Below are 288,358 nucleotides of genomic sequence, written 5' to 3'. Positions count from 1 at the left end.
CTGAATGCCCCTAAGATCATATACCAGTTAAACTCCACCATTTTGCCTCTTAATGAGCACACTTGCGTTCACTCACTCAACTCCTGAGATCTTATCAGGAAGCTGGTGATTATTTTCAGGTTTTTTTCTCTCTATAGGGAGACTGCCTTGCCCTGGCACCGGCTGCCACCAACTGTTATTTTAAAGAGACAGCGTTAACAACTGCCTGACCATCACCTGATGGTCGCCTGGAATTCCTGGTGGGGTAGCTAGGCCCTCTCTTGCCCTGTTCATGTCTGATTCGCTACCTACTGTAACACTGCCACAGCCACTCATCAAAACCAAGTTGTATGAAGTGGCAGATTCCTCCTAGGGTGTCTGGCCAGCCATGACCTGCTCCTTTAGTCACCTCCCGAACTCCAAGATGAGTTTCAAGAGCCACATGTCTATGAGACCCTCCTACCTGGACTTAGCTGACTGCAGCAGGAGGGACATGTGATCCAAGCTGGAGCACACAGAATCTCTCTCCTGGGATGTGGAGCTGAGAGACACTGAGATCAGGAGATGGGAGCTGATTCCTATTAATGACAGGTCTGGGGCGAAGGTCTGTGCATCAGTGCTGTTAAGTTTCTGAGGGCTGTTCTGTTTTGTTTAAGCCAGTTTGTAGTGGGTTTGTGCAACTTGGCTAAAGAGCCTCCAGCACTTAGATTTGCTAAGCCAGGGAGTGCCCCCCGGACCATGTGGCAGTGGACGGAAGGAGACAGGAAGGGAAGGAAAGGCCCAGGGCAGGCGCTGCTACCAAAGGGCCTGCCTTGGGAGAAGGCTGCCACTCCTGGCAAAAACGAGTCTCAGAAGAGTTTCTGCGTTCATTGTCACAATGAAATACTGTCAAAGGACCCTCTGCTTTTCCTCGGAAACTAATATTCAATTTCTGGAGGCCTAGTTTTCTTCTAGGAGAGGCAAACCGCACATCTCATTTTAGGTGGTGGCTGGTTCTTGTATCATGGGCATGTTACCGCTTTTTACACAAAAGACTGCAATATGTGTAACTGCCTCTCCGTGCTTTTGTTTTCTATTGTTTTGTTTTGTTTTAACATGTTTGATTTTTTTAAAGCTGTTAAGCCAAAGATTGGAAGCTCTCAGATGATCAGATCTTCTCTGGTGTCAGGATGCAAACACGCTAGTCCCTGCTTAAACAAGGCTCTAGTCTTTTCTTTGTATCTATTCCATCAGGAACTGCTGGAGATAAAAGCAAATGTCTTAGAAGAGCAAGTGTGACATGTGGTATGCTATCAGGAATAAATCTCTACCTGCCAAGCAAGACTGTAAGGCAATCTGGAACCAGTTACTATACAAACTTGTTTTATTTCAAAACAGAATCACCTGACTTACTTTTCTATTTATTTCTTGTCTTGAATTCTTTTTTGATATCAAGATGCTACTAATGAAACACAGTGGACCCGAATTTTAGGTGAATCGAGAGAAAGGGGTTTGTAAAAAGGACTTAAAGGGAAAGAGCCCTCATTTCCTTTAGATTTTGAAAGCATGGTGTTAACAGCAGAGGCTGAAAAGGTACCATGGAAACTTAGCCTGGGAAGGGAATGGAAGGGCAAGGAGAGTGAGAGAAGGAGGCAGAGGAAGGAACTGGTGGTGTTCTGATGCCAAAAACCCCTCTCTTAGGTGTTGGCTTAAGGAGTGGCAAATACGCAATGCGTTATGCACTGATGTGCGCCATGGAGTCCGATGTCTGTGGGGCTGCTGTGTGGTGTGTGGGGCCCTCAGATGAAAGGGCACTGGAGAGCAGGCCTGTGCCCAAGGAACTTGCTCTCAACTGTGCCACACCCAGGCAGGGACTTTGTGAAAGCCCTGGGGTGACTGACAGGTGATGGAGGTAGCTGGTAGCTGCCTGTGTTGACCAGATAGTGCCCCAGCACCCTGGCTTTTCCAGGTGCTGGTGTGTTCCCAGGTGAGGATGCAACATAAAAAAACGTGGAGATTCCAATTGGCAGGGGAATCCATACATCCTCAGTGCAGGCACAAAGACTGCAGGTAGCAGGCCTGCGGTGAAGGGCCAACATTTGTATCATGATCCTGACATTTTCTCACATACTTGGTGTTTTTTTTTTGTTGTTGTTGTTGTTTTGTTTTTGAGACAGGGTCTCATTGTGTTGCCCCGTCTGCAGTGCACTGGGGCTCACTGTAGCCTCCACTTCCTGGGCTCAAGAGATCTTCCTGCTTCAGCCTCCCAAGGAGTTGGGACAACAGGCTTATGCCATCACACTCGGCTATTTTTTTTTTAAATTTTTTGTAGAGACAATTTTTTGTGTTGCACAAGCTGGTCTCAAACTCCTGGACTCAAGTGATCCTCCTGCCTCAACCTCCTAAAGTGCTAAGATTACAGGCATGAACCACAGCGCCCAGCCTCTCACATACTTTGATATACATGATCTCATAACACTCTCCACAGAAACCCAGAAAGGAAGCTGCCATTTTTCCAATTCTACAAATGAGGATGTGGAGGCTCAGAGGCTGGCTGACCTCCTTAAGAGCTCTGAGCTGTTCAGCTGAGGAAGTAAGTCTCCAGTCCTGTTCATCTGACTCTATGGCAGGGGTCTGAAACTCAAGTGCTCAGGGGAGCAGTGGAGTCATTTCAGTGAGAGCAGCGGCCTGGAGACCATTCACCCCGTCCAAAGGGGCAGCCCATGCTCAGTGCTAGCAGAGTGCTGCCATCCAAAAATGCAGGCCCAAAGCTGCTAGAACCTTCTGTTCTTCAAGAGAAACTACAATATAGATTTTTGTGTGAGAGCGCAATTTATTCAAAACAATTTATTTTTTAAAACTTTAGAAAAGAAAAACTTTGTGTGGCCCCAAACAACATGCCTCACTGCCCCGTCCCGCTTCCCTGCCAGTGTGCAACTCCTGCTGTGGCACATTGCACGTTTATTGAGCACCTGCTATGTCCAGGAACTGTGCCGAGTGCTGGGGGACAGGCACAGCCCCTGTTTGAATGAAGCCTCCCTGCTGGTACAGGGCTTCTCTATCCATGTCCACTCAGTCTATATCAATTCAGCTTCTATTCCTGCTCCTGCGCTGGCTGCTGTGGATGTTTTCAAAAATACCACATGGTTGTACAATAATGTGTGTGGACTTAATGCCGCTGAATTGTGCAGTTAAAAACAGTGAAAATGGTTAACCATTACCTTATGTATATTTTACCAAAATTAAAAAGTCAGTCTACAAAAGACACATGTAATTTTTATCCTCAAGAAAGATAAAACCTAAATGAGAAGAGAGAACATAGTGCTATCAAATATTTCAGCTCAATAATTTGAGTCCCCATTGTGTATCAAGCACCATCCTAGGTGGGCACATAAAGTTGAGGAAGTTAGTTCCTGTCTTCAAAGGCACCTCCTACCCTGATGAGAGCAATGTTGGGAGCAGCCTTGGTTTTTGTGGTTAACAAGAGCTGCCCTTTATGGAATGCAAAATGTCTGCCAGGCCTTTAGTAAGTGTTTTATGTGCACCATCAATCTCACTGGAGCCTCACAGCAAACCTATGGGGCAGATGCTATTATCAACCCCATTTTACAAAGGGGGCAGAAGCTCAGAGAGGTTTAGTAACTTCCCCAAAGTCACACAGAGTTAATAGGTAGAGAAGCCAGGTTTTGAGCCCAGGTACACTTTACTCTAAACCCCATGGGCAGAGGGATGCAAAGAGCCCTAGTGTAGCCAGCTCAGACGGGATCAGTGTGGGCTGGAGAGACAGGAGCTCTTGAGGAGGCTGGGCCAGAGGAGCTGCAGGACCCAGGTGAAGGCGCCACACCTTCACTCCAGGTGAGTCTCATGTTGCAAATGCAGGAGCAGGTTCACAGAGGAGGCCATCAATGCTGATTCCTAAAGGATGACAGAGGGACAAAACAGGGAAGGACATTCTGGCCACAAGGAACAGGGAAGAGGGGCCCACCGATGTCATTGAGCCCTCGGTGCCCAGAGCTGTGGCTCAGTGAAGGTGACATCACACGATGTAGGTGAACTCTGCGGGAGATGGCAGCTGTGGTCGGGCCCAGGTACCTTCATGGGCTTGGCGGGCCTCAGAAACCTTAGCACAGACACTCCACTGGGAACTGGACTGGAGGAAACTGCCAGGTACCACATGGCAGCTGAATGAGCTAAAATAGAAGAATATTGAAACAGTGAGAGAGTGGGCTTTTATGAGAGACTGGAGGTTCTCCCAACATGCACAGTGGAGGTGAAGGCTGAGACAGGCAGACAAGATGACGTTAGAACAGGACCAGATCATATTGGGCCTTGTCAGCTCCAGGCTACAAATGCACATGTACTGTGGACGTGGGGGAGCAGCCTCAACGCTGCCTCAGGGGGTAAGAGGCTCCTGGACTAGGTAGAAAGAGGCCAGGGAAAGCCGGCCTGGCTATATGGTGAACTCCCTGAGGTGGGCTGTCAGTCCACAATGCTGTGTCTAGAGAGACTTGGAAAATTCAAGCCTGGTTCGAGAAAGCACGGTCATGCAGAGCAGAACGTGGCTGTGGACATCCAGGAGGGAAGAGGGCAGCCAGGTCAGCCCCAGCGGGTGGGTTGAGTTTGGGGCAACACAGGGAAAGATCCCTGGAAGAGGGGACCCGCTGGACTGGGCAGGTATGTCAGGGCTTACCGGTAACAGAAGCCAAAGTCCAGGAAACATCTAAGTCACACCTTAGCAGGCTGAAGGGGGGTTGTAGTGGAGGGAGGCTTTTGTGCGGAGGGGTGATGGTCTAGCACCAAGCTCAGTCCCAGATGGAGCAATGGCGATAAGGCTTGTTGGGGCGCCACCTGCTGGTAGGCTGAGGCTACTGTTACTCTGGCCCTGGGCAGGTCCACCTCAAATGGAGGCCAGGAGGAAATCTGTAACAGCACTCATGATGGGATTTTTACTGTTTTCGTTTTGGTTGAGGCATGACTACAATAAATGCTAAATTCCAAAGGGGCTACTGTGCAGAAATTTCAAAGTAGTATTAAGAACAGGGTAAACACCTTTTAAATTCCTGAACCATTAGGAAAAGGCAAAGAGGATTTGCAAAGAGAATTTTTAAAGTGAGAAGCTGTTAAATCCCTTCTCTCCCAGGGTTGCTGGGAGGGGATCTGTGGCTGCGCCCTGCATGAAGTCTGGAGAGAGACTCTAAGGAGAATACTTGGAAAGCTTGGTAAGTTTTTCCTGAATAAAAAGGCACTGGACTGAGGTCAGACTTCTGCCTAGAAAATCTGACAGGTAAGAAATGGGCTGGCCGGCTGTCCCAGAAACGGAATTAAGGGGAGGTGGTTGCTGCTTCAGGCAGAGTTAGTAGAGGCAAAGCATGTGCATGCGTGCTTCCAGATGTGCTTGTGCAGAGAGAGAAAGGAGGGGATTTTTGGGGTGGTGATTGTAGTTGTTGCTTTTCAAGGAAATGTCAGGTATTGATGAATTAACCAAGTATAACAAACAAATGCCACAAGATATGAAATATTTTGGAAAGTGATTGTCCCTGTTTTATTTTTTAAACATAAAACTCCCAATCAAAATTCAAACAGCTCGACAATATACATTAGCAGAGAACGAATTTCCCCTTAATTGTATTCCCCACGCTGACCTTTAAGGCCTTTTCCAGCGTTAATGCTCTCCATCTACTTTCTAGAGCTTTGTAGCCAGCAGGTGGCAGCACTCCACTGCTTTACGGGGACCCAGAAAAGAAGTAGATTTGGGAGGCAAGTCCCATAGAGCAGAGAGCTTTGAAAAATCGTTTTCATTAAAAACATTTTTAAGTTTTCTAAAACAATGTCAGGAAAACCCCGTAATTTTGTTTTTTACCTGTTTAGAACTGGCAAGTTCCAACTACTGTGCTCTAGGTGAGACATTATTGTCCCTGAGCTCTAAGCTTTTGCAAGCAAGAAAGAAAGCTTTAGAAAACAAAGGGGGTATATTGGTTCCTGTGACTGAAAAGTCCAGAGGTCTGTTCTGTGGGGAGGGAGATCCCATTTTGATTCATTTTGATCCCATTTGATTCACCCCATCATCAGGGCCTCAAACCATTTTTCTGATGTTTTCTGCTTTCCGCGGGCCAGCTTTGTCGGAGGCCTGCCTCCCTCATGATGGAAAAATAGCTGCAGCGGTTCCCAGCCTCACATCTGCACATTTCACCTTCCGGAGGCCCGGAAAATGTTGTCATGAGTCTCAGAGGCCTGAATGGAATCACTTGACCATTTTTTTTTTGTTTTGTTTTGTTTTTTTTTTGAGACGGAGTCTTACTCTGTCGCTCAGGCTGGAGTTGGAGTGCAGTGGCACGATCTCAGCTTGCTGCAACCTCTGCCTCCCGGGTTTAAGAGATTCTCCTGCCTCAGCCTCCCGAGTAGCTGGGATTACAGGCACGCACGATCATGCCCAGCTAATTTTTGTATTTTTAGTAGAGATGGGATTTCGCCATGTTGGCCAGGCTGATGTGGAGCTCCTGACCTCAGGTGATCCACCTGCCTAGGCCTCCCAAAGTGCTGGGATTACAGGCGTGAGCCACTGCACCTGGCCACTTGACCATTTTTAAAGCAAATACTATGACCAGAGGGATACAGTTGTGCTCATTCACTTGAGCCTAAGCCTCATGCCCATTGGGTGCAGTAAAGTGTCCCCCGTGAGTACATGAGCTGTGTTGGGGTGAGGGAATACCTGGATAATTAAGGATAGTTACCACAAAGTGAAGGGTAGATATTTGGTGGCACATGTACAATGTCATTGTGAGCCTGTTGCCCTCGGTCTCTAGGAAGCCCTGTTGTTCACTAAGGAAGTGGTGAACCCAAGCGTCACTCAGGGAAGCCAGCTGAACATCTTCCAGGTCTGTCCACTCCAATCCATCCTCTACCAGTCAGCCCCCAAGTGACTGCACATTTGCACAGTTCCTCTGCTGAAAACCCTACTGGTGGCTCCCATTATCCAAGCTAAAGTCCTGTTCCATTCAGGAACATGAGTCCTATACTGTGGCTCCTGGTCTCTCTGGCCTTGTCACCCTCCCCTCTCTCTGGCACCTTAGCCTCCAGCCACACTGATCCGCTCGTTCATTCTCTCCACTCTTACTTGCAGGGTCTTTTCATTTTTCCCTCCTAGATGTACTTCTCTTCCACCTTTCAAACTTAGCTCAAGTGTCAGCAACTCCTGGAGAGCACCTTCCACACATGCCCCGGGGCTGGCTTGGTGCCCTTGCCCTTGGCTTCCCCTCAACCCCATGAATATTCAAAGCATGGCTCTAACCACACTGTGTTGAGATGATGTTCACTGTGTACCTCCCTCTACTAAACCGTGAGGTTCTTAGCGGCACAGGACTGTGGTAGGTTGGTAGATGCTCCAGGAGTATCATGGAACTGCTGGAATACATCCTCAGTCCTCACTTATGCAGCACAGGGCTGCATTGTCTGCATTTGGCTGTGGGAGGCAGGTAGTGGATTTTGCCTCTCAAGAACATAACTCCCTCAGTCAACTGTCTTTCCCCTGGAACGCATGATTCATTGGCCTGAGTGATGTTGTAGGGTCCTTCCCAGTCTTAAAGTGTATGATTCTCACTGGCAGTAGCATTGGAGAAGCTGAAGAAGAGAGGAGGTCCTGCTGATCTAAGGTGATGCCTCCCTGAGGGCCTTCCTCTATAGGAAGTCAAATTGGACCATCAGGGAACAGCCCCAGTTTTTGGATCTACTGGATTCCTAGTGAATCATAAAAACACCCATGGTGTATAACCTCTCCCCTCAAAAGACATTTTCATTCTTCAGAGATTTCTAATTTTTTTTTCTTCTGGCTTCCTGGTTGACCTGCCAGGGTGGAAAGGACCCAGTGTTCTTTGTGTGTATGTGTGTGTGTGTGTATATATATATAGACATATATAGACATATATGTACTATATATAGTGTGTTTACACATGTGCGTGTGTGTGTGTGTGTTGTGTTGTGTATTTTTTTTTTTTTTTTAAAGAGAAGGGTTCTCTGTTGCCCAGCTGGTCTCAAACTCCTGGCCTCAAGTGATCCTCCCACATCAGTCTCCTGAGCAGCTGGGATTACAGGCACACACCACCAAACCCAGCACACCCAGTATTCTTTCAGTGAGCAGAGAGGTCAATGGAGTTGGGCCATTTGGAATGACATTACCATGATTGATAAACACAGCTCACAGTTTCTGAGTGCTCACTTTGTTAGCTATCATTTTTAAGAACAATACATGCATTAAATCATTCAGTGTTTACAACATCCTACAAGGTAGGCACCAATATCATCCCATTTTACAAACAAGGAAATGGATAGAGAAAATTTAAAATTCTTACCTGAGGCCATGAAGCTAGTCAGTGACAGAGACAGGATTCAAATGGAGGCCTTCTGGTTTCCATAACCTCAACCACCCTCCTGTACTGCCAATCTTATCCAGGCTGTGGAGGAAGGATGAGGGAGAGAGGCCAGTTTGGAAAGGGGCGTCCAACCTCATGGGACTCATTCTACCATCGCTACCACAGCTGCTAGCCCCCAAGACAAAACCTAGTTCAGGTCTATCCTAGGAGTCTTTAAATCATAAGTACAATTATTATGTGTAAAATGCTTGCTATTAATTTATCACATTATAGATCTCAGAACACATCCCAAGCCTTACTTCATTAGAGACTGACAATGGCCCTGTGACATAGTTGTATTAGCCTCATTTTACAGAAGAAGAGGCCAAGGCAAGGCTAAGTGACCACCCAAGGTCCCAAAGAGATAGACAGAGAGCTAGAACTTGCTCCTATGTCACCTACCTATGGACTCAGGGCCAACATCACACAATCTCTTCCTTTGTGGGTGAGGGCCTCTGGATTTTGGAAGTCTCCAGGGAAATGGGTCTAGGGTGTCTCATTCTTACTTACTCTTCCATTCCCCATCTCCCCCAGACAACACTCAGATAGTTGTTTCCCCAATTCACAGCCCCCTGCTCAGAGGGCAAGGCAGGTCTGAGGATGGAGATACCTGCCCTCAGGACTGGGGCAGCTTTGCACATCTATCCGCCCCCCAAACCATGCCCATGTCCGTTCTCTCAAACAGACCCTTACCCTTTTGCCTAGAAATGTTTAAAGCTTGTTAGTTTATGCCTGTGAAGTCAGTAGAGGGCCTTGGCTGGTGACCAAGTCTTTTCCTCATCATCTGCACAGGGCAGGGCTTGTTGCTTTCAAGGGCCGTGGCTCCCTGTGCCCTTCAAAGTCCTTCTTGGGTCTGTGGACTTTCAGTGACATTAGAGCCTGAAGCGCTATCCAAAGCCAGATCCAGACATCACCACCTTTTCCAGGGTCCATCAAGGACTCCTTAGAAGTGCTATTGGGGTGGAAAGAAGCATGAAGGTCCTGCTTCCAGTCTTCCTTTTAAGGAGCAAACATTGATACAGTCATTCAAAGTGCTAAGGGAAGCACACTCCCAGGAAAAAAAAAAAAATCCCTATTTACTTTACCAGAATCCCTGAGGCCCCAGCAAATAGCTCCTCTAAGTAAACCCAATAACCATCACTTTTTTACACAGAGACTTAGGCTGTAGAAGGAAGTTCAATGGAGTAGGCTATTTGGAAAGGCATTATTATGTCTAGTAAGAACAGCTCGTATTTTTTGAGAACTCACTTTGTTAGCTAAGATGTATTGAGCTCTTACTAGCGCAAGCTATCATTTTAGCTTTTAGTTTATATAATAGATATATACACCATTCACTATTCATAACATCCTATGAGGTAGGCAACACTATCATTCCCATTTCATAGACAAAAAAAAACTTAAAGGTTCATTATCTTGCCTAAGGTTTTGAAGGTAGAAGGTATTGTGAATAAGAGAAGCCAGAGGCTAAAATCAATCCCTGATCCATCCCCAGGCTTCCCAAGCAGGGGGACACATTCACCCATTCATCTCAAGTGCCTGCTGTATGCCTGGTAAGTGCCGAATTCAGGTCATACAAAGACAATAAGGCCTAGGCCGGACATCACCACCCCTTCCGGGGTCCATTGAGGACTCCTTAGAAATGGCATTGTAAGGAGCAGACATTGATATTTAGTCACTCAAAGTGCTAAGAGAAGCACACTCCATAAGTTCAATGCCCAATAGTGAAGACAAATATGTAAGTTATAGTATAGTGCTGAGAGAGAGGTAGGTGGGAAGTGTGTGGGAATGAAATGAGGAGTTCACTGATCAAGAAGGTATTTCAGATGGCAGGAGTTGCTTGAACCAAAGTTCAGAGCCCTCCTGCAAAAAGATGTCCTTCCTGGGGAACTGCTTGATGATGCATAGACTTGCTGGGCCCCCTTAGGCAGGGAGGGTGGCACATTTGCCAGATAGCTGGATCACCCCCTAAGACTCACAGTCACAGGCCAAATATCCAATCGACCCTTTCTGTGGAGATTCAATGTTGAGTGATGGGAAAAATGGGGAAATTGCCAGGAATCTTTCATGACAGTGTAAATCCAGCTTGCTGGGCTCTCTTAAAATGCATGCCATGGCTTTCTGATGTGTTCCATATGTCACAGAATTTACGAGTCTGATCTCACAGAGCAGCCAGAAAGCTCAGAGGCAGTTGATGATGTATGTGGACCGTCTGGCTCCTCTGAGAAAGGATTCAATTCTGTCTCTTAAAGTGATTTAATCCTAAATCTTAGGATGGAACAAATAGAAAATGCAAATCTGTCTTCCTTGTTTAAGGATTTTGTATTCTTTGATAGTTTCAAAACAATCATGCAGAGAAAAAAACAAATCTTCACAAATATATCATGTTGGAAAGTGTAGATGCTTTGACAAATTACAAAGCCAACCAAGTCAGATACTTCCTTGTCAACTTTTGCTTCCAGCTGGCAAGCATTTAAAATAATATTCCAAGGAGGTTTAACATTCATGATTACATTGTTTGATTATTGCACTTTCTAGATAATGGTTTTTCAAAATTGTATCTTGCAGCTAAAAATTAAATAGCGACTTCTGGGTATGCATGACATTCTTTAATAAAATGAGACCCAATATAATATTCTCAGAGGCTGAGCAGTAATATAGAAGAGATTTACTGTAGTCCAAATGAGTGAGATCACTGATCCGATAGGATTCTTATTATTTTCTCAAGCTAAACTCCAGAGAATGCTGGGAATGGAGCCACAGACTCTGTTCATGTCTAGCAGGATCCTAGATGGGCTTTCCTTTTCTACGTGGATATCTAAAGAATTCTTGGGGTCTTTGGGCTGTGGAAAAATGCCTTTTAGGAGAAAGCTGTGGACAAAGTTGTTTATTTGTGTCCACTGTTGGTGGACACAAATTGTAATTGTAACAAATGAATCATTCTGGTGAGGGATGTTGATAATGGGGGAGGCTTATTATGCATGTGGGTTGGGGCAAGTGGTATATGGGAACTCTCTGTACTTTCTGCTCAATTTTGCTGTGAACCTAAAACTGCTCTTAAAAAATATATACACCATGTAAGCCTTCCCTGCCAATGCAGGCAGCCGTGGCGCCGCCGGCACTGCATTCTCAGAACGATCCCTCCTTCCTGCTCTACTGCAGTTTCTGCAAGCTCCTACCCCTTGATTTTGCTTCCGGCTCATCTCTGGATCAGGATGAAGGATGTTGTCCTTCCTTCCTTCAACCCATGTTTGTGGAGATTCTGATATGCGGCAGGCACCGGCTTACATTTGGATTCAAGCTTTGATCTGGCTACACTTCAAGGACCTTAGCTTAGACCCAGCCTTAAAACAGTCCATTTTGAGTAGGTCCCAGGTAAGTTAGGGCACAATAGTAGGTCTGATGGGCTTTTCCATCTGGAATATTTATTCAATAAGAAAATCATTTGCAAATGTGCTAGAAAGTATGGAGCTGGCTGGATTCCCAGAGTGAAAACGTCCTGGGTGGTGCGTGCATCCTGTGTTCGTGCATCAGAACAAAGAGTACAGAGGCATCTGGGGATGGACTCCATGGAGTGTTGGCAGCGTGCTGACTCTCTGGGCTTGCTCACCTCCCTCAGTCAGGCGAGGCTGGGCTAAGCATGGCAAGAAACAACTGCAAAACCTTAGTGGCTTAACACAATAAAAGCTATTCTTCATTCACACAAGGTCCCATGTGAATATCACAGGTCAGGCAACTTCAAGTCATGAGTTCAGGGGTTCAGCTCCTGACATGGCATGTGGCTCTGACTTCTCAGAGTCCTTTGCTCCAGGAACACAGCTGGCAAAGAGAGGGACCACAAAAGAGCTTGCAGGGCATTTTAGGGGCCAAGCCTTGAAGTGGTATACACACTGTGCCCACATTAGATAGAACCCAGTCATACCACCCCTCCTAACTGCAAGGAGGCTGGGAACAGAGGAATCTGTGGTCTCAGTGAACACCAGCAGTCTCTGCTACACATAGTAGGGAGCCACTTCTGCCAGGGACAATTTTAAAGCTCAAAGATCGATTTTCATACTTTCTAGAGAGTTTCTCTTCCACTTATCAGGTCTTTTGTTTTCTATGTCCAGCAACATTAAATCAAAGCCCCTTCAGCAGAGGTGTCCTGAATGATTCACCTCCTGCCCAGAGCCACAGGATAGCCCTGTACAGTAGGGTAGGAGTGCACAGGGGACAGCCTCTTCATTTGTCAAGAAATGGACACTAATAATGCAAGAAATGCAACAACATATGCAGCAAGAATTCTGTAAAGGGAACTAACTAGTAAGGAAGTCAAAACCACCCTGTTATTGTGAGGACCCACAAATAAACCCAGAGGAAATGGCATAACTTGAGTTGTGGGTTAATCTTAAGTTTTCTGATCGTTATTTACAATTATTTGTCGCTAAAGATCTGTTGTACTAAGTCATTTTAGAAAAAGTTATAATAGCTAAGTGCGGTGGCTCACGCCTGTAATCCCAACAGTTTGGGAGGCCAAGACTGGCCGATCTCTTGAGCCCAGGAGTTCAAGACCAACCTGGAGAACATGATGAAACCCTGTTTACACAAAAAGTACAAAAATTAGCAGGGCATGGTGGCGCGCACCTGTAGTCCCAGCTACTCGGGAGGCTTGAAGTGGGAGGATTGCCTGAGGTGGGGGAAGTTGAGGCTGCAGTGAACTGTGGTCGTGCCACTGTCCCCCAGCCTGAGCAACAGAGTGAGACTCTGTCTCAAAAAAAGAAGAGAGAAAGTTATAATAATGAACTCTGTTAAGCTTAAGGGAAAATACAGATATTTCTCTTTGTTACTTTGGGTCATTACATTTTCATTCAAAAGAATTTTGTCACTAGAGATCTCGAAGCAAAGGCTACAAAGAGGAAGTGTGTGTGCATGTGTTTTCACACTTGTGCTGTATACAGGTAACTGTCAAAGTCCAACTCCTTTTATAGTTTCAAGTATGTTATGATGATGGTGCCCTTATTTGTGTACTTGGGGCTTTAGTAAGGTACTCCCTCACCTCATCTTGCTTCCCTGAGAACCTGAAATAAGACTGCCCTTTGAGAGCCAAATAACAAGATCAGTATCAGAAAGAAGCAAAGTTTCTTGATGAAGGCAAAATGGCTCCAGGGCCTCTAAAACTCCACTAGCAATCCAGGGAAGAGGTAACATAGATAAAGGAAGAACATGCCCATTAGAAGAAAAGCTAGTCAGGTTTGGCAGCTTGGAGGAAGGAGAGGTGCCAGGGCATGTGCTAGTGGCATAAGCAAAGGGCCTTGAATCCCAGTGCAAAGGAATTACGGCTGGATCCCAGAGGCCGTGGGAAATCAGGGAAGAGAATCCCACCCTATAGAGGTCCCTACTTAATTACTGATTCTTAACTATAAATGGTTATCTTATATGCTCAAATATAAAATGAGGATTTTGTTTTTAAGCATCCCTTGGTAAAGAGGTAGTAGCCTTACTTTTAAGACTGCAAAAACATTTTCCTGAGAATGCTTTCTTGATTATTGTGAATAGCAAAGTGCCATTTGGGGAAGTTTCACTTAAAGGAGGTTAAAGGAGGTCAAACTCAACAAACTGAGTCACTCTCTCTCATTGGCAAAAGTATCCTTAATGTGAAGATGAATGAATGTCGGGGGTAAGGCCAATTGAGTTCCAGTTTTCTAGCCCCGGTTAGTTCTGTTGCTCAATGGAAGGACTGAGCAGTATTAGTTTTATTTCACTAAATGTTCAAGTCATCTAACTTTTCTTTTTCTGATGATACACTTCCCCAGGAGTCTTCTGATCATGACTTGGAGTGGGCTTCAGGAAAATGATGTGCTGGTCATGTAGACTTTGCAGCATTTCAGCCCCTTTGACAGTTACTTCTCATTGCTAATTAGTACCCTGGCATAGTCCTTTTATCCTTCAATCTCACTCCTTAGCTAATGGGTCTCTCAGAAAAATCGATCTACTCTTGGTATGTTGTCTAAGTTCTGAATCTGCAAGGCTGAAGTCCAACCTAGCTCATGGACAATTCACAAAGGCAATGAGTCCACCAGTCAAGGCTTCCCAGCAGGTGGACTGCTGATCTTGTTCTTCAAGAAAACTTTCTGACTTGTTGGATACGTGAAAAGAGAGCTAATTTTTTTCTATTGTCATATAATCAGAAATTTTCCATCTCAAATGGCAAGATTCCAATTTTCATCTCTACACAGCTTCAAGTTGCTTCTCTTTTGTGCCCTGAAAATGAATTTTGCGAGTAATACCCATAAGTTCTATGTTACTGGCAATTTGGGGAGCAACAAATGTGTCAGTTCTTACTAGCAATTCCAAAACATCACAGAAGACTCAACATGAAGTGTGTATAAGAGGTAAACTGATGCCAACTATGCCCTCAAGATCTGAAGACAAAGTCTGAAGCCAAGAAGATTGACAAACAATACTTTCTCATTTTGGCTTAAGCCTCCCTCCCCAAGCTCCTTAGGGAATCCATTTCTTGGAAAGCACTTCTGTAAGGCACTTCTTAAGCTTTAAGGGATGCTTGAGTTTGCTACCAGTTTTTTTTTTGTTGTTGTTGTGGTTGTTGTTGTTGTTTGACAACTCTATTCTAGAAATGTTAAGTTGGCTTTCTCTAAGGGAGGCTCATTTAGAACATGGATTTTAAACAAAAACTGAAAACATCAGGAGCCACTGACTACATAAGAACTTGGGAAATGGGAAAGCTTCCCTGGAAGTTTTGCAAGGCAGGAAAGCAGAGGTCTGCATCTGTAATGGAATAAACTAAGTGGATAATTCTGGTAGACTGCTTCTAACTCCATGGAACACGCTCACGTGGTACCCTGTCCTCTCTTTCATAACTTTTCACCATGGTTGTAGTCGATTATGTAATTATTGGGTTAATGTCTAAATTCCTGCTACATTTTAGGTTCTAAGAAGGTGGGCTTTTCCCCCTCTGAAAACTCAGCACCTACTACAGTGCCTTGCACATGGAAGATGTTTAGTAAACATTAGATGAACATATAATACACCATCCAAGGGACTAGGTTTTTTATCTTGGAGCCACTAATGCCTAGCAGAATGCCTGGCGGGAACTCAGGAGTCAGTTGTAAAAGCAAGGAAAGAAGGAAAGAAAGAAGGAAGGGAGGGAGGGGTCGTCTCCATCCCATGGACTCAATGTAGTTGGACTTGAAGTTTCCTGATTAATGTCATCAAAAGGCAAATCCCCTTCTGTTAGCAAAAGATATGAAAAATAAACAGAATGCCATCTAATTTAATTTGAGCACCAAAGAAAGTGAGTAACGAGGCATTTCTGTATTTGGGTAGGAGGAGAATACTCTAAGTGCTACCTGGAAATGGCTTTAGTTACTTTGGTGACTATTATAGTCTTGTGAGAATAATCTCCTCTTAATAAGGACAATTACTTAGATTTATTACTCCTCCGTGGTCTTGTTAAAGATCTAAGAAGAATCCTATTTAAATGAAAAGTACAATAGGAGCTTTTTAACAGAGAGCAAGGTTTAATTAAAACTCCAGCATAAGATTGGTACCTCTGTGGCTAAGCAGAAAAACTAGGTTAAAAAAGAAAAAGAGGAGTAAATAAACAATGGCACCTACTTCACCTGCTTTTCGGGGGTAAAAGTCCATTTTCAGTGAAAAGTCTCAAAAGAGAATGTGTATCCAGGTTACACAAAACATCCCTTTTGTGAGGATGGCCTTTTGGAATCAAGTCGTCCTTCCTCATTCAATGAAAAATCCTTTGGACTTTAGATAATGAGCTCCCTTACCTGCTGGGAGCCCAATCCAAGAGGGAGAACTGGGATGACTGATGGGAATCACTAGAACATTATGCAGTGGTACTTAAAAAGTACTTGATAATGTTCCTAGCAAGAAATAGGAACCCAGAATACTCCCAAGGAAGCGCATTGCTCCAGAGAGTCCCAACCCGCAAGTAGAAGTGCAGGATTCTTTCTGCTTGAGTAATAATAACAAGAGCTGTTTAGAAGTATCAAAAGCTCTGGCCCTGTCATTAAAAAGAATTAACATTATATAAACCCCCAAAACAAAAATACAGAATGAAAGCAAGCAAGTGGGATCACACATCGGATGGATGGCTGCTAAGTGAAGGGTGCACACTGTGGCCGAGAGGCAGCATCTTCGCTGCCTGATGGGGCTGGTGCTTCTAAGTTGGAGTGGTGCATATAAATACAGCTGTCTGTTGGTAGCATTTTTCTTTTCTAAATAAATAACCAACAACAGTCATATGGATGCATTTTGGGTGACAATGGCACATGCGAACTCTGTTATCTAACCTAAGCTAGAAATATTTCCACGTTAAATTATATGATTGGAAACAATGCAGGAGCAACCATGGTGTGGGATAGGGCTGGAGGGGCTCTTGCGTGGGCTTCTGGGTATGTTCTGACTTTATGTCACCCTAGTGGTTAACAAATGTCATACCAAGAACAGATGAGCACTAAATGAATCTCTTCTTGTGATGATTATAACAAGACTGTAAAATGGAAAACAGTAAATATAACTCATCCTTATTAAGACTCACTGGTATTTTTTTCCAGCTAGAGCTCCTAACAAAAGAGTAAACAATACTTGGTCTCCTGTGATTGCTAATTAAAATGCAATAAATTATGGAATCAATTTAAATTCTGGATCAGCTCTACAGTGGGTTCAATAAACCTCCTAAATTTTATTTTCCCTATGAGGTTCCTTTTTCTTGAGGTAGGGAGGTGTGTGTGCATGGCTTCTCTTTTGTTTGATTTTTAATTGCTCTGGCAGCTTCTTTCAGGGCAAGATGGCCAATAGCGGGACAAATCCCCAAATCCTGGCATACATTTTCCTGGCTCCAGGTTACCTTGGACAAGACCAGGACAAGACTTGGAGTTGCTGCCCAAAGTTGTTCATGGTAGTGGCCTTGGCGACACACTTAGAACAACCAAATAGTGTGGGGTCCCTACAGCCTTGTCAAGAACAATGGGGACCAGGTATTCTCTTTCACGTGGTCAGTGTATGAAGGAAGAGTGTTTGTCAGTGAGGCCCATAGGAGGCCGCTGACATACATGCATGTGTGTATTTGCAGGCTATTTTAGGTCTAGTAGGCTCTACAAAAAAAAAAAAAAAAAAAAAAAAAATTCTAAGAAATATTCCTTGAGGAGGCTAATTAATACACTAATTAAGGAAACTCAGAAAGCCAATACCCATTTAGTAAGATGGACACCTGAAGCAGAAGCAACTTTCCAGGCCCTAAAGAAGGCCCAAACCCAAGCCCCAGTGTTAAGCTTGCCAACAGGGCAAGACTTTTCTTTATATGTCACAGAAAAAACAGGAATAGCTCTAGGAGTCCTTACACAGGTCCGAGGGATGAGCTTGCAACCCGTGGCTTACCTGAGTAAGGAAATTGATGTAGTGGCAAAGGGTTGGCCTCATTATTTACGGGTAGTGGCGGCAGCAGCAGTCTTAGTATCTGAAGCAGTTAAAATGATACAGGGAAGAGATCTTACTGTGTGGACGTCTCATGATGTGAACGGCATACTCACTGCTAAAGGAGACTTGTGGCTATCAGACAACCATTTGCTTAAATAACAGGCTCTATTACTTTAAGGACCAGTGCTGTGACTGCGCACTTGTGCAACTCTTAACCCAGCCACATTTCTTCCAGACAATGAAGAAAAAAATAGAACATAACTGTCAGCAAGTAATTGCTCAAACCTGCGCCACTTGAGGGGACCTTCTAGAGGTTCCCTTGACTGATCACGACCTCAGCTTGTATACTGATGGAAGTTCCTTTGTAGAAAAAGGAATTCAAAAAGTTGGGTATGCAGTGGTCAGTGATAATGGAATACTTGAAAGTAATTCCCTCACTCCAGGAACTAGCACTCAGCTGGCAGAACTAATAGCCCTCACTCAGGCACTAGAATTAGGAGAAGGAAAAAGGGTAAATATATATACAGACTCTAAGCATGCTTACCTAGTCCTCCATGCCCATGCAGCAACATGGAGAGAAAGGGAATTCCTAACTTCCGAGGGAACAGCTATCAAACATCAGGAAGCCCTTAGGAGATTATTATTGGCAGTACAGAAACTTAAAAAGGTGGCAGTCTTAACACAGTCGGGGTCATCAGAAAGGAAAGGAAAGGGAAATAGAAGGGAACCACCAAGCAGATATTGAAGTCAAAGGAGCTGCAAGGCAGGACCCTCCATTAGAAATGCTTATAGAAGGACCCCTAGTATGGGGTAATCCCCTCTGGGAAACCAAGCCCCAGTACTCAGAAGAAGAAATAGAATGGAACCTCACGAGGACATAGTTTCCTCCCCTCAGGATGACTAGCCACCGAAGAAGGAAAAGTACTTTCACCAGCAGCTAACCAATGAAAATTACTTGAAACCCTTCACCAAACCTTTCACTTAGGCATTGATAGCACCCATCAGATGGCCAAATCATTATTTACTGGACCAGGCCTTTTCAAAACTGTCAAGCAGATAGTCAGGGCCTGTGAAGTGTGCCAAAAAAAAAATCCCCTGCACTTCAGTCCATACATTTCTAACCCTGTATCTTTAGCCTCCTTGTTAAGTTTGTCTCTTCCAGAATCAAAGCTGTAAAGCTACAAATTGTTCTTCAAATGGAGCCCCAGATGCAGTCCATGACTAAAATCTACCACGGCCCCCTGGACCAGCCTGCTAGCCCATGCTCTGATGTTAATGACATCAAAGCCACCCCTCCTGAGGAAATCGCAACTGCATAACCCCTACTACGCCCCAATTCAGCAGGAAGCAGTTAGAGCAGTCATTGGCCAACCTCCCCAACAGCACTTGGTTTTTCCTGTTGAGAGGGGGGACTGAGAGACAGGACTAGCTGGATTTCCTAGGCTGACTAAGAATCCCTAAGCCTAGCTGGGAAGGTGACCGCATCCACCTTTAAACACAGGGCTTGCAACTTAGCTCACACCTGACCAATCAGGTAGTAAAGAGAGCTCACTAAAATGCTAATTAGGCAAAAACAGGAGGTAAAGAAATAGCCAATCATTTATCACCTGAGAGCACAACGGGAGGGAGAGTGATCGGGATATAAACCCAGGCATTCGGGTCGGTAACTGCTACCCTTTTTGGGTCCCCTCCCTTTGTATGGGAGCTCTGTTTCACTCTATTAAATCTTGCAAATGCAAAAAAAAAAAAAAAAAAAAAAAAAAGAAAAGAAATATTCCCTGAGGAGCTGGGCACAGTGGCTCACACCTGTAATCCCAGCACTTTGGGAGGCTGAGGTGGGTGGATCACCTGAGGTCAGGAGTTTGAGACCAGCCTGACCAATGTGGTGAAACCGCATTTCTACTAAATACAAAAAATTAGCCAGGCATGGTGGCGCATGCCTGTAATCCCAGCTACTTGGGAGGCTGAGGCAGGAGAATTGCTTGAACCTGGGAGGCAGAGGTTGCAGTGAGCCGAGATGGCACTATTGCACTCCAGCCTGAGCAACAAGAGTGAAACTCCATCTTAAAAAAAAAAAAAAAGGACTTGCATCAGCTGGGGGCAGGTAAAGTGTGGGGAGGAGTGTGTGTGTGTTCCAGCTGGAATATAGGCTGGACTTCCCTCTGAGCCAAGCCTGAGATGCAGTCCCAGGTAATACTATGACTTACATCAGAGGTGAGGCGCAACCGAAGACTGTGTAGAATATGCCTAGTCCCTTGCTGCCTCCTTCAGACATCAGCAGTTTCACCCTTTGCTACCTGGGAAGCAATGTTTGACATAGTAAAAATACATAGTAAAAAAAACCCTGCCAGTTGTTACCCAACTACAACTCACAAGAATTAGCTTCTGTCTCATCTGAATGTGGGAAAAGTTCTTAGCCCCAATCTTGATGCTGCCCATCTAGTCAATATTTGATAAACACTTCTTGGTTATTTGTGAGTATCTTAGTCCATTTATGATGCTATAACAAAATATCATTGACTGGGTAACTTATAAACAATAGAAATTTATTCTCATGGCTCTGGAGGCCAGGAGGTCTAAGCTCAAGGTGCCAGCAGGATTGGTGTCTGCTGAGGGCTCCTCTTTGCTTCCAAGATAGTCCCTCATTGCTGCATCTTCCAGAGGGGAGGAACACTGTGTTCTCACTTGGCAGAAGGGGCAGAAGGGCAAGAGAGCTTCCTTCAATTGTGAGCCCTTTTATAACGTCACTAATCTCATTCATGAGAGTAGAGCCCTCATGACTTAGTCACCGCCCAAAGGCCACACTTCCTAATACTGTTGCATCGAGGATTAAGTCTTAACATGAATTTTTCTGGAGACATCATCATTCAAACTATAATAGCCAGGCAAAACACATTTTCATCTTACAGATGGGCCCTTTGGTTGCTTTTAAAGTCATCAAGATGTAGCGGGCTAAGCATGGGTGTTAGAGTAAGACAGAGTTGCTTAAAAACCTCTGTTTTATCTCTTATTAATGACATATTTTTTAAAAAGTTAACTTTGCCTTATATATAAAGTAGGATTAATAATGCCTACTCAATTGGGGCTATTAGAGAGCTTAACCAAGTTCTTGTATGCCTAGAATATCTAGTAAACATACCCAATAAATATCTAGTAAAACTATTTAAAACGCAGTTTTGTCAATTCTATTAACTTTATTTTTATATTCATTTATAATTTTTTATTAAAAAATCCATCAAGTATAATCTCCTCCCATACCCACTGCCTCAGAGTGTTTCCTTAAAAGAACAACATGACAAGATATATATACATATTTTTAAATTATGCTTTAAGTTCTGGGATACTTGTGCAGAATGTGCAGGTTTGTTGCATAGGTATACATGTGTCATGGTGGTATGCTGCACCCATCAACCTGTCATCTACATTAGGTATTTCTCCTAATGCTATCCCTTCTCTAGCCCCCCACCCTGCAACAGGCCCGGTGTGTGATGTTCCCCTCCCTGTGTCCATGTGTTCTCATTGTTCAACTCTCATTTATGAGTGAAAACATGTGGTGTTTAGTTTTCTGTTCCTGTGTTAGTTTGCTGAGAATGATGGTTTCCAGCTTCATCCATGTCCCTGCAAAAAGCATGAATTCATCGTTTTTTATGGCTCCATAGTATTCCATGGTGTACATGTGCCACATTTTCTTTATCCAGTCTATCATTGATAGGCATTTGGGTTGGTTCCAAGTCTTTGCTATTACGAACAGTGCTATAATAAACATACATGTGCATGTGTCTTTAAAGTAGAATGATTTATAATCCTTTGGGTATATACCCAGTAATGGGATTGCTGGGTCAAATGGCATTTCTGGTTCTAGATCCTTGAGGGATAGCCACACTGTCTTCCACAATGGTTGAACTAATTTACACTCCCACCAACAATGTAAAAGCATTCCTATTTCTCCACAATAGGAAACAATAGCATCTGTTGTTTCCTGACTTTTTAATGATTGCCATTCTGACTGGTGTGAGATGGTATCTCATTGTGTTTTTGATTTGCATTTCCCTAATGACCAGTGATGATGAGCTTTTTTTCATATTTTTGTTGGCTGCATAATTGTCCTCTTTTGAGAATTGTCTGTTCATATCCTTCACTCACTTTTTGCTGGGGTTGTTTGTTTTTTTCTTGTAAATGTGTTTAAGTTCCTTGCAGATTCTGGATATTAGCCCTTTGTCAGATGGATAGATTGAAAAATTTTCTCCCATTCTGTAGGTTGCCTGTTCACTCTGATGGTAGGTTCTTTTGCTGTGCAGAAGCTCTTTAGTTTAATTAGATCACCTGTGTCAATTTTGGCTTTTGATACCATTGCTTTTGGTGTTTTAGTCATGAAGTGTTTGCCCATGCCTATGTCGTGAATGGTGTTGCCTAGTTTTTCTTCTAGGGTTTTTATGGTTTTTAGGTGTTACGTTTAAGTCTTTAATCCATCTTGAGTTAATTTTTGTACAAGGTGTAAGGAAGGGGTCCAGTTTCAGTTTTCTGCGTATGGCTAGCCAGTTTTCCCAACACCATTTATTAAATAAGGAATCCTTTTCCCATTGCTTGTTTTTGTCAGGTTTGTCAAAGATCAGATGGTTGTAGATGTGTGGCATTATTTCTGAGGCCTCTGTTATGTTCCATTGGTCCATATATCTGTTTTGGTACCAGTACCATGCTGTTTTGGTTACTGTAGCCTTGTAGTATAGTTTGAAGTCAGGTAGCATGGTGCCTTCAGTTTTGTTCTTTTTGCTTAGGATTGTCTTAGCTCTACAGGATCTTTTTTGGTTCCATATGAAATTTAAAGTAGTTTTTTCTAATTCTGTGAAGAAAGTCAATGGTAGCTTGATGGGGATAGAATTGATTCTATAAATTACTTTGGGCAGTGTGGCCATTTTCATGACACTGATACTTCCTATTTATGAGCACAGAATATTTTTCCATTTATTTGTGTTCTCTCTTATTTTGTTGAGCAGTGGTTTGTAGTTCTCCTTGAAGAGGTCCTTCACATCCCTTATAAGTTTTATTTCTAGGTATTTTATTCTCTTGGTAGCAATTGTGAATGGGAGTTCACTCATGATTTGGCTCTCTGTCTATTATTGGTGTATAGGAATGCTTGTGATTTTTGCACATTGATTTTGTATCCTGAGACTTTGCTGAAGTTGCTTATCAGCTTAAGGAGATTTTGGGCTGAGATGATAGAGTTTTCTAAATATACAATCATGTCATCTGCAAAAAATTTGACTTCATTCTTCCTATTTGAATAACTTTTATTTCTTTCTCTTGACTGATTACCCTGGCCAGAATTTCTGATACTATGTTGAATAGGAGTGGTGAGAGAGGGCATCCTTGTCTTGTGCCAGTTTTCAAAGGGAATGCTTCCAGCTTTTGTCCATTCAGTATGATATTGGCTATGGCTTTGTCATAAATAGCTCTTCTTATTTTGAGATATGTTCCATCAATACCCAGTTTATTGAGAGTTTTTAGCATGAAGAGGTGTTGAATTTGATCAAAGGCCTTTTCTGCATCTATTGAAATAATCATGTGGTTTTTGTCATTGGTTCCGTTTATGTGATGGATTACATTTATTGATTTGCATATGTTGAACCAGCCTTGCATCCCAGGGATGAAGCCAACTTGATCATGGTGGATAAGCTTTTTGATGTGCCACTGGATTTGGTTTGCCAATATTTTATTGAGGATTTTCACATCGATGTTCATCAGGGTTATTGGCCTGAAATTTTCTTTTTCTGTTGTGTCTCTGCCAGGTTTTGGTAACAGAATGATGCTGGCCTCATAAAATGGGTTAGGGAGGAGTCCCTCTTTTTCTATTGTTTGGAATAGTTTCAGGAGGAATGGCACCAGCTCCTCTTTGTACCTCTGGTAGAATTTGGCTGTGAATCTCTCTGGTCCTGGGCTGTTTTTTGGTTGGTAGGCTATTAATTACTGCCTTAATGTCAGAACTTGTTATTGGGCTATTCAAGGATTTGACTTCTCCTTGGTTTAGTCTTGGGAGGGTGTCTGTGTCCAGGAATTTATCAATTTCTTCTAGTTTTTCTAGTTTATTTGCATAGAGGTGTTTACAGTGTTCTCTGGTGGTAGTTTGTATTTCTGTGGGATCAGTGGTGATATCCCCTTTATCATTTTTTATTGTGTCTATTTGATTCTTCTCTCTTTTCTTCTTATGAGTCTGGCTAGCAGTCTATCTATTTTGTTAATCTTTTCAAAAAACCACCTCCTGGATTTATTGATTTTCTGAAGTGTTTTTTGTGTCTCTATCTCCTTCAGTTCTGCACTGATCTTAGTCATTTCTTGTCTTATTCTGAATTCTTTTGAATTTGTTTGCTCTAGCTTCTCTAATTCTTTTAATTATGATGTTAGGTTGTCGATTTTAGATCTTTCCTGCTTTCTCCTTTAGTTATTTAGTGCTATAAATTTCCCTCTAAACACTGCTTTAGCTGTGTCCCAGAGATTCTGGTATGTTGTGTCTTTGTTCTCATTGGTTTCAAAGAACTTATTTATTTCTGCCTTCATTTTGTTATTTATTTATTTCTATCTTCATTTTGTTATTTACTTATTTCTGCCTTCATTTTGTTATTTACCTGCTTCATTCAGGAGCAGGTTGTTCAGTTTCCATGTAGTTGTGTGGTTTTGAGTGAGTTTCTTAATCCTGAGTTATAATTTGATTGCACCGTGGTCTGAGAGACTGTTTGTTATGATTTCCATTCTTTTGCATTTGCTGAGGAGTGTTTTACTTCCAATTATGTGGTCAATTTTAGAATAAGTGCAATGTGGTGCTGAGAAGAATGTATAATCTGTTGATTTGGGGTGGAGAGTTCTGTAGATGTCTATTAGGTCTACTTGGTCCAGAGCTGAGTTCAAGTCCTGACTGTCCTTGTTAATTTTCTGTCTTGTTGATCTGTCTAATATTGACCATGGGATGTTAAAGTATCCCATTATTATTGTGTGGGAGTCTAAGTCTCTTGGTAGGTCTCTAAGGACTTGCTTTATGAATCTGGGTGCTCCTGTATTGGGTTCATATATATTTAGGATATTTAGCTCTTTTTGATGCATCGATCCCTTTACCATTATGTAATGCCCTTCTTTGTCTCTTTTGATCTTTGTTGGTTCAAAGTCTGTTTTTATCAGAGACTAGGATTGCAATCCCTGCTTTTTTTTTTGCTTTCCATTTGCTTGGTAGGTCTTCCTCCATCCCTTTATTTTGAGCCTATGTTTGTCTTTGCATGTGAGATGGGTCTCCTGAATACAGCACACCAATGGGTTTTGACCCTTTATTCAATTTGCCAGTCTGTGTCTTTTAATTGGGGCATTTAGCCCATTTACATTTAAGGTTAATATTGTTATGAGTGAATTTGATCCTGTCATTAGGATGCTATCTGGTTATTTTGCCCATTAGTTGATGCAGTTTCTTCACAGTGTCAATGGTCTTTACAATTTGGTATGTTTTTGCAGTGGCTGGGACCGGATTTTCCTTTCCATATCTAGTGCTTCCTTCAGGAGTTCTTGTAAGGCAGGCCTGGTGGTGACAAAATCTCTCAGCATTTGCTTGTCTGTATAGGATTTTATTTTTCCTTTGCTTATGAATCTTAGTTTGGCTGGATATGATATTGTGTGTTGAAAATTCTTTTCTTTAAGAATGTTGAATGTTGGCCCCCACTCTCTTCTGGCTTGTAGAGTTTCTGCAGAGAGATCTGCTGTTAGTCTGATGGGCTTCCCTTTGTTGGTAACCCAACCTTTCTCTCTGGCCGAACTTAAAATTTTTTTCCTCATTTCAACCTTGGTGAATCTGACAATTATGTGTCTTGGGGTTGCTCTTCTCGAGGAGTATCTTTGTGGTGTTCTCTGTATTTCCTGAATTTAAATGTGGCCTGCCTTGCTAGGTTGGGGACGCTCTCCTGGATAATATCCTGAAGTGTGTTTTCCAACTTGGTTCCATTCTCCCCATCCCTTTCAGGTACACCAATCAAACGTAGGTTTGTTCTTTTCACATAGTCCCATATTTATTGGAGGCTTTGTCATTCTTTTTTCTCTAATCTTGTCTTCACACTTTATTTCATTAAGTTTATCTTCAATCTCTGATATCCTTTCTTCTGCTTGATCGATTAGGCTATTGATCCTTGTGTATGCTTCACGAAGTTCTCATGCTGTGTTTTTCGTCTCCATCAGGTCATTTATATTCTTCTCTAAAGAGGTTATTCTAGTTAGCAATTCCTCTAACCTTTTTTCAAGGTTCTTAGCTTTCTTAGTTATTACCCACCTTCTGAAGCCTACTTTTGTCAATTTGTCAAACTCACTCTCCATCCAGTTTTGTTCCCTTGCTGGTGAGGAGTTGTGATCCTTTGGAGGAGAAGAGGCATTCGGTTTTTGGAATTTTCAGCCTTTTTGCGCTAGTTTTTCCTCATCTTCATGGAGTTATCTACCTTTGGTCTTTGACGTTGGTGACCTTCTAATGGGATTTTGGTGTGGATATCCTTTTTGTTGATGTTGATGCTATTCCTTTCTGTTTGTTAGTTTTCCTTCTAACAGTCAGGTCCCTCAGCTGCAGGTCTGTTGGAGTTTGCTGGATGTCCACTCCAGACCCTGTTTGCCTGGGTATCACCAGTGGAGGCTGCAGAACAGCAACGATTGCTGCCTGTTCTTTCCTCTAGAATTTTCATCCCAGAGGGACACCTGCCTAATGCCAGCCAGAGCTCTCCTGTATGAAGTGTCTGTTGACCCCTGCTGGGAGGTGTCTCCCCATCAGGAGGCATGGGGGCCAGGGACCCACTTGAGGAGGCAGTCTGTCCCTTAGCAGAGCTTGAGTGCTGTGCTGAGAGATCCACTGTTCTCTTCCAAGCCAACAGGCAGAAACATTTAAGTCTGCTGAAGCTGCACCCATAGCCGCCCTTTCTCCCAGTTGCTCTGTCCCAGGGAGATGGGAGTTTTGTCTATAATCCCATGACTGGGGCTGCTGCCTTTCTTTCAGAGATGCCCTGCCCAGTGAGGAAGAATCTAGAGAGGGAGTCTGGCTACGTGGTTTTGCTGACCTGCAGTAGGCTCCACCCAGTTCAAACTTCCCAGCAGCTTTGCTTATACTGTGAGGGAAAACCGCCTGCTCAAGCCTTAGTAATGGTGGACACCCCTCCCCCCACCAAGCTTGAGTACCCAAGTCGACTTCAGACTGCTGTGCTGGCAGTGACAATTTCAAGCCAGTGGATCTTAGCTCGCTGGACTCCGTGAGTGTGGGATCCACTGAGCTAGACCACTTGGCTCCCTGGCTTCAGCCCCCTTTCTAGGGGAGTAAACGGTTCTGTCTCACTGGTGCTCCAGGCACCACTGGGTATGAAAAAAAGACTCCTGCAGCTAGCTTGCTGTCTGCCCAAATGGCTGCCCAGTTTTGTGCTTGAAACCTAGGGCCCTCGTGGTGTAGTCACCCGAGGGAATCTCCTGGTCTGAGGGTTGCAAAGATCATGGGAAAAACACAGTATCTGGGCTGGAGTGTACCGTTCCTCAGGGCACAGTCTCTCACAGCTTCCCTTGGATAGGGGAGTGAGTTCCCCGACACCTTGCGCTTCCTGGGTGAAGTGATGTCCCACCCTGCTTCGGCTCACCCTCCGAACCAGTCCCAATCTGATGAGCTGGGTATCTCAGTTGGAAATGCAGAAATCACCCAGTTTCTGTGTTGATCTCGCTGGGAGCTGCAGACTGGAGCTCTTCCTGTTTGGCCTTCTTGCCAGCCACCTGCACCTTGACAAGATATTTTAAACAGCAAAAGTATGTTTTTTCTTGTCTAAGAGAACACACATGTACACAGAGCACAAAGAACACACACACACACACACACACACACACACACACATGCAGATGGACGACTTTCTAAAGCACCAAAACTTGGGATTGTCATCATAATCAAGAAGGGGACATGTTCAGGGTGAGAAAGCACACGGGAGCTGTTCATGCGCAGTGTGTCATGCAAGACGGATTCCTCCCTGACCTGTTTTTAAAAATCTGTTCCAACAAGCCCAGCAGGAGCAGGGGGCAGGCCCGGCTGCCCGCAAGTCAGGGCAACCAATGCCATGTGCGTGCGTTGGAAGAAATAAAGCAAACCCAAGAACCCAGCCATCACTTGCTCTGGTCCAACTCTGTGGTAGCTGCTTATGAACATTTAATGGTGATGAGTTTGTTCTGCCCTGCTACCTCTGATAGGAAAACTGTTGGCAGAGCTGCAAACAATAGCTAAAAAAGACTACACCTTTAGAGAGAACAGCCTGGCCACTGAAGGGGTTTCTTCTCTCTGTCCTTCTGATTACCCTTGTATTTTCCATCTGACAGTGTTGGATACAATGTGCCTTTTCTGTTCCTGCTCATTCTTGGATGATGTGTTAGTCTGTTCTCAAGCTGCTATAAAGAACTACCCAAGACTGGGTAAGTTATGAAGAAAAGAGGTTTAATTGATTCACAATTCCACAGGCTGTACAGGAACTATGGTTGGGGAGACCTCAGGAAACTTATAATCATGGTGGAAGGGTGAAGGGGAATAAAGCACCTTCTTCACAGCGTGACAGGTGAGAGAGAAGGGGGAACTGCCACAGACTTTTAAGCCATCAGCTCTCCTGAGAACTCACTCACTATCATGAGAACAGCAAGGGGGAAATCTACCGCCCTGATCCAATCACCTCCCGCCAGGCCCCTCCACCAGCACTGGAGATGACAATTTGACATGAGATTTGGGTGGGGACACAAGAGCCAAACCATATCAGATGGGTAGTAAATCAAACACTGTCTTCCCATTTGTTTCTTCTGCCAGGTGATGTTTTTGCCTTTAGTATTGCTTGAAGACAGATGGGGTTCCTGGAGAGCCAGTGCCCAGCTGGTGGTCAGAAAATGGGGCCCAGAGAATGTGGGCCAAAGGGTAGAAGCCCCGGCCTGGAGAAATGCTGTGGGTGACACTGTGCCCAAACAGGAGAAGGCCCTCAGAAAAATTCTGTTGGAAATCCAATGCTTCAAAGGGCTAGAGGAGCACAAGGGAAACTTTTCATCACAGAAGGCTATCAATCTTATAGTTTTTTTTTAAAAAAGGCCAGGTGTGGTGGCTCACATCTGTAATCCCAGCACTTTGGGAGGCCAGAGTGGGTGGATTGCTTGAGGGCAGGAATTTGAGACCTGCCTGGGCAACATGGCAAAACCCCATTTCTACAAAAAATTAAAAAATTAGCCAGGTGTGGTGGTGTGTGCCTGTAGTCCTGGCTACTCCAGAGGCTGAGGTGGAAGGATCCCTTGAGCCCAGGAGGTCGAGAATGCAGTGAGCTGTGATCACACCACTGCACTCCAGCCTGGGCAACAGGAGACCCTGTCTCAAAATTCATTAATTAATATATGAAAAGAAAGAAAAAAAGGTTGAGGGAGACCCCAGAAGGAGGAAGACAGTTGACTTTTATTTGTTTTAAAAACTAAAAACAAAGAATGCAAAATATTGGCTTTAAAAAGTCTGGTTTCATTTATGGCTGGTTAAAGAAGTAGCTGTGAGGAAAAGGAAATAGATGTTAAGATGTTGGGAAAATGTGATGGCTTATGAAGGATGAGCTCAGTTGGGGCACACATTGGGCAATCCCATGAGTCCCAAACACATCTTTACTTTCAGGACCTTGAAGAAGGCAAGTGCAGCACCTGCGTGAAACAGAAGGGGATCTTTGTAAGCGTTGGTGTTTTCGGAGCAGTGCAAAAGAAAGAAGAGCCTGGCTCAGGACAGAGGCCTGGGAGCCTGCAGTCAACAGGTCAGAAGGAAAAGTGCCTGAGTGGAGGCTAAGATGGAATGGAGAAAACCAGTGTAGCCCAGGGCCAAGGCTGGAAAGGTAACTATGCGAGGGTGGCCTCTGAAGTCCAGTGGGAGCACTCCTTGCCCCAGTCCCACCCTCGCCCCATGCACCCACACATTCACACCCTCTTTACCTCCATGGTCTTGGTCCCCAGAGGTCCAGCCTCCTTATGCCTTTATCCCTCTTTACCTCTGTCCCCATGATGGGCCCCAAACTCAGAGACCATTCCTCGTCTTCTGTCCTCTTACAACATTCTATTCAGAATGTCACATTTTCCAGCCCCATCTCCTCTGCTCCCCCACTTCTCTTGAAACTTCTGTGCTTTCTGGAACTCACTGCCAGTCATCAGCAAAATCCCCATCTCTGCCACTTCCTCCCTGAATGTTCCCTTTCCCTTGCTGAAACTTGCTCTGCTGAGAACAAGCAATGGCTTGTTCAGTGGCTCAGTATGGTAGTGACTCTCCCCACTCTCCATCCCCAAATATAATAATCCTTTCTCCTTTTGCTGTCCCTGAAGCCCCTCATCTTCTCCTTTCCCAGCCTAAAGTCCCTGGTCAGTCATAATTCCTCCCCAGTCTACATCTCAAGCTTGGAATTCTCTCCTGAGCTAGAACCAGGTATCCAATTGCCTACTTGACATCTCCACTTGGACATCTGATAGGCTCTTCAGACATCAGCATGTCCAAAGTCAAGCTCATGGTCTTTCTCATCAGCTCTTCCTGTAGTCTCCCTGGTTTTAGTAATTGCTCAGGTCAAGACACTTGATGTCATCTTTAGGTCTTTTATATCTCACAATCTGTCAACAAATCCCATTGGCTCCACCTTAAAATATATCCTGGATTTGACCACATCTCCCACTCCACTGTCACACATTGGTCCTGGCTACCAAAATCTCTTGCCTGGATTCCATAATAGCCTCCTGCTCTTTTATGCTATTCCCACAGCAGCCAGCCACCAGCTAAACTAAGACATGCCATGTTTCCCCACAGCTCAAAACACACCCATGACTTCCCACATCAGTCAGAGGAAAAGCCAGGTTCTTCATCTTCCTGCAAGGACCTACCTGGTCTGATTTCCAGCCCCACCCCACTCTGGGCTCACCTCCAGCTCTTTTCCCCTGCACTCCACTGCAGCCATGCTGCCCCCCTGCTCTTGTTCGTGAGGTCAGGAGTGGACCTCCACCTCTGGCTTTTGCACTTGCTTTTCCTACTGCTGGGATCCTGTCTCCAGTCCTTCCTGTCTTAAACCTTCTGAATCTTAAACCTTTGGCTGGACCACCCAAACCCCACCCCAGACTACCTCTCTTCTCCCCTGCTCTGTTGTTTCTCTTTATCACTGCCCAACATGCTGTATCTGCTACACGCTGTATCTTGGCTGCATTTTATCCTAGTTATTATTTCTCCTTCCACTCTAAGAAGGCGAGGATTTTAATCTATTCTGTTTACTGCTGAGTCCCCATTGCCCTGAATAGTGCCTGGCACAAAGTTGTTGAATAAATGAATGAATACCTGAGGCTCTGCGAGGGTCATTGGTGAAAGTGCAGAAGAGGACGGTGTAGGGGTCATGTAAATGCGGCAGGACTGGGCTTCAGAGGGAGTGGGGACACAGAGGAGAGCTGGGAAACCTGGCTGTTTGAGACCAGGACCAACTTTCTAGTTATCATTATATCCCCAGCACTTGGCACACAACCGGGCCCCCAGCAGCCACTTGGAAATATCTATTGAATAGATGAATGTGTTTTCTTCAGATTGGAGATACCTGAACAAGGACGAAGGCAAAATTAATCACTGTTGTTGATTTCATAAACCTCCTATAACCTGAGGTTACACAGAAGTTTATCACCTGGGTGTCCCCTTGCTACGTCACCTTATTATTTACTATTTACTCCTGTATAAACTTAATTCATGTCTGCTGGGCACAGCGGCTCATGCTTGTAATCCTAGCACTTTGGAAGACGGAGGCAGGAGGATCATTTGAGGCCAGGAGTTCGAGACCAGCCTGGGAAATATAGTGAGACACCCCCCCCCCGTCTCTACAAAAAATTAAAAAATGAGTTGTGCCTGGGGGTGCATGACTGTAGTTCCAGCTACTCAGGAGGCTGAGGCTGAAGGGTTGCTTGAACCCAGGAGTTTGAGGCTGCAGGGAGTTCCAGCTCACCCATTCCCAAATCTCAGTAAATCACTGAGGCCTAAGTTCTCTGAGCTACCTCTCTCACTAAGTTCTCAGGCCTGCTAACTCTGTGCCTGACACACATTGGAATGGTCTTGGTGCTGTTCTCATCCTGCGGAGACCACTGTACCATATCGGTACAGAGTGGCGTGCACAGCAGGCTCATCCTGAAGTTAGGGGTTTCATCACAGTACAAGACGTCAACACATTTAAGTGGAAAATTCGGTATCCTCCTTCCTAAAAGTCCCTTGGCCACCCCTCCTCTACCTGCCAGGATTTCGCACTGCCCACTTCTCTCCTCAGGCCACACATAGACACAGGCCTGGCCCACAGCTATAGCTCTCCTCTTTGGGTCTGGTGAGAAGTTCCCTGGGATGCCTTTACCTGCAGTGTCATTAAGTAAAGACATTAATTAAAGGAGTTGAAATAAAAAAAACAGCTTTCTGAGACCTGGTCTTAATGTCCAGGTCTCGGAAAGCTGTTTTTTTTATTTCAATTAACCAAGTGTGATTTGAATTGTGACAACATGGTTTAGGATTATCTCAATTAAATGCTTTATGAACACAATTTCCAGTTTAAGTCATTAGAAAATTGCTTCCTTCTCAATCCAGATGTGTGGTGGGAAACTGAGAAGAACAACCAAAATGGGCCTTACCTTACCCGTCAGATAATAATCCAGACCACAAGCTTCACTCATCCCCAGCTCAATCTGCCACTGCAGATTTAGCAGAGAAAATAAGAGCGGGCCGGGCACTGGATTGGGGGTTCCAGCTATTTGCACTTACTAGGCAATAGGGTGTGGGAAGAAATTAAGGCTACAAGAAAATCTGCCTCACGTCTCACCTCCGTCATACTCTTTTTATTTTTTATTTTTATTTTTTATTTTTGTTACAAGTAATTTCTTCATCTTATATCTTAAAATGAATATTGAAGACAAGCTCTTTTAATTATTCACAAGACATTTTCCACAATGGAATAGCCAGAAAATATCTGACAAATATCATCATGATCATCATCAGCATCATCATCATCATCATCATCATCATCAAATTGCTGTATCATACCCTATGTTTAAAACTATCTTCCTAATTTAATAAAACTTGCTTAACTTTGGTCAAAATACCTTATCTATGCTTAAATTACACAAAATTCCTAAACATTATTTTCTTTTTTAAAATTTTTTATTTTATTTTATGTTATTTTATTATTATTATTATTATTATTATACTTTAGGTTTTATGGTACATGTGCGCAACGTGCAGGTAAGTTACATATGTATACATGTGCCATGCTGGTGCGCTGCACCCACTAACTCGTCATCTAGCATTAGGTATATCTCCCAATGCTATCCCTCCCCCCCTCCCCCCACCCCACAACAGTCCCCAGTGTGTGATGTTCCCCTTCCTGTGTCCATGTGTTCTCATTGTTCAATTCCCACCTATGAGTGAGAATATGCGGTGTTTGGTTTTTTGTTCTTGTGATAGTTTACTGAGAATGATGATTTCCAATTTCATCCATGTCCCTACAAGGGACATGAACTCATCATTTTTTATGGCTGCATAGTATTCCACGGTGTATATGTGCCACATTTTCTTAATCCAGTCTATCATTGTTGGACATTTGGGTTGGTTCCAAGTCTTTGCTATTGTAAATAATGCCGCAATAAACATACGTGTGCATGTGTCTTTATAGCAGCATGATTTATAGTCCTCTGGGTATATACCCAGTAATGGGATGGCTGGGTCGAATGGAATTTCTAGTTCTAGATCCCTAAGGAATCGCCACACTGACTTCCACAATGGTTGAACTAGTTTACAGTCCCACCAACAGTGTAAAAGTGTTCCTATTTCTCCACATCCTCTCCAGCACCTGTTGTTTCCTGACTTTTTAATGATTGCCATTCTAACTGGTGTGAGATGGTATCTCATTGTGGTTTTGATTTGCATTTCTCTGATGGCCAGTGATGGTGAGCATTTTTTCATGTGTTTTTTGGCTGCATAAATGTCTTCTTTTGAGAAGTGTCTGTTCATGTCCTTCACCCACTTTTTGATGGGGTTGTTTGTTTTTTTCTTGTAAATTTGTTGGAGTTCATTGTAGATTCTGGATATTAGCCCTTTGTCAGATGAGTAGATTGCGAAAATTTTCTCCCATTTTGTAGGTTGCCTGTTCACTCTGATGGTAGTTTCTTTTGCTGTGCAGAAGCTCTTTAGTTTAATTAGATCCCATTTGTCAATTTTGGCTTTTGTTGCCATTGCTTTTGGTGTTTTAGTCATGAAGTCCTTGCCCATGCCTATGTCCTGAATGGTAATGCCTAGGTTTTCTTCTAGGGTTTTTATGGTTTTAGGTCTAACATTTAAGTCTTTAATCCATCTTGAATTGATTTTTGTATAAGGTGTAAGGAAGGGATCCAGTTTCAGCTTTCTACATATGGCTAGCCAGTTTTCCCAGCACCATTGATTAAATAGGGAATCCTTTCCCCATTTCTTGTTTTTCTCAGGTTTGTCAAAGATCAGATAGTTGTAGATATGTGGCATTATTTCTGATGGCTCTGTTGTGTTCCATTGATCTATATCTCTGTTTTGGTACCAGTATCATGCTGTTTTGGTTACTGTAGCCTTGTAGTATAGTTTGAAGTCAGGTAGTGTGATGCCTCCAGCTTTGTTCTTTTGGCTTAGGATTGACTTGGTGATGTGGGCTCTTTTTTGCTTCCATATGAACTTTAAAGTAGTTTTTTCCAATTCTGTGAAGAACGTCATTGGTAGCTTGATGGGGATGGCATTGAATCTGTAAATTACCTTGGGAAGGATGGCCATTTTCACGATATTGATTCTTCCTACCCATGAGCATGGAATGTTCTTCCATTTGTTTGTATCCTCTTTTATTTCCTTGAGCAGTGGTTTGTAGTTCTCCTTGAAGAGGTCCTTCACATCGCTTGTAAGTTGGATTCCTAGGTATTTTATTTTCTTTGAAGCAATTGTGAATGGGAGCTGACTCATGATTTGGCTGTCTGTTTGTCTGTTATTGGTGTATAAGAATGCTTGTGATTTTTGTACATTGATTTTGTATCCTGAGACTTTGCTGAAGTTGCTTATCAGCTTAAGGAGATTTTGGGCTGAGACAATGGGGTTTTCTAGATATACAATTATCATCTGCAAAGAGGGACAATTTGACTTCCTCTTTTCCTAATTGAATACCCTTTATTTCCTTCTCCTGCCTAATTGCCCTGGCCAGAACTTCCAACACTATGTTGAATAGAAGTGGTGAGAGAGGGCATCCCTGTCTTGTGCCAGTCTTCAAAGGGAATGCTTCCAGTTTTTGCCCATTCAGTATGATGTTGGCTGTGGGTTTGTCATAGATAGCTCTTATTATTTTGAGGTACATCCCATCAATACCTAATTTATTGAGAGTTTTTAGCATGAAGGGTTGTTGAATTTTTTCAAAGGCCTTTTCTGCATCTATTGAGATAATCATGTGGTTTTTGTCTTTGGTTCTGTTTATATGCTGGATTACATTTATTGATTTGTGTATATTGAACCAGCCTTGCATCGCAGGGATGAAGCCCACTTGATCATGGTGGATAAGCTTTTTGATGTGCTGCTGGATTCTGTTTGCCAGTATTTTATTGAGGATTTTTGCATCAATGTTCATCAAGGATATTGGTCTAAAATTCTCTTTTTTTGTTGTGTCTCTGCCAGGCTTTGGTATCAGGATGATGCTGACCTCATAAAATGAGTTAGGGAGGATTCCCTCTTTTTCTATTGATTGGAATAGTTTCAGAAGGAATGGTACCAGCTCCTCCTTGTACCTCTGGTAGAATTCGGCTGTGAACCCATCTGGTCCTGGACTTTTTTTGGTTTGGTAAGCTATTGATTATTGCCACAATTTCAGCTCCTGTTATTGGTCTATTCAGAGATTCAACTTCTTCCTGGTTTAGTCTTGGGAGGGTGTATGTGTTGAGGAACTTATCCATTTCTTCTAGATTTTCTAGTTTATTTGCATAGAGGTGTTTGTAATATTCTCTGATGGTAGTTTTTATTTCTGTGGGATCGGTGGTGATATCCCCTTTATCATTTTTTATTGCATCTATTTGATTCTTCTCTCTTTTTTTCTTTATTAATCTTGCTAGCGGTCTATCAATTTTATTGATCCTTTCAGAAAACCAGCTCCTGGATTCATTAATTTTTTGAAGGGTTTTTTGTGTCTCTATTTCCTTCAGTTCTGCTCTGATTTTAGTTATTTCTTGCCTTCTGCTAGCTTTTGAATGTGTTTGCTCTTGCTTTTCTAGTTCTTTTAATTGTGATGTTAGGGTGTCAATTTTGGATCTTTCCTGCTTTCTCTTGTGGGCATTTAGTGCTATAAATTTCCCTCTACACACTACACAACAACCTCTTGGTTCTCATTGGTTTCAAAGAACATCTCTATTTCTGCCTTCATTTTGTTATGTACCCAGTAGTCATTCAGGAGCCGGTTGTTCAGTTTCTATGTAGTTGAGTGGTTTTGAGTGAGATTCTTAATCCTGAGTTCTAGCTTGATTGCACTGTGATCTGAGAGATAGTTTGTTATAATTTCTGTTCTTTTACATTTATTGAGGAAAGCTTTACTTCCAAGTATGTGGTCAATTTTGGAATAGGTGTGGTGTGGTGCTGAAAAAAATGTATATTCTGTTGATTTGGGGTGGAGAGTTCTGTAGGTGTCTATTAGGTCCACTTGGTGCAGAGCTGAGTTCAATTCCTGGGTATCCTTGTTGACTTTCTGTCTTGTTGATCTGTCTAATGTTGACAGTGGGGTGTTAAAGTCTCCTATTATTAATGTGTGGGAGTCTAAGTCTCTTTGTAGGTCACTCATGACTTGCTTTATGAATCTGGGTGCTCCTGTATTGGGTGCATATATAATTAGGATAGTTAGCTCTTCTTGTTGAATTAATCCCTTTACCATTATGTAATGGCCTTCTTTGTCTCTTTTGATCTTTGTTGGTTTAAAGTCTGTTTTATCAGAGACTAGGATTGCAACCCCTGCCTTTTTTTTTTTGTTTTCCATTTGCTTGCTAGATCTTCCTCCATCCTTTTATTTTGAGCCTATGTGTGTCTCTGCACGTGAGATGGGTTTCCTGAATACAGCACACTGATGGGTCTTGAGTCTTTATCCAATTTGCCAGTCTGTGTCTTTTAATTGGACCATTTAGTCCATTTACATTTAAAGTTAATATTGTTATGTGTGAATTTGATCCTGTCATTATGATGTTAGCTGGTTATTTTGCTCGTTAGTTGATGCAGTCTCTTCCTAGTCTTGATGGTCTTTACATTTTGCCATGATTTTGCAGTGGCTGGTACTGTTTGTGCCTTTCCATGTTTAGCGCTTCCTTCAGGAGCTCTTTTAGGGCAGGCCTGGTGGTGACAAAATCTCTCAGCATTTGCTTGTCTGTAAAGTATTTTATTTCTCCTTCACTTATGAAGCTTAGTTTGGCTGGATATGAGATTCTGGGTTGAAAATTCTTTTCTTTAAGAATGTTGAATATTGGCCCCCACTCTCTTCTGGCTTGTAGGGTTTGTGCAGAGAGATCTGCTGTTAGTCTGATGGGCTTCCCTTTGATGGTAACCCGACCTTTCAGTCTGGCTGCCCTTAACATTTTTTCCTTCATTTCAACTTTGGTGAATCTGGCAGTTATGTGTCTTGGAGTTGCTCTTCTCGAGGAGTATCTTTGTGGCGTTCTGTGTATTTCCTGAATCTGAATGTTGGCCTGCCTTGCTAGATTGGGGAAGTTCTCCTGGATAATATCCTGCAGAGTGTTTTCCAACTTGTTTCCATTCTCCCTGTCACTTTCAGGTACACCAATCAGACGTAGATTTGGTCTTTTCACATAGTCCCACATTTCTTGGAGGCTTTGCTTGTTTCTTTTTATTCTTTTTTCTCTAAACTTCCCTTCTCGCTTCATTTCATTCATTTCATCTTCCAGGGCTGATACCCTTTCTTCCATTTGATCGCATCGGCTCCTGAGGCTTCTGCATTCTTCACGTAGTTCTTGAGCCTTGGTTTTCAGCTCCATCAGCTCCTTTAAGCACTTCTCTGTATTGGTTATTCTAGTTATACATTCTTCTAAATTTTTTTCAAAGTTTTCAACTTCCTTGCCTTTGGTTTGAATATCCTCCCATAGCTCGGAGTAATTTGATCGTCTGAAGCCTTATTCTCTCAGCTCGTCAAAGTCATTCTCTGTCCAGCTTTGTTCCGTTGCTGGTGAGGAACTGCGTTCCTTTGGAGGAGGAGAGATACTCTGCTTTTTAGAGTTTCCAGTTTTTCTGCTCTGTTTTTTCCCCATCTTTGTGGTTTTATCTACTTTTGGTCTTTGATGATGGTGATGTACAGATGGGTTTTTGGTGTGGATGTCCTTTCTGTTAGTTTTCTTTCTAACAGACAGGACCCTCAGCTGCAGGTCTGTTGGAGTACCTGGCCGGCCGTGTGAAGTGTCAGTCTGCCCCTGCTGGGGGGTGCCTCCCAGTTAGGCTGCTTGGGGGTCAGGGGTCAGGGACCCACTTGAGGAGGCAGTCTGCCCGTTCTCAGATCTCCAGCTGCGTGCTGGGAGAACCACTGCTCTCCTTAGAGCTGTCAGACAGGGACATTTAAGTCTGCAGAGGTTACTGCTGTCTTTTTGTTTGTCTGTGCCCTGCCCCCAGAGGTGGAGCCTACAGAGGCAGGCAGGCCTCCTTGAGCTGTGGTGGGCTCCACCCAGTTCAAGCTTCCAGGCTGCTTTGTTTACCTAGGCGAGCCTGGGCAATGGTGGGCGCCCCTCCCCCAGCCTTGCTGCTGACTTGCTGTTTGATCTCAGACTGCTGTGCTAGCAATCAGTGAGACTCCGTGGGCGTAGGACACTCTGAGCCAGGTGTGGGCTATAATCTCCTGGTGCACCGTTTCCTAAGCCCATCGGAAAAGCACAGTATTCGGGTGGGAGTGGCCCGATTTTCCAGGTGCTGTCTGTCACCCCTGCAATGGGAACTCCCTGACCGCTTGCACTTCCCGAGTGAGGCAATGCCTTGCCCCTGCTTCGGCTGGCACACGGTGCACTCACCCACTGACCTGTGCCCACTGTCTGGCACTCCCTAGTGAGATGAACACGGTACCTCAGATGGAAATGCAGAAATCACCTGTCTTCTGCGTTGCTCATGCTGGGAGCTGTAGACTGGAGCTGTTCCTATTTGACCATCTTGGCTCCTCCCATCATACTCTTTTTAGGAATCAAGTTGCAAACAGCCATTGCCCCTAAGATCAGGCTTAGGTTAGTAGAACTAGCTAGAACTAGTGGGCTTGTCAGCCTGCCTCCAGGGAATCCCTAGCCCAGGAAGTAGCCTGTGCATGAGGCTGTTGCTTGCACATCAACAGCCATTCTCCTCTAGAACACCTAAGGCAGTGGTTCTCAGAATGTGGTCCTAGACCAACAAGGTTGGCATCAGCAGCACCTGGAAACTTGTTAGATACGTAAATTCTCAAATCCTACCCTAGACCTACTGAATCAGAAACTCTAGGAATGGGGCTCGGGAATCTGTGCTTGAAGAAGCCCTACAAGGATGCTGATGTATGCTCAAATTTGAGAACCACAGAACTGAGGATCTGTTGGGCATCCTGTATAGCTTATATACAAAGTCAGGACTGCATATACTGTATGGTGAAACCTGTTCAATCATTTTCACATGATGGAAGAACAATTCAAAAACTTAATTATGCTTATATACAAAGACGAACAGAAAGGCACTGAGAAGTTGCTGGAAGGTACTGCTTTAAACCCCTAGGTGCTGGACATTGTGGCAATGGTCTGTCCATGTCTTCAGGGGTGAGGTGTTGGCAAGGTTAGCCCTCTAACACCCAGCAAAGGACATGCAAGTAAATAAATAAGGGGCCTGAACCTAAAATGAGCTTTTGCAAAGCTCCAGGGTTTTTTCTTAGAATCCATTTACTTTTAGTTGTACTTTATAGAAGCTGAGGAGTTGATGCCTCAGACCCCAGAAGTCTCTCTGCCTGATTCTGTGCTAACATCACTTTGTCTCACAACCCTATGGGTAGGTGTAGGTATTTCTTCTCCATTTTATAGATGAGAAAACTGACAACACTAAATTTTATATATTTATTTTATTTTTTATTTTTTGAGATGGAGTCTTGCTCTGTCACCCAGGCTGGAGTGCAGTGGGGCAATCTCAACTCACTGCAACCTCTGCCTGCTGGGTTCAAGCAATTCTCCTGCCTCAGCCTCCTGAGTAGCTGGGATTACAGACGCGTGCCACCACACCTGGCTAATTTTTGTATTTTTAGTGGAGGCAAGGTTTCACCATGTTGGCCAAGCTGGTCTCAAACTCCTGAACTCCAGTGATCTGCCCACTTTGGCCTCCCAGAGTGCTGGGATTATAGGCATGAGCTACCACACCTGGCTATATTTTTATTTTTTTAGAGACAGGTTTTCACTGTATCACCTAGGCTGGAATGCAATAGCATGATCATAGTTCACTGTAACCATGAACTCCTAGGCTCAAGCAATCCTCCTGCCTCAGCCTCCTGAGTAGCTGGAACTACAGGCATGCACCACCATGCCCGGCTCATTTTAAAATTTTTTTGTAGAGACAGGGTCTCACTATGTTGCCCAGGCTGGCCTCAAACTCCTGGCTTCAAGTGATCCTCCCACCCCTGCCTTCCAAAGCACTGGGATTACAGGAGTGAGCCACCGTGCCCAGTAGATGTTAATGAAGTTTATACAGGTAGTTAGTGGCAGAGCTGGAATTCACTACAGATGTGTCAAAGTCCCAAACTCCTGCTCTAGCCTGTTATACTCCACCTCTCTCTGATGAGAAGAGGTAAGTAGGATTTACGGATAAGCACACAAGGAGCGGGGGATGATGCTAAGGCAAAGAAGGGGTCTGAACACCACCATCAAAGAATCTTAGGAACCTCAGTAGTCCTGGAAGCCTAGGTGGTAACTGGTAACAATAATTCATTTTCACAAAGAAAAAGTTATGTTTACTTAACATCAAAAGATACGGAAGTATGCAATTGTTTTAGAAAGGCTAAAATGTAACATGGTCACACAGAATGCTTTAAAAGAAAAATACAGTTATTTGGAAGATTCACTTTTATGGAAAACAACTCATTAACTGATGGTGTTAGATAAATGAGGTATTATTGTAATACACTTTTATTGAAGTGCGTGGTGAGTTTTTTGAAGGTTGGGTTTAGTGTTAAATTCTGGACAGTTGAATAGCGTAGTCATTCTTGTATTCTACCCCATGAACCCAAGAGAGGATGGAGGCAGCTCAAAGCATTTCTTCTGCAATTTGAGCAGTCAGCATCCTCCCAGGAATGCACTTTAAACTAGAAAGTTTATCCAGGGCCAAGCAAATGTAAGCACCATGTTATTTACTATTACTATGTTAAAAACATCTTCAGCAAACTTACCAATCTTATCTTCATGAAAAAAGGATATAACTTTTTCCCTGGTAATAAAGGAACAACTTATGGAAAATATTGCTCTGTAATACACAGAATGATGTAGTGATAGGCAACATTCAAACTGGTGATTAATTAGTATTTGGTCTCTTGCTCTTTGGAACATGTTTATTAGTTTTGCCCCTGAAAAGTGGACTGTGGTGTTCCATATGAAACACTAGAGAAGTTAGCAGCATTCCTATTCCGAGGCAGGAAGAAACGTTAATTATTCCTTTGAATTCTATTGTGTAATGTGTTTTTTTTCCTCCCTTCCCCAAACACAACAGAATTATTTCCTTATAAAACTTTTACTAGGCCAGACAGTGTTAATGGAATGTAATTTTTAATATGCTGTGTCCTGGAATCTGACAGATATTGGCAGAGTGGGTGCCCCTGTTTTAAAAAGCTGAACATGGCTGACAGTAGTATCACTGCTTCCTTACGTCTATTGTAGTCGGTGCAAGGTTAGACAAATACATTCCCACCAGCACAAAACAGCAGCCTTCCAAAATGTATGTCAGTGGTGTATTTACAGCCAAATCCAGAAGGAGCTTGTATTTCTTATGCTGCTCCCATTAATGAGACAAATGTCAGCATCCATAAGCTATTTTTTGTTCCTGCTTATCAAATCTTTCAAAAAATTGATAACTAGTCTTTATAGATTGTGAAAGTCAGATATAACTCTGAATGTATTACTTTACTGGACCCCTTGGGGTAAACTTATCACCTGGAAACCATTTTACATGGACAATTTGACTTTCATGTGGAGTGTCATAATGCACCCTAGATGGAAATCTAAAATAAAATATCTGGACTACAACCTTCCTCTTGGTGGAATTTATGATTCCCTCAGTACAATAATTTTGAAAATTGTATCCCTTAAGCTACAAGACTTGATATATTATTAACTGCTTGAATTGAAGAAGCTTTCCAATAGGCTTACGTGCTGTCTAGAGGCACGGATTAATTTCTATGGAACCACAAGCTTATCTCAAACTGTTTTTCAGCAATCTAAACTGCCAGCTTCATCTTCTTTCTAGGACAGAACTGAGTGTCCGTTTCATCTCTGGCAGCTCTGGGATGTGCTGCTTTTATCCAAGCTCTTCCCAGGGTTGATGGGTATTGATCCACTAGAGAATTGGTTGTGTGCAGTCAGTCACAGCCCAGAGAGACTGGCATCCACTTGAGGCACTTATCTTTCTATTTCTCGTGGCTTTTCTGGTTTTAATTCTACTCTGGCCAAACTGAACTGTTGTACAGAGAATGCTGGTAGGAGGGAGTCTGGAGGGCATTGTTTTCATGAAGTTAGAGAAGAGCTTAAAAAAAAAAATCTTTAAGAAGCTTGTGTGCTGCCAGAGGGGAACTGTGTTCAACTACCTTTTACTGCTTTTCACAACCTCTCTTCCCTCATCACAGATCTGGTGCCTTGAAAGTCAGCAATGATAAGGCATAAAGAACAATCAGACTATTCGAAGGCAGAAAGGGCTGGAAATCTTTCAGCAGGGTTCACTCTTAGAGTCTTTCCCCCTGCCCCCGTGGCAGAGTTGAGTTCGGAATACATTAATTTGGGAATATATTTAATTTTGTGTTTCACAGTCCCATCTGTGTATAGTAAAGGTAGCCATCCTGATAGGGACAGCTTCCAGAAACACACTACCTCCTGCATCCAGGAACACAAAAGTACATGAGAGCTTGTTGTACTAGAAAACAATGTGCCCAAGGTGCCAGGTATTAGGAAAATGTGGCACTATTTAGGATTAGGCATAAAGTAAGAAAATATAAAATTCCCACAAATTTTACAGCTCACATATGAAAGAAATAAAGGTTTTACCAAGTCTTACATTTTTAAAATTTACATGAAATAATATATAGCAAGTTGTGGAGGTGAAATAAGTTTTTCTAAACTCCCAATACTAGAAACCAAATTTTTATCAACCATATTAGAAGACAGACTGAAGAGACAATCAGTTGTAAGGGGAGAAGTATTACAGAGGCATGTCAGCCAGTTAATGATTTCTGTGAGATATATAATATATATATATATATTTGAGATGGAGTCTCACCCTGTCACCCAGGCTGGAGCGCAGTGGCGCATTCTCAGCTCACTGCAATCTCTGCCTCCCGGGTTTAAGCAATTCTCTGCCTCAGTCTCCCGAGTAGCTGGGATTACAGGTGCCGGCCACCATGCCCAATTAATTTTTGTATTTTTACTAGAGACAGGGTTTCACCATCTTGGCCAGGCTGGTCTTGAACTCCTGACCTTGTGATCTGCCTGCCTCAGCCTCCCAAAGTGTTGGGATTACAGGCATGAGCCACCATGCCCGGCCGAGATTTATAATTTGTTGGAATTTATTTTTTGAAACTTATAATTTGTTGTTTTTCTCATTCTAAATAAATATTTAATTTGGTACCCAATATCATGTCAGTAATTTTGTCTTCCTTTTCTTAAAGAGAGCTCTCCAAATTTTATAAGCTTTAGGCCTTACAATACCTGGATCTACTCCTGGGTAGCCTAAATCACCCTTCTGTTGTCCTGGGATGTTAAATGCTGGATAATGTAATCATTTTCTATGTGTATAATTTGATCAATAACTAAGAGTAATCTTTTTAGAATTTATAGTTTCGAAATCTTTGCTAAACCTAAATCACTGTAGGTATCTCCATAAGTCATTTTAAGAGAGTATGTTGAACACATCAGCAAACTGACATTCAGATCTTTTTCCAAGTTGGCATCATAGAGTTCTCAAATGCTTCTAAAGCTTTCTATAAAACACATATTTATGGTGACTTTCTAAATTTTCATTTTCCCCTGCTAGCTATGTAATGATTTATTGGCCATCTTTAATTATCTTTTATAAAGAGTGTGGGTATACTAAGGACTGTATTCATCCAGTAAATGTGAATATATAGGGTTTAAAAATGTGTTGAAAATTAATGACCTCTGACTTGGTTAATAAATAATTCAATGATAAATGTTGAATTGATATGAATAGAATCTATTACTTCAAGGAACGCAAGATGCTGATTTTCAGTGAAAATCTAAAGTTATCACATAAATAGTCATCATTGATGGGGAAACTTTCTCCCTGAGGGAGTTGTGGACTGACTGACAAAGTTAAGGTAGTATTCCATAATATATTAACCATGCCTTCCTAGCAGCTAATAGACAACAAGAAATTTGAAAAAGAAAAAAAGAAAAAAAGAAAGAAAGAAAGAAAGAGCAAGCAAGCAAGCCATCCTCTGGCTGGACATGGCGGTTCATGTCTATAATCCCAGCACTTTGGGACCCAAGCGAGGCAGGTTGCTTGAGCCCAGGGGTTCAAGACCAGCCTGGGCAGCATGGCGAAACCATCTCTACAACAAAAAGCAAAAATTAGCTGGGCATATTGGTGCATGCCAGTGTTCCCAGCAACTTGGGAGGCTGAGGTGGGAGGATCACTTGAGCCCAGCAGAAGGCTGAGGCTGCAGTGAGCCACAATCATGTCAGCTGCAGTGGGCCACAATCATGTCACTCCACTCCAGCCTGGGTGACAGAGTAAGACCCTGCCTCAAAAAAAAAAAAAAAATTATATTGCAGGTGGGGAAGGAGCCAATAAGCACCCTGTCTGATGCAGGGCCAGAATCCCAGGCAGATTTCAGGTGAGCCTACTTACTTCCTCCAGTCAGCATAGAGGACTCGTGCTTGGAATCAGTGTGGAGATTCCAGAAGCTGTCTTTTGCCAGCTGTGAACCTCAAAGCACAGGCCCCGGGGGAAGGAAACAATGATGGGTTTGTGGCAAACTTGTGGAAATTTCTGGGCTACAATAATTTCCCCCTAATCTTCAAGCCAAAGTTTTGGAAAACTTCTTAGAATATGGAAACTGAAACTTCCTTAGCTCTTCAAAAAAAGGTTGACCCTGCCATAGAGAGAGAGAAATGAGAGAAAGCTCTGTAGTGTCTTCCCCAGAAGACACCTGAGCACACAACCTTCCTTATTAACTGTGAAGGAAACCAAGTTTGTAGTTGGTAACTTCACTTGTCACAGAGCCTATACATTTGTAGATCATTTAGCTTATTGACCTGAATGTTCTAATCTTTAGGGGAAAAAAAGTAGTTTAATTAATTCACAATAAAAATCCTCCATTTCATAGAAGATAATATGATATAACCCAAACAGAATCGAATGTGTGATATGATGCTGTCATCAGCATGCAGCAGCCTTAAAAATTACAGTATCTGACCTTAATATGTGCGAATCTATCAGGATTCCATTGTCGACATGTATATTTTTCAATATTCTTCTCTGAGCTGAAATCATGTCATTTATATGCAAATGACCACATCTTCAGCAGCTGCTCCTTCTCTGTTGAAGCCCAGGGACTTATTTGCACTTAATAAAGCCTCATAAATAGGTTTTTCCTCTAAATGGGTGGGGTAGCAGGAAACCCACTGCAGCCTTTTACAGTTACAAGATTCTTTTTGTTTTGAAAGTGAGAGCAGCCACCTCTAACAGGATGGTTCTCAGTTGTTAGAGAAACGCGGTTCCTCATTCAGCTGCTCTCCCCTTTCCCTCCTTAGAAAAAAATGCCCTTTTCCTCAATGGTACCTTTTTTCCCATTGCAGCTGTAGGTATGGTACAATCTCCAGTCTGAGTTGGAATTTAATCCAGACTTCATTACAAGGAGAGGTGTCCTCTCAGCACAGTCTCTTGCCAGGTGGTAAGGGCAGGTATTCAACTGGGAAAAACCTCCCAAGATCCCATCAGGCTGTCCTGTCTGGGGAGGAGGAGGGGTAACTCCTGGCGGGTGGAGAAGAATTTTTCCTTTTACAAGTTATAAGATTCTCTTTGAAAACACTCTACATAGGGAAGGGACAGTGTATGGAGACTATTTGTACACTCTGATTGCACAATCAAACAGCAATAAGAGCATTGAGAACTCACCATAAGTCTTGTGATAATCACATAGTACTTCTCCTTCTGCCCCCATCCCCACCCTCACCCCACCCCTATTTTCGTAGCTGGTCATTCTTTTTCAAGAGAACTGGATGGAAAAGGAAAAGATTATACATACTTGGTGTGCACATATCATGAATTCTACCCATTATCTTATAACGCACCTATAAAAATCACCCATGCGTCTACTGTGGGGTCAATAGAAATATTCCATTTACCATTTAAGACATGTTTTTTAAAAGCAGAAAAATATTATAGCATAATTGTCTCCTGCTGTCAGATGCAAGACAAACCTGGGCACTTATGAAAAATAAATAATGATGGGAAGCAGGATCGTTTATTTTTAAAGCACTGGCTCACTGGCTGCTGATTTGGTAATAATGACCTATTATCCTTGTCAGAGTAATAGACTGTTTCTGGAGCTTCATTTCTGGTGTGTGAGCAACTGGCATAGTAGAAATGATTATACTGTTTGATAAATGTGCATAATCATTTAAGACACTGGTTGACAATACTATCATTAAATTGTCACCAGCTTGGTAAAGAGACAAACATCTCTGCCATGGCAACCTATCAGAGATGTTAATAACTGCAAAAACCTCCAAGCACAATATTAATGTAGAAAACTGAAGACATACACACATACACACATCCACCTCAAAATTCAGACACTGGAAGCAAAGTGCTGCCAGGGATGATTTGGAGGGGAATGAAATCTGGCCCTATAGGTCAGGAATCTTGGGCTCTAGTCTCGTTTCTCTGAGCCTCAGTTTCCTTAATTTTAAAAATCATTTCTGTCCCCTAAGTTATTTATATGCCTAATTATATATATATATTTCATACATACATGTACAGTGATAGTGATACCTAATAAGTTTTATAATGTATAGATTATATATAAATTACAAACTTTACTTATATATATAGTTACAAAACATCTTAGCTACATCAATCAGTCCCTTTCTTTTTTTTTTAGAGACGGGGTCTTACTCTGTCACCCACACTGGATTGCAGTGCTGTGATCATAGCTCACTGCAGCCTCCAACTCCTGGGCTCAAGGGAGCCTCCTGTGCTAGCCTCCCAAAGTGCTGGGATTACAGGCATGAGCCACCATACCTGGCTGAATCAGTCTTAATCTAGAGGATAAGAATCACTGGAAAGATTAAAAACATGCAGGTGCTCCACCCGTATCCCCAGGGATTCTAATTCATTTTGTCTTAATCAGGCACAGGCATCATTATTCTTAAGTGTCCCCAGGTGATTCTGGTTCTTCTAGTGTGGTGAGCACCTCCTAACTTTATCCATCCATTACTATTTAAAATCTTTTAGTCTTTTGCTTATCAAACTGTGGTTTTGGGGTCATCATTATCATCATCACCTGAGAGGTTAGAAATTCAGAATATCAGGCTTCACAGCAGACCTACCAAATGAGAATCTGCATTTATTTATTTATTTATTTATTTATTTATTTTTATTTTTATTTTTTGAAACGGAGTCTCGCTGTCGCCCAGGTTGGGGTGCAGTGGCGCTATCTCGGCTCACTGCAGGCTCCGCCCTCCGGGGTTCATGCCATTCTCCTGCCTCAGCCTCCCGAGTAGCTGGGACTACAGGCACCTGCCACCTTGCCCGGCTAAGTTTTGTATTTTTAGTAGAGAAGGGGTTTCACCATGTTAGCCAGGATGGTCTGGATCTCCTGACCTCGTGATCCACCCGCCTTGGCCTTCCAAAGTGCTGGGATTACAGGCGTGAGCCACCACGCCCGGCCTATTTATTTCTTTAGAGACAACATTTCACTCTGTCTCCCAGGCTGGAGTGCAGTGGTGTGATCTTGGCTCACTGCAACCTCCACCTCTCAGGTTCAAGTGATTCTCCCTCCTCAACCTCCTGGATAGCTGAGAGTACAGGCGTGCACCACCATGCCTGTCTAATTTTTGTATTTTTAGTAGAGATGGGGTTTCACCATGTTGTCCAGGCTGGTCTTGAACTCCTGACCTCAGGTGATCCACCCACCACGGCCTCCCAAAGTGCGGGGATTACAGGCGTGAGCCACCACACCAGGCCAGAATCTGCATTTTAAAGAGATCCCCAGGTAATCCATCTGAGCATTAAAGTTTGAGAAGGGCTAATCAGTAGAGACAGAGAAATTGGTCACCACACAGTATTCCTTTTCAAATGTCTGCACAATACTCAATAATGTGAACCAGGCTCCCTTTGAAATAGTCAAGGAAGAGAAAGTGAATCTCAGCCCTCACGCGAATGGATGGCAGCTCAAGTCAACTCAGTTCTGTCCCACAGGGAATGGCAGCTGAGCTCAGTAGCCATGACTGCACTTTCCCTGTGGTCACCATTGCTGGCAGTACTGTGGCCAGTTCTTGCCCAATCCATCGAACATTAGCCTCCAAATTGGGCATAGGTGGGTCCACCAGCCCAACACCCCCATACCACAGAACAGTGTGAGTGTGCATTACTGCTGGGCTGCTTACAACAGTCAGCCCTGTCTCCTCACCAGCATAATCAGCAACATGGAAAGTTTCACTTCTGACCTTTAGGCCTCTCAAAAATGCATGGTGTTCCTCACCTTCATCACAGTGGGACTCTGCTGAACTGCCTCTTAGATCCTTGGGCCATGTTTCAGTTGTAGGACAAAGAACACACAGGATCTAATGAATGACTGATCCTGGGATCTTAATGTTGATCTAGTCCAGGCTTTTGTCTGCAGAGTGGAATCCTCTCCACAAAGTCCTGTCAGGTGGTGGTTTTCTCTGTGCTTGAACATCTCAAGGGATGAAAGCAATGACTTATACTGGATGAGAAAGAAAAAAGCCCTTTTATCTGAGTAATGTGAGCCACTTTAAATGATCAGACCCAGAAAGGCATTCAAAATGTAATGCCAAGGCTGGGCGTGGTGGCTCACGCCTGTAATCCCAGCACTTTGGGAGGCCGAGGTGGGTGGATCACAAGGTCAGCAGTTCAAGACCATCCCGGCCAACATGGTGAAAACCCGTCTCTACTAAAAATTAAAAAACTAGCCAGGCATGGTGGCACGTGCCTGTAGTCCCAGCTACTCAGGAGGCTGAGGCAGGAGAATTGCTTGAACTCGGGAGGCCAAGGTTGCAGTGAGCCGAGATTGTGCCACTGTACTCCAGCCTGGGTGACAGAGCAAGACTCCATCTCAAAAACAAATAAATTGATAAATAATAAAATGTAATGCCAGTCACATCTCACTTGTCCTTGAGCTAAAAAAGGGGCTCTTGAAGCCCCTTACTATGTGAGCTCTAGGATAACTGATGCCAAGTAACCATAAAAATGCCATCCACCCTGTCTTAGTCCATATTCATTGCTATCAAGGAATACCTGAGACTGGGTAATTGATAAAGAAAAGCAGTTTATTTTGGCTAATGGTTGTGCAGACTGTAGAGAAAGCATGGTGCCAGCATCTGCTCCTGGTGAGGCCTCAGGAAGCTTCCAATTGTAGTGAAGGTAAAGTGGGAATAGGCATGTCACATGGCAAGAGAGGGATCAAGCAGGAGGGAGGTGCCAGACTCTTTTTAAACAACCAGATCTCGTATGAACTCAGAGCAAGAACTCCTTCATTACCACCAGGAGGGCACCAAGCCATTCATGCAGGATTTACCCGCATGATGCAAACACCTCCCATCAGACCCCACCTCCAACCCTGGGGATCACATTTCAACATGAAATTTGGAGAGCATGTACATCCAAACTATATCACACCCTGTAGTTTAATAATATATAGCTAGTAACTACCAATGTTATTTCTGTAAACTAAGGAGAATTCCTGATTAACAACTTTCGTAATCACCCCCTCTCCTAATTTGTCCTTTTTTCCTTTAAAATCTTGAGCCTCTCTTTTGTTCTCTGGAACACTCCCCAAGGCAACTTGGAAGTGTGTCCTGGGCTGGAGTCCTCAATCTTTGTGCTTGAATAAACTCTCTTTAAATAACATTCTAATTCTCTAATTATCTGTACACTCAGCTGAAAAAAAGCCAGCTGGAGAATAAAACAAAATAACTGGGAGATCTATTCTTATTTATTTATTTATTTATTTTTTGAGATGTGGTCTTGTTGTGTCTTCCAGGCAGGAGTGCAGTGGTGCAATCTCAGCTCACTGCAACCTCAACCTCCCAGGCTCAAGCAATCCTCCCATCTCAGCCTCCCGAGTAGCTTTGACTACAGGCATGCACCACCATGCCCAGCTAATTTTGTTTTGTTTTGTTTTGTTTTGTTTGTTGTTGTTTGTTTTTGAGATGGAGTCTTGCTCTGTTGCCCAGGCTGGAGTGCAGTGGCATGATCTTGGCTCACTGCAACTTCTGCCTCCCCATTTCAAGCGATTCTCCTGCCTCAGTCTCCCAAGTAGCTGGAATTACAGGTGCCCACCACCACACCTGACTAATTTTTTTATATGTTTAGTAGAGACAGGGTTTCACCGTGTTGGCCAGACTGGTTTTGAACTCCTAACCTCAGGTGATCCACACACCTTGGCCTCCCAAAGTGCTAAGATTACAGGAATGAGCCACTGTGCTCAGCCCATTTTTGTATTTTTTGTAGAGACAGGATTTCGCCATGTTGCCCAAGCTGGTCTTCATCCCCTGAGTTTAAGCACACTACCTGCTTTGGCCTCCCAAAGTGCTAGTATTACAGGTGTGAGCCACCACACTTGGCCAGGGAGATCTATTTCCAACATACTTAGAAGCTTCTAAAAAAGGTTTTGATAAAATCACCTATTTACAAGAGGAAAACAAGATTGCCTAAAAGAATTTCTAAATTGAAAAATACTGCCAGCATTGATTTTCAGTTAGGTTTCCTATGAGGAACACAGGTTTTCCTGTTGGTTCCTTCATCCTGCATCCATCTGGTAGGCAGATACTTTTTAGAATTATGCAATACCCACATTTCTTTCTCTTAAAAGAGGGGTAATCACTCTGTGGTTCACCCTCCATGTGCACATTGAAAAATGTGCATGCCATTTCTCCTATTAATCTCCTTTTGTGAGTTGATTTTTCAGGGAAACTTCAGAGAGTGAAGGGGAAGCTTTCCCTTGGCCTATACAGTTTTGGTGCCATGAACAGGATACCAAAGCTTCTCTGCTAGAAGCCACAGAAAAGGGAACCAGCAAAGAGGTGAGAATTTTTAACCAGACAGGCTCACAGTCTCTCTTTCTGTGAAATCTGATTTGAGGCAAGAAAATAGGGTCTGGAGGCAGGGAACATAAGACCGATTCACATTTCAGCTATGACAGGAAATATCCTCTTCATACGGCATAGGCCAAGTAAATGACCTTGTAACTTTACTTCATCCTCTCCATTTATGTAGTGTTATATATAAAGTTTTGGTGCCACAAAAGAAATAGCACTCAAATATAAAATTTTCTTAATTCTCAGCAAGGCAAGGTACTTCTACAGAAGGGTGTGCCCTTACAGATGGAGCAATGGTAAGGGCACACTTGGACAAGGGAGGGGAAGGGGTTCTTATTGCTGATGCACATGGCCCCTGCTGCTGTGTCATTCCCCTGTTGGCTAGGGTTAGACCACACAGGCTAAACTAATTCTGGTTGGCTAATTTAAAGAGAATGACGGGTTGAGTGCTTTGGCAGGAGTCAGGGCAGAGCAGGTAGCAGGTAACCGGAATGAGTCAGGGTGGAGTAGGTAATCGAAAAAGGTTGCTTTATGAGGAAGTTGAAAAGTAGAAGGCAAAGAATTGAACATACTGACATATTAATTTTTTTTGAAAAGACACTTAGAACTCAGATTGTTAGCAACCTCTCCCCTTGTATTTCCTTACAGCTTTCTTTTCAAACTTTTTTTTTTTAACATGTCTTGGCTTAGTTGTTTTGCTTGATTTTCCAAAAGAAGAAGCTTCCCTGGATAAGGTGGAGGATAGTTAAGGGAGGTTTTAGTAAGTGCCGTTTTTATGAGCCTCTGCATCAACTTACAGATGCATGGTATGACACAGCACCTGATAATAATAAGTACACCTATTATGGCTGTGAGGGAAGTAAGAATTGAGGCTATTATTCTTCCATTTACTGAACTACTTTTCTAGCCATCCTGTAAAGGGGTCATTTACCCCTGAGTTGCTGGCTAACTCATTGGATAGAGCAGTCAGACCTTGCAATGCCTTTGTTATACTTCCATTAAGGGCGATGTTGTTTGGGATGAAGGTGCAACATTGAGTTTTAATCATAAAGCAAACTCCTCCTCTTTCTGCTAATATCATGTCTAAGGCTATCCTATTTTCCCAAGCTATCTGGCTAGTAGCCCTTAATTGTTCAGCTATTCCTTTAACAGCATCTCTAGTGTAGTTAATAAATTGCTGTTGGTTGTAATAGATGTAGTTTATCTAATCTACATTTTTATTAATTTTCACCCACCAAAATATTGACTCAAATCCTGCAGCTATTTGATTTCAGGCTTTAAATTTATCTGGTATTCCCCGTGGGACTCTAATTGTGTCTAAATAGACATGAGAGTTGAAAGACCCATAAGGGGCTTCTCTCATTTTATGATGTCTTATTTTTCCTTCCCTCTGGTTGATGAAATGCCAGGATGAAATGGATAGCCAATTGGACTAAAGCACAAGTGCCACTCTAGTTATTTGGCAGACTGTCCAGTAAAGGTCCACCACAATACCACCACACAGCCATTTGGGGATGAACAAATGCTGATTGATAAGCTCTTGAAAATACTTAAGCTCACTGCATCCCTTCAGGTCTCCAAGGAATGCTAAGTTTCCTCCCTTTCATTAGAGACATGAAGTGAACTTAGTGTTGGGAGACAGAAGCTGGATGGCCCCCTCAGGGGCTGACTCACAGGGTGCCAGACTTGAGGATATAGCAGAGAGAGCTTGGCATGACTTATTACTCCAGGCTGTAGAATCCTAGAAAAGAGCTACCATGCAGCCCATGCCTGGTCGACTGGAGGACCACCTTAGCGGAAAGGGGACAATCTGGGCCTCTGGCCTGCCATTCATGCAAGTGTAACAATAGCTTTTGTTAAATGTGTGGACAGAATATTTGATCCATCCTAACCAGGCATTTGCATGTTGGTATCCTGTCTTAATTGCCAAAGTTTGTTTTAAGTCTTTAACTTCTATGATCCTCTAGTAAAATGAATGTATGGTTTTAGGAAATTACAAAAACTGGTTGGGGCAGTCCATCCTTGCTCTTTAGTGGTCCACAGAACGTTGGACCAACTACGGCATAAAAGCTCTCCATTGGAGGGCAGGACTCCTGGTTGACACTGGGGTCTTTATCGAAATCTACCCAGATTAAATGGTCCTAATTTACTAAGGCCCAGTCTGAGGAGAGTCAGGAGGGACAGAGGTACTTTTCTGAAGTAGAAAGCTGTCTTTGACTTGGCAAGTCCCCACAGGGTATAACAAGGTAAGCATTAAATGAAATAGTTTGAGGTGAAATTGACTTGATTATGTTATAACTAGATGGTCAGCAGTAGAGCGAAGAAAGAAGAAAGTAATAGAATAGATGAAAGAGAGTTAAATTTTTCTTAGCTTTAGTTTGGTAGGGTTTTCCCCTGGGACTATGGCCTACGACTCTGGAGGGGGTGGCACTTTCTTGACTCAGGTGTGAGTCCATCCCCTTTCTGCCGTATGAACAGCAGTCTCAGTGGTAACGGAACAAGGTAGGGTCCTTCCCAGGCCGGCTTGAGTTTTCTTTTTTCCCACCTTTTGATGAGAATGTGATCCTCAGGCTGGTGCTGGTTTACTGGAAATTCTAGAGGTGGTACCTGCGCTAAAAGACTTTTAGTTTTGAGGGAAAGGAAAGTGGAAGATAAACCAAGTATATAATTTCTAAGAAACTGATCTTTTGTTTTAAAGTGGGGACATCAGCTATGGACTTTATAGTCCTTGGTGCCTTTTTATTGAGAAATTTCTGTTAGCATCAATTTTTATTAGTTTTTAGACCAAAGAAAGCCAAACACCATTTTATATTTGACAATGCTTCCTGTATGATTTTATACCAGATAAGCTAAATTTCACCTTTATATTAGTGTGTTATTAATGTTAAACTTAATTTTAATAAAACCTTGTAGACATATTTATCCAATTTTTAATATGTGACCATAAGATTTTTATACTCTTTTTAACCTTTTATAATTTCTGTTAATGAGCAGGTTAGTGCTTTAAGAAAAATCCATTGTGCTTTTATTTTAATGTCCAGTTCGCAGAAAAACTGGATGATACATTTTTAACTTTAGCCAATATGTTTACACACAGAATTTCCTTTACAATTAACGTTGTAAAACTTGCTTAAACCTTCAAAATTCTTTTTAACCTTTTAATGTAGGTAAAAGTCCACATTCCTATGCCTCCTTATAATCCTTTTACCAAAAGTATATTTTACCTTCCTTATACACCTTGCATATAAACTATTTCTTTATACAATATTTCTTGCATAAATTCCCTTTTATAACTTTTTTTTCACAACTTTCACAATCTTCAACATGCCTCAACTTTCTGACTTGTTGCAAACATCCCTTTCTTTAAACAACCAGTTAATTTATTTTAGGGCAAGAATTTACCATGTAACATTTTTTATATAAATTCTTCCCCCTACCTTTTTTTTTTCCTAAAGATGATAACCATTCTTCTCCAAAACAAACTTCCTTCATGTCTGTGGACTAGACTGCCTAAGGTCACAAGATTAGAAGTTAGGATAATACAGGTTACACTGTTAACTTTTAGCAAACTTTACTTTTGTTGAAAACCTTATAAGTTTGGGATTTCAATTATTCTTTCCTATTAATAAAACCTTGTTTAGTCCAAATTAATTTAGGATTGGTATAGATGGTTCCTTCCTGGTTCTGTAAGTGCTTTAAGGCTTGGCTGAGTGCAAATAGCACGCACGTTTGAACAGACCAATTATTAGGCAATTTCCTAACTCTGCTTCTACAAGAGTTTCCTTATCACTTACTGAATACCCATTGTGTCTTTTTCCCTTAATCACCCGCGAGGAACTGTCTATCATCCTGTCCTGAAGGGAGTTCCTCCTAGGTCTGGTCCAACCTTCCTATAGTAATTAATTAAGATTTAGATCCCCTGTTAGGAAACCTGCTGGGTTAAGGGAATTTTTAGTGGTTAATGTTGAATCTTTTTTTTTTTTTAACAGAATAGCCTCATACTTTCTTCTGTTAGCAAAGCAGTTGTTGCCACAGATTGAATGTATTTGAGCCATCCGTGGGTTACTGGGTTAAGGATTTTTGATAGGAAGGGTATGGGTTGTTAGTGGCTTCAGTGATTTTGGGCTATGCCCTTGTTTACACTGACAACAAGATGGTATTGGAGTGTTACAGGGTCATGGAGAAGACCTTTAATTATCAATTATAGATTTTAAATTTACCCTGGCTTTTAAAGAAATAGGGTACACTGTTTTTTCTTTACTGCTTCTATCTCTCTCTTTCTGTCTCTGTGTTTCTCTTACTTTGACTCCCTCTTTGTCTCTCTGCCTCTCTTTCCCTCTCTCTTTCTCTTGTCTCTCTCTCTCTCTCTCCCTCTCTCCCTCCTTCCCCTTCCCCTAGGGAAGGGACTGGCAGGAGTGGAGCTACTCTTTCTTCCCCTGAGAAGAAAGGAAAGAAGGGATTTGTGTGAGGTTCAACCCTTGAAATTAGCAGAAGGCTCAACCTCTCACACCAGGGATGTCTCACCTTGCCTTCCCTGGAAGGCTCAACCCCTCACACCATGGAGTGTCTTGCCTGTCCTGGAAGGCTCAACCCCTCAAACCAGGGAGTATCTTGCCTGTCCTGGAAGGCTCAACCCCTTAAACCAGGGGATGTCTTGCCTTACTTGTCCTGGGAGGTTGATCTGTTTCCCCCTTTCCCCCACTGAAGGTTCTTTGCACACTTCCCACTTGTGCTGTCCTCTCTGGCTGCTCCCCCAAGTGAGAATTAGGCCCTTCTCAGTGTTGGCATGCTGGTATAAATCCCACGGTAGGACCTGCCCTAAGCCATATGAGATAGCTATGGAACCGTGGAGAAGGCCCACTCACTCCATCCAGCAGTAGGACTTGTCACCATCCACACAAACAACACCGCAAGCAGGGTTGTTTGTGATCATTCACACACACACACATTTAGCCCTCCAGAATTTGGCCACCAAGGATGTACTTTACTGGCTCCTGAAGCTTCTCCTTCCTTGGTCTGTGCACAGAGTTGTCGCTGCAGTGTGTGAGGATCCTTCAAGCTAGGTTGCTGGCCAGTTTTTTTTCCCCCACTTTGCTGAGAGCTTGAGTTATTCTTCACATTGGGTGGGTCTTGATTTCTCACTCTTGAGGCCACCACAAGGGTGCGGGGCATGCCTTCTCATGAGATAGAACCAGAAACCATCCCCGAAGGGGAATGTAATCCCAGACGAGCCCCCAAATTGTTACATACAGAGTGTTGGTGCTGCAAAAGAAATAGCACTCGAATATAAAATTTTCTTTTTAATTCTCAGCAAAGCAAGTTACTTCTATAGAAGGGTGCGCCCTGACAGATGAAGCAGTGGTGAGCGCACACTTGGACAAGGGAGGGGAGGGGGTTCTTATCCCTGACGCACATGGCCCCTGCTGCTGTGTCTTTCCCCTATTGGCTAGGGTTAGACAGCACAGGCTAAACTAATTTCGATTGGCTAATTTAAAGAGAACGACAGAGTGAGTGCTTTGGTGGGAGTCAGGGCAGAGCAGGTAGAGTCAGGGTGGAACAGGTGATTGGAATGAGTCAGGGTGGAGCAGGTGATCGGAATGAGTCAGGGTGGAGCAGGTGATTGGAATGAGTTAGGGTGGAGCAGATGATCGGAATGAGTTAGGGTGGAGCAGGTGATCAGAATGAGTCAGGGTGGAGTTGGTAATTGAAAAAGATTGCTTTATGAGGAAGTTAAGTTTAAAAGTAGAGGGCAAACAATTGAACATGCTGACATTAATTTTTTGAAAAGAAATTTAGAACTCATATCTAACAATAGGGTATACCCCAAGTAACCAATGAAATCCTCTAGAGGGTATTTAAACTCCCCAAAATTCTGTAATGGAGACTTTGAGCCCCTATGCTCAGGCCCACTCCCACACTGTAGAGTGTACTTTCATTTTAAATAAATCCCTTCATTCCTTCCTTGCTTTGTTTGTGTGTTTTGTCCAATTCTTTGTTCAAGATGCCAAGAACCTGGACACCCTCCACAGTTAACATATTTTGGTGAGCCACCCCAGAGGACGAGGTAAGCCCAAAGTTGTGGATTTATTCTTCTCCTTTCTCCTTCTCCTTTCTGCTCCATACAGAGAAATCTCTTTTCCTTTCCAACCCAGGATGCTTGGTGGGCAGCACCTAAACTTGGAAGCAACTGCAGGTCTCTGTCCATGGCCAGTGAAACTAAGGGGTTTCCATGTGGATAAGCCTGACTGCCACCGCCAATTTGTTTAAGAAACCTGGGTCTTTTTCATTTTTTTTCCTCTTTGTTTTTCAGCCTTTGAGTGGCTGTTTCCTAGTAGCTCTTTGGAAATTGAGGGCAATTGGCTGAGGCCACTTCTTGGTATTGCCCAAAGGCCTAGGAACAAATGGGAATAATCACTCTGCCCCAAAGGGGAAAGGACTTCTTTTAAAAATGTTTTCTGTGCATGGTCCTTGATTCCTATGTGAGGCACAGCTTGGAGCAAACTCATACATGTTTCAGGTGACTTAAACCTTCTTTTCTCATGCTAAATTCTTCCCTTCCCTTATTCAACTGACTAAGGGCAAAGGAAACCCACCCAGCCCCCAGTTCCTATCATTAAAGTTCACGGAATGGAAAGCATGGGAAAGTATGGCCTTATCAAATTATAGGGATGCTAAAAGTCAGAGATTACACCCAGGTACCAAAGGAAAGCTCGTAGTAGGCTCTGGGGGAACTGCATGCAAAGTGGCACTGGTGCCCACCTAAGTAAGGCCAGAGATGTCTAGAACTCTAAGATTGGACCCCACAGGAGGACGCTCCAGGGGATCCTCAGGACCTCAAACTCTCCAAAGAGGACACTGTTGGCAGAGGTTCTGAGATCTAGTATTAAGCCCTTCTTAGAATTTTCTCTTGCAGTTGCAATGCTGCTTGGCACCAAATTGTTTAGCATCTGAAGTTTACTGTCTAATGGGAAAGTGGGATGGCATTGCATGTATCCAGGTTTTTGTGCTGCTCTTCTAAGCAGAGGGCCTGGTTAACATGTGACATCCTACTTTGGTACTGTTTGGCCCCTGTGCTCCTTGGAGTCTGGGGAGGTTTAGCCTTTAAATCAGACTGCCATGGAGACTGCTTTACCCAAAATTTTGGTTCACAGCCTTTCTTGGATTATCTATTGAGGCAACGTAAAACTGGCAGGCTTGTATTGCTATTTCATGGCTAAGGCTCCAAGCTATTGCATCTTCATTTATGTGTGTGTATACAGGTCTAGATATGTTTATTTGTATGTACACTTATTATTATATGTTGTGTCTTATTGGCTTATAAATAAAAGAACACTCATAAATTAAGTAAATAAACCTAACCAATTTTTAAGTTCATGTGACTTAAGCATAATTTTATTAAATATGCTTGCTTTAAAATTATCGGTGGAATAAAAATAGAAAGGCCTTCAGAATTGTCAGTATATATTTTGACTGAATTTTATGTTTGTCTTTCCTAGATTTTTTTTTTTTTTTTTTTTGAGATGGAGTCTTGCTCTGTTGCCCAGGCTGGAGTGCAGTGGTGTGATCTTGGCTCACTGCAACTTCCACCTCCCAGGATTAAACAATTCTACTGGCTCAGCCTCCCAAGTAGCTGGAATTATAGGCACCGACCGCCACACCCAGCTATTTTTTTGTATTTTTAGTAGAGACAGTGTTTCACCATATTGGCCCTGCTGGTTTCAAACTCCTGACCTCAAGTGATCCACCCACCTTGGCCTCCCAGGGTGCTAGGATTAAAGGCATGAACCACCATGCCCGGCCTGCTAGTTTTTTTTTTTTTTTTTTTTTTCTGTTTAGACATAGTCTCACTCTGTTGCCCAGGCTGGAGTGCAGTGGCGCAGTCTCAGCTCACTGCAATGTCTGCCTCCTGGGTTCAAGCAATTCTTCTGCCTTAGCCTCCCAAGTAGCTGGGACTACAGATGTGTGCCACCATGCCTGTCTAATTTTTATATTTCTAGTAGAGATGGGGTTTCACCATATTGGCCAGGCTTGTCTCAAACTCCTGACCTCATGATCTGCCTGCCTCAGCTTCCCAAAGGGCTACAGGCATGAGGCACAGCAGCTGGCTGATATTTTTAAATGTCAATGTTCATTCAAGCTGGAAGCTGCTTGGTGTGAGCCTGCCTCCCATTCTATTCAAAGTCTCACTGAGATAAATGCATATCTGATTGCTTCCTTTGGAAAGACTAATCAGAAACTCAAAAGAATGCAACCGTTTGTCTCCCGCCTGTGATCTGAAAGCCCCCAAGCCTGCTCCTGGCCTAGAGTCATCCTGCCTTTCCGGACAAAACCAATGTTTGTTTTACATATGTTGATTGAGGTTTCATGTCTCCCTTGTTAAAAATAAAAAATTAAGTATGGTGAATAGGATAATTGTAAACCTTTTGTGTAAATTAAAATCTTAAAGTTATTTTTAATGCTCATTTGATATCTGGGTCATTTCCAATTTAAAAAGGATTGCAATATGAAGGAATATTTCTAAAATTGTGGAATTGTTCTTATCTATAAATGCCCATATCCAATAGTTCAGGATTTCTTGGGTTTTAGGGTTTCACTAAAGTTGTAAGTTACTAAGGATAAAATTCTAGTTAACACATAATTCTGTATACAAAATGTGCCAGAAAGAGTTCTGTTATTAGTGGAAAAAGAATAATTTTGTCTAATTCAGAAGTTATCTAAAAGTTAGTTCAAATTACAGATTTGTAAAGTTTATTTATGAAACAATATAGTAAGGAATCATTAAATAGGGGAGAAAGGAGTTGAAAAAGTTTAAACAATAAAATATTCTTTAAAACATGATAAAGAATTGGAAACATTTGGCTAATTAATGTTTTCATAGTTAAAACTCTTAGTCTTGATTAAAGTAAGAAATATTGTAAAACTGCATTGGCAGTTTGGCAGTTCTTTTTTAACATAGTTAAGCATGAAGCTGGATTTAGCGTGGAGCCAAATTTCACATACATGCTTGCATTGCTTCACACTATGTTTACTGTTTTGTGTGGATAGTGCTAGAGCACTTATTGGTCATGTGCCTAAAGTGAATTTCTTGATTGCACAGAATGTATAATGATACTGGTAAACTTAATGATATTGAATTGCATATTAGAAATAAAATATCCAATATGTGGGGTTTTGGGGGCCCTAGGTAACACTGTAGCCTTCAGGGCAAATTGAGTATGAAAATTTAGGTTTGGTTTTTGTTTATTTATTTTTGCTTCTAGTGTTCATTTGTTGGCTGTTTATTCTCCTCTGGCATTGCTTGTGTATCCATATATATAAAACTATGCTAGTGGAAGGCTTTTATTTGATTCTGTGAATAGTTATTTTGTTTCCTATGCATTTCTAGCAAGTCGTCATTCATTCCTTTTGTCTGGAATTCCTGAGCTACCTTTGTCAGGTTGCAGAATTAATGGAGCACACCAGCTTTTTATCCTTAAACTAACTTTTCAGATTTTAGGCTTCCTGATACTTTAAGTGTGTTGAGTATACCCTTACAAATAGAATTTTAGTCATATTTCTCTCTCTGCCTAATTTCTCCAAAATTTGTAAACTATCTATGAATATTCTTAATTCATGGCAATGTGTTTGTTTGCATACAGTCAAACAGGGTCACCAGAGCCACTCAGGGAGAAAGAACCCAGAAAACTGGCGTGCTGGCAAAAGGGTAATGTAGGAGATCAGTCAGAGTGGTGGAAAAACTACAGGGAAAGGATGCAAACCTTCTGAAAGGTTGGATGGTTCTGCATGGCTTCAGGGGGAAATAGCTGGAGGCAGCTGTTCTATAACCCTGAAGCAGAGGGCAAGGAGTAGGTACAAGGGAATGTGGGGGAATTTGTCTTAAACAGGCTTGCTTACATATGTTGACCAGGAGCTGATCTTTGATCATCCGTGCGTGTGATGTTCCCTGAAAGGGGAACAATAAATGTTAATTACCTGCAGGTTGTGTTGGCTCCAGGTTTTCGGCATTGTGCCTGCACTGAATAAAAGCAAGCAGCTCCAGCTTCTCAGGGCTGCTCTCTGGCCACTAGAGCCAGGCAGCCATCTAGCTGCTCTTACACTGCATACCTGTGTCTGAGTACTCATTTCACCTGTCAGCCAGGGTCTGCAGCACAGGCCCAGCAGGTGGTACCCCGTGTGAGGAATGCTGCAATGGATTGCAATGGAACCCTCGAAAACGAAAGTGAAGTGACTGCACAGTGAGTAATTGGTGCCCGTTGGGGATTTCCAAGTTTGAGGGGATTTGCAAGCTAGGGTTTCATCATGGGACAACAGTTATTAGCTCAACAGCAAAAGTGTATAAAAGTATTGAAACAGCTGCTTAAAGCTAGCAGAGCCTCAGTCTCGGAGGCCCAATTAAGGGACCTAATGCTAACTGTTGTTTCCCATCACCCATGGTTCCCAGAAGAAGGCATGCTAGACCTAGAGCTCTGGGAACAAGTGGAAAGAAATCTTAAATGACATCATGTACAAGGGCAATGGGTCCCAGTAACATCTTTAACACTATGGGCCTTAATTAGGGCTGCTTTGGCCCCTCTCTACACAGAAGAGCCTAAAAACAGAAGGGAAGAGGAACCATCATATAGCTTACCACCTCCTCCTTCTCCCTCAGCCCCGCCATTACCGGGTAAAGGTGCCACAGAGGAGATAGAGATTTTCCCTGAACCCCCTTCCCCAATAAATTGGAAAAAAGACAAGCAATACACTACAGTTATGGGATCCTGTCTTAAGCAAGCAGCATTAGAAGGGGAGCTCTTGGCCTGCCTGGTGATGCAAGATCAACAAGGCAATCAGGTACATGAATCCATTACTTTCAACACTTATAAAGAAAATAGAAAAAGCATTAGAGAAACCAGAGCCATTAGCCTATTTATGAAAGGATTAATTGAGGCCATAGCAGATAATTTTCAATCAATTGCAAGTTTATGACCCTGATGTCATAAGAATACCCTTAAGTAAAAAACAATTCGAAGCAGTCCTGCCCCTATCTCTAGACCTTCAGATCATACTCTCTGATTATGCGAGCCATATAGAACATGTTCTTCCTGCTGATAAACTACTCCAGTTCTTATCTCATACTCCTGTAGTTATGCCTACAAAGGTAGTTCACTGCCCCATACCTAACCCTTAAATGCTTTTCACTGATGGCTCTGGTGAAAATTGAAAAGCAGCTCTCTGGTGGGAACCGCATAACTCCCTTACTCGACCTGGATTTACTAGCACTCAGAGAGCTGAGGTTGGAGCCCTAATATCATCCCTGGAAACCTTTTCCACTCAGCCCATCAATATTGTTAGTGACTCTGCTTACTCCATTTATTTATTGCAAAACCTTGAAACAGCCCTCATTAAGTCCACTCTTGAGCCCACCCTGTGTCCCCTTTTCCTTTGACTTCAGCAATTGCTGATTCAATGAACACATCTTGTTTTTACCACACACATTCAGGCCCACAGCTCACTGCCTGGCCTGCTGGCTCATGGCAATGATCAAGCAGATTTGCAGGTCATGGCATCACTACTTGACCAAGCCACACAATCATATCTGTTTCTTCATCAGAATTGGAGAAATTTATCTAAACAATTTCAACTTAGCCAAAGACAAGTGAAACAAATTATTTTATAGTGCCCAGATTGCCAGCTCACAGGCATGTGCCCTCCTTCAACAGGTGTTAACCCTAGAGGACTAGAACCTAATCAGTTATGGTAAATGATGTTACACACATCCCTGAATTTGGAAAACTAAGATATGTACATGTATCCATTGATAATGATTCCCACCTAATTAGCACCCATGCTCTTCCTAGAGAGTCAGCCTGATATGTCACTAAACATCTTCTCTTAACCTTTGTGTTTATGGGGAGGCCCACAAAGATTAAAACTGATAGTGGTCTGGCTTACACCAGCTCACAGTTTCAACAATTTTGTCACACATGGAAGGTCCAACATTCCACGGGTTTTCCATATAACCCCCAAGGACAGGCCATAGTGGAACAGGCCCATTCTACCCTTAAAAACATGCTCAGAAAACCAAAAAGGGGGAATATGAATGAGGATCCTGCACCACGATTGGCACAAGCCTTATTTACCCTTAATTTCTTAAATTTAGATGATACATTCCAATCAGCTATAGAAAAGCATTTAGATGATACATTTCAATCAGCTATAGAAAAGCACTTTGCAAAAAACATTCAAGATATAAAACCTTCAGTTTTATGGAAATGTAAATAGTGGTGAAATGTAAATGAAATGTATGGTGTGGTCCAAATAATTTGCTAATGTAGGGAAGAGGATATGCTTGTGTTCACACCCCCTGAGGTCCTCTTTGGATTCTAGCACGATGCATCAAACCTTACCGTGGCATGACTGGCACCCAACCTGGTACCAGAAATGAATAAAATGACCCTGCAGGATGCACAACCCCGGACAATGAGGCTTCCTTGGATGACATAGGCCCCAGATATTACCTGGGGGATGCTGAAGAAGACAACTCAGGAGGCCAAGCAAATCCTTTGTCAGACACAGACACCATTCACTCCAGATAATTTGTTCCTTGCTATGCTTTCTGTTGCACATTGCAATTCTCATAGGGTATTAACCTTTTTTATTATCTCACTTTGCCTGCTACCTGTACCTGCTATATCCTACTGGGCCCATCTTCTAGATTTGCCTTTTTTCCACCCTGTTACTTGGGCAGACACCCCCTTCCCAGCCTCTAACAATGTGACTGATTGGCTGGGAAGGATTGAAATACCCCCAGTGGGGTCCCTCAGTAATGGCACACATTGGACTGAGGTGCCAAGTAACACTACATATCATTCCTTGATTGGAAAAGAATAATACTGATTATACTGATGTTTGTCTTATGCTATTTACTGGTTCTAGGATGCAAAGCTGGAACACGAGCTGTAACTTCTGCACCTGTCAAGGTTGTCACTATGCACATCTGTACGCCTCAGTCAACAAAACCTGATGCAAAAAACAGAAAAGGGAGAGACGTAGGAGATTGATTACAGTGGTAGAAAAACTATAGGGAAAGGACACAAACCTCTGAACTGTTGGAAGTTTCTGTAGAGCCCTGGGGGAGAATAGCTGAAGGCAGATGTTCTATAACCCTGAGGCAGAGGGCAAGGAGTAGGTACAAGTGAGTGTGGAGGAATTTATCTTAAACAGGCTTGTTTACTTATGTTTACTTATGTTATCTTTGATCATCCATGCGTTCCCTGAAAGGGGAACAACAAATGTTAATTACCTGCAGGTTGTGTTGGCTCCAGGTTTTCAGAATTATGCCTACACTGAATAAGAGCAAGCAGTTCCAGAGCTGCTCTCTGGCCACTAGAGTGAGACAGTCACCTAGCTGCTCTTACACTGCACACCTGTGTCTGACTACTCATTTCATCTGTTGGCCAGGGTCTGTGGGATAGGCCCAGCAGGGTAAGAATATCTTACCAGTCAGTCTCTGGCCACTTTTGCTCTGTGTAAACTGGTTAATCTCCTCTGTGAAGTTTTAAATTAATTGGTTTAATAATAAGAACTTAAATATTTTGTCAGAAAAGTAGAAAGCGTAATGCTTTTTAGTTCACTTGACTTTAGCAATCTTTGGGAAATAAAGATGGTTTTAAAGATTATCTGTAAAATACAATTGCCTTCAAAATGTAAACGTGTGTTCTAAATTACGTTCAAACATTAGGTTTGCTAAATGCTTTAAGGTCATAAACTGCTTCTGTGGCTTTTGAAAATAGTTTAACTTGACTGCTTTCCAGCTAGGTAAGACCTGGGGACATGCATGTGGAGTTGGCCATGCCCTAGCTATGCTGGAAACAGTCAAACCTTATCAGAACATAACTTACCAGGTTTTATTACATTCAAGTTAAAATTTCTAAGAGTCACCATTGTAACATGCAATTAATACTATTAGAAATAGTTTTACATGCAAGGTTTGTAAACAGTAGAATGCGTGTGTGTGTGTATGTCTTTTAAGCTTATAAAAGGTTTTTGCTGCTTTATTTTACCAAATGATGACAGAAATTTTAAATAATTAACTGCAATCTGGAATTCCAAAATCAAACTTCAGTTTCAAAATTGTCTTTCCTAATGCCTGGCTTTCTGGATGAATAAAAAGTCCCCTGAAAACATCCAGAAAAGAGGTAAAAAGGATTATCTGATGTGTTTAGGTACATGGGATTGCCAAAATGATGTTCAGTCTTCTTTAGGTTATATTTTTGTGAATAATACTAATATATATTCCAAAATTAGATGGGATTTCTAAAATTTTAATGTCTAAGTATATGCTACTAATCACAATTATAGTTATTATAAACCACAGAAATAACCAAATTTCCTTGAATAAAGCTACTAACCCAAGTAAAACAAAAAATTAATTATCAAGAAAATACTTTCATGTTAAACCAGCTAATACTGAAATTGTTTAAAATAGTTTATAACTAATGCTTGATCCCATATTCCTGGGAAAACAATTAAAGCTTCGGGTACATTTGGTCACCTGGTGGGCCATTTAAACATTTTATGAAGGGATTTCATTCAATTGTTATTTTTAATGCAATTTTTCTGGTTGTGTAATGGCTTTCCCATGCAAGAGGGCTGATGTTATAACAGTAGATTATTATGCTACAGTGTATTTTTCACCAGGTAAAAACTAGCTTTTTACAGTTTGAATCTTCTGGAAACTTCAGAGAAAGACTCTCCTTGCCATCCACACTACAACCAAACTTCGGGACTTTGGGCTTTAGGTTCATGGTCTCGCAACCAAGAAGGGTCCCTCCACACTTTTGGAACTATGCACTCATTGGAACCCTTTGAGGTAAAGCTAACCAGGGAAATTTCTCCCAAGAAGAAGATGGCATCCTTGATGTGAACAGCTTTTCTCAAGTTCACAGATTAAGACTTCTACTGTCATGAAATTCTTATCTTTGAATGTTTTTTCTTGCTTATGGCTCTATGAACAGTGGAAGTGGAAAAGGGGTCTGTTATGGGCACTAATGGGGTGTATTTTTATTTATGAAGGAGGTTGCAGCCAGTCTTATACGTGGATTACTTTATACTTTGATAGATAAAGAATGAAGGCCCAATGTAGGTAAGAAACTTTAATGGTACATATGTTCCCTCATAATCAGTCAAAAACAAAACACTGGTTCACTCCTCTTAACCCACATAATGGGTTAAAGAGAACAATGCCAGAAGGCCTTCACTCTTCTAAAAGGGGATCATTTGTTAGGTCCTTTTTCCATGGTTTAAAGTAAAAGAAGCAATTATTAGAAATGTATCCTGCATGATACGCTCCACAGCAAATTCTACTGTAAAGGGTACAGTTACACAACAGACTTTAAATTGTCTTGTGAAAGTTATGCTAAACAATAGAATTAGCTAAACAGAAAAGTACCTGTGTAGCTGCTGGCACCTGTGGCCTATTCAGAAATACATCAAATGAGGATTATAGAAATTCAGTGGTAAGGGACTGACAAATAAATTGCTTAGTTAAGTGAATAAACTCTTTATCTAGCTCATTCTTTGATCAATTTGATTTTAGGAGGTTCAGTTTATGGGGACCTTGGGTAAGGAGCATACCCCAAACTCTTGGTGTTATCCTCCCAATAGTCATAATAGTCTTCCTGGTGCACTGTATTCTCTCAAAGGTTTTAAACGCTTACATGCAGCCATCTCTAGAATGTCATATGGTCTCTCTTCAACTGGAATAACAGGAGCTGAAAGAAACGTGCAACCATGAGGACACCTATAAATGACATGCTGAGACCAGAAACTCAAAATGTTGGTAACTGAGAGTGGCACTAAGGCCCTACGTTTTGATTACACTCTCACCTAAGTGACAGCATGACCAAAAAGGGGAAATTTTTTTAAACAAAATTATGGGAGTCCATTGTTTTGGGCTAAGCTCATGCACTAGGCCCCAACAAACCAAGCCAAACCAAAATGGAGTAGTTCATGCTAAGACTTTAAAGAAACATGTAGATTCTAGAACAGACCAAGCTTTGTTTTTTCTCTTGCAAATCTTTATAACAAACATTTCTGACAGCATAGGTATCCACTCCCTGAAGTTCCCATTAAATTTTTTAACCAAATTCATTTCTTCTCACCTAGAGACCATCAAGCTTCAGATGATCATGCAACAAAGGTTCCAGCCAGTTCAAGGTGAAGACACCACCCCTGACCATCAGGGAACACCTACCCTGCCTCCACCAGACTGAGCAAGGCAAGAGATCCATGATCCACAATACTTAGGGACTATGCCCCAAGCCAGCATGAAGCAGTTACAGAAAAAAAGACCATTAGTCCCTCTGCCTCCCATAAATATTTATGGGGATCACATCTCTCAGGGGGAAGATAAGGCAAGAAAATAGGGTCTGGAGGCAGGGAACATAAGGCCGATTCACACTTTAGCTATGACAGGAAATATCCTCTCCATAGGACATAGGCCAAGTAAATGACTTTATAACTTCACTTCATCCTCTTCATTTACATAAGCCATACCCCAAGTAACCAATGGAATCCTCTAGTGGGTATTTACATCCCCAAAATCTCTGTAATGGGATCTTTGAGCCCCTATGCTTAGGCCTGTTCCCACACTGTGGAGTATACTTTCATTTTCAATAAATCCTTTCATTCCCGCCTTGCTTTGTTTGTATATTTTGTCCAATTCTTTGTTCAAGACACCAAGAACCTGGACAACCTCCACTGTTAACAGATTGAGTGGATGTTACCATCCAAAATCACTGTTTGCTTCTGTTTCCTCTGCAAAATGTTGATTAATGGGAGAAAAGGATTTGTGTGACTAGTCTTGGGTATAGGGACTCTGGTATAATTTTTGCTATGATAATTGGATTGGGTTGCTATTGGAATAAGTGCACCACTGGAAAGTCTAATGATGGCCAAAAGATGGATCCTTTAAATTAGAATGACTCCTAAATTTTAAAAAGATATCTCTCATTCGAAGCAATTGCCTTATTTGTATTTATGGGAGATCAAAAAATGTTTTTTTTAAAGATAAATAATAGTGTCATGGCCAGCCTCAGGAATTCAGCAAAATTGAAGAGCCACAATCTGACCTAAAACAAAGCTAAAGTCCTTCATAAGTTCAAACAGCCTGCTTTGGAGCTGTTCCACCATGTAGTCTGGTAGTTAAAATTCTGTGCTTTCACTGCCATGGCCTGGTTCAATTCCCATTCGGGGAACCAGTTCTTTTGGTTTGATATTGGTGTGACTTTTGACCTTTTGGAGCACCCATTTGTTATCGATCCCTTCCCCTTCTATGAACAACTTTTGATTTCCTGTCTTCTTCCATCTGTGGGGTCAAACAGAGCTTTTGAGCCTTATGTATCAATGGTCAACTGAGAAGCTGAGACCCTGAAAGATATGGCCAGATCAATGTGGGCTGTCCCCCTTTTGTGGCTAGCAAAACCTTCCTTTCTTTGAACCATTTTTGGGGTGGTTCTGGATTTTATAAGGACTGCTTTGCACCTCTTTGGAGATGCCTCATGTGTCCTTGGTGAAGGTATAACCTTATTTAAGGCTTATTGGTTTAGTGAGTCACTTGGGAGGGTACCTTCAGTTAAAAAAAAAAAAAAAAAGTTCAAAATCCAGGAATTTCAGCTGTTTATCCTGGCTAAAATCTGATAATAAGATATTTAAAAGGATTTTTAAAAAGGTGTTCTATGGTCAGAGGTCAGCTTAGTTAAAAGCTGATATTCAAGATCCTCCTTCCTCTTTGCTGTCTTCAGTGCTACATGAAGAAATCTAGGCCTGGCATGGTGGCTCACACCTGTAATCCCAGCACTTAGGGAAGCTGAGGCGGGTGGATCACTTGAGGTCAGAAGTTCAAGAGCAGCCTGACCAACATGATGAAACCCCATCTCTACTAAAAATACAAAAATTAGCTGGGCATGGTGGCGTGCACCTGTAATCCCAGCTACTCAAAAGGCTGAGGCAGGAGAATCACTTGAACTCGGGAGGCAGAGGTTGCAGTGAGCTGAGATTGAGCCATTGCATTCTAGCCTGAGCAACAAGAGCAAAACTCCATCTAAAAAAAAAAAAAAAAAGAAAAGAAAACAAATCTGAGCAAACCTCTAATGACTCAGACCCCTTAAGGGACACAGAAAGCCACTCATCCCCTTTTTAAGGTATTCTGCCTTCCTGTGGAGTCCAAAGAGTCATGGACACGTTCCTCTCAAGTCTAAACTCTACTGTCTTTTATATCAATTACCCGATCTCTTTCATTTTTAGGGGTACCAGGGATTACTGGTGAGACTGTGAGACAATATGCTTTTGTATGTATGATGACTGGTGGATCACTGGTGAGGGCTACAGTCTGGGAGGTGGCTGACTGTGGTTGTGAAATCGCCTTTGCAAAAATCATAATTGATGAAATTATGTCATGAAAGAGATCAGACTTAACTGACCCCATCTTCTTTCTAACCTCTAAACTGCCTTTGTTCATTCCTGGTTGTAGGCTGAACTAGCCTTGGGAAGGAATTTAGTTTATAGTTTAAACTCTGAAACAAAATGGATTAATAGCTCTTTCCCAAAAAAACCCTTCTTGCCTGGGGACCAGTCTGCCTTTGTAGGACTAACAAATTAGCTACAAAATTAGATATCACAGTTTAGGGGCCATGCAGCCTCTGGATGCAAGAGTCTGAACCTCCCCAAATTGCTCCTGGGAATAACATCACTGTTGTAAAACCTAAGATCAGTACTTGAAATATTTTGCAGGCTCTACATTCTGATACAGCAGATGGCATCATCCAGACTGATTATCTGGCTCAACCAATTTTGTGATCCCACCCAGGAACATAAGTCAGCAAGGGCTCACTTCTACCCCCTGTGATTTTATCTTCAACCCAACCAATCAGCACTCCCCACTTTCTGAGCTCATACCCTCCAAATTATCCTTAAAAACTCTAATTTCTGAATGTTCCAGGGGACTGATGTGAGTAATAGTAAGAGTCCGGTCACCCCGCACACCTGGTTCTGTGTCAATTACTCTTTCACCATTGCAATTGCCCAGTCTTGATAAACTGGTTCTTTCTAGGCAGCCAGCAATGTGAACCCATTGGGCAGTGACAGTTGCAATGACTAGTAGTTACCGCAAGGGAATACTCATTTCCTTGTGCATTTACTATTTAGTCTTTTTTAAATTTTAATTTGATTTTAAATTCTGGGATATATGTGCAGGATGTGCAGGTTTGTTACAAAGGTAAATGTGTGCCATAGTGGTTATGTAACCACCCAAGGGGTTCACCTTGCCCACTGCCTAGACAGAACCAATTTATCAAGATAGGGGAATTGCAGTGGAGAAAGAGTAATTCATGCAGAGCTTGCTGTGCGGGAGACTGGAGTACTTTTTTTGGCTTGGTTTGATTTTTGTTTTCTGTTTTTGTTTTTTTGAGATGGAGTTTCACTCTTGTAGCCCAGGCTGGAGTGCAATGGTGCGATCTTGGCTCACTGCAACCTCCACCTCTCAGGTTCAAGCAATTCTCCTGCCTCAGCCTCCCAAGTAGCTGGGATTACAGGCGTGCACCACCATGCCTGGCTAACATTTTTTATATTTTTAGTAGAGATGAGGTTTCACCATGTTGGCCGGGCTGGTCTCGAACTCCTGATCTCAGGTGATTCACCCTCCTTGGCCCCCCAAAGTGCTAGGATTACAGGCGTGAGCCACCGCGCCTGGCCCCACAGTTTTATTATTAATCAAATCACTCTACCTGAGCATTCAGGGATCAGAGATTTGGCAGGTAGGGGCTTGGGAAGTGGGGAGTGCTGATTGGTCAGGTTGGAGATGGAATCATAAGGGTTCCAAGTGAGTTTTTCTTGCTGTCTTCTGTTCCTGGGTGAGATGGCATAACTGGTTGAGCCAGATTACCAGTCTGTGTGGTATCAGCTGATCCATCAAGTATAGGGTCTGCAAAATATCTCAAGCACTGATCTTAGGTTTTACAATAGTGATGTTATCCCCAGGAGCAATTTGGGGAGGTTCAGACTCTTGGAGCCAGAGGCTGCATGACCCCTAAACTGTAATTTCTAATCTTGTAGCTAATTTGCTAGTTCTGCAAAGGCAGACTGGTTTCTAGGCAAGAAGGAGTGTTTTTCAGGAAAGAGCTGTTATTAATTTTGTTTCAGAGTCAAACCATGAACTGAATTCCTTCTCAAAGTTAATTTGGCCTATGCCAAGGAATGAACAAGGAAAGCTTAAAGGTTAGAAGCAAGATGGAGTCAGTTAGGTCTGATTTCTTTCACTGTCATAATTTCCTCAGTTATACTTTTGCAAAGGCGGTTTTAGTTTGCTGCACCTATCAACCAATCACCTACATATTAAGCCCCATGTGCATTAGGTATTTATCCTGATGCTCTCCCTCCCTTCACCAACTCCCAACAGACCACAGTGTGTCCATGTGCTCTCATTGTTCAGCCCCACTTATCAACGAGAACATGTGGTGTTTGGTTTTCTGTTCCTGGGTTAATTTGCTGAGGATAATGGCTTCCAGCTCCATCCATGTCCCTGCAAGGAATATTATCTCATTCCCTTTTATGGCTGCATAGTATTTTGTGGTGTATATGTACCACATTACCACATTATCTTTATCCAGTATATCCCTGATAGGTCTCTGGGTTGATTCCATGTCTTTGCTGTTGTGAATAGTGATTCAGTGAACATATATGTGCAGGTATCTTTATAATAGAATGATTTATATTGCTTTGGGTATATACCCAGTAATGGGATTGCTGAGTCAAATGGTATTTCTGCCTCTAGGTCTTTGAGGAATCACCACACTGTCTTCCACAATGGTTGAACTAATTTACATTCCCAACAACAGTGTAAAAGCATTCCTATTTCTCCACAACCTCACCAGCATCTGTTGCTTCTTGATTTTTTAATAACTACTATTCTGACTGGCATGAGATAGTATCTCATTGTGGTTTTGATTTGTATTTCTCTAATGATCAGTGATGTTGAGCTTTTTTTATGTTTGTTGGCCACATGTATGTCTTCTTTTGAGAAGTGTCTGTTCATGTCCTTTGCCCACTTTTTAATCGGGTTTTTATTTTTCTTGTAAATTTGTTTCAGTTCCTTGTAGATTCTGGATATTAGATCTTTGTCAGATGGATAAATTGCAAAAATTTTCTCCCATTCTCTAGGTTGTCTGTTCACTCTGATGATAGTATCTTTTGCTGTGCAGAGTTCTTTAGTTTAATTCAATTCCATTTGTCAATTTTTGCTTTTGTTACAATTGCTTCTGATGTTTTCACCATGAAATCTTTGCCAGTGCCTATGTCCTAAATGGTATTGCCTAGATGGCCATACTGCCCAAAATAATGTATAGATTCAATGCCTTTTTTTTTTTTTTTTTTGGAGACGGAGTTTCACTGTTGTTGCCCAGGCTGGAGTGTAATGGCACAGTCTTGGCTCACTGCAATCTCTGCCTCCCAGGTTTAAGAAATTCTCCTGCTTCAGCCTCCCGAGTAACTGGAATTACAGGCATGTCCCACCATTCCCGGCTAATTTTGTATTTTTAGTAGAGACAGGGTTTCACCATGTTGGTCAGGCGGGTTTTGAACTCCCAACCTCAGGTGATCTGCCCACCTCGGCCTCCCAAAGTGCTGGGATTACAGGTGTGAGCCACTATGTCCACCCTTATAGATTCAATGCTATTTCCATTAAACAACTATTGACATTCTTCGCAGATTTAGAAAAAAACTAATTTAAAATTCATACGGAACCAAAAAAGAGACTATATAGCCAAGACAATTCTAAGCAAAAAGAACAAAGCTGGAGGTATAATGCTGCCTGACTTCAAACTATACTACAAGGCTACAATAACCAAAACAGCATGGTACTGGTACAAAAACAGACACACAGACCAATGGAACAGAATAGAGATCTCAGAAATAAGACCACACCTCTACAACCATCTGATTCTTATCAAACCTGACAAAAACAAGCAATGGGGAAAGGATTCCCTATTTAATAAATGATGATGGGAAAACTGGTTAGCCATATGCAGAAAATGGAAACCAGACCCCTTCCTTACACCTTATACAAAAATTAACTCAAGATGGATTAAAGACTTCAATGTAAAACTCAAAACTATAAAAATCCTTGGAACCCAGGTGGAATGGCTCACACCTGTAATTCCAGCATTTTGGAGGCTGAGGCAGGTGGATCATTCGAGGTCAGGAGTTCAAGACCAGTTTAACCAACATGGTAAAACCCTGTCTCTACTAAAAATACAAAAAAACTAGCCAGGCATGGTGGTACATGCCTGTAGTCCCAGCTACTCAGTAGGCCGAGGCAGGAAAATCAGTTGAACTTCGGAGGTAGAGGTTGTAGTGAGCCGAGATCATGCCACTGCACTCCAGCCTGGGTGTCACCACTGAGGGATAAAACTCTTATGGGGGATGGGCTGTTCACAGAGTGGGCTGATTGACATTGGGTTACCTGCCAGCCGGGAGAATGTCTTTGTAGTGAGGTACATTGTGGAAGCCTGTGTCATGGCCTGGTGTCATGGTATTTCCTTCTTTTTTGGGGAGCCAGGATTCAATATAAAAGTGGGATCCTTGATTTTTATTTAGATGTGTTGCCCTCCAATTGTGCCTGCTTTTTACATATTAAAATATTTGGCCCTGGAAACTGCAAATGCTTTCTTTGCCCTATCATTAAAGGGCTCCACCTGAAGTAGTAATATGTTTTGTTTTCCACAAACTTTTTTCATTTGAGCTATTTATAGCTTATAGCAATTTGGGCAAAGTACACTTTTTTTTTTAAGACAGGGTCTCACTCTGTCACTCAGGCTAGAGTGCAGTGGTGCGATCTCAGCTCACTGCAATCTCCACCTCCTGGCTCCTGGGTTCAAGTGATTCTCATGCCTCACCCTCCGTAGTAGCTGGGATTACATGTGTGTGCCACCACACCCAGCTAATTTTATATTTTTAGTAGAGATGGGGTTTTGCCATGTTGGCCAGGCTAATTTCAAACTCCTGGCTTCAAGTGATCCATCTGCTTCAGCCTACCAAAGTGCTGGGTTTATGGGCATGAGCCACAATGCCCAGCAAAGTATACTTTTGTGAACAAAAATGGAAATATTTGCCTTTCTCTTTACCTGATTCCTCCAGAATTCAGAAACTATTTGCAAGTATTCTTATTTTATAACAATATAGGAATTTACATAAGTTCAATAAAAATCTGTTTTCTTTTGTAGCAGGACATATTGGAGACATTGGTAATTTTCCCAAGGCTTTGACTGGAATGACATCTTTTCAGATACGACCAGATGGGTTTGAGGAATTAAAGTTGACTTAAAGAACTGGCCTGATACCTTGTCTACATGGTTCTCTTACAAGGTTCCTGACCTTGTGGTAAGTGAGAAATGTTGTTTTTTGATAGGGCCAGGAACCTCAAGATATTTGGGGACCTCAAAAAGAAATGAACTCACCCAATTCATACAGGTATTAAAGGCACAGTCTGATGGTGAATTCTTGGCTTGCCTTTATAATTTCAAGAGGCTTTTAAAAGTCTAATCTGAAATTCCTTATGAAAGAGTTCCAGCAAAGCCAACTTAAAAAGGAGCCTTGTGAATAGACTGTGAGGACAGAAAAAAAAATAAAATAAAAAATGGAAAAAGAAGCCTATATGGCCAATCACTATTCTTGTTATACTTTATGCAAATAATCAGGCCAAACATAATTCTAAAACTTATTTTACAAGTAAATTGGTCCTACTAATATTTATCTTTGGTAGAAATGGGAAACTGGAGAGAGAAATTTAGTTTCAGATAAAATCTATAGCACACCTGTTATTAGATTCTAGCCCTTATCATTGTTTTTGAGTTTTTTTATTTTCCTACCATTTGGACTAAATCCTGAATTATTTCATGGCTACAACAAGTTTCTAAAGAAGAACCTGGGTTTAATTCTCTTCATAATGTTTTTAATTGGCTCCCTAAAGGAACAGATTTGGGTGTTTTTGTTTTTCCATTCTGGCATATTTCTTCTTGGTTATAATCCATATGTGTTACTCCTGAGAAAACTAAAATCATGGTGTTTATGTTTCAACAGGCAACAGCAGCTACATAAATCAGTGGCTTGACAGAGTTCTCACTTTTGCCACTCTGTGATGCCATCCCAAATGAGCTTTGGGGGACTCTTAAAAAAAATCCTCACTAAGACTGTTTCCCTTTCCCCCTTTGACATGAGACAGGACTATCTGGAAATGAGCCTTCCCAGTGACAAGGGACACTTTGACAGTCAGATTTTGATCATAAGTGCTTTCAAGAAGAAAGATTTTCATCAAAAGGGGGGAAATAAAAAGAAAAAAACTCTTTTATCTGAGGAATATGAGTCCCTTTAAATTATCAGGCCCAGAAAGGCATTTAAAATATAACACCAGTCCTGTCTCACTCCCCCTTGAGCTAAATAATTACCTCTTGAAGACACTTGCTATGTGGGCCCTAGATCATCTTGATGCCAAATAGCTATAAAATAACATACAGCTATAATTTATCAATGGATAATCAATCACTGCTCAATGTTATTTTTGTAAACCAATGAGAATTACTGACAAATAACTTTTTGTAATCACCCCTTGTCCTGATTTGTTCTTTTTCTTTCTTTAAAACCTTGAACTACTCTTATTCTATAGAGCATGTCCCAAGAAATTTGGAAGGGTGTCCCAGGATGTATCTCTCAACCTTTGTGTTTGAATAAATTCTCTTTAAACTGTATTCTGACCTTTTTTTTATTATTTTAGGTTGACATGGCCTTGCTCTTGAGTAAAACTTTTAAAGAATACAAGCTTCTAAGACATGTACCCCATCCTCTGCTTATACAGTTTGATGCTGGAACAAGGTAAAAGACTAGACTTTTTTGTGGACAAACTTCATAGTGTTAGACTTGATCTATTGTTTCAGCCATTTCAGAATATTTTGAATTTGAATTTTGTCTCAATCATTTCATTGATCAGCATGCGACAGATGTCAGCATAACAGTCATTGGTGAAACTGTTGAAAAATTTAGGGCTGAGGGACCACCCTCTAAGTTATTCCTCCTAATAAATTTTTTCTTGATTTGGAATATTTCTTAACTAGCACCATTTGGGTTATTCAGCAAGTTAAAAATCCCTCTCTCTGTGACAAGCAGCCCACAGTTCTTTCACAAGACTCTTTCATGAGATTCTTGGTCATGCTGAAATCTGAATACTCTCTGTACATAAAATTCTATTGATTTTCATTAAGTAGCCCTTTAGAAAAAGGAAAATTTACTTACATTGGTATGGCCTCTTCTTACTGAACTCATACTATTTGTAGCATCATTACTTACTTTGTAAACTAAAAAAACTATCTTTAAAATTATTAGTTCTAGTCTTAGTGACTATTCACGATATTTATTCTTTTTGCACCATTTTTTAAAGATTAGCGATGTCATTTCAGCTAGTCAATGAAAATACCAAATGATAAAATGAATAGCTAGCATGTATTTATTATGTCCCAGATACTATGTTAAAGTGCTTTACCTGAATTATCACCCTAGCCTTATGAGGTATTTACAACTGAAATTTATTGCTGTTAAACCATTTGCCAGGAGAACACAGTAGATTTACCTGATTCCAAAACCTGTTTCCTCAATCAATATGATATTACCATCCCTTGGGATACAGTGATTTAGATGTGGAATCTTAAACAAGTTGGGCCTCCAATTCCTTATTATTTCTACCCTTTCCACTCAACTCTGATGGGCCATTTCTTTCCCCAGGGGGGAAAAAATGTAGTAAAATAGGAGTACAGAAGTTCTACTTCTTCATTGTTGTTATATGTTAACCTACCATCATTATTTTCAAGGTGGGGCCTTCCTCTCCCCAGAACTCTTTCTGATCCGAATTTAATGTTTTCTTTAGCATTTTTTTAAGGAGATAGTCTCATTCTGTTGCTTAAGCTGGAGTGCAGTGGCTCAATTGTAGCTCACTGCAGCTTCGACCTCTTAGGCTTAGGTAATCCTCCCACCTAAGCCTCCCAAGCAGCTAGGACTATAGGTACCTACCACCATGCCTAACTAATTTTTAATTTTTTTGTTTGTTTTTTTGTTTTTTGTAGAGATATGGTCTTGTTATGTTGCCCAGGCTGGTCTCAAACTCCTGCCTCAAACAGTCTTTCCACCTTGGCTTCCCAAAGCTCCTGGGATTACTGGCATGAACTACCATGCCCAGCCATTCTTTAGCATGTTTATCTTGTCCTGAGCATTAGTCTTCATTCCCAGTGTGTTTTGCTGAGTTACTCCAATACCTTGGGTATGGTGTCATCCTGTCTACTTTTTATCCATGCTCATCAGAAAGCTTGTTATTTATCCTAATTTGTCTCAATGAATTCCTTCAGCTTTTCTTCCTCAGTAGGATGATTGCAATGATTGGAATCAAAATGTGCAAAATATTCATTTTCGTTGTCTTCCTTACTTCTAACGAAGTCACCATCATGGCATCAGTTAGCAAGCTTTTCCATTGGGCCAATAAGAACTAGTGCACTTCAGAGAAAGCCAGGCTTGTCCTGCATTGTCTAGCCATTCTCTGCTACCTGCATTTGGCAGTAGGACTTTGCTTGGTGATAATGTGTTTCCTCTAGTAAACTCTTCCTGCATTCTCAGGAATTTTCCTGGGTAGGCAGCACACTTAGAAACTCAAGAAAATGAACCTGCCATGACTACGTCACATAGAAAACTTCCCAAGTTGTTATGGTTCTGATGTGCAGAAGGGAAAGGACATAGAATAGTGGTAAACAACTCAAGTATAGAGTGAGTCAGATGTACAGTGAGTCCACTGTAGGTAACGGTGCAAATAGTGCCATTTCTTAAGTTTTAATTTCCTCAAATGAAAACTGGGATAAGTATGGGACAATGGGATAATGCATATGTTCCTTACTGTGATTTAAGTGCTCGTTAGCACAGTAGATGTTAATATTATTCAACTCCTTAACCCCATGTGAAATTTTGATCAGCTGCCCAATGGCATATCTACAGCTTGTGACTCTTGGTGAAGACACTTACCCACCTTCTAAAGGCTTTGTGAACTTTCTCCTCATCCTCCAAGTGGTTCACTCTTATTTACTTTTGAGCACAAAACAGAAGCCAAGTGATTAAAAGACATTGTTTATAGTTGTAAATATCTTTTCAGACAGTGTCTTTGGGTTTTAAAACCTGGGAGAGAGGAATTAACTCACGAAAGGACTGGTTTCTTCCCACACTTACAAACTTCCACTAGCACTCCATTTCTCAAAAAGCCTGAAAATATATAGGAACAAAGAAGTGAAGTGAGCTTTTGCTGCAAATAAAAAGGCAAAGCTGGATCTTCTGCTGTAGGGTCTCCCTGGGTTGTGGTCATAGTTCTGTTTTGGATTATCACACAGTTTGGGAAAGTCAGTTCAATCCAACGAAAATGATATGAATGTAGCTCTGTACCATGAATCCAAAAACATTGTATTAGTTTCTGTTACTGCTATAACAAGTTAATTACCACAAATTTAGCAGCTTTAAACAGCACACATTGATTACCTTACAACACAATTTTATGTTCTGGTGGCCAGAAGTCCAAAGATCAGTGTCCCTGAGTGAAAAATGAAGGCTGTTGCTTGATTTCAAAATCCAGAACTGCATTCTTTCTGTAATTTGTGGCCCTTCTTCCATTTTCAAGGCCAGCAATGTAGCATCTTCAAATCTAGCTCCTTCTCTCATTCTCTCTCTGACCTGTGCTCCATGGTCACATCTCTGACTCTGACTCTCCTGCTTCCCTCCTTCACTTATAAGGACCCTTGTGATTACATTGAGCCCGTCCAGATAACCCAGGATAATCTCATCTCAAGATACTTAATTTTGCATGTGCAAAGTCCCTTTTGCCATTGTGAGGTACCATATTTATGAAATTTCTGGGATTAGAATGTGGACATCTTCAGGAGCCATTATTTTGTCTACCACAGGTGTGGATTATACGTTCTTTCTGTAGTCATAGGGCACAGATATTATCAGACCCAGTTTATATTTTGCAGTCAAGACTTCTAATGGGACAAGTTGGCATTCAGAGAAGCTGAAGTTAATAAAATAAAAAGCAGGTATCAGTATGCACTTTATCACATCACCAAGAGAATCAAAACAGTATGATAGTAAATTTGACTTCTTGTCGTGTTGAATTCTTCTTTCAGTGCTACGTTATCAGAAAGAGGCAGTATTGTTACAATGTAATTTATATAGTGCCTTCCCCTGAGTGATGAACAGAATATTCCTTAGTATCCTCAGAGAATTAGTCTCTCTATCTCTTTTTATCCCCGCTCAGGCACTCCAGCAATATAATACCCAGCAATGTAATATCTGTGTGCAAGAAATAAACCAGAGTCACTAAATTTAAGGATGTTCACTTAAAGAAATTCCTTTTGGAGTTTCTTTTTTTAAATGTCATTTGAAAATGCTCTTCTCTGGGTGCAATAGAGCCATTGACCCACATTAGATTAATTAGGTCAATTAGCTTTTACATAGTAATTACCACTCAGATAGCTTTGAATAATATCCTTTTAATGCACATGTTCTTTGAAAAGAGATTTTCAGTTTGAATTCCTGCCACATAGTAGCATTAAGAAAACATGCACCTCGCAATTCTTTCTGCAATGTGGCTTTGGGTATAGCAATGACATTGGGTAGATAAAGCTTAAGGACTTTGCGTTGATTAGTTGATTATTCACATTTACACGTTGTTAAAAGCTACATGGGTATTTTCCATTTGGAGAGGCTGTTGGTAACCCAGAATGCCAGGCCTAACTGAGAGTAACTCCCTTTCTTCCTCTAACCTGTCAATATCAATTCCCACATTTTAGATTCATACTGGTCCCAGTACCTAACCGTGGACTCCTACCAGCCATCAGGACTATTTGAAGTTTTTCACCATCTGCTTCTCTCCAACAATATCCCTACATTTTATCTTAATAATGACAATAGCTACCACTTAATGATATTTGCTAGGTTTTGGCATTTCTCATTCATTACTCCTAATTGTTACCTTATTATTCCTAATAGTTAACTTACTAACAAATATTTGTTGAGCTATTTTCTCCTTATACTAGAGAGAGAGCCAAGTGAATATCCTTATCTTCAGTAACAGTTAAAGAAAGTGAGACTTAGAGGAGTTAAGTGACTAGCCCAAAGCCCTGTAGTGCATGGGTACAGGCAAAGCTCAGAGTCTGCAAGGCTCAACAGCGTGGCTCAGCCCACCCCCCAAGGCTGCTCCAGTTGGGGCACTGGAAATGCTGTCTGACTTGGTTTCAATATTTGAAAACCCATTCAACTATTTAGGGCATAGGATTATCACTGATGTCAGAACTATGAAGAAAAATTAGGAATTTTTCTTTAGAAATGAGGTCGAGGAGAAATAGAAAACTCACAATTTCTTAGAACACAGGTTCTACTATTAGTAATTAAAGGCCTTAATTTTAATTTTAATTTTAATTTTTTTGAGATGGAGTCTCACTCTGTCACCCAGGTTAGAGTGCAGTGGCACGATCTTGGCTCATTGCAACCTGCACCTCCCAGGTTCAAGCCTCAGTCTCCAGAGTGGCTGGGATTACAGGCATGCCACCATGCCCAGCTAATTTTTGTATTTTTAGTAGCGATGGGGTTTCACCATGTTGGCCAGGCTGGTCTCAAACTCCTGGCCTCAGGTGATCCGCCTGCCTTGGCCTTTCAAAGTGCTGGGATTACAGGCGTGAGCCACCACACCTGGCAAAAAGCTTTAATTTTTTTTTTTTTTAACTTCAGGATTCTGATGCACATAGAAAACTTAGCACAAGAAAGTTGATGTACTACTGAAGTGAATACATATAAATGAAATCAGAGGTAGTTCTAGGTGTATCCCTTCTGCTTTCTCTCAGTCCCTGGTGCTTAGATCAGACAAAGGCAGTGTTAAATTGTCAGTTGTGCACTGACATTAATGTGTTTCAAAGTCTTTCATTTCACCTAACACTGAACAGAAAAGGCTGTGAGTAAATTTAGGCTATGGATGAGAGCCGGACATTTGGATGGTCTGGAATGTGGAGATAATTTTGTTTTTGTTGGTTTTTGTTTTTGTTTTTTTCAAGGTTGAAAGTTTCAGAGTGCAGGGATCAGAAAGCTTCATATTGGAAATATAAAAATCATACATTTCTTTTTCTTTTCTTTTCATTTTATTATTATTATACTTTCATAAGTATAATAATAATACTTATTATTATACTTTCATAAGTATAATAATAATACTTATTATTTTAGGGTACATGTGCACAATGTGCAGGTTACATACGTATACATGTGCCATGCTGGTGTGCTGTACCCATTAACTTGTCATTTAGCATTAGGTATATCTCCTAAAGCTATCCATCCCCACTCCCCCCACCCCACAACAGTCCCCAGAGTGTGATGTTCCCCTTCCTGTGTCCATGTGTTCTCATTGTTCAATTCCCACCTATGAGTGAGAATATGTGGTGTTTGGTTTTTTGGTCTTGCGACAGTTTACTGAGAATGATGATTTCCAATTTCATCCATGTCCCTACAAAGGACATGAACTCATCATTTTTTATGGCTGCATAGTATTCCATTGTGTATATGTGCCACATTTTCTTAATCCAGTCTATCATTGTTGGACATTTGGGTTGGTTCCAAGTCTTTGCTATTGTGAATAGTGCCGCGATAAACATACGTGTGCATGTGTCTTTATAGCAGCATGATTTATAGTCCTTTGGGTACATACCTAGTAATGGGATGGCTGGGTCAAATGGTATTTCTAGTTCTAGATCCCTGAGGAATTGCCACACTGACTTCCACAATGGTTGAACTAGTTTACAGTCCCACCAACAGTGTAAAAGTGTTCCTATTTCTCCACATCCTCTCCAGCACCTGTTGTTTCCTGACTTTTTAATGATCGCCATTCTAACTGGTGTGAGATGGTATCTCATTGTGGTTTTGATTTGCATTTCTCTGATGGCCAGTGATGATGAGCATTTTTTCATGTGTTTTTTGGCTGCATAAATGTCTTCTTTTGAGAAGTGTCTGTTCATATCCTTCGCCCACTTTTTGATGGGGTTGTTTTTTTCTTGTAAATTTGTTTGAGTTCATTGTAGATTTTGGATATTAGCCCTTTGTCAGATGAGTAAGTTGCAAAAATTTTCTCCCATTTTGTAGGTTGCCTGTTCACTCTGATGGTAGTTTCTTTTGCTGTGCAGAAGCTCTTTAGTTTAATGAGATCCCATTTGTCAATTTTGGCTTTTGTGGCCATTGCTTTTGGTGTTTTAGACATGAAGTCCTTGCCCATGCCTATGTCCTGAATGGTAATGCCTAGGTTTTATTCTAGGGTTTTTATGGTTTTAGGTCTAACTTTTAAGTCTTTAATCCATCTTGAATTGATTTTTGTGTAAGGGGTAAGGAAGGGATCCAGTTTCAGCTTTCTACATATGGCTAGCCAGTTTTCCCAGCACCATTGATTAAATAGGGAATCCTTTCCCCATTTCTTGTTTTTCTCAGGTTTGTCAAAGATCAGATAGTTGTATGTATGTGGCATTATTTCTGAGGGCTCTGTTCTTTTCCATTGGTCTATATCTCTGTTTTGGTACCAGTACCATGCTGTTTTGGTTACCGTAGCCTTGTAGTATAGTTTGAAGTCAGGTAGTGTGATGCTTCCAGCTTTGTTCTTTTGGCTTAGGATTGTCTTGGCAATGCGGGCTCTTTTTTGGTTCCATATGAACTTTAAAGTAGTTTTTTCCAATTCTGTGAAGAAAGTCATTGGTAGCTTGATGGGGATGGCATTGAATCTATAAATTACCTTGGACAGTATGGCCATTTTCATGATATTGATTTTTCCTACCCATGAGCATGGAATGTTCTTCCATTTGTTTGTATCCTCTTTTATTTCATTGAGCAGTGGTTTGTAGTGGTCCTTCACGTCCCTTGTAAGTTGGATTCCTAGGTATTTTATTCTCTTTGAAGCAATTGTGAATGGGAGTACATTCATGATTTGGCTCTCTGTCTGTTATTGGTGTATAAGAATGCTTGTGATTTTTGTACATTGATTTTGTATCCTGAGACTTTGCTGAAGTTGCTTATCAGCTATTTCTGGAGAGCAATTTGATAATTTGTTTCAATAATTTTTTTTTGACAGTGTCTCACCGTGTCACCCAGGCTGGAGTGCAGTGGAGCGATCATGGCTCACCACAGTCTCAATCTCCTAGACTCAGGTGATCGTCCCACCTCAGCCTCCCAAGCAGCTAGGAATACAGGCAAGCACCACCACGCCCTGCCAATTTTGGTATTTTTTGTAGAGATGGGGTTGCACCATGTTGCCTAGGCAGGTCTTGAACTCTTAGGCTCAAGAGATCTGCCTGCCTCAGCCTCCCATTGTGCAGGATTACAGGTGTGAGCCACCGTGCCCAGCTTGTTTCAATAATTTAAATGTGAATTTCTAACAAAAAGCAAATAAAGCTGTAGGTATAAGAATGCTTATTACAACATTGGTTATAACCAAAAACTGCAAATAATCTAAATATGTATCAGTAAGGTAGTCATTAAATAAGTGGGCACATCCATGAATGTACTACATGAAAAATGTTTATATATATCAATACATTTATATTGTATTGTTAAAATTAAAGATTAGCCAGGCACGGTGGCTCACACCTGTAATCCCAACACTTTGGGAGGCCGAGGCGGGCGGATCACAAGGTCAGGAGTTCGAGACCAGCCTGATCAACATGGTGAAACCCCATCTCTACTAAAAATACAAAAATTAGCCGTGCATGATGGTGTGCACTATAATCCCAGCTACTCAGGAGGCTGAAGCAGGAGAATCACTTTCAGTAATTGAAACCAGGAGGCAGAGGTTGCAATGAGCTGAGATAGTGCCACTGCACTCCAGCCTGGGTGACAGAGCGAGACTCTGTCTTAAAAAAAAATTGAAGATTAATAAACAAATTATAATTCTACTTTAAAGTGTGTTTGTGTTATCTGGATGGCCGTATGCCAAAATATGTTAACTGTGATCATCACCAAGTAGTGGGATTGATGATGATTTTAACTTCTTTGTACATTTCTTTATTATCTGAAATTTCTTCTTTTATTCTCTTTTATCTCTATTTTCCATGCAGATCACCCAATACCTCCTCCCCCCAAACATACACACATTATTCTAATGCATTTTATGTAAATCTTTCAGTTTGTATGTATTTCTACAAAATGCATTTTTGTAGTTTAGGTATTTGTATGTAGGTATTTAGATTTACTTAGTATGACATCCTGTTCCTCACATTTTTACATAGTACTGTGATTTTTAGATCTATGTTGCTATGTGTATACCTAGTCTACTGCATAGAACTGCTGGATTATTTTATAATAAAGGCATTATGAACTCTAAGCATGTGCTACCTTCATAATTAGATAAATATACAATAATAAAGCTTTTTTTTTTTTTTTGAGATGGAGTTTCACTCTTATTGCCCAGGCTGGAGTGCAATGGCATGATTTTGGCTCACCAAAACCTCCGCCTCCTGGGTTGAAGCAATTCTCCTGCCTCAGCCTCCCAAGTAGCTGGGATTACAGGCTTGCGCCACCACGCCCAGCTAATTTTGTATTTTCAGTAGAAACAGGGTTTCTCCATGTTGTTCAGGCTGGTCTCAAACCCCAACCTCAGGAGATCTGCCCACCTTGGCCTCCCAAAGTGCTGGGATTACAGGTGTTAGCCACCGCACCTGGCCAATAAAACTATTTTTATTGTGGAAAAAATAAAGAAAACTACCCTTCTTCAAGCCTAAACGCATACATAAAGTTGCAAATTATTGCACATAATTTTGTCAATGGAATTATCCAAATGAAGAAATATTTATTACAGTGGAGATTCTGTTTTACCAAGCATCTCTACATTTAAAAAGTATTTAGATACATGGAACTCTTTTCTATAAATACATAAAATTCAGAGAAAAGAGAATATTTATTTCTGTGTAGACTCTAAAATACTTGACTTATTTTAGAAGGCAAAATTTCAAAAGACAAAGTTATTTTGAAAGTTGAAAGAAGTGAAAGAAGTTATTACAGTATGTTCTCACTATATATTAAAAATGAAATTAAAATCATTTAAAATAAAAGAAATATGATATTGTAATGCAAACAGAAATTAAGGAAAATCCCAAAAGGATAGGAAACAGTTGATGGACAGCACAGGAATATGAAAAGACAGAGGAAGCAATAAAGCCTATTGGGAAAAACTGAAATTTATATATTGAAAGTTCATAATTTTTAACATAAAAATCTAATAATAACTGCTAATCCCTTTCCTTTCTTTAAACTTTAATTTAAGGATAAAAATAGAACTTCAAGAATAACTTTATTCAGTCATATTTTTATAACATAGATATCAAATACTCTCAGTAAAGATTTGTGTTTAACTTTCAAACTTTTCTTCAAAACAACATCATAATCCTAGGTGAGAGGTATGAAAGAAAATCACATTTGACTATATACTATGAGAGGAAATGGCAAGATGAGAGTCATATTTCAAAGCAGATGTTACTGAAGTATTGTAAGTCAAGTAAAGGTCACAAAAAGCTTTCTTCTCTTTCTTATTTAGGCTAGTTTTTACTGATAACAATGAAGAAGGTTTATAACACAGAATTGGAAGACAACACCAAGTTGCCCTTACTAAGAGTATTTTGTTGAAAACAGGGCCTCCTTTTTCTACCCCTCTCCTGAATATTGGGTTTCAGAATGAAGTCATTGACCTAGGAAAAATAAACAAATAGTCTTCAGGGACCCAGAGCCAGGTCAGAAAAACAAATTAAAGTACAGAAGCTTAAGTGTGAAAACAAAAAACTCACAAAATAGTGATTTGGGAGTCCAGGGCCAAATGGGAAGAAGGACTAAGGGGAAAGGCCCCACACAATGACCAGATTATCTAGGGAGAAAGTCACAGCAGTCTTGCTTTCTCTGGAAACTTGAGTTAAACCAGAAACCAAGACTGTAGGATGCACCTTGAGTAAGAGGTCTCTTGAATTTACTTATGAGTTGATGTAACTTTAAAGATGCAGTCAGCATTTCATTCATTTTTAGGCAGAATGGCATAATGGTTGTGCTAAAGAACCTTGAATCTCACAAAGTTCAAACTTTGTAACCTTTGGCAGTTTATTTAGCTTCCTCATCTATGGAATATATGTATAATAAGAGAATTCACCTCATAGCATTACTAAAAGGATTAAACAAAATAGGCCTTCTAAACAGCTTAGGACAAATTCTGGCACATAGCATGTATTCAGTAAATGTTAGCTAGTGCTGGTAGAATTACCATTTGAGCATCTATCGGCCTGAGACTGATATCTGAATTTATATACCAATTAAAATTGTTACATTGTAATGTTTTGATATATCATATTAAATCTAAAGAAGAATTTATTTGCTAATATTAAGATATGAAACTTGCACAGATCTATCACTATTGATAATAGAGGGTACAAATCTTAGTCCACAAACTCAAGTATACAAGAAATGTTTTAATTTCTATTTCAAGCTCCCATTACACCAGATGCTAGAAAAATAATCTCAGTCAACTCAAGGTTCCCACTCCCAAACCCAGTTGCATTGGGATTGCATATATGTTCTGGGGGCTATCATCTGTTTTTAGTTGTCAACATCTGACCATGCTACTATCTGTTGAGACTTATGTTCTAGTTGTCAGTCCACAAAGCTGACAGTTGTGTCCTCCTTGTATTGGACACCAGTTTCTGTTGTAGCAGAACAAGCCACAGACAAAACCCCTCAGACACTGAGTTAAAGAAAGAAGGGCTTTATTCAGTCGGGAGCTTCGCAAGACTCACGTCTCCAACAACCAAGCTCCCTGACTGAGCAATTCTTGTCCCTTTTAAGGGCTCCCAACTCTAAGGGGGTCTGCGTGACAGGGTCGTGATTGATTGAGGAAGCAGGGGGTACATGACTGCGGGCTGCATGCACCGGTAATTAGAATGGAACAGAACAGGACAGGGATTTTCACAGTGCTTTTCTATACAATATCTGTAATCTATAGATAACATAACCGATTAGGTCAGGGGTTGATCTTTAACTACCAGGCCCAGGGTGTGGCGCTGGGCTGTCTGCTTCTGGATTTCATTTCTGCCTTTTAGTTTTTACTTCTTTCTTTGGAAGCAGAAATTGGGCATAACACAATATGAGGGGTTGTCTCCCTTACTGTAACATTTGGGAGAGTGATAAAATTAGTGAGACACTAGAAGTCCCTACCCCATCCCTCTACTAGCCTCTGGCTTATGGGAAATGATCTGCTGCTCCTCCAACCATTATGCTGGGGCACAAAGGTGCTCTGTGAGGCTACTTCAGTCTCCCTTTTTAAGTCTAACATACCATATTGCCATCTCTACTATATTGTTCCTGGGCTAGCATAGGGTGAACTCTGGGGGTGAACTCTAGCATAGGGTGAACATAGGGTGAACTCCAGATTAAATAGAAAAAATGATATTCCTTCTGTTCTTGAATTACCCAAAATTATGCAAAGGGAGATGTTCTACTATCCCTTAAACTTGTACCCCACCCCGCCTTCAGAATCAATCCAGGAGAAAGCTGGGCACAGGTCCTTTTTCAGGTACCCAGCATCTAGGCTCTTTTCTTTTCCTCTGACTTCTCTCCTTTTCTACAAGTCTAGAGAGTCTTCAGTCTTGGGGACAGGAAAAACTGGCTTTGACCTGTTAGATATTTTTCTAATTGTTTTGTCTCAAGGCTGAATCTTGGCTTTTAAAATTTTTAAAAATCAAAGATTTGAAAACTCTTCCAAAAGGAATGTCTAGTTCATAGTCTAGCTGCCTCAATGAGTAAAGTCATAGGGAAAAAAATAAACCAAGAAAACAACCAAAAATACTGATTAATATCTCAAAATACATCAAAATAAGAAGGGATATCTGTTTTTTCTTTTTATCTAAAACTACATTTTAAATACATATACGTAAAATACTTTGATTTTCAAAAATAAATAGTCTTCCAAGTAAAATATTTTCTGCTAGTTAAAAACATGAATTTCATCATGTATTATTGAAAAGTGCTGGATTTTATAATTCCTTTCAGCCCAGGTTGCAAGTATCAACTATACCCATTACATGCATGCAGATGGTTCTAACATCAGCTTGCCAGCGAGGATTTCTTAGTGTTTTCAGTTCCTATCCTTGCCTCTTTATCTCCTTCTACAATCTGCTGGTCGATCTGTTCCTCAATGACTTCTTGTTACTCTCCAAATACTGCATCCTCTTTTTATAATCTACTATCCAAAAGAATGTGTAGCTTTTTTTTTGTAAAATTTGACCATGTCTGCATGTTATCTCCTTAAGAATTTCAGACACAATAAATCTTCTGTGCAGTCTAGAGAAAACTTGAAAACAGAGACATTTGGTAATATAATTTGATGGTGGTGATATTAATTTTTAAAGCTCTTAATAATTTCAAAGATCTATATATTTGTATTGCATTTTGATCACTGTTACCTAGGTCATCAATGAGCCCCCTTGAAATACAATATGGCCATATTCATCTTTCTAGGACTTCTTCATGATACAATGGGTAACAGATAGCAACTCTTCAATCACCATTAAATGAAAGAACAATAAGATAGTTGGCTGTTTTCAAACAGTAATGCATAGTGAGACCGTTCTATTCTGTCACATACCATACACTGTATGTCCACTATATTTCAAAAGTATAAGTGTAGCAACAAATATGGGTAAAAATGTGTTTAGAATTGGATTATTATAAGTTCATAGCAGAAAAGAGTTCCTTAACACATTTAAGGAAGAAGACAGTAAAGTACATTTTACATTTCTGAACAAAAGATAAAAACTTTAAAAAAAGTGAGCATTGAGATATAACCCTCAACATTAGGAATTGAAGTAGGAAAAGCAATAAACCAACCTGGGTTCCAGTTCTCATTCTACAAATTACTTGCAGAGAAAGTACGGGCAAGGCATTTAATATTCTGGGGGGCTGTTTTCCCTTCTGTAAGCTGAAATTTTGAACTAGAATCTCTAAGTTTCTTTCATTGTACCATTCAATTATTTGCCTTGTTTAAAAACATGTCAGATAACAGAAAGAATAAAATTACAGAAATTTTAAAAAATGCAGAGTAAATCAGTCATGTAAAAAATTGTGGTAAAACCATTTTAACTTTAAAATTGCTTTTCTAGTTCCTAAATGGTAAAAGGTTTACATTTCCAAACTGATCAATATAGAAACTTAAAAAAGAGACTTTATTATGTATGTAATTTCTAAATAATTGAAGCCATCTACTGTCATAAGGAGGTACTTCAGGCAAAATACTGTCAGCTTAATTTTAATTCCTTTTTAAAGTAAAAATGTTATAGCTACAACACATAATATGCAAGTGCAGGTTTATGCACATTTTTCTAAATCTTTCAAAATAGAATATTACCAGGTTTTTTTTTTTGGTTTGTTTCCCTTTTGTTTTGCTAAAGTATGTAGGAATTTTTAAGGCATATGTTAGTTTATGGAAAGGTTTCCAGATTGAAACAAAGATTGTTCTTTTGAATTCTCTGCTTTTATTATGTTAATTAAAACAAAACTTTATAGAGCATCTAAGTGCCTCTCAAGCTAAGTAAGAAGAATACCCAGTTGATGCATGGGAATTATAAAGATAATTTACACAGTTGGTAAAGGAAACAGCCTATACTGAAAGGCAATTAAACAAGAGCTATATTACATTATATTTAAAATAGGAAATGTATGTGCAGGAAACCAAGTAACCATCATTACTCTTATATTTGTCTCCTGGAATGGATTCTCTTAAAATTCTGATAGTGCCTCCTTTCCTTTCCTTTCCACCTTAAACAAGTGCTTCTTACACTTTGGTGTGTACATCATCACCTGTGGATCTTGTTAAAATGCAGATTCTTACTCAGAAAGCCTGGGGTGTGGCCTGAGATGCTGAGCTTCTAACCAGCTCCCAGGGGTTTCCCATGTTACTAGTCTTCAGATTGAGTGGCAAGGCCCTTAACTATGGGCAGCCAGGAGTTGAAATGACAAAAGATAAGAAGTGCCAGGGTTTACCTTTTTGTTTTGTTCTACTACCTATTCAAAACCCACACTGAAATTCTTAGCTCATTTACTTAGCTTAATTCTTAGCTTAGTTACTTTTCCATGCTTTTACTTTTTTTCCATGCTTTTACTTCCTTCTCTATTCCCACAAAAGAAGAGTTCTACTCTATTCCCACAAAAGAAAAGTTCTTAAATATACACACCTTTCATTATCTAGCATGCCATAGGTAATATTATCCATGTGACCCATGGGCTAAGGGTCCTCAAAGAATGGTTCCCTACTGTGCTTGATGAGAATGTTTTCTAGAAATAGGGTCATGGTAAAGAGACTCTGAATGACTCTACTAAGGGGTAAATTGTGCCAAAACTTAAAACAGTGAATAATTCTGCAATCATTTCAGTTTGGCTTTAGAATGTATTATAATAGAATTTCCAGGAGATTTATTTATTAATTACATTTTACTTAAGGTAATAAAATATATTTGTATGCTCTGACCATACACCAACTAACAGTGTTGGTGAGGAGGAGATAAAGAGAGGGGCATCTGCCTGAAAGCATGAGGAATTATATGTAGGAGGGTAGTCTGGGATAAATTTTTTTTATGAATAATACATCTGTGGAAAGTCAAGATTTCATCTGTCAAGTTCTAATGCAACTGAAATAATACAAATGGACATTGTATTATTTTCCCCCTTCTCAATGGATTATTTAAAGTGCTGTTAAGAATGTTTTGGGGGTACAAACATCTACCATATGTTGAACCTTTACTATGTATCCACATCTAAACTAAGAAATCTCTATGCAGTGGCTTAGTAAGTTCTCACTATGCACCTATGTGGTAGGTGCCATTATGCCAATAAGATAGGAAAATATAGCCTATCAAGGAACTTTTCCCTTTATTTTTTATTATACTTTAAGTTCTAGGGTACATGTGCACAACGTGCAGGTTTGTTACATATGTATACATGTGCCATGTTGGTGTGCTGCACCCATTAACTCATCATTTACATTAGGTATATCTCCTAATGCTATCCCTCCCCCATCTCCCCACCCCACGACAGGCCCCAGTGTGTGATGTTCCCCTTCCTGTGTCCAAGTGTTCTCATTGTTCAATTCCCACCTATGAGTGAGAACAGGCGGTGTTTGGTTTTTTGTCCTTGCGATAGTTTGCTGAGAATGATGGTTTCCAGCTTCATCCACGTCCCTACAAAGGACATGAACTCATCATGTTTTATGGCTGCATAGTATTCCATGGTATATATGTGCCACATTTTCTTAATCCAGTCTATCGTCGATGGACATTTGGGTTGGTTCCAAGTCTTTGCTATTGTGAATAATGCCTCAATAAACATATGTGTGAATGTGTCTTTATAGCAGCATGATTTATAATCCTTTGGGTTATCCATGGTGATCCATGGCTGGGTCAAATGGTATTTCTAGTTCTAGATCCCTGAGGAATTGCCACACTGCCTTCCACAGTGGTAGAACTAGTTTGCAGTCCCACCAACAGTGTAAAAGTGTTCCTATTTCTTCACATCCTCTCCAGCACCTGTTGTTTCCTGACTTTTTAATGATCACCATTCTAACTGGTGTGAGATGGTATCTCATTGTGGTTTTGATTTGCATTTCTCTGATGGCCAGTGATGATGAGCATTTTTTCATGTGTCTTTTGGCTGCATAAATGACTTCTTTTGAGAAGTGTCTATTCATATCCTTTGCCCACTTTTTGATGGGGTTGTTTGTTTTTTTCTTGTAAGTTTGTTTGCATTCTTTGTAGATTCTGGATATTAGCCCTTTGTCAGATGAGTAGGTTGCAAAAATTTTCTCCCATTCTGTAGGTTGCCTGTTCACTCTGATGGTACTTTCTTTTGCTGTGCAGAAGCTCTTTAGTTTAATTAGATCCCATTTGTCAATTTTGGATTTTGTTGCTGTTGCTTTTGGTGTTTTAGACATGAAGTCCTTGCCCATGCCTATGTCCTGAATGGTATTGCCTCGGTTTTCTTCTAGGGTTTTTATGGTTTTAGGTCTAACATTTAAGTCTTTAAACCATCTTGAATTAATTTTTGTATAAGGTGTAAGGAAGGGATCCAGTTTCAGCTTTCTACATATGGCTAGCCAGTTTTCCCAGCACCATTTATTAAATAGGGAATCCTTTCCCCATTTCTTGTTTTTCTCAGGTGTGTCAAAGATCAGATGGTTGTAGATGTGTGGTATTATTGCTGAGGGCTCTGTTCTGTTCCATTGGTCTATATCTCTGTTTTGGTACCAGTATCATGCTGTTTTGGTTACTGTAGCCTTGTAGTATAGCTTGAAGTCAGGTAGCGTGATGCTTCCAGCTTTGTTCTTTTGGCTTAGGATTGACTTGGCAACGTGGGCTGTTTTTTGGTTCCATATGAACTTTAAAGTAGTTTTTTCCAATTCTGTGAAGAAAGTCATTGGTAGCTTGATGGGGATAGCAATGAATCTGTAAATTACCTTGGGCAGTATGGCCATTTTCACGATATTGATTCTTCCTATCCATGAGCATGGAATGTTCTTCCATTTGTTTATGTCCTCTTTTATTTCGTTGAGCAGTGGTTTGTAATTCTCCTTGAAGAGGTCCTTCACATCCTTTGTAAGTTGGATTCCTAGGTATTTTATTTTCTTTGAAGCAATTGTGAATGGGCTCTTACTCATGATTTGGCTGTCTGTTTGTCTGTTATTGGTGTATAAGAATGCTTGTGATACTTGCACATTGATTTTGTATCCTGAGACTTTGCTGAAGTTGCTTATTCAGCTTAAGGAGATTTTGGGCTGAGACGATGGGGTTTTCTAAATATACAATCATGTCATTTGCAAACAGGGACAATTTGACTTCCTCTTTACCTAATTGAATACCCTTTCTTTCTTTCTCCTGCCTGATTGTCCTGGCCAGAACTTCCAACACTATGTTGAATAGGAGTGGTGAGAGAGGGCATCCCTGTCTTGTACCAGTTTTCAAAGGGAATGCTTCCAGTTTTTATCATTCAGTATGATATTGGCTGTGACTTTGTCCTAAATAGCTCTTATTATTTTGATATACGTCCCATCAGTACCTAATTTATTGAGAGTTTTTAGCATGAAGGGTTGTTGAATTTTATCAAAGGCCTTTTCTGCATCTCTTGAGATCATGTGGTTTTTGTCTTTGGTTCTGTTTATATGCTGGGTTACGTTTATTGATTTGCGTATGTTGAACCAGCCTTGCATCCCCAGGATGAAGCCCACTTGATCATGGTGGATAAGCTTTTTGATGTGCTGCTGGATTCGGTTTGCCAGTATTTTATTGAGGATTTTTGCATTGATGTTCATCAGGGATATTGGTCTAAAATTCTCTTTTTTTGTTGTGTCTCTGCCAGGTTTTGGTATCAGGATGATGCTGGCCTCATAAAATGAGTTAGGGAGGATTCCTTCTTTTTCTATCGATTGGAATAGTTTCAGAAGGAATGGTACCAGCTCCTCCTTGTACCTCTGCTAGAATTTGGCTGTGAATCTGTCTGGTCCTGAACTTTTCTTCGTTGGTAGGCTATTAATTATTGCCTCAATTTCAGAGCCTGTTATTGTTCTATTCAGGAATTCAACTTCTTTCTGGTTTAGTCTTGGGAGGGTGTATGTGTCGAGGAATTTATCCATTTCTTCTAGATTTTCGAGTTTATTTGCATAGAGGTGTTTACAGTATTCTCTGATGGTAGTTTGTATTTCCGTGGGATCGGTGGTGATATCCCCTTTATCATTTTTTATTGCGTCTATTTGATTCTTCTCTCTTTTCTTATTAGTCTTGCTAGCAGTCTATCTATTTTGTTGATCTTTTCAAAAAACCAGCTCCTGGATTCATTGATTTTTTGAAGGGTTTTTTGTGTCTCTATCTCCTTCAGTTCTGCTCTGATCTTAGTTATTTCTTGCTTTCTGCTAGCTTTTGAATGTGTTTGCTCTTGCTTCTCTAGTTCTTTTAATTGTGATGTTAGGGTGTCAATTTTAGATCTTTCCTGCTTTCTCTTGTGGGCATTTAGTGCTGTAAATTTCCCTCTACACACTGCTTTAAATGTGTCCCAGAGATTCTGATATGTTGTGTCTTTGTTCTCATTGGTTTCAAAGAACATCTTTATTTCTGCCTTCATTTCATTATGTACCCAGTAGTCATTCAGGAGGAGGTTGTTCAGTTTCCATGTAGTTATGTGGTTTTGAGTGAATTTCTTAATACTGAGTTCTAGTTTGATTGCACTGTGGTCTGAGAGACAGTTTGTTATAATTTCTGTTCTTTTACATTTGCTGAGGAGTGCTTTACTTCTAACTATGTGGTCAATTTTGGAATAAGTGCCATGTGGTGCTGAGAAGAATGTATATTCTGTTGATTTGGGGTGGAGAGTTCTGTAGATGTCTATTAGGTCTGCACGGTGCAGAGCTGAGTTCAATTCCTGGATATCCTTGTTAACTTTCCGTCTCGTTGATCTGTCTAATGTTGACAGTGGGGTGTGAAAGTCTCCCATTATTATTGTGTGGGAGTCTAAGTCTCTTTGTAGGTCTCTAAAGACTTGCTTTATGGATCTGCGTGCTCCTGTATTGGGTGCATATATAATTAGGATAGTTAGCTCTTCTTGTTGAATTGATCCCTTTACCATTATGTAATGGCCTTGTCTCTTGATCTTTGTTGGTTTAAAGTCTGTTTTATGAGAGACTAGGATTACAATCTCTGCTTTTTTTTGTTTTCCATTTGCTTGGTAGATCTTCCTCTATCCCTTTATTTTGAGGCTATGTGTGTCTCTGCATGCGGGATGGGTCTCCTGAATACAGCACACTGATGGGTCTTAACTCTTTATCCAATTTGCCAGTCTGTGTCTTTTAAATGGAGAATTTAGCCCACTTACATTTAAGGTTAATATTGTTATGTGTGAATTTGATCCTGTCATTATGTGAATTTGATCCTAGTTATTTCGCTTGTTATTTGATGCAGTTTCTTCTCGAGGAACTTTTTAATTGGGAAACCTTTTGAAAAAATTTAACCCAACAGTGAGTTTTGTGAAAAGCTCCACTGTATGGTTTATCCTATATGAATAAATATATCCAAAATATTTAAAACTTAAGAATAGGAAAACTTAGGGTTATTATTTATTTCATGAAAAGAATAGCCAGTGATTGGAGTTAAGTGGCTAGTATATGTAACAGGGATTTTTTGAGTTACATATATTTAATGTACATATAATACTCCAGGTAAACACTTGCAAAAAGGTTGGCATGTCTACAATAATGCTGTTAATTTTCTATTCATTTTGATTGCTTAGGAGATTGTCTTAGTCTGTTTCCTGTCACTATAATAGAATACCTGTGGCTAAGTTATAAAGGAAAGAGGTCTATTTTAGCTCATGATTCTGGAGGCTGGGAGGTCCAAGATCAGTTAACCACATCTGGCTGGCTTCTGTTAAGGGCCTCATGCTTCATCATAATATGCCAAAGAAGCAGAAGGGGAGGCAGGCAAGTGCAAGGAGACCAAATATGAGAGGCAGCCTCACTTTATATAACCACCTGGCCTCGCAGTAACTAACCAGTCCTGCAGAGTTAGAACTACTCCTTTGAGAATGGCATTAATTCCTCTTAACAACCTAATCACCTTACTTTTCCATGCTTTTACTTCCTCCTCAATACCGCCACATTGGGGACCAAGCCTCAGCATGAGTTTTGGTCGGAAGAAACCACAGCATTCTGCTCCTCACTCTCCAAACTCATGTCCTTCTTACAATGCAAAATCATCCCATCCCCAAAATCACCAAAATCGTAACTCATCCTGCACCAACTTAAAAGTCCAAAGCCTAAAGTCTCATCTGGGAAACTATGAAATCAAAACAAGTTATCTATTTCCCAGATACAATGGTGGGACAGGCATAGGGTATACATTCCTATTCCAAAAGGGAGAAACAGGCAAGAAGGGAGTAACAGGCCCAAAGCAAGTTCAAAACCCAGCAGGTTAGACATTAAATTTTAAAGTTGGAGAATAATTTCCCTAAACTCCATGCACACTAGGGTTGGAGGTGGAGCCCCGAAGGCATCAGGCAGCCCTGCCCCTATGGCTTTGTTGGTGCAGCCCACGTGGCTGCTCTCATGGGTTGGAGTCTGGTGCCTGTAACTTTCCCAGGCAGGCATTACCCCCTGCCAGTGACTCTACAATTCTGGGGTCTCAAGGGTGGCCCAGCCCCTGTGGTTCTACTAAGCATTACCCTAGTAAGAGAACTCAGCAGTGGTTACACCCCTGTGACAAATCACTACCTGTGCCCCTAGGCTTTTCAATCACCCTCAGATATTTAAGTGGAGGAAGCCACACCTCCATAGTTCTTGCATTCTGCACATGGAACTGCCAAGGCTTACAGCTTGCACCTTCTGTAGTTTGAGCATGAGCCACATCTGGGCCTGTTTGAATGAAGGTGTGGTGCTGCCAAGGTTTACAGTTTGCACCGTTAGGAGCAACAAGTTGAGCCGTACCTGAGGCCAGTTGAGCCACAACTGGCTGAGGAGTCCTGTTCCTGGACGCAGAGAGCAGAGAGACCCTAGCCTACCCTACCTAGGCTCAAGGTAGCAAGCCCTTGCTGCCCTCAAGATCCTAACATTCTCAGACTGTGATCGGGGGAGCAGCCTCAAAGATCTCTGAAATGCCTTCAGGGTCTTTCTCCCATTGTCCTGATGATTAGTACCAGGTTCCCTTCTAGCCATATTAATCTCTTTAGCAAACAGTTTCTGGGTATTGCTGTGATGTATTCTATATTTTATTATTACTTTATTATGTATCTTAACTTCTCTACCAGAATGTAAACTCAGCTCCACAAGAAAAGAAACAGGGTTTTCGTCCTTTACAGTACCAAGTACATCTTCACTTAGCAGATCACAATAAGTCATGCTGAATTAAATTGCTATTTCTTTAGTGTCAACATCTATGTATGTGAGATGAGCAGACTGTAGTGCACCAATTTTTCATTTTAATGGTGTTTAAGAACCTTTAAAGGTTGTAGCATGATTGATTCAGATGCAGAAACACACCAGTTGTAAAAAGGACTAAAATAAAGGGACTGATTGCCCTTATTTTTCAACACAGGGACAAAGTCTTAGTTTTGTTTTAAGCTTTTTATCTAAGTTTAATTCATATGATGCCTCATAAATGTTTACCAACAATAACAATAACAATTTCATGTGGAAGTCTCTCTTCTTTACTTCTCTTATCTCCAAGGTTTTTATGCTTAAAGAAAAAAATATCGATACGGAGTTGGCCAACATGACTGAACAGAAGTACCTAGTGTATGCCACTTCATGAAGAGAAATGGAATGGGTGAGTAAATACAGCACCTTCAATGGAAACATCCAAGTACACACATTGGAAACTCATCAAGGAAACAAGCTGACCCACGGAGAATGGAGAAAAGCAAGGCAGGATGACTGCCCACCCAGGAATGACATGGAGCCAGGAGCGCCTCCGCGGCCCAGGGAAGTGGTGAGTGAGTGAGCAACCCCTGAGACCCCCCACTTTTCCCACAAATCTTTGCAACTCTCGGGTCAGGAGATCCTCTCATGGATCCACCCCATCAGGGCCTTCAGTCTGACACGCAGAGCTATATGGAGTCTTGGCAGAGCAGCCACTCAGGCACACACACACACAACCCCAGCAGCTACCCAGGCTTCCTAGCAAAAGCAGCTGCAACTCTGGCAAAGCAGGAGGTTAGACCCCTATATATGTCCCTAGGAAATGGGCTGAATCCTGGGGGCTGAGCAGTGACAGTCTGCAGGCCTTGTTTCCATGGCATCTTGCAGGGTAAGACCCACTGGCTTGGGAAACAAGCCAGCCACTGGTGGCAGCATTACACCTCCCTGAGATGGAGCTCCCAAGGGGAGAGAGAGGCCACCATCTCTGTTATTTCATAGCCTTAGCCATTGTTGCCTTTGGGCTCTAGGGAGTCCGAGTTGACTAGGGACTGCAGTGGTCCCTTGGCATCGCCCAGAAGCTATACAGAGAGGCAGTCAAACTGCTTATTCACGTGGATCCCAGACCCCATTTCTCTTCACTGGGCAGAATCTCCCAGCTGGGTCTCTAGTCACCCCCACTGGTGTTTTCCAACCCACCGATTTCAAACCTCTCTGGGATAGAGGTCACAGAGTGTGGGGTGGGCTGCCATCTTTGCTGTTTGATAGCTTTAGCCATTCTTGCCTTTGGGCTTTGGACAGTCTGAGGCGACTGGGGGATGGAGCAGACCCCAAGCATAGCACAGCTGCTCTATAAGAACATCGCTAGACTGCTTTCTTAAGTGGGTCCCTGATCCTGTTCCTCCCCACTGGGCAGGACCTCCCAACTGGGGTCTCCATCCACCTCCTACAGGTGTGTTTGGACCAGCAACAGGTCCATACCTCCCTGGGACAGAGCGAGCTCTCAGAAGAAGGGGCAGGCCAACATCTTTGTTGTTTTGCAGCCTTCACTGTTGATAGCTTCAGGTACTGGAAAATCTGAGGTGACTAGGGACTGGAGCAGACCCCCAGCATACTGCCGTAGTCCCACAGAAAACTGGCAAGAGTGTTTGTTATGTGGATCCCTAATCCTGTATATGGGCTATTAAGCCAGTAGCAGTTCTGTAACTCCCTGGACAGAGCTCCCAGTGGGAGGGGACGGGTTGCCATCTTTGCTGTCTCACAGCCCTCACCCTTGCTGTCTCTGGGTTCTGGAGAGTCTGTGGGGAGCTGGGACTGGTCTGAATTCCCAGCACAGAGCAACCACCTCATGGAAAAGTAGCCAGACTGTTCTCCATGCAGGTCCTGGTCCTCATTTCTCTTCCCTGGGCAGGGCCTCCCAACCTGGACTCTAGCACAACCACCATGCCCCTGCCTGATCACTGCAATCAGAGGCAGAAGCAGCCCAGCATTTCTCTGAGGAGGAAATCCCAGAGTCAAACTACAACCCCTCCGTCACTACAGTTGTACTGGTACCACCCTAACAGCCCTCAGGCTGGGAAAGGAGCAAAGGGCCTAGTCACTATGCTGGCACCTCCAATATACCATAGTCACCATATGGAGAGGAGTCCAGTCCCTCTTCTCTAGGAGCCCCATCCCCACCCCACTCCTTACCAGGCAGGGTCCTTGGCTCATAACCACAGAACAGACACTTCATCCATGGTTGAGCATACCCACTGGTAGTGGTCCAAAGTTTCCCTGAGGAGAGGCTCCCAGAGGCATCCTAAAGCCCTTCTGCCACGCCACAGCAGCAGTTCCTTCCCTGCTGCCAGTGGTCTGGGGAAGAAACAGCCTGAGGGATACACCCGAGTTTACAGCACACCACAGGCAACATATGGAACAAATACCAGCCTCTCCTCTTGGTGAGCCCTCAATCCCCTTCTCCTCAACAAGCAGAGCCCCAAGCTCATGCCGGCAGTGCAGCTATCCCACCTCACTGGCTGAACACTCCCAGTAACAACAGCTCCACATTTCTCAGAGGTAGAGCCCCTGGGGGCAACAAAAGCCTCTCTGCCATTGCCTCTGCAGTGGTACTACCCCTGCTACCCTCAGACTAATGAAGACCCTAAGTGACTTATCCACACCTCCAACAAGCTGCAGTCAACTGAAGGAGAGGAGGCCAGTCTGCCTCCTATGGATCTTACCCACATTCTCTGCTCATCACCAGGCAGGGAACCCCTGACTTGGGCCCACAGTACAGAACCCCCCCATGCTGGGCTGATTGCACTGAGCAATTGCTGATCTTCATCTCTCTGGGGGTGGTGCCTACAGGAAACAAGCAAAAGATCCTTGGTCACAACTACTGTGAAGATCCCTTCCTCTGCTGCTTCCAAGTTGAGGAGGAAACATAAACCCTGAGATCACCCCAGAGCTGTGGTGGGCAGCCTGGGAGAGGGCCAAGCCATGATCTACAGCCAGTACTCAAGTAGGAGAGGAGCCCACACTTTCAGAGCATTGAGAGGGAGCACAGCTACAACTGCAGAAATATAGGGGAGCCACACAACTGAGCAAGAGCCTACCTACCAACTGACCACTACCCCTAAGCACCACCTACTGGATCACATCCCAAAGCTTCAACACCAAAAATACCTTGCTAACATACCCACTGTGAAGCCAAAGACAAGAAGTCAACTATAAATAAAGACCATGCAAAAAGCCTTGGCCTTGTGAAAACATCTAGAAAACAGATCTACTGACTGTACTCAATCTACACAGCAGTTAAAGAAACACCCACACACAGAGGTGAGAAAGAACCAATGCAAGAACTCCAGCAACTCAAATGGTCAGAGTGTCCGTGTCCTCCAACAAGGATTCTTAACCAGTCTATGTTGGCTGAAATGACAGAAATAGAATTCAGAATATAGATAGGAACAAAGATTATTGAGATTCAGGAGAATGGCAAAACCCAATCCAAGGAAACTAAGAAACACAATAAAAGGATACAAGAGCTGACAGATGAAATAGCTGGTATAAAAAAGTACCTAACTGATTGATGGAACTCACCCTACAAGAATTTCACAATGCAATTACAAGTAATAACAGCAGAAAAGAGCAAGCTGAGCAAAGAATCTCAGAACTTGAAGACTGGCTTTCTGAAATAAGCCAGATAAAAATAAAGAAAAAAAGAATGAAAAGGAATGAACAAGACCTCCAAGAAACATGGGACTTGGAGAAACAGGCGGAGCTTGCAGTGAGCCGAGATCGCGCCACTGCACTCCACCCTGGGCGACAGAGCGAGACTCTGTCTCAAAAAAAAAAAAAAAAACAAAAACCAACAATTAGCTGGGCATGGTGGCACATGCCTGTAATCCCAGCTACTCAGGAGCTTGGGACATGAGAGTTGCTTGAAACTGGGATGTGGAGGTTTCAGTGAGCCAAGATTGTGCCACTGTACTCCAGCCAGCCTGAGCAACAGAGTGAGAATCTGTCTTAAAAAAAAAAAAAAGGCAAAGTGGCAAGCTGGATAAAAAAAGCAAGACCTAATGATGGTATGCTGTCTTCAAGAGACCCATCTCACACACAATGACACCCACAGGCTCAAAATAAAGGGATGGAGAAAAATCACCATGCAAATGGAAATAAGAAAAAAGTAGAGGTTATAACCCTAATTTCAGACAAAACAGACTTTAAACCAACAAAGATTTAAAAAGACAAAGAAGGGCATTACATAATGGTAAAGGGTTCAATCCAACAAGTAGACCTAACTATCCTAAATATATATGCACCCAACACAGGAGCACCCAAATTCATAAAGCACGTTCTTAGAGACCTACAAAGAGACTTAGACTCCCACACAATAACAGTTGGAAACTTCAACACTCCACTGACAGTATTAGACAGATCAGTGAGGCAGAAAATTAATAAAGATATTCAGGACCTGAACTCAACATTGGACCAAATGGATCTCACAGACCTCTATAGAACTCTCCACCCCAAAACAACAGACAACATATTCTTCTCCTTGCCACATGGCACCTACTCTAAAATTGACCACACAATCGGACATAAAATGACCTCAGCAAATGCAAAAGAACTAAAATCATACAAAACACACTCTTGAACCACAGTGCAATAAAAATAGAAGTCAAGACTAAAATAATTGCTCAAAACCATGCAATTACATGGAAATTAAACCACCTCCTCCTGAATGACTTTTGGGTAAATAATGAAATTAAGGCAGAAGTCAAGAAGTTCTTTGAAACTAATGAGAACAAAGATAAAAACAGAAGAATCTCTGGGACACAGCTAAGGCTGTGGTTGAGAGGGATATACATAGCACTAAATGCCTACATTAGTAAGTTAGATATCAAATTAACAACTTAACGTCATAACTGAAAAAAATTAGAGAAGCAAGAGCAAACCAAAAACCATTCAAAAGATCAGTGAATCTAGGAGCTGGTTATTTTAAAAAATTAATAAGATAGTCTGCTACTAGACTAATAAAGAAAAAAAGGAGACAATTCAAATAAACACAATTAGAAATGACAAAGGGGATGTTACCACTGACCCGACAGAAATAAAAATAAGGACATCAGAGGCTGGGCGCGGTGGCTCATGCCTGTAATCCCAGCACTTTGGGAGGCCAAGGTGGGCAGATCACGAGGTCAGGAGATCGAGACCATCGTGGCTAACACAGTGAAACCCCGTCTGTACTAAAAATACAAAAAATTAGCTGGGCATTGCGGCAGGTGCCTGCAGTCCCAGCTACTCGGAAGGCTGAGGCAGGAGAATGGCGTGAACTTGGGAGGCGGAGCTTGCAGTGAGCCAAATCCCACTGCACCCCAGCCTGGGCAACAAGTGAGACTCCATCTCAAAAAAATAAAAAAATAAGCATCAGAAACTACTATGAACACCTCTATGCACACAAACTAGAAAACCTTGAAGAGATGGATAAATTCCTAGACACATACGCCCTCTCAAGACTGAACCAGGAAGAAATTGATACCCTGAGCAGACGAGTAATGACTTCCAAAATTGAATCAGTAATAAAAAGGCTGCCAAGCAGCCGGGTGCAGGGGCTCATGCCTATAATCCCAGTACTTTGGGAAGCTGAGGCGGGCAGATCACGAGGCCAAGAGATCGAGACCATCCTGGCCAACATGGTGAAACCCCGTCTCTACTAAAAAATACAAAAATTAGCTGGGCGTGGTGGCGTGCACCTGTAGTCCCAGCTACTTGGGATGCTGAGGCAGGAGAATCACTTGAACCCCGAAGGCGGAGGTTGCAGTGAGCCAAGATCACGCCACTGCACTCCAGCCTAGGCAACAAGACCAAGACTCCGTCTCAAAAAAAAAAAGCCTATCAACCAAAAAAAGCCCAGGACCACACACAGATTCACAGACAAATTCTACCAGATGTACAAAGAAGAGCAGGTACAATTCCTACTGAAACTATTCCAAAAAATTGAGGAAGAGGGACTCCTCCTCAACTCATTCTATGAGGCCCGTATCATCCTGAATCCAAAACCTGGAAGAGACAACAAAAAGGAAACTTCAGGCCAATATCCTTGATGAACATTGATGCAAAAATCCTCAACAAAATACTTGCAAACCAAATCCAGCAGCACATCAAAAAGTTAATACACTATGATCAAGTAGGCTTCATCCTATGATGAAGTAGGCTGGTTCAATATACACGAATCAATAAATGTGATTCATCACATAAACAGAACTAAGGACAAAAACCACATAATTTTCTCAATAGATGAAGAAAAGGCTTTTGATAAAATTCAACATTCATTCATGTTAAAAAAAAAAAACTCTCAATAAACTAGGAATATACCTCAAAATAATAAGAGCCATCTGTAACAGACCCACAACCAACATGAATGAATGGGGAAAAGCTGGAAGCATTTCCTTTGAAAATCAGTGCAAGACAAGGATGCCCTCTCTCACTACTCCTATTCAACATAGTATTGGAAGTCCTGGCCAGAGCAATCAGGTAAGAGAAAGAAATAAAGGGTATCCAAATAGGAAGAGAGAAAGACAACTATCCTTGTTTGCAGATGACCAGATCCTATATCTAGAAAACCCCATAGTCTTGGCCCAAAAGCCCCTTCAGCTGATAAACAACTTCAGCCAAGTTTCAGGATACAAAATGAATCTACAAAAAAACTAGCATTCTTACACAACAACGACAGCCAAGCCAAGGGCCAAATCAGGAACACAATGCCATTCACAATTGCTACAAAAAGAATAAAATACCTAGGAATACAGCTAACCAAGTAGGTGAAAGAGATCTACGAAGAGAATTACAAAACACTGCTCAAAGAAATCAGAAATGACACAAACAAATGGAAAAACATTCCATCCTAATGGATAAGAATAATCAACATCATTAAAATGGCCATACTGCCCAAAGTAGCATCCAATGCTACTCCTATCAAACTACAAATGACATTCTTCACAGAACTAGAAAAAACTATTTTAAAATTCATATGGAACCCAAAAAAGAGCCCAAATAGCCAAGGCAATGCTAAGCAAAAAGAACAAAGCTGGAAGTATCAAGTTACCCAACTTCAAACTGTACTAAGGGCAACAATAACCAAAAACATCATGGTATTGGTACAAAAACAGACACACAGACCAATGTCTATGAATAGAGAGCCCAGAATTAAGGCTGCACACCTACAACCATCTGATCTTTGACAAAGCTGTCAAAAACAAACAATGGAGAAAGGACTCCCTCCCTATTCAATAAATGGTGCTAGGATAACTGGCAAGCTGTATGCAGAAGACTGAACTGGACCCTTTTCTTACACCATATACAAAAACCAATTCAAGATGGATTAAAGACTTAACTGTAAAATGCAAAAATATAAAAAAACCATTTGGGACATAGGAATGGGCAAAGGTTTCATGACACTGATGCCAAAAGCAATGTCAACAAAAGGAAAAACTGACAAATGGGATCTAATTAAACTTAAGAACTTCTGCACAGCAAAAGAAATTACCAGCAGAGTAAAGAAACAACCTACAGAATGGGAAAAAATTGCAAACTATGCATCTGTACAAAGATCTAATATCCAGCATCTTAAGGAACTTAGATTTACAAGGAAAAAAACAAACCAAACAATCTCATTAAAATGTGGGCAAAGAATATGAAGAAACATGTTTCAAAAGGAGACATACATGAGGCCAACAAGCATATATATATATATATATATATATATATATATAAAGCTCAATATCACTGATCATTAAGAGAAATGCAAATCAAAACTACAATGAGATACCATCTCACACCAGTCAGAATGGCTCTTATTAAAAAGTTAAAAAATAATAGATGCTGGCAAGGTTGCAGAGAAAAGGGAACACATACACTGTTAGTGGGAATGTAAATTAGTTCAAGTATTGTGGAAAGCAGTGTGGTGATTCCTCAAAGAGCTAAAAACAGAATCACCATTTGACTCAGCAATCCCATCACAGGGTATATAGCCAAAGGAATAAAAATCATTCTACCATAAAGACACATGCACACTTACAGTCATCACAGCACTATTCACAATAACAAAGACATGGAATCCACCTAAACGCCCATCAATGGTAGACTGGATAAAGAAAATGTTTTACATATACAGCCATAATAAAGAACAAGATCATGTCTTTTTGTGGGAACATGGATGGAGCTGGAACCTTAGTAAACTAAGAAAGGAACAGAAAACCAAATACTGCATGTTCTCACTTATAAGTAGGAGCTAAATATGAGAACTCATGGACACAGAGAAGGGAACAACAGACACTGGGGCCTACCTGAAGGTGGACAGTGGGAGGAGGGAGAGGATCAGGAAAAATAACTATTCAGTACTAGGCCTAGTACCTGGGTCATGAAATAATCTGTACAACAAATCCACATGATGTGAGTTTATCTATGTAACACTCCTGCACAGGTAACACTGAATCTAAAATAAAAGTTTAAAAAAAAAAAAAATTTTTCTAAAAGTTCTTAAGTGGGCTTCAGCTTCTCATGGTACCTATTAATAAATTTGATAATAAATATTGCTTAGGGTACCTACATAATACTTATCAATAAATGAATTTGAAATATAATTCATTGGAAAAAAATACAAAATATCTTTTTACTACAGCAAAAGTCAACATAACAAAGTTTTAGAATTGACAACACTGAAAAACAAGCTAAATGAAAACAACAATCTATACTGATTAATGTTTCATTTATTGTTGCTCAAAGTTAGATAACAGTAGGTTCAAATAACCATTGGATTCTCAAAAATCCTTAGTAAAACAAAATACACGGGAATAATATTAGTGATTAATCCATACAATAAGCAGATTCATTAAGTTAGCATTATTTTGCTTTCATAGAATATTTTTCTTCTTGTTAAGAAAATATAAAAATGAAATTTTACATTGTTTCTTGTCAAAATGCAATTAATAGCCAAATAATTATTTCTAAGTGCAACTTATTTCTAAGTGCAATCAGCCCTTAAGGACTTATTGAAACAAAGCCACTGTAAAAGAGCTTTTCAAGAAGTTACAATATAATGGGAAAATAAATCAGTCCATACATTTTGTTGCAAAAAGTGAACAAAGCTAATCAAATACAGGAGAAAAAAATCTGAACAATTATGAACTACTTTTTTTAAAATAAAAAACATGCTTTGTGATTAGGTGTCTTTATTCTTTCTCTTATTAATATAAAAAGTATTTGTTTGTTTTAGAAAATACCATCAAATATTCCCAATAAAGACTTCATTTCATCAGCTTCATCATCAGGATGATACACACTGGGAGAAAGAAGAAAAAGTAAAAATAACTATTTTTTAACAATTTATTTTAAAATACACAATAAATAATGTAATACTAAACACAATAAAATAAACTTAAAGATTGCTGTGAAGTTAATGTATCAAATAAACTTCAGTATGCATAACTTTGTAGGAAGTCTGTTGGGGAAAATTAGGCTTCATAAAATGCAAATGGTAGGAACTGTAAAGGTTATTTCTTTAAATATATTGAAAAGTTATGTCATTTAATAAAGGTGCGAACAGCCTGGTCCAAGGGAAGTGGTGTTTACAACTAATTGATCACATCCAGTTACAGATTTCTTTGTTTCTTCTGCACTCCCATTGCTTCACTTGACTAGTCTTAAAACAAACAAATAAAAGCAAAACAGTGTGAACAAGTCTCAAATCTTTTGACTCTTCAGGAGAGAGAAACTGCAACACAGTTTCCTTTTCTAAAATGGCCAGCAGTGGGGGAATCCTTGAGATTTAATCTGACATTCTCATTGAACCTGTTGATTGTGAAATAACTGGTTAACTAAAATACAACTTCAACTTTTGAAAAATTAGCTGATCTCATCTGGATTTCTCAAGTGACTTTACCCTTTACAAAATTAACATACTGTATTCAAATCAGTAAAAGTAAGTTTATCAACTCAATATAATGTTTGAATAAACAGCATCAAACATACAGGTTTTCAAAAACTGAGTTATATGATGTTTGAAACATCTTAAAGAGCTTAGCTCACTGAGGTTTGAAAATTTTAATGTCTTTAATAAATGAAATGTTCAGGCTCTGATCTTTACAATGAACCAAGGAAAAAGGAATGCTGAATTTCTTTGTAAAAAGTTTTTTATTGATATAATCTTAAAGTGTCTTTAAAGAGTTCTTACCTGAAATCAACATCCTTTTTACATTCACTGTTTCTAATAAAAAAATCCACTTTTTTATAATTTGAAGATTTTGGGTTTTTTTCATTGGAAGTAAAGCATAGCTTCTCAATCTCTGGTGACAGATTTTGTGGTTTTCTTTCTTGAAAATGGACCTACATTTGAGATGAAAAATAACAATCATTGAAAGTTTAAGCACTTGGGCAAAATTTAAAAGAAAAACAAAGAAATGCTTCTTCTTACAATAACTGCATTTCCGGCTTGTTGAGGTAATTTTGTCATGGAGGATGCACTGAACTTGGGCATAGCAGAATTTGATAAAGAAATATCCGACATCTCATGTGATGAAACAAAACTAAAAATTAAAATTAATTATTTGTAAAATATGGCAAACAAGAAAAACAAACCATTCTAATTTGGATCATAATGATTTTTGGGGAATATGATCAAAGTTTATCACATTTATCACAAAAATGTAATGCATTGTTTCTAATACTCATGGAGAGCTTGATATATTTCCTTTCCTTTAGACCAAACCATAATTTATATATCCCAAATTAGGAAAAAATACTATTTTTAAGGGACTATAGAAATAGCTATTCAACAATTTTCTTTAAAATTGAGTCTTATGCTTAATTGTCTAGTACATAGAACCCTATACACATTTTCTAAATTCCACTTGCTTAACTTTTAATATCCTTTCTCTATTCTGGTCTCATTGTAGTTAGATATCTCTAGTTATCTTCTTAGATATAACTGTATGGAAGAATTTACTCTGAACCTTCAGTATTAACTCATTCGCTAAAACACATTTATTATTCACTATCATATGCCAGATATTGTACTCGAAGCTGTGTATGAAGTGATAAAGAAAACGTCAGGGAGTTACCATCAAGCAGACAATGAATAAAAACAAATACATAAATAATTATAAATCCTAAAATTATAAAAAGAAAATGAACTGGGTAACAGCATAAGAAATAACAGTGTGGAGCCATAAGCCCATTTTTAAAAGATGATCATCAATGCATCTCTGATGAGGTAACCATTTAAGTTGACACCTGAAGGCTAAAATGTAACAGCCATGTAAGGAGCAATGAGCAGTGTGGGTGGAGACAGGGAAGAATCACATATACTGATAGGATTGGATCATTTTGTCTCTGACTAATAAATACGTATACATGGCAAGGAATTAAAATAGTAAAAAGTGTATAAAAGAAAAAGCAGGCCAGGCACAGTGGCTCACACCTATAATCCCAGCATTTTGGGAGGTTGAGGTGGGAGGACAGCATGAGTCCAGGAGTTTGAGACCAGCTTAGTCAACACAGCAAGATCCCCATCTCTGGAAAAAAAATTTTTTTTTTAAATTACCCAGGCATAGTGGTGTGTATGTACCTGTAGTCCCAGCTACTTGGGAGGCTGAGGTGGGAGGATCTCTTCAGCCCAAGAGCTTGAGGCTGCAGTGAGCTATAATTATGCCACTGTACTCTACCTTAAATAAATAAAAAAGCAAATCTCCTTTCCATCCCAAATCCTCAGGTCCCACAGGCCTTTTCCGCAGCAGCAACTTCTACACCAGGTTCTCAGAGGCTTCTTGTTAGAATCCATTTTTAAACCCACACATCTTCTGTTTGTCCCTTCTAAACTCTTCCAAAAGTATTTGTTGTTTTTTAAAGCTGTGGTGCACAAAACTGTTCATGTGCCTTGTTACCTTCCTCCTTATGATTTATCTACTTTTTGCTTCTCTACACCTACAGCTTTGTCTCACTTCGATGCTTATATCCGTTTATTCTATGTGACTCAAGAGTTACAACCAACGAAACAAAGTGATAAAAAGACTCATTTTAAGCAAATGTTTTAAAAAGCTATTCAATGATCTAAGAAATCCTAACACGGAACAAGGGTGAATGAGCTCCTGGTCACTGGAACTGTCTTGGTAGAGGTGGCATGATTACTTGCCAGTGATGTTGAATGATGAGTCAAAGATCCAGTGAGAGGGAGACTAAACAATACCGAAGGCCCCCCTTAGCTCTGGAATTCTATTAAAACTATGAGTCTGTGACGCTGATGCTAATAATCAGTAATGGCTAAAAACAGCAAAAATTCCAAGGGATACCACAAATTTAGTATTTTTTAAAGCAGAGAAATAAATAATCCTTAAGTAGAAAATCAGATCCTGAATAAAAGGTTGTTGGTATTTCTTCTGTTTTGAAAATTTTGGCTTTGGCCATCATTTCTCTCCCTTGACTTCTAATCAAGTCCAATATTTCCCAATGCATTTTGCATTTTTTGTAAAGATACTTCAAATTGAAGATTTATAAAACTATGTTTTCCAGTCTAAATTTCTTATGTTTCCTATATCCTTAAATAACATCTACCTAGGTGCCATTTATTCTTCCCTCTTCCTCAACTATCATATCCTATCAATTGCCACACTGAATCTGCTCTATTTCTGAAGTGTTTTAAAAATCCAACCCTACCTCTCTGTTCCCATCACTTCTGCTGTAGTGTAGACCTTATTATAGTCCATCTTTCTCATTGGCCACCATGCCTCTGGCAGTCCCACTCCCTACGATTCACTCTGCATACTGCTGCTAGGATGATTTTTTAAATCAAAATGTTTTTCCTGTGCTTAAATATTTTGGATGGTTCCTCACTGCCTACCATACAGGTAAAAACTAGAGGGCCCTAGGACACATCTGGCCTACAGATATTATTATTTGGAGGAGGGTGCCACAGAGTATATCACATTTTTTTGAATTAGTTGTCAAAATTTAAAAATAATAAGATATCACATAAAATTTCAGATTCCTAGCTTTTCTTGAAAAATCAGAATATTTTATAACACTAGACTCACATTGCCTGCACAGTAACAACTGTTTGGAGCTGAGTAGTGGCTGCTGCCTTTAGATGGGACACTCTACAGTTGGCCTTGGCCCACCAAATCTTGAAGGTATTTGGGTTTGCGACCCCTGACTGGGTACAGGACAGGTGTCTAAGCACAGCACTCAGAGCCCTTACAATAAGACTTCAGCAACAGACTTTATGCTGTGGCCACACATACCACACTCTACTGGTCTTCGAGCACGGGATGCCTTTTCAAGCCTTATCCCTTTACAGATGCTTTCTTATACCTGGAATGCCTGTCTGCCTCTGTTCTAGTTGTCAAACTCCTATTCAGTTTTCAAGTCTTGTTAAAAGTGAAGGTTCCTGGGCTCCAGTCCCAGAGACAAAAATTCAGTAGATCTAATGTGGGGCTTAAGAATGTGCATTTTTAATATGCACCTCAAAGTGATTTTGATGCAGGTGGTTTCACAACAGCACTTTGAGAAACACACCTCTAAGATTAAGAGGGTTTAGGTTGGCTAATACCTTTTAGCATCTGTGACATCTAATAACTTGATCCCCATCTCCAACTATGTGTCAAGGGGATATAAAGTTGTAAGTATTACAAATCAAAGTTCTAAAACTTGCCTGTTTGACATTTCTCTTTGGAATTTGCTCTTTGACTCTTGAAGGGGTAGCTTACTTCCCCTGGTACTTGAACTCAAAGTGTTTCCAAATCCTATGTGAAGAGATAACATTTTGAAACAAAATGCCAAGAAACAGCTAGAATGAAGCTTTTCACAAGTTCTACAATGCTCTCTCCAACAGATATGATCTGGTTAAGGAAGGAATGAATAATTCTCAGTAACCTAATTTAATTTGCATAGAAAAATTAGGGGCACAAGGCTAAGGGAGTAAAACTATAAAACATATACATTAGCTTATTAGTAACTATATTAAAAGGTCTTCAAGCCACCTGTGTTGTTGTAAAATACATGTTTGGTCTTTGACTCCTGTTTCTAACTCTACTGGGTTGGAAGACACCCAGCTGGTATTCACTGTGGAACTGATTGCTTGCTTGGCGTGTGGGAAAAAACCCACAAACATTTGGTCACAGATGTCTTCTGGGTTGATCATGGTGTGAGAGTGAGGAAAAACAGTTTGTGTTTTTGCACTCACCCTCATTATTTATATACTTACATTTTCATTCACATAAATGATCATGTTGAAGTTCACTCAATATTTTCAGTGGTCTGCTCATAATCATTTAAAGTGCTCTATACATGGGGGGAAATGGCATTTATTGAGACTGATTTTCCCAGTGACAAAGCTATGCCGTCTTAGGACTAGGCTACCTCAAAGGATCAGTACACATTGCCTATTAACTTGCAGTACCCAATGACACTTAAGTTTGAGGTAGGGAACGGTAGTTGTCCGGTGATAAACAAAATTGTGCCTAATGACCCCACATCATGGAGATTGTCCTGGTCTATTCTGTGAAGGTGGTCACATCCTGTTCTTTTCAGAAGCAGTATTAGTTCTCTAGGTAATTCTAACGGCCCCAAAACAATAACATTTCAACTTCTCACTGCTTCCCTTTGAAATACTCTTTTAAAAACATGAGGTGGGGTATGGTAAGTGGTATCTATAATTGTGGAAATACCAGTCTGCACTGAGAAGGCTGAGGGACTGATTTATTTCTGTCGGCCCTAATGGGAGACAGTATCTCCATTGCTATCTTGTCACATACTGGCCAAGGTTTTCAATTCTCTGTTTTAGTGAAACAGAGTAAATTTGCCTTTCACTCAAAGAGCTAATAAGCCTCATTATTTTGGGGTTGTATACGATTTAAATAGAATTTCTAGTACAGGAGAAACTAATCCTTTCTTTCTTATTTGCTTATTTATTTATTAACTTATTTATTTATTTACTTCGAGCTGAAAAGTCCATATTTCAACTAGAAATAAAAGTTATTTTCTTTGCAAGCAGATGAATAGTTTTAAAAATGGATTTTTTTGTTCTTCACAAATATTTGCAGACCATTTGTGATCTTAGAATGGAGAACAAAATAGTCTGTTTCATGAGAGAAAACTGAATAAACAATTTGAATTAAACTTTTACAAGAGATAGGAGCAATAGAATAGAAAGTGCTCATTTGCTACATTATCATCATGGAATAACCTTGATCTCTGTTCTTAGTAGGGAAATGTTCTCTGTAGAAGAGTCACATTTTCAATTTTACTAAAAATTATAATCTTAACAAACCAAATCTAACTAAACAAGCACACACAACAAAGGCAAAGAAACTTAGTTCCAGGAGCTGAAATGAAAAATATTCAAAGAATTTCTAATGATGATTGCATGCTAAGTATGATTTTACCTGATATTTTTGTCTTCTCAGTATCAGTTGAAAAGCTAGTAACTTCTAAGTTTTCATCATCAAAATCATCCCAAACTTCATTTCCCAATTCAAAGTTCACATTCAAAACTTCTGAAAATACAGAATTGCTTTTATCTGCATCTGTCAAATTTTGGTTTCCAGATACATTAAGATTTCTGTTGAAGAACACTGTTTGAGAGACTTTCTCATTTGAAGTTGTAGAATAGTTACATCTAGAAAAATCTGTTATGTGTATGTATAAAAGACTATAGGTACTTTTTAAACCACAAGCATCGTAGTCTATTGATATATCAAACACATCTTTCAACTACTAAACAGAGTTCTTGAGTAATAGTTTTCAAAAGCATTGTGTCAAGCATTGTTGAATACTGTATTCAGCCAATTCTATTAACTGTATAAAGTTGCACTAAATTTAATTTTCAATACATTTTTTAGGCAATTAATTTTTCCTCTTAATTCCCATATTAGAATAACTCTACTCCAAGATTGGATTATAATAGTTTCTAAAATGGTCTTCCTCCTCCAGATCTTCTCCCTAAAGTTAATTTTCAGTATTGTTATAACAGGTATTTGTCCAAAATAAATAATATTTATTTTTCTCCTGCTAAAAAATCCTCAGTGTTATTCATTGTTTACAGCCTGGATTTAGAGCCAAACTACATAAGTGAAAATTCCACCTCTCTCATTTATTAGTTGTATGGTCTTAGACAGTAATTCAGACTTCCTGATTCTGCAAAATAAGGCAACAACAGTACCTCCTCAAAAGATTGTTATGAGGCGCTAAATGCCTTTAGTTGTACAGTTTTACACAGTATTGTGCTAATAAATGTTTAATAGCTACCTCTACAAAAAGCGTATGCTTATGTATACACATATAAGTTTATTATAATCTTTGCTGATGTAAAGGCTATACAGCACACATTTTACAAATAACAATAACATATATGGTATGCTTAAATGTAAATTCCATATATCTAATTGATTCTCATTGAATGTTTTCATTAAGTTTTGCCACTCTTTTATCTGTAGTCAACCTATGGCTGCAAGTGACAAATGAATGTAGCTCTCATGTCAATGTTGTTTGATATTTTTGTTAACTCTAACAAGTAAGATGAAAATACTAATAAAACAACAAAGACATCTGTTGGGATTTCACTCATTCATCATTGACTTAAGTAACTTCTTTCCCGAATTAGATAGTAATTTTCAAACACTAGAAGAATATTCTCCCAATTTTTTGTGTTATTCACAATGTAATGGCTACAATAACAACACACATTTGTTTAATCTACACTATTAAAATTTTATCCCTCACTTTCTTAAGTCTAAAAAGTAAGCAAAACAATAAATCAAACCCAGATTGGTAGTGTTTGCTGATTCCTGTGGTATAAATGTTCCCACCATAACTGATTTCAAGCTATTAATGTGACATAATTGAATAAGAAGTTGGGAAAAAATGCACGACAGAACCCTATTATATAGTATTTCTACCATATGGATAAATAATCTCGAGAACACAGATAAGAGTAAAATGCAGTAGAACAATTAGAAAGTGATGAGTTTTGAGTATTTTTGCCTTTGTTTTTAACATAATTTAATTGAAAGTTTATGTAATTAAATTTTCAATAATGGCTGATTCTTGAAAATTTAATAATCATCTCCTGTAAGTTAGTATAAACTTGCTCCAGCATATCACTGAGTTTTCTCCACTTTAAATATCCTCTATCAATTTCTTCACTTGTCCAAACCCTTCCTTGTTCTTCAACTGTACCTATAACTACAGTTCACATTACTCTACTTTTGTATGTTGATGTGCACACACTGAGACACACAATGTATATATGTACTAAAAATGGAAGTTTGTACAGAATGCAATGCGAATGCGGAGGAAGGAGGATCTAAACCTGCAATGGAAGTAAGACATACTCTTCTAAGGTGATACCACGTGACAGACAGACTCCTGAGGTGATAACATATGAAGGAAGAGTAGTCGGAATTTCAGCTTGATAGAGCTGTGGTTGTGAAGCAGGGCAAGAGCAAACAGAACCTATGCCATGAAGAGAGAACACCATGTAAAAGACACAGCAATATGAGAGAACAGCGAATTTGGGGAGAACTGTAAGTTTTCAGGATTTCTGGAGCACAAAGTTGGAGAAGGCAGGGTCCATTGTGTCTGCACAGGTAGTTAAGTGCTAGATCACATTGAAGCTTATTTGCCATATTGAGGAGATTTTTTTGTTTTTTGTTTTTCTTACAGGCAAAGGATAACTATTGAAGATGTTTCAGCAGAAGGTTTACACAACCAGATGTCTGTTAGATCACTTTGAATATTATGGATTGAAGGATAATGAGACTGAAAGCAGAGAGAAAAGTAAGTTATTGCAGTAAATGAGAGACAATGAATGCTTAAGCTAGAGTATCAGCAGAAAGGATAGAGAGGAAATAACAAATATGAGAGATGTGCAGGAGGCAAAATAAGGTTTGGTGATTATTTACACGTGGGGTGAGCTATTTAGAAGGACACTTTTTCTGCCTTTAGCAGCTTAACAAAGAAAAGAGTTCATTCATTGACCTAAGGCAAAAAGAGAAGGTGTAGAGTGAGGTACAAAGAAGACAGAGTTCAGATGTTGACATATCTGATATGTTAACTGTTAGGTGGATATGTCCAGGAATGTGATTATACAGATGGATTTGGAGTTAGAAAGAAAGACCTAGATGGGAGATACAGATTTAGAAATTATCAAAACATAGTGATTAAAGACACAGGCTTGGGTGATACTGTATAGGAAAAGTTTTTGAAGTGAGAAGAATAAAAAAAAAAAAAAGAAAAAAGAATCCTTTTGCAACATCAACAGGAAGAAAAGCCCATGCAGTCTAAGAAGTAACAGGAGACCAACATAATGGTTTTACTGAAATCAAAGGAGAGATTTCCAAAAGAAAGGAAAGACCAGAAGTATCAAATACTACAGAGGTCAAAGAGTAACAGTTGAAAACAGTTCACTGAATTCAGAACTTAGAAAGTCACTAAATGGCCTGAACAAAAACAGTTTCAAAAGACTGATACACAGAAAACCCAAATTTTAATGAATAAAGAGTAACTAGGGTATAAGGAAGTGATGAACATACTGAGTGTCAATTGCTCTTTCAATTAATTTTTGTTTTGATGAGAAAGCAAGAGATAGAGGGTATGTGGACTCTAGAATTCTGTTTTTTGTCTGCCTGGTATGCTTTCCCTTCTTTTAGTGGGAGTACCCTCCCTTTCCTTTGAGGAAACTACTTCTACAATTCCATTGGATCCTAGTAAGGCCATTATTCATGGTGCCCTGCCTTCTCTGGGGCCACAGGTATATAATGACCCAATCCTCAGGTTACTGGGATTGATCAAGGAATAAACACATGACTCAAATGAGGCCAGTTAGAATGAGCTCTGGTCTGCCAAAACTAACAGGGAAGTCTACCTTTTTCCACTGAGGCTGCTAAACTGGTAAGATATAAGTTAGGGGCTACCTGCCGTGTGAGAAACCCTATTAAAAGTAAAGCCAAGTAGCAACAGGCATAGCTAAAAGATTGAGAGAAAGCCAGAGGCATGAGTGCCTTGATTTAGCCAGAATTAAGCCAGATACTTTTCAGTTTACTTGAGACAATTGGTTCCTTTTCTTGTGCTTAAGTCATTTTGAGTAGAATTTTTATCATTTATAATAAAAAAGTCATGACCAGCTAGATAAGGACATGAAGCTGAAGAAGGAAGAGACTTCAGCATATTTATATGCTAAAGGGAAAGACACAGTGGAGAGGAAACAATGAAAATATGGGAAAGAGGAGATGGATAATGATCTTCTAAAGTCCCAGGGAAAGCAGGATTAGATAGAATTAAGATTACAGGAGGAGAGATATGCCTCGAGTGGAAGAAAATATAATTTTTCTTTTAAGACAAATAGATGGTTACAGATGGATGCAGAGACAGGGAAATATATAGTTGAGGGGTGGGGCAAAAAGCTGAAAGAGTTCATATACTACTGGTTCAATTTTCAATTCTCCACTGATCACTAAAAGTCAATTTCATTTTATAGAAATGGCATTGGGCTGGGAATCAAAAGATATGGAATCTATTTCTGGCCTTGCCATTAATTAGATATGAAATTTTTGGGCAAGTCATTTAATCTCTTGGAGTCTTGGCTTCTTTCACTATAAAATGAGAAATAGCACAAAGGTCCCTTCCAATTTAAATCTTATGATTCAGCATGCTTTCTCATATAATTTGTGACATTTTTTCTTCTTCCCTTTTTGAAATTGGAATACGAAGATAAAAACTGCCATGCTTTTTAAAAAACATTCTCAAAAGCAGTATTTGAATACATTTAAAGTATGTTTTCCCACCAAAGACTAATATGTAAAAAATATAATAAACATACTCAATTAATTATTACTAACAGTACCAGAAACCCTAACAGCTTTACATGCATTATCTCATTTAATCCTAAAACCCCTAAAATACAACCAGATGAGGAATTTAGACAAAGTGGTTAAGTAGATTATGAAAGGTTATACTAAATGTCAGAGCTAGGACTTGGACAGATTGTTTTCAGATCCTGTGAACTTAACTACCATACCATACAGCTCCTTATTAAAAAAAAAAAAAAAAAGTGGCCCACTCAGTAAAACAGGGATAGAGTTATTATTGGGGGTTAAAGTATCTAGATGAGACCTTAATATCATAATATAAATTGGATTTGGAATAGTGAGTGGGAAAGAAAAGTAGGAAAACCATGTAAATATAACACAAAAGTAAGCAGAGGGAAGGATAGATAAGCTCTCGTATGCAGAAGGACAGGTAATAATGTAGTAATATAAGGAAGGAGTAAGTTAGAGGGCTACATGTTGAACGAAGATAAATATAAGAAGGTTGACAATTTTATACTTCCTATCCACTTTGTAATGATATCCAGGCTTTGAATAAGTTGGATAAATGCTCCGGTTCTCCAGGTGAGATTAGGGAACTTTTCTTGATCTCATTATTGGGCCTAATAGCTGCCATGGTATCACAAGAGGTAATGAATACTCCAGCCCTTGCCTCTGTAAAATCTTAAATTATGACTAGAGGAAAAAAAAGTTACAACATGAAGAAAAAAAAAATGACAGCATGAAGAAAAGAATGTCAACAGAAGCCAATGCCAAACACATGAAATGATTTTCAGAAAACCCCAAGCTTACCATTTCTACATACAGCCACTTGAAGAAATAACTCAATGGATAGGATTGTCTCATGTTTTAACAGACTGGCTATTAATAGCATTATTCAGGGAAATTATGCTCTATTAATTGCAGGAACCAGAGTAATGATGAACCAGGCAGTGTTGAATTTATATGCATTATCTCATTAATTTAATGACAGACAAAGATAAAAAAGCAAATCTAGATTACAAACTAGCTATATCCCACAACCTAAGTTATTTTCTCATACTAACATAGAATTGTAAAAATCATAGGTTTAAGAACTGGAGAGATATTAAAGGTTACCCAGTTCAATACCTTCATCTTAAAGATAAGACTAAAGCCCAAAGAGATTAAATAACTTGCCCAAGGTCACGTTGATATTTTGTAAAACTGGACTCGTTTTATAAACATAAAATTATTTTAAATAATTCTAACCATGTATGAATGTAATCATTCAGTATGTTAATACTCTATATACCCAAGGATCCCTTATTTGCTCAGATTTTCCTCATAGTATCTTTAAATTAAAATAGCATTACGTAGGAAGGAGATTTTTTTTTTTTAAAGTATGACAAACAGAGTAAGACCATCTGAATAACAGACCCAAGAATTTGAAAATGATTCAGTAATCTAAGAGAAAAATGTTGCCAAGTTAATAATTATAATAATTTCAGATGCCAGTGTTTCAATAACACTACTTGTCAATTCAAAGTAATAATAAGCCATTTACTCTCTCAAGTAAGTATCAATGGTAATTTACCTTTGTCTTGATATTCAGATGGTTCTTGTCTAACTTTTCCATAGATTTCAGGCTGATCCCACTGCTCCATTACAGGCAATTCAGATATGTTTAAATATTCTGACCTTTATAAAGATAAAACCATAAAAATGTTAAAGAAAATATGAAAATTAATCTAAGCCTGAAAACTATTTATTCATATAAACAAAAATAATGATTTATCCATTTAACACTTCTATGATAAACTGGACCAAGCCTGGGTAGCAAATAAATAGGTGTTTCATGGAAGTGACCAATATTTTCCTTTACATGCCCTTAGTTAGATAACAAAAGCCACGATCTCTAGAAGTACTGCTGGCATCTATTCTGATGAGTCAGTTCCTGTTCTGTACTAGTTGTTAAATACATTGAATGGCATTCCTGCATATAGAATGCCCTTATCTGGCAGGGAAATTACATATATGATTGTCCTGTAGGCATCAGGATACAGGAAAAGAACAATGAGTTACCACCTAAGGCCTTCTGCTTGCTAACTAGCAATATGAATTTCAGTTTTTCCATCTATACAATGGGACAAAAAAATACGTCATTTTATGGGCCATGCTGTTGTTTAAGTCAGAAAATATAATGCACAAATGTGTAATTTTCATATTATAAATCTGAGATATTATTAATATGGACTGAGCTTCTAAATGGAAAGGTTAGACTGTACACCAACATGATTTCCATTTTAAAGTATACTTTTGTCACTTAGTTTATATTCCCTATAAAGAAAGAACCTAAGGGAATGACATAGGATAGGTAGTTTCCTAGGGAAGAGACGATCTAATGAGTGTTATTTCATAACTGTACAGTTCTAAATAAATTCAGGGTATCAAAGATAATGAAACCATTATGATGTTATTGCTTCATTATGGAACTAAACGATAACTGTGACTTGATGGTAGCCAGTGACTATCTTTCCCTGAATAAGTGGTTACCTGCAGGAACAGAGTTTATGATAAATATTTTACCTTAGATATTAACATTATATTTGTACCTTGATATACTAGGAAGGGAAGGTTTTGGAGTAAAACCAAACTCTTTAAGGTCCACACTTTGATATTTATTCATCTGTATCTATTAATGAAACAAAAATAAGTTCAACTATCAGTTTCACATCAATAACTTGTAACATATGAGCCAAACAACAAAATTCCTGCTGGTACATAAAGTCCCCCAAATCAATGAATTAGGAGAAACTCAGGTTAGTTCTTGACTCGAATATTTCACTCAGGCCCTTCTTAAATGTTGGCTTTTTTTTTTTTTTTTTTGAGATGGAGTTTTGTTCTTTCATCCAGGCTGGAGTGCAGTGGTGTAATCTCAGCTCACTGCAACCTCTGCCTCCCAGGTTTAAGCAATTCTCTGCCTCAGTCTCCCGACTAGCTGGGATTACAGGTGCCCACCACCATGCCTGGCTAATTTTGTATTTTTAGTAGAGACGGGGTTTCACTATATTGGCCAGGCTGGTCTCGAACTCCTGACCTTGTGATCCACCCGCCTCGGCCTCCCAAAGTGCTGGGATTACAGGCGTGAGCCACCACATCTGGCCTAAATGTTGGCATTCTTCATGGTTCTTTACTAGGTCTCTTCTTACACTACACCTTCTCAATCAAAGATCTCATTTATTCCTGTGGCTTCAATTGTCATCTACATGTGAATGACTCTCAGATTTCTACTTCTAGCTCAGCTCTGTCTCCTGATTTTCAAACAGTTATATCCAACTGTCTGTAGGACATCTTTATCTAGACATCTTGCAGGCCCTCTAAATTCAGTGTTTCCCAAGTTGAACTTATCCTGTTCTCTACTCCGGCAAACTTGCTTTTCCTTCAGAATATCTACCTGAACAAGGCCCCACTTTTCTCCCAGTTGCTAATGCCAGAAACCTGGGCATCATTTTTGACTGTTTCTTCTATTTTGTCTCTTATAAACAATGAAGTAGCAAGGTAGTGATTCTACCTCTGAAAAATATTTTAACCCAGTCACTTCTCTCCATTGCTATTGCCACTACCCTAAACTAGGCCATTATTTTGCTTATATTATTGTAAAAACCACCTAATGAGTCCCTTTGTTCCTATTCTATCATCCTCTAATCACTTTTCTACATTGCAGTCAGAGTGACCTTTACAAAATACAATTTTGATCATGTCACTGGTTAAAATCTTTCATTGGCTTCTCAGTACTTTCATGATAAAGTCTAATCCCTTAAAATAGCAAAAAGGTCTGTATGATCTAGCTCCTACTTGCCTCTTCAGCCTCATCTCTCTCTACTCCTTTACTTGTAATCCAACTCTGGATATACTGTATTACTGAGAAAGAGTTTCTTTAAAGATCTCTCTCTCTCTCTTTCTTTATACCTCTGGACCTTTGTATAATCTCTATGCTTGGAATATTTAGCTATCCCTTCCTACGATCATTCCGGTGCCTGCCCCTCCATTCTTGGCTTATCCTTCAGGTCCCAATCACATCTATTAGGAATCCTTTCTTGGTCCATCAAATGTGGATTGGTACATTTTCTATCTAAACTTAAGTGTGTTGTACTTCTGTCACAGAATCACTCATCACACTATATTAAAAAAGCATGTTTACTTATTTGTATCTCTCACTCAACTAAAAATTCTATGATTGGGAATAAGACTGTCTTATTCGTCACTGTATCTTAGCACTTTGGCATATTCTTGGTACTCAATGAAGATGGAAGGAAAGAAGAAAGATTTAGAAGAAAAAAGGAAGGAAGAAAGAAGGGAAGACGGATTATGAATAATGGTAATATTCTTAGTCAAGCCCACAAGTAATTCTAAAGTACACTCTGGATACCTAATTGGCAGACAGAACAAAGAATATTTATATACATTTAACTACAGAACAATGGGAAAAATGTTATTAAAACTAACCTTCAGACGTTTAACTGGAGGAACAGATGAAACAGCATTCCTGTTTCTTAAATCAGATAAATATGAAGAAATTGTTGACTCTTTAATTTCTGACTTCTGTGCAACTCCAATTTTACCTATGAAAAGAAACTTCAGATTCTTTAGGTTAAACTTCAGATCTTATTCTTATAAAGTCAAATTTCTTTAAAATTTCAAATCTAGTATTTACTTTATTCATGTTGCCCACAAAAGAGAGAAAATTATTTGTGTTATTAAGTTGCATAATAAAAATATCATACATAGATAATTAGGATGTCATTACTATCCACCAAAGACCTTTCAATTTTGAACACCTGAAATAAACTTGTTTTAAGGAACTCACAGCAGTCATGTCCACATGTATGTTTACTTTTACAAAGATGATTGCATTCTCGGTTCCCAGGTTTTTTGCTGGCAGTTGTTCCTAAATTAATATAAGAAAAACAAACCCATTTGTCACTACATTTATTATTGTTAATTTAATATAATTAATTTTTATCCAGTTTCCTTCCTTTCAGACAATATAAAAATATTGATTTTTATACTTCCTCAAGTGTTTTGTAATCTATGTAATTTTTTTTTTAAATAAAGAGATAGGGTCTTGCTATGTTGCCTAGGCTGGAGTGCTATGGCTATTCACAGGCACAATAATTAGTATTACAGCCTCAATCTCCTGGGCTCAAGAGATCCTCCTGTTTCAGCCTTCCAAGTAGCTGGGACTACAGGCACTTACTACCATGCCTGGTAATTTTTAAAACATATTTTTGATAAGTTAGTCCCTGCCCCACTATTAGTCCCAACAAGAAACATCTAGCCACCTACAAGCTTCTCTCAACCTCCCTGGTGTGTGTGTATAACCTCCCTGGTGTGTGTGTATATGTGTGTGTGTGTGTATATACTTTATATATATAAACTTATATATATAAACTTTATATATATATATAAACTGTATATACTTTATATATATACTTTATATATAAACTATATATATAAAGTATATATATAGTTTATATATAAAGTATATATATAGTTTATATATATAAAGTATATATATAGTTTATATATATAAAGTATATATATAGTTTATATATATATAAAGTATATATATAGTTTATATATATATAAAGTATATATATAGTTTATATATATATAAACTATATATATAGTTTATATATATATAAAGTATATATATAGTTTATATATATAAAGTATATATATAGTTTATATATATAAAGTATATACAGTTTATATATAAAGTTTATATATATAAGTTTATATATATATTATATATATAATATATAATTATATAATATATAATATATATATTTATATATAATATTATATATAATATAATTATATATTATTATATATAATTATATAACATATAATTATATATAATATATATAACATATTTATATATAATTTATATATATAATTATATATGTTATATATATAATTATATATATAAATTATATATAAAAATATATTATATATAATATATAAGTTTATATATATTATGTATATATACAGTTTATATATATAAAGTATAAAGTATATATATTTTATAAAGTATATATATACTTATATAAGTATACAGTATAATATATATACATATACTTTATAAGTATAAAATATATATACTTTATATGTATAAAATATATATATACTTTATATGTATAAAATATATATATACTTTATATGTATAAAATATATATATACTTTATATGTATAAAATATATATACTTTATATACACATATAAAATATATATACTTTATATACACATATAAAATATATATACTTTATATACACATATAAAATATATATACTTTATATACACATATAAAATATATATACTTTATATACACATATAAAATATATATACTTTATATACACATATAAAATATATATACTTTATATACACATATAAAATATATATACTTTATATACACATATAAAATATATATACTTTATATACACATATAAAATATATATACTTTATATACACATATAAAATATATATACTTTATATACACATATAAAATATATATACTTTATATACACATATAAAATATATATACTTTATATACACATATAAAATATATATACTTTATATACACATATAAAATATATATACTTTATATACACATATAAAATATATATATTTTATATACACATATAAAATATATATACTTTATATACAGATATAAAATATATATACTTTATATACAGATATAAAATATATATACTTTATATATACGTATAAAATATATATACTCTATATACGTATAAAATATATATACTCTATATATGTATATAAATATATATACTTTATATGTATATAAAATATATATCTTTATATGTATATAAATATATATACTTTATATGTATATAAATATATATACTTTATATGTATATAAATATATATACTTTATATGTATATAAATATATATACTTTATATGTATATAAATATATATACTTTATATGTATATAAAATATATATACTTTATATGTATAAAATATATACACTTTATATATATAATATATATACTATATATATGTACTTTATATATATAATATATATACTAATATATATAATATATGTACTTTATATATAATATATATTTTATATATATATAAAAATAGGGCCAAATATGGCCACATATCAGTAACTTTTATACTAAATGAGGCAAGAATGAGGGTGGAGTTTAAAAACACTTCTGCTGCTTTGTACTCAAGCCTGAAAAACCTGGAAAGAAGTAAACATCATGGCATTTTGATGGTACTGCTGACAGAAGTTAGTAAACAGGATGTAATACATATTTAATAAATATTAGAAATAAATGTTTAGGGATCTAAGAAATTAGCTATATGAATTCACAGGAAAGAGAGATTGTTTCCATCTTGACTCCTCTAAGTTAGAATTAATATATCTAAATATATAATTTACTCTTAATTTATTGTATTTTAAATCAGCATTTTCTTGATCTTAGCTCTCACTAGTAGCACGGGGAAGAAGAGAGATGTTTGAACTGGTCCTTGAAGGACAGATGGAAATATGAACATGAGAATGAGATGAAGGGAAGATATTCCAGGTGGAGGGCATAATACCCAAAGGCAGCAAATCACATATTGTAAGAGCTGAAATCAGCTTATTTTTGCTGGAGCATAGATTTTAAGTGAACCAGAAATGTTGGAGATAGTGGAGAGCTTGAAAACTTTACAGCATTTCTTGGTACTTTACTCTTCATTTTCAGTACCATTGTTCAATCAAGCTTTCCAAGTCATGGCATGTCTAGACAGTGATAATATACATATTGCAGCCTAGGGTAAATGGATGAGGCTGCTCAACGTATGAGGCAACGGCTGGTCCTTAGAGCTGAACAGATCAATGTATTGGGTACTGATAAAGTAAAAAGAAAACACCTGGGTGGCTGGAAGCTGACAGCTAACCACAGTATTCCCAATTGAGCAAACAATTTTGAGAATATAAATACCCAGATAAGGCCACTCTGTGACCATAGTAGAAGAAGACAGAGATAAGACTACCATGTAAATGTTTCTGAAACTAGAGAAAAGAACCCTCAAGAACTATAAAAAATAATGAAACATCCCCCTCTTCTGGCTAACACAGATGACTACTATTTTTTAAATCCTCTCACTTCCAAAAAAAAAAAGTACCAAAATATCCAACATCTTACTTCCTGAGAGCATCCAATCTAGAACTGATCTCTGATTTCCCTAAACCTTCCTAAGAGTCACCCAGCACAAGCTGAAATCCTATAATAAGATTCTGAAATCCTATAATAAGATTCTGAAATCCTGTAAGAAGAAAATCCTCCCAGCTCCCTGAGATGACCCACAGTTCTGTTGCTATGGTGCTCTCCTTTGCTGCAGTACATTAAACAAACCTAACATTCCTCAAACCCAAGTGTGTTCCTATTAGGCACTGACTGAAAGGCTTTGACTTTAAACTTTGTAAGGTGTGTCATGACTTACTGTTTCAGGTGTTTTGTCCCAAGTCATGATCCTGTTACCGCTCACTTAGATCAGAATTGGTTTCTTTGAATCCAGTCCTCCAAGATACAATTTATTCTACACATTGTTGCTTATTTAATACTTTTAAAGTCCAATGCTGATCAGACCAATCTGCCCACTTAGAAACATGAGTTACTTCCTACTGCCAGCAAAATCAATTCCATCTTCAACGTCCTGCACCATCCAATTCCAGCTTCCCTTCCTGGGACCCATATTAACCCTACATCCATCAAAACACACTCAATTGCCATTCTTCAAATAGTTCCATGCCTTTTTATAACTGTAGCTTTGATACTATCTCTTGTCTTAGAAGACCCTCATTTCCTTGCCCAACAGATGCCTACCAACCTTCAAGTCTGACTCAAACTGCACCTCCGGGTTGGAGGTCTATGGTGATCACCTGATCTGATTTCCCTCTCCTTTGGGCCCCTGTGGCATTTTCTCTGTGCCTCTTGCTTACTGTATGCTGCCTTATATTGAATGTATTTACAGAAAAAACATAGTGGTGAAGTACAGGGAACACTAAAATAGAAAAAAAAATGAGCTCTAATATAGGCTCTTATTTGGGAAAAAAGATTTAAAATAATATCTGTTCTGTTTACCTCACAGAGACGTAAAAATAAAATGTAATTAAGTATGTAAAAACAATTGACAATTAAGTGATAAACAAATATATTAATGTACATATTATCTCCGCTATCTCTACTACTACATCAATTCAAGATTAAACAAATAAATTTTAAACTAAAATTGTTCTGAATGCTGTGAAGGAGAGGTACATCATGCTATGTGGTAACAAGTGGAGCTGTTCTGGTCAGGAACGTTGGGCTGAGTACCGAAGAAGGGAAGTTAAGAAGGCAAAGAAGGAGGAGAAAGTAGGGTTCAGGCAGAGGGGATAGCATATGCTGAAGTTCTATGACAAGGAAAAGCATGGCACATTGGGGAAACTGAAAGGTCAATATGACTGATGCTAGCAAATATGAGAAAGTATGTAAGATGAGACTACAGTGGTAGTAAAGGCAGCCTATGTTTGTAGGGGAACAGTTCCACCATGGCACCATGGCAATTGCATGTCTTCATATAGGCCATGTAGGTAAGACTCAACTGTTGGCAGAATGCCCCATGATCATCCTTAAAAATGGCAAGATAGGCAGTCTTGTGAGGAGCTATCAAAGGCCATTTCACATTTGCTCCATACCTTGCAGAAGACCCCCGATCTTGCAGAAGACTTGCCGTGAGGCAGTTTCTCATCTGCCTCCCTGATTCCACTAAGGCATGGAACTTTCCATTTTGCCCCTTTCAGATAAAACTGCTTAGCTGAAGCCTAGAGTTCACTTCTCGAAAACAAAGCAACCCGCCACTCATGTTGTCTGTCATCTGACCCCCCTAGTTTGGTATCATCCTGTGGAATTGGGGATGTAAGCAGCTAATATCATGCTGATCTTGCTTTGCCATCTGTGTAAGTAATAAACTGTTTAAATCCATTAGGGTGTCCTTACCAGCCAAATCTACAGAAGTGAGGCAAGACCATATAGCAGCTACCACGACATTGCTGCTTAGGGACTGGTTGACCATGTGACCATATAGAACCTTCTAGGGGATGCTAATGATTTAGATTCTAAGAGCTATGGGAAGCCACCGAAGTGTTTTAACCGAAGAGGGGGCACAATCAGATTTGCATTGTGAAAAACGTCACCATATAGAGTGTAATATGGAGAACAGATTTGAAATAAGACAGAAAGGATGCAAGAAAACCAGTAGAAGTCCAAGCAGAAATGATGGTAACTCCAGAGTGGTGGTGGTAGTAGAGTTACAGAGAATAGACTGATTTGAGAGATATACAGAAGGTAAAAATATTTTTAATGCAGTATCAAGTGGAGTGGCTTTCTTTCCTGAGCAGCATATTGCTTCCCCTGAAGTTTTGCAGCCTTCCTTTTTGTCTAGCAATATCCATCTTGTTTCTTTAAGTTCACTCAATAGTTCAAGGGTAAAAGCAAATACATGGGAATACCTCACCCATTTATTCCCCCCTCATAGATGCCTCCTTCCTTGAACCCTCTATCTGCCTCCTAATGCAATCTAGACCTGTCCTGTAACTGTCACCTTTGAACTTCCTTTCATTAAGTTCCTGGGCTGAATCTACTACAAATGGATTCTTGGGCTTTTTCTTTCTTGTTTTACTGGTGCTCAATTTCGAGCAACTGCCTAAGAAAGGATGTATGAGAATAAAATATTCTGAATCTTTGAATGTATTAGGCATCTTTATATTACTTTCATACTTAGTAGTTTGGCTGGGCATAGAATGTAAGGTTGAAAATCATTTTTCCCTTGGAATTTTATTTTTTATTATTACAGTTTTGGAGACAGGGTCTCGCTCTGTCACCCAGGCTGGAGTACAGGTGTGAGACCACAGCTCACCGCAGCCTTGAACTCTTGGGCGCATGCAATCCTGCCTTCTCATCCTTCCAAGTAGCTGAGATTACAGGCATAAACCACTGCGCCTGGCTTCCCCCTGGAATTTTAAATCAATTGACTTTTAGCATCCAACATTGCTCACAAAAAAGGCTACTACATTTTTAAATTTTTGTTCCTTGTAAGCATTTACAATTTTCTCTTTATCCACAATGTTCTGAAATATTGCAATTATGCTTTATTTGTAGACCTTTCATTCATCCTAACTAGCATTAAGTAAGACTTTTTAATGTGAAGATTTCTGTCTCACTTCAGTTCTGAAAAGGTTTCTCAAATTATTTCTTCTGACTTGTTTGTTCTTTCTTGAACACTTATAAGTTAGATACTAGGTTCTTAAATTGCCCCCCTTTTCTCTTATATTTTCTGTCTCCTTGACTTTTTGCTTTCATTGAGAAGGTATTGACTTTATGTTCGAGCCCTCTGGTTTTCTTTCCAAACATAATTTTTGCTTCAATGTGCTTGCTCTGGTTCTTTTTATTTTAAAATGGCATCCTATTCAGTTTTGTGGTTGCAATTTAATCTTTAATTTCTCGGAGGTTACTAAAGTTTTATATTAGGTTTTATTACATTCCTGAATCATCCTGTTGCTCTTTCATCCATTTTCTATTTCCTTATTTTGGACTTTCACACATTCTACATTTTCCTCAAATGTCTCATCACCCTTGGTTGTCTGCCTGTAAGGTTCCTATTATATCTCCATTTCACCTATGAGAAAATTAATTCTTACAGAGGTTAAGATGTTCAAGACTATGCTGTTAGTAAGTAGCAAATTTGAGATTCTAATTCAAGGTAGTTTAATTCCAGAGCCTGATCTATCAACAATTCTCTCTCTAGTTGTACCAGTTGCTTTAACTCTCCCAAAATATTCATTTAAGTTATTTAGAGAAGGAACCTATTGTTTTGAGGTGGGAAGACTTGGAAGAAAAGCTTTGCAAGTTGCTGTTTTAAAATGAAGAATAAAGAGTTGCCTTTGGCTCTTAAATACTAAGGAACTTCTAAAAAAGATGCATGTCTAAACGCTGCCACAAGGTGGTGCACAATGACTATGCACATTTGCTCCCAGTGGCAGCAACTAGGATCTGGGACTCTAATTAGAGAGCTTCTGAGGGCTCCCAAAAATTTCAAGGCAAAGTTGGCAAGTCTTGTCAGGAATGAGGACTGTATGCAAGTTTTGTTTGTTTATAGAATACTAGCACATGGATACTACCTGACGAAATCTTTTTGCTGTATTTTTGTTACAAATGGTACTTTGAAAATAAAAGTGCTCCCTTTACCCTGCCGCGCTCCCTACCTCCTGAGAATTGTCTGAAATTGTCTTATTAGCAAATATAAGCTTACAGATATTGGTAATTAGAAAGATAAGGTTCTCAGAAAAAAAAAATAATCTAAGCTGTACTCTTCTCTTTTGAGAAAAAGTCTGGCTCTATCACCTAGGCAGGAGTGCAGTGGCACCATCGCGGCTCACTGAAACTTCGGCCTCCCAGGCTCAAGTGATCCTCCCAGCTCAGCCCCCTCAGTAGCTGGGACTACAGGTATGCACCACCACACCCAGCTAATTTTTGTATTTTTTGTAGAGACAGGGTTTGTAAAGACCAGCCATGTTGCCCAGGCTGGTCTCGAACCTGTAAGTTCAAGCAATCCACCCACTTCGGCCTCCCAAAGTGCTGAGACTACAGGTGTGAGTCACCGTGCCCAGCCTAAGCTGTACTCTTAAGTATACTCTAAAGATAGCAGATTCCATATTCCATCACTGTCATAATCTGAGGTGCAAATATTTTCATAGTTTTGCCACATATTATATTAATTTACATGTTATAAAGCCTCCAGTTCCAAGCATTTAAAGTAAATTTATTAATAATATCAAATAGAAATGTATCAAAAGAAAATACTTAAAATTACTTTAACAGGGTCATTAACAGGTGGCGGGGCAAGGGTCACTTCTTTAAAAAAAGTCCAGAGAATAAATAAAAAACAGCAAGAATCTCTGACACACTTAGCGTAACTTTCTAATTATAAATTCAAATAATTTGGTCTGTGCAGAAGCTACTGGAGTTTTTTTTAATATTACTTTCACTTTTGCAGTTCTCCATTTATGCTAATCATAGATTTATGCAATTCATGGTTTTACTTTTTTTAATGATGAGCCTCCTTCTCATTTTTCTGTCAAATATTTTACTATCATTTTGTTATTTATTTATGAAGAAAAGGAATACACTGAACTGGAGTCCTTGATTTTGCAACTTAATGCACATACACACCAAAGAATATAAAGAAAAGTAGACTGCCTTTTGACTAGTATTTAAATGTACACACAATGTGCCTGAGGATTGGCTTTATCCTTGTATTCATTCAACTACATTAATTATTATTATTATTATTATTATTGAGATAGAGTTTTGCCCTTGTTGCTCAGGCTGGAGTGCAGTGGTGCAATCTCAGCTCACTGCAACCTCCGCCCAAGGCTCAATTGATTCTCCTGCCTCAGCCTCCCAAGTAGCTGGTATTACATGGGATTACAGGTGCCTGCCACCATGCCCAGCTAATTTTTGTATTTTTAGTAGAGATGGGGTTTCACCACATTGGCCAGGCTGGTCTGGAATTCCTGACCTCAGGTGATCTGCCTGCCTCGGCCTCCCTAAGTGTTGGGATTACAGGTGTGAGCCACTGCACCCAGCTCCAAGACATTCATATTCAGAATAATACTGCAAATGAAGATAAATGTATTAATGTCAAATAGATTTTCTTCAAATTAAGCAAAGCCTATAATTCTTATTTAGAATGCATTTAAAGGATAAGAAGTTTAAATGCCTAATCTTCATATACTAAGAGCAGGCCTGAAAATTTTTTTTGTTTTTACAACTTAAAAATATGTCTCACATTGCCATATATTAAAAATAACAAAAATGTTCTTCCTCAAATTATACAAGAATTTTATCTCTTGGAACTATAACCATATGTGAGAAATTGCAGCTAAAAGAATGTTTTCAAAAAGTTTGATATGGTTTGGCTGTGTCCTCACCCAAATCTCATCTTGATTTGCAGCTCCCATAATTTCCACATGTTGTGGGAGGGACCTGGGGGAGATAATTGAATCATGGGGGCAGTTTCCCCCATACTGTTCTTGTGGTAGTGAATAAGTCTCACAAGATCTGATGATTTTATAAGGGGTCTCTCCTTTTGGCTGGCTCTCATTCTCTCTTGTCTGCCACCATGTAAGACGTGCCTTTCACTTTCTGCCATGATTGTGAGGCCTCCCCAGCCACGTGGAACTGTGAGCCCATCGAACCTCATTTTCTTTATAAATTACCCAGTCTCAGTTATGTCTTTATCATCAGCATGAAAATGGACTAATATAAGTTGTAGAAAGCATGAAAAGAATGTTTCATTATTTTATATTCCCTAAGGTGCATGTTTTTGTTTTTATATATAGTCCTATAATTTGATGATATACAAAATTGAAACATTTGTTCAACTTGAAAGCATATTTGGAAATAGCCATTTAGCAATTATATTCTCTGAACTAAATAACAGTTCGTATCATTTAATAACACCATTTGACAAGGGATTAGAACAACTGAAATTTGGATTGTTTTGAAAAGGCCCAAATTTAGTGTCACAACCTTAGTAGGGTAATCTATTGCCCCTTAATCGTGTCAGTTACTAAGAAAGAGTGTATGTATGTTAGGTCTAAAGGTATAATTGTGTATCTTTATCCAGGGATATATAAATTTGCATATAAAAATTGAATTGTACAATACGGATGTGCTTAAGTTCCTAAGATTTGGATGACTACATACAGTAGCCGCCTTCATCCATGATTTTGCTTTCCACAGTTTCAGTTACCCAAGGTCAACTCTGGTCCGAAAATATTACATGAAAATTTTCAGAAATAAATATTTCAGAAGTTTTAAATTGTACACCATTCTGAGTAGCGTGATAGAATCTCATGCTGTCCCACTTCATTCTGTCCTGGATGTGAATCATTCCTTTGCCCAGCATATCCAGGCTGTATATGCTACCCACCCCTTAGTCACTTGATAGGTGTCTCAATGATCAAATCGACGGTCATGGTATCACAGTACTTGTGTTCAAGTGACCCTTATTTTACTTAATAATGGCCCCAAAGCACAAGAGTAGTGATGCTGGCAATTTGGAATGTGCCAAAGAGAAGCTGTAGTTTCCTTTAAGTGAAAAGGTGAAAGTTCTTGACTTAATAAGGAAATAATATATATATAGGGTTCAGTACTACCCACAACAGAGAAATATCAGCACCCCTAGAAACTATCTTTCTGTCCTATTCTAGTCAACTTTGTCAAGAGTAACCTTTATCTTGACTTTTAACAGCACAGATTAGTATATTAGTTTTCTAGGGTGGCTATAACAAAGCACCACACACTGGGTGGCTTAAAACAACAGAAATTTATTCTTTCACAGTTCTGAAGATTAAAAGTCTGAAATAAGTTGTTGGCAGAGCCATACTCCCTCTGAAGCCTCTAGGGGAGGATCCTTCCTCAACTCTTCCAGTTTCTGATAGCTCTAGACATTTCTTGGCTTGTGGGAGCATAACTATAATCTCTGCCTGTCTTTGCATGGCTGTCTTTCCTCTGTATTGGTATTCTTATGGAGTTTTCTCGGTGTCTGCGTCTTTTTGCCTTTTCATATAAGGACACCAGTCATATTGGATTAGGATGCAGTCATATTGGATTAGGGTCCACCTTAACTTGATTACATCTGTAAACTCTATTCCAGACAAGATCACATTCACAGGTACCAGGGATTAGAACATCAACGTATGTTTTTGTGAAACAATTCAAACCATGAGAGTTAGTAGTGCTTATTTTTGCAATTTATATACATGGACTCATACAGTATTACCTTTTTGTGTCTGGCTTCTTTTGCTTAACTTTATGTTAGTGATATTCATTCATATTGTTGTGTGTAGTCATAGGTAATTCAATCTCCTTGCTCTAAGGCAGGGGTTGGAAACTATAGTTCATGGGCCAGCCATCTATTTTTGTAAATAAAGTTTTATTGGAATACACCCATGTCTATTCATTTACATATTGTCTATGGCTGCTTTTGGGTTGCAAACACCTACAAAGACAGAGTTGCATAGTTATAAAGAAGATCTATAGTCTGCAAACCAAAAACATTTACTATCTGGCATTTTAGGAAAGTTTTCTGACCCCTGTAGAATTGTATTGGGTCAATATACCACAACTTATTTGTCCATCTAACTGCTGATGAGCTTATGGCTGGTTTCCATTTTAGGGCTAATATGATAGTACTGCTATGAACATTCCAAAATACATCTTTTGGTGAACATATATGCACGGTTTTATCTGGTATATACCTAGAAGCAGAATTGCTCTATCACATAATATGCAAGGGGAATTACTCTATCATAGAATGCATATGCTAAACTTTAATAAATACTGCTAGTTTTCTGAAGTAGTTGTATCAATTTACAATCACATTAGTGATTAAGAGTAATAGTTGTTATATATCCTTATCAATACTTGGTATTTTCTTTTTCACTTAAGTCCTTTTGATGGTTGCACACTGATACAGCAATATCTCATTGTAGATTTTCATTCTCACTTTGTCTAATGAACTTAAATACTCTTTCATAAGTTCCTGACTTTTTGGATATCCTCCATTTTGAAGTGTCTGTTTAATTGAGTACCCATTTTTTAAATGTTTACTTATACACATAGGAGTTCTTTATATATTATGTAAAATCGTTCTTTCCAGTGTATTAATTTGTTAAGGCTGCCATAACAAAGTGGCAGATTGAGTGGCTTAAACAACTGAAATTTATTGTTTCACAATTCTAGAGGCTACTAGTCCAAGATCAAGGTGTTGGTAGGGTTGGTATCTTCTGAGGTTCCTCTCCTTGGCTTGTGAATGGCTCTCATTGTGTCTTCACATGATCTTCCCTCCATGTGTGCCTGTATCCTAATTTCCTCTTCTTATAAGAACACCAGTCATATTGGATTGGGGTTCACCCTAAGGAACCCTATTTTAATTCAATTATCTTTTACAGACCCTATCTCCAAATACAGTTGCATTCTGAGGAATTCAGCATATTTATTTGGGGGTACACACAATTCAGCCCATAACAGCCAGGTATATGTATTCCATTTTTTTCCTTACATTCTGTGAGTTGCACCCTTCACTCTCTTAATGGTATCTTTTTGATGAACAGAGTTCTTAATTTTAACATAGTCAAATTCATTATGTTTTTATGGTTAGAAAGTTTTGTGCCCTGTTTTTTTAAAAAAGTCAACCTATCTCAAGGTCTCGAAGACCTATTTTTTTTCCTCTAAAAGTTTTATTGTTTTTCTTTCACATTTAAATCAGTCATCTATTTGGAAATAAGTTTTGTGTACAGTGTAAGGTCAGAGTTGACATACAATTTTTTCTTTCTTTTTTTTGAGACAGAGTCTCACTCTGTCACCCAGGCTGGAGTGCAGTGGCGATCTCGGCTCACTGCAAGCTCTGCCTCCCAGGTTCATGCCATTCACCTCCCGAGTAGCTGGGACTACAGGCACCTGCTACCATGCCCGGCTAATTTTTTATATTTTTTAGTAGAGATGGGGTTTCACCATGTTAGCCAGGATGGTCTCAATCTCCTGACCTCGTGATCCGCCCACCTCGGCCTCCCAAAATGCTGGGATTACAGGCGTGAGCCACCGTGCCCAGCCTGACATACAATTTTTTCAATACGGACATCCAGTTGATCTAGCAGCATTTATTGAAAGACCGTCCTTTTTCCAACTGCATGGCACTTCACCTTTGTCAGAAAACAATGACTGTATTATTTGTAGGTGTATTTCTGGACTCTAGTCCATTCCACTGGTTAATGTGTCTATCCTTATGACTACATCACATTCTTATTATCTACTGTTTAATAACAGTTCTTGATATGTAGTAAAGTAGGTTGCCCAATATGTTTTTCTTCAAGTTTGCCCTGACTACCCTGTCCTTTTGAATTTTCATATGAATTTTATAATTAGCTGGTCATTTCAGAAAAAAAATGACAACAACAGCAAAACCCTGCTGAAATTGGGATGGCACTGAATATAAAGATTAATTTAGGGAGAACTGACATCTTCATAATATTAAACTTTTCAGTTCTTGAAATGGTATCTTAATTAAGTATGTTTTCCCTAACTTCCCTTAAACAATGATTTTTAGTTTTCATGTAGTGGTCTTGAGCATCTTTTGTTATTCTATTACAAGGCTGATATTTTATGCTACTGTAAATGCTGTTGTAAAATTATAATTTCGAGGGGAAGAGCCAAGATGGCCGAATAGGAACAGCTCCAGTCTACAGCTCCCAGCATGAGCGATGCAGAAGACAGATGATTTCTGCATTTGCAACTGAGGTACCGGGTTCATCTCACTGGGGAGTGTCGGACAGGGGGTGCAGGACAGTGGGTGCAGTGCACCGAGTGTTAGCCGAAGCAAGGCAAGGCATCGCCTCACCCAGGAAGCACAAGGGGTCAGGGAATTCCCTTTCCTAGTCAAAGAAAGGGGTGACAGACGGCACCTGGAAAATTGGGTCCCTCCCACCCTAATACTACACTTTTCCAATGGTCTGAGCAAACGGCACACCAGGAGATTATATCCCGCGCCTGGCTCAGAGGGTCCTACGCCCACAGAGCCTCGCTCATTGCTAGCACAGCAGTCCGAGATCAAACTGCAAGGTGGCAGCAAGGCTGGGGGAGGGGCGCCCGCCATTGCCGAGGCTTGAGTAGGTAAACAAAGCAGCCAGGAAGCTCGAACTGGGTGGAGCCCACTACAGCTCAAGGAGGCCTGCCTGCCTCTGTAGACTCCACCTCTAGGGGCAGGGCATAGACAAACAAAAGGCAGCAGAATCCTCTGTAGACCTAAATGTCCCTGTCTGACAGCTTTGACGAGAGTAGTGGTTCTCCCAGCATGCAGCTGGAGATCTGAGAATGGACAGACTGCCTCCTCAAGTGGGTCCCTGACCCCCAAGAAGGCTAACTGGGAGGCATCCCCCAGTAGGGGCAGACTGACACCTCACATGGCCGGGTACTCCTCTGAGACAAAACTTCCAGAGGAACGATCAGGCAGCAACATTTGCTGTTCACCAATATCCGCTGTTCTGCAGCCTCTGCTGCTGATACCCAGGCAAACAGGGTCTGGAGTGGACCTCCAGCAAACTCCAACAGACCTGCAGCTGAAGGTCCTGACTGTTAGAAGGAAAGCTAACAAACAGAAAGGACATCCACACCAAAATCCCATCTGTTTGTCACCATCATCAAAGACCAAAGGTAGATAAAACCACAAAGATGGGGAAAAAACAGAGCAGAAAAACCGGAAACTCTAAAATTCAGAGTGCCTCTCCTCCTCCAAAGGAACGCAGCTCCTCACCAGCAACAGAACAAAGCTGGACGGAGAATGACTTTGATGAGTTGAGAGAAGAAAGCTTCAGACGATCAAACTACTCCGAGCTAAAGGAGGAAGTTCGAACCCATGGCAAAGAAGTTAAAAACCTTGAAAAAAAATTAGATGAACAGCTAACTAGAATAACCAATGCAGAGAAGTCCTTAAAGGACCTGATGGAGCTGAAAACCACGGCACGAGAAGTATGTGACGAATGCACAAGCCTCAGTAGCTGATTCGATCAACTGGAAGAAAGGGCATCAGTGATGGAAGATCAAATTCATGAAATGAAGCGAGAAGAGAAGTTTAGAGAAAAAAGAATAAAAAGAAACAAACAAAGCCTCCAAGAAATATGGGACTATGCGAAAAGACCAAATCTACGTCTGATTGGTGTACCTGAAAGTGACAGGGAGAATGGAACCAAGTTGGAAAACGCTCTGCAGGATATTATCCAGGAGAACTTCCCCAATCTAGCAAGGCAGGCCAACATTCAAATTCAGGAAATACAGAGAATGCCACAAAGATACTCCTCAAGAAGAGCAACTCCAAGACACATAATTGTCAGATTCACCAAAGTTGAAATGAAGGAAAAAATGTTAAGGGCAGCCAGAGAGGAAGGTTGTGTTACCCACAAAGGGAAACCCAGCAGACTAACAGCTGATCTCTCGGCAGAAACTCTACAAACCAGAAGAGAGTGGGGGCCAATATTCAACATTCTTAAAGAAAAGAATTTTCAACCCAGAATTTCATATCCAGCCAAACTAAGCTTCATAAGTGAAGGAGAAATAAAATACTTTACAGACAAGCAAAAGCTGAGAGATTTTTGTCCTCACCAGGCCGGCCCTAAAAGAGCTCCTGAAGGAAGCACTAAACATGGAAAGGAACAACCGGTACCAGCCACTGCAAAAACATGCCAAATTGTAAAGACAATTGAGGCTAGGAAGAAACTGCATCCACTAACGAGCAAAATAACCAGCTAACATCATAATGAAAGGATCAAATTCACACATAACAATATTAACCTTAAATGTAAATGGGCTAAATGCTCCAATTAAAAGACACAGACTGGCAAACTGGATAAAGAGTTAAGACCCATCAGTGTGCTGTATTCCGGAAACCCATCTCATGTGCAGAGACACATATAGGCTCAATATAAAGGGATGGAGGAAGATCTACCTAGCAAATGGAAAATGAAAAAAGGCAGGGGTTGCAATCCTAGTCTCTGATAAAACAGACTTTAAACCAACAAAGATCAAAAGAGACAAAGAAGGCCATTACATAATGGTAAAGGGATCAATTCAACAACAAGAGCTAACTATCCTAAATATATATGCACCCAATACAGGAGCACTCAGATTCATAAAGCAAGTCCTTAGAGACCTACAAAGAGACTTAGACTCCCACACAATAATAATGGGAGACTTTCACACCCCACTGTCAACATTAGACAGATCAACGAGACAGAAAGTTAACAAGGATATCCAGGAACTGAACTCAGCTCTGCACCAAGCGGACCTAATAGACATCTACAGAACTCTCCACCCCAAATCAACAGAATATACATTCTTCTCAGCACCACATCACACCTATTCCAAAATTGACCAATAGTTGGAAGTAAAGCACTCCTCAGTAAATGTAAAAGAACAGAAATTATAACAAACTGTCTCTCAGACCACAGTGCAATCAAACTAGAACTCAGGATTAAGAAACTCACTCAAAACCGCTCAACTACATGGAAACTGAACAACCTGCTCCTGAATGACTGCTGGGTACATAACAAAATGAAGGCAGAAATAAAGATGTTCTTTGAAACCAATGAGAACAAAGACACAACATACCAGAATCTCTGGGACACATTCAAACCCGAGTGTAGAGGGAAATTTATAGCACTAAATGCCCACAAGAGAAAGCAGGAAAGATCTAAAATTGACACCCTAACATCACAATTAAAAGAACTAGAGAAGCAAGAGCAAACACATTCAAAAGCTAGCAGAAGGCAAAAAATAACTAAGATCAGAGCAGAACTGAAGGAAATAGAGACATAAAAACCCCTTCAAAAAAATCAATGAATCCAGGAGCTGGTTTTTTGAAAAGATAACAAAATTGATAGACCACTAGCAAGACTAATAAAGAAGAAAAGAGAGAAGAATCAAATAGACGCAATAAAAAATGATAAAGGGGATATCACCACCGATCCCACAGAAATACAAACTACCATCAGAAAATATTATAAACACCTCTACGCAAATAAACTAGAAAATCTAGAAGAAATGGATAAATTTCTGGACACATACACCCTCCCAAGACTAAACCAGGAAGAAGGTGAATCTCTGAATAGACCAATAACAGGCTCAGAAATTGAGGCAATAATTAATAGCTTACCAACCAAAAAAAGTCCAGGACCAGATGGATTCACAACTGAATTCTAGCAGAGGTACAAGGAGGAGCTGGTGCCATTCCTTCTGAAACTATTCCAATCAACAGAAAAAGAGGGAATCCTCCCTAATTCATTTTATGAGTCCGGCATCATCCTGATACCAAAGCCTGGCAAAGACACAACAAAAAGAGAGAATTTTAGACCAATATCCCTGATGAACACCAATGCAAAAATCCTCAATAAAATATTGGCAAACTGAATCCAGCAGCACATCAAAAAGCTTATCCACCATGATCAAGTGGGCTTTAGCCCTGGGATGTAAGGCTGTTTCAACATATGCAAATCAATAAACATAATCCAGCATATAAACAGAACCAACAACAAAAACCACACGATTATCTCAATAGATGCAGAAAAGGCCTTTGACAAAATTCAACAACCCTTCATGCTAAAAACTCTCAATAAATTAGTTATTGATGGGACGTATCTCAAAATAATGAGAGCTATCTATGACAAACCCATAGCCAATATCATACTGAATGGGCAAAAACTGGAAGCATTCCCTTTGAAAACTGGCACAAGACAGGGATGCCCTCTCTCACCACTCCTATTCAACATAGTATTGGAAGTTCTGGCCAGGGCAATCAGGCAGGAGAAGGAAATAAAGGGTATTCAATTAGGAAAAGAGGAAATCAAATTGTCCCTGTTTACAGATGACATGATGGTATATCTAGAAAACCCCATCGTCTCAGCCCAAAATCTCCTTAAGCAGATAGGCAACTTCAGCAAAGTCTCAGGATACAAAATCAATGTGCAAAAATCACAAGCATTCTTATACACCAATAACAGACAAACAGAGCCAAATCATGAGTGAATTCCCATTCACAATTGCCTCAAAGAGAATAAAATACCTAGGAATCCAACTTAACAAGGGATGTGAAGGACCTCTTCAAGGAGAACTACAAACCACTGCTCAATGAAATAAAAGAGGATACAAACAAATGGAAGAACATCCCATGCTCATGGGTAGGAAGAATCAACATCGTGAAAATGGCCATACTGCCCAAGGTAATTTATAGATTCAATGCCATCCCCATCAAGCTACCAATGACTTTCTTCACAGAATTGGAAAAAACTACTTTAAAGTTCACATGGAACCAAAAAAGAGCCCGCACTGCCAAGGCAATCCTAAGCCAAAAGAACAAAGCTGGAAGCATCACGCTACCTGACTTCAAACTATACTACAAGGCTACAGTAACCAAAACAGCATGGTACTGGTACCAAAACAGAGATATAGACCAATGGAACAGAACAGAGCCCTCAGAAATAATGCCGCATATCTACAACCATCTGATCTTTGACAAACCTGACAAAAACAAGAAATGGGGAAAGGATTCCCTATTTAATAAATGGTGCTGGGAAAACTGGCTAGCCATATGTAGAAAGCCGAAACTGGATCCCTTCCTTACACCTTATACAAAAATGAATTCAAGATGGATTAAAGACTTAAATGTTAGACCCAAAACCATAAAAACCCTAGAAGAAAACCTAGGCAATACCATTCAGGACATAGGCATGGGCAAGGACTTCATGTCTAAAACACCAAAAGCAATAGCAACAAAAGCCAAAATTGACAAATGGGATCTCATTAAACTAAAGAGCTTCTGCACAGCAAAAGAAAGTACCATCAGAGTGAACAGGCAACCTACAGAATGGGAGAAAATTTTTGCAATCTACTCATCTGACAAAGGGGCTAATATCCAGAATCTACAATGAACTCAAACAAATTTACAAGAAAAAAACAAACAACCCCATCAAAAAGTGGGTGAAGGATATGAACAGACACTTCTCAAAAGAAGACATTTATGCAGCCAAAAGACACATGAAAAAATGCTCATCATCCCTGGCCATCAGAGAAATGCAAATCAAAACCACAATGAGATACCATCTCACACCAGTTAGAATGGCGATCATTAAAAAGTCAGGAAACAACAGGTGCTGGAGAGGATGTGGAGAAATAGGAACACTTTTACACTGTTGGTGGGACTGTAAACTAGTTCAACCATTGTGGAAGTCAGTGTGGCGATTCCTCAGGGATCTAGAACTAGAAATACCATTTGACCCAACAATCCCATTATTGGGTATATATATCCAAAGGATTATAAAACATGCTGCTATAAAGACACATGCACACGTATGTTTACTGCGGCACTATTCACAATAGCAAAGACTTGGAACCAACCCAAATGTCCAACAATGATAGACTGGATTAAGACAATGTGGCACATATACACCATGGAATACTATGCAGCCATAAAACATGATGAGTTCATGTCCTTTGTAGGGACATGGATGAACCTGGAAACTATCATTCTCAGCAAACTATCGCAAGGACAAAAAACCAAACACTTCATGTTCTTACTCATAGGTGGGAATTGAACAATGAGAACACATGGACACAGGAAGTGGAACATCACACACCGGGGCCTGTTGTGGGGTGTTGGGAGGGGGAAGGGATAGCATTAGGAGATATACCTAATGTTAAATGATGAGTTAATGGGTGCAGCACACCAACATGGCACATGTATACATATGTAACAAACCTGCATGTTGTGCACATGTATCCTAAAACTTAAAGTATATTTTAAAAAAATAAAATAAAATAAAATAAAATTATAATTTCTCCTTTTTGCTGGTATACAGGAATACAATGGACTTTTAAATTTCTGAATTAAATTATAATTCATACCATACCATTCACATTTTTAAATTGTAGAATTCAGTTGGTTTTTAGTATATTCCCAAGGTTGTGCAACAGTCATCATATAATTCCAGAACACTGTCATCACCATACATACAAAAAACCCACCACATAACTATATTATTAGTCATTCCTCATTTATTCCTGCCCTCAACCCCTGACAACCACTAATCTACTTTCTGTCTCTATAGATTTACCTGTTCTAGACACTTCATATAAATTGAATCATACAATATCTGGTCTTCTGTGACTAGCTTCTATCTAGCATGTTTTCAAGGCTCATCGTGCTGTAGCATGCATCAGTAGTTTTTCTTTTTGGTGGGATAATATTCCATTGTATGGATATACCACATTTTGCTTATCTATTCATCAGCTGATAGATATTTGGGTTGTTTCCAGTTTGGGCTATTATAAATAATGCAGTTATATACATTCATGTCTAAGTTTTTGTATGAATACGTTTTCAATTCTTTTGGATATACACCTAGGAGTACAATTGCTGGATCATATGTTAATTCTATGTTAAATTTCTTGAGGAACTACCAACTGTTTTTCAAAGCAGTGCATAATTTTACATTCCCACTAGCAGTGTATGAGGGTTCCAGTTTCTCCATATCCTTATCAACACATGTTATTGTCCATCATTTTGACTAAAGCCATCCTATTGAGTGGGAAGTGGTATCTTACTGTGGTTTTGATTTGCATTTCTGCATTGACTAACAATGTAGAGCATCTTTTCATATGTGTGTTGACCATTTGTATGACTTCTTTGGAAAATGTCTATGCAGATCCCTTGACTAGTTTTATTTTTATTTTATTTTATTTTTGAGACAAAGTCTCACTCTGTCACCCAGGTTGGAGTGCAGCGGCATGATCTCGGCTCACTGCAACCTCTACCTCCTGAGTTCAAGCAATTCTTCCACCTCACCTTCCACTCAATCCTGAGTAGGTGGGATTACAGGCACGCACCAACACGCCTGGCTAATTTTTGTATTTTTAGTAGAGATGGGGTTTCACCATATTGGCCAGGGTGGTCTTGAACTCCTGACCTCAAGTGATCTACCCACCTCGGCCTCCCAAAGTGTTGGGATTATAGATGTGAGCCACTGTGCCTGGCCCCTCGACTAGTTTTAATTGGGCTATTTGTCTTTTTACTGTTGAAGTGTAAGATTTCTTTATATATACTCAGTACTAGTTAGTTATCAGATATATATGATTTGCAACTATTTTCTCCCATTCTGTGTGTTGTCATTTCACTTTCTGAATAGTGTCCTCTGAAGTACAAAAGTTTTTAATCTTGATTAAGTCCAATTCATCTATTTTTTCTTTGGTTGCTTGAGCTTTACATGTCATACCTAAGAAACTGTTGCCTTGTACAAGGTAATAAATGAAGATATACACCTATGTTTTCTTTTAAGAGTTTTATAGGTTTTTGTTTGCTTGTTTGTTTTTGAGACAGAGTTTCGCTCTTGTCGCCCAGGCTGGAGTGCAATGGAGTGATCTTGGCTCACTGCAACTTCCGCCTCCTGGGTTCAAGCGATTCTCTTGCCTCAGCCTCCTGAGTAGCTGGGATTACAGGGGCCCATCACCACAGCCAGCTAATTTTTTTTTTTTTTTTGTATTTTTAATAGGGACAGGGTTTCAGTATGTTGGCCAGGCTGGTCTTGAACTCTTGACCTCAGGTGATCCACCCACCTCAGCCTCCCAAAGTGCTGGGATTACTGGTGTTAGCCACTGCACCTGGCGAGTTTTATAGTTTTAACTTTTACCTTTAGGTCTTTGATTCATTTTGAGTTAATTTTTGTATATGGTATGAAGTAGGAGTCCAAATTCATCCTTTTGCATGTGTCTATGCAGTTGCCCAGCCCTATTTCTTGAAAAATTATTTTCAAATTCTTTTACCATCAAATTGTTTTGGCATCCTTGTCAAAAATCAACTGGCAGAGAGGTAAAGGTTTATTTCTATACTCTCAGTTGTATTCCATTGATCTTTATGTCTACTATTATGACAGCACCACCTTGTCTTAATTACTGCAGCTTTGTAACAAGTTTTGAAACCAAGAATTGTGAGTCCTCTACCTTCCTTCTTTTTCTTTTCAAGGTTGGCTTAGCTATTCTGGGTCCCTTGTATTTCCACGTGAATTTTAGGATCAGCCTGTGAATTTCTGCAAAAAAATACAGCTAGGATTTTGATACAGACTTTGTTGAATTTATGAATTAATATGAGAAGTGCTGCCATCTTAACTATTGACTTTCAATCCATGAACATAAAATATTTTTTAATTTATTTAGAACTTCTTTAATTTATTTCAATGGTGTTTTGTAGTTTTCAGTGTTCATTTCTTATGCTTTTTTGTTCAATTTATTCCTAAGTATTTTATTCTTTTTGATGCTATTGTACAATTGTTTTTTATATTGACTGCATTCAGTGATATTTCTAAACATATTAATTCCAACAGCATGTCTATAGAGTCTTTTGGATTTTCTCTATAAATAATCATGTTGCTTAGAAATAATGACAATTTATTTATTCCTTTTTTTTTTTTCTTTTTTTTGAGACAAGGTCTCACTCTGTTGCCCAGGCTGGAGTGGAGTGGTGTAATCATAGCTCACTGTAACTTCGAACACCTGGACTCAAGTGATCTTCCCATTTCAGCCTCCAGAGGAGCTGGAGCAAGCACCACCACACCTGGCTACTTTTTCCTATTTTTGTAAAGATGGAATTTCACACTGTTGCCCAGGCTTGTCTTGAACTCCTGGACTCAAGTGATTCTCCTACCTCGGCCTCCCAAAGTTCTGGGATTATAGGTATGAGCCACTGCACCCAGCCCCCTTTTTGCTTTTTTCAAGTATTACTGTATTACTAAGACTTCCAGCACAATGTTGAATAGAAATAACACAGAGCATTCTTGTAACGTTCTCCAACTCAATAGGAAAGTGTTTAATATTTTACTATCGCGTATGACATTTGCTATAGTTTTTGTAGATATTCTTTATATTTAAGAAGTTCCAGGCTAGGCGCGGTGGCTCACCCTGTAATCCCAGCACTTTGGGAGTCCAAGGCAGGCAAATTACCTGAGGTTGGGAGTTCAAGACCAGCCTGACCAACATGGAGAAATCCCGTCTCTACTAAAAATACAAAATTAGCTGGGCGTGGTGGTGCATGCCTGTAATCCCAGCACTTGGGAGGCTGAAGCAGGAGAATAGCCTGAACCTGGGAGGTGGAGGTTATGGTGAGCCGAGATTGCACCACTGCACTCTAGCCTGGGCAACAAGAGTGAAACTGTGTCTCAAAAACAAAAACAAAACAAAACAAAAGAAGTTCCCTTCTATTTCTAGTCTGCTAAGAGTTTTTTCTAAATCATAAATGAGTACTGAATTTTGTCAAACTTTTTTGACACCTATCAAGAGGATCAAATCGTTTTCTCCTTTTTCTCTGTTAACATAGTGAATTATATTGATCTACTTTTGAATGGTAAGCCTCTCTTGCATACATGCAATAAACCATACTTAATTGTACTTTTAAAAAATATGGCCGAATTCAGCTTGTGAATATTTCATTAAGACTTTTGGATCTATGTTCATGAGATATGTTGCTAAATAATTTCCGTTTCTTTTTAATGTCCTTGTCAGGTTTTGACACACTGGCCTCATTAAAAAAACAAAACATTAGAAAATATTCTCTTTTTGTCTATTCTCTGGAAAAGTTTAGGTTTGATATTATTTCTTCTTTATTAAGAAAAATTAACAGTGAAGTCATCCATGCCTCAAGTTTTCTTTGTGGAAAATTTTTTACTAACAATTGCTTCAATTTCATTACTAGTATCAGACTACTCAGATTTTATTTTCTTCTGTCAGTTTTTGGTAAGCTTTGCTTCTCAATATTCTCATTTTAATCCAAACTATGTCAAATTTATCATTATAAAATTGTTAATATCTTGTTTTTGTGCCTTTGAATATCTTCAGTAACTTTTTGATATACAGTGTAATATCCTCTTCTTCATTCTTGATATTGTTACTTGTGTTTTCTTTTTCTCTTGATCAGTCTTCATTCATAGAGGGTTCTTAATTTTATTTATCTTTTCTAAGAACCAAATCTCAGCTTTGTTGATTTTTCTCTGTTGTATATTTACATCCTATGTATCGTTGATCTCTGTTTTTCTCTTGTTACATTATTATGTTTGATATGGTATACTCTTGAGATGCAAGCTTGTATTTTTTTGCTTTGCATTTTATTTTCACATATATTGTAAACTCTGTAAGTCATTTCAATTATTGTTTTACATAGTCTACTTATATTTAGTCATAGAGTTATCCTTTCTACTCTTCTTCATTCCCCCCAGCATGTCCATGTTTTCATCTGTGATCATTTTCCTCTAAGGAAATCCCGTTAGTATTTATTTTATTTTATTTTTTATTTTGAGACAAGGTCTCGCTCTGTTACCCAGGCTGGAGTGCAGTAGTGTGATCTCAGCTCACCGCAGCCTCAACTTCCCAGGGTCAAATGATCCTCCCACCTCAGTCTCCCAAGTAGCTGGACCACTGGTGCACATCACCACACTCGCTAATTTTTTTTATTTTTTTGTAGAGACAGGGTTTCACCACATTGCCTAGGCTGGTCTTGAACTCCTGGGCTCAAGCGATCTGCCCATCTTGGCCTCCCAAAGTGCTGGGATTATAGGCATGAGCCACTAAGCCTGGCCTTAGTATTTATTTTAATTCAGGCTGATAAATATACTAGTAGTGACAAAGTTATTTAGTTATTTTCTTTCTCTTTCTTTCTCTTCTCTCTTTTTTCACTTTCATCGTGAAGGATATTTTCCACTGGGCAGAAACCTAGGTTGGTAGCATTTTGAATATGACATTCCATTGTCTTCTGTTTTCCATTATTATTGTTGAGAAGTTAGCTGTCAGTTTCACTGTTGTTATTTTGAAGGTAATGCATAAATGATGTGTCTAATTTTAACATTTTCAGCAGTTTTGCTACAATGTGTCCTGGTGTGGTTTTCCCTGTATTTGCCTGTTTTGGGTTTACCAAAATTCTAAATCTGTTGGTTGATGTCTTTTATTATTTTGAAATGGACTCTGCCATTGTCTCTTTGAATGTTAATTTTGTCCCATTCTCTCTCTACTCTGCTTCTGGGACTTTAATTATGCATATGTTAGACCTTTTTTTGAGTATTATATTCCTTTGTGTTCTTTCCATTTTCTTATCTCTGAGCTTCAATTTGGATATTTTCTACTGATATGTCTCAAAGCCCACAATTCCTATATTTGGTTATATTGAATCTAATGTTAAACCTACCCAACTAGCTCTTCACTTCAGATATCGCATTTTCAATTCTAGAAAGTCCATTTAAATCCCTGTATAGATTTTAATTACCTGGAAAAACTTTCCATCTTTTCATGCATTTACCTATTTTTTCTATATTTTCTTAAAAATATTCGCAATTATTTTATACTTTTTTTAAAGAGATGTGGTCTTGCTATGTGGCCCAGGCTGGAGGGCAGTGGTAAATTCACAGACATGATCATAGTGCACTACAGCCTCAAACTCCTGGGCTGAAGAAATCCTCCTGCCTTAGCCTCCTGAATATCTAGGACTACCAGTGTGTGTCACCATGTCTGGCTTGTTTCTTGACACAGTTGATTATCAGTCATATGGTCTTGTCTCTTTGTGGGCCTCATAATTTTTTTATCATATGACAGACACTGTGTCTGTGGTTTCCAGATTACATTTCACCAGAAGAGGTTTCCCTTTCCCTCTGTCAGGCAAACATGGTGAGTGGCTGATCATGTAAACCCCTTTACAGGGCATGGTCTACCTAGCCTTTTTATTAAGAATTTAGTTCCTTTAGTCCTTATTGCTTCCACAAATCTCTGATGCCCTAAAAATTATAATTTTATAAGGTATGAAGGTTTTCATAGTTGTAGCTGTGGAAGCACTGGTCTACCACAAAACTATATCCTACCCAGAAATGGAAGCTCTTTTGTGTTCTTCAAAAGGAAGAAGATGAAGGCTCATGAGCTCACAGAATAGTTCTCAATGTGCTCTTCCTGTCACTACTCACTGCAGTTACTATTTATCACAATTGCCAATACTATTCAGAGAGCATGACTAATCACACTGCTGCTCTCAAATTCCCCAGTGTCTGTTAACTGCTCCCCTTTATGGGGTCAAAAGGGTGAAAACAGGACCAACTGAATAAGAAACAGCTGTAAGGTAGACTGCCTATGCTGCAAGTGTTTATATATTTAGTGCTTGTTTTGTAGATTTAGTTACAGAGCCATGTAAATGTTTTACATTATTATAAAACAAAATTAATTTTTGAAAGCTAGTCCTAAAAATATAAAATAAAATGAAACAAATGAAAGTATATGTATCCAGAGTGGCATGGCCACATACAGAGGATCTATTCCAAGTGATTTTTAAACATATTAATTTTACTATTGAGATACAGTCTAAGATAGTAAGATACAGTCTAAGAACAAAAATACCTGCAAAATAATTCTCAAATTTTAATGATCATATTAAGAGTGATAGTCTGATGCTGCTATTCTCAGACTGTTTATTGTGTGTGTAATGTATATAAAGGATAGAAAATTAGTGATACTCTATTATTTTTGAACCATTGAGCACCAAGTTTCTCAGCATGATAGAAGGCATATATAGATAATTGGGTTTAAGGATAAATTCTGCATCTCTGAATTTGATAAGTATGAATTCATGATGTCTTATAAGACAAAAAATAATCACATAATACTTAACTCTATGTATGAAAAAATCTAAGAGATCATGATCACTCAATGGGAATGAGCTCCTCTAGGACACAGACTGTGATCTCTGAAAACTACTAAAAAAAAAAGGCTTCTTGAACAAACGGTTTATTATGTTTGGGACTGAAGCTAGAGATATATGAGATGAGCCTAGAACAGCATATTACTCTGCATAGCAAAGAAGCTGTCAAAACTACTAGAAATACTCAAAAGGACTCATGAGTTAATCTGGTATATCTAGATGGTATGAAGATGAAAATACATTTACAATATTTATGAGACAATTTGAACCCTGACTTAATATTGGATGATATTAGTTTTTATGTGTAAAAGTAATGTAGTTTTAAAAAATCTTTACCATTTAGATAGATATATAATGAAACATTTACAGAGGAAATAATACGATATCTAAAATTTGCTTCAAAATATGGATGGAAAAAAAAACTAGAGAGATATAGATGGAACAGTAGCAGCCATGAGTTGATCACTGTTTAAAGTGGATAATGAGTAAATGAAAATTCATCTTATACTTCTATCTACTTTTGTATATGTTTGAAAAATTCCCATAATAAAAAATAATAATTCATTTTCACTCTGATTTGCCTTAACAAATCTGTTGATTCTTGTACATCACTTGCTCTCCCCTGACAATGGCTGTAAACAATGGCATAAGTATGGAAAAGGAAAAACGTATACTGACATGGTTTGGCCGTGTCCCCACCAAAATCTCAACTTGAATTGTATCTCCCAGAATTCCCACATGTTGTGGAAGGGACTGAGGGGGAGGTAATTGAATCATGGAGGCTGGTCTTTCCCTTGCTATTCTCCTGATAGTGAATAAGTCTCAAGAGATCTGATGGGTTTATCAAGGGTTTCTGCTTTTGCTTCTTCCTCATTTTTCTCTTGCCGCCGCCATGTAAGAAATGCCTTTTAACTCCCACCATGATTCTGAGGCCTCCCCAGCCATGTGAAACTGTAAGTCCAATTAAACCTCTTTTCCTTCCCAGTATCAGGTATGTCTTTATCAGCAGTGTGAAAACAGATTAATATAGTAAATTGGTACCAGTAGAGTGGGGTCATTGCTGAAAAGATACCCAAAAATGTGGAAGCGACTTTGAAACTGGGTAACAGGCAAAGGTTGGAACAGTTTGGAGAGCTCAGAGGAAGACAGGAAAATGTAGGAAAGTTTGGAACTTCCTAGAGACTTGTTGAATGGCTTTGCCCAAAATGCTGATAGCAATATGGACAATAAGGTCCAGGTTGAGGTGGTCTCAGATGAAGATGAGGAACTTGTTGGGAACTGGAGCAAAGGTGACTCTTGTTATGTTTTAGCAGAGACTGGTGGCATTTTGCCCCTGCCCAAGAGATTTGTGGAACTTTTAACTTGAGAGAGATGATTTAGGGCATCTGGGTGGAAAAAATTTCTAAGCAGCAAAGCATTCAAGAGGTGATATGGTACTCTTAAAGGCATTCAGTTGTAAAAGGGGAACAGGGCATAAAAGTTCATAAAATTTATCCCAGCACTTTGGGAGGCCAAGGTGGGTGGATCACCTGAGGTCAGGAGTTTGAGACCAGCCTGACCAATATGGTGAAACCCTGTCTCTACTAAAAATACAAAAATTAGCTGGGCATGCTGGTGGGTGCCTGCAGTCCCAGCTACTCAGGTGGCAGAGAGAGGAGAATTGCTTGAACCCGGGAGGCAGAGGTTGCAGCAAGCCGAGATCATGCCACTGCACTCCAGCCTGGGCGACAGAGCGAGACTCCATCTCAAAAAAAAAAAAAAAAGTTCAGAAAATTTGCAGCCTGACTATGCAATAGAAAAGAAAAACCCATTTGCTGGGGAGAAATTCATGCTGGCTGCAGAAATTTGCATAAGTAGCAAGAAGCCTAATGTTAAACCTCAAGACCATGGGGAAAATGTCTCCAGGCCATGTCACAGATGTTTACGGCAGCCCCTTCTATCACAGGCCTGGAGGCCCAGGAGGAAAAAGTGCTTTCATGGGCTGGGCCCAGGGTCCCTGTGCTGTGTGCAGCCTAGGGATTTGGTGTCCTATGTCCCAGCTGCTCCAGCCATGGCTGAAAGGGGTCAACATACAGCTCGGGCTGTGGCTTTAAGGCTTGTGGAAGCCCCAAGCCTTGGCAGCTTCCACGTGGTATTGAGCCTGTGGGTACACAGAAGTCAAGAATCGAGGTTTGGGAACCTCCACCTGGATTTCAGAAGATGTATGGAAATGCCTGGATGCCCAGGCAAAAGTTTGCTGCAGGAGCAAAGCCCTCATGGAGAACCTCTGGTAAGGCAGTGCAGAAGGGAAATGTGGGGTCAGAGCCCCCACACAGAGTCCCTAGTGGGGTGCTGCCTAGTGGAGCTATGAGAAGGGGGCCACCATCCTCCAGACCCCCGAATGGTAGATCCACCGACAGCTTGAACTGTGCACTTGGAAAAGCTGCAGACACTCAACACCAACCCATGAAAGCAGCCAGTAGGGAGGCTGTGCCCTGCAAAGCCACAGGGGGGGATCTTCCCAAGACCATGGGAACCCACCTCTTGCATCCACGTGACCTGGATGTGAGACCTGGAGTCAAAGGAGATCATTTTGGAGCTTTAAAATTTGACTGCTCCACTGGATTTCAGACATGCATGGGGCCTGTAAGCCCTTTGTTTTGGCCAATTTCTCCCATTTGGAATGACTATATTTACCCAATACCTGTACCCCCATTATATCTAGGAAATAACTAGCTTGCTTTTGATTTTACAGGCTCATAGGCAGAAGGGACTTGCCTTGTCTCAGATGAGACTTTGAACTGTGGACTTTTGGGTTAATGCTGAAATGAGTTAAGGCTTTGGGGGACTGTTGGGAAGGTGTGATTGGTTTTGAAATGTGAAGACATGAGATTTGGAGGGGCTAGGGGTGGAATGATATGGTTTGGCTGTGTCCCCACCAAAATCTCAACTTGAATTGTATCTCCCAGAATTCCCATGTGTTGTGGGAGGGACCCAGGGGGAGGTAACCGAATCATGGGGGCTGGTATTTTTGGTGCTATTCTTGTGATAATGAATAAGTCTCATGAGATCTGATGGGCTTATCAGGGTTTCTGCTTTTGCTTCTTCCTCATTTTTCTCTCGCCACCACCATGCAAGAAGTGCCATTCACCTCCTGCCATGATTCTGAGGCCTCCCCAGCCATGTGGAATTGTAAGTCCAATTAAACCTCTTTTTCTTCCCAGTCTCAGGTATGTCTTTATCAGCAGCATGAAAACGGACTAATACATACACCAAAAGATGAACAAAAAAATTTGTCCCCCAACTATCACCCCAATTTGACAAATACTGACTTGAAGAATCTCTACTATATACTATTAATGAAATTACTACGAAGCTTAAATATCTTATTCCAGAGTATCCTCAATTTGAGTGTTGCAGTACTATAACACTGATACTCCTTCCTAGCCATACCTTTGCTTTAATATAAAATAGGAATTAATAGAGCTATTTACCTTTATTAGGTCCTGCTATTGTAGATATGTCTGAATGTTTAGAATGGGAAATCTGTGTTTCAGATTTTCTTTGCATAGTGATTTGATTTCCAAACCTCTTGGGTTCTAAATAAAAGACTGTAAATTTCTGCTGAATATCAAGCCCCACTGGAAAATGAAAAAAAAGTATACAAACGTTTATTTAAGTCATATAAATCCACATATGAGAACACTTATTTCTTTTTATCTCTCTTATATTTTTATAACTTTTAGAGCTAAGAAGTCCAGAAAGTTAAAATATGTTGAAAGGTTAAAATATATGACAACTAAAAAATTATATATGTATCATTATAAAAATAAAAATCTTCCAACAATAACTGCAATTTAACTATCTAGGAAAATAAAATATCTATAAATGAAAAGATAAACTTTTAATTATGTCATCCTGGTCCATGCTATCTTTTACATACCTAAATATATGAAACTTCCTTTGAAGTTTATTCATATTATCTAAATATATTATTTTTGTATAATACCATTTATACTGTTTTTCTGTACCAGCATAAAGGATGTAATTTTTAAATGCAATTATATTATTTATATTCATGTCTTCATTACTTCAATTAACTTACCAAATTCAGAACTTATTAGATTTATGCTAAGATCTTCAGATTTAAGAGCTCTCTTCACAGCAATCTTTTTAGCCCAACTTCCAGCTTTTAGCAAAACAGAATCCCTGAAAAATAGTATAGTTTAAATAGTGACCCAAACACTGAATGAAATACATATTAATCTTGAAGGGCTGATTGTTCTTAAGAAAGATACTCTCTAGTAGTAAACTGAAATCAATTACTGAAAACTGCTTTCCCCAACTTTTAAGGAGGGAGTATAAAGTATCAATGGAACTCTTGACCATGATTTTTTTAAAATTAATTAATTTTCTTTTTTTTGAGACAGAATCTTACTCTGTTGCCTGGGCTGGAGTGCAGTGGTACAATCATACCTCACTGCAGCCACAAACTCCTAGGCTCAGGCAGTCTTCCTGCCTCGGTCTCCTGAGTAGCTGGGACCACAGGCACATTGGCACTATGCTCAGATTATTTATTTATTTATTTTTGTAGAAATAGGGTCTCACTTTGTTGCCCAGGCTGGTCTGAAACTCTGGGCTTTAAGTGATCCTCCTGCCTCAGCCTCTCGAAGTGCTGAGATTACAGGTGTGAGCCACCCCATCCGATCCCTAATTTTTTAAATTACAGCTGTTTCCAAGTTGCACTTATTCATTTTAGTCCCAATAAGAATATATACTTTGTATCAATAACACATGAGCTTGCCCCTAAATCACTACCATTTTAAACTGGCTATACGTAAGTTACATGTATTATGAGAACAACTTCAACAGTATTTTTAAATTTATATAAAATGGTTTGTATCTAATAACATTACAAACAAACCAGAAACCATTTTTATGACTGAACTTATTTTAGTCTCATGTAGTCATAGACTCAGTCACAGAGAACAAAGATTTATACAATAGCATATTCTCTATAAGTAGGTCATAGTTAGCTGCAGGAGAGCAGTTACCAGTGAAAGGGATATCCTGGTCACTGCAGTCCCTTCAGAAACCTTGCACGCGACTTTTTGGGAAGGTATCTTCTAGTATACTGGCGCAATTAGGAGATTCCCATTTCAGAATCACTGCCATTCCTGAACTTACAAGTACAGTAATATGGTTGGGAGTCTAGGCTCTGGATTGGGTTCAAATCTAGACTTTGCTATTAACTAGCCATATGACCATGATTAAGGTTTGATTAATCATAAATCAAACTCATTAAACTCTTTTTGTCTCAATTTCCTCCTCTACAGAATATGGATAGCACCTATCTCATACAAATATTAAATAATTCAATATTTGGCACCTACTAAGTGCTAAAAAATATTAGTTTTGGCTGCAACTGATATCCTTAGAGATTGCCTATGACATCCTGGGAGAAAATAATAGTACCTGGAAAAATGCTGAAGTAAAAATTATAGAATGGCATGCTACAGAACTAGATATAAGGGAGGGTACCTCCTCTATACATTTGCTTTGTTTGCTTGGATCCTGCAATGGAGCTATAGTAATTTGTTAGATTTTAATTTGGAAGTAGAAGGTATATTTTGAGGTCAGTAGGAGAAAGACTGCATCCAAACAGCAGGAGGGCCATGAATGACTGGAGAAAAGCAGTGAAATAAGAAAGACTTCCTAGAGGTAATCTACTCACTTGTTTCAGATCATGGTGATAGATTTTATACTTTGTTCATTTGAGTATAAATATAACAATTTAAAACAACAGACCCAATGTTAATATCTTCTTTAATAGAAAAATAGAGAAACTATCCCATTATTGTGTCAGGAAAATGTAATTTAGTTGATCCCACAATGATCTTGTTTTTTTTTTCCAGTAGAATTTTTCTTTTACAGTATATGCTTAGAAATAAGATCAAACATCAGAAATTTTACACTTACATAATCTTGTGCAGATAAACTACTTGATTATCTGCATCACCTATGATTAAGGTAACAGAGTGAGAATCCGATGCTGTTCTTTTAGTTTGTAGCTGTTCAAAATTTCTTAATGTAACAGTCACTAATATTTCTGCCGTCGTATCACTATATCTTGTAATCTTTAAAAAAGGACAAGTATAAAAAGTGTTAAAAATAATCTTACTTCTCATACTCAGCTGAAGCCTATTTATGGGTAGCTTTATTTCTGAAAAGACAATAAAATATCTAAGAAACAGAAAATATTTACCTGTTCCACTTTAAGTTCATATTTTGGTAGATACATCACAGTTTCTTTTATCTGGGTTCCAAAGGGGGGATGTCTGTTTAAAATCTAAAAATATTTACATCATTGTATTCTTACCACAACACTTGAAATTCTTTTAGTAAAATTTTTTTAGAATAAATAGCTTTAATAATGCTTACCACCCAAAACCTTGGTAAGTTGAAATACTTATAACTATGAGAAGGAAAATAACTTTTAACAGAAATAAAGGTAGGCCTCAGAATTTAGATGGAATTAGGAATAAGTGAATATAAATACCAATTCAAGTTCCCTTGCATCTGTCTCTTCTATTTTTTTAAAGGAAGTCAAACCAGCATTTACGATTGCATTTGACAGTGTTATACCTGTGGAAAATTAATCAAACAACAACTTAAAAATAATCCACTTTAAATAAAACATATATTTAAATATTTAACAACTAAATTAGTAAAAAAAAAAATTTTAAGATCCAGTCAAATAACTAACTTAAAGATTTTGTAAAAAGTTTTCAGTTGGATTATTGGGTTTGTGACATTATTCAATTATTCATATTTATTCAGACAAATAAAATATGCATTTGCTTTATAAAAGAAAGAGAAACTCTGGTCCACATGATGGATGTTTAGTTTTACTATACGTCATCCATAGTCCAATCACCAAGAGACATGTATTTTTGTACTCATGCTTGAAAGAAAGGCAACGTGATTCAAGGATCATGCTTGAATGAAGCAAGGGAATACTGCTTCATGAAGCTATGGCTCTCTGACCATTTCTGTCTTAGAAATACAGTTCTAAGTTTCTGTATGTAAACCAAACTATTTTACTCTACTGCCTACAACTTCCAATGCTTTTCCATTGTATTTAGAATGAAGTGGCAATTTCCTCACTGGGGCCAAATTTCCTTACCTACATAACTTGACTACAGCCTTTGTCTCAAATCTAATTTCCTCTAACTCTCCTCTTGCTGACTACTCTCCAGTCACTCTTGCTTTCATTTTATTCCTTAAATACATCAAATTCAGTTGGGCCCAGTGGCTCATGCCTGTAATCCCAGCACTTTAGAAGGCCGAGGTGGGCGGATCACCTGAGGTCAGGAGTTCGAGACCAACCTGACCAACATGGAGAAACCCCGTCTCTACTGAAAATACAAAATTAGCCGGGCATGGTGGCACACGCCTGTAATTCCAGCTACTCAGGAGGCTGAGGCAGGAGAATCGCTTGAACCCGGGAGGCGGAGGTTGCGGTGAGCCAAGATTGTGCCATTGTACTCTAGCCTGGGCAACAAAGCAAAACTCCATCTCAAAAACAAATAAACAAACAACGACAAAAAATCAAGTTCATTTTCTTCTTTGGATCTTTCCTATTTCCTTGTACTTTCAGAAGGCAGAATTTAAAATTCTTATATGCTTATGAATGAATTTATCCAAATCCCCAAATAGAAGACACTGAACAGTTTAAAATTCCAAAATATTACTACTTTGTCTAAGGCACACATATTACATGTATTACTGGTGAAGGTATGACCCTATTTCCTTACTCATATATTTACTTGTTCTTGGGAATTTCTCTTAGTTCTTCTTAAGACTCAGCTTCTAGTATTCATAACTCCTTAATGTTCATTTCCATTTCCCCTCAAAATGTTTATTGACTTTTAACTTTTTAGTTTATAGCCACCATTAAAATCAATTTGTATGTATTATTTTTTTCAAGATGCCCAATAACAACTTGGATTTGACTTTTTGTTTAGATTCTCTCACTTTTCTATTATATGATTTTTTTTTCTGGGCAATATTTGCTTTTTTCTGTTCAGCTGTAATGAGTGTGTGTGAAAACAGGTTAGTTTCAACAATCTGGAAGGGGCAGAATGCAACGGATGCCCATATTGACAATACTCTAGAAAGCCAGAAAGATTGGCTTTTTCAAGTATAATGAAATTTAGTAGTAATCACTTAGCCAAATTTCAAAATTTTCTAAATGTTGTATGGAACCACCTTTCCAATTGAGAACTCTTGCCTTTGTGGGATGGATGTGGTATTTGGTTGCCAGGACTTCTGTAAGAAGGTGAGCCTTTCCATCAGGCATCTCTCCCCTTACTTTCACCAGCCAATCCCCACTTCACCCCAGCTCCCATGACTTCCTAGTCAGCCCTCTGCCACCCCACTGATTTCAAATTTCCAGATGCAAATGGTAGGACTTCTTCATAAACAGTTGGCAATCTTTGTTCAAATAAATAACAAAACATCCCTAAAAATCCATTATTTAATTTGTTGATACCCCCAAGATGCATACAAAATTGTAAAACTAACAAGGCATCAGTGATGAGATAGTAACTCTCTTTATAGAATTCTAGCTATCTAAGAAAGAATAGGGTCACAAGGTCACAGGTACCAAACAGGAAAATCCTTTGTAAATGGTACTCCCTACAGTCTCACAGCACACACTACACAAGGTCCCTATAGACAAAATAATCAGGCACAATCTTTTGTCTACAGAATCTCTGTGAAAATCAGTATTAATACCCTACTGTTATTGAAAACCAAAAAAAAAAAAAAATTAAGACATAAAGAAGTGACATAATTTTCTGTAATGAATTAGGAATAGCTGGGACTGCTAACTCTACCTTGTAATGGAGATCAAAACAAAATATTAGTCATAAAAGTGGAAGAGAGGGCATCACATAGTTACCTAATTACTGTAACCAAATTTCCCTCTTGGTATGAGAAAAAAATTTCAAATGACAGCATTAATTTTTATTAGGTTTTTCATGTACTCATGTATCATTCAGTTGATTTCAAATGGAATCCTTTAAGCAGGAGCAAAGGAAAATCAGATTTTCAAAAGTAAAGTACAGCACTTATTTAAGCCTACAAACACATATCTTCCTTGAAGGTCTGTAATCATCACAGAATAATTTTACTAACAGTGAATACAAAATAAATTGCAGACATGGCCAAACTGCCTGCCTGTATTCAGTACCTACCAATTTTTTCCAGTTGTTTGGATACATGCAGAGAGTTTTCCCAAAGTTTACACCTAAAACATTTAGCTAAAATCAAACTATTCAATAGTACAGCAAACTTCTTTTCTTGAGCAGCTACAAAATCTGACAACCCTAAAAAAAAAGTTTCCAGTATTAAATCTAATATACCAGTTTATTGGAAAAAAATATTTAAAATCCACTAATCCTGTAACATACATCTTGTAATTCGGGAGCCATGTCTGAAAATCTTTGCGGTATCTTGTGTCAAAGCAAAATCTTGTATGGGAATGCACCCTAGTTGAGCCTGAATAAGACTGGGGGAAAGAAAAAAATTGTTACTCCCTTTTAAGGGTTATCTATCTCCCAGTATTTGATATCGCTCACTGAAGTATTCCTTCTTAAAACTTTTCTCTGCCTTAATTTCTGCAATATTACATGATTCTCTATCTTGCATAATTATTATTGCAGGTCAATAATAAAAGTTCATTCCTTTTTCCCCAAATTTTCAAAGTTGTCTTTATTTATTTATTTATTGCTCTACTTTATTCACTCAATCTCTCTCTAAAAGATCTCATTTCTTCTCAGACTTTCATTATAATCTCTAGATTGATAAAAATTACAGGAGACTTTCACTTAGACTGTTACTTTAATCTCAACTATCTCAAATTATTTTCATATTCTCCTCCAATACAGTTCTATCTTTTGGCTCTATTATTTCTTTTCAAGGAATTACAGAAAAATAATACAATTTGTTTAATCAACACACTTTTATTAAATGCTTATTAAGTACCAGGCATAGTATTAGGTGCTGATAATTCTGTTCAGTGTATGAAGGTCAGTAGCATATTAGCTGGTTATTCAAAACTAGCAGCTGCTTGGCTACTAAATTTGAGGTGTTAGTTGTATAACGGGAAAAAAGACACTAGTGCCTATGTGCCTACTATATCCCGGGTTCTTTGCTACCTGTTTTGCCCATAAACTTACCTAATCAGGCATTGATATGCAAATCACTGATGGTTCTAACTAAAATTACTGTTCTTATTATTACTGTCTTAAGGGGATCTCTTTTAAAAAACAAATGTCTTCCTAAACTTCTCAGTAGAAGGAGGTCTCTCGATAAGACCAAAACAGTCAGCTATACAAACAAAAAAGGCAGAATAGTTATATTTCATGATTTAGTTTAGCAGAAGATACGTGAAAATTGAAAGAAGTAATCAACTCACTTCCTGGAATGGATGTATACAGCTGAAATTTAAACTATTCACTTTTTTTGGCTATGGTATATGCTTCTGAAAATTATTTTATATCATCTATTAAGAAATAGTTACAAAGATACACAGTATACTATCAAAGAAGGAACTGATGGAAAAATGTAAATGGGGTGCTTTTAAATGCTGGGTAAATAAAACTCCTTGTTAAGCTACCTAGGGATGCACAAATGTGGAGTAAGAAATTGCTGGAGTAAAAATAAGACTTTTGAAGTAATATTTATTTATATTAAAAAGCAATATTTCTAATAATAAATAGGACACTTTTCAACATCATACTTCCCTGTCAGAAATCTTATTTCAAGAAGCAGTAATAAAACAGGGATAGGAGGAAGGACAGGGATTTAAGCTAGTAGGTACAGAACCATGGCAGGGCTCTCTGTTTCTCTGCACCAGGTAAGGCAAGCAGTGATGTCCTGTGATCTTACCCCTGAGCTTGTCCTCAGTAAAAACAGAAGTGCCACAGCCTCAGGTGAGGTGGCACCTCTACCACCTCAACTAACAGGGGCAGAGTTACATAGTAGTTATGGCTAACCCAGGGTTAGTAAAAGAATTAAATGAGATAAACTATTGATTCGGTTAGAATTACGTTCATGACCAGACCATATCAGTTTACACACAAACAGTTTATTCTTGTGTGTAAAAGGGGAATCCAGAGTTGGGAAGTCCAGGGCTTCGTATGGTGGCTCCACATCATACCCTGTCAGTTCACTGAAAAATACCAGTTAAAGAAAACAGAGCTAGTGCTGAAGAGGGAAGACCTAGGAATTAAAGCTAGGAAGAATTTAAAAATAGCCTTAAATTAAAAGGGTAGAGCCAGGCACGCTGGCTCACGCCTGTAATCCCAGCACTCTGGGAGGCCGAGGCAGGTGGATCACTTTTGAGGTCAGGAGTTTGGGACCAGACTGGCCAACATGGTGAAACCCCATCTCTACTAAAAATACAAAAATTAGCCAGGTGTAATGGTGTGCTCCTGTAATCGCAGCTACTCCGGAGGCTGAGGCAGGAGAATCGCTTGAGCCCGGGAGGCAGAGGTTGCAGTGAGCCGAGATCATGCCATTGTACTTGAGCCTGGGCCACAGTGCGACACTCTGTCTCAAAATAAATAAATAAATAAAAATAATAAAAAGGGCAGAAACCAGAAACTTGAAGGATAAAATCCCAAAACTAAGGGGATTAACATCTACTTGGAGAAGAACAGATTTGAAGTTCAGCAAAGTAACAGGGATATGACAAAGCCATGAAAAAGGTAACCATTAGCCATCATCACCTACCAAAAGACTATAAATTTTGGATTAAGACCCCTCCATCCCACACATACACACATTCTCTCTTCTTGGTTATGCTTAAATGAGATGCACAAAGGCGGGAAATGATAATGGGAATCTAAATTATGATATGTATAAAAACAATTATAAAGTATAATAATTAACTTTAAAATCTGACAGCTTCAATCAAAAGAATATACTACCCAATTTAAGGCAAAGTTAATGGAAGCACTGAAAGTGCAAATAAAGTGTTCCCAAGAAAATGAATGTGGAAAAATACTTGATTTAATTTGACTCAATAATTTATGCAACACAGTATACTGGGGGAAAAAATGAGAAAATCAAGAGTTCTAGATAGCAACATAACCTTGGCAAAGTCATAACTTATCTGGGCATCATTTATGTCATTTGTAAAATGAGAGGATTGGGCTATATGATCTCTTAAGTTTACTATGATCTCTAAGGATATATGAATTTATAGAAATAAATATTTGAATATAGAAGTACAGCTAAGAAAAGAAACATTAACTTCTGTGGTACAAGCTACAAATCTGCCTGATGAGTTGTAAACAACAATGAGAAGACTGTCTTATAGACTTACAGGTATTTGGAAGATAAAATTTAATGAGATGTCAGGAAGAATCCCAAAGAAAGAATGGCCTCCTCTAGCTATGGAGGAAAAAGAAATTCTTTGGCTAATTGGTTTTATTGAGCTACACTGAGAAAGATCATTTCACCTTAAATTACATAACACTAAGACCTACATACTCAGAAAGCCAAGCACTCAGTATAGCAGAAAACAGTATCATTGCATTTGTGATTGCAAACTGCTAAAAGTCACAAGTTACAGTGTAACCTTAATTTACTCTTTCAATTACTAGTCTCTGTACAAACTCCCCATTTTTGGCAGAACAGTCATCCACTGTCACATATACACTCCTTTACTCATGATTTTGCTTTTACTCTGTGTCTCTCCCAGAATGCCACTACCATTCAGTAAACACTTATTACACAGATTTTCATACTGTCCATTATTTTTAAATGTACTACTCTCATTCAAGCTAACTTGAAAGCTCCTGACAATGAGAAGCATAAGAAGCATGTCTTCATTCAACCGTCCACCTTGCCTCAACAGAATACACTCTGAACAAATGTTTGCTAAGAAAAAGCATTCACAAATCATCAATTTTAAAGTCTGAGAGTTCTAAGAAATTAATTTCACATCCACATTCTGACTCATTTTTATGTAATCTTGTCTGTATTAAGAAAAACAAATTTAAAATGTTTTAAAACCAAAAAAAGAAAACTTTCATAAGTATGAATCATCTTTACCAATTTACTTTCATTTCTCTTGTTTTAATTCTTCCTTCCATTGGAAATCTGTAAATAAAATCACATGGCAAAACATTTATTATTATTTATTTTAATTAAATAAAACCTCTTAAAATTATTTAAAACATATGTAATTTCTGTACCTGATAGTTATCCGATTTGGATCTTTGTTCAAAGTATTCAGTGTTTTCTTTTCATTTATCCTTAACTGTATATCTAGAAACTCCTTGCAGCCAGCTATCAATGTAACCTATAACATTTCAGTAGTTGTCCATTTAATGAAGTCTATTTTTTGTTTATTTCCTCTCATCCTTTCTCCAAATTTATTTATTTTTCATACTGCCTTAAACCATCACAGTTTTATCAATGAACATAACAGAGTTAAAAACCTGCTTTATACATTTTGCTTCTTTAAGGATTCATTCATTCACTAACAAACGCTTACAAACTCCTATTATATATCGGACACTGCATTAGACACCAGGACTATACCAATAAGACTTTAAAGATTAACAAGATAGAATTTAAAATATCTAGCCCAGTGCCTATCACATAGTAATAAATAAGTCCTCAATAAACACTATTGTTGTTACTCCTCCTCCTCCTCCTCCTCCTCCTACTACTACTATTCTACTGTTCTATAGTTTGCAAATCATTATCTCAATTGAGGATAATTTACTCATAGAAAGAATGTTTTAGATATTAGGAAATTTGGATTCTAGAGCCTACTTCTGCCAGATGACAAACAAAGCAGTCTCTGTGCTTTGGTTTCCCACATATCTAAAATGGAACTAACACTTGTTTTAATTTTCTTACACACTTGCTAAACTCAAGATCAGATGAGTTAATGTTAACAGTGCGTGTTTTCGACTCTTGACTTCTCCTTAGTTAAGAATAATGTTTACACAAAAATACAAACCTTCTATTTTTCATCAATTGTTGTTTATGTGACTCCTCAAAATCATAACTGGAATTCTACTGTGCAATTTTTACTATAATAATCTTACCACAGTAATCAAATTAGATATTTTAAGTAAAAATGAATGGCTTCAATTTGAGAGTAAATATTTTCTTTTATAAATATTGTTTCATATTCATGTCCTGAGTAAAGGGAGAAAGGACCAATGCAGTTACCAAATACCAATGACATGCCTATGGTTCTGTTCACTGCTGCAGCTGCAAAGTTGCCCCATTGTTGATATTTTAGCATAACCTGTTATTATTCCTATTTTTTCTACAATCAGTTCTTTTATCTGGGTCATCACCAATACTATTCTATTTCCATTGTTCTCACTATTCTGACCCAAAATATTTAGGGAAGGGTTGCAAGTATGTGGCATACATGCTGCATGCAACTTACTGTCCTTCACTCATGGCAGACTTTCCTATCACACCACATCATCTTGGAATCTTTCTTACATATTATTACACTGTGTAGCCACTACCAAGGTAATTAGCATTATCACCTAAGTTGTAAAGTAGTTACCATACCTATTTTAGTTTTGTATATAAGTTTTCTTAGCTCTGATAAGAGTTAAAACAGAAAATATAATATATTCTAAGAAAGACTATTCCATATCTCATGATCAGAATTATACCAGAGGATCTATCTTAGAAATGCTTTCTTTTCTGCTCATCCATTCTTAAATTATATGAGATACACAAATTAGTTGTTTCTCAAATATTATTTTATACTATACCATTATGTATTTATTTTCTAGTGAAAATTAATTTACCAGATCTGATAAGGTTTCTTTTCCACTGATTGTATAAAATTTCTTCACTGTCTCAAATGTAATATAATACCAAGCCATCAATCTTCCTGCTTCTGTAAGAAAAGACAGAAAAATGAACGGTCCCCTCATCAGCTGAAACAACTGTTTTTTTATGTTTAACAAACATTTCCTGAGGGGAGGAGAAGCAAGATGGTAGAACAGAAGCCTAGACCATTGGTCCTCGCTGCAGGAACACCAAATTTTAACAACAATCTGCACACACAAAAGCACTCTAATTGCTTTTCTGCACACAGAAAAGCACTGCCACAAGAATAAAAAATCAGGTACCAGCTTGGCCATGGCTGGGTAGAGCAACAAGGAGGCTCTTGGGGTCTCCGAGTCCAGGCCTAGGCTCTTAGACAGCATTTCTGGACCTGCCCCAGGCCAGAGGGGGAGCCTACTGCCCTGAAGGATGAGTCCCAGGCCTGGCAGCATTCACTATAAGCTGATAGAAGAGCCCTTGGGCTTTAAGTGAACATCAGTGATGACTTGGCACAACCCCCTGAGGACCAGTGAAGGTGGTGGCCACAGGCAGAGACTCTTCCAATCCCTGGCTCTCAGACAGTCTCTCAGACAGTATCTCTAGACACACCTAGGACCTGGGGGAACTCACCATCCCGAAGGGAAAGGCCTTGGGAAGGCCCAGTGCTGTGCTGGCTTCAGGTCTGACCCAGCACAGTCCCAGCCCACAAGAGTGCTTACATCAGCATAGCCCCAATTCCAAGTGGCTCAGCACAGAGAGAGAGAATCTGTATTTTTGAGAGAAAGTAAGGGAAAAGAACAAGAGTCTTTGCCTGGTAGTCCAGAGAATTCTTCTCGATCTTATCCATGACCAGCAAGGTGGTAGGTCTACAAATCTGCAAAAACCACAGCATAATTGGGCTTATGGCCAAAGTCCCTTTGAATACCTAGAAAGCCTTCTCAAGAAGGACAGGCAAAAACAAGCCCAGACTGTGAAGACTAGAATAAATACCTAGCTGCTGAATACTCAGACACCAAAGAACACCTCCGGGAAAACATGACCTCACCAAGTGAACTAAACAAGGCAGCAGGAATCAATCCTAGAAAAAGAGAGATATGTGACCTTTCAGACAGAGAATTCAAAATAACTGTTTTGAAGAAACTCAAAGAAATTCAAGATAACACAGAGAAAGGATTCAGAATTCTATCACATAAATTTAACGAAGAGATTGAAATAATTAAAAAGAATTAAGCAGAAATCCTAGAGTTGGAAAAATGCAATGACATGCCGAACAACACCTCAGAGTATCTTAACAGCAACACTGATCAAGCAGAAGAAACAGTAAGTGAGCTTGAAGACAGGGTATTTGAAAATACATAGTCAGAGGAGACAAAAGAAAACACATTTTAAAAAAATGAAGCACACCTATGAGATCTGGAAAATAGCCTCCAAAGGGCACATCTAAGAGTTATTGACCTTAAAGAAGCGGTACAGAAAGAGATGGCGGTAAAGTTTATTCAAAAGTATAGTATCACAGAACATCCCAAACACAGAGAAAGATAACAACATTCAAGTAAAAGAAGGTTATAGAATACCAAGCAGATTTAACCCAAAGAAGGCTATCTCATGGTATTTAATAATCAAACTCCCAAAGGTCAAGGATAAAGAAAGGATCCTAAGAGCAGCAAAAGACAAATAGCATACAGTGGAGCTCCAATGTGTCTGGCAGCAGACTTTTCAGTGGAAACCTTACAGGCCATGAGAGAGTGGCAGGACATATTTAAAGTGCTAAAGAAAAAAAAAAAACCCTTTTACTCTAGAATAGTATATCTGCTGAAAATATCCTTTAACAATGAAGGAGAAATAAAGAGCTTCCTAGACAAACAAAAGCTGAGGGATTTCATCAACACCAGATCTGTCCTCTAAGAAATGTTCAAGGAAGTTCTTCAATCTGAAAGAAAAGGATGTTAATGAGCAAGAAGAAAATCATTTGAAAGTACAAAACTCACTGGTTATAGTAAGCACACAGAAAAACAGAATATTATAACACTGTAACTGTGGTGTGTAAACTTCTCTTGACTTAAATAGACTAAATGATGAAGCAATCAAAAATAATAGCTACAACAGCTTTTCAAGACAGAATAATAAGATGTAAAGGGAAACAAGAAAAAGGTAAAAAGCATGGGGATGAAGTTAAAGTGTAGAGTGTTTATTAGTTTTCTTTTTACATTTTTGTTTGCTTGTTTAGGCAATCAGTGTTAGGTTATCATCAGTGTGAAATAATGGGTTACAAGACAGTATTTGCAAACCCCATGGTAACCTCAAATTCAAAGTCATACAACAGATACACAAAAAATAAAAAGCAAGAAATTAAAGCATGCCACCAGAGAAAATCACCTTCACTGAACAGAAGACAGGAAAGACAGAAAGAAGGAAGAGAAGACTGTAAAAAACCAGAAAACAAATAACAAAATGGCAGGAGTAAGTTCCTACTTATCAATAATAACATTGAATGTAAATGGACTAAACTCTCCAATAAAAATACATAGACTGAGGCTGGGCACAATGGGTCATGCCTATAATCCCAGCAATTTGCAAGACCAAGGCAGGAGGATTGCCTGAGCTCAGTACTTTGAGACAAGCATGAGCAACATGGCAAAACCCCATCTCTACCAAAAATACAAAAAAATTAGCCAGGAATGGTGGCACATGCCTGTGATCCCAGCTACTTGCGGGGGCTGAGGTAGGAGGGTCACCTGAGCCTGGGACGTGGAGGTTATAGTGAGGAGCATCCAGATATATAAACCAAATATTATTAGAGATAAAGAGAGATAGGCCCCAATATGATGATACCTGGAGACTTCACCCCACTTTCAGCACTGAACAGATCATCCAGACAGAAAATCGACAAAGAAACATCAAACTTAATCTGCACTACAGACCAAATGGACCTAATAGATATTTACAAAACATTTCATCCAACAGCTGCAGAATACACATCTTTCTCATCAGCACATGGATCATTCAAGGAGAGACCATATGTTAGGTTACAAAACAGGTCTTAAAACAGTTTTAAAAATTGAAATAATATCAAGCATCTTCTGGATAAAACTAGAAATAAATAGCAAAAGGAATTTTGGAAACTATACAAATACATGGAAATTAAACAACATGCTCCTAAATGACCACTGCGTCAATGAATAAATTCAGATGAAAATTGAAAAATTTCTTGAAACAAATGATAATGGAAACACAACATACCAAAACCAATGGGATACAGCAAAAGTAGTATGAAGAGGAAAGTTTATAGCTACAAGTGCCTACATCAAAAAAGAAGAAAAATGTCAAATAAAAAACCTAATGATGCATCTTAAAGAACTAGAAAAGCAAGTACTAACCAAACACAAAATTAGTAGAAGAAAAGAAATAATAAATGTCAGAGCAGAAATAAAATTGAAATGAAGAAAACAATACAAAAGACCAATGAAACAAAAATGTTGGTTTCTAGAAAAGGTTAACAAAACTGACAAACCTTTAGCCAGACTAAGAAGAAAAAGAAGGGCTGAGTGTCAGGCGACCTGCAGCTAAGCTGAGGAGGGCAAGTGGGCTTAGGACCGCCTGCCCAGGGCAACCCTGAACCACGCTTTAGCCGCCGAGGCCTCATGTCCCAAAGGCTAGTCATCCCTCCTCTGTGTTGCCATGGGTATTCAAGGCCTGGCCAAACTAATTGCTGATGTGGCCCCCAGTGCCACCCGGGAGAATGACATCAAGAGCTACTTTGGCCGTAAGGTGGCCATTGATGCGTCTATGAGCATTTATCAGTTCCTGACTGCTGTTTGCCAGGGTGGGGATGTGCTACAGAACGAGGAGGGTGAGACCACCAGCCACCTGATAGGCATGTTCTACCGCACCATTCGCGTGATGGAGAACGGCATCAAGCCCGTGTATGTCTTTGAGGGCAAGCCGCCACAGCTCAAGTCAGGCGAGCTGGCCAAATGCAGTGAACTGCGGGGCTGAGGCAGAGAAGCAGCTACAGCAGGCTCAGGCTGCTGGGGCCGAGCAGGAGGTGGAAAAATTCACTAAGTGGCTGGTGAAGGTCACTAAGCAGCACAATGATGAGTGCAAACATCTGCTGAGCCTCATGGGCATCCCTTATCTTGATGTACCCAGTGAGGCAGAGGCCAGCTGTGCTGCCCTGATGAAGGCTGGCAAAGTCCATCCTGTGGCTATCGAGGACATGGACTGCCTCACCTTCGGCAGCCCTGTGCTAATGCAACACCTGACTGCCAGTGAAGCCAAAAAGCTGCCAATCCAGGAATTCCACCTGAGCCAGATTCTGCAGGAGCTGGAACCCGGAACAGTTTGTGGATCTGTGCATCCTGCTAGGCAGTGACTACTGTGAGAGTATCCGGAGTACTGGGCCCAAGCGGTTTGTGGACCTCATCCAGAAGCACAAGAGCATCGAGGAGATCATGCGGCGACTTGACCCCAACAAGTACCCTTTGCCAGAAAATTGGCTCCACAAGAAGGCTTACCAGCTCTTCTTGGAACCTGAGGTGCAGGGCCCAGAGTCCATGGAGCTGAAGTGGAGCAAGCCAAATGAAGAAGAGCTGGTCAAGTTCATGTGTGGTGAAAAGCAGTTCTCTGAGGAGCGAATCCACAGTGGGGTCAAGAGGCTGAGTAAGAGTCACTAAGGCAGCACACAGGACCGCCTGGATGATTTCTTCAAGGTGACTGGCTCACTCTCTTCAGCTAAGTGCAAGGAGCCAGAATCAAAGGGATCCACTAAGAAGAAGGCAAAGACTGGGGCAGCAAGGAAGTTTAAAAGGGGAAAATAAATGTGTTTCCCCATTATACCTCCTTGACACCAGAATATTTGCCCTCTTGTACCCTTAAGAGCTACAGCTAGAGACACCTTCACAAGGGTGGAGAGAGGATTCTAAAGTTTTTCTAGCATGACCCTTTTCAGTAGTGTTAGTCCCTTTTTTACTTGATCTTAATGGCAAGAAGGCCACAGTGGTACTTTTCCTTCTTTAGCTCAGGAAAATATGTCAGGCTCAAACCACTTCTCAGGCAGTTTAATGGACGGACACTAAGTCCATTGTTACATGAAAGTGATAGATAGCAACAAGTTTTGGAGAAGAGAGAGGGAGATAAAAGGGGGAGACAAAAGATGTACAGAAATGATTTCCTGGCTGGCCAACTGGTGGCCAGTGGGAGGTGATGGTGGAATTAGACTGCTTTTCTGTCTTGTTCAGGCTTGACCCACCTTGAGAGACACCCATCAGGAAGGTGCATCTTAGCAGATGGGAGGAACTGCTGAGAGAAGATAGGCAGAGAGTTGGAGCCTCTGGAGTTGACTGTGTCTGTGTTTGTGACTGAATACTGGCTGTGTCTTGGGTGGGCAGACACTCGAACTTGCTATGTAATTTGTGTCTAGTTATTCAGAGGAGTAAGACGGTGATGTTCATCTGGCAATCAGCTGAGTTGAGACTTTGGGATAAGACACTGGTTTTCATGGGCTGTTTTTGTCTTAAAGTTATGAAGAAAAAAGTCAATAAAATTACAAAAGTAAAAAAAAAAAGAAGAAGAAAAATAAAAGATCCAAATAAATAAAATCAGAGATGAAAAAGGAGGCATTACAACTGATACCATACAAATTCAAAGGATCATTAGTGGCTACTAGGAGCAACTACATGCCAATAAATTGGGAAGTCTAGAAGAAATGAACAAATTCCTAGACACATACAACCTACTAAGATTGAACAATGAAGAAACCCAAAACCTGAACAGAAAAATAATAAGTAATGAAATTGAAACCATAATAAAGTCGCCCTGTAAAGAGAAGCCTGGGACCCAATGGCTTCACTGCTGAATTCTACCAAACATTTAAAGAAGAACTACCACAAATCCTGCTCAAAAACTGTTTCAAAAAATAGAGGAGGAGGGAATACTTCCAAACTTACTCTACTAGGACGTTATTACCCTGATACCACAACCAGACAAAGACATATCAAAAAAGGGAAACTACAGGCCAATATCTTTGATGAATATTGATGCAAAAACCCTCAACAAAATACTAGCAAACAAAATTCAACAACACACTAAAAAGATTATTCAACATGACCAAGTGGGGTTTATCCTAGGGATGCAAGGATAGTTTAACGTATACAAATCAACCAATGTGATACATCACATCAAGACAATGAAGAACAAAAATCACAATTGATGCTTAAGAAGCATTCGACAAAATTCAACATCAATTCAAGATAAATACCCTCAAAAAACCGGGTATAGAAGGAATAATAAAGCCATATATCATGACCCACAGCTAGTATCATACTGAATGGGGACAAATGGAAAAGCTTTCCTCTAAGATATGGAATATGACAAGGATGCCCACTTTCACCACTGTTATTCCCCATAGTATTGGAAGTCCTAGCTAGAGCAATCAGATAGGAGAAATTAATAAAGGACATTCACTTGGAAAGGAAGAAGTCAAATTATCCTTGTTTGCAGATGAAATAATCTTATATTTGGAAAAACATAAAAAATCTACAAGAAAACTGTCAGAAATAATAAATTCAGTAATGCTGCAGGATACAACATCAACATGCAAAAATCAGTAGCATTCCTATATGCCAACAGTGAAAACTCTGAAAAAGAAATAAAAAGTAATCCCATTTATAATAGCCACAACTAAAATTAAAATATCTAGGAAGTAATGAAAGAAGTAAAAGATCTTTGTAATTAAAACTATAAAACACTGATGAAAGAAATTGAAGAGGACACCAAAAGATGAAAAAATATTCCATGAAAAACCTGAAAAAGAAATAAAAAAGTAATCCCATTTATAATAGCCACAACTAAAATTAAATATCTAGGAATTAGTGAAAGATCTTTGTAATTAAAACTATAAAACACTGGTGGGATGCAGTGGCTCATGCCTGTAATCCCAGCATTTTGGAAGGCAAAGGCGGGCAGATCACTTCAGATCAGGAGTTTGAGACTAGCCTGGCCAACATGGTGAAACCCTGTCTCTAGTAAAAATACAAAAATTAGCTGGGTGTGATGGCAGGCGCCTGTAATCCCAGCTACTCAGGAGGCTGAGGCAGGAGAATCGCTTGAACCCGAGAGGCAGAGGTTGCAGTGAGCCAAGATCGCACCACTGCACTCTAGCCTGGACGACAGAGGAAGACTTCATCTCAAAAACAAACAAACAAAGAAACACAAAAACTATAAAACACTGATGAAAGAAATTGAAGAGGACACCAAAAAATGAAAAAATATTCCATGTTCATGGACTGGAAAAATCAATATTGTTAAAATTTCCATACTACCCAAAGTAATCTAGAGATTCAGTGCAATCCCTATCAAAATACCAATGACATTCTTCACAGAGAAAAAAAATCCTAAAATTTATATGGAATTACAAAAGATCCAGAATAGCCAAAGCTAGTCTAAGCAAAAAGAACAAAACTGGAGGAATTACATTACCTGATTTCAAACTATACTACAGAGCTATAGTAACCAAAACAGTATGGTACTGGCATAAAAACAGACACATCAATCAATGGAACAGAATAAGGAACCCAGAAAGAAATCCACACACATCCAGTGAACTCATTTTTGACAAAGGTGCCAAGAACATACATTAGGGAAGACAGTCTCTTCAATAAATGGTGCTGGGAAAACCTGATATCCACATGCAGAAAAATGAAACTAGACCCCCTATCTCTTGACATATATAAAAATCAAAATGGATTAAAGACTTAAATCTAACAACTGAAACTACAAAACTACTACAAGAAAATATTAGGGAAACTCTCCAGGTCATTGGTCTGGGCAAAAATTTATTGAGTAATACTCCACAAGCACAGGCAACCAAAAATGGACAAATGTGAACACATCAAGTTAAAAACCTTCTACACAGCAAAGGAAACAATCAACAAAGTGAAAAGAAAACCCACAGAACAGGAGAAAATATTTGCAAACTACCAATCTGACAAAAGATTAATAATTAGAATATATAAGGAGCTCAAACAACTCTACAGGAAAAAATCTAATAATCCAGTTGAAAAATGGGCAAAAGATTTGAATCGACATTTCTCAAAAGAAGACATACAAACATACAAACAGCAAAAGGGCATATGAAAAGGTGCTCAACATCACTGATCATCAGAGAAATGCAAATCAAAAGTACAATGAGATATCATCTCACCCCAGTTACAATGGCTTTTATCCAAATAACAGGCAATAATAAAGGCTGGTGAAGATGTGAAGAAAAGGGAACCCTTGTACACTGTTGGTGGGAATGTAAATTAGTACAACCACTATGGAGAATAGTTTGGAGGTTCCTCAAAAAACTAAAAAGAGAGCTACTATATGATCTAGCAATCCCACTGCTGGGTATATACCCAAAACAAAGGAAATCAGTATATCAAAGAGGTATCTACACTCTCAGTGTTTATTGCAGCAGTGTTCACAATAGCCAAGATTTGGAAGCAACTTAGTGTCCATCAACAGATGAATGGATAAAGAAAATGTGGTACACATGTACAACAGAGTATTAATCAGCCACAGAAGGAATGAGATCCTATCATTTGCAACAACATGGATGGAACTCCAGGTCATTATGCTGAGTGAAATAAGGCAGGCACAGAAAGACCAACATTGCATGTTCTTACTTATTTGTGGAATCTGAAAATCAAAATAATTGAACTCATGGACATAGAGAGTAGAAAGATGGTTACCAGAGGCTGGGAAGGGTAGTGGGAGGGTGGAGGGGAGGTTGGTGGGAATGGTTAACGGGTACAAAAATAAAAAAAAAAACAGAAAGAATGAATAAGACCTAGTATTTGATAGCATAACAGGGTGACGATAGTCAATAATTTGACTGTACATTTTAAAAATAACTTAAAGAGTACAATTGGATTGTCTGTAACACAAAGGATAAATGCTTGAGGGGATGGATTTTCCATGATATGATTATACACATTGCATACCTGTACCAAAATATCTCATGAACTCTATAAATATATACACTTACTATTTACCGACAAAAATTTAAAAATAATTTAAAACATTTTCTTAACATGTACTTTGTGCCTGTAATGCCACCAGCCACAAAAGACATACCAAAAAATGTAGAAGACACAATCTCTAGAATTTATAGGTTGGCTAGGAAGATAACTACATGCTAAGTACCTAGAGGACAAAAAATCAGCTAATGTTAGTATTTACATACAAACGAGTATGGAGGAAATCAAACCTAAGAGGAATGGTCAGTGTAGAATGGCCTACTACAAATAATGGATCTTGAGAAGGGTTTTTAAAGTGACTAATATGCTTTGGTAGAGAGGAAATAATGCCATTATGACATTGGGGAAAATCCTGTTTATCCAAAGAGTAAAGTTAAAAAGACTATCTTTAGAATACTGTAATGATGGCTGGAAAAACATATGGCTTGATAGTGATTATGAGTCCTGATCAGACTGAGTTGATTAGAATCCCTGCTCCTCCTCTTATTGGGTAGGCAAGTGATCATGCACAAGTTACGTGACCAGTTTCTTAATGTAATGTGGGAATAATAAAACTACCCACCTCAGAAGTTTGTTGTGGAGAAGATTAAGTGCAATTAAAAATGGATATATAGTACTTAGCATGGTGCCTAATATTTAGTAAGTGTTACCTATTTTTATTATTAAAACATGACAAATGATAGACTAGAGAGGACCTGAAAGAGCCCTCAAATGATATTAAAAGAGGTTATATTTTGGATTTGATTTATAAAATAACAGGTGACCACTTAAAATTCTTGAGCAATATTTTAATTAAACTAGGAGTCTGAAAATAAGTTATTTCGGAAATAGAACAGCAGATTGGTTGTGGGTAGGAGTATGGGAGAAGTGGGGGTAAGTAACTGATGAAATGGAATTCACTTAAGAGGTTACTGGATTCCGCTGGGAGCATTGGCTCACACCTGTAATCCCAGCACTTTGGGAGGCCGAGGCAGGTGGATCACGAGGTCAGGAGTTTGAGACCAGCCTGGTCAAGATGGTGAAACCCTGTCTCTACTAAAAATACAAAAATTAGCTGGGCGTGGTGGCGGGCACCTGTAGTCCCAGTTACTCGGGAAGCTGAGGCAGGAGAATCGCTTGAACCCGGGAGGTGGAGGTTGCAGTGAGCCGAGATCATGCCACTGCACTCTAGCCTGGGTCACAGAGCAAGACTCTCTGTCTCGAAAAAAAAAAAAAAAATGTTACTGGATTCTATGATAAATTGTCTAAAAACATTCCAAAGAATTTCAAGCCTTATGAACACATAGAAAACAGCTGGGAAGAAGAAAGTAGCATACTGCTTCTCAAGGAAAGGGCTAACATTTATGTATGTGCTAATGTTTTGCTGAAGAAGAAAAGATTTTTGGCATTCCAATAGAGTTACAAGCATCAACGACATGGTACAATAGATAAAACTAACAATCAGGAATAGAGAAGTAGCCAGGCTCTCAATTAGGAGCCTGGTGAATATGTTCAGCCAACATGTGAATAATGGATTAGTTTATAAAAAGGTGCTTCTGAGAGAAGTGTGTGAGATATCAAGATTATGATTACCAAGGGAACTAGTTAACCATCGCAATATATTTAAAGATGGTCCTCTTACCCTAAATATTTATAAGTTAATATAAGGTGTCTTCCTACTAGAGAAAATGAAAGGTTTTAAGAAAAGATTCAATACTTGTTGGCTTATTAATAGAGATGAAGCTTTCCTAGGTAAGACAGAAAAACATAACCTAGAAAGGAAAGCATAAGGAAAATGAGTCAAAGCAGAGGGAATGAAAAGTAATTTTTAAAGATTTGCAAGTAAAGCAAGGAAATAAAGAAACAACTTGCTATTAATATAGCTACTGAATGATTAATATTCTTACAGGAAATTCAGGATATTTCAAAGATTAATATTCTTACAGGAAATTTAGGATATTTCATAAAATACAGTGGTGGGGAGCATGGAGGCCATGACCCCTTTCAGACCTCCTACTGCAAGACATGTCAGTGACTGATGGCCCCAGCTGCTGTGCTCTGAATCATCATCATGTTTACACCGAGATCATACTTTCACGAGATGCCCCCAACCAATGACTGAGCATGGCAGGGATGCTAAGGTAGATCTGTAAGAGTTCCTATCAACTTTGCCAAATGTTCTTAGGATTGCATTGCAGGCTAAGACCCCTCTCTCCCTCTCTCCTTCCCTCCTTGCAAGCTAAGATCCTCCAAGGGCTTTCTCTCTCCCATCCTCCTTGGAGGCTAAAATCCCTCCTGCCCTCCCCTCCTCCCTCCCTTCTTGCAAGATAAGATCCCTGCCTCCCTCCTTGCAGGCTAAGATCTCTCTCTCCCTCCCTCCCTCCCTTCCTCCCTTCCTCCTAGAGTTACGGGATTCAATTATAAGTTGTCTAAAAACATCCCTTCCTCCATCCCATCCTTCCTTCCTCTCATACTTTCTCCCTCTCTGCCCCACCATGTTCCCTCCCCCTGCATTCCTTCCTACCCTCCTCCCCTTTCCCCTCTTACCTCCATCCCTTCCTTTCCTACTTCCCTCCATCCTGTCCTTTCTTCTTTCCCTCTATCCCTATCCTTCAAAGAGGTAAGATCTGCATCACAGTTTAGTGACTCTTCCAGACTATTGCAGTTACCACCTATCTTCAGAAGGTTAATCTTTCTTAAATTCACAGTAGAAATTAAACAACAGAAGCCGGCAAGATTGCAGATTAAAAGGAATGCTTCTGCACTATTGGTGGGAGTGTAAATAAGTTCAACCACTGCGGAAGACAGTGTGGCAATTCCTATAAGACCTAGTACCAGAAATACCATTTGACCCAGCAATCTCATTACTGGGTATATACCCAAAGGAATACAAATCATTCTTTTGTAAAGATACATGCACACGTATGTTCACTGCAGCACTATTCACAATATCAAAGACATGGAATCAACCTAAATCCCCATCAATGAAACACTGGATAAAGAAAACGTGGTACATAGTATACCGTGGGATACTATATGGCCATGAAAAGGAATGAGATATGTCCTTTGCAGGAAAATGGATGGAGCTGGAAGCTGTTATCCTCAGCAAACCAACACAGGAACTGAAAACCAAGCACCACATGTTCTCACTTATAAATGGGAGCTGAACAATGAGAACACGTGGACGCATTGTGGGGAACAACACACATTGGGGTCTGTCGGGGAGGGCGAGGGGAAGGAGAGTATCAGGAAGAATAGCTAATGGATGCTGGGCTTGATACGTAGGTGATGGTATGATCTGTGCAGCAAACCACCATGCCACATGTTTACCTGTAACAAACCTGCACATCTGCACATGTACCAGAACAGTTGAAGGGGGAAAAAATTGGCCTTTTGAGCCCTTCTCTCAGTACACATTACCTGGCAAAACAGGTAAAAACCTCAATGCAAACATACAGATGAAAATACCTAGATACTTGAGTATTATGATTACAACCTAAAAAGCAAAAACTATATGAAGCAGAATTATAGGAACATACAAACTAAAAACTGATATACAAAAAATAAACTCAGAGAGACAAAATAAAGTATTAGTAATATGAAGGAATAAGAAGTCATAAAAATGAATTAATTAGAAATACTATGTAAGAAAATTACACCTACATTAATAACAGGCTAAGAAATTACAAACCCAGCACGGTGCAGCATTTTCCACAATTTGATGGGGAAGCTCAGAGTCCTGTCTCCAGTACTGCATCCCCTTTTTCCCGGGAGGCCTCAGGTAACTTGGCCGCAGCCTCTGTCACCCTGTGACCTGCAGATACTGGGAGATCCATAGGGAGAACTCTGGAACACCAGAAAAGCCAAGAAATTACATGCGCAAATAAGAAATCACGTGAGCACACAGCATGAAGGTGACTGTGTGCAAAGGAAGAGAACCCTCAACAGAATCTGACCATGTCAGCACACTTAACTCAGGCTTCCATCCTTCAGGAACTGAGAAAGGAGGAGGAGAACCAAGAGGGCCAACTGGACACAGCCAGGAAGAGCATCTCCCACCAAAAGACCAGACCATCAGGAAGACCAGCACACTCGAAGCAGATCTTCAGAAGGAAGTCATTGAGGGTGGTTGGAGGGAGGACACAGACCCTGGGTAGAAGCTAGGAACACTGCAGTGGGCTTCAAAGCACCAGAACTCATTCCCAGCCCCTGGTGGCTCCTGGGGAAGGGTGAATTAAACAGGTGAGGAGTGGCCCACTCTTGTCTGGACCTCTGGAATCTTAGCTGCAGAAGACCTCATGACCCCTACAGACATTTAAATTGGCAGAGAGAACTGCCTGGAGAAATGGCAGAGACAGGACTCCACCCTGCGTGGAGCCCAAAGGGTTTGGCGCAGGAATGGCTACAGTGGAGTACAGTCAGGAACGCCAATCCCCCAAGGCCTGCCATGTTCCTCTAAGTGGCTTTGGCCTTTGTTGACTGTTGGACCTAGACAGAGCAGGGCAGTCTTGTCCATGTGATGGGGCCAGTCTTATCTGAGTGCCCGCTGACTGCCAGCCTCTTCTGGGGTCCCTCTATGGCCAAGCTCACTTGCAGTGTGGCCTCAGATGCCCAACTGGGGCACCTCCTAGTGGCCACCACCATAGCTCCTTAGCCAGCAGATGCCACTGAACCATTAGATGGACTCTGCCAATGTGCACCCACCAACAGCCTCCTCACACTGCTTTGCCAACACACACCTGTCTGCAGCCTCCCCCAACCACTCTGCTGGCATGCACTCAACCATGGCCTCCCTGCATCACTTTGCTAGCATGCACATGGTGCATGGACCTTGTCACCACGGCCCCACCCCCACCAGTGCACCACTGGTACATGTGGATCCCACTATGCTGCTGTCTTGCCACTGCTGATACACTGCAAACATGGACCCTGCTGTGCCACCACCACTGGTGTGCATACCCAGACCTCACCATGCTACTATCCAGCCACTGTTGGCATTACACATGAGTGCATACCCTTCTGCCACTGCCCCATTTAAGTGTGGTTGCCAGTGAACCAGGAACACCTCTAACCCTCCAGTGCAGCAGGTACTTAACCTCGAGGGGTCAGCAAACACAGCCATGAGCATGCAGCCCAGGAGCACTGAGCTGAGCCCAAGCCCTCTGAAATCATCCAGAAACAAAGCCAGTCAACTAAACCCAACTTATGCCACAGTAAATCTCAATGGCATCAAGGAATATAAAAGAAAAAGCCCCATCTGAAGGATAGCAACTTCAGATATTAAAGGAACATCAGCCCAGACAGACGAAAAACAATTAGTCTGTCTGGACTGATGTTCTTGCCAGAAAGCAAGAACTCTGGCAACTCAAAATGCCAGAGTGTTTTCTTACTTCCAAACAACCACATAGCTCCCCAGCAATAGTTCTTAACCAGGCTGAAATGGCTGAAATGTCAGACCTAGAATTCAGAATCTGGATGGCAATGAAGATCATCAAGGTTCATCAGAAAGTTGAAGTCCAACCCAAGAAATCTAAGGAACCCAGTAAAATGATTAACAAGTGAAAGACAAAATCGCCATTTTAAGAAAGAACCAAACTGATCTGATAGAGCTGAAAAACTCACTGCAAGAATTTCATAATACAATTGGAAGTATTAACAGCAGAATAAACCAAGCTGAGGAAAGAATCTCAGAGCTCAAAAACCAGGTTTTCAAATCTACTCGGTCAGAGAAAAACACAGAAAAAAAGAATAAAAAAGAATGAACAAAACCTCCAAGAAATATGGGATTATGTAAAGAGACCAAAATTTAAAACTCATTGGTAGCCCTGAAAGAGAGGGAGAGAGAGAGAGCAAGAAACATTGAAAATATAATTGAGAATACAGTTCAAAACATTTCCCTGACCTTGCTAGAGGGCTCAACATTCAAATTCAGAAAATTCAGAGAGCCCCAGTGTGACACTATCTAGAACAGCCATCCCCCAAGACACATAGTCATTACATTCTTCAAGATCAACGGGAAAGAAAAAATATTTAGGGCAACTAGACAGAAAGGGCAGGTTACCTACAAAGGGAAACATATAAAGCTAACAGCAGATCTTTCGGCAGCTCTTTCAGCAAAAATCCTACACGCCAGAAGAGTTTGGGGGCCTATATTAAGCATTTTTTTTGACAGGGTCTTACTCTGTCACCCAGGATGGATGGCAGTGGTGCAATCTTGGCTCACTGCAACCTCCTCCTCCCAGGCTCAAGTGATCCTGCCAACTCAGCATCCTAAGTAGCTGGGACTACAGACACATGCCATCATGCTCAGCTAATTTTTAGAAAATTTTTTTGTAGAGACAAGGTGTCACTATATTGCTCAGACTGGTCTCAAACTCCTGGGCTCAAATAATCCTCCTGCCTTGGCCTCCCAAAGTGCTGGGATTACAGGCATAAGCCACTGTGCCCAGCCTTGGCATTCTTAAAGAAAAGAAACTCCAACCAAAAGTTTCATATCCAGCCAAACTAAGCTTCATCAATGAAGGAGAAACAAAATCCTTTTCAGATAAGCTAAGGGAATTGTTTGCATCAGACCCGCCTTATGAGAGGTCCTTAAGACAGTACTAAACATAGAAATGAAAGACCATTACCGGCCACCACAAAGACACACTTTAGTATCTAGACCATTGACACTATAAAGCAACTACATAACATAACATAACAAGTCTACATAACAACACAATGACAAATCTACACATACCAATATCAACCTTGAATATAAACAGACTATAATACCCCACTTAAAAGGCGCAGAGTGACAAGCTGGATAAAGAAGCAAAACCCAACTGTATGTTGTCTTCAAGAGACCCATCTCATATGCAATAACACCCATAGGCTTAAAGGGATGGAGAAAAATCTACCAAGCAAATGGAAAACAAAAAAAGCAGGGGTTGCTATTCTAATTTCAGACAAGACAGACTTTACACCGTAACTATCAAAAAGGACAAAGAAGGACACTGATAATGATGAAAAGTTCAATACAACAAGAAGATTTAACTATCCTAAATATATACGCATCTAATACTAGAGCACACAGATTCATAAAACAAGTTTTTATAGACCTACAAAGAGACTTAGATACCTACACAATGTTGGGAGGCTTCAACACCCCACTGACAGTATTAGACAGATCATCAGGGCAGAAAACAAATAAAAATATTCAGGACCTAAACTTGACACTTGACCAAATGGACCTAACAGACATCTACAGAACACTCTATCCAACAACAACAAAATATACATTCTTGTCATCTGCACATGTAACGTACTTTAAAATCAACCACACATTCAGCTATAAAGCAATTCTCAACAAATTCAAAAAAAAAATCATACCAGGCACATTCTTAGACCACAATGCAGTAAAAACAGAAATCAATACTAAGATCTTTCAAAGCCATACAATTACATGGAAATTAAACAACATGCTTCTGAACAACTTTTCTGAAAATAATGAACTTAAGGCAGAAATCAAGATATTCTTTGTAACTGATGAAAACAAAGGCAGAACACAGCAGAATCTCTGATATACAGGTAAAACAGTGTTCAGAGAAAAGTTTATGGCACTAAATGCTCACATCAAAAAGCTAGAAGTATCACGTTAGCAACCTCACTAATATCACACCTAGAGGAACTAGAAAAGCAAGAGCAAATCAACCCCAAAGCTGGCAGAGGAATAGAAATAACCAAAATCAGAGCTGAAGTGAACAAAATTGAGAGACATAAAACCACACAAATGATCAACAAAACCAGATATTGGTTCTTTGAAAGAATAAATAAGATTGATAGACTGCTAGCTAGAATAACAAACAAAAAAACATAAACTAGACAAATAAACACAATCAGAAATGACAAAGAAGATACGACCACCAATCTCACAGAAATAAAAAAAAAAAAAACCCAGAAACTATTATGAACACCTTTATACACACAAACTAGAAAACCTAGAAGAAATGGGGAGATAGACTGCTGGAAACACAACCTCCCAAGGTTGATCCAGGAAGAAACTGAAACTCTGAACAGATCAATAACAAGTTTCAAAATTGAATCAGAAATAAAAAGACTATCAACAAGAAAAAGCCCTGGACCAGATTGATTCACAGCCAAATTCTACCAGATATATAAAGAAGAGCTGGGGGGAGGAGCCAAGATGGCCGAATAGGAACAGCTCCGGTCTACAGCTCCCAGCGCGAGCGACGCAGAAGACGGGTGATTTCTGCATTTCCATCTGAGGTACCATGTTCATCTCACTAGGGAGTGCCAGACAGTGGGCGCAGGTCAGTGGGTGAGCGCACTGTGCGCCAGCCGAAGCAGGGGCGAGGCATTGCCTCACTCGGGAAGCGCAAGGGGTCAGGGAGTTCCCCTTACAGGGGTGACAGACGGCACCTGGAAAATCGGGCCACTCCCACCCGAATACTGTGCTTTTCCGACGGGCTTAGGAACCGGTGCCCCAGGAGAGTATAGCCCGCACCTGGCTCAGAGGGTCCTATGCCCACGGAGTCTCGCTGATTGCTAGCACAGCAGTCTGAGATCAAACAGCAAGTCGGCAGCGAGGCTGGGGGAGGGGCGCCCGCCATTGCCCAGGCTCGCTTAGGTAAACAAAGCAGCCTGGAAGCTTGAACTGGGTGGAGCCCACCACAGCTCAAGGAGGCCTGCCTGCCTCTGTAGGCTCCACCTCTGGGGGCAGGGCACAGACAAACAAAAAGACAGCAGTAACCTCTGCAGACTTAAATGTCCCTGTCTGACAGCTGTGAGGAGAGCAGTGGTTCTCCCAGCACGCAGCTGGAGATCTGAGAACCGGCTGACTGCCTCCTCAAGTGGGTTCCTGACCCCTGACCCCCGAGCAGCCTAACTGGGAGGCATCCCCCAGCAGGGGCAGACTGACACCTCACACGGCCGGCCAGGTACTCCAACAGACCTGCAGCTGAGGGTTCTGTCTGTTAGAAGGAAAACTAACAGAAAGGACATCCACACCAAAAACCCATCTGTACATCACCATCATCAAAGACCAAAAGTAGATAAAACCACAAAGATGGGGAAAAAACAGACCAGAAAAACCGGAAACTCTAAAAACCAGAGTACCTCTCCTCCTCCAAAGGAACGCAGTTCCTCACCAGCAACGGAACAAAGCTGGACGGAGAATGACTTTGACGAGCTGAGAGAAGAAGGCTTCAGACGATCAAATTACTCCGAGCTACGGGAGGATATTCAAACCAAAGGCAAAGAAGTTGAAAACTTTGAAAAAAATTTAGAAGAATGTATAACTAGAATAACCAATACAGAGAAGTGCTTAAAGGAGCTGATGGAGCTGAAAACCAAGGCTCGAGAACTACGTGAAGAATGCAGAAGCCTCAGGAGCCGATGCGATCAAATGGAAGAAAGGGTATCAGCCCTGGAAGATGAAATGAATGAAATGAAGCGAGAAGGGAAGTTTAGAGAAAAAAGAATAAAAAGAAACGAGCAAAGCCTCCAAGAAATGTGGGACTATGTGAAAAGACCAAATCTACGTCTGATTGGTGTACCTGAAAGTGACGGGGAGAATGGAAACAAGTTGGAAAACACTCTGCAGGATATTATCCAGGAGAACTTCCCCAATCTAGCAAGGCAGGCCAACATTCAGATTCAGGAAATACAGAGAACGCCACAAAGATACTCCTCGAGAAGAGCAACTCCAAGACACATAATTGTCAGATTCACCAAAGTTGAAATGAAGGAAAAAATGTTAAGGGCAGCCAGAGAGAAAGGTCGGGTTACCATCAAAGGGAAGCCCATCAGACTAACAGCGGATCTCTCGGCAGAAACCCTACAAGCCAGAAGAGAGTGGGGGCCAATATTCAACATTCTTAAAGAAAAGAATTTTCAACCCAGAATTTCATATCCTGCCAAACTAAGCTTCATAAGTGAAGGAGAAATAAAATACTTTACAGACAAGCAAATGCTGAGAGATTTTGTCACCACCAGGCCTGCCCTAAAAGAGCTCCTGAAGGAAGCGCTAAACATGGAAAGGCACAACCGGTACCAGCCACTGCAAAATCATACCGAAATGTAAAGACCATCGAGACTAGGAAGAGACTGCATCAACAAACGAGAAAAATATCCAGCTAACATCATAATGACAGGATCAGATTCACACATAACAATATTAACTTTAAATGTAAATGGACTAAATGCTCCAATTAAAAGACACAGACTGGCAAATTGGATAAAGACTCAAGACCCCTCAGTGTGCTGTATTCAGGAAACCCATCTCACGTGCAGAGACACACATAGGCTCAAAATAAAAGGATGGAGGAAGATCTACCAAGCAAATGGAAAACAAAAAAAGGCAGGGGTTGCAATCCTAGTCTCTGATAAAACAGACTTTAAACCAACAAAGATCAAAAGAGACAAAGAAGGCCATTACATAATGGTAAAGGGATTAATTCAACAAGAAGAGCTAACTATCCTAAATATATATGCACCCAATACAGGAGCACCCAGATTCATAAAGCAAGTCCTGAGTGACCTACAAAGAGACTTAGACTCCCACACATTAATAATGGGAGACTTTAACACCCCACTGTCAACATTAGACAGATCAACGAGACAGAAAGTCAACAAGGATACCCAGGAATTGAACTCAGCTCTACACCAAGCAGACCTAATAGACATCTACAGAACTCTCCACCCCAAATCAACAGAATATACATTTTTTTCAGCACCACACCACACCTATTCCAAAATTGACCATATACTTGGAAGTAAAGCTCTCCTCAATAAATGTAAAAGAACAGAAATTGTAACAAACTGTCTCTCAGATCACAGTGCAATCAAGCTAGAACTCAGGATTAAGAATCTCACTCAAAACCGCTCAACTACGTGGAAACTGAACAACCTGCTCCTGAATGACTACTGGGTACATAACGAAATGAAGGCAGAAATAAAGATGTTCTTTGAAACCAACGAGAACCAAGACACAACATACCAGAATCTCTGGGATGCATTCAAAGCAGTGTGTAGAGGGAAATTTATAGCACTAAATGCCCACAAGAGAAAGCAGGAAACATCCAAAATTGACACCCTAACATCACAATTAAAAGAACTAGAAAAGCAAGAGCAAACACATTCAAAAGCTAGCAGAAGGCAAGAAATAACTAAAATCAGAGCAGAACTGAAGGAAATAGAGACACAAAAAACCCTTCAAAAAATAAATGAATCCAGGAGCTGGTTTTTTGAAAGGATCAACAAAATTGATAGACCGCTAGCAGGATTAATAAAGAAAAAAAGAGAGAAGAATCAAATAGATGCAATAAAAAATGATAAAGGGGATATCACCACCGATCCCACAGAAATACAAACTACCATCAGAGAATATTACAAACACCTCTATGCAAATAAACTAGAAAATCTAGAAGAAATGGATAAATTCCTCAACACATACACCCTCCCAAGACTAAACCAGGAAGAAGTTGAATCTCTGAATAGACCAATAACAGGAGCTGAAATTGTGGCAATAATCAATAGCTTACCAACCAAAAAAAGTCCAGGACCAGATGGGTTCACAGCCGAATTCTACCAGAGGTATAAGGAGGAGCTGGTACCATTCCTTCTGAAACTATTCCAATCAATAGAAAAAGAGGGAATCCTCCCTAACTCGTTTTATGAGGCCAGCATCATCCTGATACCAAAGCCTGGCAGAGACACAACAAAAAAAGAGAATTTTAGACCAATATCCTTGATGAACATTGATGCAAAAATCCTCAATAAGATACTGGCAAACAGAATCCAGCAGCACATCAAAAAGCTTATCCACCATGATCAAGTGGGCTTCATCCCTGGGATGCAAGGCTGGTTCAATATACGCAAATCAATAAATGTAATCCAGCATATAAACAGAACCAAAGACAAAAACCACATGATTATCTCAATAGATGCAGAAAAGGCCTTTGACAAAATTCAACAACCCTTCATGCTAAAAACTCTCAATAAATTAGGAATTGATGGGACGTATCTCAAAATAATAAGAGCTATTTATGACAAACCCACAGCCAATATCATACTGAATGGGCAAAAACTGGAAGCATTCCCTTTGAAAACTGGCACAAGACAAGGATGCCCTCTCTCGCCACTTCTATTCAACATAGTGTTGGAAGTTCTGGCCAGGGCAATTAGGCAGGAGAAGGAAATAAAGGGTATTCAATTAGGAAAAGAGGAAGTCAAATTGTCCTTGTTTGCAGATGACATGATAGTATATCTAGAAAACCCCATTGTCTCAGCCCAAAATCTCCTTAAGCTGATAAGCAACTTCAGCAAAGTCTCAGGATACAAAATCAATGTGCAAAAATCACAAGCATTCTTATACATCAATAACAGACAAACAGAGAGCCAAATCATGAGTGAACTCCCATTCACAATTGCTTCAAAGAGAATAAAATACCTAGGAATCCAACTTACAAGGGATGTGAAAGACCTCTTCAAGGAGAACTACAAACCACTGCTCAAGGAAATAAAAGAGGATACAAACAAATGGAAGAACATTCCATGCTCATGGGTAGGAAGAATCAATATCATGAAAATGGCCATCCTTCCCAAGGTAATTTACAGATTCAATGCCATCCCCATCAAGCTACCAATGACTTTCTTCACAGAATTGGAAAAAACTACTTTAAAGTTCATATGGAACCAAAAAAGAGCCCGCATCGCCAAGTCAATCCTAAGCCAAAAGAACAAAGCTGGAGGCATCACACTACCTGACTTCAAACTATACTACAAGGCTACAGTAACCAAAACAGCATGGTACTGGTACCAAAACAGAGATATAGATCAATGGAACAGAACAGAGCCGTCAGAAATAATGCCACATATCTACAAGTATCTGATCTTTGACAAACCTGAGAAAAACAAGAAATGAGGAAAGGATTCCCTATTTAATAAATGGTGCTGGGAAAACTGGCTAGCCATATGTAGAAAGCTGAAACTGGATCCCTTCCTTACACCTTATACAAAAATCAATTCAAGATGGATTAAAGACTTAAATGTTAGACCTAAAACCATAAAAACCCTAGAAGAAAACCTTGGCATTACCATTCAGGACATAGGCATGGGCAAGGACTTCATGTCTAAAACACCAAAAGCAATGGCAACAAAAGCCAAAATTGACAAATGGGATCTAATTAAACTAAAGAGCTTCTGCACAGCAAAGGAAACTACCATCAGAGTGAACAGGCAACCTACAAAATGGGAGAACATTTTCGCAACCAACTCATCTGACAAAGGGCTAATATCCAGAATCTACAATGAACTCCAACAAATTTACAAGAAAAAAACAAACAACCCCATCAAAAAGTGGGCGAAGGACATGAACAGACACTTCTCAAAAGAAGACATTTATGCAGCCAAAAAACACATGAAAAAATGCTCACCATCACTGGCCATCAGAGAAATGCAAATCAAAACCACAATGAGATACCATCTCACACCAGTTAGAATGGCAATCATTAAAAAGTCAGGAAACAACAGGTGCTGGAGAGGATGTGGAGAAATAGGAACACTTTTACACTGTTGGTGGGACTGTAAACTAGTTCAACCCTTGTGGAAGTCAGTGTGGCGATTCCTCAGGGATCTAGAACTAGAAATTCCATTCGACCCAGCCATCCCATTACTGGGTATATACCCAAAGGACTATAAATCATGCTGCTATAAAGACACATGCACACGTATGTTTATTGCGGCATTATTCACAATAGCAAAGACTTGGAACCAACCCAAATGTCCAACAATGATAGACTGGATTAAGAAAATGTGGCACATATACACCATGGAATACTATGCAGCCATAAAAAATGATGAGTTCACGTCCTTTGTAGGGACATGGATGAAACTGGAAATCATCATTCTCAGTAAACTATCGCAAGAACAAAAAACCAAACACCGCATATTCTCACTCCTAGGTGGGAATTGAACAATGAGAACACATGGACACAGGAAGGGGAACATCACACTTCTGGGACTGTTGTGGGGTGGGGGGAGGGGGGAGGGATAGCATTGGGAGATATACCTAATGCTAGATGACAAGTTGGTGGGTGCAGCGCACCAGCATGGCACATGTATACATATGTAACTTACCTGCACATTGCGCACATGTACCATAAAACCTAAAGTATAATAATGATAATAATAATAATAATAATAAAAGAAAAAAAAAATAACTCATGCATAGAAAGACAAAAATCTTATAATCTCATTAATATGCAGAATCTTACAAAGTTAATTTTATAGAAGTAGAGAGTAGAATAGTGGGGAAGGTGTAGTGGAGACCAGGAGAGATTGCTCAAGGGTACAAATGTATAGATAGATAGGGAGAACAAGTTCTGGTGGTGTTTTTCTTTTCTTTTATTCTCCCTTCTTGGACTTCAGGTTCTTGTGTTCTATTGCACAGTAGGGTGACTACAACTACTAACAATGTAGTGTATATTTCAAGTTAGCTAGAAGAGAAGATTTTGAATGTTATCACCACAAAGAAATGATAAATATTTAAGGTGATTGATACGGTAATTACCCTCATTTAATCCTTATACAATGTATACATGTATTAAAATATCAACCTGTATTCCATAAATATGTACAATTATGTGACTATTATAAATTAAAAATTAATCAGAAAGAATAAAAAAAAAAAAAAAAAAAAAAAAAAAAAAAGAAGAGCTGGCACCAATCCTACTGAAACTATTCCAAAAATTTGAGGAGGAGGGACTCCTCCCTAACTCATTCTATGAGGTCAGCATCATTCTGATACCAAAACTTGGCAGAGGCACAATGGGAAAAAAAAAAAAAAAAACTTCAGGCGAATATTCCTGATGAGCATAGATGCAAAAATCCTCAACAAAATACTAGCAAATCAAATCCAGAAGCACATCAAAAAGCTAATCCACCACGAGAGAGAGAGAAAAAGAGAGAGAGATAGGGTTCAGGACACGCTATCCCAAAATGGAGCATCTTGGCCTATTGAATATTTTAAGCTGTAGGAATTTGAGAAACAACATGTACAGGAAGAATTTTTCTGGCCTTCCCCTGAAGCAAGTAATAACACCCTCATGTGAGAGATGCCCTCCCTATACCTAAAGAATGGAGCATCTTTATCTCCATAGACACAGAGTGGAATTTGAATGAACAGGCTTTGCTAAATTTCCCCCAATTTATTACATTTAGTTCATATCCCCTTTGTTCTATCATATTTCTCCATGACTTTTCAATCTTCATCACACCTGGCATAAAAACATTCAGGCTTAACCATTTCTTTGGGTCTTCATTTCCTTATAAAGGCCCCCATATCACATAAAACATGTTAAATAAATTTGTATGCTTTTCTCCAGTTAATGAACCTAAGATGAGTAGAAGGAAAAGATATTTTTACTAACCTTACAGAAGTCTAACCACCAGATTATCAATGGTTGAATATTTAAGAATATTAAAAGCATACCAATAAAAGTATATCTATAATAGTTATAACAGGTTTAAAGCAACCCAAAGATTCAAGCATTTCATTCCTCTGCCAGAAGTCACCAGAATCAGTGAAGACAAATTCTGTGCACCTGTGCCCAGGCGCGGTGGCTCAAGCCTGTAATCCCAGCACTTTGGGAGGCCGAGGTGGGCAGATCACAAGGTCAGGAGATCAAGACCATCCTAGCTAACACGGTGAAACCCTGTCTCTACTAAAAATACAAAAAAAAAAAAAAATTGGCCGGGCATGGTGGCAGGCGCCTGTAGTCCCAGCTACTCGGGAGGCTGAGGCAGGAGAATGGCGTGAACCCAGGAGGCAGAGCTTGCAGTGAGCAGAGATCTCGCCACTGCACTACAGCCTGGGCAAAAGAGCGAGACTTTGTCTCAAAAAAAAAAAACTATTACAAATAGGACTTGTTTAAATTTATCATGCCTACGGCTAATAATGATGATACCCTGTTGAGAATTGAGATCACAATTTAGTTTTATCATCATCTAAATTTTAGTAAAACAAAATTTTAATTTAGTCTTAAGTAAACAATTGCTAAATTTACTGACAATGATAAGAAATTACCAGTTGGTTTGAAATTAACACCTTCATCCATCTTTATTAAGTCCAGGGATGATAAATCATTCAGATTCTTCAAACATAATTCTGTTTAATTATAGAAAACACATTTTAATTTTAGTAAAATAGGGAAGTAGGGCAAAATAATTTATTATTAAATATACTAAAGTTGTGCTATTACTGTGTAATTGTTCTAGAAGAACCATAGTCCCTACTTAAGCACTAAGAAAAAGCTCATTTAAATAAAAAAGCTAATTAATATGCTAAAAACATTTTCTAAAAGTAAAAAGAATACAAGTAATAAAAATAACATTCAGTAAGTAGAAATAACACTTAAAACTTGGAGTATTTAAATGATACACATGTATTACCTCATTTAATCCTCAAAACATCACAATAAGGTAGACACCGATATTTTCATATATAGGTTAGGAAACTAAAGAATAGAGGCTAAGTAACTTGCTCCAGGTCTAAGTAACCACTTTGCTATCTGCCCTCCATTAAGGCAATGGTTTTCTTTTTCTTTTTTCTTTAAACTTCTATCAAAGATATATTAATGTATGCACAAAATATAAGAAGTCAAATCGTTCTGCAAAGATTATTCCAAAAACCACCAGTTCTTCCCCTCCTCCCTGTCTGCCACTTTCTTGAAGCAACAACTTAAAACTGTTTTAACTGATGCTTTTAGGTGTTTACTTTTGTTTCTCTGACAGGAAGCAATGCTAGTTCATGCTCACTATTGATGGGGATCAGAGCAATTGTAGTAATCTGCTGCTGACAGTTCCTTCTCTGCCTCATGCTACAGTCCAGGAGATATAAGATAGTTCAGAGCAGACAGTGGGAATACTCTAAAAGTTCAATACTAAATAGAGCAGCCACTCAAAAAACCACCCTTAGAGTTCTTTGGGAAATAGTTTAAGCAACACTCTTTAGACAGCTTGATAGTGTTAAGCGTTTGGTTAAGTAAAGATTTTGAAGTCTTTTCTAATTTTCTTAATTACCCACTATTAAATCAGTTCATTACCCACTCACTACTTGATAAGTCAATGAAAAATGCTTACTTTACCATAAGCTGAGCATGATTCTAAGCTCTATGTTTACAGCAGTTAACAAGATAAGGTTCTTCTCTTTAGAACTTATATTTTACAGAAGAAAGCAATTAACATACAAATAAATAATAAGGTTTCACATATACTATAAAGAAACATAAGGCTAAGAACCTATAGAATGATTGTGTAGAATTTTAAATCTTTTTACTAAAGCTTATCTTTATTTCCTTTTCTTTCTTTTTCTTTTCCTTTCTTTTTTTTTTTTTTGAGACAGGGTCTCACTCTGTTGCCCAGGCTAAAATACAGTAGCATGATCACAGCTCACTGCAGCCTCAACCTCCCAGGCCCAAGCAATCTTCCCACCTCAGTCTCCCGAGTAGCTGGAACTACAGGCATGTACCACCACAACACCAGCTAATGTTTTTTAAAAACTTTGTAAAGGTGGGATCTCCCTATGTTGTCCAGGCTGGTCTCAAACTCCTGAGCTCAAGCAATCTGCCCACCTTGAACTCCCAAAGGTATTACAGGCATGAACCACCATGCCCAACCTATATGTATTTCTCATAAATGTTATACATTTTGATATAGAGTAAGGCTATCCTCACCCTAATTGTCAAAATAAACACATTACCTTTTCTAAAAACAAGGAAAACAACAAGAACATCATAGAATCATTTTGTCTTCCTCTCAGTAAAGGTGGATTTAAGTAAGATACCACAGGAAGACCTCTCTAAAAAGTTAATATTTGAACAGAGACCTGAATAAAATGAAGGTGTAAAATATGCAAGGAGTGTTCCAAAAATAAGGAACAAAGTGTGCAAAGGACTTGATGTGGGAACAAGCTTGGTGTGTTTAAGGAATAGCAAGAAGGCCAATTTGGTGAGAGTAGAATAAAAGAGAGAGAAAGTGACAAGAGATGTAGTTAGAGAAATAGGCAGGGAGATATCAAGCAGGATTTTGTGGGCTGTGGTGAAAGTTTGTATTTTATTCTAAGAGTGATGGGGAAGCTATTAAGAGTATACTGAGTAAGAAAGTATAATCAAGTTTAGGAAACAGCATATACAGGATCCTTCCTGACAGATTTAAGGCAGATCTCCAAGGATAATAGCAGGGCTCAGAAAATGTTGACTCAAGGCATTTCGAACTCAATAAGACTGAGAGGACTTCAGAAACAAGAAGGTCACTCTGACCTTTCCCTGCCTTTCTGTGTGAAGCATGGTCATAAAGGAATTCTCTGACCTATCTTGTCTAAAAGTCTAAGACCCTCATTCCAGGGTGGAATGGTTCTGTCTCATACCTATGGAATGGTCCTATCTCATGCCCAGGAAGAAAGAATGCTACACAGAGAGGCCAAGAAGAATCTGAACAAACAGGCCTTGTTAAGTTCCTCCCAGTTTATTAACATTAGATAATACTCTTTTTGTCCAGTCATGTTTCTCAACAACTATCCATTTTTTTCATTAGACTTGCCAGAGAAATTCAGTTTTCCCTGGGTCTTTGGGTCTTAATTTCTGAAGGTTCCCATGTCATATACAACTTTGATTAAATAAATTTGTTATGCTTTTCTCTTGTTAATCTGTCTTGTTACAGGAGTGTCAGCTGTGAACATTGCAATGAATGAGGAAAAGATATTACTTTTTTTCTCTCCTACAATACCAAAACCTTAATATTCAGTTATATTTAGCTATTCTTGTTTATAAGGCAAAACTTTGCTAACCCTATGGTGATTGAAGACAAGGCAAATATGAGCTGTGATTCTGCTAATTTAACAAGAGATAAAACATTAAAGTTATCCGAATATAGCAATATATCTCTTTGTCTAATTTCTTGAGTGTATTTGATCATTATTTTCAAAATATATGTTTAATTAAAAATTCCATTACAAAATTAATCAATACCTTGAAGATAATACAACTTATAATCTGTATTTCAACATGAATACAGCAGCATTATGAATATATGCTATTGGTTATTACCATGTTTTAAGAACATATTTATTCTTTAAGCAAGACAATTTTACTGCTTTATCTCTGCATTTTTATTTGCCACACATGTATATCCAAGCAGAGAATAAATTTAAATTGGCTAAATATTTTTAGAGGACCTAGCATATTTTCTTTTACTAAAGAGACAGTTTCAACACAATGAAAAGGTAGCAATTTCTAATCTGAATAAATGCCTAACAATATTTTATACTTTAAAAAACAAGTAAGAAACACTAGTTGATTAACTAAATAACAAAGCTGAGGTTGGATAGGAATACATCTTTGGCACAGGTTGGGATACAAAGCCCATAATCAATCTAGGCTTATATTTTTCAATTAAAATTAAGTAGAAAAGAAAAATACATGTTGGGCACGGTCACTCACACCTATATTCTCAGTGTTTTGGAAGGCAGAGGTAGTAGGATAACTTGAGGCCAGGAGTTTGAGACCAGGCTGGAAAACACAGTGAGAACCCCTTTCTAAAAAAATACAAAATTAACCAGTTGTGGTGGCTCACGCCTACAGTCCCAGCTACTCAGGAGGATCATCTGAGCTCAGGAGTTCAAGGTTACAATGAGCTATGATCACGCCACTGCATTCCATCCTGGGTGACAGAGTAAGACTGTCTCTTTTAAAAAAAAGAAAAAACACAGAGTGTGTATCTGTAGGCATATTTTCAAAGACCAGGGTGATGTTAGAAATAAAAACCAAATAAACCAAGTTAACATATTATACAAAGAAAGATATTCTGATAGAATAAATTGATTAATTCAGAAAAAAAGTATATATGCCAAGCTTTTTGTGTGAAAAAGAAATAGTTCGCATTATTTTTCTGCAGACAAGTTTCCTTTTTAAAAAATGATTTACAAAAGCATATTCTTACTTTCACAATAACTGAACTTTTTCACTAAAATATATAGAATCTAATTTTTAGAATGAAATGCATCTAACCTTGTAATTTTGCTTCAATTCCATCTTTGTTCAATCCAGATGCAAAACCTGCATGTCATGAAAATTTACAAAAAGTAAAATAGAATTTAGTTCATCTTTACAGACTCAGTTTATACCCCAGTTAACTAGTGAAGAGCAGTCTAATTAAATCTTATATAAGAAAAAAAAAATCTCAGCTGATTGAGTTCAAACAAGGCTTAAATATCCATAGAAACAATGAACAGGAATATCATATTTTAACAAGAATGGTATGCAATAAATTTCCAAATGTTTTACACATAGCAAATATCTGTCAAGTGATTAATATCTTCTAATGAACTTTCATTATAACATGAATGTTCCTAGGAAAACATGTTTGGTAATACAACCATTTTGTGCTATTCACTAAAGCTGAAACTACACATACCCTTTAACACAATAATTTCACTCCTAGACATACCCACAGATACACATATACATGTGTATCAAAAGATATACATATAACAATGTTCACAGCAGCATTATTTAAAATTAATAATTTCCTTTCATCAAAAGATTTATAGTCATATAAATGGAATCTTTTCACGAATAGATAGAGCTAGCCTATGGTATGTAAGTCAGAATAGCATTGACTTCTGGGGGCAAATACTGACAGAAAAGGAGCATGAGGGAACATCTAGAAAATGTTCTATATCTTAATCTGGGCTGTGGTTACATGTGTGTATATGTGTGTATAAACACATATATAAAACTTCATTGACCTCTACACCTCATATTTGTGCAGTATACTATAAGTGATATCTCAATACAAAAAAGTAACTACAGAAAATAAAGTAACTATGAAAAGGAAGAAATGAAAATTAAAACATGAAAAGATACCAATATTCATACATAATACTGATAAAAATACACAAGCATACACCCTGAAGGAAAGGCTGGAGAAACAAAATATGGCACTTTTGAACACTGCTGGTAGATATATGAGCTACTAAGGTACCAATTTAGCCACAGGTATCAAATTTATAAATGCATATATCCTTTGACACAGGAATTTCATTTCTAGAGATTTATCATACAGATAGATTCATACATGTAAAAAATGAAGGGTTTTTTTGCTGCATTGTTTGTAATAGCAAACAACTAGAAAAAGTATAAATGTCCATCAATTGGGGATCATTTAAATAGGTGATACATAAGTAAATGGAATATTATTTAGCTATTACAAAAAAAAGCTTCCAGCCAGGCATGGTGGCTCACGGCTATAATCCTAGCACTTTGGGAGGGTGAAATGGGAGGATCGCTTGAGCCCACAAGTTCTAGACCAGCCTAGGCAGCATAGGGAAGCTCTGCCTCTACAATTTTTTTTTTTCAAAAGTTAGCCAGGTGTGCTGGCATGTGCCTGTAGTACCAGCTACTCTGGTGGCTGAGGTGAGAAGATCACTTGAGCCCAGAAGGTTGAAGCTGCAGTAAGCTGTGATCACACCATTGGACTTCAGCCTGGGCAACAGAGTGACAGCCTGTCTCAAAAAAGCTTCCAAGACGTACTAAGAAAAAAAGGAATGTGCAGAAGACTAAAATAATGGAGGTTTAAAAAAACATGCCACAAGGCCAGGCACGGTGGCTCACACCTGTAATACCAGCACTTTGGGAGGCCAAGGCAGGTGGATCACCTGAGATCAGGAGTTTGAGACCAGCCTGGTCAACATGGTGAAGCGCCGTCTCTGCTAAAAATAGAAAAAATTAGCCAGGCGTGGTGGTGCGTGCCTGTAGTCCGAACTACTCAGAAGGGTAAGACAGAGAATCGCTTGAACCCGTGAGGTGGAGGTTGCAGTGAGCGAAGATTGTGCCACTGCACTCTAGCCTGGGCAACCAAGAGAGGCTATCTCAAAAAAAAAAAAATGCCCATAAATTCTTTGATATTCTGCCCTCTGAGAGATGAACTTAATCCCTCTCGCCTTCAGGTGACCAGGACTCAGTGACTTGCTTCTAAAAAACAGAATAAAGCAGAAGTAATGATGTGTGACTTCAGAGACAAAGTTATAAAAAAGTACTGCTGCTTCTGATTTAGTCTGTCTCTGTCTCTGTCTCTCTCTCTCTTTCTCTCTCAGATCATTCATCCCGAGAAAAGTCAGCTGCCATGCTATGAGGAAAGATACACCTGGCAAAAGACTGAGGCCTGCCAACAACTGAGAAACTGAGGCCTCTAACTTACAGCTCTGTGAGTGAGACAACTTAGAAGTGAATCTTCAAAACCCAGGAAAGCCTTCAGATGACTGCAGCCCTAGCTGACATATGTTGCAATCTGAAGAGAGCCTCTGACCCAGAGCCACCTAGCTAAGACACTCCCAGATTCCTAACCCACATAAGCTGTGTGAGATAATAAATTCTGGTTGTTTCTAGATGATTTGTTTTAGGGTAATTTGTTAAAAGGAATGGAAAACTAATACAATATGCCACGATTTGTGTTTAAAAGGTGTGAAACTAAAATTACATTTTCTTATTTACTTTTATATGCAAAAAATATTATACAAAAAAGATATACCAATGATTACAGAACTAGGGGAGGGAAAGGCGAGAGATGGGAATTGAACAACTGTGTGGGTGGGGATATACAAGGAAGAATTTTAGTTGTATATATTCCTTCACTTTATGATTTTTGAACTAAGTTATAATTTTTGAACTAAGTAAATGTATTACCTAGTTGAAATATAAATTTTTAAGTGATATGAATATTTATATAGATATTCTTTTAATATAGGCTTATATTAATTACTCTTTGAGATCTGAAAGTTTTGAACCTCTGTACATTAGAATGATACTTCAATGAGTCAGGCTTTAATTTGGTATTTCAACAACCCCAAGTTGAATGAATGAATGAAAAAACCCTCTGGAAGCCACATAACCAGATGCGGGTTAGCTTTAGAAGCAAGATGAAAATTGTGGCAGCAACAGTAGTACTATATACTTTCATTTCTTATAAACTGAAAAATAAACAGTCATAAACTCAGGAAAAGTGAGTAGCTGAACACTAAGTACAGAAAAAATTCAAAACTTTTTGTAACTTTAACTTATTTTCAATGATTTAGACATTTCTGTTATTTTTATTGGAGCTGAATTTTTTTCTACTAGATCTATTTTTAATGGTGCTGATTTCAAACCTTGTTGAAACACTAGAAGTTAAACAGATAAAAATTTCTCAGCTTGCCTACTCTTGTCTCTAAATGTATTTGGGACTGTTGTTACCTTTTGTTTTGTTACCTATTAGTTTCTGTAATCTATCTATCCTGTAACTTATTAGTATAAATACAGGCCTAGCTGGCTTGAAAAAATTACTACTTTTCCAAATCAAAGTAACAAACCATAATGAGATGGATTTTTCAAGGCTCTGATATAAAGCAAAGTTGACCGTATCCATTCCAAAGCAATATTCACATCCGTGATGGTATGCAGTACTATCTCCGCATTTAAGTGTTCAATAAGATGTCTGTGCAAACTAATGAAAAAAAAACTTTGCATTATGAATATGCAGTTCAATGCCATAACTCTTACTTTTTAACTTTAATAATATATAATATACCCATTGCTACTTTACTAATTCATGAAATATAATTTAATTTCCAAAAACATAAAAGAAAACCTTAAAAAGTCAGTTCAACTTCTAAAAAGGCTTCAGATATACCTCTCTACTCTATGGCTGTAGAAGACAGATTATTGCTTTAACAAAAGTTGAAGCGTAAATTATATCCTACTTTCTCCAAAAGAGAATACATTAAATACCTTACTAATAGGTTCCAGATTCCCTCTATTATTAAATTAAAATAAGATGTGAAAATGATATTTCTCCTTTATTACAAATTAATAATTATAAATTTATATAATTTCATATATAAACTATAATATAATCATAATTACTAAGGCTTTATTACAAATTAGGGTTTGTTATAAACAAGAATACATGCTTGCCAAGAAATACCACTGAATAAAACTACCTTTTAAAAAAATTATTAAATTCTCTAAAATGACACAAACTTTCTAGTTAAATTGTTGAAAACTTTACAGAAAATTGCCTTAAAAAAATCTCCAAACCAAATTTCCCTTTGATATTTTAAAAGGAAATAAAATAAGCTATATTAGCATTAGTATCTTTTTGGAACATTTTTTGTACTACCTGCTTTCTACAGTGTCTCTACAAGCTAACATCTGAATGTACTTGTCCCTTGTGCTTAATCGAGTCATGATAACTGCAGTAGCTGTAGTGTCAAACTGGGGAAAAAACAAACAGAAATTTAGTGAAGAAGAGCACATCTTGGTAGCAGTCCTCTGCAATAACTCAAGACTTCCATTTTATATTAAACAGTCTCCTTGTCTGAAATAATACTTCGAAAAGGCCTTAAAAATGCTCTCACTTTGTTAACCTAAAATTTAATTTAAAAGCCTTCCAAGAGTATAGCTGTAAATATTACTTTGGTTTCAATGTAACATAATTTTGGCAATGTTAAAATCAAAACAAACTTTGGTAACTGTATAAAAGTTGTAAGATTTGGTATAATTTACATATAATCTGATTTACTCTATGAAATTGTAGAATTGTATAACATAATATTTACAAATGTTTTGAAAATATACTCTTCCTGATGTTCCCATAATACCTATAAAAATGACTTATTCATGTATTTGTCAGAGTAGGGTATGTTTTGAAATGTATTTGGGCTAACTTTTGTCATAATGCCTAGGAACACTATTAGCATTTAGTGCTAGGACCTAGGGATGTTACATATTCTGTAATGTGACAGCCGTAAACAAGGAAAACCTGTTCCATCCAAAATGCTAAGAGTACCCCCATTCAGAATAAAAAAAAAAACAAAAAAAACAGTCAAAATCAAAAAGACCTTTAACAGCATACCCATTCATAAACCCATCCCTTCATCAGCCAATACAAGCTTAGACAGAATGAAGGAAGTATGTCCCAGTTGGTGAGGCTTGTTTTACTTTTATTCCTCCATTAAAGGTAAATTTTCTCTACTATATTACTTTTAAGCCTGATATAATTATGACATGCTAATAAAAAAATACACAAATTTTTTTTGTTTTTATCATGTTTTTAAGTATAAAAAGCAAAGTTATTGTCACTTACTTGAGGTCGACCAGCTCTACCAATCATCTGTAGAATATCTGTTTCACTGTACTCTTCAAACAGTCCTCCAGCATAATGCATTGTAGATTTTATAACTACTAGGTGAGCAGGCAAATTTACTCCCATAGCTAAAGTACTGGTAGTAACTGCATCAGATTAAGACATAGTAATTTTGAGCCATTTAACTTTATTGCTTCAGGAAGACTCTTTAATAAAAGACATTCTTATAAATGTAATAAAAATTCATACATAAGAAATTTAGAAGAGAAAAAAGAGCATTATAATCTAATATAGTAACATACCTTAAATCCAAAAACCTATTAAATTCTTGTTTTTCAAATTACACTATGTTCAATAATATGATAAAGAACTAAACACTGCCAAAGAATTTACTGTAGCATCTACATGCATGGGTAACCACTTAATTTTATATTCTCAGAAGAAAAGCAGAAACAAGCAGAACACTTGAGCTTTTTCCTTTTTTCCTCTTAAATAATTTTCCAAAATATTTTACAGTATCCATAAGAAATATGTTTTACTTACAAAGAACTGGTAAATCTCCAACAGTAAAAGCTCCCTCAACTACTTTTCTATCTGACAGCTCCATACCAGCATGATGATAAGCAGCACCATCTTTTAAGATATCTGCAATAGAAATATATCAGCTGTTACTATTAATATTTCATCAATAATTGGCACCTTTCATCTATATGTGAAAATGCCATTCAAAAATTATCTGTAAACCTACCTCTCAGTTTTGAATCTCTTACGGAATATGCATACTTCTGTAACCTATTTAAAAATATCATAAAATTATTGAGTTACTCCCAGTAACATTAGAGAACTCTGAAACAGTTTATTATTTTAAAACTTAGAGATATCAAAAAATTTTCACAATATCATTATCTGAAAACTATTTTAAGAAGTAGAAAATATCCAACTTTCATATTCAAAAGTCCCTAAACTTATGAACTACAATATTAAAGCTCACTTTTAAACCAAGAATTTGGAAAACTCACTTTCCCCAAGAAAACAACATAATTGGTGATTAACAAGTCAGTATATAAGTCTACTCTCATAATTTGCCTAAAAAAAATTGTAAGAAGTAACCATTTCTAAAACTACTATATCACTAGTAAGTAAGCCAAAAAAAAAAAAAAAAAAAACATGGAAATAAACCATAGTTGTTTCCAGTGCTCTGAGACATGGCATTTAAAAAAACTAGGTTAGGAGGAAGCAAGATGGTCAGCTAGAGATGCCTAATGCTCATCCCCCCCACAAAAAAGAGCAAAACAATGAATAAACAACTAACTACATTTTGAACAGAATGACTAAAGGAAAGTGCCTCTCTATAAATTTGAAAGAGGTGATTATTCCACTAGTTGTGCAGACATCAATAGAGGGACACAGGAAACATGAAAACAAAAACAAAAACAAAACAACAACAAAAAAACAGGAAACACACCACCACCAAAGGAACACAATAATTCTCCAGTAACTGATTCCAAAAAACAGAAATTTGTAAATTGTCTGAAAAGGAGTTCAAAGTAATGATCCTAAGGAAACTCACTGAGATACAAGAGAATACAGATAGACAGGTCAATGAAATCAGGAAAACAATTCATTATCTGCATAAGAAAGTCATTCCAAAAGAACCAAACAGAAATCTTGGAGCTAAAGAATTAAATGAATGAAATCAAAAATAGAGAGCTTCAACAGCAAACCAAAACAAGCAGAAGAAAGAATCTGTGAAATGAAGTTATGTTTCTAAAATAGCCTAGTCAGAGGGAAAAAAAAAGAAAGAAAAAAAGAACAAAAAAGAGTGAACAAAGCCTACAGGACTTATGGGACACCATTAAGCAAACAAGTATTCATATTATGGAGGTTCCAGAAGGAGAAGAATGAGGAAAGGCATAGAAAGTTTAACAAAATAATTGCTGAAAACTTCCCAAGTCTTGGGAGAGACATGGACATCCAGCTCCATGAATCTCAAAATCACCAAACATGTTCAAACCCAAAAAGGTCCTCACTGAGGCACATTATAACCAAAATGTTGAAAGTCAAAGACAAAGAGAGAATCTTAAAAGTAGCAAGAGAAAAGTGTCAAGTGATTTATAGGGGAATCTCCATTAGACTATCAGTGGATTTCTCAGCAGAAACCTTGCAGGCCAGGAGAGCATGAGATGATATTTCAAAGTCTTGAAAGAAGACAATATTGCCAGTAAACAATACTATACAAAGCAAAGCTGTTCATCAGAAATGAGGAGAAATAAAGTCTCTGCCAGAAAAATAACAGCTGAAGAAATTCACCACTAGACCTGCCTTATAAGAAATGATTAAAGCAGTTCTTCTACCAGATACAAAAGAATGATAATTAGTATCATGAAAACATATGAAAGCATAAAACACACTGGTAGAGGTAGATACATAGTCAAATTCAGAATGTGCCACCACTGTAATGGTGGTGTGTAAATCTTTCAAATCTCTATTATGAAGGTGAAAAATCAAAATGGTCAAAAATACAGCTACAATGAGTTGTTAAGGAATACTGAATATAAAAAGATGTAAACTGTGTCAACAAACATAAATTGTGGGGGGAGGGCAAAAATCTAGAGTATTTGTATGTGACTGAAGTTCAGTTTAAAATAGTCTATTATAACTATAAGATATTTTACGTAAGCCTTGTGGTAACTGCAAAGCAAAAAGCTACAGGAGATACAAATGAGAAAGAGAAAGGAATCAAAGCTTAGCGCTACAGAAAAACAACAAATCACAAACTTATACAACAAGAGGAAGAAAGGAACAACTGATCTACCAAGCAGCCAGAAAACAATTAAAATGGCAGGAGTAAGTCCTTATCTATCAATAATAACCCTGAAGGCAAATGAATTAAATTCTCCAATCAAGACATATAGTGTCTAAATTGATAGAAGAATAAAAAAGACCAAGATCCAACTATATGCTGCCTACCAGAGATCCATCTTAGCTGTAAGGACACAGGCTGAAAGTTAAGGGGTAGAAGAAAATATTCCACATAAATAGTAACCAAAAGAGAGCAGGGTGGCTATTCTTACATCAGTTAAAATGACTTCAAGTCAAAAACTGTTACAAGAGGCAAAGAAGGTCACAATTTAATGATAAAGGGGTCAATTCATCAAGAGCACATAAGAATTGTAAATATATAAGCACCCAACACTGAAGCATCAAATATATATAAAACATTATTAAAGGACATGAAGAGAGAGATAGACAGCAATACAATAATAGGAAGGGTCTTCAATATCCCACTTTCAATAATGATAGATTAACCAGACCAAAAGTTAACAAAGAAATACTGGACTTGAATTGTACTTTGAGTCAAATGGACCTAACGGACAAATATAGAACTTTGCATTCAATAGCAGCAGAACGTATATGCTTCTCTAGTGCATACGAAACATTCTACAGGACAGATCATATATTAAGCCACAAAACTAGATTTAACTATTTTTAATTAATCTAAATTCAAGATGACTGAAATCATATGTAGTATTATTTCTGACCACAACAATATGAAACTAGAAATCAATAACAGGAAAAATCTTGAAAAAAATCAGAAGTATGTGGAAACTAAACAACATGCTCCTAAACAATCAATGGTCAAAGAAACCAAAAGGGAAATTAAAAAATATCTTGAGACAAGTAACAACGGAAAGACAACACACCAAAACCTATGAGATGTGGCAAAAGTGGTTCTAAGGGGAATTTTTTTTTTTTTTTTTTGATACGGAGTTTCACTCTTGTTGCCTAGGCTGGAGTGCAATGGCACGATCTCGGCTCACTGCAACCTATGCCTCCCAGGTTCAAGCGATTCTCCTGCCTCAGCCTCCTGAGTAGCTGGGATTACAGGCATGTGCCACCACGCCTGGCTAATTTTGTATTTTTAGTAGAGACATGGTTTCCCCATGTTGGTCAGGCTGGTCTTGAACTCAAGAGGAAATTTTAATAAGTGCCTATATTAAAAAAGAAGATACTAAATAGACAGCCTAACATTATACCTACAGGAGCTAGCAAAACAACAAACTAAATGCAAAGTTAGCAGAAGAAAGGAAATAATAAAGATCAGAACAGAAATAAATCAAATAGAGAAAAACCACCAAAAAAACATAGAAAATGATCAATAAAACCAAGACTTGGTTCTTCGAAAAAATAAAATAAACAAATATCTAGCTAGACTAAGGAAAAAAAAAGAAACAAATAAAATAAAAAATGAAACTGGAGAAATTACAACAGATGCCTTAGAAATTAAAGAGATCATAAGGGACTATTATGAACAATTATACATTAATACTAACAAATTGGATAACCTACAGGAAATGGACAAACTCCTAGAAAAATACAACCTGCTAAGTTTGAATCAGGAAGAAATAGAAAGCTTAAAGAGACCAATAACACATAATGAGATTGAAGTAGTAATGAAAAATCTTCCAACAAGGAAAAGCCCAGAACCAGATAGCATCACAACTGAATTCTACCAAACATTCAAAGAAGAATTACCACCAATACTTCATAAACTATTCCAAAAAATACAGCTAGAGGGAATACTTCCAAACATTTTTGTGAGGCTACTATCACTTTGATACCTAGGCCACATAAAGACACTACAAGAAAACTATAGGCTAGTATCTCTGATGAATATTGATGCAAAAATCCTCAATAAAATATAAGCAAACTGAATTCAACAACACATCAAAAAGGATTATACACCATGGCCAAGTGGATTTATTCCTGGCAAGCAAGGCTGGTTTAATACATGCCAATCAACCACTGTGATATATCACATTAACAGAATGAAAGATAAAAAACACAAGATCATCTCAATTGGTGCAGAAAAAGCATTTGACAGCAAGTTCAACATCCTTTCTTGATAAAATCTCTTAACACACAGGCATATAAGGAAAAATTCTCAATTAATGTAACAAAGGCCATTTATGAAAAGCCCACAGCCAACATCATAATCAATGGGGAACAACTGAAAGCTTTTCCACTAAGATACAGTACAAGGCAGGTATGCCCACTCTCACTGCTTCGATTCAACATAGTACTGGAGGTATCAGATAAGAAAAAAATAAATAAAAAGAATTCAAATTTGAAAGGAAGAAGTAAATCTATCTTTATTTGCAGACAACATTATCTTACATGTAAAAAAAACTCAAAGATTCATTAAAAAAACTGTTAGAACTAATAATTCAGTAAAGTTGCAGGATTCAAAATCAATATACAGAGATTAGTAGCGTTTTTAAACATAAATAATAATTTAACTGAAAAAGAAATCTAGAAAACAATCCCAGTTACAATAGCATAAAAAAATAAAATGCTTAGGAATAAGTTTAATTAAGGAGGTAAAAGATCTGTACACTGAAAGCTATCAAACAATGGTGACAGAAATCCAAGATAAAAATAAATGGAAAGATATCCTGTGTTGATGGATTGAAAGAATTAATATTGTTAAAATGTCCATACTACCCAAAGAAGTACAGATTCAATACAATCCCTATCAAAATTCCAATGGCATCCTTCACAGAAATAGAAGAAAAAAATCATAAAATTAACTTTGGGAGGCCGAGATGGGTGGATCACGAGGTCAGGAGATCGAGACTATCCTGGCTAACATGGTGAAACCCCATCTCTACTAAAAATACAAAAAAATTAGCCAGGTGTGGTGGCAGGCGCCTGTAGTCCCAGCTACTCTGGATGCTGAGGCAGGAGAATGGTGTGAACCTGGGAGGCGGACCTTGCAGTGAGCCGAGATCGCGCCACTGCACTCCAGCCTGAGCGACAGAGCAAGACTGCATCTCAAAAAAAAAAAAAAAAAAAAACATAAAATTAGTATGGAATCACAATAAACCCTGGATAGCGACAGCAAAACTGAGAAGGAAAAGAAAGTTGGAGGTACACACTTTCTGATTTAAAATTATACCACAAAGCTGGACTAACCAAAACAATATAGTACTTGCATAAAAACAGAAACACAGACCAATGGAACAGAACAGAGAGCCCAGAAATAAGTCCAAACATACACAGTCAACTAATTTTCCATTAGGGCACCAAAAGAAATGGGGAAACAATAGTTTCTTCCATAAATGACGCTGGAAAAACAATTTCCATATCCAAAAGAATAAAATTGCACCCTTATACCGTACACAAAAATCAACTCAAAAATTGACAAAAGATCTAAATGTAAGACCTGAAATCATAAAACTCCCAGAAGAGAACATAGGGCAAAGCACCTTGATATTGGCCTTGGCAATGCAGCACATCTGCTCTACCAAAAAGTCAGACTGTTTCTTTGGGGGATCCCTGATCCCATTCCGCTGACTGGGTGAGACATGCCAACTGGGGTTTCCAGCCACCTCCTAAAGGTACATGCAGACTGGCAACAGGTCAGTACTCCCTGGGGATGGAGCTTCTAGAGGAAGTCACTGGCTGTCATCTGTGACTGGTGCTATTTCCAGGTATGGGAGAAACTCAGTCAACTAGGGTTTACAGCAGATCCCCAGCAAACTGCAGCAGCTCTATAGCAGAGTGGTCTGTTAAAAGCAAAACAAACAGAAAGCAACAACACCACCAACAAAAAAGATCCCACAAAAACCTCATTCAAAGGTCAGCAACATCAAAGATCAAAGGTAGATAAGCCCACAAAGATGAGAAAGAGTCAACGTAAAAACACTGAAAACTGAAAAAGCCATAGTGTCTCTTCTCCAAATGACTGTAACATTTCTCCAGCAAGGGCAAAGAACTGGGCTGAGGCTGAGATGGCTGAATTGACAGAAGTAGGCTACAGAAGGTGGGTAATAACAAACTTCACTGAGCTAAAGGAGCATGTTATAACCTAATGCAAAAAAAGGTAAGAACCATGGTAAAACAGTACAGGAGCTGATAGCCAGAACAGCCAGTTTAGAGAGGAACATAACTGATCTGATGGAGCTGAGAAACACAACACAAGAACTTCACAATGCAGTCACAAGTATCAATAACAGAATAGACCAAATGGAGGAAAGAATCTCTGAGCTAGATTATCTTTCTGAAATAAGACAGGCAGACAAGAATACAAAAAAAAAAAAAAAAAAAGAAGAAGAAGAATAAGAATGAAAAGGAACGAACAAAACCTCCAAGAAATATGGGATTAAGTAAAGAAACCAAACTTACAACTGACTGGTACCTGAAAGAAACAGGGAGAACAAAACCACATTGGAAAACATACTTCAAGAGAACTTCCAGAAGAACTTCCCCAACCTAGCAAGACAGCCCAGCATTCAAATTCAGGAAATGCAGAGAACCCCAGGAAGATACTCCACACGAACATCAACCTGAAAAGACATAATCATCAGATTCTCCAACGTTGAAATGAAAGAAAAATGTTAAGGGCAGCCAGAGAGAAAATCAGGTCACCTACAAAGGGAAACTCATCAAACTAACAGTGGATCTCTCAGCAGAAAACCTACAAGCCAGAAGAGACTGGAAGCCAATATTCAACATTCTTAAAGAAAAGAATTTCTAACCCAGAATTTCATATCTGGCCAAACTAAGCTTCATAAGCAAAGGAGAAATAAGGTTCTTTTCAGAGACAGCAAATGCTGAGGGAAGTCGCCAGGCCTGCCTTGCAAGAGTTCCTGAAGGAAGCACTAAATATGGAAAGGATAAACAAGTCTGCAAAATAACCAGCTAGCATCATGATGACAGGATCAAATTCACACATAACAATACTAATCTTAAATTGTAAATGGGCTAAATGCCCCAATTAAAAGGCACAGAATGGCAAGCTGGATAAAGAGCCAAGACCCACTAGTATGCAGTCTTCAAGAGACCCATCTCACATGCAAAGACACACATAGGCTCAAAATTAAGGGATGAAGGAAAACTTACCAAGCAAATGGAAAACAGAAAAAAGCAAGGGTTGCAATCCTAATTTCTGACAAAATAGACTTTAAACCAACAAAGATCAAAAAAGACAAAGAAGGGCATTACATAATGGTAAAGGGATCAATGCAACAAGAAGAGCTAACTATCCTAAATATATATGCACCCAATACAGGAGCACCCAGATTCATAAAGCAAGTTCTTAGAGATCTACAAAGAGACTCAGACTCCCAGACAATAATAGCGGAGACTTTAACAACCCATTGACAATATTAGACAGATCACTGAGACAGAAAATTAACAAAGATATTCAGGACCTGAACTCAGCTATGGATCAAGTGGACCTGATAGATAGCTACAGAACTCTCCACTCAAATTCAACAGAATATACATTTTTCTGATAGCTACATGGCATGTACTCTAAAACTGATCACATAATTGGAAGTAAAACACTTCTCAGCAAATGCAAAAGAATGGAAATCATAACAAACAGTCTCTCAGACCAGAGCACAATCAAATTAGAACTCAAGATTAAGAAATATACTCAAAACCACACAACTACATGAAAACTGAACAACCTGCTCCTGAATGACTCTTGGGTAAATAATGAAATTAAGGCAGAAATCAAGAAGTTCTTTGAAACTAATGAGAACAAAGAGACAATGTACCAGAATCTCTGGGACACAGTTAAAGCAGTGTTAAGAGAGAAACATATAGCACCAAATTCCCCCATCAAAAAGCTAGAAACCTCCCAAGTTAACAACCTAACATCTCAACTAAAAGAAGTAGAGAACCAAGAGCAAACAAACCCCAAAGCTAGCAGAAGACAAGAAATAACGAAGATCAGAGCTGAACCGAAGGAGATAGAGACGTGAAAAAACTCTTCAAAGAAAAAAAATCACCAAATCCAGGAGCTAGTTTTTTGAAAAAATTAATACAATAGATAGACTGCTAGCTAGACTAATAAAGAAGAAAGGAGAGAAGGATCAAATAAACACAATCAGAAATGATACAGGGGATATCACCACTGATCCCATAGAAATACAAACAATCATCAGAGAATACTATAAAGACCTCTATGCACATAAACTAGAAAATCTAGAAGAAATGGATGAAATCCTGGACACACACTCTCTTCCAAGACTGAACCAGGAAGAAATTGAATCCCTGAATAGACCAATAATGAGTTCTGGAATTGAGACAGTAATAACTAGCTTACCAACCAAAAAAAGCCCAGGACCAGAAAGATCCACAGCTAAATTCTACCATAGGTACAAAGAAGAGCTGTCACCATTTCTACTGAAACTATTGCAAAAGACTGAAAAGGAGGGACTCCTCCCTAACCCATTTATGAGGCCAGCATCATCCTGATACCAAAACCTGGTGGAGATACAACAAAAAAGGAAAACGTCAGGCCAATATCCTTAACGAACATTGATGGAAAAAGCTTCAATAAAATACTGGCAAACTGAATCCAGCAGCACATCAAAAAGCTTACCCACCATGATCAAGTTGGCTTCATCCCCAGGATGCAAGGTTGGTTCAACGTACACAAATCAATAAATGTGATTCATCACATAAACAGAATTAAAGACATTATCTCAATAGACACAGAAAAGGCCTTCAATACAATTCAACACTCCTTCACATTAAAAACTCTCAACAAACTAGGTATTGAAGGAACATACCTCAAAATAATAAGAGCCATATATGACAAACCCATAGCCAATACCATATTGAATGGGCAAAAACTGGAATCATTCCCCTTGAAAACTGGCACAAGACAAGGATCCCTTCTCTCAACACTCCTATTCAACACAGTTTTGGAAGTTCTGGCAAGGGCAATCAGGAAAGAGAAAGAAACAAAGGCATTTAAACAGGAAGAGAGGAAGTCAAATTATCTTTGTTTGCAGATGACATGATCCTATATTTAGAAAACCTCATCTTCTCAGCACAAAAGCTTCTTAAGCTATTAAGCAATTTCAGCAAAGTCTCAGGATACAAAATCAATGTGCAAAAATCTCTCTAGCATTTCTATACACCAACAACAGGCAATCAGAGAGCCAGTGAATGAACTCCCATTCACAATTGCTACAAAAAGAATAAAATACCTAGGAATACAGCTAAGGAGGGAGGTAAAGAAACTTTTCAAGGAGAACTACAAACCACTGCTCAAAGAAATCAAAGTGGATACAAGCAAATAGAGAAACATTCCATGCTCATGGATAGGAAGAATCAATATTGTGAAAATGGCCATACTGCCCAAAGTAATTTATAGATTCAATGCTATTCCCACTAAACTACCATTGACATTCTTCACAGAATCAGAAAAAAACTATTTTAAAATTTACATGGAACCAAATAGCTGAGATGATCCTAACCAAAAAGAACAAAGCTGGAGGTATCATTCTACCCATCTTCAAACTATACTATTATAGTAACCAAAACAGCATGGGACTGGTACAAGAACAGACATATAGACCAAAGGAACAGAATAGAGAACTCAGAAATAAGACCACACACCTACAAACATCTGATCTTCAACAAATGTGACAAAAGCAAGCAATGGGGAAAGGACACCCTATTTAATAAATGGTGCTGGGAGAGCTGGCTAGCCATATGCAGAAAATTGAAACTGGACCCCTTCCTTACACCCTACACAAGAATTAACTCAAGATGGATTACAGACTTAAATGTAAAACCCAAAACTATAAAAACCCTAGAAGAAAATCTAGGCAATACCCTTCAGGACATAGGCACGGGCAAAGATTTCATGAAGAAAACACCAAAAGCAATTGCAACAAAAGCAAAAATTGACAAATGGCATCAAATTAAAATCAAAATAAGGAGCTTCCATTCAGCAAAAGAAACTATCATGAGAGTAAACAGACAACCTACAGAATAAGAGAAAATTTCTGCAATCTATCTATCTGACAAAGGTCTAATATCCAGAGTCTACAAGGAACTTGAACAAATTTACAAGAAAAAAAACAAACAACCCCATTAAAAAGCGGGCAATGGACATGAACAGACACTTTTCAACAGATGACATACATGTGGCCAACCAATATTATGAAAAAAAGCTCAACATCACTGATCATTAGAGAAATGTAAATCAAAACCACAATGAGATACCATCTCATGCCAGTCAGAATGGCAATTATTAAAAAGTCAAAAAACAACAGATGCTGGCGAGGTTGCAGAGAAAAAGGAACGTTTTTACACTGTTGGTAGTGTAAATTAGTTCAACCATTGTGGAAGATGTTGTGGCAATTCCTCAAAGACCTACAACCAGAAATACCATTTGACCTAGCAATCCCATTACTGGGTATATACCCAAAGGAATATAAATTATTATTTTATAAGGATACATGAATACATATGTTCATTGCAGCATTATTCACAATAGCAAAGACATGGAATCAACCTAAATGCCCATCAGTGATAGATTGGATAAAGAAAATGTGGCACATTTATACTCTGGAATACTACACAGCCGTAAAAAGGAATGATATCATGTCCTTTGCAGAGACATGGATGGAGATGGAAGCCATTATCCTCAGCAAACTAACACAGGAACAGAAAACCAAACACCACATGTTCTCACTTATAAGTGGGAGCTGAATGATGACAACACATGGACATATGGAGGGGAACTCATTGGGACCTGTTGGGGAGGTTGGGGAGGGAGAGCATTAAGAATAATAGCTAATGGATGCTGAGCTTAATACCTAGGTTATGTGATGATTTGTACAGCAATCCACCATGTCACATGTTTACCTATATAACAAACCTGTACATCCTGCACATGTACCCTTAAACTTAAAAGTGGAAAAAAAAAAAAACATAAGAATGGCCAACAGGTATATGAAAAGGTGTTGAACATCACTAATTATCAGGAAATGTAAATTAAAACCACCATATTATAGACAATAAATACAGGTGATGGTGTGGAAAAAAGGGAATCCTAGTACACTGTTGGTGGGAATGCAGATTGGTACAGCCATTATGGAAATAGTATTGAGATTTCTAAAGATATTAAAAATGGAATTACCATATTACCCAGCAACCTCTTCTCTGGGTATATACCCAAAGAAGAAATCATTACCTCATAAGGATATCTGCACTCCCATGTTCCTTGCAGACTGTTCATAATAGTTAAGATATGGAAACAGCCTAAAGGTCTGTTGATGAACTAATGCACAAGAAAAATGTGGTATGTGTGTGTGTACATATACATATATATATATATATATATATATATTTTTTTTTTTTTTTTTTTTTTTTTTGAGACGGAGTCTTGTTCTGTTGCCCAGGCTGAAGTGTGCAGTGGCGCGATCTCAGTTTACTGCAAGCTCTGCCCCCCGGGGTTCACGCCATTCTCCTGCCTCAGCCTCCAGAGTAGCTGGGACTACAGGCACCAGCCACCACGCCCGGCTAATTTTTTGTATTTTTAGTAGAGACAGGGTTTCACCGTGTTAGCCAGGATGGTCTTGATCTCCTGACCTCATGATCCACCTGCCTCGGCTTCCCAAAGTGCTGGGATTACAGGTGTGAGCCACCGCGCCTGGCATGTATATATATATAACATAGTATACACACACATACACACACACATGCACACACACGATGGAATATTATTCAGCCTTATAAAAGAATGAGATTCTGCGATTTGCCACAACATGGCTGGACCTGGAGGACATTGCTAAGACACTAACTGAAATAAGCCAGTCACAGAAAGAAAAATATTGCATGTTCTCACTCATATGTGAAACGTTTTTTTAAAAAGTCAAATATACAGAGGTAGAGAATAAAATAGTAGTTATTAGAGGCAGGAAGGGTGGGAACAGGGGAAGAAATGGGGAGATGTAGGTCAAAAGATACACAGAAAAGCAGATACATAGTGTGAACAAGTCTAGAGACCTAATGTACAACATAAAGACTACAGTTAATAAAACTATTTTGGATTAGGGATTCTTGTTAAGTAAGTAGATTTAGCTGCTCTTGTCAAAAAAAACCTATGTGAGATGAGAGATATGTTAATTTGCATCACTATAGTAACCATTTTACTAGCTATATGAATCACATAACATCATGTTGTAAACCTCAAATATGCCATATAAAATTTATTTTTTAAAAAAGAAAACTAGGTTAAAAGACAAGAGGAAGTTAAGAAAGTGTGTTCATAATTTGAAAATGAATTCTGAGTACATTAAAAGATTTTGGAAGTTGGTAGGCTTGGTTCTTAAGTATATAAAAACATCTAGTATTTTTCTACTTCCTTGTTGCAGATATGACACTAGGAAGAATTATTTTTATGATAACACTCATGACATTTTTTAAGGATTCACAGTGGAATGAAGATAAGGCAAGAGGAAAGGGCATGTTACTATTAAGTACAAACTCTGCTACTCACTGTTAGGTATCTTAGAAATGTTGCCTTATTTAATTATCATAGAAATATGGTGAGATGACTGATTCTCACACATACAATATTGATTAAGAAATTGAAGTTGAAAGAAGTTAAGTAATATGCCCAATAGTGCACAGCTAGTAAAAGTAGCAGCACTGTAATTCAAATCTGAGTCTCTAACTCCAGTATGTTCCTGGAAAAAAAAAAAAAAAACAAGAATAAAAAAGAATATAAAGAAAAAATAAAGGGCAAAGACTGAAGAAAGAAGAGAGGAGAGTTAAAGGAGAGAGAAACTTTCCATTAGTAACTAGGTAAGAGTGGGAAATGAGAAAAGGAATTAAGATATATGTTTGCAAAAAAATGATTATCTGAAACAAAATTAGCTAATTTGTTCACAACAGAAAAAAGGGAGAGGATGAATTGTAAATTAGTTTTAAAGGAACTTGTAGTGTATTTCAATTCCCTACTCATATAGATAAGTTCAGCTCAAAAATGTTAATTATTATGTATTCACCCTAGGACACCAGATATTTCTATGTGAATGATGCCGCCATTGCACAGAATTCTGTAAGTCTCTCAAAACTGCCTTCAGAGTTAAGCTTATGAGCAAAAAAACAAGCCTCATTACTTGATCCCCACATCTTGTTTCTGACAAAAAGTGATATGAACCAACTTGATCATCTAGTTTATTCACCCAACAAGTAGAAAGCTTCAAATTGTTTATACCTACTTACAGCCTCTCTACCCTATACCTACACATTTTTTAAAAAAACCAGTTTATCTTTATTCTATTACTAGTTTTATAATGAACTGGTCAATGTTTTTGAAACCCCATCTTTGTTTTAAAAACTTAGAAAATTAATAAGAGGCGGATGAAGCCAAGATGGCCAAATAGGAACAGCTCCAGTCTACAGCTCCCAGCGTGAGCGATGCAGAAGACAGGTGATTTCTGCATTTCCAACTGAGGTACCGGGTTCATCTCACTGGGGAGCGTCGGATAGTGGGTGCAGGACAGTGGGTGCAGTGCACCAAGTGTGAGCCAAAGCAGGGCGAGGCATTGCCTCACCTGGGAAGCGCAAGGGGTCGGGGAATTCCCTTTCCTAGTCAAAGAAAGGGGTGACAGACGGCACCTGGAAAATCGGGTCACTCCCACCCTAATACTGCACTTTTCTACGGTCTGAGCAAACGGCACACCAGGAGATTATATCCCACGCCTGGCTCGGAGGGTCCTACACCCACGGAGCCTCGCTCATTGCTAGCACAGCAGTCTGAGATCAAACTGCAAGGCGGCAGCGAGGCTGGGGGAGGGGCACCCACCATTGCCGAGGCTTGAGTAGGTAAACAAAGCAGCCAGGAAGCTCGAACTGGGTGGAGCCCACCGCAGCTCAAGGAGGCCTCCCTGCCTCTGTAGACTCCAACTCTGGGGGCAGGGCATAGCCAAACAAAAGGCAGCAGTAACCTCTGCAGACTTAAATGTCCCTGTCTGACAGACTGGAAGACAGTAGTCGTTCTCCCAGCATGCAGCTGGAGATCTGAGAATGGACAGACTGCCTCCACAAGTGGGTCCCTGACCCCTGAGCAGCCTAACTGGGAGGCACCTACCAGTAGGGGCAGACTGACACATCACATGGCCAGGTACTCCTCTGAGACAAAACTTCCAGAGGAATGATCAGGCAGCAGCATTTGCGGTTCATATCCGCTGTTCTGCAGCCACTGCTGCTGATACCCAGGCAAACAGGGTCTGCAGTGAACCTCCAATAAACTCCAACAGACCTGCAGCTGAGCGTCCTGTTAGAAGGAAAACTAACAAACAGAAAGGACATCCACACCAAAAACCCACCTCTACGTCACCATCATCAAAGACCAAAGGTAGATAAAACCACAAAGATGGGGAAAAAACAGAGCAGAAAAACCGGAAACTCTAAAAATCAGAGCGCCTCTCCCCCTCCAAAGGAACACAGCTCCGCACCGGCAACAGAACACAGCTGGACAGAGAATGACTTTGACGAGTTGAGAGAGGAAGGCTTCAGAAGATCAAACTACTCCGAGCTAAAGGAGGAAGTTCGAACCCATGGCAAAGAAGTTAAAAACCTTGAAAAAAAATTAGACGAATGGCTAACTAGAATAATCAATGCAGAGAAGTCCTTAAAGGATCTGATGGAGCTGAAAACCATGGCACGAGAACTACGTGACGAATGCACAAGCCTCAGTAGCAGATTTGATCAACTGGAAGAAAGGGTATCAGTGATGGAAGATCAAATGAATGAAATGAAGTGAGAAGAGAAGTTTAGAGAAAAAAGAATAAAAAGAAACAAACAAAGCCTCCAAGAAATATGGGACTATGTGAAAAGACCAAATCTATGTTTGATTGGTGTACCTGAAAGTGACGGGGAGAATGGAAACAAGTTGGAAAACACTCTGCAGGATATTATCCAGGAGAACTTCTCCAATCTAGCAAGGCAGGCCAACATTCAAATTTAGGAAATACAGAGAATGCCACAAAGATACTCCTCAAGAAGAGCAACTCCAAGACACATAATTGTCAGATTCACCAAAGTTGAAACGAAGGAAAAAATGTTAAGGGCAGCCAGAGAGGAAGGCTGGGTTATCCACAAAGGGAAACCCAGCAGACTAACAGCTGATCTCTCGGCAGAAACTCTACAAGCCAGAAGAGAGTGGGGGCCAATATTCAACATTCTTAAAGAAAAGAATTTTCAACCCAGAATTTCATATCCAGCCAAACTAAGCTTCATAAGTGAAGGAGAAATAAAATCCTTTACAGACAAGCAAAAGCTGAGAGATTTTTGTCACCACCAGGCCTGCCCTAAAAGAGCTCCTGAAGGAAGCACTAAACATGGAAAGGAACAACCGGTACCAGCCACTGTAAAAACATGCCAAATTGTAAAGACCATCAAGGCTAGGAAGAAACTGCATCCACTAACAAGCAAAATAACCAGCTAACATCATAATGAAAGGATCAAATTCACACATAACAATATTAACCTTAAATGTAAATGGGCTAAATGCTCCAATTAAAAGACACAGACTGGCAAACTGGCAAACCCATCTCACGTGCAGAGACACATATAGGCTCAAAATAAAGGGATGGAGGAAGATCTACCAAGCAAATGGAAAACAAAAAAGGCAGGGGTTGCAATCCTAGTCTCTGATAAAACAGACTTTAAACCAACAAAGATCAAAAGAGGCAAAGAAGGCGATTACATAATGGTAAAGGGATCAATTCAACAAGAGCTAACTATCCTAAATATATATGCACTCAATACAGGAGCACCCAGATTCATAAAGCAAGTCCTTAGAGACCTACAAAGAGACTTAGACTCCCACACAATAATAATGGGAGACTTTCACACCCCACTGTCAACATTAGACAGATCAACGAGACAGAAAGTTAACAAGGATATCCAGGAACTGAACTCAGCACTGCACCAACTGGACCTAATAGACATCTACAGAACTCTCCACCCCAAATCAACAGAATATACATTCTTTTCAGCACCACACCACACCTATTCCAAACTTGACCACATAGTTGGAAGTAAAGCACTCCTCAGCAAATGTAAAAGAACAGAAATTATAACAAACTGTCTCTCAGACCACAGTACAATCAAACTAGAACTCAGAATTAAGAAACTCACTCAAAACCGTTCAACTACATGGAAACTGAACAACCTGAATGACTACTGGGGACATAATGAAATGAAGGCAGAAATAAAACTGAACAACCTGAATGACTACTGGGTACATAATGAAATGAAGGCAGAAATAAAGATGTTCTTTGAAACCAATGAGAACAAAGACACAACATACAAGAATCTCTGGGACACATTCAAAGCAGTGCGTAGAGGGAAATTTATAGCACTAAATGCCCACAAGAGAAAGCAGGAAAGATCTAAAATTGACACCCTAACATCACAATTAAAAGAACTAGGGAAGCAAGAGCAAACACATTCAAAAGCTAGCAGAAGGCAAGAAATAACTAAGATCAGAGCAGAACTGAAGGAGATAGAGACACAAAACACCCTTCAAAAAAATCAATGAATCCAGGAGTTGGTTTTTTGAAAAGATAACAAAACTGATAGACCACTAGCAAGACTAAGAAAGAAGAAAAGAGAGAAGAATCAAACAGACACAATAAAAAATGATAAAGGGGATATCGCCACCGATCCCACAGAAATACAAACTACCATCAGAGAATATTATAAACACCTCTACGCAAATAAACTAGAAAATCTAGAAGAAATGGATAAATTCCTCAACACATACACCCTCCCAAGACTAACCAGGAGAAGTTGAATCTCTGAATAGACCAATAACAGGCTCAGAAATTGAGGCAATAATTAATAACTTACTAACCAAAAAAAGTCCAGGACCAGATGGATTCACAGCCGAATTCTACCAGAGGTACAAGGAGGAGCTGTTACCATTCCTTCTGAAACTATTCCAATCAATAGAAAAAGAGGTAATCCTCCCTAACTCATTTTATGAGGCCGGCATCATCCTGATACCAAAGCCTGGCAGAGACACAACAAAAAAAGAGAATTTTAGACCAATATCCCTGATTAATATCGATGCAAAAATCCTCAATAAAATACTGGCAAACCAAATCCAGCAGCACATCAAAAAGCTTATCCACCATGATCAAGTGGGCTTCATCCCTGGGATGCAAGGCTGGTTCAACATACGCAAATCAATAAACGTAATCCAGCATATAAACAGAACCAAAGACAAAAACCACACGATGATCTCAATAGATGCAGAAAAGGCCTTTGACAAAATTCAACAACGCTTCATGCTAAAAACTCTCAATAAATTAGGTATTGATGAGATGTATCTCAAAATAATAAGAGCTATCTATGACAAACCCACAGCCAATATCATACTGAATGGGCAAAAACTGGAAGCATTCCCTTTGAAAACTGGCACAAGACAGGGATGCCCTCTCTCACCACTCCTATTCAACATAGTGTTGGAATTTCTGGCCAGGGCAATCAGGCAGGAGAAAGAAATAAAGGGTATTCAATTAGGAAAAGAGGAAGTCAAACTGTCCCTGTTTGCAGATGACATGATTGTATATCTAGAAAACCCCATTGTCTCAGCCCAAAATCTCCTTAAGCGGATAGGTAACTTCAGCAAAGTCTCAGGATACAAAATCAATGTGCAAAAATCACAAGCATTCCTATACACCAATAACAGACAAACAGAGAGCCAAATCATGAGAGAACTCCCATTCACAATTGCTTCAAAGAGAATAAAATACCTAGGAATCCAACTTACAAGGGATGTGAAGGACCTCTTCAAGGAGAACTACAAACCACTGCTCAACGAGATAAAAGAGGACACAAACAAATGGAAGAACATTCCATGCTCATGGGTAGGAAGAATCAACATCGTGAAAATGGCCATACTGCCCAAGGTAATTTATAGATTCAATGCCATCCCCATCAAGCTACCAATGACTTTCTTCACAGAATTGGAAAAAACTACTTTAAAGTTCACATGGAACCAAAAAAGAGCCCACATTGCCAAGGCAATCCTAAGCCAAAAGAACAAAGCTGGAGGCATCACACTACCTGACTTCAAACTATACTACAAGGCTACAGTAACCAAAACAGCCTAGTACTGGTACCAAAACAGAGATACAGACCAATGGAACAGAACAGAGGCCTCAGAAATAATGCTGCATACCTACAACTATCTGATCTTTGACAAACCTGACAAAAACAAGAAATGGGGAAAGGATTCCCTATTTAATAAATGGTGCTGGGAACTGGCTAGCCATACGTAGAAAGCTCAAACTGGATCCCTTCCTTACACCTTATACAAAAATCAATTCAAGATGGATTAAAGACTTAAATGTTAGACCTAAAACCATAAAAACCCTAGAAGAAAACCTAGGCATTACCATTCAGGACATAGGCATGGGCAAGGACTTCATGTCTAAAACACTAAAAGCAATGGCAACAAAAGCCAAAATTGACAAATGGGATCTAATTAAAGAGCTTCTGTACAGCAAAAGAAACTACCATCAGAGTGAACAGGCAACCTACAGAATGGGAGAAAATTTTTGCAATCTACTCATCTGACAAAGGGCTAATATCCAGAATCTACAATGAACTCAAACAAATTTACAAGAAAAAAACAAACAACCCCATCAAAAAGTGGGTGAAGGATATGAACAGACACTTCTCAAAAGAAGACATTTATGCAGCCAAAAGACACATGAAAAAATGCTCATCATCACTGGCCATCAGAGAAATGCAAATCAAAACCACAAGGAGATACCATCTCACACCAGTTAGAATGGCAATCATTAAAAAGTCAGGAAACAACAGGTGCTGGAGAGGATGTGGAGAAATAGGAACACTTTTACACTGTTGGTGGGACTGTAAACTAGTTCAACCATTGTGGAAGTCAGTGTGGCGATTCCTCAGGGATCTAGAACTAGAAATACCATTTGACCCAGCCATCCCATTACTGGGTATATACCCAAAGGACTATAAATCATGCTGCTATAAAGGCACATGCACACGTATGTTTATTGAGGCACTATTCACAATAGCAAAGACTTGGAACCAACCCAAATGTCCAACAATGATAGACTGGATTAAGAAAATGTGGCACATGTACACCATGGAATACTATGCAGCCATAAAAAATGATGAGTTCATGTCCTTTGTAGGGACATGGATGAACCTGGAAACTATCATTCTCAGCAAACTATTGCAAGGACAAAAAACCAAACACCACATGTTCTCATTCATAGGTGGGAATTGAACAATGAGAACACATGGACACAGTAAGGGGAAGATCACACACACCGGGGCCTGTTGTGGGGTGGGGTGAAGGGGGAGGGATAGCATTAGGCGATATCCCTAATGTTAAATGACGAGTTAATGGGTGTAGCACACCAACATGGCATATGTATACATATGTAACAAACCTGCACGTTGTGCACATGTACCCTAAAACTTAAAGTATAATAAAAAAACAAGAAAATTCATAAGAATGCTATAAAACTACATGCAGTTGGTATGAAAATTAGTAATCATTATTAGATGGTATTCTTATTAGCAATAATTTCACTTTCTCCCTTTCTTTCTACCTCTCAGACTTCATCTACTTTTTGGCTGTGAGCTCTTTGTTGGTTTTTTTCATTCTGTCTTGCTCTCTACTGTTTCTTATTGCTTAATCTTGCTTTGTTGATGTGTATTATAAAAGAACTACTCTACATGCTTCACACCCTAGAGATTTTTTTTCATATGGTAGTAACTAAGAAGATCAAGTTAAATCCTTTAAATGGAAGGAAAAGTGTCAAAATACTATCTAGAGGGTGAATAAGTGGCTATGTTTGTAATTATTTAATAGACTATCTTTATAGTCTACCTTTTTAGTGGATTAAAAAAAAAACAAAGAATGTAAAGAAGACTAAATTGGCTCCTCTAGGCTTGGTACATATCTTTGGTTGACAAGCAACCAGAGATGGTGGCAAAGGAAAAGACTGATAATTGGAAAACTGATCTGACCCAAAGCAGAGAGAAGTATATTCCCCCACCATACAAAATTAGGCAGAAAAAATAAGTATCTGCTCATATCCACATGTCCCAATTTTAGTCTGAGGTCTACCACTAAACATATTTACTGATTTCCAGAAGTTATTAACAATAATAATAAGTTAATGTTCATTACATAGTAATCATGTGCTAGCACTCTGCCGAGACCTTCTGCGATAATCTGGATGCTGTCCATTTAAATCTCATGCTAAATTGTAATCTCCAGTATTGGAGGTGAGGCCTGGTAGGAGGTGAATGGATCACGGGGGCAGATCCTCATGGCTTGGTGCTGTCCTCACAACAGTGAGTGAGTTCTTGTGAGATCTAGTTGCTTAAAAGTGTATGGTACCCGCCCCCCACCCCTGCTCCTGCTCTCACCATGTGATACACCAACTCATCCTTTGCCTTCTGCCATGACTGTAAGCAGCCCAAGGCCTCACCAGAAGCTGAGCAGATGTGGTGCCATGTTTCTTGCACAGCGTGCAAAACTGTGAGCCAATTAAACCTCTCTTCTTTATAAATTACCCAGGCTCAGAAATTTCTTTATATCAATGTAAGAATGACCTAACACACCTGCTAAGATTGAGTGGTAAGCAGGATGAACATGAATCCCCCTTTCCTCAAGAAGTTGATAATCTAATGAATAGAAAAGATATTAAAATAACTATTAAACAAAAGGATATTATAATTATAGTAAGTGCTATGAAATAAAGTACAGGTTGCTTATAAAAGTAAATACAGGGAAACTGATGACTATGGAAAACTGATATTAAAGTTTAGACATGAAGGATAAATAGGAGTTAGGTGAAAACCATTCCAGTAAAAGCAAGCACCATGCAAGACAATGCTGTACAGAGTAACAGTTTGGTGTATTCACAGAACACAGAGGCGAATACAGCTTGACCATGATGATTAAAGGGGGAGAATGGTCATGATAAGTCTGGAGAATTGGCTAGGCATCACATTATATGGGCTATTGCAGGCTACATTAAGGATTTAACATTTAATCCCCAGAACAGTAAGAATCTATTAAAGGGTTTTAGGCAGGAAACTGACATTTAGATTTGCAATCTTACACAATTTATGCTATGTAGAGAATAAAGCTGGATAAGAGAGTGTGTGTGTAGTGATTAAAGAAAAGGATACAGCCTAGGCAAGAGATTAATAGTGACTTGAATTAGGGAAGTGGCAGTGTTGATGGAGACAAAATGACATATTTGAGATATATTTAGAAGTAAGAATAAACAGGACTTTGTAATTGATTGTCTGTGGGGTATAAGGTGAAGACGATATCAATCATAGTTTTCTGCTATGAGTAACTAGGGAGATAATGTATAATTAAGATGGGGAACACTGGAGAAGGAGCTGGTCTGAGAGCAAGAACCAAGGTTCTATTTGGTACATAGTGAGTTTGAGATAACTGTTGGTAGACACACAACTGGATTCAGTTACACAGATGGACTATAGGCCTGGAGCTCAGTAGGGAAGTCTGGGCCGAAGGCATAATTGTGGGAATTCATAGACATGCATAAATATTATTTGAACTTCATGTGAGTAGTTACAAACACCTAAGAGTGTGGCATTAGAAAGAATGAACCTCAGGTATATGCACTCGAATGTCAACATTTAAGAGTTGGGTAGAAGAGGTGAAAAGGGGACTGAGAACGAGCAGCCTGCAAAGGAGGAAGAAAATCAGTAGAGATGATCATGGAAGCACAGACTCCAGAGTGTTTAAGTAAGGTGGAAGTGGCCAAATATGATAGAGAGTCCTTAAAGATTAATTCGCAAGATCAGCTTTAGTGAAAGACTATAAAAGATGCTGGATTGAAATTAGGTTAAAAAAACAGATAGTAGTATGGATAATCTTTATCATTCAAGAAATCTGACCATCAGATTATCAGTATGGATAATCTTTATCATTCAAGAAATCTGGATCACACCTGTACGAAGATTCATTATCTCACTTAATCCTCAAAATTACCATTATCCTTATTTTATAGATGAGGACACTGAGGTTTACCCCAAGGTTATGGGACAAGCCTAATTTTCTCATGTCATCTAGATGAGCCCTAAAAGTCCTTCTACTTCCATGAAAAAATGAAAAACTATACCTCTGTTTCTGTTCCACAGTCATAATAAATTTAGCATCTTTCACAAGAACAGAAGCAGCCTGTTGCACACCCTTCCTTGTTGCACAAAACTGAAAATAAATTCATAACGTTTGTATTAATCATGTTAAAAACTGAATATACTAAAAAATAAGCTATCAACAATCCGTACCACAAGTGTGGGTTTCTGATCAGAGTACATTTGTATAACACTGGCAATTTTGTAGTTGAGGGTTAAATCAAACTTAAATTCAGTTTGGTTACTACTGCAGGGAAATCCAAGGACCACTTTCTGAAGTTTCACTGGTCTATGGCTCTCATCCATTTTCAGACACACAGCTGGTCTTTCTCCATCTGAAAGCCATTCTGCAATCTTTGAAACACAAAAACATGTGCATTAAAATTTTCTTCTAGTAAAGTTTTATTGCTAAAAACAACCGAATTACAAAGCACTTTAAGGTCAAGCTATAAAAGTATTTAATCAAGTATGCTGTCTTTTTCAATATTACATATTCCATTAATATTATTCTGTTGATATAGTGGTCAACACTAGCCATAGTAGTATTTCAAGATTATACCCACTTTTCACCATGGTAAACTTCCAATTAATTATTATTATTTTGTTTTATTTTCCTTCATAAGAATCCAAAGAAAAATTAAAATCAATTTTGTCATAGAGGCCAAATTTCTCACTATTATTTTCACTCCTTTGCTATTTTTGAAAACTATGCCTCAAAATGGCTGACATCTCTTTTGTGTTGTCCTAAATATTAGATAAATAGCAGCAAATTAATAGTTGGTTTAGGTTGGCAAGGGCTGCCAAGTTTTTAAGCAAACAACAAACACTTGAGAGATGCCAGTGCCAAAAGCAAACTTCAGACTCAAGCTAGAGTCACTAGTTAGTTTCTGGAACTGTGGTAAGCAATCCTTATCTTTACACAGCCCAGTTAATAATCAGGCTCCATGCCTTGCTATGAAATTGACTGTTGTTTTGACAGGTAGAAAACATTAAAATAATCTCAAGGTTATCACGAGTAGGGATAAGATCACACAAGAATTTACAGATAGAGGGGAGCAGAAGGCCGAGAATAAAAACCTTAATTTAGGGAAAAATGGAGGAAGAAGATCTGACAAAAGAGACAGAGAAACAGCATTCACAGAAGTAGTGTTTATCACAAAGGGGAAAAGTTTCAAGAATTAGAGAGTACTAGTACATAATAATTGCTTACAAATAAGTAAGAAAAATTTATATTCCAATGTGAAAAAAAGGCAAATGACATAATCTGGCAAGTTTTAAAAAAAGAACTTAAAGTAGTTGATAAATATATTAAAAATATTTACTTTAGTAGAAATCAAAGAAGTAAAAATTTTTTAAATGAGATACTACACTAAACAATAAATCCTATAAATATTTAAAAATAATAATAGCAATAATCATTCCATTATCATACTATCCAGTGTTAGGATACAGGAAAACAGCCTCTGGTAGAAGCGCAAATGAATATAACATTTATTGAAAGAAGTGCTTCTTTAGAGTTTTATATATCCTTTGATTCAGTTATTTCATTCTAAAAGTTCATCCTAAGGAAATAATCACGGATGTTTCAGATACATTAATTTCACTCTGTTTACAATAGCAAAAATTGGAAATAACTTAATCTTCCATTGTTATAGTGTTTGATAAATAAATTACGATAAAACCACAAAAATAGTATTGAAGAATATTTAATGATATAAAAATGTTTAAAGGTGAAATGCAGGTCAAAAAAAAGAGTCTGTACATTATGATTCCTACATGCTTACAAAAAAAAACTACGTACATTATGCCTCCTACATGTGTAAAGATAAACACTAGGATTTAGTTTTGTTGTTTTAATAAACTTTAAATTTTTCTGTATTATTCTTGACAAATATGAACAAAACGAGTTGTCATTTTAAGAACAAGAAAATGATTAATTGTGCCAAATTAATGATAAAGACAAAATATTCCATTGGAATAGACAATATAGTGGCTATTTGCGAAAACAATTTCTAAGAAGTAGTAGGGGAAAACCAGTATTATAGTAGGCTGAGAAGTAAGTAGGAGTGAGAAAGTAGAGTGAGACTATTATTTTTCAAGACGTTTACTTAAAAATTGAAGAAAAAATTAAGTCATATATTCATTATGGAAAGTATAATAGTGCACATGATTATTTCTTTACATGTCCATGTACCCCATTAACCATGAGATCCTCCTCAAGGACGGAGTCCATATATTTTCACTTTTGCGTCTATATTTAGTGCTTACCACAATGCCAAGCATACAGAATTGAGGAGCAAGTGGTAATCATCTAAGCGATTATTTTTATTCTCCACCGTACTTCGCTATACAATTAGAGTCAGCTAGTTACAACAACCATCACATATTGTTAGTGAAGTTATTATAAGGCACCTGAAACCCAGGAAACTAAGACTGTTAGATACTAGCAAACAAGAGATGTCCACATGTCCACAAAAAATATTTTATTAAACCTGATTAACCAAATTTTATGGCCTTAATACTGTCATATTTATGAGATCTAGCCACAACTTTCTACAACATACTTTCCTATTAAAGGAAAGGACAAAAAAATTCACTTTTCTCTAAGATCAAGAGGACTAAATATTTCACAAGTCATAAAAAACCTAAGAGCTTAGTTAAAATTGTAACTCACATCCTCAGCATTTGGAATTGTTGCAGATACAGCTACAAATCGCATTGGAATAGCAGTGCTGGTATTTTTTAAAGTCTGAGAAACAGACTGTACAGTTTTCATTCTGCTAACTACAACTTCAAGAGTTGGACCACGATTTTCATCTTTTACAATATGTACCTAAGCAGGAAATCAAGAAAAAATCATTAGCTATAGAATTAAAAATACATTTAATCAATTAAAATATTCAATAATATTAACATTCTTGCTTGAGAAAATGAGCATTTTCCACTTGAAGGGATAAAACAAACATATAGTTTGGTTGCAATGTCTTTTTTCTTTCTGTCTTATTCTAATTATCCTTTTATGTTTATCTCTGAAAGCAAATGCATTCATTACCTCATCAATGAGAAACAGTCGAACCAGTTGAACCAAAGAGTTGTCTCTCCATTTCCTAGTCATGCTATCCCATTTTTCCTAGAGAGAAAAAAAAGCATACAAGTAGTTTAATGTGATAAGGAATTATAATAAATATTAAGATATCAAAAACATCTTTAACGTGACGTATTACAAATCATAGGCAATTTTGATTGATCCCTTAAGAGTATTCTGAAAAATATTTTAAAATTAAAAAATACTTAAAGAATTTTTACAGTCTTAAAGGTATTTTTAAAACTGGGCCCTCAATTGTTTTTACACTGAACCACAAAATATTCAAAGTCCAAGTTTTGTTACCTATTTTTAAATTCTACCAAGGACCTCCGTCTATAAAACATACTACTTAGGTAAAAGAAAAAAAGCAATAAATATGATTACAAAGTATCCACAATAACAAACTGCCTATTCTTCGTCAATTTTCCCAATTTGGTCATTTGTCTTTTACTTACTGATTTGTAGGTATTCTTTCTGTACCTTGAATTGTAGTATTTTTTTAATGTTTGTTTGTTTACATTGTAAATATATGTTTCTAGTTTATAGTTTTTAAACTTTTTATCTCGGTAAAGAAAAATAGGTATTTTCTAACAAACTAAGGAAATCATAAAGTATAAATAATACCTACTGGAGTTGTCATAATAATATGGGCATGCTGAATCTCAAATAGATCGTCCATTACTGTATCTCCAGTAAGTTCTTTACAATTCAATCCTATTGGTCCAAATTTCTCTTTCCAGTCATCAAAACGCTGACTGCACAAGGCTTTTATTGGTGCCACTGTAACAATATAAAATATTTACTTTGAACATCAATTCAATTTTAAAATTATTTTCACAAACTTTGGTTAATAAAGTTAGCATAAAAAATACACATCTACATAATCGTAATATTGATAAATTAAAAATGAACAATATAGGCATATTATTTAGAGCAGGGGTGTCCAGCCTTTTGGCTTCTCTGGGCCACACGGGAAGAAGAACTGTATCGAGCCACACATAAAACATGCTAACACTAACGATGACTGATAAGCTAAAGAAAAAAAATTCTCATAATGTTTTACAAACGTTACAAATTTGTCGTAAGTTTACAAATTTGTGTTGGGCCGCATTCAAAGCCATCCTGGGCCACATGCGGCCTGCAGGCCACAAGTTAGACAAGCTTGATTTAGAGGTATCAAGGTAATAGCCAAAAAGAACTAAAAATAGAAATAGAAATGATTTATCAGGCAAGTGTAACTAAAAATGGAGAAAGGTAGGGCAGAAAATTGTTGCTTTTCACTATAAGGCCTTCAGTGATATTTGATTTTTAATCCATACGCATATATTACTTTGATTAAAAAATTTTAAAAAATACACACCTAAGAAAGCAGAGTAAAAGTTCCTATGCAAATTTCTAGAATTACAAAATGTTTGATTTTATTTGTTCATTTTGCCTGTCCTTTAAAAAATAAGCATGTAAAACTCAAATTCTCAATTCAAATATTACTTTTTATTTATAATTCTGGAAAATGTGTTTTAAATTTAATGACAAATAAGACCAGACTTTACTAGAAATATATAGAAAACCAAGTAATTCCTGAGGCCAGAAACTGAATTTATTTCTTCATTTTGCTTCAGTGGTTTTCCATTATTACAATTAATCATCACTCTTATAATAAATACTCACTGTAAACAATTTTAATATTCAACCATGGCAATGGTACTTCCATTAACAATCTTGTTATAGCTAGTTCAAACACTACAGTTTTTCCAGAACCAGTTGGAGCACAAATCACAAAATTCCTATCTGTGTAAAGAAGCTAAAAAATAAAAAGTAATCAATCATGTAACATATAGAATTTTTCACACACATTCTCAATTTGTTAAAAAAAAGTCTTAATAAGAATCTAAGGAATAATAGTTCAAACATTTTTCCTCTAAAGTTATAAAAATTGTAACTTTGCTCCAGAGCCTCCACTCTCGAAAAATAACACTATTAGTATTTTTTCATGCTGTTTTATTTGTCAATGTAGACCTAGGAGAAAATCATTCCTGGCTGAGTGCGATGGCTTACACCTGTAATTCCAGCACTTTGGGAAGACAAGGAAGGCAGATCACTTGAGGTCAGGAGTTCGAGACCAGCCTGGCCAACAGAGCAAAACCCTGTCTCCACTACAAATAGAAAACTTAGCCAGGAGTGGTGTCTCAAGCCTGTAATCCCAGTTACTTGCGTAGCTGAGGCAGGAAAATCGCTTGAACCTGGGAAGTAGAAGTTGCAGTGAGCTGAGATTTCACCACTGCACTCAAATACAAACAAATCCACCTATGAAAATCACACATATTCATTTACCAAATATTTTCTGAGCTCCTAAATGTGCTAGACACGGAGTGTGGCAGTGCAGACATAAAGATCTAGTAAATCCCAGCTGTCTCAATCTAGTGATCACAACCTGGTGAAAGGCAGAAAAATAAATAAGTAAAATAAAATACTTACATCATCAAAGGCCTTGGACTGTATATAGTTGAAATATGGAAATTCTTTGAAAATACTTCTAAATTTTGCCGCTTACAATAACATTAAGGAGTCAAATATTTCAGAATTTAAAAAATTAGTTACTTTTAATTTTAAAATTAAGTTACATTAATATTGATTCTGACAATATTTAATGATGAGGTTTTAACATTTGCTATTTGGCATCTTAAGAAAAGAATTATCATAAATTATTCTAGTCTCCAGTCACATTCCATATTCTGAAAAGAACTTGCAAAATTCCTATAGGGAAACAAGAGATTATATAAGGGTTATACTTGAGTGCTAAATATGATGGAAGAGATGCAAGTACATAATGGCAAGTAAATCAGAACTACACTTCTAGTTTATCTTTTCTAGAGTAGTGCTTTTTCTTATTTACCTTGACAAGGCCACTTGATTTTTATCTCTTCTTTAATGTACAGAATTTCACTCAACTATTTCATTAAGCATTGATTGTACTTCATTAGCTGATGTGTTTCTGGTTACCTAATACCAAATCTCTTTGTTTTTGATAATTTGATTGTGTTAAGTGGTGGGTTTAACTATAATTATCAACATACTGGCTTGACAGGAAGAACTTAAATCATCCTTCCCCGTAAGAAAGTTCAAAAATATTAATAGATATGAAGAATAAACTGTCCCCTCTCCAAGGTGAGGGTCTATTGACAGATTGGGAGATATCTGTATTTATATGGTATTCTTCTTACAATATATGAACTACAGTCATTGAACACTACATACAGAATACATTACTAGATTTAGAAAGCTGTGGGAAGCTGTAAATAAAGAAGAAAATGAGTTCCTATAGTTAAGACTTTTATAATCTATTAGAAGTTATAAGATGGTTAAGAACATATCTGAGAACACAAGTACACAGTTATTTAAACAACTGGATTTTTATAAAGATATACAAGAACTGATGGATTGCTGTAGTGATCCTGTTTAAACTTAGATCATATTACTTCTCTGATCAAATTCCTCCCTTTCTCTCAAAGCATATGGCTATAAGGCTCTACATGATCGTTTCCCCACTGCCACTCCCTCCCCGCATCAGCCCCTGCCTTTATCTCTCTGACTTCATGTCCTACTACTCTTTCCCCTGACTCATCTCCTCTAGCTATACTGAACTCCGCTGTTCTTCAAAAATATCACCTATGATCCTGCCATGAGGCCTTCCCTCTGCCTAGACTGTTATTCCTTCCATATTTCCTTGGCTCTTTTCCCTCCATTAAGTGCTTAAATCTGACCTTCTCAAGGTCTACCCTAAGTACTGTTTAATTCTACACCCTGAGCCACAAATCCCAGCAGTCCCAATTTAACCCGCTTACCCTGCTCTACTTTTTTCTTTTCCCATAATAGTCACCACTTTCTAAAAAACTCTATGACTTATTTATATGTTATTACAGTTGTTGAGATCTAGCTTCTTCCCCACCCTCATCCCAAGAATGTCATCTCCTCAAAAGCAAGGATTCATTGTCTGTTTTCTTAAGTGACATATCCCAAATACTTAGAACAGTGCCTGACACATAACTTAGTTAATATAGGTTTGCAATTATTACATCAAGCAGTTAATTTATAAATCCTCATTTTACTTTCTGGTGTGCAAAGTGTCATATCTGTGCCAAAACAAAAACGTAATTTTGAGCTTGAAAATCCATCAGCTTTAGAAGGAATCTCATTTTTCCTTCAAAACATGTCTCTTTCTATCAAATATTTATTTGTAACAAGCCCACGAGTGGGCCATCATGTTGGTTTTTCTCTCATTAGATAGTTCCATATCAATTTATATTCACAAAAATGAATCTTTGATTCAGAGTAGACATAGAATCAGTATTTCAGCTCATAAGAAAACTCAACTGCTAACATCATTTATCATCAATATCAACACTTGAAATCAATTTTTTTCCTTACATTCAATAAACTCTCAGCAGTGTCACTGAAATTATGGGGAAAATGTCTGCAGAACTGAAAATGACAAGACTACTGTGGTAGGACCAATCTGAGAAAACTTCTATTGCCCTGAGGATTCAAATGTAGTAAAATATTTAAAGAGAATAAGAAAATAGGGTGTGTCCAAGTAATCTACAAACTCTCAAATTATCACAAATAGCATTCAGTCTTCTACTTTAAATACATACTTGGAAACAATAAGGTATAGGACAATGAGTTTTACAGAAAATGAACTTTTTGGACAATAAATCAGTGGACACAAGTGTAGGCAGTAGTCCTAACTAATAAAGACCCCTAAACAACAGAATCACTTCAGCCGTGCTAATATAATACAGCATAAAAATCCTCAAAGCTCTTTAAAAGCCAGTGTCATATTATGGAAAGGCTTTCCAGTAAGGGATAAGAAGAATCAGCCATCGTACAGATAGTTAAACATCTTTAACAGCTTACTGCTAATATATTTCCTATGTTTCCATCCTATTTTGATCACCAAAGAAAAGAAAATGTGGCAGCATTGAGACACTATGCTGAATAAAATGCTAAACACTGGTTATATTTATAGTTATATATCAACATGTATAACTCTCCTATTGATCCCTCTCCCTCATTTTTACTCAAATCAGCTATCTGCATTGGAGGCAACTTTTCATGAGAAGTCAGGCAAGTATTTTCTAACCATACTTCAGAATTATGTCAGATGATCCTTCGAGTGCCCAGGATTAGAGTTATTGTTGCCTAGATTTCTCTAGCACAGCTATGCAATATCTGGAATTCATTTTTCATTTTGTCAACTAGACCATAACTTTTGTGGATGCTAGAGCATTGCCAAGCATTGAGTCACTAATTATATATTCCTAAAGCATAGTTTTAATGATGATATTTGACCTGCTCAAAAATATTGCATGGTTTCTCCTCATTGCAGAGATTGTATTTTCACTACAAAAAAGAAGTAACTATGAGAGGTGATAGATACATTAATTAGCCTGATTGTGGTAATTATTTTTGCAATGTTTACATATTAAAAAATATCACGTTGTACTCCTTAAAAAATATACCATTTTTATTTGTCGATTACACCTCAACAAAGCTGGGGGAAAAAATAAAAAATAAAAATAAAAAAAATAAAAAATAAAAAAAATAAATAAAAAATAAAAAACCCTTTGACCTTGGTATTCATGACATTATATGATATGATTCTAAGATAACTATCTAATATTTCTTATTACTTCTTTAATCATATCTTTCACTTTAGCCAAACTGGAAAGCTTATTCTTTCCAAATGTATTTCATACTTTTTTACCTTCACCCTTGCTTATGTCTCTACTTTGGCCAGAACAATTTCCTTACTTTACCTGCCTTACTTTATCTGCCTTTCAATGTATTTGGAAATAGGCAGGTAAATAAGTCATGATCCTTGCCTTCAAAGAGTTCACAGATCATGGGGAAATAGTCACATAAACTGCTGGTGAATTAAAACAAAATAAGTGCACTATTATAGGCATACACAGGGTATTAAAGAAGCAAAAACAATGTTACCTCCAGAACACACAAACATACTCAAAATATTTACACTGGAAATGTCCAGACATGAAAATTGGATTCTAGGTATAAACTCCAAATTGGATTTTCAAAAATACTAGATCTGTAGAAATGTCCCCAATCCACACAATATCCCATTCTCATCCATTTCCCCTACCCAGTTCAACCTAATTTGGCTGCTCTTTCTCAAAGGATGAGAAATTATCTGTACCTATTTCTAAGTAAATATGTAAGTAAATATGCTGTACCTATTTGTAAGTAAATCTGACTTCTGTACTTAATTTGCCATAAACGGATAACTAACAGTTCACGAATCGGCACCAGTCTGTGATCACACCCTGAGTAGCACTATCACACACATACATCTTTTTTTTTTTTTTGAGATGGAGTCTCACTCTTTTGCCATGCTGGAATGCAATGGCACAATCTCAGCTCACTGCAACCTCCGCCTCCCAGGTTCAAGTGATTCTCCTCCCTCAGCCCCCTGAGTAGCTGGGATTACAGGCGCACACCACCAGGCCCAGCTAATTTTTTATATTTTTAGTAGAGACGAGGTTTCACCATGTTGGTCAGGCTGGTCTCGAACTCCTGACCTTGTGATCTGCCTGCCGCAGCCTCCCAAAGTGCTGGAATTACAGGTGTGAACCACTGTACCCAGCCACATGTACCTCTTACATCACCAAAAAGATTAACTTTTCCCTCTTTTTCTCCATCAGCCAAAATAAACAAACACAATTAAACAAATGTTTTAAAATTATGATTTAATAAATACAAAGCAGCTATTGTAAATAACTTAAAGGATACGAATTTCTGTGACAGCCTTCAAGGAACCTAAACCATCTTCTGTTACCTCTGAAAAAAAAAATCCTACATATTTATATAAATATTAAACAAAATTTAATGGTCAGAAGCTAGGACCTGAAATGAATATTTTCAACCTTTCCATAAAAACTGTTTCAATAAAACTAACACAACTTTTTATTGAGAGCAAAGTTAAAAATATTTTTAGCACACAGGATAAAATATTTTAACACACAGCACAGCTTAGAAAATAATGCAATATAATAAAAAAAATGCAGAAATTGCACAGAGAGATAATTTACTCAAATTTACTATATTTTTACATTTTCCCCTATGCTAAGAAATGCGTTTTAGTCTGTACTCATAAAATGAACTGGAAAAGCAAGAAATTACCTTGAATATCATGAGGCTGGAAAGCAACTGAAAAAGATGGTGCTTTGAACATGCATTCTCCGATTTCAGAAGCAGAAAAAGCATTATTTGCTGTAAACACATTTGCAGAATATTGAAATTTCCGCTTACTATTGCTATAGTTCCTTGATTTCCCTTTGTTCATTTCTGTTTGTACAATTTTCACTGAGCCAATGTGAGAGTCCAATTCACTGTCATTAGAATAAGCACTCCCATGTATATTGTCAGATATTTTAAATAATCTGCAAAAAAAAAAAAAGACCCACATATTTTCTCATGTGTAACACTTGCTTGGAATATGAAAAACTAGCATAAAATTGGCCCCCTTAAAAACACTCATAGATTATGGTTTACTCAAACAAAAAAGCTAAACATTCTCCTAAAATATAACTTGCTAAGTTTACCAATGAAGTATGTCTTTCTACTTTCCTAAAACTCAGATAAATCCATTTGTGGTAGTCAGCCTCCAAAATGGCCCAATGATCCTTGCCTGCTCCTCACCCCTTTACAGTCTCCTACAAATTGAATCGCTGAATCAGGACTGGCCTGTCTAACTAGCAGAGTACTGCAGAAGTGCAAATGTTCGACTTACAAGGCTAGGTAATAAAAGACATTGCCCCTTCCCCATGGTCTCTTAGATCTCTCACTCTGTGGAGAGCTAGTCACAATATAAAGAAAGCACTCAAGCAATCCTATGAAGAGGCCCAGGTGGAGAGGTACTGAGGTCTCCTGCCAACAACCAGCACTGACTTTTCAGTCAAGGACAGTAAGCCACCTTGAAGAGAGACCTGATAGCTCCTGTCAAGCTTTCAGATGACTGCAGCATGGCTAACATTTTGATTGTGGCCTTCTTGTGAGAGGCCCCCAATATCTTTATGCATTCTCACAAGACAGCCTAAGCCAGAACTACTAGCTAAGTTGTTCCTAAATTCCTAGCCTGGAGAAACTGTGAGAGATAATAATGTTCATTGTTGTTTTAAACTACTAAATTTTGGGATAATTTTATTATGCAACAACAGATAACTAATGTTCCATTTAAAGTCAGTAAAGTGCTTAAGAGAGAGAAAAAGCCACTAAACATAGTCACAGTAAATAGTAAATTTCATAACACCTAATAGTAGTTAAATGAAACTGAAGTGATTCAAGTTACTGAATTATATTAACATATTAAATTTATAGGAATAAGTTAACAGACTTTTTATGAATTAAAAGTTGTCAGCAACTGCATTTCACGCCACAGAAGCTACCAGATAAGAGTTTTCCTAGCCAATCAAATCAGCACTGTGTATCCCCTCAAAAAGGAAAAGATATAAACTAAGTATATTAGCAGATTAAATCATCCCAAACACTGTATCCAATAACCATTTCAATGTAAGAACTACTTCTTTGCAAAGTTCTAAAAACAAGGAAACACTTTATCTTTATGACTGTACTGTATTATATTTGATCAAAAGACAATCTATCGAAGTAACTTGTTCACAATATCCCTAAGGGATGAAGTAACCATTAAGGTTCCTAATAAAACATTCACATCTTATAGAATAAGTAATGGAGATGACATTCATTCAGGGGCTGAAGATCAAGTTTAATTAGCAATGGCCAGTGCTTTCATCAGTCTTGTCTATGAAATGGAACCTCCATTAAAATGCCTAAACAACAGGGTTCTGAGAGCTTCTGGAATGGTGAACACATCAAGGTGCTGACAGAGTGGCATGCTCAGAAAACTTATGGGAACTCTGCACCCCCTCCCTCATATTTTGCCATATGTATCTCTTTCATATGGAGTTGTACGCTTTATAATAAGCTGGTAAATGTAAGTAAAGTGTTTCCCTTAGGTCTCTGAGTCATTCTAGCAAATTATTAAATCTAAGACGGGGTCATGGGAAGCCTCAAATTTGTAGTTGGCCAGACAGAAATGTGGGTAGCCTGGGAATCTCATTTTCAGCTGGAATTCAAAGTGGGGTCAGTCTTACAGAACTGAGCCTTCAACCTGTGGGGTCTGACGCTAATTCCAGGAGTTAAGTTTCAAATTGATTTAAATTGTTAGATGCCAAGTTGGTGTCAGAGAATCAGTCGGTGTCAGTCAACACCCAGTCTTTACATTTATGGTCAGTTGATTTCCAATGACAGTGCCATGACATTCAGTAGGGAAAGAACAGTCTTTTCAACAAATGAGGCTGGAACAACGGAATATCTACATGCAAAAAGAATGAGGATGGACTCCTACTTCACACAAATATTTAAAATATTAAATAATAGATCACAAATGTAAACATAAGAGCTAAAAACTCTGAAACCCTTAGAAGAAAACTTAAGAGTAAATCTTCGTGACCTTGGATTAGGCAATAATTTCTTAGATATGACACCAAAACCATAAGCAACCAAAGTGACGCCAAATCAGTATTACATCAAAGCAAAAGCATAAGCATAAAAGAAAAATTAGATAAACTGGACTCTATCAAAATTTAAAACTTGCGCTGCGAAGAACACCATCAAAAAAGTGAAAACCCACAGAATGGGGGAAATATTTGCAAATCATACAGATGATAAGAGACTTTTATTGAGAATAAAGAACTCTTAAAACTCAACAATTAAAAGACAAATAGCCCAATTAAAATATGGACAAAGGATCTGAATAAAACATTACTCCAAAGAAGACAAATGGCTGATAATCACATGAAAAGATTCTTAACGTTATTGCTACAGACTGGATATTAATGTCCCTCCTTCCAGATTCATTTGTTGAGGCCCTAATCCCCAGTGGGGTTTTGTTGGTTTTTTTTTTTTTTTGAGATGGAGTCTCGCTCTGTCACCCAGGCTGGAGTGCAGTGGTGTGATCTTGGCTCACTGCAAGCTCCGCCTCCCGGGTTCAAGCGATTCTCCTGCCTCAGCCTCCTGAGTAGCTAGGATTACAGGCGCATGCCACCACACCCGGCTAATTTTTGTATTTTTAGTAGAGACAGGGTTTTACCATGTTGGTCAGGCTGGTCTCGAACTCCTGACCTTGTCATCTGCCCGCCTCAGCCTCCCAATGTTATGGTATTTGGAGGTGGGGCCTTTGCAAGGTAATTGGGTTTAGATGAGGTCATGAGGGTACCTCCCCATGATGGAATTAATGCCCTTATAAAAAGAGGATGAAACATGAGCTCTCTCTGTTTATACACACACCAAAGAAAAACCATGGGAGAACATAACTAGGAAGAGGGTCGTCATCAAGAACCCAACCATGCTGGCACTCTGATTTCTGACTTCCAGCCTCCAGAATCGTGTAAACAAATGTTTGTTATTTACACCACCCAATCTATAGTATTTCATTATACCAGCCCAAAATAACTAAGACAATTAGTCATTACGAAAATGCACATCAACACCACAATGAGATACTTCTTCACATACCCAGTAGGATGGCTATAATAAAAAAGACGGAAAATAACAAGTGCTGGCCAGAATGTGGAGAAACTGGAACCCTCAAATATTGCTGATGGGACTATAAAGTGATGCAGCCACTTTGGAAAACAATTTGGCAGTTCCTCAGAAAAGTTAAATATAAAGTTACCATATGACCCAGCAATTCTACTTCTGGGTTTATATCCAAAGAATTGAAAACACACATTCACACAAAAACTTGCATGCATTTTCATAGCAATATTATTCACAATAGACAAAAAGTGAAAACAACCCAAATGTCCATCAACTGATAAGTGAATAAACAAAATGTGATATATCCATTTAATGGACTATTATTTGGCCATAAAAAAAAATGAAATACTGGCCAGGCGCGGTGGCTTACACCTGTAATCCCAATACTGGGAGGCCGAGGCAGGCAGATCACACAGTCAGGAGATGAAGACCACCCTGGTCAACATGGTGAAATCCCGTCTCTACTAAAAATACAAAAATTAGCTGGGTGTGGTGGCACATGCCTATAGTTCTAGCTACTCGGGAGGCTGAGGCAGGAGAATTGACTGAACCTGGGAGGGCAGAGGTTGTAGCGAACCAAGATCACACCACTGCACTCAAGCCTGGGTGACAGAGTGAGACTCCAAAAAAAAAAAAAAAAAAAAGAGAAAGAAAGGAAGGAAGGAAGGAGGAAGGGAGGGAGGGAAAGAAAGAAAGACTGATACATAACACAACATGCATGAACCTTAAAAATATTACGTTAAGTGCAGCCCTTCATGCTAAAAACTCTCAATAAACTAGGAACTGACAGGATATACCTCAAAATAATAAGAGCTATTTATGACAGACCCACAGCCAATATCATACTGAATGGGCAAAAACTGGAAGCATTCCCTTTGAAAACTGGCACAAGATAGGGATGCCCTCTCTCACCACTCCTATTCAACATAGTGTTGGAAGTTCTGGCCAGGGCAATCAGGCAGGAGAAAGAAATAATGGGTATTCAATTAGGAAAAGAGGAAGTCAAATTGTCCCTGTTTGCAGAAGACATGATTGTATATTTAGAAAACCCCACTGTCCCAGCCCAAAATCTCCTTAAGCTGATAAGCAACTTCAGCGAAGTCTTAGGATACAAAATCAATGTGCAAAAATCACAAGCATTCTTATACACCAATAATAGACAAACAGCCAAATCATGAGTAAACTCTCATTCACAATTGCTACAAAGAGAATAAAATACCTAGGAATCCAACTTACAAGGGATGTGAAGGACCTCTTCAAGGAGAACTACAAACCACTGCTCAATGAAATAAAAGAGGACACAAACAAATGGAAGAACATTCCATGCTCATGGATAGGAAGAATCAATATCGGGAAAATGGCCATACTGCCCAAGGTAATTTATAGATTCAATGCCAACCCCATCAAGCTACCAATGACTTTCTTCACAGAATTGGAAAAAACTACTTTAAAGTTCACATGGAACCAAAAAAGAGCCCACATTGCCAAGTCAATCCTAAGCCAAAAGAACAAAGCTGGAAGCATCATGCTACCTGACTTCAAACTATACTACAAGGCTACAGTAACCAAAACAGCATGGTACTGGTACCAAAACAGAGATATAGACCAATGGAAAAGAAAAGAGCCCTCAGAAATAATGCTGCATACCTACAACTATCTGATCTTTGACAAACCTGACAAAAACAAGAAATGGGGAAAGGATTCCCTATTTAATCAATGGTGCTGGGAAAACTGGCTAGCCATATGTAGAAAGCTCAAACTGGATCCCTTCCTTACACCTTATACAAAAATGAATTCAAGATGGATTAAAGACTTAAATGTTAGACTAAAACCATAAAAACCCTAGAAGAAAACCTAGGCATTACCATTCAGGACATAGGCATGGGCAAGGACTTCATGACTAAAACACCAAAAGCAATGGCAACAAAAGCCAAAATAAACAAATGGGATCTAATTACACTAAAGAGCTTCTGCACAGCAAAGAAACTACCATGAGAGTGAACAGGCAACCAATGGGAGAAAACTTTTGCAATCTACCCACTGACAAAGGGCTAATATCCAGAATCTACAAAGAACTTAAACAAATTTACAAGAAAAAAATCAAACGACCCCATTAAAAAGTGGGCGAAGGATATGAACAGACGATTCTCAAAAGAAGACATTTATGCAGCCAACAGACACATGAAAAAATGCTCATCATCACTGGCCATCAGAGAAATGCAAATCAAAACCATAATGAGATACCATCTCACACCAGTTAGAATGGCGATCATTAAAAAGTCAGGAAACAACAGGTGCTGGAGAGGATGTGGAGAAATAGGAACACTTTTACACTGTCGGTGGGACTGTAAACTAGTTCAACCATTGTGGAAGATGATGTGGCAATTCCTCAAGGATCTAGAACTAGAAATACCATTTGACCCAGCCATCCCATTACTGAGTATATACCCAAAGGATTATAAATCATGCTACTATAAAGACACGTGCACACGTATGTTTATTGCGGCACTATTCGCAATAGCAAAGACTTGGAACCAACCCAAATATCCATCAATGATAGACTGGATTAAGAAAATGTGGCACATATACACCATGGAATACTATGCAGCCATAAAAAAGGATGAGTTCATGTTCTTTGCAGGGACATGGATGAATCTGGAAACTATCATTCTGAGCAAACTATTGTAAGGACAGAAAACCAAACACCACATGTTCTCACTCATAGGTGGGAATTGAACAATGAGAACACTTGGACACAGGGTGGGGAACATCACACACCGGGGCCTGTCATGGGGTGGGGGGTGGGGAAGGGATAGCATTAGAAGAAATACCTAATGTAAATGACGAGTTAATGGGTGCAGTACACCAACATGGCACATGTATACATATGTAACAAACCTGCACGTTATGCACATGTACTCTATAACTTGAAGTATAATAAAAAAAAAAAAAAAGAAAAGAAAAATATTCACCTCCAAAAAAAAAAAGTTACGTTAAGTGAAAAGAAGCCAGGCACAAATGGCCATATTTTGTATAATTCCACTTATATGAAATGTTTAGAATAGGTAAATCCATAGAGATGATAGAGACAGAAAGTAGATTAGTGGCCACCAGGTGCTGTGGAAAGGGAGAAATGAAGAGTAACTGTTAATTAGTAAGGAATTTATTTTGCAGGAGGTGAAAATGTTTTAAAATTAGTTAATAATGATGGTTGCAAAAGTATGTATTATAAAAACCAATGTGGGTAAATACATAAGAATGAAAAAAATAAGAAAATAAAATAATTCTACACTTCAAAAAGGTGCATTTTATGGTATGTGAATTATATCTTAATAAAGCTGTTATTACAAACATTATAGAAATCAACCTCAGCTGGACCCTTTACAGTGTCCATCAGTCCTACCATTATTCTAATTAGACTGCTCTCCCATTCTCCATAATTTATTCCACTCTTCTCATTCTTGCTCAATACTCTCACTTTCTCCCTCAAACTCCACAGATAACCACATCTCCTATGTCACAGAAAACAAAAACAATCAACTAAACTTCTTCTGAATCTTGAATCCATATACCCAACTGAATATCTGAACTATTTACAAATATCTAAAATCAACATGTCCATATCTGTACTCATCACCTTCCCCCGAACCTGTTCTTACTTTATAGTTCTTTAAATCAAAAAAGGGTACTACCAACCTTCATCATTCTGGCTCAAACCAAAAACCCAGGAGTCAGATCTCATATCCAATAATCACTTAAGTCCTGTGGGATTATATCTTCTAAATAATTCTGGATTGTCTCCATTCCTGATACCACTGTCCTAGGTCAGGCTACCATTTTCTCCCATCTAGACTAATAAGATAACCTTTCAAGTGGACCTTCACATTTTAACTCCCTTCCATTATAATTTATCCTCCATACTGGGGCCAAAATGAACTCTTAAAGAAAAGAAAATCTAATTTCACTCCTCTGTTTCAAACCCAAGGCATTAGGAAAATGGGTCTCAAACATTAGGAAAATGGGTGCATAATAATCACCTAGAAAATTTGTTAAAAATGAAGATTCCTGTGTCCCACCTGGACTGTTGTGGTACCATTTATAGTAGATAGTTATATATTACAATTATGGTTATTTTTATGTGTAGGACCAGGACTATGACACCAGGAATGGAGAAAGTATGGAATTATTTAGGAGATAGAATTTTACTGTTTTTCTCATTCACATTCTACCATATTTAACACTTTTAGATGTACAAATATTCAACTTTATTCACAGAATATTATTTAGTTTAATTATAATAATTACCTTTTCCGGAATACTGATGTGCTCGCTCCTTTATCTTCTGCAAAATTAACTAATTTTGTATCATCAGGAACACTCTTCTCAGGTGCTATCTCAGTGCCAATGTGATTTTTATATTTCTGAGAAGCATATGTCAGCTTGCCAGCAACATGTGATAAGTCATTGTTACCTACCCCTTCTAAATTTAGATCATCCTGTTCATATTTATCAGAAGAAAAGGCAAATTGGAATTTTTGTGTTGGTGAAATATAATTTGTGTCTTCATTAGTTATCTTTAAATTTGATGTTAACATTTTTGGCCTCTTTTCCTGACCTACAAAAAAGGAATATCTTAATTATTACATGTTCTCCATTAAAGGAAATTTTCAAAATGATGATGAAAAACTTTAATAAAAATTCCAAGTTAAGTATGAAAGCCAAAAGCAAAGCACTAGTAATAAGACAATCTGTAATACCATATATGGTTTTAAAATATAGGTGATTGTTACACTTATGGTATATTACATCACTAAAAGACACTCAGAAATTAATGTGCAATTATTGAATTAAATTTGAAGTTTATATGGCACCTGCATTATAAAATAGGTTTAATTTCTTCCTGACCCATAACAAATGATATAATTATACAAGTAATTATGAAGATTTAAAATTTATATAAATGATTTGCACACAGAAATACAATGACCAATTATATAAAATGTTACCAAACACAATACATTATTAACATATCTAATGCTTTTAAGTTTGTAATCTTGCTTCTAAAATCAAAATAAAGGAATGGTTTCATCAGAGTGACGGAATTTTAAAGGTTTCTTTAGAGGCTTTGCAAGAATTTTTAGGGAAGTTTAGAGGGAATTTGGACGTCTTACGAGAACTTAAATTTGTTTTAGCATCTATGTATCTACATTATACACTATGCTATATATTATTTGATATAAGTATATATATAACATATAGGTAAATTACAAAGCTTAATAATAAAATGTATGTGCATGAACCTATGACCCAATTTAAAAATTAAAATTTTACTAATATTACATTAGGTTACATACATTGTTTGAGCATGCTTGTTTTTGGGCTTTTTAAAAATGGTATCACACCATATTTAATCTTCTGCATCTCGCTTTTTTCACTCAATATTTCTGGGATATGGTTACCAGGTGATCTTACCTTTAGTAAATGGCAAGGCAAAAACTGAATAGCGGTGATAGGAGTTTTAATAGTCACAGAAAAAATGTTCATAAAACAAAAATCGAAACGTGTGTGTAATAGTGTATTATGTGCATTTGTGTATACGTATGTAGGTGTATTATATGTATAGAGAAGAAAAATATTTTAAATTTTAAGATTTGGTGGGCACTATTTTGTTTTTGGGGGTATGTTATGTATTTAGAGATGAGGAGGGTCTGTTTGTTTGTTTATATATTTATTTATTTATTTAGAGATAGGGTCCCACTATGTTGCCCAGGCTGGACTGCAGTGGCTATTCACAGACTCCCAAGTAGCTGGGACTACAGGTGCCACTGCATCCAGCTTGGTGAGCATTCTTTTTAATAAAAGAAGGATCTGACTTTCATTTTATTTCATTAAAATAAAGAAATTTTAATTGTTTACATAATGAGTATACATATTTTGGGGGGGTATCTGATATTTTCATACATGTATATACAATGTATAATGATCAAATCAGAGTTTTCAAAAAAATATTGCCATGAACTGTATGGGTTTGGCTTCACAACAAGTATGTGATAATTTACCTAACAGTTTATTACTTTCTTTTTTTTTTTTTTTTTTTTTTTTTGAGACAGAGTCTCCCTCTATTGCCCAGGATAGAGTGCAGTGGTGCAATCTCAGCTCACTGCAACCTCTGCCTCCTGGGTTCAAGCCATTCTCCTGCCTCAGCCTCCCGAGTAGCTGGGACTACAGGTGTACACCACCACGCCTAGCTAGTTTTTTAGTAGAGATGGGGTTTCATCATATTGGCCAGGCTGGGTGATCTGTCCACCTCGGCCTCCCAGACTTTCTAATTCTTCCTTTAACTCCTGAATATCTGAAATTTCTGAAATCAATACCCAATATGAATATACATATTTTGGGGGCATATGCATTATTTTGATACATGTATACACAACGTATAACAATCAAATCAGGGTTTTTAAAAAAATATTGCCATGAACTGTATGGGTTTGGCTTCAAAACAAGTATGTGATAATTTACCTAACAGTTTATGACTTTCTAATTCTTCCTCTAACTCCTGAGTAACTGGAATTTCTGAAATCAATGGAGCAGGAGGGAGAAACCAATCCAATGACTTTTCGTTGTCTGGATGGCTATATAAAATATAAAAATGTGAGTATATATGTTAATAAAGATATAACATGAGAAGCTATGTATTTATTAAACATTACTCAATTAGACTCTTAAACATCCTATAAATTAACTTTCTGTCAGCACTTTGATTTATCCCTATACAGCAGTGTTTTCAACCTTTTACCCTTATGTATCATAGGATTAATGATACTGCTGTGTGAGATATGCTACCTAAATAATCCTAAATAATGGCAATAATTCTATCTCCTTTTCTCCAATTCAAATGCCAGTAACAGGAATCTCAAATCTGCTCCAATATAAAAACGAAGTAGTAAATCATTCTCAAACTTTAGCATTTTAACTATTACAAGTAACAAATTACTTGACATATCTCACAACTAATCATGGGTCATCAATGTGTAAACGACACCATTACTGGTATTCCAGAGCTGGGATCCCCAACCCCTGGGCCGCAGACTGCTGCTGGCCTGTTAGGAACCCGGCTGCACAGCAAGAGGTGAGCAGTGGGCAAGTGAGCAGTACTGCCTGAGCTCTGACTTCTGTCAGATCAGCGACGACATTAGATTCTCACAGGAGTGCGAGCCCTATTGTGAACTGCACATGAGAGGGCTCTAGGTTGCATGCTCCTTATGAGAATCTAACTAATGCCTGATGATCTGAGGTGGAACAGTTTCATCCCGAAACCATCTATGGAATAACTGTCCACAAATTCAGTCCCTGGTGCCAAAAAGGTTGGGGACCGTTGTTCTAGAGTATTCCTATAACATTATCACAAATTAATGTCCTAACCTAAATATTCTTAGTCCAAACCATCTACAAACTACAGAAAAATCCAAGATATCATTTGAAACTGATGACCTCTTTATAACCTATAGTAATAGATATTTTTGCCACCCTGTTGGCATCATTAACTACCCCTCCTCATCTTTCAACTGTGATCGTGTTAACTGATACTGCTTTAATGGTTCCTCTCCCATCAAAGTTGACTTGTTCTTCATTAGGACAAAAAGATAAGTGTTAGGTGACAGGAAATAAAGTTGAGAAGAGCATCATATATTTTGTCTATACCAAGTCCCAAAGATTTTATGATCTAGTCATTTAGGATGTTACGCTCTCTAAAGTGAGAGACTCAGTCTTTTACTTTTCTGTCTCTCAGAGCACCTAGCACATAGCTACTCTGACCATATTTTCCGAGTAAAAAATCTACAACACATTATCTTGCAACGTCTAACAGACTGCTTAATAACAAGCCAGATCTTTTAAAATGTAGGACTATGTCAGAGGGTCCCCAAGATCACCCCCAGTTCAATAATACCCTAAAATGATTCATAAGACTCAGCATGTAGTCCTACTCACGGCTACCAGGGCGAAGTCCAAGGAAAACCAGGCATGAGCTTTCAAGAGTCTTCTCCCAGCAGACTCTGCAGGAGGCACTTAATTATCTCAGTAATGACTTAGGACAATACCCATGAAATGTTGCCAAAGAAGGGAAGCTCTTCAGGGACCCAATGCCCAGGTTTTTATTGGGGGCTAACATTAACATAAGCATCCCCTGTCTGGCACACACCTAAATTCCAGAATCTCAGAAAAACGGCAGGTGTTCAACATAAACCATATTATTTGTATAAACAGTTTACACATAGTAAGCCACTGTTGTCAGTTAATGGACGGGATCTTCCTGAAATCTAAGTTCTCAGACTCTAGCCAAAGACGCCCTTGCAAACAGGCCTTTTCAAGAAAAGCAGTTTAGGTCTGCTATATTAACTCTTTTCTACACAAGGACTATTTCAGAAAATCCAAGAAAGAGGAATAATAGCTGTACTATTCTGCCTCTTAATAAAATCAAATCTTCCTTATAATTTCCCAGTTTTTTTTCCAGAGGTGGCATCATCATCCCAGTCACCCAGAATCCAAACCATAGTATCTTTTTTACTAACTATATCTAGATACATATTAGGTCTTATTGTATATTCCTTGTAATGCTTCTTATCATTTCCTTTGTGTTTCCATGGTCATTATCATAATCAAGGCTCTTACTAACTTGTCTTAACTTCCCTCATTGCCTCCAGGCTTTCTCTCTATTTTACAAGTTCCTACCACATTCATCTGGAATTGTTTTCATTATATTACTCCATTCAAAATTCTTCAATGGCTTTCAAAGATTGCCAAACTTCCTAGTGGCCTCAGACCACCTTATAGTTTTAACTCTCCTACACACACCTTACAGTCCAAAATAAACTAAACTCCCTGTTGTATAACAAATAGATAATGCATTGTCTCTCCTCATCTTTTTTTTTTTTTTTTCTCCCTCCTGAGACAAGAGTCTCACTCTGCCACCCAGGTTGGAGTGCAGTGGCCAGATCTCGGATCACCACAACCTCCACCTCCTGGGTTCAAGTGATTCTCACGCCTCAGCCTCCCCAGTAGCTGGGATTACAGGCATATAGCACCATGTCCGGCTAATTTTTGTATTTTTAGTAGAGATGGCGTTTCACCATGTTGGCCAGGCTAATCTCAAACTCCTGGACTCAAGTGATTTGCCCACCTCAACCTCCCAAAGTGCTGGGATTACAGGTGTGAGCCACTGTGCCTGGTCACTCCTCACCCTCATTCAAAGATATTTACTCAGCTTGCCCCTGTGCCCTGCCCCACTCCGATATCTACATGCAGAAGTTCTACTATTTTATTCATTCATTAATCCATTCAGTAATTATTTACTGAGTACTATGTGCCAGGTATTGTTCTAGGCACTAGAGCTTATATTCAAAGGCTGGCTCAAATCCTACCTTTTCCAAGAAATCTCCCTAGGTTCCCAAAGATTTTCTCCTCCCTTCTTCTTATAGAGGGAACCTATAATATGTATTATAGTCTGCCTTGAGCTGTGTGAATGTACAGATAGATAATAGAGAAACAGATAAGTAGATGGATAGCTTTGACAGACAGATATTTGATACTCCCTCTAGATTATAAATACCTAGAGTTTTATTTTTATGTCCATTTACATCAGCAGTACTTAGCAAAGTCCTTTACATAATTTCAATAAATAATTGTTGATTTAATTCAATGGCTTTTAACCCACAGTGAATTATATCCAAAATCCTTATTCCAGCATTTAACGCACATCACCATCTAACCTCAACTTAGAATTTCTAACTTTATGTCCCAATGTTTCTCCTTCATGAATTGTCTATTCCAGGAAACTTCTCTACATGTTATCCCTTAATAGTACCAAGAATTGTCCTATCTCCATTCTTTTTCTCTTGCTCTAACACTCTGCCTTCAAATGCCCACTTCTTCTCTTTTTATAGGAATTATCAAATCCTTTAAAGCCTCCTGAAGTCTCCCCCTACTACCCAAAAAGCCTGACCTGACTGTGTACTCCAAGACGACCTTCCTTCCAAGTCTGAAATTTCACTGCATGAACATATGCTTGTCATTTGCTTTGCACATATTTTTTACCGTATTTTCAGAAAAACCACCATATGTTACAAAATTTGCATTGGCCAGACCTGATTAACACATGTTGCCCCAGTTGGATGTGCTCTTTCACTCTCAAAAGTGTCCCAGTATAGATGATTATTTACATGGTCATATTACCTATTAATGTCTTTCCATTTGTGTGTTTAATCTCCTCAACTAGATTTTAAGTACTTTGTAAGTAAAAGTCTGTTTCATCCTTTTTATAACCCTTTCAACTTTCAATCAATATTTGAATGAACAAGTAAAATAATGAGGCAATAAATATATCTCATTAAAATAGGATAATACAATACACGAAAAATACACAGAAAATTCAAAATTGAACAATGCACATGAAAATCCACAAAAGCCAGTATTTAACATACTATCTACTCTCTAGTCTTGTTTTCTTTGGTCTCACATCTTTATTCCCACACCTACTTCCTGCCAGCACTTAATGTGCCTATCATACTTTGCCTTTGGCATACTGTCCATTCTGTTTCCAGATGGTGACGTCATTCCTTGTCCTGAGCTACTCTTTGAGCATTATTTCCCATTTTTAGCTTGGCCAAAAATAATCCGAACAAACCAGAAATGCAAATAAATGCAAGCCAAATAGGCAAGAATCTATTTTTTTTTTTTTTTTTTTTTTTTGATACGGAGTTTCACTCTGTTGCTCAGGCTGGAGTGCAGTGGTGCCATCCTAGCTCACTGCAACCTCCGCCTCAGGCTTCAAGCAATTCTCATGCCTCGGCCTCCCAAGTAGCTGGGATTAGAGGCATGCGCCACCAGGCCCGGCTAATTTTTTTGTGCTTTTAGTAGAGCCAGGGTTTCACCATGTTGGCTAGGCTGGTCTTGAACTCCTGATTTCAGGTGATCCACCCGCCTCAGCCTTCCAAAGTGCTGGGATTACAGGTGTGAGCCACTGCGCCTGGCCCAAATCTATTCTATTTTTAAAATTATAACATTTAAGATGTTAAACTTCAGTTACTCCCCTATACTACTGGTAAGAGAATTCCATGTTTACCAAATATGTAACTGAAATATCGTTCTGTTGATTCCTCATTTTTATTTGTATATTTACCAGAGAGAAAACTAAAACTCACCCAAATTCAAAAAATCCTAAAGTAATATACTATGTTATCAATCTTTAAGGGAGACTTACTTTTCAACTTCATCTGGTTTTTCAAAACACAAATTTTCCAAAGAAAACAAGCAATCATTTGATTTCAGCATTGTTGAAAACTGGAATTTGTCATAAATCTACAAAATATGGAAAAAGTAGTTTATATTTTATTTATAAAGATGTAGAAAAATATTTCTGTATAATCACTAATTTTCCATAGTCTCCTGTAAAATATAACCACAGACTATCCTTCCAGCTTCATCGTCTGCAACTTCCTTCAAAGCACCTCAATATTCACATACATTATTCTCTGTTTTCCACTCATTCATGGATTCACACTTGCTCCCTTCTCTTCATAGTGCTCCAATGCTTGGAATGTGTTTTCTGCCATTCTCCAACTGGCAAATTCCTATCCATCCTTCAAGTTATAGGTCAAATGTCATTTCTTCTTCAAAGGCTTTTCTGAATTTGTTTTCTTCCTCAAGGCAGAATCAATCAGTCTTCTTGGGCTCTTAAATACTTTGTTCACACCATTATCTTCGAGTTAGGACAGCACATTTTATTGTGAATGTGTGCACCTCTAACAATATACTATGTATATATGCAGGGATTTGCTTCAAAATAAAGGGGAGAGATGAAGGAGTATTGAAATAATATTGACAATGAGTTGATCACAACTAAAGCTATGTAATAGGTACATGGGGTTCATTATAATATTTTTTCATATGTTTGAACTTTTTCAAAATAAAAAAATTACAAGTTATACATATGCATATTTACATTTATATTAGATAATGCATATACTACACGTTTATATTCTTTTTTAAAAGATAATTTTTGCACTCAGAGATATTACCTAAACATAAAGGATAAAAACATTCAGCATTGGCCACCTTGGAACATAACAAAAATCTGGGGCTGAACAAAGATGCAAATGTGATTTTAAAAAAAAAACACTAGTCTCTAGATACATACATTGCTCCCATTAGAATTATTTTTCCCTGCATATCCCATTTTTTTCTAAATTCTTAAACATCATAGAACATTCTATATGACAAACCATAAAATCAGACAAATTGTAAAAAATCACATTTCTGCTTCTTCTGTTTTAGTTAATACATTGTAAATTTGTCCTCAAGATAGAAACTACAGTCAAAGAAATTGTATAAATGCCATCTAGTGGAGAAATACGCATTACCAAGTCAGATTATGTCTCTCCAATTTTGAATCCTACTTGATGTGGGGATGAGATACAAGTGGGAGTGATATGGGGAAGGGAGAATGTTTCCACATACACCGCTTGACAAATGCTACTGTATGAGAACTAAACCTGTATATATACTTTAGGGCTGTTCTTACTGATATAGAATATTGTGAGGTTTTTCACTGTTTTCGTTATTGGGTTCTTCCCCCTTCCATCTGTTTAGTGTAACTGCCCTCTTCATTTTTCTCTATCTATTAATCAGTTGCCAACAAAAACAAGTAGTAAAAATGAAACAAACTAGTATGGTTCTATAAATGTCTAAAACAATTTGACTATACAAAAAATAGAAGCCTAGGATAATAGGGCAGGAGGTAGAGGGAGTCATTCAGAACTATGCGAAATCTTTAACAGCTTTAAGTAAACAATTTCAGAACTTGAAAACAATTATCTGAAAAAGTATAAATGAAAACGTTAATCATGTTTTTATATTGCCTAAAAAGTAACAAATAAAATGTTCCCTTTCTAGTTTTAGGAAATCTATGTTCAAACAAAAGAAACTTTTTCTAAAATAAACCTCACCAGACCAGTTTCATATGGCTTTGCTACCTCAGAATTTAAGTCAAAAATCTTAAGGCTAACATTTATACACTTGAATACTTTCTTCCCAAAGCAACTACAAATAGACAACAAAACTACAAATTTAAAACATTTGGGAAGAAAAGCGTTGCATAAACTGACAAAAACCTCCTATACAAACAGCAAATATTTTCATAAGAATTTTTGATTTCTAGTTCTAGCATACAAGAATATAACTTGTTTGGGTTCAGAATAAAAATTTGATTTCTTATATGCTCCTATGAAAAAAACACCCCTTATCTAAAACTGCATCCTCTCATCCTGCATTATTTTTCTTCATAGCATGAACTGATAACTAACATTATAGTATATGCTTAGTTGTTTATTACGTTTCTCCCTTTAGAGCAAGCAGGGACTTTTTGCTCACTAATGTGTTCCAATAACCCAGAATAGTGCCTGGCACACAGTAAATGGTCCATAAGAATGCATTGTGGAATAAATGCATTAGCAATAACCAGTTTATAAAAATAGTGTTAAATAAAAATAATTTTCTGTTAATTTAGAAACTTAAAATTTGAGCCCCAATCTTCAACGTTCAGTTTAAAAATGTGAAATTTTTTTCTAGTTCAGGATTTATGTAAATAAAATCATGAAGGCTCTAAAAGATGATGAATTTAGCACTTTCATTATGTAAACAAATCTTTTTTTAAAAAAGAAACACAGGTCCTAAAAGGGGCCTTGCTACAGTTCAGTATGAGTTTGTGATGTGAGGGGATGCTATTTTAAATTAATTAAAGTTCTAGGTTTAGATTCAGATTTTCTAAGTTCCTATTATTTATTATTAAAGTTTTAGTTTCAGCACGTGGCACAAAATTAGATTGCCAAACACAATAAACAATATCATCCCAGGTAGCTTTATTTTTAAGTGTCTGCTCTGCTATAATCACTGTCAAAATACTTAAAACTATTTTTGAGTCTACATAATTTGCGGTGCCGACCTTCTCTAGTTATATTAATGACAATCTCTAGTTAAATATTAATACAACTAGATACAATTAATCTCTAGTTATATTAATGACAATTCATCATTTTGTCTTCTGTAATCTTTATTGTATAAAATTATTGTATTGTACACAATTATTGTACAAACTTATTGTATAAAATTGCAGGCCTATTACTTATTTCTTACAATTTTCACTCAGAAATATACTCCTTATTTTAAAAGTACAGAAACTCAGATATAAATTATTGATTTGCTGGAAATTTTTGTGAGTTAAGGAAGAAGTAGGGACCAACATTTACGGGAATAACCGACCGTCACAAATAACTGCAGAGAATTTGACAAAGAAGGAAAAATCAACGGGAACAAATTACTCCGAGGCTCCTCCTGGGAAAGGACCATACAATTGTCGGAGCCCCAGATCTCACCCCCTCTCCCCAGGCACCAACGGGGCTAGACGGGTCCGGCTGGGGACCGAATCAGCACCTAAAGCAAAATAACAGCTCTATGGATTTCCTAAGGAGAATATCCTAAATCCAAGGCAGAGGCCTTAGGGCCCCGAGAGTGGCGCAAGAATGGGGCGCTGGGGCGCGTCACTCCACCCCCAGGGTCCCGTCACTCCACCCCCAGGGTCCCGTTTCCTCCCACCGCTGTGAAACCCGCGGCTCAGACAGATGGGTACGTCCCCCCGAGCGCTCGCTCAGGGGGCGCCACACACCGGAACACAATACACAGGAACCGAACACCAATCAGCCGACTCTAGGGGCGGGCCGGACGCCCAGCCAGTCCCACCCCGCGAGGAGCTGGGCCCGCCCTGCGCCCGAGCGCGCCTCAAGCCTCACCGCTTTATGACTGGAAATGCGGCTGAGGCGCCTGGCGCAGGCCCGCGGCCTGGAGTCGGCTGGTGACCAACAACTCGCCGCGCCCGTCCGCTGCCTGCCCGTCAGACGGCTCTAGAGATCGACCGCTGCCCGGACGGCTCGGCTGGGTCCCCACTTCGTGCGGGCGTCGGGCCCTAGTCCCCACCTTCCCCGCGGGCGTCCGGGCCCCACTCCTTACCTCCCTGCGGGCAGCTCCTAGGCCAGTCGAGCGCCGATTTATCAGCCCCTCGGAGGACCGCCAAGCCTGGCTAAGCCGAGCTCCAAGCAATGGATCGCCCAAGCCCCCAACCTCTCCCTTCCTACCTTTTTTTCTCCGAAAGTTTATAACTGGTTTTGAATATATCTCTTGCAGTTTACTGTGTCTATTCTCTTTAAATACAGCTTCTAACCCTGGGTTCTAAGGGTCTACTAAATGGTACCCTTTCCCTAAGCTAACCTGCTTCCCTACCCCCACAACCACCACTCCACAAACATACCCCAACCTGCCTTTCTCATCAAAATTAGCCAGGCTCTGGGACTTCTGGTCTCTTCGTAACTAAAAAGTGTTTTACCTATATTATTTATAAAATATCACAGTGGCACTCATGAGGTCGGTTTTACTGAGGAACTTGATTCAGAAATAAAGTTAAATTTCAGAAATAAAGGTTCTAAAACACAATGATATTTAAATATGTTTACCAACAGGAATTTATAAAAACAGGGCAATAATGTGTTCTTAGGCTGTAAACATGAACAAACTATAAGTTATCCTTTTAAGTTTCTTTAGAATTTTCCTCTGAAGATTTGGCAGGGAATGTTTTGTAGATGATAAAATAGCAATGAATCGATGATTTTCTTACAGAGACATTTATCTTTCCTATGGAAACCCCCACCTGTGACATCTAGGGCCAACCTACTGCTGTCTGACTGCGCTATTCCTGTTCTCTTTTTTCCCTGCAGTTCTACTGTTCATTAGCTATATGACCTTGGAAAAGACCCAACGTTTAACTCTTAATTCTTCATCCTCAGTGATACTAATAAGCTCTAACTCCTAGATACTGCTGCAAGGGTTAAATAAAATATTTGCAGTAGTCCTACCACACAGTAAATGCTCATGAATATTAATTTCTTTCACCTTCTCTGAAACGTAAATTTATTCCAGTAATTGGATAAGCCAGTTATTTGGATACTGATAAAATAACAAGTCTTTGTCTCTTGGAGAAAATAACATTTTGACTGCATAAACTATTCTTAATAGAAAGGTTGAATTATCATTTCTCTCAAAAATACTGGAGAGGAAAGTTACTTTCTGTAGACTGCATAGAGGAAAATAACAAAACACTGCATTTGTTATAGTGAACCCCTCAATGTGTTGAAATGTATACATTGAATTCTAACCCCCGATGTGATGATATTTGAACGTGGGACTTTTGTGAGGTAATTAACTCAAAAGGGTAGAGCCTTCATGAGTAGGATTGTGCCCTTTTAAGAGGCCAGAGAGTTAGCTCGCTCTTTTTCTACCATGTGAGGATACAGGAGGACGGTATCTGCAAGCCAGGAAGGAGGCCCTCGCCAAATACCGGATCTGCCTGCACTGTGATCTTGGACTTCTCAGGCACCAAAATTGTGACAAATGTTTGTTGTTTAAGCCACCCAGCCTATGGTAATTTGTTACAGCAGCTTGAACTAAGATAGGGTTTGAGTGATAGAATTGTAGAATTCAGCAACAGCAGGTACAGAGGGAGTCTTACTGTCAAAGCACACAGTAGCAAATGGCCACCGTGTTCATAAACAAAAACATTCATTCACTCACTCATTTATTCAAGAATGCATGGGGAATCTATAGAGCCTTACTTTCTCTTAAAATAATGTAAGAAAAATGTCAAAGCTGCAGTTTTTAAAAGGATGCCTCAGGACAGTGATAAAGTTACTAAAAATCCCATTTTGGGGGGAAGGATTACCATGGTTTTTAGTAATGTTGCCACATTTCTCAAGAAAACATTTTAATCCTAAAGATTTAATTTTACAACCAGTGCAAGCAACAACGTTATAAGCAATCCTCCAAATTGAATAACATAACTAACATTTGAAATATAGTCTTCCCGATCAACTTCTGGCATGACTGCATAAAGAGCTTTGCTACCTCACTTTGCAGTGAAACTGGTGAAAATTCTAGAAAAATGACTCAGACCCTCTGGAAATGATCCTAAGGGCAAACAGCAAAAGGAGAAACATCTCTTCAAGAAAGAGATACAAAAATTTGGTAAGAAAGGCAAGGGTCTGTGGTATTTTATCCAAGACTCCCAAGTCCCAGTTTAGCGAGACAGGCTCCATTCTAGACAGCTGCAGCCAAGAATACAGAGCTCTCTCTGCACCCAGCTCCCACTAGAAGGTGCGCTTTCTTTCTTTCATTGTGGTAAAACATGCATAATATTTATAATTTTAACTATATATAAGTGTATAATTCAGGGACATTAAATACACTCACAATGTTGTATAACCATCACTCTTATCCATACCCAAAACTTTTTCATTATCCCCAATAAGAAATTTGTGCCCATTCAGGGAGGGAAACATCACACACTGGGGCCTGTTGGGGTGTGAGGGGCTGGGGGAGGGATAGCATTGGGAGAAATACCTAATGTAAATGACGAGTTGATGGGTGCAGCAAACCGACATGGCACATGTATATCTATGTAACAAACCTGTACGTTGTGCACATGTACCCCAAAACTTAAAGTATAAGAAAAAAAAAAGAAATTTCTGCCCATTAAACAGGAACTCCTCCTTTTCCCCAATTCCTGGTAACCTGTATTCTACTTTCTATTTCTATGAGTTTACCTATCCTAAGTACTTCATATAAGTGGAATCATACAGTATTTGTTCTTCTATTTCTGGATTATTCACTTAGCGTAGTGTTTTCAATGTTCATCCATATTGTAGCATGGATCAGAATTTTACTCCTTTTTAAGGCTCAATAATATTCTATTGTATTTATATACCACATTTTGTTTATCCATTTGTAATCCTGGCTAAGAGACATTTGAGTTGTTTCCACATTTCCACCTTTTGGCTATTGTGAATAATGCTTCTAGGAACATTCGTGTGTAAATATCTCTGTTCAAGTCCCTGCTTTCAATTCCTTTGGATATGTACCTAGGATTGGAATTGCTGGGACATATGGTAATGCTATTACAGCCAATGCCATGAGTTTTAGCTGTTACATCCAACATAACCAAAATTTTCTTTACTTTGTAACGTCCACATCTTTTACACCCTGATTAGTCAGTAGAAATTGATATTGAAAAATTAGTCTCAGCCTAGGCAACACAGCGAGACTTCATCCCTACCAAAATTTTAAAAACTAACTAGGCATGGTGGTGTGTGCCTATAGTCCTATCTGCTTGTCAGGCTGAGGCAGGAGAATGGCTGGAACCAAGGAATTCCAGGCTGCAGTGAGCTGTGATCCCACCACTGCACTCCAACCTGAGCAATAGAGCAAGATCCTGTATCTAAAAAAGCAAGAAAGAAAAAGAAAAATTAGTGTTGATGGCTCTAGAGAAGCAGGAACCAAGAAATGTTGAGGTTTCAAGACTATTTTTCTGCAGGTGACAGCCAGAAATGTGTTGTGTTTTTTATTGTCAGATTTGGACAAGAAACAGTGAAGAGATCATTTGGGAAGAATCTGAGAATTACAAAATTAATTTCTGAGAAAAAAACAGAAAAAAGGAAATAAAGGTAGTTTGATATGATGAGATTCTCAGGAGGAAAGAAAAGTTTAGGGAGTTAGGCCCAATTCAGTGGATACTTAAATAACAAAAAGAAGATTGAATTAAGCACAAACCAAAAAAAAAAAAATCTTTGTTCTTTCTTTCTTTTTCTTTCTTTCTCTTTTCTCTCTTTCTTTCTCTTTTCTCTCTTCCTCCCTTCCTCCCCTTCCTCCCCTTCCTTCCTTCTCTCCCTCCCTCCCTTCTTTTTTCCCCTTCCTTCCTTCCTTTTCTTTCTTTCTTTCTCTCTCTCTTCCTTCCTTCTTTCTTTCTTTCTCTTTCTTTCTTTCTTTCTTTTCTTTCCTTTCTTTCTTTCTTTCTTTCTTTCTTTCTTTCTTTCTTTCTTTCTTTCTTTCTTTCTTTCCTTCTTTCTTTCTTTCTTTTTCTTTCTTTCTTTCTTTCCTTCCTTCTTTCTACAGGGTCTTGCTCTGTTGCCCAGGCTGGAGGGCAATTATGTGATGACTCACTGTAACCTCATGGCTCACCATGACCTCAGCCTCCTGGGCTCAAGCAGTCCTCCTGCCTTAGCCTCCCAAGTAGCTGGGACCACAGGTACATACCACCACACCACACCCTGCTAATTTTTTAAAAATTATTTTTATTTTTTGTAGAGATGAGGTCTTGCTATGTTACCCAGGCTGGTCTCAAACTCATTGCCTCAAGCAATCCGCCCACCTTGGCCTCCCAAAGTGCTCAGATTACAGATGTGAGCCAACATGCCTGGCCAGGATAATTTTTCTTTAGGAAAGATTTAGTAAGTATGTATGTAACCAAGAACATAATGACATAAATTGATTAGAAAGCAATTCCTTGAGTTCCAAATGGCTAGGGAGAGTGTTTAATGGTGTTGTATAAGATCCTATACTCTTATTTCAGGAAATGTTTTTTTTTCTTTTCAGGTAGAAATTGACTCCTCCTACCAAAATGAATTTAAAACTTTTTCTGCTCTCCAAAGTCAAGAATGTTGATCCTAATAGAACTGCCAGACAGGGTGTTCCAATTAGGCCTAGAACCAATGCACCATACAATGACAGCCAGCTAAGGTATATTACAAAGAACATAAGCTTTCCATAGAAATCAGTTGAGAAAGATTCAGCATTCAATGGCTATTCTTTGTACTTGACTGTATAAGTAGATTCTAAAATGTGTTAACACAAACCCTGAACTAGGAAGCAAACATCCCAGTACATAAACTTGAGGACAAAGGGAGATATTCCACACCAGCATAGATTATTTCCTAAGTAAAAATTAATGCCAGTTTCTTCAGGAGGAGTATGTGGGGACTCATAACCAGTGTATGCATGTTTTATGGTTAGTTGTATTCAGGTTTGTGAGGCAAACTATACATACTTCACATTGAGTATACTAGGTTTAGTCATTCTTAGCAAATTCTTTTGCCGTTATTATAAAGTCCCTGTATAAATAAGAATTAACATATTCCTTCAGGTGGTTGGTGTCTGGAGTAGACTTTACCTGACTATTATAATTAAGATTCTGGCATCCAGAATCTTATATAAGATTGTATTAATGAAACATGCAACATATTATATCTTCAAAAAGATTATTTAAAGGAACTTTTAGAAGCCACTGACAGATATCTTTAAAATATATTTAAATGTCAGAAATCAGAGTAGAAAACATACTTTTAAAAAAGCATTTTTGTTATGTTTTGTTTTGTTTTTTGTCTCAGGCCAAAAAGTAATTGGCAGGATCTTGCAGCCATACGATCAAAGATTAATATTATATATATGTTGTCCAGAAATAAGATAGTTTCTACAGGTGATATAATTTTGTAGTTAATCAGGAGATATTGCAATGGTACAAATAACCAGTTAAGATACTGAACAAATTGATGTGTAGACAGAATAAGAAATAAGAAACACTATGTAGAAGTAGAAATAATGCATTTGTCTGGAATCCTTTCCAGGAAATGGGGAGAAGGAAGAGACACTATCACAACTGGCAGATGATTATTCATTTGTGATATATGTTGAGTTAGGATGCATTTAAGCATGGGTTATCTCATGTTTAAATTTGTCAAAGCATTGAGAAAGCACAGTACATACAATAGTATATATTTTAGCATCTTGAGTAAAAAGCATCTTGGAACAAAGTTGAGAGTGCTGTATACATGTCTACCCAGAGTCTGAAGCCACCACAAAGGGAAATAGACACATCAATTTTACACAACAGCTGCCACCACCAATAACCACTAGAGAAGGAAAAAGGGATAAATTTGAACATTTTCTCTAGAACTTCTGGCTGCTTACGGCTTCCACCAGTCCTGAGAACATGAAATAGGAGGGAGAGGGAGATGTTGAAGTGCAAAAGGGATAGAGTAGCTCTTTGGTAAGGAATGAGTGGTAAAGTTAGGACCCTCTCAGCCCAGGGCCCAGCACCCTAAGGGAGACACATTTGCATCCAGGGAGCAGCAGATGGAGCAAGATGCAGCAAGAGAGGCTGCAGGGACCAGCCTGTGGAGGAGAGGCGGCTTAAGCAATACTCACAGACCATTCCCTGGGCCTGGCCCCACTAAGCCTTCCAGAGTTGAGAATCCTGCCTTGGGCGAGATCTGCTAGCCTCAGAACAACATGTTGCCAGGGTAGAGGCAGAGAAGCAGGCAGCAGAACTGTCACCATGGCTGCAGGGGCAGTTCTAGAACTAGGAGCTATGAAATCAACCAGGAATGTAAGCCTGGTTTATGAAAAGTATATGCTATTATGATGGTTAATTGAACTGATTGCTAAAACCAGGAGTTTGTTAAGCCCCTTCTCCTAGTTGTCAGCTGGGAAACCAGAGGGACTATTGAGTAGGGAGTGTCAGAGAATCTAGGATTCCAACAACTGGGACATGTTCCCAGAGTAATGATGCTTCATGGTTTTTGGTAACCTGCACTGTTATTTTGCTTTGTCTAACTCAGATTAGTGGCCTATGAAACATCAGTGTCACAACACAATTTAGTAGCACTCTACAGTTTAAAAGCATTTGCTCATTTAATGGATGGGGAAAATTTCTGAGAATTCATAAAAATGGTATGTGTGCATGTCTGAATGAGTGGCTGAGGGTAGGTGCCTTGTGTATGTGTGTTATGGGGAGGGGAGGACAATGGCATGAAACCAAGCAGATGGAGAACATATTAGATACATAAATTAGATGTATTAGCACATCATCCTTCCACTAGTAAATAGAGTACTGTGGGTTAAAGCAAGTCCCAGTGAAAGAGTTCTGCCCAGAAACACAAGGTGAAGGCTGAGGATTTAAGAAAAGACATGGAGACTGAGTGGGAATTAAAATCTCATAAGCCCAGAAAACAACAAGTAAGATAAGAGAGTGATTAATATAAAAGTAAAATGAGTTAATGTATATTGGACATCTTTCAGATACCTGTGAAGTAAAAGAGCTATCAAACTGTAGGGTGTCATTGAACATTAAGAACTTTATCTTTATTCACCTATGTGTTCCTTAATTAACAGAAAATATAAAATTTGCTACCCCAGAAAAAAAATGACAGCATTAACTCTGAAAAGGAGTCCTGCCAATTCCTGCAATTTGTGCTCAGACTGTCTATTCCATCCACACATTAGGAATGAGCAAGTAGCTCACTCAAGTAGTAGGAAGCTTCCTTTTCCAGCAGGATGCTTTGTATCACAAGTCATTTGGGGGAAGTTTTGACAAAATAAGTTATTTTGTAGGCCATAAGGTATAATGCTGGGGAGTTCAAACATATTCTTTTTCTGGAAAAAGTACCATTCACATGATTTAGCTGATATTTTCCCCAAATTGGGAAGCATCCTAGACATGAATATTTGATATCTAATATGGTGATTTTGCCTGAATTCCCCTATATGTGATCTCCAGCTCTTTCTACAAACCATACTCTTTCCCTTGAATAGCAGTTAACACTGATTTTTGTTGTTACTTAAAGATTACAATCAGAAGAAGTATATTTTTAAAGTATCTGGCTTTGAACAAATTCCCATTTTATTTGTAATATCTACTGCTATCCAGAGTGGACTTAAAGCATAAAGATTTTTTCTTTCAACTTCACTCTCAAGTGACATCTTTCCCAACATATTCATATACACAAGTCACATTAAAATATATATAGCAAAGAATCCTCTAAACAGCTATTTCTCCCAGCCTAACATCTGAGCTGCCATATGTTATGAATGTTTTGAACTCACAGAGATTTTGTAGCAAGTCACAAACCTGCATGGTCTGAAAGCACATGACTGCATCACTTCTCAGCCTTTTGGCTAAGATCAAGTGCAGTATTTTTTCTTATTAGTTTAAAGCACATGACTGGAAAAATCTCCAACATCAGAAATTAGGGGCTAATGATACATATGCAAATAGAAAAATGGATACAAATTAAATACAAAGCTAAATAATTCTTTTCAAATCATACCAAAATTTTTTTTTAATTTTATATGATTACCCTAACATCTAAGCCAAAGAATATTTTTAGGCCTCAGTAACTTGTGATCAGAATGTCTCAGTTGATTTGTATTTCTTAATTGAGAAAGTTTCTCAGAAGTTTCTCACCTATACTTTCATTTCTGGATACTAAAAATGAATAAAATCTTAGGTAAAATAAATAATTCCAACTCCCTCATTATACTGAGAAATATATAGTTATTGCTTTGCTTAAGAAAAAAAAAAAAGACTGTCATTGGCGGAGCCAGCAAACTCAAATTTCTACATACCCAGTCTCCTGCTCTTTCCACAAGCCATACTCTTCCCATTGAACAAGACTTAGCAGATAACACTTGGAGTTTTGCATTTGGTTTATAAGGAATATTGACAACAAAGTGTTTTCAAAGGTGGGAAAATAGGAAAGTTAAAGAGCCTAGGACATAAACAATATGTAAAAAAAAAAAAAACAAGCTGGAGGATTGAGGAAGGGTAGTATATAATATAGAGAAGAAAAGGCTAAAAAAGATTGGCTCTTTTCAAATATTTAAGGGACTCATAGTGGAATAAATATTCTTTGTTTATGCTTTTATAGGCGTGGTTTCAGAGGGCTGAACTAGTACCATTGAATTAGGGTTGTTACTGGGTGAGAAATAGATTTCAACTATGAAAAATTATATGAAAAAGGCTTTCCTGTTTTTTCTTATAAAATTTATTGATGAATAATTTAAGTACAATAAACTGCATCTATTTAAAAGGCACAATTTAATGAGTTACAATAGTTATATATATCTGTGAAATCACCACCTTAACAAAAAAAAATACAGAACATTTCTAGGAACTCCCCCTCCCCCCGCCAAATTCTTCATTTCCTTTACAGTCAATTGTTCCACCTGCCCTTGGCTGCAGGCAAACACTGATCTGCTTTTTATCATTATATAGTAGTTGCATTTTATATAAACAGGATCATATATCATGTATTCTTTTGTGTCTGGTTTCTTTCATTTAGTCTAATGATTTTCAGATTTATCCCTATTGTTTTATGTATGAGTAATTCATTCCTTTTGCTGAATATTATTCAATATAGTTTAGTATTATTGGAGAATACTATTCCATATATGAGTATAATACACTTTTTAATCCATTCACTGGCTGACGGGCATTCGGGTTGTTTTCAGTTTGGAGTTATAGTGAATAACATTGCTATGAACATTTGTGTAAAAGTTTTTATATGCTCATATGTTTCCATTTATTTTGGGTATATACCTAGGAGTAGAATAACTAGATTATATGATAGGCATATGTTTACCTTTTTAAGAAAGTTCCATATTGTTTTTCAAAGTAATTATACCATTTTGCATTCCTGCCAGCTGTGTTTGAGTTCCGGTTAATTCTGTTTTGCCAACACTTGCTTAGTCTTTTCCATTTTACCCTTTCTAATGGTTGTAATGGTATCTAATGACTAATAAAGTTGAGCATCTTTTCATGTACTCAATATCTTTTATAAAATGTTATTGAGGTGTCTTGTTATTGTTGAGTTGAGGTCTTTATCTAAATACCAGTTAGTCCTTTGTCAAATACATGACAGAGTATTTTCCCCCATACTGTGTCCTGTCTTTTCATTTTCTTAATAGTGTCTTCCAAAGAGAAAATATTTCATGTTGATGAAATCTAATTCATAAATTTTTTCTTTCATGATTAATTCTTTTTGTGTCTTATTCTAAGAAATGTTTGCCTATGTCAAGTTGGTGAAGATTTGTACCTATCTTATTTTCCAGTAGTTTTGCAGTTTTAGCTTATCTTTAGGTCTGTCACATGTTTCAATTAATTTTCCATATTATGTGACATAAGAGTAGATGTTCTTTTTCTCTTTTTGTTCCTATACGGACATCCAGATTTTCCAGCAGTTTGTTGATTTCATTTTCCCATTGAATTGTTTTGGCAACTTCATTGAAAAATCAATCAGCCATGTATGTGTGGTTCTATTTCTGGACTATAATACCATTAATGTAAACATCTATATTTTATCTTATTTTTATTTTTATACTTAAAGTGTATCTTCATATTTAGAGTACGTCCTTGTAGTCAGCAGGTGGTCACATCTGCTTTTTAATCTAGTCTGATAATCTTTGTTTCTTCATTGGAGTGTTTAGTCAATTTATATTTAATGTAATTATTGATATGGTTGGGTTCAGTCTACTATTTTATTAATTTTCTACTTGTCATCTCAGTTTTCATTTCTTCATTCTCCCTTTCCCGCCCTCTTTCAGATTATTATATATTTCTTATATTTTTATTTGAATCTCTTAGCTTTTTTTTTTTTTTTTTTTTTGAGATAGAGTTTTGCTCTGTCGCCCAGGCTGGAGTGCAGTGGTGTGATCTCGGCTCACTGCAACCTTCGCCTCCTGGGTTCAAGAAATTATCTGCCTCAGCCTCCCAAGTAGCTGAGGTTACAAGTGCCTGCCACCACACCTGGCTAATTTTTGTATTTTTAGTAGAGACAGGGTTTTGCCATCTTATCCAGGCTGGTCTTGAACTCCTGACCTCGTGATCCACCTGCCTCGGCCTCCCAAAGTGCTGGGATTACAGGCTTGAGCCACAGTGCCTGGCCTCTCTTCGCTTTTTAATCATACCTTTTCACAGTTTTTAAAGTAGTTGCTTTAGGTATTACAATATATATCCTTAAACTTTTCACGGTCTGCTTAGAGTTAACATAGTACTTTTTGTAGCAATCTAGGTCTATTTACCCCCATTCCTGCCGTAGTTTATGTTATAGTTGTTCTATATATTACTTCTACATAATATTTTAAACCCCTCAAGGCAATGTTCTAATTTTTGCTTTTCACAATTATATATATTTTAAAGAAATTAATAGAAATAATAGTTTTCCACAGTTACCCACATATTTTGCATTTCTCATGCTTGTCATTTCTTCCTCCATATCAGAAGCAATAAATTGGTATGTACAATGTTTATGTACAATAAACTGCACCTATTCAAAAGATACAATTTAATGAATTATGATAGTTGTATATATCAGTGAAATCACTACCTTAATAAAAATACAGAACAGGACTTATTTTAAGTCTTGTATATTACTAAAATATTAGGCCAAGATATGTGATTTCCTTAAATACACCAAGGCTTGTATAAAATGTTCTTTCTAGCTTTATCCAAAACCAGAAAGTAAGATTATCTTTCAGTATCTTACTCTATGTACTCTAAATCACAAAGTCTCATATTCTGTAACTAACAAGGCTACACTTTCAGTGTGTTAATATGAACTTTCAAACAAATTTTTAGGATTATTGCTTTATAAACTTACTGCAAAAAGGAACTTCTGCCTTCATTTCTTTATAGTAACTACATCGCTCCCAACTTTCAATGTGTTTGCTTATTTATCATTAATAATTTGACTTAGAAAAGGAGGGAACAGAAAATCTTAAAGATATAGACTTAGAAATCTTGGTCACTTAAAGATAAGTCAAAATTGGGGTTAAAAATTCTCTGCAACTATAATGTACAATGGTAGTTTCAACAATCATAATTTTCAGAATTTGAGAATATTTTACAATAAATGGTGTACACAACCGTAGTATGAACAAAGTTCAACTATGTATTTCTTTACTAATAGGTGTAAAATAATTTGAGTGATTCTGTTTAACTTTCTCTATTCTTCCTGCCAAATATCCACCAACATCCATTTTTCTCATCTTTCATATAAAGGAATTTATAACTGGGCTTATCTCACTAGGGACAGCGTTTGTGACTGCAACTTGCAGTTAAGTGGAATAACACAACTGAGTTCCTGCCAATAAAATTTGATGAAAGTGAAGTGTGTCACTTCTGATTCAGACATTCAGATACATTCTCTTTCCCACCAGTGACCCACTTTTAACCATGCAGATGGCAGCAATGCCCCAGGGATGACAGTACAACATGATGGATGAAACATGGGTCCTTAAATTATCACCATCAGAAGGGTTGTCTGCTAGCCTGGGACAATCACAGGAGACTATTACTTGGGTGGAACAAACCTTTACTTCTGATATGGTTTGGTTGTATTCTCACCCAAAATCTCATCTTGAATTATAATCCCCAAAACCCCACTTGTTAAGGGCAGGACTAGGTGGAGGTAATTGGATCATGGGTACAGTTTCCCTCATGCTGTTCTTATGATAGTGAGTGAGTGAGTCTCAAAAGATCCGATGGTTTTATAAGAGTCTGGCATTTCCTCTGCCTGCACTCACTCCATCCTGCTGCCCTGTGAAGAAGGTGCCTGCTTCTCCTTTGCCTTCTGCCACGATTATTAAGTTTCCTGAATCCTCCTCAGCCATGTGGAACTGAGTCAATTAAGCCTCTCTCCTTTATAAATTACCCAGTCTCGCGTATTTCTTTATAGCAGTGTGAGAGCAGACTAATATACCTTCTTTTAAAAAAACTGAATTTATGTAGTCTTTGTTTCAGCAGGCTAGCCTTATCCTAACACACCTTGGGTTCAGTCTCAGCACTTCTAGGTGGTAATAAGGACAGGGAGAATAGTCAAAGCAGCAGATTCTACAATTCCATGTCCTTTCACACAGGGCACCAGAAGAATGTGCACCTATCATTCCAAGTGTAAGATTCCTTCCAGGCAGCTATGTGAGTTGATTAGGCAGAGAGACAATGTAGATACAAGTTATTGTCTACAGCAACTTTGACGAAGGTTTACAGAAGAAATAACAGATATGCTTAATTCCCAGTAGCTCTCTTACATGAGAAGACCAAAATTAACTGTCTTAAAATAACACATTCTTCACCTCCTGACCTTATTTTCTGAGACATAAACCCCACCCTCTTGTCCCCAGTCTTCTTCCAAAGTGAAGCTAAGTGTTTGGGAACACCATTTTGAACAACTCCAAGAGGTGGCATTCACATCAGAGTCTAATTACTGTTTCCTACATGTTTTTCTTTATTATAATTATTACCATTAAGTACAGCTTCCATTGTCAGGGATGTTGGGAAGTGGGTAAAACCTGAGGTTTTCCTGTGAGAATTTAACTCTTTTTTGGTGAAATACGTACTATATTCTCGACTTCCTTACTCTCGAGGGCAAAAGAATGCAAAATATTTTATAGTCCTGCCTGCCTTGTCTCTCTGTTTTGTTTCCCTCTCCTTAAAGTCTCACCGACCTGTACAATATCTCAAGAATTCACTAACTTCCCAACAGTCTGCTTCAAATATTTAACCTTGATATATTTCTTCTTCTAATACAATAGAGGCTCCATCTCAATTTTTCTTCTAATTACTATCTCCCTCACAAAAAACTCTTTCTCTCAAATCATGAAAGGCTGTTCCTTTTCCGACTTCTCTTTTAAATCTCTGAATGCAACAGGATTCCTGATTAAGATGCCATTTTGTAACTCTTTCTGTTACAATGCCCATTCCCTGGCAGTTCTTTGTTGAACATTTCTCTAGTGACCTCATGGTCTGTCTTGGGTTCCAGATGTGTCACATATATCTGGAGCCTCTCTAAATGTGTTTGTTCTTCTTCTGCACAGTGTTTACTACATTTCCCAGTCCCACTGTCTTTTACAGGATCAAGAGACTAGTTCTTACTGTATGATTGGAAGGGATGTGTCATCCCAGGGCCAAGGCGGTTAACAAATAGTATGTCTTTTCCAATTTCTATTTGCTCCTTGGCTGTCCAGACAGAGGATCCAGGAGGAACTCAAGATCTTAGAAGAAAGCAGAGTCATGAGACAGAAAGAGCCTGAGTCCCTGAACCATCAAGTGGAAAGCCACCTGTCAAACATCTCATTAGACTGTTAAGTGCAAGAAATAAACTTTTGTTGTTTTAAGCCATTGAGATTTGGGAGCAGGGAGGTGAAGGGGAGGGGAGAACATTGTTACCACATCGTAGCTTCACCTACAATAATACACCATGTAATTTTTCTTCAGTTATACCTGAATATCCTCTAATTGGGATGTTAGAATAAAAGTAATTGTATGAAATTAATTAAATCACACAAAAGATAAATTTTAAACACTTTTTCTGAAATGTTTAACTCTAATAATTTCTGCTACTAATTTTTCTTAATAAGTTGCTATTCAGGTTATAGCCACCAAGACCCTCTCACTAAGGAGAGAGATTTAGAGGTTTGGATGGTCTTAATTCTTAAGCAAATGCTTTAATTGAGTTCTAGCACACCTACATACAGAAAAGTACAAAAATCTTAAGAATACAGCTTCATGATTTTTTACAAAGTGAACACTTTTGTATTCCCATCCCATCCCACAATCAAGAAATAAAATAATCTCCCTCCAATACAACTTCCATAAATAAATATTGCCTGTACTTGAACTTTATATAAATTGAATCATATAATATATACTCTTATGTTACTGCCTTCCTTTGCTCAATATTATGTTCATGCTTATGATTATTTCACGTAGTAGATTTGTTGACTTTCATTGCTGTCTAGTGTTCCAATTTAAGAATAAACCAAATTTGTTTACGCATTCTTTTGTTGGTGGATATTTTGGTTGTTCATGTTTGGGAGCTATTACAAATAATGTTGCTGTGAACATTCATACACATGTTTCTTAGTGCATTTATGAATGTATCTCGGTCTGGTTTATAACTGGGAGCAGAATCTCTGGGTCATACAACATGCACATGTTCAATTTTAGCAGATACTGCCAAGCTATTTTTCAAAATGGTTGTACCAATTTACACTGTCACTAATTGCTCCACACCCTAGCTAATTCCTCTTTTTTTTTTTTTTTTTTTTTTAAGACAGTCTCACTCTGTCACCCAGGCTAGAGTGCAGTGGCACAATCTTGGCTCTCCGCCTCCCAGGTTCAAGCTATTCTCCTACCTCAGCCTCCAGAGTAGCTGGAACTACAGGCGCACACCACCATGCCCAGCTAATTTTTGTATTTTTGGTAGAGGCAGGGTTTCGCCATGTTGCTCAGGATGGTCTCAACTCCTGAGCTCAAGTGATCCACCCGCCTCAGCCTCTCAAAGTGCTGGTATTATAGATGTGAGTCACCACACCCTACCTAATTCTTGGTAGTATTCTGAAAAGTGTGAGGTAGTATCCCACTGTGGTTTTAATTTATATTTCCTCCCGCCTTTTTTTTTTTTTCTGGAGTCTCCCTCTGTCACCCACGCTGGAGAGCAATGGTATGATCTCGGCTCACTGCAACCTCTGCCTCCCGGGTTCAAGCAATTCTCCCACCTCAGTCTCCTGAGTAGCTGGGATTACAGGCGCCACCACACCCGGCTAATTTTTTGTATTTTTAGTAGAGATGGGGTTTCACCATGTTGGCCAAGCTGGTCTCAAACTCCTAGCTTCAGATGATCCACCCGCCTCAGCCTCCCAAACTGTTGGGATTACAGGCGTGAACCACCGTGCCCGGCCTAATTTATATTTCTCTTATTGCCAAAGAGCCTGGGCACTTTTTCACATTTTATTGTCCAGTTATGTAAATTTTGGGGGGCATATACCAAATGCCTGTCCCAATTTTTACTTCTTCTAAATAAGGTCCTTTGATAAATGGAAATTCTTAATTTTAGTGATGCTCAATTTATCAATATTTTCCTTTTAGATTAGCTCCTGGTTTAAGAAATCTTGGCCTATCCCAGGTCATAGAGCTATATGTTATCTTCTAGAAGTGTTATTGCTTTCATTTGCACAAATATTGATTTTGTGTATTAATTTTCCATATGAATATTCAATTAATCTGGCACAATTTATTGAAAAGACCACCTTTTCCCTCACAAAACTACAGCAGCACCTTTGTCATATACCAAAGGTAAGTTTGTTTTTGAGCTCTAGAGTGTTCCATTGTCTGTTTTTCTATCGTTATGCCAATACCACATTGTCTAAATTACCACTTTAAAATAAGTCTTGGTATTCGATAATAGAGGTTTTCTAACCTCATTCTTTAAGACTTCCTTTTTCTATGAGCTTCCATATAAATTTGAGAATTGGTTTGTCAAATTCCACAAAAAGTCCCGCTGGGATTTTTATTGGCATTGCATTGAGTCAACAGATTGATTTGGGGAGAACTGAAATCTTACAATATTGTTATTATCAGCTGATTTCCTGTTTATTAATTTTTTAAATTTTGTCTCGTTTCATAAACTGGGACATAAAGCTCAATGTTTATTCATCTTATTTAATGCTGTATTCCAGAACTGAAGAATACTTGGCACATTGTGGGTTCTCAGTAAATATTTTTTGAAGCAGCAAATTAATATTCTACTGGGGTAGCTATTTTGTCCTCCTCACGCCCTTTTCTTGACCAGTCCTACTAATTCTTCAGATCTGAAATCATATGCTGTTTCCTCAGGGGATGATCCTTGCCTGATCTCCCAGACAGGGTCAGGCTCCCCTGTTGTCTGTCCCTGTTTTGACATCCTCCATTCTTACATTCATACTGTTGCATAATAAAACATACAATAACTATATAATTATTTAATATCAGTCTTCCATCTACAGTGTAAGCGCCCTGAGAATGAGGACCAAGTCTGTCTTAATTTCTTACTCACTTCTGCACTCCTAGTATCTAGCTGATTACTATGCACAAGGCAGGTGTCAACAAATATTATTAAATTATTTTCTAAAAGAGGCCTAGACCCCCTCTGTTTTTTCTTAAAAATATGTTATTATATTGCCAACATTTTGCTACCCTAACATCAAAAATCTCTCTAGATATTTTCTCCTGCTTTTATCCTCTGGCTTATTTAATGGATGTTTTCTATCAGATTTTCTAGGGTGGGAAAGGGGGTTTTTCATGTCCCCCCACCCCCAGCCCAGATTGGCTGAATCAACAGACTCGGTTCTAAGCCGAAGTCCTAAATTACAGCTGGAGAAGCTACATTGCTAACAAGCTCTGCAAGTAACTGCTGCACTGGCGAGTTTGGCACCCACTCTTTTGGGTTACATTCATGACATTGCTGCTTTATCTCTGCACTCCATAATTTTTGTAACCCTGTTCTGGGTCCAGTTTCTCTCATCATTTTGTCCCATGCTGTGTTCTGCTTTTGCTCTCAAGGCTGCATTTTTTATTTTGGCCACCTGCCCTTTAAGGACAGCTGGAAGGCCACCCCAGCTTCCTAGTTAAGAAGCTCATTAATCTCATCTTTATCTTCCTGGTCATGCTGACCAACCCAGCTTTATGGGCCACACATTGTCACAGTTCTCTGATCCAACTTCATAGACAGTGCAAAGGAAATAGCCCAAGATTTGAAATAAGGAAACCAGAATGCATCTGCACACAATTGTTTGCTATCTGTGTGACCTTGAAAATGTTACTTAACTTCTCTTCACTTCAGGTATAATAATAATATCTGTCCTCCTTACCTCAGAGATGTGAGGATCAAATGACATGATGTATTATGCCAGAACTTTATAAACTATAAGTGGATATATACATAGTAATTATAAATAATAACCTCAGCCATCTTACTCTTCACATGATGGGGGGAGCTATTTACACACTGACATCTTTAATAAGAAAAGACATTCTTCCTAGCACTGTCTTGTTCCTTCTTTTTAAAAAAGTTTATTTATTATACTTCAAGTTCTTGGATACATGTGCAGAATGTGCATGTTTGTTACATAGATACCTATGGTGGTTTGCTGCAGCCATCAACCTGTCATCTAGGTTTTAAGCCCCACACGCATTAGGTATTTGTCCTAATGCTCTCCCTCCCATGGCTCCCCACCCCCCACAGGCCCTGGTGTGTGATGTTCCCCTCCCTGTGCCCATGTGTTCTCATTGTTCAACTCCCACTTATGAATGAGAATATGTGGTGTTTGGTTTTCTATTCCTGTGTTGGTTTGCTGAGAACGATGGTTTCCAGCTTCATCCATGTCCCTGCAAAGAACACAAATTCATTCTTTTTTATGGATGCATAGTATTCCATGGTGTATATGTGCCACATTTTCTTTACCCAGTCTATCATTGATGGATATTTCGGTTGGTTCCAAGTCTTCGCTATTGTGAATAGTGCAAAATAATCATACGTGTGCATGTGTCTTTATAGAACAATTTATAATCCTTTGGGTATATATCCAGTAATGGGATTGCTGGGTCAAATGGTATTTCTGGTTCTAGATCCTTGAGGAATCGCCACTGTTTTCCACAATGATTGAACTAATTTACATGCCCACCAACAGTGTAAAAGCATTCCCATTTCTCCACATTTTCTCCAGCATCTGTTGTTTTCTGACTTTTAGCAATCACCATTCCAACTTGCCAGAGATGGTATCTAATTGTGGTTTTGATTTGCATTTCCCCAGTGATCAGTGATGATGAGCTTTTTTTCATATGTTTGTGGTTTGCATAAATGTCTTCTTTTGAGAAGTGTCTCTTCACATCCTTTGCCCACTTTTTGATGGGGTTGTTTGTTTTTTTCTTATAAATTTGTTTAAGTTCTTTGTAGATTCTGGATATTAGCCCTTTGTCAGATGGGTAGATTGCAAAAGTTTTCTCCCATTCTTTAGGTTGCCTGTTCGCTCTGATGATAGTTTCTTTTGCTGTGCAGAAACTCTTTAGTTTAATTAAATCCCATTTGTCAATTTTGGCTTTTGTTGCCATTGCTTTTGGTGTTTTAGTCACGAAGTCTTTGCCCATGTTTATGTTCTGAATGGTATTACCTAGGTTTTCTTCTGGGGTTTTTATGGTTTTAGGTTTTACATGTAAGTCTTTAATCCATCTTGAGTTAATTTTTGTATAAGGTGTAAGGAAGGAGTCCAGTTTCAGTTTTCTGCATATGGCTAGCCAATTTTCCCTGCATCATTTATTAAATAGAGAATCCATTCCCCATTGCTTGTTTTTGTCAAGTTTGTCAAAGATCAGATGGCTGTAGATGTGTGGTGTTATTTCTGTGGCCTCTGTTCTGTTCTATTGGTCCATATATCTCTTTTGATACCAGTTCCAGGCTATTTTGGTCACTGTAGCCTTGTAGTACAGTTTGAAGTCAGGTAGCTTGATGCCTCCAGCTTTGTTCTTTTTGCTCAGGATTGTCTTGGCTATACGGGCTCTTTTTTGGTTCCATATAAAATTTAAAGTAGTTTTTTCTGATTCTTTGAAGAAAGCCAATGGTAGCTTGATGGGAAAAGCATTGAATCTATGAATTACTTTGGGCAGTATGGCCATTTTCACGATATTGATTCTTCCTATCCATGAGCATGGAATGTTTTTCCATTTGTTTGTGTCCTCTCTTATTTCCTTGAGCAGTGGTTTGTAGTTCTCCTTGAAGAGGTCCTTCACATCCCTTGTAAGTTGTATTACTAGGTATTTTATTTTCTTTGTAGCAATTGTGAATGGGAGTTCACTCATGATTCGGCTCTCTGTTTGTCTATTATTGGTATATAGGAATGCTTGTGATTTTTGCACATTGATTTTGTATCCTGAGACTTTGCTGAAGTTGTTTATCAGCTTAAGGGGTTTTGGGGCTGAAATGATGGGGTTTTCTAAATATACAATCATCTCATCTGCAAACAGAGACAATTTGACTTCCTCCCTTCCTGTTTGAATACCCTTTATTTCTTTCTCTTGCCTGATTGCCCTGGCCAGAATTTCCAATACTATGTTGAATTGGAGTTATGAGTGACGGCATCCTTGTCTTGTACCAGTTTTCAAAGGGAATGCTTCCAGTTTTTGCCCATTCAGTATAATATTGGCCGTGGGTTTGTCATAAATAGCTCTTATTATTTTGAGATATGTCCCATCAATACCTAGTTTACTGAGTGTTTTTAGCGTGAAGAGGTGTTGAATTTTGTTGAAGACTTTTTCTGCATCTATTGAGATAATCATGTGGTTTTTGTCGTTGGTTCTGTTTATGTGATAGATTACGTTTATTGATTTGCATATGTTGAACCAGCCTTGCATCCCAGGGATGAAGCCAACTTGATCGTGGTGGATAAGCTTTTTGATGTACTGCTGTGTTCAGTTTGCCGGTATTTTATTGAGGATTTTCGCATTGATGTTCATCAGGGATATTGGGCTGAAATTTTCTTTTTGTGTGTGTGTGTCTCTGCCAGGTATTGGTATCAGGATGATGCTGGCCTCATAAAATAGTTAGGAAGGAGTCCCTCTTTTTCTGTTGTTTGGAATAGTTTTAGGAGGAATGGCACCAGCTCCTCTTTGTACCTCTGGTAGAATTTGGCTATGAATCCATCTGGTGCTGGGCTTTTTTTGGTTGGTAGGTTATTAATTACTGCCTCAATTTCAGAACTTGTTATTGGTCTATTCAGGGATTCAACTTATTCCTGGTTTAGCCTTGGGAGGGTGTACATGTCCAGGAATTTATCTATTTCTTCTAGATTTTCTAGTTTATTTGCATAGAGGTGTTCACAGTATTCTCTGATGGTAGTTTGTATTTCTGTGGGATCAGCGGTGATATCCCCTTTATCATTTTTTATTATGTCTATTTGATTCTTCTCTCTATTCTTCCTTATGAGTCTGGCTAGCAGTCTATCTACTTTGTTAATCTTTTCAAAAAACCAGCTCCTGGATTCACTGATTTTTTTGAAGGGTTTTTATGTGTCTCTATCTCCTTGAGTTCTGTTCTTAGTTATTTCTTACCTTCTGCTAGCTTTTGAATATGTTTGCTCTTGCTTCTCTAGTTCTTTCAATTGTGATGTTTGGGTGTCAATTTTAGATCTTTCCTGCTTTCTGATGTGGGTGTTTAGTGCTATAAATTTCTCTCTTAACATTGCGTTAGCTGTGTCCCAGAGATTCTGGTACATTGTGTCTTTGTTCTCATTGGTTTCAAAGAACATATTTATTTCTGCCTTCATTTCATTATTTACCCAGTAGTCATTCAGGAGCAGGTTTTTCAGTTTCCATGTAGTTGTGCAGTTTTGAGTGAGTTTCTTAATCCTGAGTTCTAATTTGATTGCACTGTTGTCTAAGAGACTGTTTGTTATGATTTCTGTTCTTTGAACTGTTTGTGTAAGAGACTGTTTGTTATGATTTCTGTTTTTTTGCATTTGCTGAGGAGTCTTTTACTTCCAATTATGTGGCCTATTTTAGAATAAGTGCTATGTGGTACTGAGAATAATGTATATTCTGTTGATTTGGGGTTGAGAGTTATGTTTATGTGATGGATTATGTCAATTAGGTCCACTTGGTCCAGAGTTGAGTTCAAGTCCTGAATATCCTTGTTAATTTTCTGTCTTGTTGATCTGTCTAATATTGACAGTGGGGTGTTAAAGTCTCCCACTATTATTGTGTGGGAGTCTAAGTCTCTTTGTAGGTCTCTAAGAACTTGCTTCATGAATCTGGGTGCTCCTGTATTGGGTGCACATATATTTAGGATAGTTAGCTCTTCTTGTTGCATTGATCCCTTTGCCATTATGTAATGCCCTTCTTTGTCTTTTTTGATCATTGTTGGTTTAAAGTCTGTTTTATCAGAGACTAGAATTGCAACCGCTGCTTTTTTTTGCTTTTCATTTGCTTAGTAACTATTCCTCCATCCCTTTATTTTGAGCCTATGTGTGTCTTTGCACATGAAATGTGTCTCCTGAATACAGCATACCAATGGGTCTTGACTCTTTATCCAATTTGCCAGTCTGTGTCTTTTAATTGGGGCATTTAGCCCATTTACACTTAAGGTTAATATTTTTATGTGTGAATTTGATCCTGTCATCATGATGCTAGCTGGTTATTTTGCACGTTAGTTGATGCAGTTTCTTCACAGTGTTGTTGGCCTTTATATTTTGGTATGTTTTTGCAGTGGCTGGTACCAGTTTTCCCTTTCCATATTTAGTGCTTCCTTCAGGAGCTCTTGTAAGGCAGGCCTGGTAGTGACAAAATCCCTCAGCATTTGCTTGTCTGTAAAGGATTTTATTTCTCCTTCACCTACTTCTGTCAATTTGTTGCTTATGAAGCTTAGTTTGCCTGGATATGAAATTCTGGGTTGAAAATTCTTTTCTTTAAGAATGTTGAATATTGACCCCCATCTCTTCTGGCTTGCAGGGTTTCTGCAGAGAGATCCACTGTTAGTCTGATGGGCTTCCCTTTGTAGGTAACTGACCTTTCTCTCTGGTTGCCCTTAACATTTTTTCCTTCATTTCAACCTTTGAGAATCTGATGATTATGTGTCTTGGGGTTGCTCTTCTCAAGGAGTATTTTAGTGGTGTTCTCTGTATTTCCTGAATTTGAATGTTGGCCTATCTTGCTAGGTTGGAGAAGTTCTCCTGGATAATATCCTGAAGTGTGTTTTCCAACTTCATTCCATTCTCCCTGTCACTTTCAATCTTCGGTTTGGTCTTTTCACATAGTCCCACATTTCTTGGAGGCTTTGTTCATTCTTTTTTATTCATTCTTCTCTAATCTTGTCTTCATGCTTTATTTCATTAAGTTGATCTCTAATCTCTGATATCCTTTCTTCCACTTGATTGATTTGGCTATTGATACTTCTGTATGCTTCATGAAGTTCTCATGCTGTGTTTTTCAGCTCCATCTGGTCATTTATGTTCTTCTCTAAACTGGTTATTCTAGTTAGCAGTTCCCATAGACTTTTATCAAGGTTCTTAGCTTCCATGCATTGGGTTAGAACATGTGCCTTTAGCTCAGAGGAGTTTGTTATTACCCACCTTCTGAAGCCTATTCCTGTCAATTTGTCAAACTCATTCTCCATCCAGTTTTGTGACCTTGCTGGAGAGGAGTTGCAATCATTTGGAGGAAAAGAGGCGTTCTGGTTTTTGGAATTTGCAGTATTTTTGCACTGGTTTTTCTTCATCTTCGTGGATTTATCTACCTTTGATCTGTGATACTGATGGCCTTTCGATGGGGTTTTGAGGTGATGTCCTTTTTGTTAATGTTGATGTTGATGTTGATGTTATTGATTTCTGTTTGTTAGTCTTCCTTCTAACAGTCAGGCCTCTCTGCTGCAGGTCTGCTGGAGTTTGCTGGAGGTCCACTCCAGACCCTGTTGCCTGGGTATCACCAGTGGAGGCTACAGAACAGCAAAGATTTGTGCCTATTCCTTCCTCTGGAAGCTTCATCCCAGAGGGGCACCTGCCTGATGCCAGCTGGAGCTCTCCTGTATGAGTTGTCTGCCGACCCCTGCTGGGAGGTATCAACCAGTCAGGAGGCATGAGGATCAGAAACCCACTCGAGGAGGCAGTCTGTCCCTTAGCAGAGCTCAAGCACGGTGCTGGGAGATCCACTGCTCTCTTTGGAGCCACCACTCAGGAACGTTTAAGTCTGCTGAAGCTGTGCCCACAGCTGCCCCCGCCCCTCACTCCCCACTCCACCACTGCCCCCCCACCCCCCCGCCAGGTGCTCTGTCCCAGGGAGATGGGAGTTTTATCTATAAGCCCCTGACTGGAGCTGCTGCCTTTCCTTCACAGATGCCCTGCCCAGTGAGGAGGAATCTAGAGAGGCAGTCTGGACACAGCCACTTTGCCGTGCTGCAGTGACTTCCCTCGAACTTCCCAGCAGCTTCCTTAACACTGTGAGGGGAAAACCGCTTACTCAAGCCTCAGTAATGGTGGATGCCCCTCCCCCCACCAAGCTCAATTGTCTCAGGTCAACTTCAGACTACTGTGCTGGCAGCAAGAATTTCAAGCCGGTGCTTCTTAGCTTGCTGGGCTCTGTGGGAGTGGGACCTGCTGAGCGAGACCACTTGGCTCCCTGGCTTCAGCCTCCTTTCCAGGGGAGTGAACGGTTCTGTCTCACTGGGGTTCCGGGCACCACTGGGGTATGGAAAAAAAAAAGACTGCAGCTAGCTCAGTGCCTGCCCAAACAGCTGCCCAGGGCCCTGGTGATGTAGGCACACTAGGGAATCTCCTGGTCTGCAGGTTGCAAAACTATGGGAAAAGTGTAGTATCTGAGCCTGATAGCATAGTCCCTCACAGCTTCCCTTGGCTGGGGGAGAGAGGCTCCCCTACTCCTTGCACTTCTCGAGTGAGGTGACGCCCCACCCTGCTTCTGCTCACCCTCTGTGGACTGCACCCACTGTCTAACCAGTCCCAGTGAGATGAACCGGGTACCTCGGTTGGAAATGCAGAAATCACCCACTTTCTGCATTGGTCTCACTGGGAGCTGCAGACTGGAGCTGTTCCTATTCGACCATCTTGCCAGATCTGTCTTGCTCCTTCTAAGAAATAAACCAGGCACACGTGGTGGCTCATGTCTGTAATCCCAGCACTTTGGGAGGCCGAGGCTGGCAGATCACCTGAGGTTGGGAGTTCAAGACCAGCCTGACCAACATGGTGAAATCCCATCTCTACTAAAAATACAAAATTAGCTGGGTGTGGTGGTGCATGTCTATCATTCTGGCTACTTGGGAGGCTGAGGCAGGAGAATCACCTGAGTCCGGGAGGTGGAGGTTGCAGTGAGCTGAGATTGCACCACTGCACTCCAGCCTGGGCAACAGAGCAAAACTCCATCTCAAAAAAAAAAAAAAAAAGAAATAAACCAACTGGCTAATTATTGTCTTTTCTGACCTCAAAATACCCTTTACACTGTGTCTCTGGCTATACAATAAAATATCTTAACATTTTTTGAGCCTTTCTATTTTTCAGTACTCATCTGTGTGGGTTACACAAACTTGTCTTGATAAAAGTAATATTTCTCAAGCAATGGAAGTAGAAAGTCTCAAGTTGTTCTTTTGAAAAGCTGGAAGTATTGATATACTATGTGACTCATAATTTCCACATCTCTAATGAACTTTAATTATCCATCCCCTGCAATCTATCGCCCACTCCTGTTGATTCTATTCACTAACTCTCAATTCCTTTCCCTCTCCTCTATTGCCATTGTCTTATTCAAATCTTCCTCATCCTTAATGGCTACCATTATAATTCCCTCCTAACTTGTTTAACTGCTTTAATTTGCTGTCTTCCAATTATTCCTCTATACTGCCATTAGGAATCAACAAACTACAGCTTTTGGATGAAAGTCAGGCCATAAAAGTTTTTTGGAACATAGTCACACTCTTTCATTTATGTATTGTCTATGGCTGCTTTGGTGCTACTGTACTGAGTAGTTTCAACTCAGTAACTACACGGCCTGTGAAGTGGGTTGAGTGATGGCCCCAAAAAGATATGTTCACCTCCAAGTTTCTGGGACCTCACAATGTTAACTTATTTGGAAAAAAGTCTTTTCAGATATAATTAAATTAGAATCTTGAGATGAGATCATCCTGGATTACCCAAGTAGGCCCTAAGTTTAATGATGAATGTCCTTAAAAGAAACACACAGAAGACACATACGGAGTAGAAGTCAATGTAAAGATGAAGGAAGAGATTGGAGTAATGTGGCCACAAGCCAAGGAAGCCAAGGAACACCTGGAAGACACAAGGAACCTCGTCTTCCCTTACAGCTTCTGGAGGCAGTGCAGGCTTAACAACAACTTGATTTTTGACTTTTCATCTCCAGAACTTTGGGAAAACAAATTTTGGTTGTTTTAAGCCACTAAAGTCATGGTCATTTTATTACATCAGGCTCGGGAACTAATAAAGCACACAATTCTAAAATATTGACTACTTGGTCCTTTAAAAGAGAAAAGTACACCAATCCTTGCATTAAAGTTACATTTTCTAAAATACAAATCTAATCATTTCATTCCCTTACTTTCAGAAAAAGTCAAACTTATTAGCGCGACATATGAGAAACTTCTTAACTGACTCCTGCCCACTTTCTCAGCTGTATACTGCCAACTTCTCCTTTCTTTCCTCCTTCTTTTAAATAAACTGATAATTTTAGAATAGTTCTACATTTACAAAAAAGTTCCAATGGTATTAAAGAGGATTCCTTATATTTTGAATGCGGTTTTCCCTTATTATTAAGATTTTACACTAGTATGGTACATTTATCACAGCTAAAAACCAATATTGACACATTATTATTAACTAAAGTCCATACTTTAGCTAGATTTCCTTAGTTTTCAATCTGTTTTCTTTCCTTGAATCTCATTTAAAATACCACATTACGTGGCACATATACACCATGGAATACTATGCAGCCATAAGAAATGATGAGTTCATGTCCTTTGTAGGGACATGGATGAAATTGGAAATCATCATTCTCAGTAAACTATCGCAACGACAAAAAACCAAACACCGCATATTCTCACTCATAGGTGGGAATTGAACAATGAGAACACATGGACACAGGAAGGGGAACATCACACTTCGGGGACTGTTGTGGGGTGGGGGGAGGGGGGAGGGATAGCATTGGGAGATATACCTAATGCTAGATGACGAGTTGGTGGGTGCAGTGCACCAACATGGCACATGTATACATATGTAACTTACCTGCACATTGGGCACATGTACCATAAAACCTAAAGTATAATAATAAAAATAAATAAATAAATAAAAAAAAATAAAATACCACATTACATTTAATCATTATATCTCTTTTTATCTTTCCCTTTCCCTTCCTTCTCTTCTTATTTGTTTGTTTCTGTTCTGTGCTAAACACTGGGAATATAAACAAGCATAGCTTTCCTAGTAGTCAATAAAACTAAAAATGAAAAAGTTAACTAATTAATATGGTTAAGATACATGCTATGAAGGACAGGAGCAGCAGACAGGCTGAAGCTGTGTTACACAGAACCATAGTAAGGACTAATTTCATCTGATTTTTTTTTTTAGACCGAGTCTCACTCTGTCACCCAGGCTGTGGTGTGATCCCGGCTCACTGCAACCTCTGCCTTCCGGGTTCAAGAAATTCTCCCGCCTCAGCCTCCCAAGTACTTGGAATTACAGGTGTGCACCACCACACTTGGCTAATTTTTGTATTTTTAGTATAGATGGGGTTTCACCATGTTGGCCAGACTGGTCTCCAACTCCTGACCTCAGATGATCTGCCTGCCTTGGCCTCTCAAAGTGCTGGGATTACAGGTGTGAGCCACCGCGGCTGGCTTCTGATTTTTTAAAATGATTATTCTTAGTGGGAGTAAAAGTGACAGCAGAAACACCTATTAAGGAAGCTATTGCAATGGTTCCCATTAGAGATGATAGTGGCTTGGAGTGAGTGGGTGAAGTGGAGATGGAATTAGAGACAGTAGCCAAATTCCAGAGATATTTCTGAGATAGAAACAAGCGGACTTGATAAATGTTGATGTGGAGGATGAGAAACAAAGTGAAATCAATTACCAACCTCTCAGTATAGGTCTCTCTGCCCCAGCCATACTAAACACTTGTTACCGTCATACTTACCATGAGAGCTAGAGTCCAAAGCTTTTAGACTTACTGAACTCTCTGGTTAAATGCCTTTTTTCCCCCCAGTTACCTGATTGGCAAATAATTTCTCTTCAATATTCTGTTCTCTTCACTATTCCTCACCTGCTCTGGGAAGCCTTCCCTAACAATGCCTCGTTATTCCAACCTCCACTCTACCTCCCAGAATTAGAGAGGCTTTCTTTCCTCTGTGTTTCCACAGCAGTGTGCGCATAATTCTATGCTAGCTTGTAGCACTCATATTGTTGAACTGTTACCATTTGTTTACATATCTATTTTTTGAAGGCATGTGTCATATTTATAGTACAATCCCTGGCACAAAGAAAAGTAAATAATTGTTTAATCGATCAATTCTTTCCTATAATTCGCAGAAACAGAAAAAATAACATTACTTAAAATTTACATACAAGAAAGTCATCAAAGCAATCACTAGTAAATCTGAAATATGGCTGGGCGTGGTGGCTCATGCCTGTAATCCCAACACTGGGAGGCCAAGGCAGGAGGATCACTTGAGGTCAGGAGTTCGAGACCAGCCTGGACAACATGGTGAAACCCCATCTCTACTAAAAATACAAAAATTAGACAGGCGTGGTGGTGGGCACCTGTAATCCCAGCTACTCAGGAGACTGAGGCAGGAGAATCACTTGAACCTGGGAGGTGGAGGTTGCAGTGAGCCGTGATCGAGCCACTGCACTCTAGCCTGAGCAACAAGAGCAAAACTCTGTCTCAAAAAAAAAAAAACCTGAAATATAACTAATGTCATCCACAGTGTACTTGTGTACTTATTACTTCTAATCTTTTGCAAGTGCATTTCTGTTTACAACCTATGATCTTATTAAGTCTCTTTTATCGTAAATTATATTTTATAGACTCTCTATTGAGAGACATTTAAAATAGAGCCATATTATTTGTAAAGTTTCAACTTTCTTTCTTTTTTTTTTTTTTTTTTTAAGAGACTGGGTCTCACTATGTTGCCCAGGCTGACCCCAAACTCCTGGGCTCAGGAGATTCTCCCGCCTCAGCCTACTGAGTAGTTTGGAGTGCACTGGCATGATCTCAGCTTACTGTAACCTCCACCTCCCCAGTTCAAGTGATCCTCCCACCTCAGCCTTCTGAGTAGCTGGGATTACAGGTGAGCGCCACCATGCCTGGTTAATTATTTTGTATTTTTAGCAGAGATGGGTTTCGCCAAGTTGGCCAGGCTGGTCTCGAACTCCTGACCTCAAGTGATTCGCCAGCCTCGGCCTCCCAAAATGCTGGGATTACAGACATGAGCCACCACACCTGGCCTCAATTCCTTTTAGAATACTGTCTTTCATTTCAACAAAATTAGATTGTGGTTATGTAGCTTATTTAATTAGCTTGATGGCAAGAAGTTTTATAAACTGAATCAATGTGATTATGAGTGTTTTTCTTCTTAGAAATATTTGCCTTGTATTATTTTCATATTACAGACATGTTCACAAGTTGGTCATATTTTTACAAATAAAAGACACTATTTCCTAAGATCAAGAGCAATTTCCAACAAGTATGCCTTGTTCAACTTTTATAGGTTTCTTTTAAGAGTGTTCTTTCAAGAGTATTCTCAGGAAGGAATAAAAAAAGATGTTTCTTATCTAATGCAACATTGGATAAAATACTTAGAAAGCCTATAGCTGAGGCTATTTTTTCAAAGCTTTTAGGACATCACAATCTTAAAAATGCTAGCGAATTCTCTGCAAGCGGGTGCTGTAGAAGACTTAACTCCACAGTGGGAGTCAGAAAATTATAGCATATTCCCACATCACAAAAACTCAGAGTTGGTCACTGAACTTAGGTAAACTATAAATATTTTCCTATTTAATCCTTTTGTGTATAGCACACTGTTTTTTATGTTTACTTGTTAGCTTGCATCAATAATAGCAACTTTAACATTTAAATTCCTAGAAGACAGGATCTGATTCTATTGAACACACTCTATTTACATTTTGAATACTGATGTATGTATATATGAACATGTTTACAGTAATATTATGACAGCTTTCAAAAATTTCTCCTGGGATAACACTTTTTCTCCCTTACATCATCAAACATAAATAAGATAGTTAGATGGGCCATATTCAATTGAAGTCTCTCTTTCGAAGAATCTTTTACTATTGAAGAATTCTGACCTCTAACTCCGCTTTATTTTTAAGAATAAAATTTGAGACCGGGTGTGGTGGCTCACACCTGTAATCCCAGCACTTTGGGAGTCCAAGGCAGGCAGATCACCTGAGGTTGGGAGTTCGAGACCAGCCCGACCAACATGGAGAAACCCCGTCTCTACTAAATATACAAAATTACCCAGGCGTGGTGGCGCATGCCTGTTATCCCAGCTACTCGGGAGGCTGAGGGAGGAGAATCACTTGAACCTGGGAGGTGGAGGTTGCAGTGAGCCCAGATCACGCCACTGCACTACAGCCTGGGCAACAAGAGCAAAACTCCATCAAACAAAAAAAAAAGTATTCAACTTCCACCACTCTGAGATAGCACTGATGTCTTTGGCTTTTTTCTCCAAGGACCATTTTGAAGATGAAACTGAGCACTGAGTATGAACACTCTGTTACTTCTGTCAGACCCAAAGCCACAGTGTATATTAAGATACAAGACTTGTTGCTAGTAATAAAGCTAAGAATACAATGCCTTTCTAAAAATGTGTTTATTAATTCCTGGTGGATGATAATTACTTTTTTTATTTTTTTATGTAATTTAATTAATTTATTTATTTGAGACAGAGTTTCACTCTTGTCGCCCAGGCTGGAGTGCAGTAGCAGGAAGCCGGCTCACTGCAACCTCCACCTCCCGAGTTCAAGCAATTCTTCTGCCTCAGCTTCCCGAGTAGCTGGGTTACAGGCACCTGCCACCATGCCTGGCTAATTTTTTTGTATTTTTTTTTAGTAGAGACGGGGTTTCACCATGTTGGCCGGGCTGGTTTCAAACTCCTCACCTCAAGTGATCCACCTGCCTCAGCCTCCCAAAGTGCTAGGATTACAGGCGTGAGCCATTGTGCCCGGATGATAATTACTTCTTTAATATGAGAAGTATGCATGCCTTCTTTATAACATTTATATTATAATATAATTATAATATATAATTACCTTCTTTATAATGTTTATAATTATAATATAATTTTAATTTTAATCAATTAACAAAATTAAGACAGGGTCTCACTCTGTCACCAAGGGTGGAGTGCAGTGTCACAATCATAGCTCACTGCAGCCTCAAACTCCTGAGTTCAAGTGGTCTCCCTGCCTCAGCCTCCCAAGTAGCTGGGACTACAGGCACATGCCACCATGCCTGGCTAATTTTTTTAAATTTTCTTGTAGAGAAAAGGTCTTGCTATTGCCTAGGCTGGTCTCAAACTCCTGGCTTTAATTAATCCTCCTGCCTCAGCCTCTCTGAAAGTGCTGGGATTATAGGCATGAGCTACCGCACCTGGCCTATAACTCAACATTGATATGAAATTTCATCTTCATTAGGAAAAATGAGTAAACATAATTTCCATACCAAATACTGGAAAAGAAAAACATGCTAAATATTACAAATCAACTAAACATTTCATAACAATTATGTTGATAAATTACTGTTATTATTTGGTAAAATTAAGAATTTTATGATACTACTTGTCCAGTTGATTTAAAATTTAATTCAAAATTAAAAGTCAGCAAAATTGGCATATTTAATGCTGGAAAAGTTTCTTTACTTTTCTTTCTCTTTTTTTTTTTTTTTTTTTTTTGCGGGGGGTGCCTAGTCATAGTACACAATGTTGCTTACTGGAAATAGAACTTCAAGGGTGAAGAGGAATAAACAAGGTCCTGTTTCCTGTGATTCTTAGCCCTTTAATCGTAGTGCTCCTAAGATAGGAGAAGAGTGGGATACACTAAAACAGCTTCAGGGAACTAGCCACTTTGGAGTGCTAAACCACAGGCCCTGAGCAAATTCTAACAACAGCCACACAATCCTTTCTAAAGTCTTGCCTCACCTTTAGTATTTTAAGCCCAATGCCTTAAGTGATATACTGGTTATTTTCTTCTCCCTAGACGATTCTTGCTTTGATGGGTTGCTTTATGTCTTAGGGTTTCAGTGTGTGGTCTACTGGGTATGGCAAAAACATTTCACATTTGCCTACTGAGTTTTCCCTACACTTCTGACAAGCTGTTGGATTTACGGGAAAAGTAAGGTTTTCTCTCAATGTGCTTTTTTGTTCTATACTGCAGTTTTAAATAATTATTTTTATAAATCCTCAGCCTTTTTCTCTTACTGGAATTGGGTGGAAAACAAGAGATCTTATTATAGTTTACTTTTTGACCTAAGCAGTACAATAGAAGATCTTTTGAAATGCATAATATTCATGATTGAAAAGTTTATAGATTTTGGTTTCTTACAAATTAAAGTGAAGGAGACCAAGTTATATTATGGCAAAATTATGATGCGAAATAGTGTTTTCCAAGATTTGCACATAGTCGGTGCTTAACAAATTCATGTTAGTTTCTTTCAAGTCAATCAGGAGTTTCTTCCTTCATCTATGAACAAAAATATTATTATGACAAAGTTATCCTTGAAACTCTCATACGCTTGGGATAATTATGCTTAATGAACATCTGATTTTTTTTCTTACTACATTCCAAAATTGGACTTTGAAAATCCCCATTGCATTTATTATTAGGAGAATGGCTGTGGGGAGAAGCATAGGTTGTGGTTAGGAGCATGGGCTTTGGCATTACCTGGACCTGAGTTGGAGCCCATGTTGGAGCCGAGTGCCCTGGGATGAGTCACTGAACTTCTCTGTACCTCACTTTTCTTACCTCTAATGTGGGAGAAATAATACTCACCTGAAAAGGCGTTGGTGAAGAAATGAGATGATGTACATAGAGCCTGTCACAGTAACTTACATTATAAGGGTTCAATAAGTGACTATTGTTATTATTCCCATTATTATCAAATATTTGACGTGTCAGGAGAAAAACAAAGCATATAAGTTTTAATATATTTATAAAGGTATGTCCTTTGAGCCTATCTATAGTAAATTAGCGCTTTCTACAAGTGATATGAAGAACATGAGAAAACTGTTATTTTCTGGAGAAGATACAGAAGCATCAGATTTTATCAATATTATCAAAAATTATGTTTTATTTGCATGCATATGGAACCAGGAAAATACTTGAGGGTCAGGAAGGGGATAGCAAAAACCGAAAAACCGTGGGCCTTTATATAATTCTTTTTTCAGTCCTTCTAAGGGTTCCAGATTAAATAACATGAGTTTAATTTTTTTCTTGCTTTAAAATTTTGCCCTGTAATACATTCTCACTGTTACTGGAGGTAATAAGTTAGCCACTGGAAAGAGCCAACATGAAGTTCATATCACACTTTTTTAATACTTTTTATTTTAATGATATTCTATAAGCTTGATAATTAAATGAAATGAATCAGTATAACAAGGTTAAAAAATCCTCAGAGTAAAGCAAAAAGCAACTTTAAAAAAGTCTTCCTAAGACATACATATCAATAGTAAGCACTATTCCAGTTTATAATATTATCTAGAGATTTTAATACACTGACTCAACTCTTTCTTATTGTAATTCAACTTGCCTCATCCCAAGTTATCTTTTTTAGAAAAATCTTAATCCTCATCCCTTCCCCTTCTTCTTATACCATTTTGCTTCTACCTTACACCCAACATTTGCCATGTTTTCTCTGGAACTCCTTGTCTAATATCAACCTAGCACATCATTGCCCTAAAATCTCCCCTAGATTTCTTTCTTACTTAGATAGGCTGCCTTAATGCAATCCTTCCCTTTGTCTTTTCCTTACAAAATATGCAGCATATATAGTCACAAGTCACTTAACAACAAGGATATGTTCTGAGAAATGCTTTGTTAGGTGATTTTGTCATTGTGCAAACATCAGCGTATACTTACAAAAACCTAGATGACATAGTCTGCTATGTACCTAGGCTATAGTCTATTGCTCCTGGGCTACAAACCTATACAGCACATTACTGTATTTTACAGTATTACAGTAATATTACATATTACTGTAGTTTCAATGGTAAGTATTTGTGTTACCTAAACATATCTAAATATACAGAAGGTGCAGTAAAAATACATACTACAATCTTATGGGACCACAGTTGTACATGTGGTCCATCACTGAAACCTTGTTATATGGCACATGACTACAAAAACTCCATTTTTTAAGATTTAAGATTTTTCATACAAAAGTTAGAAACTACAACAATGTAATTATTGATATAATTAGGTTTAAATCTATTATCTTGCTATTTGTTTTCTATTTTTTTCATGTATTTGTTGTTCCCTTTTTCCTCCTTTTCTACTTTCTTTCATATTATTGAACATTTGGTATTATTATAATGTGTTTCCTTTGTTGACTTGTTAGCTGTATCTTTTTTGTGGTGAAGGTTGCTCTAGGGTTTATAATAAGTGATATCCATCTTTAAGTGATATTTTGCCACTTCATGTATAGTGTAAGAAACTTACAATAATATATTTCCATTTCTTTTCTCATAGCCTTTGTGCTCCTTATGTCATCATTTGCCGTGATGTCAGATCTATGTTTCTTATCTGATATCATTTTCCTTCTGCCTGAAAGACATCCTTTAGCATTTCTTGCAGTAAAGTTCTGCTGGTGATGAATTCTTTCAGATTTTTTCTCCCCATCTCTTTCAATATCTTTCAGCCTTTGTATGTCTGCTAAAGCACTTTTTTTCCTTTCATTTTTGAAAGGTATTTTCACTAGATACAGATTTCAGGTTGACAGAGGATTTTTTTTCTTTCAATACATTAAAGATATTGTTTCACCATCTTCTCACTTGCATTGATTTCAGTGACAAATCTGCTGTCATTCTAATTTTTGTTCCTTTGTACATAAGATGATTTTTTTCTCCTCTGGCTGCTTTTATTATTTTTTTCTTAATCACTAGGGTTGAGCAGTTTGAATGTGATGTTCCTTTGTGCAATTTTCTTTGGGTTCATTAAGCTTCTTTGTTCTGTGGGTTTGTACTTTTCATCAAGTTTGGAATATTTTTGGCTATTACGTCTTCAAATATTTTTTTCTATTTCTCCCTTCCTCTCCTCTCTTTCAGGGACTCCAGTTAGATGTCTATTAGACTGCTTGACTGTTTCCCTGTGGTTGTTTTTTTAATTCTCCTTTTTTCTCATTTTAGATTGTTTCTATTATTATCTTCAAGTTCACTAAGTTTTTCTTCTGTAACATCACATATGCTGTTAATTCTCTCCAGTATAAGTATATTTTTATCTCACACATTATTGTTTCATCTCTAAAATTAGATTCGGGTCTCTATTTCGCTTTTTGATGGTATAGAATACAACTATCACAATCATTTTAATGTCTTTGCTCATTCTAACTCTATATCAGTTATGATTCAGTTTCAAGTGATTAATTTTCTCCTCATTACTGGTCATATTTTCCTGCTTCCTGTACAGCTGGTTATTGGTTATTTTTACTGGGTTCCAGACGTCATGAACTTTATCTTTTGGGTGCTAGATATTTTTGTAATTCTATAAACATTGTTGGGCTTCATTCCAGTAGACAGTTAAGTTATTTGGAAGCTGTTTGGTGCTTTTGTATCTTGCTCTTAAGATTGTTTGGTGGAAGCAGAGCAGTGCTCAATCTAAGCGTAGTTATTCCCAACTATTGAGGCAGAAGCTTTTATATACTCTACCAGTGCTGCATAAACCTTGAAGTTTTTCTGTCTGGCTGGTGAGGAATAGGCATTATTTCTGGCCCTGTTACTTCTAATTCATTTGGGTCTTTCCTTGCCAAAAGTACATGTTTCCTAGCTAATGGTAAGAGTCTTTCCTTACATGGTTGTGCTTATCAGTACACAGCTGAATATTTGAGGGGATCCTCTGCAGACATCTGGAGTTCTCTCTCTGTGCATCTCTCTTCTCTCTGAAATTCTTTCCATTAAACTGTATCTGCTTTGGTCTCCCTGGACTCTAAGGCCTCAACTCAGGGATTCTTCAAGACTCCATCTAGGCTCCCCCTTCCTGTGCCATGGCCTAGAAACTCTCTTTGGACATACCCCACCCCCAAGCTATAAACAGAGCACCAAGAAAATAACTTATAGAGACTTGGGTGTTCACAATACAGGGAGACTAGAATCTCATTCCCCAGATGGACAACTTCCTAGTCAGTAGTCTTATTGACCTGTCCCACAACTACATTTCAAGGAAAAGGAAATTGGAGATGGGTAGAGAGAAGCAGTTGTTGGAAATAAGCATAGCAAGAATGCATGTTTTCATGTATCAAATACCAGGAGAGTAGGAGGACTTTAGCCATGTTTCTCATGCCCCAGCTAGTAGGCATTCTGCTGGTTGAAGTGACTTCAGCAGCAAGAGACAAGGGGGGTATACCATTGGGGTACAGCACCCCTTGAAGGTGTCAAGAAACTGGTTCCCCTGAAGAACCTCACGAGTGCTCCCACCAGAACCAGCAGTAGGAAACCTGCCACAGAGAGGGTACAAATATCTAGTCAACATTTGCCAGAGAAGCAGTAATGCATAGCAATTTTAGTAATGAGCTCAACTAGTTAAAAAGACTGGTGCCCTTTCCTTTTAATCTCTCCTCCATGCCCTCAAACTCAAGAGAGCTTGGAAAGGAAGAAGAAGGTGAGAACAGTGAACAAACAGCTCTTGTCTCCCTGCCTGTCCTTGTCCCTTGAGTTACAATCAAGCAGGGGCTGAGGAAGGAGGGAAGATGAGAATAGAGCTTATAAATGGCTAGACATTGTTTAATAACTGAAGGCAACTAGCAAGTTATGTATCTGCCTAGGATTCTATTGACAGAGCAGTGACTGGAGAAAAATAAAACTAATTCATGTTTATTCTCCAGTGAGTTCAAACTGCCAGATTAACTGGTTATCTTTCTATCACCCAACACAGAGTCTCCAGTACCTAAGACCTATTTACTAAATTAGCCAACTAATAAACCTTAATTATTTGGAATTACAATTTTCAGTTGATATGAGTAAATAATTCAAATTTTAAAATCTTTCAAGACTAAATCTTAGACATTAGGAAGCAGCATTGATGCTCCAATACTTAGTTTGACCAAAGAAATTCAACCATATGAATCATAGTTTTGATTATAAAAGTAATTATTTTAACTTTTTTTATTACTGAGCTAGTTATTCCTTTTGTGTTTTTTTTTTTCAGTATTTGTGGTGAATTTCTCTTTCCTCTACATTAAGAAAAACAATACACTTTTACAAAATACTGTCTGAGGCTAACCTGATATCTCTATGTGACAGTTCTTTGTTGTAACTGCCACCCTCATATAGCATCATATGTAATCCACAAGGTATTTATCCTGCCCATTGTGATAGATAGGTCTCTTTACCACTAGATGGCCTGATCCTCTCAAAAAATGAAGGAGAACAATTGGTGACTCTGGCGTTAATTGCCCTAGAAGTGAACAGAACTATTTCAAGTAAGTGTATGGAACTGAAATATTTTAATTGTAACAAATAAGCTTTAATTGGCTTTCCCTGATTTTTTTAGAAAGGATTATTCTCACTTCTGTTAATATATCTTAATTAATATCTCTCCATTTTATGTTTTTCCCACATGGTATATGCTATTTATTACTATTGCGTTTTAAATTTTTCAGACTATCTTGCTGTGGTAGTGATTAGGAATAAGCTGTCTAATTCCCATTATCACACATCTTTTTAAACCATATACTTATAGCTTCATCATTAGAAAGGCATTCATTGTCTTTCAAAAGTTTCATTATGGCTGGGCATGGTGGCTTACGCCTGTAGTCCCAGCACTTTGGGAGGCCAAAGCAGGTGGATCACCTGAGGTCAGGAGTTCAAGACCAGCCTGGCCAACATGGTGAAACCCAGTCTCTACTAAAAATTCAAAAAGTAGCCGGGGGTGGGGGCATGCACCTGTAATCCCAGCTACGTTGGAGGCTGAGGCAGGAGAATTGCTTGAACCCAGGAGATGGAGGTTGCTGTGAGCCGAGATCACACCACTGAACTCCAGTCTGGGGGACAGAGTGAGACTGTATCTCAAAAAAACAAAACAAAAGTTTAATTAGGAGAAAAAAATGAAGAGGCTTCACTGTTAAAAAAAAAAAAAAAAAAAGTGGGAGTGGGGTCTGTTCCAAGATGGCCAAATAGGAAGAGCTCTGGTCTGCAGCTCCTAGCGTGATCAACACAGAAGACGGTTGATTTCTGCATTTCCAACTGAGGTACCTTGTTCATCTCATTGGGACTGGTTGGACAGTGGGTGCAGCCCATGGAGGGCGAGCCAAAGCAGGGCAGGGCAATGCCTCACCCAGGAAGTGCAAGGAGTTGGGGATTTCCCTTTCCTAGCCAAGGGAGGCTGTGACAGACTGTATCTGGAAAAATGGGACACTCCCGCCTAAATACTGCACTTTCCAATGGTGTTAGCAAACAGCACATCAGGAGATTATATTCTGCGCCTGGCTCGGCAGGTCCCACGCCCGCGGAGCCTGGCTTACTGCTAGCGCAGCAGTCTGAGATCAACCTGCGAGGCAGCAGCCTGGTAGGGGGAGGGGCGTCTGCCATTGCTGAGGCTTGAGTAGGTAAACAAAGCAGCCAGGGAAGCTTGAACTGGGTGGAGCCCACCACAGCTCAGGAAGGCCTGCTGCCTCTGTTGACTCCACCTCTGGGAGCAGGACATAGCTGAACAAAAGGCAGCAGAAACTTCTGCAGACTTAAACGTCCCTGTCTGACAGCTCTGAAGAGAGTGGTTCTCCCAGCATGGTGTTTGAGCTCTGAGAACGGACAGATTGCCTCCTCAGGCAGGTCCCTGACCACTGTGTAGCCTAACTGGGAGAAACCTCCCAGTAGGGGCCAAGTGATACCTCATATAGGCGGGTGCCCCTCTGGGATGAAGCCTCCAGATGAAGGATCAGGCAGCAATATTTGCTGTTCTGCAATTTCTGCTGTCCTGCAGCCTCCACTGGTGCTACCCAGGCAAACAGGGTTGGGAGTGGACCTCCAGCAAATTCCAACAGACCTGCAGCTGAGGGACCTGACTGTTAGAAGGAAAACTAACAAACAGAAAGGATAGCATCAACATTAACAAAAAGGACATCCACACCAAAACCCCATCTGTAGGTTGCCAACATCAAAGACCAAAAGTAGATAAAACCACAAAGATGGGGAGAAACCAGAGAAGAAAAGCTGAAAATTCTAAAAACCAGAGCACCTCTTCTCCTCCAAAGGATTGCAGCTCCTCATCAGCAATGGAACAAAGCTGGACAGAGAATGACTTTGATGAGTTGACAGAAGTAGACTTCAGAGGGTTGGTAATAACAAACTGCTCTAAGCTAAAGGAGGATGTTCGAACCCATCGCGAGGAAGCTAAAAACCTTGAAAAAAGGTTGGACGAATGGCTAACTGGAATAAACAGTGAACAGAAGACCTGAAATGACCTGACGGAGCTGAAAACCATGGCAAAAAAACTACATGACGCATGCACGAGCTTCGGTAGCTGATTCAATCAAGTGGAAGAAAGGGTATCAGTGATTGAAGATCAAATTAATGAAATAAAGCAGGAAGAGAAGTTTAGAGAAAAAAGAGAAAAAAGAAATGAACGAATCCTCCAAGAAATATGGGACTATGTGAAAAGACCAAATCTATGTTTGATTGGTGTACCTGAAAGTGACGGGGAGAATGGAACCAAGTTGGAAAACACTCTGCAGGATATTATCCAG

General features: G+C 38.6%; 1 protein-coding gene and 2 pseudogenes across 2 annotated transcripts; 2 read left to right on the top strand and 1 right to left on the bottom strand.

Annotated features, from left to right (window-relative positions):
- Positions 1-106,127: 106,127 nt before the first annotated feature.
- Positions 106,128-249,467, bottom strand: HFM1 (helicase for meiosis 1). Of its 2 annotated transcripts, XM_054484800.2 has the most exons (39): positions 249,428-249,467; positions 245,628-245,725; positions 240,890-241,002; positions 238,676-238,985; positions 230,933-231,192; positions 230,543-230,590; positions 226,211-226,281; positions 225,404-225,536; positions 224,364-224,515; positions 223,703-223,780; positions 223,325-223,483; positions 220,804-221,004; positions 220,635-220,723; positions 198,389-198,432; positions 198,184-198,285; positions 197,641-197,786; positions 196,675-196,769; positions 195,866-195,999; positions 192,528-192,575; positions 188,549-188,629; positions 163,441-163,532; positions 161,848-161,954; positions 161,705-161,752; positions 158,053-158,150; positions 157,837-157,968; positions 155,136-155,221; positions 154,842-154,925; positions 154,556-154,713; positions 152,682-152,785; positions 152,071-152,217; positions 122,080-122,160; positions 121,719-121,834; positions 119,825-119,904; positions 118,807-118,910; positions 112,812-112,922; positions 111,080-111,170; positions 107,849-107,960; positions 107,609-107,760; positions 106,128-106,717 (listed from the first exon to the last, which is right to left on the bottom strand). In XM_054484800.2, exons 2-39 carry the CDS (start codon positions 245,696-245,698, stop codon positions 106,648-106,650), a joined length of 4,308 nt encoding a protein of 1,435 aa, XP_054340775.1. In that variant the 5' UTR covers positions 245,699-245,725; positions 249,428-249,467; the 3' UTR covers positions 106,128-106,647. The 2 variants fall into 2 exon arrangements, with proteins under 2 accessions (XP_054340775.1, XP_063508879.1); XM_063652809.1 differs by lacking the exon at positions 240,890-241,002 and having other exon boundaries at positions 249,428-249,453.
- Positions 167,080-168,347, top strand: LOC129034982 (flap endonuclease 1-like; annotated as a pseudogene).
- Positions 249,468-257,231: 7,764 nt separating the features above from the next.
- On the top strand, positions 257,232-257,368 carry LOC129022780 (U2 spliceosomal RNA; annotated as a pseudogene).
- Positions 257,369-288,358: the final 30,990 nt, after the last annotated feature.

This window comes from Pongo pygmaeus, chromosome 1 (assembly GCF_028885625.2).
Source record: "Pongo pygmaeus isolate AG05252 chromosome 1, NHGRI_mPonPyg2-v2.0_pri, whole genome shotgun sequence".
Lineage (NCBI taxonomy): Eukaryota > Metazoa > Chordata > Mammalia > Primates > Hominidae > Pongo > Pongo pygmaeus.
This window is presented reverse-complemented; position numbering and strand designations above follow the sequence as displayed.

Coding starts and splice junctions, on each gene's coding strand:
- HFM1 (XM_054484800.2), bottom strand. CDS start 245,698: ATGCTGAAATCAAATGATTGCTTGTTTTCTTTGGAAAATTTGTGTTTT. Junction 231,193..238,675: donor ACATCAGTATTCCGGAAAAG/GTAATTATTATA, acceptor TTTTTTTTGCAG/ATTATTTAAAATATCTGACA. Junction 223,484..223,702: donor GACTGTTTCTCATTGATGAG/GTAATGAATGCA, acceptor TTTCCTGCTTAG/GTACATATTGTAAAAGATGA.